General features: G+C 43.6%; 1 protein-coding gene across 1 annotated transcript; it reads left to right on the forward strand.

Annotated features, from left to right (window-relative positions):
* The first annotated feature begins 120,408 nt into the window (after nt 1-120,408).
* On the forward strand, nt 120,409-129,955 carry RHOU (ras homolog family member U). The gene is given in 3 exon segments (NM_001098147.1): nt 120,409-120,818; nt 122,340-122,398; nt 127,672-129,955. Coding segments are annotated over 3 exon segments (768 nt in total). The 5' UTR covers nt 120,409-120,565; the 3' UTR covers nt 128,128-129,955.
* The last annotated feature ends 158,403 nt before the right edge of the window (nt 129,956-288,358 follow it).

Genomic DNA, 288,358 nt, shown 5'->3' on the forward strand with positions numbered 1-288,358 from the left:
GGAAATGGAGAAGCACTTCTGCATGTGAAGGATGGGATATGGAGGAACAGAAAGGAAGAAGGTCACAAGCTGGAGAAGCATGAGCATGTTGAAACAGGAGGCAGGTCATGGAGGTCCAAGGAATCTGGTTTGCACTCTGACAGAAAAATCACTGAGAAGTTTTATGTAAGAAAATGATACAGTCAAATGCCCATCACGGGTCTCTCAACTGCTAGCACTGGTACTGGATACTCTGTTGGGAGAGGGGCCCTATGAAATACTTGGCAGCATCCCTGTCTCCACCCACTAGATGCCAGCTGCACCCCTCCCCACACTGTGGTGACCAAATGTCCTCAGACACTGCCAATCATACACTAAACTGAGAACCACAGAGCTGCAGTGAGGAGCCAGGGCTGAAGACCCAAGACTATAATAGATGAGGTAAATTTGATAAGTAAGCATGTGACAGCTAAGCTGAAACGTGATTTTTCCTGATTCCTCTCATGTAATGTGGCTGCACAACCTAGGCATCCAGTTACACAGAGAATGCTCCAAGCGCATGTGCTTGTGCAAACTCCCCTCCACCTCTAAAGCCCATATCACCTGCCAGTGTCATCACCCACCCACCTCATTGGAGACCCCTGCTGACTTTCTCAGCAGAGCCTTCCACTCTCAGCCCCCCAGCCCTGTTTCTGCTTCTCAGTACGTACTTCTCCATCCTAGGGGCATTCAATCTTAGCTGACAGGTGAGCCCCTCAATTCTAATCACTGCATGGACTGGACTTCAGAATCAAGAGGCCAGCTCCACCCCTCAGATCTTAAATAATATCCTCCAGCAAAGCCTCCAGGAACCATTCCCTCAACTCCCTCTACACCTGCTCCTCACTATACTCTCCACCTTGTCTTAATTTATGAGATGGATTGTTGTTGTTCACTTGCTCAGTTGTGTCTGACAATTTTCAATCCCATGGACTGTTGTGTGCCAGGCTTCCCTGTCCTTTACTATCTCCCAGAGTTTGCTTAAACTCATGTCCATTTAGCCTAACCAACCATCTCATCCTCTTGTCCCCCTACTTCTCCTCCTGCCTTCAATCTTTCCCAGCATCAGGGTCTTTTCCAAAGAGTTGGCTCTTCGCATCAGGTGACCAAAGTACTGGAGCTTCAGCTTCAGCATCAGTCCTTCCAATGAATATTCAGGGTTGATTTCCTTTAGGACTGAGATGGATATGCCCAGCTTTTTAGCATATAACTCACCACCTAAGCTAGTAACCCCAGTTCCTCTGTCCTCCAGGAACTGCCCAATTCTACCACATCCCAAAGAATCACAAATGCTAGGTGTCAAAAAAAAAAAAAAATCATCCTTCATGAAACCTGCTCTTGCTTTTATATTCTGACACTTCATAGAGAATCACCACTCACCACAGATATGAGTCAGAAACCAAGGAAATCATCCAACCAAACTTCAAGTTCTGAGAACTGTGAATCCTGAAAATTCCCCACATCTATCTCTTTCTTCCCCCACAGCCCCTATTTCAGTTCAGGACTGTTACTCACCACCCAGGCACTGATTTTAAATTTCTTCAATCCCTTCTCCATTCTGCCATCAGAATAATTTTATTTTAAATAAATGCCAATCCGTTTATGGCTTAGCTACTCAAAATTATTTAAAAGCATCACCAGGATGACACAAATGCCCTTGTTTACACATCTGGACTCCTTTCAACCCATCAGTCCCCCAGCTACAGTCCAGAACCACCTGTTCTGGATGCATGGTCAACCTGCATCTCCATGTGGAGCATCCACACACTTCTCCTTTTACAGCCAGTCCCTGCGGTCAACTCCTCAGGGACCCTCAGGTTCTGCCCCAAGTACTATCTTCTGAGCTACAAGGAGACTCAGTCAACTCTCCCTCTTGCTCCCCCTACTGTGCATGCCTCCATGGGGACCCCATATACAACAATTGCTTACATCAAAGGTTTACATATTGTGCAAAATATTTTACTTGTTTTCATGCTTTATTCTTACTCAGAATACTATATTATTCTTCATTTTACAGAAGGAACAAACTTTGAGAAATTAAGCCATTTACACAGTAAAGTCTACATAGTTAAGTGGAAAATTCAGGGCTTAAATCTAGGACAGTCTGATTAGTGGCCACTTCAACCACTAAGCTCTAAGAATTTGTTTCTATGTTTTACTTAAGTCAGTTCAAATCAGTTAAGAATAGAGGCTTTCTTTTAATTTGTGTGTCCCTAGTAACTAGGGGTGGGGTAAGAGAAAAAGGAGAAGCTGAAGAAACAAATGGAAGTCCTAGTTATATATCAAGACCCTGACCTAAATGAAGAGGATCCATGTATAAAATAAATATGCTACAAGGATATAATGTTCAACTCAAGGAATATAGCCAATACTATATAATATATAATAACTGTAAGTGGAATATAACCTTTAAAAACTGTACACCACTATGTTGTACACTTGAAATCTATATAATATTGTATATCAATTATATCTCAATAAAAATTAATACATTAGAAGAAGAAATCCATAGTTATCTTGGTGTACAAAGACTTTTTTTCAATTCTGGAAACTAAAAGTCCAAGATCAAGGTGCCAGCATGGGCTCCTTATCTGGTGAGAGCCCTCTTCTTCCTGGGTATTGGTTGGTGCCTTCTGCCTGAGTCCTCACATTAAGATACTAATCCCATTTGCAGCAACATACATGGAGCTAGAGATTGTCATTCTGTGTGAAATAAGTCAGACAGAGGAGGAGAAATATCACTTATGTGCTAAATTTAAAAGGAAATGAAACAAATTAACTTATTCACAAAACAGAAACAGACTCACAGACTTAGAGAATGAACTTATGGCTATCACAGAAGATGTGTGGGGGGAAGGGATATTTAGGGAATTTAGAATTGACCTGTACACCCTACTGTATTTAAAATGGATAACTAACAAGAACCTACTGCATGGCACATGGAATTCTGCTCAATATTATGCAACAATCTAAGTGGGAAAAGAATTTGAAAAGAATAGACCCGTGTATATGTACAACTGAATCACTTTGCTATACACTTGAAAATAACACAACACTGTTATATTTAATCAACTACATGAAAGTGAAAGTGTTACTTGCTCATTCATGTAAAACTCTTTGCGACCCCATGGACTGTAGTCTGCCAGGCTCCTCTGTCTCTGGGATTCTCCAGGCAAGAATACTGGAGTGGGTTGCCATTTCCTTCTCCAGGGGATTTTCCCAACCCAGGGATCAAACCCATGTCTACTGCATTACAGGCATATTCTTTACCTTCTAAGCCACCAGGGAAGCCCAATTGTATTCCTATATAAAATAAAAAGTAAAAAAAAAAAAAAAAGGCGGGGGCCACTAATCCCATCGTGGAGGCTCTGCCATAATGACTTCAGCACCTCCCAAAGGCCTCACCTCCTAACACCATCACATTAAGGATCTCTGTATGTGAATTTAGGGGGAACACAAACATTCAGACCAGGACAGGAGTCTTTAAGAACTGAAAGCATGTCATTAAATAGTAAGAATGAACACAAACTCAAAGATATAGAGAATACAGAGGAAAAAAAGGAAAAAAATTTACATGGTTATTCTCCTAAAAGGAAAGAAAAGAATTGGGAAAGATGGAAAAAGAAGAGAAAAGGAAACAAAGAAAAAGAAAGAATAGAAAAGACAATGAAAAACTTATTTGGATGGAGGACTCCTGTCTAAGAAAGGGATAACCCAAATGGGATAAAGTAAATATGGGATACTTTTGAGAAAGTTAACAGTTTACAGAAATCAAAAATCCGTTTGAACTTGACTCCAGGAACATCCTAGTTTGAACGGCTTGTATCCTGTGATATTCAGATCTTGAGAAGGAAATAAAATCAGAGAACAGAACTGCCTCTGCTGGGCAATACTTACAGTATCCACATCCTCTTCAGCTTTAAGCTTATAGATAAAAGAGTAACCCTAAAAATATGCCCTAAGGATGGAGGTGCCCATACTGAAAGCTGGCACAACCCAGGGTGGACCCGCTGGGGGATGCCCTAAGCGCCACAGCCGGGTGGCAGGAGACATGGATGCAACAACACACATCTGTTTCAGGTTCAAAGCCGGTGACTACAGGGAACCAGGAAGCAACGGGAACCACACTGGGAGAAACAGGACACTCAGAAGGCTATGGCAATGTAGATAACCATGTCCAGCAAGCCTAAAACACCAGAAATCAACAGTCGCTGAACAAGGGCAGGGGTCCCATGTGGAGAGGGGTGGAAAGTGGGCAGTGGGTGAGGGGCAGGATCTCTGCTGGTCTCCCAGCCCCGCTGCTACTCATCTAGGGGATCCAGTGCTTCCTAAGTCCTTAAAATTAGCAGGGGGGGGGCGGGAACTGTGAGCAAAACTGAAAAAGGATTACTGCTTCAATCTACTCCTGTTACTTTGCTTATAATGGATTTATGCAGTGATGACCTAGGTAACAGAACAGATATAAAACATGGCTACTAAATCAATTTCAGAAATTTTACTGTTGACTTCTATGCTGACATTGGAGAGAAGTTTGCAGGGAAAATAAATATTTCAGATAAAATAATTTTAAAAACTGGTCTAAAAATTAAGTATAATTTTAATAGCACATTTCAAATGAAACAACTTCTGAGAGTTAATACTACACATGCTGCAAAAGTAAAAGCACAGCTATACATACACACACTCAGAGCTGAAAGATGCATCATAGCCATTAGTGTTTCTCAGGAAAATATCCATGCAGGTTTGACTAAATAGCACCTAAGTAATCTTCCTGCTCTGAAAAAAAAAAATGAATTCAAATACAAATGATAATTTCTATTTTTCCCTGGAGGAAAGTGCATTTCTTTTGTTTTCTGGAAGTGATTGCTGCTGGTTTTGATTCACAACATCTCTCAACAGGTTCAAGATCATGTTTCTTTTAATCCTTTTTGCCCTGCATTTTCACATCTTCCAAAACTATGTTGAATAGTAGCGGTTAGAGTGGGCACCCTTGTCTCATTCCTGACTTTAGGGGAAATGTTTTCAATTTTTGGCCACCAAAGATAATGTTTCCTGTGGGTTTATCATATATGGCTTTTATTATGTTGAGGTACATTCCTTCTGTGCCTGCTTTCTGGAGAGTTTTTATCATAAATGGGTGTTGAAATTTGTCAAAGGCTTTCTCTGCCATCTATTGAGATAATCATATGGTTTTTATCCTTCAGTTTGTTAATGTGGTATATCACATCAATTGATTTGCAAATATTGAAGAATCCTTGCATCCCTGGGATAAAGCCCATATTCTCATGATGTATAATCTTTTTAATATGTAATTAAAATCTGTTTGCTAGAATTTTGTTGAGGATTTTTGCAAATATGTTCATCAGTGATATTGGCCAGTTTTCTTTTTTGAGGCATCTTTGTCTGCTTTTGGTATTAGTGTGATGGTGGCCTCATAGAGTGGGAGAAAAAATAGCAAACAAAGCAAATGACAAAGAATTAATCTCAAAAAATATACAAACAGATCATGGAGCTCAATACCAGAAAAATAAACGACCCAATCAAAAAGTGGGCCAAATAACTAAACAGACATTTCTCCAAAGAAAACATACAGATGACTAACAAACACATGAAAAGATAATCAACATCACTCATTATCAGAGAAATGCAAATCAAAACCACAATGTGGTACCTATCTCACACCAATCAGAATGGCTGCTATCAAAAAGTCTACAAATAATAAATGCTGTAGAGGGTGTGGAGAAAAGGGAATCCTCTTACACTGTTGGTGGGAATGCAAACTAGTACAGCCACTATGGAGAACAGTGTGGAGATTCCTTATAAAATTAAAAATAGATCTGCCATATGACTCAGAAATCCCACTGCTGGGCATATACACCAAGGAAACCAGAATTGAAAGAGACATGTGTACCTCGATGTTCATCACAGCACTGTTTACAATAGCTAGGACATGGAAGCAACCTATCAGCAGATGAATGGATAAGAAAGTTGTGGTACATAAAAACAATGGAATATTACTCAGCTATTAAAAAGAACACATTTGAATAAGTTCTAATGAGGTGAATGAAACCGGAGCCTATTATACAGAGTGAAGTAAGTCAGAAAGAAAAACACCAATACAGTATATTAATGCATAAGAATTCAGAAAGATGGTAATGATGATCCTATATGTGAGACAGCAAAAGAGACACAGATGTAAAGAACAGACTTGGACTGTGTGGGAGAAGGAGATGGTGGGATGATTTGAGAGAATAGCATTGAAACATGTATACTACCATATGTGAAATAGATGACCAATCCAAGTTCCATGCATGAAACATGGCACACAAAGCCGGTGCACTGGGACAACCCTGAGGCATGGCATGGGGAGGGAGCTGGGAGGGGGATTCGGGATGGGGGACACATGTACATCCGTGGCTGATTCATGTCAATGTATGGCAAAAACCACAATACTGTAAAGTAATTAGCTTCCAATTAAATTTAATTAATTAATTAAAACACACACACACACATTTTCCCTCCATTACTTTCAAGACCTCAAAAGTCCTGGCTCAAGAGTCCCTTCTGACCTTGTGTCCAGAAACAGTGGCTATGCAGGTCCTCATGCCATGCCCACATCCCTCTCAGGGCCTTTGTGCTTACTACTGGGCTCCTGAGGGGACCTTCCCTCCAACCTCTCCTCAGCGCTCCAGACATTACATGTGGGGCCCCAATCTACACTCTCCCCACCGCACCCCATCACTGACCGTATTCCCCTGGTTGACTTCCTTCACTGCACTTATCAGAATCGGACATGAATTCATTATCTATACTTACATCTGGGCTTGTGTTTGTGTCTTAAGTGTCTCACCCCACTGTGAAGAGTGTAATTCAGGAGAACAGGACCTGGCTCAGTAATCTCTCTCTGGAGCCTGGAACACTGCCTGACATGTAGAATGCATTCAGTAAACATTTGTGAATGAATGAACATTATCACTCAAAGACCTTTGCCTTTCAGTATTCTTGAAATTTTAACCCAGTGAAAATGTAAGGGAGAATGTGAAATCCTTTCATATTTTCTGTAGCATTTCTAAAGCAAAATATTAGGCCCTAAAAATGTATAAAATAACATGGGACTAAACCAAGAGGGTTGACTGAAATAGGTCAATCCATAAACTGCATGAGGATGCTCTCCAGATCCAGATGTAAGCCCTGTGCTGGGATCTGTATGGATGGAGATTGGGGGGCGGGAGTGCTCTCAGGGAAGGAAGCAAAGGTGGGGGTGGGAAGAGGGCCATCAGGAACTTATACACAGGCTGGTCCATCTCAAAGGGCAATTGTCCTCAAGAGAACTGCTGGTTAGAAAATCTCCCAGCAGCAGAGAATTGTCCCAGCGGGAAGCCAGCAGAGAGGCTAATTATCAGAAACTCTTCTCCCCACAGAAAGTGCATTCTTCCCCCTTCCCCTACTAAGATCTGTTTATATTGATTCCTCTTCCAGGCTTTGAAAAATCGTGACCGTGCATACAGTGAGTGCACACTTCTGTTGTTGATATGCCATTTAAATATATGAAATAACATTTCTTGTTTCGAGTTAGGTTTGACTTGTGGCAGGTGGGCGGAGGGCAGGGATGGAGAGGTAGCACAGAGCCAACAAATAAAGTCAGCAAATGCAACCACACAAAGTTGGAGAAAGAAATTCCCCACTCTGAGGAAATTACTTCATACCATAGTCAGGGGCTGCATTTATTTTGCTTTTCACTCTATGCCATACCCAGCCACCCTCCAATGACCAGGCTGGGAGGGGTTACTGGGCTCCCTAGCATAAGAATAGAGGGAGGTGAGGAGCAAGAAACTGCTAGTTCAGTGATTTTTTTAAAAAGGGGAAATAGGATTACTCTTTTCAGTTTATTTCAATCCCACATTAATTGACTGATAGACTTTATTTCCCCTGGAGAAGGAAACAGCAACCTGCTCCAGTGTTCTTGCCTGGAAAATCCCATGGACAGAGGAGCCTGGTGGGCTACTGTCCATGGGGTCACAAAGAATCAGACATGACTGAGCAGCTAAACAACAGACTTTATTTCTGAGCTTTAAGGGAAGAAAATGCAGTCAACTTGGGAATAGTTTTAATCAAAAAGCAAGTGTTAGGAGTGACTAGTATTGGCCTTTGTCCATATTTATTTTAATTTGTAGTTGCAAATTGATATATCTTCTAGAACACAGCACATTAAAGCTTTTAGCCCACAATAGTCTCCAAGTTCCATCCCTGTAATAACACAGACAGCTCTCAAAAGGGAAAGGGAAGGAAAGTTTTTAGTTAAGTTATCCAACTCTTCTCACAAAAGAAAAAGATCTACTGAGCAGTGGTTAGCTGCCATGTCATGAATGGACATACGGATAGATAGATGGGTGGATGGATGAATGAATGGATGGAGATAATAAGTGATAGATACAGATTGATATAGACATGATAGATATAAAGTTAGATGATAGATGGTGGATGGATGGATAAATCAAGCTTAAGAAAGCCTCACACATCACAGTACATCCCAGGGAATCTTCTTTCACATGGGAAGTATTAAGAAGATCTCACAATATTTTATGTGGTTCATTTTCCTAAAACTGAAGGGAGACCACAGTTGTGATGGGTAAAGGATAGAAAGGGGAAAAAAAAAAAGATGTGTATGGACATTTTGGGATTTACTCCCTCTTCTTGATCTCAACCAGGGCTCATTTCCAGTATCTCTCTGCACTCCTCACTACAGCACCACTTGTTCAATGGTACACACACTGCAGAGGAGACAGGGGTGCAATCAGAAGCAGGGCACAGGCATAAGCCACCCACATGGATGAGACCCACTCCTCTATGGCACAAACTCCGTGCTCCACACAGGGAGCCGAGCTTCTCCACTTTCCTCATGAGAGAATCCTCTGTGGGAATTCTCACATATCTGCATTTAGATGCCCACTCATCACAGCCCCCAAGGTCACACATGTACCATATACCTGAGGAAGATGAGCAATACTCTGGCTTGAAAGCAGTAACCCACCTATGCTGTCATTTGCTATGCATTATGAAACAGCCGGGAATGATTGTTCTGCAGAATTAACCCTCTTGGTGAGTGGGAGCCGGGGAGAAAGCAGACAGGACTGCTTCGTGTCAACAGTCAGTACACAGATGAGCTGTGAACACATGGGAATAGCGCTGTAAGGCCCTCAGAAACCTGCCGCCTCTGGGAACAAAGCTTCCAGCCTCCGAGCTGCTTCTGAAGGTACATCCATGACCAGTAAAGTCGGAAACACTGACTCAGAGCCACTCAAAACCCATCACTGGTTAAAGAAGGCTAGAAAACTGCTGAGAGTGGCCATGTGTTAAGAAAAGAAGTTTGGCAAATATACTTAAGAACCTCGTCAGAAAGGAAATAGATGTATTAAGCTGTTGTGGGGCAGGGGCAGGGAGGCCTGCATCGCATGAAAGTGGGGCAAAGGGCAGACACACATCAGAGCCGCTGTTGCCACTGCAGCTGCCTCTCACCCAGCGAGTCCTGTGAACTCTTCTACTTACATCAAACGGAGCTGAGCTGGACTGGGCGTTCTGCCCGCACGGTTCCCAGAAGCAGTCACTGAAAAGAAGGAGAAGCCCCATGGCAATGATCCGCAAGCAGAACTTCTCTGCTTCTTCTGGAGGCCCGTTCTCCTGCTGGCTGAACAGTTTCTCCAGCAGAGTTCTTCCTTCAGGTAAGACATGGTCGTTAGGCAGGAGCACTGGCAGGTCCCCCAGCTCAGACTCCCTGAGGAAAGGCCGAAACAGGGCTGGGGCGGCGCCATTGCCCAGGCTACGCCTTGCGCAGAGAGGACTCTGTGGGCGGCCCAGGTACCACACGGGGAAGGTCGCCTCCGGGTCTCTCTCCCATCCCCAAACACCTCCTGCCCCCAAAGACAAAGAAGGCCATGCGATGGGCCGTCCATCTTCTGCCATGTGAAGAAGCCACAGGCTTTGGGGTTTCCTTGGAAATGCTCCTGCTGTTGCCAAAGGCTCTCTAAGAAGGCATCCAGGAGCCCCTATTTGGGCTAAGAAATGTCAGTGGCTGATATTCAGTCTTGTATGGCGACGGTGGGTGGGGGGGCGGGGAAGGGGGTGAGAGGGAGACAGGCACCAGCCCCTGGAAGCGGAGAGGGCTGGCCAGCAGAAAACGTCACCCTGAAGTGACAGAAATGCAACATTTTCTCGCATGTGCCTCAGAAACATCACTCTAGGATAGGTCCACATGTCAGGCTTTTATTAGTTTCCTAGAAGAGACTAGAGAAGAGAAGCACACAGAGAGGAGACACCAGCGGTGTCTGGGCCCATTGGGCCCAGGGCTTTGGGTTTTGGCCGTGAAGAGAGCAGGACTCTGGGGAGGGGGATCCAGGAGTCCGCCTGTCACTGGTCACCCGGAGCCAAGACCCACAGGCCCAGTCCCTCATCTGTCCCGACACAATTCACTCTCTAACTTACTACCCTTCGGAAATGATCCCGCTGGCTTCACGCTGACTGACTATGGTGGAAGGAACAGGAAGTCTCCTTCCGGGCCACCAGCTGTTGCTCAGTTCCTGCCCTGCTCCTGCCCCTCCTCTATGAGCAGGTTTAACCTTCAAATTTAGGTTAAAGCCACTTATCCAGAAAAGCTCCCAGAGACCCCCATCTGCCCTCTTTTGGCAGCCTTCAAAGCTCCTCTGTCATTAATTATTTTAGTTAATTTTTTGTGCAATCATTTGTTTAATGTCTGCCTCCCTTACTAAAACATAAACTCTCTGACAGCCGGCAAACATCCTGCAAACCTGGCCACTGGCACATAAGAAGCATCAGTGAATACTTTTAGGATTTCTGAATGAATACAATGCAACGATTCTGTGACAAAGACTCGTTCACATCATGGTCGGAACTGGAAATGAAATATCAGTCTAGACCAGGATTAGCAAACTCTCTGTGAATACCCAAATAGTAAATATTTTAGGCTTTAAGGTCTATGGAAAACCTCTGTTGCACGTTATTCCTTGGTTGGGTTTTATTTTGAAAAACTTTTAAAGTGTAAAAAGCATTTTCAGCTTGGGGCTGTGAGATCCAGGCCCAACTCTACATATCAGTCATATCTGAATTTCAGATGTATACACACTCAGCTCTGCAGGAAAATAGCCAGGCAATTTTTGTGTCTCTTCCTGTTTCTGTTTGTAAAACAAAAACTAAAGTCAAGATCTACTTCTGATACACAGAATAACACAGCAGGGCAGAAGAGGCTCTGTTTTCTCCATTCCTGTAGGTCAGTAGAGAACATCTGCTGGTCTCCCAGGACATTTTCTGAGTGGAAATAAAAGGCTTTTTCCCTATAGAACTTAAATTTGTCTGCACCTCACTGGATCCACACTTAGGAAACCATATCCCTCAGTTCTCAAGTGATTGATTATTATTAAAATAAACCCACTTTATACATACATCTTACAGTAGGCCTGCAAATGGTCAGAAGACTAATTAACTCTTTCCTAAAACTCAATCTTGTATGTGAAAGAAAACAAGGGAGACCAGGTCTTGTGTTTGTGTGTGTACATCCAAGAGTGAAAAAAATGTGTGTGTGTGCATTGAGTCAAAAAATTATCAAAAGTGGGGAGAGGGCTTCCCTAGTGGTCCAATGGTTAAGAATCCATCTGGCAATGCAGGAGACACAGGTTCAATCCCTGGTCCAGGAGGATTCCACATCCTGCAAAGCAACTAAGCCCGTGCACCACAACTACCGAGTCCACCAGCTGAAACTACATAAGCTCGCATCCTAAAGCCTGTCTCCACAATAAGAGGTGCCACCAGTGAGAAGACTCAACAAAGAGTAGGCCCCTGCTCAAGCAACTAGAGAAAGCCTCTATGCAGCCATGAAGACCCAGCACAGCCAAAACACTATTTTTTTTTTTTAAGTGGTTGGGGAGCAGTATGGGAAAGAGGGAAGTGCCAGAGCTTTGCACCTTGAGAAGCAAACACCCTTCAACCTGAGCATCTCAGCTGCAGCTTCCCAGCCCTGGGCAGCAGCCTGTGCTAAAGGCCATCATGGCACAGCACCCTGGGACCCCACCTCCAGCTCTCCAGCTCTCTCTGTGGCAAACTCGCCCTGGGGTTGGAGTCCTGTGTTCACAACAGCCCAGGTGCCCCAGAGGCTTCTTCTCACAAGCCTCTCAGATGAGACATTTATGTCAAATCCCACACATCTCAGGGACAAGGAGTGGGTGAGAGGGGGTTCTTGATCCCACAAGCAATTCTGAAATGACCTCACTCCTTCAAAACCCTCTGCTCCCTTGAAACTCTCCTCGCTCTTCCTTCTGCATCCACTCCTGGTCATTCTCTCCCCCACTAAGTCCTTCACCTCATCCCTCACCACCCTGGTTTCCACCTCAACTCCTACTATCACTGTCACCTGCACTTAGGAAGATAACTCACCCGTGACCTTGAGCCCTGCCTCCCGTGCCTCCTGCACCCCCACAGAAATGTCTTGTCCACCACTGGGAGCTTGACTGCTTGGATCTGAGCTCACTCAGCCATCAGGGCTCCTGTCACCCTTGGGCTGAAGCCATGACTGAAAAAGATCCCACCTCATGCCTCTTCCTGTCTCCCCCACCCCAGCCCCAGCTCACCTACCACTTCCAATTCCAGCACCTAAGAGCCCTCTCTGGGGCTTCTGCACCAGAGCACTCTGCCCAGGATGTCTGTAAGACCCACCCTTTCTCACTTTTTCCATGTTCCTGCTCAACTGTCCCCTCCACCCAGAGACCTTCCTGACCGCCCTTCCAAAAATAGCACACCCAAGGTGTATGAGGGATGGATTGGGATGTTAGGACTAGCAGTTGCAAACTATTATATAGCGAATGGATAAACAACAGAGTCCTACTATAAAGCACAGGGAAATATGTTCTAGACGGCAGCCCACCAGGCTCCCCCATCCCTGGGATTCTCCAGGCAAGAACACTGGAGTGGGTTTCCATTTCCTTCTCCAATGCATGAAAGTGAAAAGTGAAGTGAAGTCACTCAGTCATGTCTGACTCGTAGTGACCCCATGGACTGCAGCCTACCAGGCTCCTCTGTCCATGGGGTTTTCCAGGCAAGAGTACTGGAGTGGAGTGCCATTGCCTTCTCTGTCCCAGGTGGTACTAGTGATAAAAAAAAAAAAAAAAAACGCCTGCCAATGCAGGAGATGCAAGAGACACAGGTTGGATTCCTGGGTCAGGAAAATCACCTGGAGGAGGGCATGGCAACCCACTCTGGTATTCTTGCCTGGAGAATCCCATGGACAGAGGAGCCTGGCAGGCTATAGTCTGTAGGGTAGCACAAAGTTGGACACAACTGAAGCAACTTAGCACACATGCACACACATCAGAAATTAACACAATGTTATAAATCAACTATGATAAAATTTTAAAAAATAATAAAACAGCACCTACCACCCTTTCCCAAGACCCCCTCCACCCTTCAGAGAGCAGTTGGGCCCTAAACTCATGTGAGTCTCAGACCATTCCTCCTCGTGGAATGTCAACTCCATTTCAACAGATGCCTGTGTCTATTCAACACGTTTCCCCAAAACTTCAAGGAAGACCTGGCACAGAATCACCAGTTCATGTTTGATCACAAGTGAATCAATACATGGATATCTAATCCCCAACCATGACCTTCTGGCTCTGGTTCTGCAATCTCCTGTAAACCACTATCCCCTACATGGGCCCTGAATCAGTCACAGTCACATGTGAGGTCACTACCCTGCTCATCAGGTCAGTCTAGACTCTACCACCACAATCAAGCCTTCACATACCAGCACCCCAGTCCCTCTCTCCCTATCACATCAGTCTGGCTGTCCCCCTGTCCCCTGCCTATACCTCAGCACCTCAACACCATGTAAGACACACGTGCTACCTGTTCTCACTTTACCATCTTAACTATAAACCTCAATAAGGCTCAACCCTGCTCTGCATTCTCAACTCAGCTTCCAGTTGCCTCCCTCAAACCACTCTTTCCAGTGAGATGATGAACTTCTCAAAGTTTTTACAAAGTCTTATTCACTGAGAAAAAAGGAAGAATCTGGGACTGTGTATACTTGGAATACCCACCCCTGCATCTTCTTCTGCCTCCTCTTCATGGTGGGCACCCTGCTCTAGACAAAAGTTTTTCCCTTTGTGTCCTGAATCGAATTCTTTGTGCATACATGAAACTTCACTCTTTAACTGTTCCTTCTCTCTGAATCATGAACATGCCCTTCTTGACCAGACATTTCCAGAATCTCAAATACATTAATTTTTTAAAATGTCTCCCTGACCCACATCATTCCCTACTACCAGCTACTGTCCTATTTCTTGGTTTCCTTTCACATCAAAAATACTAGCTATATAATGAGAAAGTCTACAAATAACAAAGTGTTGAAGATGTGGAGAAAAGGGAACCTTCATACACTGTTACTGGGAATGTAAATTTGTGTAACCACAATGAAAAACAATATGGAGGTTTCTCAAAAACTAAAAACAAAACTACCATATAACTCATCAATTCCACAGCTAGGCATATATCCCGGAAAAATGATTCAAAATGATATGTGCACTCCTTCGTTCACAGCAGCACTATTTACAATAGCCAAGACATAGAAGCAACCTAAAGATCCATTGATGGATAAAGAAGATGTGGCACATATATACAATGGAATATTACTCAGCCATAAAAAGAATGAAATAATGCCATTTTGCAGCAACATGGATGGACCTAGAGTGTATTTTGTCTCATGAAATAAGTCAGAAAGAAAGGACAAATACTATATGATATCACTTATATGTGGAATCTAAAAAATAATACAAGTGAATGTATAAAAAAACAAACAGACTCACAGACACAGAAAACAAACTCATAGTTATGAAGGAGTGGGGAGGGACAAATTTGGGACATGAGATTAATGAACACAAACTATACATAAAATAGATAAGCAATAATGATTTACTGTATAGCACAGGGAATTGTCCCCAATATCTTGTAATAATCTACAATCTGAAAAAATACATACTTACTGTATGGTATACCTGAAACTAACACAATATTGTAAATCAACTATATTTCAATTAGAAAAAAACCTGCCAAAAACTTTCCTGGTCCAGTGGGTAAGACTCTACACTCTCAATGCGGGGATGAAGGGTTCGACCCTTCATTCTTGGTCAGACATGCTGCAACTAAGACCCAGTGCAGCTAAATAAATAGATAAATACTAGAGGGGAAAAAAAGAGAGAAAGAAATAAAAAGAAAAGCCTGCCAGCTAGAATTACCTACACCTGCTGCCTCTGGCCCCCCCTTCCTGGTTCGGTCCACTCTGTGCTGACAAGTCTAATCTGACCACCATCCTGAGTGCAACAGACACCGGTAACCAGCATGACACCAAAGGCATTCTCACTCCATGTCCATGCCCTCAGAATGTTCTCACTGTTGACTCACTCTGACTCCTTAGAACACCTTCCTCTAATGATCTGATGCTCCATTGCCTCCACCTTGCTGGCCACAGTTCCCTGAAGCCCTCACTGGCTTCTCTGCTCAGTGTGTTAAGTACATCCCATGGCCTCCACTCCACTCTTTCCATTTTTCTCTCCTAATGTCTAACCTGGATGCACACACTCCTGCCCCTTAAAACTGGGAAGGCCTTCTTGATGACATCAGGAGGACAGCAAAAGGACTCCTCCTTGGAATGCTTGAGGCATCTACATGAAGACCCTAAGAATCGTATCCTACAACAGACAGCCTGAGGAAAAATCTGGTATTTTCAAGAACCACCAAACAGGCAATGAGCTCTCTTTCTTCCGGGAGCCCTCATTTGGACTCAAGGAAGCCTGAGACCCATAAGAGGGCATCAGCACTGGCTGGGATAGCTGGAAGGGGAGATTTGGCTACATGCATCAGTAATCTTTCAAAATTCATCCCTTGACCCCCAAGTTTCAACTCTGGAAAATCTATCACAGATAAATAACCAAAATGAAGCATCACAAGATTATCGTGAAGATTAGATGAGGTGGGCTGCAGTCCATGGGGTTGCTATGAGTCAGACACGACTGAGCCACTTCACTTTCACTTTTCACTTTCATGCATTGGAGAAGGAAATGGCAACCAACTCCAGTGTTCTTGCTTAGAGAATCCCAGGGACAGGGGAGCCTGGTGGGCTGCCATCTATGGGGTCGCACAGAGTCGGACACCACTGAAGCGACTTAGCAGCAGCAGCAGCAGCAATGATTAAAGAAGGCTGAATGCCAAAGAATTGATGCCTTTGAACTGAGGTGCTAGAGAAGATTCTTGAGAGTCCCTTGGACAGCAAGGAGATCAAATCAATCAATCCTAAAGGAAATCGACCCTGAATATTCATTGGAAGGACTGATGCTGAAGCTGATGCTCAAATACTTTGGCCACCTGGTGTGAAAAGCTGACTCACTGGAAAAAAAAAAAAAAAAAAAACTGATGCTGGGAAAGATTGAAGGCAAAAGGAGAAGAGGTCAACAGAGGATGAAATGCTTAGATAGTATCACCAACACAATAGACATAAATCTGAGCAAATTCTGGGAGATGGTGAAGAACAGGGAAGCCTGGTGTGCTGTAGTCCGTGTGGTCACAAAGAGTTGGACATGACTTAGAGACTAAATGACTTCCCTCGTGGCTCAGATGGTAAAGTGTCTGCTTGCAATGCAGGAGACCTGGGTTCAATCCCTGGGTTGGGAAGATCCACTGGAGCAGAAAATGGCAACCCACTACAGTACTCTTGCCTGGAAAATCCCATGGACAGAGGAGCCTAGTAGGCTACAGTCCATGGGGTTGCAAAGAGTCAGACACGACTGAGCAACTTCACTTTCACTTTTCACTTTAGAGACTAAACAGTGAGTGATTAAAGATAAAGTTTTCAGTAGAGGAAAATTCCAGCCAAAAAATGCAAAGAAATGACAACATTTGAAAATCACAATCCTTAAGTGTTTACTTAGTGAATAGATGGGAAACCCATTAGAAAAAGGTGAACTGAAAAATCTGCAATTAAAAATCAAGCTGTCATCCCCAAACCCACCTGTCATTCAGAGTCAACACAACAGAGGCTGGCAAGCATGGTAAGCTTAGTCGATGGGCAGGGGGGATGCTTGTGATGCTTCATTTAGGATATTTATGATATCTTTATCTATGATAGATTTTCCAGAGTTGAAACTTTGGGGTCAACGGGTGAATTTTGACAGATTACTGATGCATGTGGCCAAATCGCCCCCTCCAGCTATCCCAGGCAGTGCTGATGCCTTCTTATGGGTCTCGGGCTTCCTTGAGTCAAAATGAGGGGTCCCACAGGAAATCTGTCCAATCCACAGCTTACCTACTAAGCACTCATGCTGTCCCTCTGGGTAAAGAGACCTGAGGACTTAGCAAGGGTCATACCACGTCAGCCTGGACCTGTTCTCATGTAGGGTGGCAGAGAGCTCTGTGAATGCCTACGTAATAGACTAGTGTTGTCTTTGAGGGTTAGGGTTACCCTAACCCTAAATGATTTCTATTTACATTCAATATAATAATGCCATTGCAGCATATTAAAATTTACATTTTTGAGATGCATATTTAAGTACCTGAGATTCAAATGGCATGACGCCAGGAATTTATCTCAAGTCGGTCCATAAAGCAAGCATGGTGAGGGTGGTGATGAAGCTATTTCAGCATTAAAAATGCTGATAACCATGAGAGCTGGGTGATGGCCTGTGGGACTTCATTACACTTCTGCTTTATGTATGATCACATCTTCACAATAAATGTCTTCAATCATGCTGCTAAAAAAAAGGTTTAATGACATGGAAAAATATGTCACAAATATTATGTGAAGTAATCAAAATTACACACCTGAACAAAATACGTTCCTGATTCTGAAAAAATATGTTCCTGATTCTGCAAAAATAGCAGACATAACTTTCCTTATTAAAGAGTCAAATTGCTACGGTGGGAACATGACAAGTTTCCAGGACCTGCACACTAGCTGGACTGCACTGAACTCCCATTGCTACCAAGGGATAAACTTTGACCAGAGCAGGGGGGATGGGCAGAGACACAATTTTCTCTTTTGCTTCTTGCATTGATGGCTGGGGATTTAATCAGGACACACTGGCCCCATCAGACACTGCAGGCCTTGCACCTAAACTGGGTAGAACAGGCTGACCCAAAGCTGCTTCTTCACTGTACAGACCAGCTACTGTGACCAGGAAACACAGGACCCAGGTTCTCTCCACATCCCCTTCCCTACCCAACCTACCCCATGTGACACATAGTTGGGGTGCCCCCTAAGTCCTGGTCCCCTCACTCTACTCCTTGATCAGAGTGTCTGTTTCTAGACTGGACATGTTGACCACAGCAATAAATGTAAATAATTGGCCCTCAAATATAAGTAAGCATAACTTTTCTAAGTGCTCAGCTATTTAAAGCTTCATTTTATTTCATATTTTCATTTGTTATTTAATCAACACTGTTTACTGAGCCCTTATTATAGATAAAGCAGCTCTAAATTAGTTTACCAAAAACCTACTTGCTGAATGAAATAGCATTCACCTGATGACAGTCAGGGAACTTTCTAGTCATTAGTGCTCTCCAATCATTTCTGCACTAACCCCCTCTCCCCTTTCCTCATTTACACTTATACACTTCATAACTTCAGCATGTGGTGCCTCTTTGCAGTCACCCACTGCAGTATCTGTGGCGGAGGCAGGAGTTGTTGGGGGGTAATGGTTCCAGGACCCCCCTGGGACCAAAATCTACAGATGCTCAACTCTCTTATATTACACAGCCTAGTATTTGATTATAACCCACATGTATCCTCCCTTTAATTCATCTCTAGATTGCTTATAATACCTAACATGATGTAAATGCTATGTAAACAGTTGTAAATACAATATAAATGCTATGTAAACAGTTGTTGGTGCCCAGCAAATTCAAGTTTTGCTTCACAGAACCTTCTGGAATTTAAAAATATATAATTTTCCATGTGCAGTTGCTAAATTGATGGATGCAAAGAATACATGGATACAAAGGGCTGACTGTATCTATAAATATTAATAGTCCTCTTGCTTTGCTAAGCAAATATCACAGGGCTAGATAAACAGGAAACAACAGCCAGAGGACAGTCATAAAGGACTATTTACCATCACAACAAATCTTCTGGGGCAATGAGGTAAGATCACGGGTCTCTGCACTGGAGTTCTGTTGGGTAGGTAGGCAGTGACACCATAAAACATAGAAAACATTTGTCTGGATAGAACTATACGATGTAAAGGGCATGTCCACACCTACTGTCAGCTTTGTAAAGCACAGCAAGGATTTATCACCATGATTTCAAAGACACCAACTGAAGAATTCAGGTTCTAGAATGTGCCTGATGCCCCAAGACCAGAAAACAACAGAGCCAAAACTGGACACACACTCCACTCTCCTAATTCTTATTCCAGGCGTCTTCCACTTCTGTGTGGGCCAGCAACTCTGAGAAAGGCTTCTGACCAACATTCTGTACTAAGATATAAAAGACAGAGACCACGAGTTCTGTGCCCTGTGGGGGCTCACAAGCTGTCACAATGAACAAGTCTCCAGAAGAAACACTCTAAATGCACTCTATATAGGACATGCTCTCTTAATTAAACATTCTGAGTGGAAAATGGGGTGGTGGAGGAATGCAGAAAAGACCAGATACAATGAAGCACTTAGGAGTCTGTGTGTGTGCATGTGTGCTGTCACTTCAGTCATGTCCGACTCTTTGTGACCCTATGGACTGTATCCTGCCAGGCTCCTCTGTACATGTGATTCTCCAGGCAAGAATACTGGAGTGGGATTTAGGAGCCTATCATTTATCAAAGAATGTCCTAGGTCCAGCAAGGATACTGTCAGGAGGAAAACATGCTCCCTGTCCTTCACTGCCAGCACTTTAACAGGACAACACAGGCAGGACACTCTTGAAGAAGAAACACAGAGGAACAGTGACAGCACACAGTAGGGAAGCCTCCGGCTCCTTCTTCATCTACTGGACACAGTATAGTGTCCAGACAGGAAGAGAAACTTTCAGTACAGAAACTCACCCTTGGAGACAACAGGAGACCTTTCCCCCACTAGCCTGAATGATGCATGGAATTTTCTGGGGTTTTGTCGTTATTAGGATTAAATTACTCAATGACAATCTACCCCTTAATTTTCAGCAGTTTAGAACTAGAAGATATCTCAGAGATGATTCAACTCACCCCTCCAATTTGGCCTGTAAAGAAGTCAAGGCCTAGATATTTGAGTGACACCCCAGATTATACTTGGGGGAAGGCTAGGTGGGAGCTTTGTGTTATGTCCTATAACATCATTAAACTATAACCATCTGTTTTTAATTTAAATTTTAAAAGTGTAGAAACACACAATGAATATTTTTTCCTTTTGTGTATTTTTTAATGCTTGAAGTATGAACAATATAATTGCTATATTTTGAAAGGCATAAAACATAAATTTTTGTTTCTATGGGCCACATACCTGATGCAAAATGAATTTAAACAGGAATCTCATTATGTTAATTTTTATGATTTTATAGCTTAGACATATCTAATAAATTTCTCCTGAAATCCAAAATTAACTATCAATTGAGAGGAAATAAGGGGCTTCCCTGATGGCTCAGTGGTAAAGAATCCTCCTGCCAATGTAGGAGACATGAGTTTGATCCCTGATCTGGGAAGACCCACATGCTGTGGAGCAACTAAGCCCATACACCACAACTATTTAGCCTGTGCTCTAGAGCCAGGAACTGCAACTACTGAAACCCACGTGTCCTAGAGCCCGCGCTCTGCAACAGAAGCAGCCACCACAGTGAGAAGCCTGTGCACAGCAATGAAGAGTAGCCCCTGCTCTCCACTAGAGAAAAGCCCCTGCAGCAATGAAGACCCAGTACAGCCATAAATAAATATTTAAAAAAAAAAAAAAAGAGGAAATGAGGTCGTCGCCCAGCAAATATGATGTACTGAAGAAAGAGAGATCACACATTGTGAATCATCATATACAGATGAACTTTGCTGGAGTAAGAAAAAAGAGATAAGGCCAAGTACAGTCGAATGGATATTAACATGTCTAGTGTCAGATTCACAATGCTACAAGTTTTACAGGGAGAGAAAGCCTCTAAGGAGTTCTTTAGAGCATAAACATCTAGAACTTTCTTGAGAAAAGAAAGCCAACGTGTGGTCAAATGTCTGGACAGATCACAGGAAGCTCAAGGACCCAACTAGGCCCCACTTGCAGAGACAACACAGCTCACAAAGGGCTCGGTACAAGCTGGGGAGCTCTTTGCTCCCCAGAACTCAGAGCCCACTGAGCCCACAGCCAGTGCTGGTCCAGACATTCTCACAGGAAGATGCCCACTGGCATGCTCTAAACACCAGGTAAGGAAGGGAAATGGAAATATTTTTAATTTTATAAAACCCTACAGACTGAGTATAGATTTGCTGGCTGTCTATCTGAGTCCTAATAGTAAGTGCCTATAATGTGTCTTCATAACTATTCTGAAGAAGTGGACTGCTCTGCGTGGTGATCCGGGACTCATGTATGATGCATCTTTGTTATGGGACACTGAGAATATGGAGAAGAGCAGTAAAAAAAAATGTGCTCAGCATCAACTACAGTAAACCATCACACAGATACAGCATTCAAGTGACTGGGTGTAGAAAGCTCTGACTACAATCACTGCAGTCTACTAAAATTTATAGAAATTTATAGTTTTGGCTTTTTTCAAGGAAGAAGAAACCATGCAACCTCAATTGATCAAGCTCAAATATGACAAGAACAAGCTGAGAAATCTAACTTAAAGAATCTAATAAAATCCACCAAGGATTATCATAGAACATATGTGAAAATGACAACCAACTCCTTTTCATGACCTATGTTAGACTGTGGATTTCTCTGATAATTTCTTCAAAGATTGTGAAACAAATGAAAGTTAAAAAAAAAAAAGTCAGAAATGTCAAAAGGAAAAATGGTTTAAAAAACTTAATTTCAATCTGTTAAGATAAATCCATAAGTGACTATAATAAATGGAAGCTTTCAAATAGCTCTGGCTAAAGAAGTTTTACATATTTAAAGCAGTCCCAAATAAAAGAAATGAGACATACAGATCACTGCTGCTGCTCTGAAATTTTGAAGTCAAATATCACTGACTCTTCTAGTGGGAGGGCAAGTCAGTGGCATCAGTAGATTTCCAACCAGTCTCTGAACAGTGAACGCACTCCTCCCAAGACAAGTGGTGGCCAGGCTGGACCCTCTGTGAGGGATGTCTCTCTGATGCTCAGTGAGCCACACAAAGTATTAGCAAATCCAGCTCCTCCATCCTGGACACATTCGATCTTCTCCTTCAATACCTACTGTCCCTGTCAATGGAGAGCCACAGAATACTTCTGAGAAGAGCATTAAGAGTTCTGCTGGAAAGGAGGCAGTGAGGTTTGCTTTAATTTTGGAGGTTTTTTTTTTTTTTTTAACTTTACATAATTGTATTAGTTTTGCCAAATATCCCTACCTTTGGAGGTATGTTTTAACGGGAGACAGTGACTGGTGAGTCTGAGGAGAAGATGTGAGGAACTTGCTAACTTGCACACCTCCCAGACTTCTGGCTTCAGAAACTGTGTAAAGGGCCCTGCACATGCTATTACCACCCACCAGGCAGGCAATGAACAAGGGAGCAGAGTGGATTTAGAGAAGCGAGAACTTCAGCTTGGATCTCCTCCCACAGTCATATAGAGATTTTTTTAAGACAAGAGAAAATTTGCATCTGGAATTCATAGAGAGATCTGAGCCAGAAATTGGAATATGGAGTCATCCATATGTCAGGAAAGGACTGCCCAGGATGGGTGTTAGGGTGGACTAAGCTTGAGGCCAGGGGAAGCAACATTTAGTAAGAAGGGTTCAGGAGAAGAAGAGGACCAGGAGAAGGGAGCAAAAGCCAGCACAAAATGTAGGAGGCAAACCAGGGAGAAGCATTCAGCAGAAACCAAAGAAGACAGGTTTTTCTGTTTGGATAAAATATACACTTGTTTAAATGATGCTTTTGAAGTATTTTTGAATAATTAGAGATGGCATTAATGTTGGCTGTAAAACACAACATACTAAATTAAAATATTAATATTTCTGGAGTTTGGGATTATAGCTCCCCCCAAAGAGCATAGATTTGTGAAAATTGATGATATGTAAGGTCAAAGAGAAAGTCATAACAATTTCAAAAGTATCTACACAATTTATACTATGTTCTATGACTGTTTCAATTATTTTTCTGTAAAAAAACAATTCAAGGGCTGCCTTTAAAACCCATATGACTATTGTGTTATTGTGATTTATATTAAGAAATATATATTTGGTCTTTGTCCAATTTCTGGTACAGAGCTCGTAAAACCCTTGGAACTTCCTAAGTGATTGGAGTGGAAAAAAGGTGTCTTGATATTCACAACAAGCATTTTCAACTACACCTGACTTTATGTTAATGCAGTGACTTTTGGAAGAACCTCAGGATGGGGGCTGGTTGTCAGGAGAAACCACTGTGTCATTAGAGTTGGGACCTTCAGTCCCACCCCTGACCTCCAGGGAGGAAAGGGGAACAGAACTGAAGAGTGATTCAATCACCAGTGGCCCACAATTTAATCAGTTGAGCCCAAAAGGACAAGGTTCAGAGAGCTTCTGGGTCAATGATCACATGGAGATTTGAGGAGAGTGGTACCCAGGTGCTCCCTGCCCTTTCCCCACAACCTGCCCTGTGCATCTCCCATCTAACTGGTCCTGAGTTATATTCTCTTATAATACACTGGTAATCTGCTGAGTGAAATGCTTTCTCTGAGTTCTAGGAGCTGCACTAAAGATAAATTAAACCCAAGAAGGGGGCTGGTGGAATCTGTAAGCCGCTCAGTCAGGAGCCCAAGTGGACCTGTGACTAGCATCTGAAGAGTGAGCAGCCTTGCAGGACTGAGTCTTTAATCTGCAGGACCCGACACCATCTTCAGGTAAACAGTGTTGTCGAGAATTCAGTTGAACTGCAGGACTGCTTCGTGGTGTGGAAGAAAAAAAAAAAAAAAAACCGCAAATCTGAGTTAGTGTTAGAATCATAGCTATAAACCATAGATATCACTGACTAAACTTTAGGTTTAAAAAATATTCACAACTTTCTTATCCATTCATCTGCTGATGGACATCTAGGTTGCTTCCATGTCCTGGCTATTATAAACAGTGCTGCGATGAACACTGGGGTACATGTGTCTCTTTCCCTTCTGGTTTCCTCAGTGTGTATGCCCAGCAGTGGGATTGCTGGATCATAAGGCAGTTCTATTTCCAGTTTTTTAAGGAATCTCCACACTGTTCTCCATAGTGGCTGTACTAGTTTGCATTCCCACCAACAGTGTAAGAGGGTTCCCTTTTCTCCACACCCTCTCCAGCATTTATTATTTGTAGACTTTTGGATCGCAGCCATTCTGACTGGTGTGAAATGGTACCTCATAGTGGTTTTGATTTGCATTTCTCTGATAATGAGTGATGTTGAGCATCTTTTCATGTGTTTGTTAGCCATCTGTATGTCTTCTTTGGAGAAATGTCTATTTAGTTCTTTGGCCCATTTTTTGATTGGGTCGTTTATTTTTCTGGAGTTGAGCTGTAGGAGTTGCTTGTATATTTTTGAGGTTAGTTGTTTGTCAGTTGCTTCATTTGCTATTATTTTCTCCCATTCTGAAGGCTGTCTTTTCACCTTGCTAATAGTTTCCTTTGATGTGCAGAAGCTTTTAAGGTTAATTAGGTCCCATTTGTTTATTTTTGATTTTATTTCCAATATTCTGGGAGGTGGGTCATAGAGGATCCTGCTGTGATGTATGTCAGAGAGTGTTTTGCCTATGTTCTCCTCTAGGAGTTTTATAGTTTCTGGTCTTAAGTTGAGATCTTTAATCCATTTTGAGTTTATTTTTGTGTATGGTGTTAGAAAGTGGTCTAGTTTCATTCTTTTACAAGTGGTTGACCAGATTTCCCAGCACCACTTGTTAAAGAGATTGTCTTTAATCCATTGTATATTCTTGCCTCCTTTGTCAAAGATAAGGTGTCCATATGTGCGTGGATTTATCTCTGGGCTTTCTATTTTATTCCATTGATCTATATTTCTGTCTTTGTGCCAGTACCATACTGTCTTGATAACTGTGGCCTTATAGTAGAGCCTGAAGTCAGGTAGGTTGATTCCTCCAGTTCCATTCTTCTTTCTCAAGATCGCTTTGGCTATTCGAGGTTTTTTGTATTTCCATACAAAATTGATGGAGTATTACTCAGCCATTAAAAAGAATACATTTGAATCAGTTCTAATGAGGTGGATGAAACTGGAGCCTATTATACAGAGTGAAGTAAGCCAGAAGGAAAAACATAAATACAGTATACTAACGCATATATATGGAATTTAGAAAGATGGTAACAATAACCCGGTGTACGAGACAGCAAAAGAGACACTGATGTATAGAACAGTCTTATGGACTCTGTGGGAGAGGGAGAGGGTGGGAAGATTTGGGAGAATGACATTGAAACATGTAAAATATCATGTAAGAAACGAGTTGCCAGTCCAGGTTCGATACACGATACTGGATGCTTGGGGCTAGTGCACTGGGACGACCCAGGGGGATGGTATGGGGAGGGAGGAAGGAGGAGGGTTCAGGATGGGGAACACATGTATACCTGTGGCGGATTCATTTTGATATTTGGCAAAACTAATACAATTATGTAAAGTTTAAAAATAAAATAAAATTAAAAAAAAAAAATTCACAAGAGAGATCCCATAAAACTTACAACAGAAAGACAGTGAAAATGTTTTTTACCCCAACAATAGCTAGAAATAATACAAAATTAAATACCATTCTGATAAGCAATGAAATATAGGAAGCACCCAGAAACTAGCTCAGCAAAGAAAATACAAACCAGCTACAAAAAGGTCTAAAACTCCATTAAAAGGACATAAAAGATGATCTGAATAAATACAGAAATCTTCCACTGTCTTGGAGGATACTATTAAAATGACAATAGTCCTCGAAGTAATCTACAAATTTAGTAAATTGAACACTATCAGGACTTTTCAAAACCTCAACCACTTAAATTTATATAGAAAACTACAAGCCCATCAGTGGCTAAGTCCTGATAACGTTCAAAATGTGAAAAAGGAGACACTTCTCCTCCGGGTAACAAGACATACTGCAAAGTACATTTATGAGAGCTGTTTGGTACCCAATGAAGATAGAAAAATACAATGAAAGGAAAAGAACAGACCCTCAGACATGGACTTATCCACATACAGGAACAATATAAAGTTGGCATTAAAAACCAATGAGTAAAAACTCTTTAGTAGATGATGTTGAGAACACTGTCTTGCCAGGTGTGTCATTCCACACACTCAGGTCTCTGGACAGAGCAGATGTTTAGATGCAGATGATGAAACGATAACACTAGGGAAGGCTGTGAATGAGAGAATGCTGGTGACCTGGACCTAAGAAACAGTTTCTTAAATGAGAAGAAAATATCACAAACCATATATGAAAAACAGATCTGATAATATCAAAATTAAGTACTTCTGTTCAACAAAGTACACAACAAATTCAAAAAAGGGATAAAACACTAGGGGAAGAGATGTATAACATCTAAAATTGATTCTATATTTAAGACTTTAATTGAATCCACTCCAAATAGATTAAATAGCAAGAACCCTCCTGTAGGGCATTCTTTGCCCCACAGAGTCTTTGAGGGGCTAAAGACAAAGTAAAGACCACTCACCAAACCATGATTGAAAACCAGACCATAAAAGCAGTGGCTGCCATTTCTCTGATCTGAATTACTTTGCTGTACACCTGAAACTAACACAATATTGTAAATCAACTATCAGATCAAATCAGATCAGTCACTCAGTCATGTCCAACTCTTTGCGAACCCATTTATCGCAGCACGCCAGGCCTCCCTATCCATCACCAACTCCCGGGGTTCACTGAGACTCACGTCCATCGAGTCAGTGATGCCATCCAGCCATCTCATCCTCTGTTGTCCCCTTCTCCTCCTGCCCCCAATCCATCAGAGTCTTTTCCAATGCGTCAACTCTTCGCATGAGGTGGCCAAAGTACTGGAGTTTCAGCTTTAGCATCAGTCCTTCTAAAGAAATCCAAGGGCTGATCTCCTTCAGAATGGACTGGTTGGATCTCCTTGCAGTCCAAGGGACTCTCAAGTCTTCTCCAACATCACAGTTCAAAAGCATCAATTCTTCGGTGCTCAGTTTTCTTCACAGTCCAACTGTCACATCCATACATGACCACAGGAAAAACCATAGCCTTGACTAGACAGACCTTTGTTGGCAAAGTAATGTCTCTGCTTTTGAATATGCTATCTAGGTTGGTCATAACTTTCCTTCCAAGGATTAAGCATCTTTTAATTTCATGGCTGCAGTCACCATCTGCAGTGATTTTGGAGCCCCCCAAAATAAAGTCTGACAATGTTTCCACTGTTTCCCCATCTATTTCCCATGAAGTGGTGGGACTGGATGCCATGATCTTCATTTTCTGAATGTTGAGCTTTAAGCCAACTTTTTCACTCTCCACTTTCACTTTCCTCAAGAGGCTTTTTAGTTCCTCTTCACTTTCTGCCATAAGGGTGGTGTCATCTGCATATCTGAGATTATTGATATTTCTCCCAGCAATCTTGATTCCAGCTTGTGCTTCTTCCAGTCCAGCGTTTCTCATGATGTACTCTGCATATAAGTTAAATAAGCAGGGTGACAATATACAGCCTTGACATAACTCCTTTTCCTATTTGGAACCAGTCTGTTGTTCCATGTCCAGTTCTAACTGTTGCTTCCTGACCTGCATACAAATTTCTCAAGAGGCAGGTCAGGTGGTCTGGTATTCCCACCTCTTTCAAAATTTTCCACAGTTTATTGGGATCCACACAGTCAAAGGCTTTGGTATAGTCAATAAAGCAGAAATAGATGTTTTTCTGGAACTCTCTTGCTTTTTCCATGATCCAGCGGATGTTGGCAATTTGACCTCTGGTTCCTCTGCCTTTTCTAAAACCAGTTTGAACATCAGGAAGTTCATGGTTCACATATTGCTGAAGCCTGGCTTGGAGAATTTTGAGCATTACTTTACTAGCATGTGAGATGAGTTCAATTGTGTGGTAGTTCGAGCATTCTTTGGCATTGCCTTTCTTTGGGGTTGGAATGAAAACTGCCCTTTTCCAGTCCAGTGGCCACTGCTGAGTTTTCCAAATTTGCTGGCATATTGAGTGCAGCACTTTCACAGCATCATCTTTCAGGATTTGGAATAGCTCAACTGGAATTCTATCACCTCCACTAGCTTTGTTCGTAGTGATGCTTTCTAAGGCCCACTTGACTTCACATTCCAGGATGTCTGGCTCTAGGTCAGTGATCACACCATCGTGATTATCTGGGTCATGAAGTTCTTTTTTATACACTTCTGTGTATTCTTGCCATCTCTTCTTAGTATCTTCTGCTTCTGTTAGGTCCATACCATTTCTGTCCTTTATCGAGCCCATCTTTGCATGAAATGTTCCTTGGTATCTCTGATTTTCTTGAAGAGATCTCTAGTCTTTCCCATTCTGTTGTTTTCCTCTATTTCTTTGCATTGATCGCTGAGGAAGGCTTTCTTATCTCTTCTTGCTATTCTTTTGAACTCTGCATTCAGATGTTTATATCTTTCCTTTTCTCCTTTGTTTTTCACTTCTCTTCTTTTCACAGCTATTTGTAAGGCCTCCCTAGACAGCCATTTTGCTTTTTTGCATTTCTTTTCCATGGGGATGGTCTTGATCCCTGTCTCCTGTACAATGTCACGAACCTCATTCCATAGTTCATCAGGCACTCTATCAGATCTAGGCCCTTAAATCTATTTCTCACTTCCACTGTATAGTCATTAGGGATTTGATTTAGGTCATACCTGAATAGTCTAGTGGTTTTCCCTACTTTCTTCAATTTAAGTCTGAATTTGTCAATAAGGAGTTCATGGTAGAAATCAACTATACTTCAATTTAAAAATGGTTAAATAAATTGCTTTTTGAATATATATGGTATATGGGACTCACAGATGGCTCAATGGTAAAGAATCTCCCTGCCAGTGCAAGATGATATGGGTTCAATCCCTAGGTTGGAAAGATCCTCTGGAGAAGGGGGTACCCACTCCAGTACTCTTGCCTGATAATCCCATGGACAGAGGAGTCTGGCAGGCTACAGGTAATGAGGTCACAAAAGAGTTGGCCATGACTTAGTGACTAAACAAGCATATATAGTATATAATTATTTATATATAATATGTTGTATTTATATATGTGTCAGTTTATGAACTTTAGTCTCGGGGCAATAGGGAACCACTGAAATGTTTCTAGTCTGGGAGTAGCCAGTTCATCTTTCTATTTTAGTTTACTCTCAGACTTCCCTGGTGGCATAGTGGATAGGAATCTCCCTTGCAATGTGGGGATGCTGGTTCGATTCCTGATTTGGGAAGTTTCCATATACCCTAGGCAACTAAAGAACAAGTGTCACAACTACTGAGCCCCTGTGCCACAGCTACTGAAGCCCGTGTGCCCTGGAGCCTGTGCTTTGGAACAGGAGAGGCCACCACAATGAGAAGTCTGTGCACTGCAACTGGAGAGTAGCCCCCACCCTCTGCAACTAGAGACAGCTTGCACACAGCAACAAAGACTCAGCACAACCATAAGTTTGTTTGTTTGTTTGTTTTTTAATAGTTTACTCTCTTGCCTTGTAGAGAATTACTGGAAAATACCCAGACTGAGGGCAGGGAGAATATTTAGGATCTCAAAGTTGGATGATCTGTCCTAGCAAAAGTAGAGGCAATGGGAACAGAAATTACAAGCCTTATCAAAGAGAAAATTTTAGAGTAGAGAAAATGGAAGGCGTGATTGATGTCAAGCTCAAGTATGGGGAGATGGAAGAACCAAAGAGTACGGTAAAGCTGGATGCCATGTCTTGGCTGTGAAACTGGGAGGCAGGTGTTTAAAGTGTGAGGAAGACAGCGAGTATAGTTTTAGACTTGGTGACCCTCCAAGACCTGTGACAGCTCAGCAGGATGTGCCTAATGCAGGAGAGAGGGGCTAGAGATGCAGACAACTGTCCACTGGATCTAGATGGTGATGAAGCCGGATGCGGTAGGCTCCGCTATTATCCTGAAGCAGATGGTACTGAAAATGATCTGTGAATTTAGAATCAAATGAGGCTCCTTAGAGATACCATCCAAGCCAGAGATAAAACGCTTCCAATATCACTTCTTCACTTACATCACATTTTCAGCCCAGAGACAAATATCTCTCCACCTCAATCATTGCAGTTTTTATTCAATCTTATTTGCCCACCAATAACACATCAGATCCAATGGAGTCAATATATTTTTTAATTTTTCTAAAAATGAAATAAAGACACATCAAACCCTATATCCTAAAGAAACTGCCAGGATACTATCCGAACATTTTACACCCTGAAAGCCATTTAACCAACACAGCATTGCAAGCACAGTGAGATATGACTGCTGACCATCCTGGACAGCTGAAGAGTGTAACACCTCCCGTGGAGAGATCACACCTCTCACCGCTCCCAGGAGGCAAGCACTGGTCTGAAGCTTTGAAAGGTGTTGGGTAGGGGATAATATGTACAATATATACATATTGTACAATAGTAAAAATATGAAAATATGTACAAGTACATATTTCTAAAAGTCTATCTCTAATGTAACCTCATTGTTTATATTACTCTTTTCAAAGATAACACTTGTATGCTAATAATGAAGAGACTCATGGCTAACAAAACTTTCCTCAGAGTATTCAAATGCATTTATTTGGAATCCTGGAATAGTTCTTTTCTACTCCATTTGCTTCTTAATGAGCTTAAACAAGCTGCCAATAAAACTTTATTTTTTTCAAGTAAAATACAGAGAATTTCTCAAAACCTTTTATCTCTTTAGTCTCTTAAGTCATCTTCAGGGATTTGTAAGCAGTATTGAATTTTATCTCATCTTCACTAATCTTTAAGTCCCAAAAGTGTGATAAGTTTTAAAAATTACTGAGCAAATGTCTACAACAGGCAAAGTGTTTTCTTTTGTTCTTTCCTTGCAGTTCCATTCCCAGTTAGGTTTGAGGGGTTTTACAGGGTAAAACTACTTACGGAAGTAGTATGCACAGCAGTGTTATTAATAGCTATGTCCCACGTATGAAATAGGCACCGGTGCATATCCAGCCTAGTGACTTGCATGTCGCTCTTGGTGGGGTCTGAGTTGCAGTCCAGTTCATGAGTGGTCTTTTAGTGGACCAAACAAGTGTAGACTAAATACTTGACCTATTTTTTGGGAAACAAATTTGTTTAAAATATTTATTTGAAGGACTTGGATGTAAACATGATTATCTTAACTTGCTATTTACCAGCCTAAGATCTTTTCTCTTTAATGTGATTTTTTTTTTTTCCATTTTTAAGAGTAGAAAAGTGGAAAAGCAAGTTTGATATTTTTGTAAGATAATTTATTGGGGGATTCCAGTTCCCTATTAGACAATCATGACCTTTTCCCATTGCCTTTTTATATATAAGTAAGCTGTTTTGCACTTGTTTAGTGATTAAGAAGATGTGCTAGAATGTAGATGCCTCGTCCAACTATCTGAAACAAAAATAAAAAAGTAAAAGGTAAAAAAAAAAAAAAGAAATTTTTCATGTCAATGCAAACTTTTAAATGAAATACCATGGACTCATAAAAATTATTTGAGTAAGCACTTCCCTCATAGCTCAGTCAGTAAAGAATCTGCCTGCAATGCAGGAGACCCGGATTTGATTCCTGGGTTGGGAAGATTCCCTGGAGAAGGAAATGGCAACCCACTCCAGTATTCTTGCCTGGATAATCCCATGGACAGAGGGGCCTGGCAGGCTATAGTCCACGGGGTTGAAAGAGTCGGACACGACTTAGCTACTTAACTACTACTACTATATAATACTGCTACTGCTACTGCTAAGTCACTTCAGTCGTGTCTGACTCTGTGCAACCCCATAGACGGCAGCCCACCAGGTTCCCCCATCCCTGGGATTCTCCAGGCAAGAACACTGGAGTGGGTTGCCATTTCCTTCTCCAATGTATGAAAGTGAAAAGTGAAAGGGAAGTCGCTCAGTCATGTCCAACTCTTCATGACCCCATGGACTGCAGCCCACCAGGCTCCTCCATCCATGGGACTTTCCAGGCAAGAGTACTGGAGTGGGGTGCCACTATATAATACTAGGGAAAACTAAAAACAAAAACCAATATACTAGAGTATATTGAAATAAAAGAATTAGTAGTAATACTTTTATTCAGAAGTTAAACTGCAAAGACTATAAAGCATTCAAGAATCAAAGACATATCGTAGACAATGTATCTAAAAGGATTTACACGATGTATTTGTGCCGGTATTAGAAAGACTCCATACACTGTAAATCCCTGGGTCATAATATTGTACAACACAGCCTTCTCTCCTGGAGATTTCCATAAAACAGGTCCACCACCCACCACACCCACACTTACTACCTTGGTGTTCAAAACACAAGGTCCTGAGTACACATCAGATAGCAGCATTCCAACTCAAATCCCCTTTAGTAACATTTAACATTTGATCAAAACCATCAAGGTTTTACCACCAGCCAGTGCCAAAAGCATCTTTACTCCATAGTATAAATGATCCTCCAGCATAGGGATTTTCTTCCACTCTAAAGTTAGTGAAGTTCTAAACATACAAAGAATCATTACTAGAAAAAAGTTAACTCTTAAAACCACAACTCATATGAATGGAAGGATTGGATAAGACTTGGAAGAAGAAGCTTCCCAGGAGAATTACATTCACTTTTGCAACCTGGGAAACCTAAGAGGGAGGAAATTATCACTGGGGACTTCTCTGGTGGTACAGTGGGTAAGAATCTGCCTGCCAAAGGAGGGAACATGGGTTCAATCCCTGGTCTGGGAAGATTTCACATGACATGGAGCAACCATGCCTGTGTGCCACAACTACTGAGCCCCAATTCTAGAGTCCGAGAGCTGCAACTACTGAAGCCCGCATGCGTAAAGCCTCTGCTCTGCAACGAGAAAGCCACCACAATGAGAAGTCTGAGCATCATAGTGAAGAGCAGCGCCCACTCGCCACCACAAGAGAAAGACCACACAAAGCAATAAAGAACCAGCACAGCCATAAATAAGTAAATAAATAAACTAGTTAAAATTAAAAAATAAATCTTTGCCCCATCTTACAGGAAATAGGAGGGACACTTAAAAAGGGAGGCCAATGGAAAGACTTCTCAGCCTGCACTCCTGCTGCAGGGCTGCTACTGTGTAAAGAAACAATTTAAGTGTCACAGAATTCTTCACATGTGCACTAGATCCCAGAGAACTACCATCAAGGACCATTCTGCCTGTAGTATAAAAAGAGACCAAAAGGAGTAAGGTTAAACATTTTAAAGCATAATTTTAAAACACAACAAAAGCTTAATGTTCTCAAGAAATTACTCTATTCCCCATGAAAATTAAAAAGGACAATTTTTGACCCATTCCACCTCTGGCATAACAGATAGTAAAGCTACCAATAGGTCCAGGGTATGCCCGACACTGACTCAATCACAGAATAATAGCAGTAATTTCCCATGCAATCAATCCCTCGAGAGACATCCTTGAAGGGAAGACACAAAAGCTTGCCTCTCTCTCACCCACAGTGGAGCAGGTGTCTAAGAACAGCACTCCCTGGAATCCTCTGCTAGCATCCAATAAACGTTATGTCTTGTTCTTATCTTTCTGATGTTACAGTACCCTGCATTACTACCATTTCAAATTGACTAGAAGTTTTATTTTCTGTGTATTTATATATTTAACATTAAAAAAATCTCAGAAAGTTTTCAGTCACTGATATTATATCCAATAGCTTTATATTGGATATAAATTATATCCCACAAGTCAGTTGAGAGTGAATGAAGATGGCAGAGGAACAAGACATGGAGCTCACCATCTCCCCAGAGATACATCAAAAATGCATCTACATGTGGAATGATTCTCACAGAACATCTACTAAATGCTGGCAATGGACCTCAGACCTCCAAAAGGGCAAGAAAATCTCCATGCAACTGGGTAAGGCAAAAGAGAAAAAAAAGAGAAAGGAATCAGGACAGGACCTGTGGCCCTGGGAAAGAGTTGTGAAAGAGGAAAGGTCTCCTTGCTGGCGGGGAGATCAGCTGGGACAGAGCGGGAGCTTTGGAGCCTTGGAGGAGAGCATGGTGGCAGGTGTGCAGAGGGCAAGCAGAGAGAGTCTTACACGGTCGGGCGGTGCTGACCGGCACACCCTAGCCTCAAACGCTCGTACTAAGGGGGCTGGGTACCGAGGCTCAAGCCTAAGGTCAGGCTTGGGGAGAGGACTACGGTTGGTGCACGAAGACAGCAAGCCAGCCCAAGGGCACTAGGGTGTGATGCACTACAACCAAGGGAGTCCAAGAAGAAGTCTGGGACCACCAAAGAGGCAAGGAGCCACTGCTGCGGGCCACGTGAGGAGAGGGTCGGGCCCACCATAGGAGCCTCTATCTCTGCACATGCTCTCAGGCATCAGGGGCCACCTACATGAGCTGCAGGGGCCGGCGTGAGCCACCACTGCCATCTAGGGTTCCAGAGGCATGGACCACTGCCACCAGAGAGGGTCCTGAGAGGAGATGCGGGTTCCTGCCCCCACTTCCCTGGGACAACGAGCAGCCCACCAACAACAAAGGTCCCATGATGAAGCACTGATCACTGTCACCCCCCTGGTGCAGCCAGCCACCTGTACCAATGGACCGCCGACTGGGAGTCAGCTGCTGCTCCCACCTTCCCCGGGGCATGGGCATGGGCCGTGCACCTGCACACCCCTTATCAAGGGGATAACAGCCAGCACATGCTCAAAAAAGAGACAGCAAGCATCCATACCAAAAACAGCCCTCACCCCTCCAAAAAGTTAAACCCACACAAGCTATGAAGGGATGCTCCCACATATACATAGTCCTCCAAGATTACAGTAGATTGGTTTCTCCTAAACTCACAGAGTAAGAGAAATATAAAAATGAGGAAGCAGAGGAATCACTCTTTGTTAAAAGATCAAGAGAATTCCCGTGAAAGAACAATGAGACAGACTTCTTCAGTCTAATAATGGAAGTAATGAAATACTGAAAGAATTAAGAAAGGCTATCAACAGAAATGCAGATAACTGCAAAAAGGAACTAGAAATTATAAGGAGGAGCTAAGAAAAATTAGAAAACTCATTTGCTGAGATGAAAACTGAGCTCATGAGAATGAATAGCAGGATGACAAATACAGAAGAAATAATAAGTGATCTGGAAGATAGAAAAATTGAAATTACCCAATCAAAATAGCAGACAATTACCCAATCAAGATAGCAGACAGAAAGTCAAATGAAAGAAAAAAGAAATATAAGAAACCTACGGGATTATATGGGCCGTATATAATCTGCCACTGCAGAGGGTCCTGAGAGCAGATACAGGTTGCTGCCCCCACATTCCTAGGAGCACAAGCAGCCCACCAACAAGGGTCCCATGACACAGCCCCGATCACTGTCTTCATCCCTCTGGTGCAGCCAGCCACCTGCACCAAGGGACTGCCAACTGGGAGCCAACCACTGCCCCCACCTTCCCTAGTGGCTCAGACAATAAAGAATCCATCTGCAGTGCAGAAGACCTGGGTTTGATCCCTGGATTGGAAGATCCCCTGGAGAAGGGCATGGCAACACACTCCAGTATTCTTGCCTGGAGAATCCCCATGGACAGAGGAGCCTGGTGGGCTACTGTCCATAGGGTTACAACGAGTTGGGCATGACTGAGTGACTAAGCGCAGCACAGCACATGGGATAATATAAAACAGGTATGTGTAATCTACACATAACAGGCATTCCAAAAAAGGAGAAGAAAGAGAAAAGGGAATTGAAAACATATTTGAAGAAATTATGGCTGAAAGCTTCCCAACTCTAAAGAAGGAAACAGATATCCAGAACAGGAAGCACAGAAGGTCCCAAACAGACATCAAGACATAATAAAAATGGCAAAAGTTAAAGAGAGGATTCCAAAACCAGCAGGAGAAAAGCAAACAGCTAATTACAAGGGAACCTCCATAAGGCTATCAGCTGATTTCTCTATGGAAACACTGATAAAGTTTTCTGGAGAAAAGGGAGTAGCAAAATATATTCAAAGCCTTGAAAGAGAAAAATCTGAAACCTAGAGTATTCTAGCCAGCAAGATTATCATTTAGAATAGAAAAAGTAATAGTAATTTCTCAGACAAACAAAAACTAAAAGAATACTAAGCCTATTCTAAAAGAAATTTTGAAAGGTCAATCTCTACATAAAAAATAAGCAAGATAATGTTTGAAGGAGGAAATAACAGTTGGGAAGGAAATCATTTAAATCAGCCAGGATACAGATCAAAAGGGCTTCCAAGCTGGTGCTAGTGGTAAAAAACCTCCCTGCCAGTGCAAAAGATATGAGACCTGGGTTCAAACCCTGGGTTGGAAAGCTCCCTTGGAGGGCATGGCAACCCACTCCAGAATTCAGGCCTGGAGAATCCCATAGACAGAGGAGACTGGCAGGCTGCAGTCCATAGGGTCACATAATTGAACATGGTTGAAGCAACTTAGCACACACACACACATATACGTAAGTATCAAAAAAAAAAAAAAAAACCATTTGTGAAAGCAATGATAACACAAGGAACAACAAAAGGATAAACACGAAGAAGTAAAAAAGGGACATCAACATCCTAAAATGTGAGTAAGGAGAATAAGAATATGCACATTCTTTTTCTTTTTTTAGAACATGTTTGAGCCTGTATGACTATCAGTCTAAAGCAAGCAGATATACTTGAAGAACAGAGCAACCATAAACCAAAAACATACAATAGATTCACAAAACCCAAAAAGGGAACACAAGTCAAAATAAAAGGAAATCATCAAACCACAAAAAGAAAAAAAAGGAAGAAATATGAAACAAACAATCAACTGGAAAACAAGATCTGAAATGGCAACAAATACACTAATGTGTCACCAATTACCTTAAATGCTAGTTGACTGAATGCTCCAATCAAAAGACACAGAGTGGCAGACAGGATAAAAAAAAAAAAAAAACAGAGTCTACAATATGCAGCCTACAAGAGGACCAACTTAGGGCAAAGGACACACAGACTGAAAGTAGGGGGATGGAAAAAGATATTTCAGGCAAATGGAAATGATAAGAAAGTGGGACTTTCAATACTCATATCAGACAAAATGAACTTTAAAGACTATAAAGAAAGATACAGAAGGACATTACATAATGATAAAAGGATCAGTACATGAAGAGGATATTTTATTCATCATCTTATATGCACCTAAAATAGGAGTACCCAAATACATAAAATAAATACTAACAAACAGAAAAGGAAAAATCAGTGGGAATACAATAATAGTAGGAGACTTTAACTCCCTACTTATACCAATGGACACATCTTCCACACAGAGAATCAACAAAGCAACAGAGATCCTAAAAGTACACATGGAATATTCTCTAGGATTGACCACATGCTAGGGCACAAAACTAATCTCAACAAATTTGAGCATTTATTTATTTATTTCATGCATCTTGTTCACCACAATGGCATGAAACTAGAAATCAACCACAGGAAAAGAAATAAGAAAAAAGTGACTACATGGAGACTAAACAACATGCTGTGAATAGAAGAGAAATGAAATGCAAAGGAAAAAAGGAAAGATATACCCATTTGAATGCTGAGTTCCAGAGATTGCAAGAAGAGATAAGAAAGCCTTCCTCAGTGATCAGTGCAAAGAAATAAAAGAAAACAATAGAATGGGAAAGACTAGAGATCTCTTCAGGAAAATTAGAGATACCAAAGGAACATTTCATGCAAAGATGGACTCGATAAAGGACAGAAATGGTATGGACCTAACAGAAGCAGAAGATATTACGAAGAGGTGGCAAGAACACACAGAATAACTATACCAAAAAAATCTTCACAACCCAGATAACCATGATAGTGCAATCACACACCGAGAGCCAGACATCCTGGAATGTGAAGTCAAGTGGGCCTTAGGAAGTATCGCCATGAACAAAGCCAGTGGAGGTGATGGAATTCAAGTTGAGCTATTTCAGATCCTAAAAGATAATGCTGTAAAAGTGCTGCACTCAATATGTCAGCAAATTTGGAAAACTCAGCAGTGGCCACAGGATTGGAAAAGGTCAGTTTTCATTCCAATCCCAAAGAAAGGAAATGCCAAAGAATGTTCAAACTACCACACAGTTGCACGCATCTCATATGCTAGCAAAATAAAGCTCAAAATTCTTCAAGTCGTGCTTCAACAGTACATGAACCATGAACTTCCAGATGTTCAAACTAGATTTAGAAAAGGAAGAACATGAAATCAAACTGCCAACATCTTTTGGATCATCGAAAAAGCAAGAGACTTCCAGAAAAATATCTACTTCTGCTTTATTGACTATGCTAAAGCCTTTGACTGTGTGGACCACAAAAAACTCTGGGAAATTTTTAAACAGATAGGAATACCTGACCACCTGACCTGCCTCTTGAGAAATCTTTATGCAGGTCAGGAAGCAACAGTTAGAACTGGACATGGAACAACAGACTGGTTCCAAATAGGGAACAGAGTACATCAAGGCTGTATATTGTCACCCTGCTTATTTAACTTGTATGCAGAGTACATCATGAGAAACACTGGGCTGGATGAAGCACAAGCTGGGACCAAGACTGCTGGGAGAAATATCAATAACCTCAGATATGCAGATGACACCACTCTGATGGCAGAAAGCAAAGAACTAAAGGGCCTCTTGATGAAAGTGAAAGAGCAGAGTGAAAAAGTTGGCTTAAAACTCAACATTCAGAAAACTAATATCATGGCATCTGGTCCCATCACTTCATGGCAAATAGTGGGGAAAATGTGGACAGTGACAGACTATTTTTTTGGGCTTCAAAATCACTGCAGATGGTGACTGCAGCCATGAAATTAAAAGATGCTTACTCCTTGGAAGAAAAGTTATGACCAACCTAGACAGCATATTAAAGAGTAGAGACATTACTTTGCCAACAAAGGTCCGTCTAGTCAAAGCTATGGTTTTTCCTGTAGTCATGTATGGATGTGAGAGTTGGACTATAAAGAAAGCTGAGCATTGAAGTGTTGATGCTTTTGAACTGTGGTGCTGGAGAAGACTCTTGAGAGTCCCTTGGGCTGCAAGGAGATCCAACCAGTCCATCCTAAAGGAAATCAGTCCTGAATATTTATTGGAAGGACTGATGCTGAAGCTGAAACTCCAATACTTTGGCCACCTGATGTGAAGAACTGACTCACTAGAAAAGTGATGCTTTTCCCTGATGCTGGGAAAGACTGAAGGCAGGAGGATAAGGGGACGACAGAGGATGAGATGGTTGGATGGCATCATCAACTCAATGGACATGTGTTGGAGTAAACTCTGGGAGTTGGTGATGGACAGGGAGGCCTGGCATGCTGCAGTCCATGGGATCACAAAGAGTAGACACGACTGAGTGACTGAACTGAGCTGAACTGAACTGAAACAACATGCTACTAAAAAACCAATGGGTTAACAAGAAAATCAAGAAGGAAATTACAAAGCAACAAGGTAATACTTGTTCTACTAGGTTCTTCCTAACGCCCCTTAATGCTAAATTTCAGTAACATGAGATTATTATTTAAAATGCAAAAGCAAGAATGAACAAAATAATAAAGTTTCCTCTTTTTCCACTACTAATAAAATTTATATTTGGAAGCTTAGAGTTACTGCATTATCACTGATAGCAACAATAGTTGCTTGTGGGTTGATTTTTACTATCAACCCACAAAAATAGGAATAGATTTTCTCTCAACACAAATTCTATAGAAGTATCATTCTATCTTCACTACTGATTCAATCATATGTATGTGTGCTCAGTCATGTGTAACTCTTTGGAACCCTCTGGACTATAGCTCACCAGGCTCCTCTGTCCAATGGGATTTTTCAGGCAAGAGTACTGAAATGGGTTGCTATTTCTATTTCCTCCTACAAGGGATCTTCCTGACTCAGGGATCAAATCTGTGTCTCCTGGATTGCAGGCAGATGCTTTGCCCATTGAGCCATCAAGGAAGCCTAAGTATACCTCAGTGAAAATGATTTAATTTCAAGCATCCAAAAATGTTAGTAGTCTTCCAGGCTAAATTCAACTATTTATTTACCAATAGAAGGCCTCAGTTCAGTTTAGTCACTCAGTCATGTCCGACTCTTTGCGACCCCATGAATCATAGCACGCCAGGCCTCCCTGTCCATCACCAACTTCTGGAGTTCATTCAAACTCATGTCCATCAAGTTGGTGATGCCATCCAGCCATCTCATCCTCTGTCATCCCCTTCTCCTCCTGCCCCCAATCCCTCCCAGCATCAGGGTCTTTTTCGGTGAGTCAACTCTTCGCATGAGGTGGCCAAAGTATTGGAGTTTCAGCTCCAGCATCAGTCCTTCCAATGAACACCCAGGCATGGTCTCCTTTAGGATGGACTGGTTGGATCTCCTTGCAGTCCAGGAAACTCAAGAGTCTTCTCCAATACCACAGTTCAAAAGCATCAATTCTTTAGCGCTCAGCCTTCTTCACAGTCCAACTCTCACATCCATACATGACTACTGGAAAAACCATATCCTTGACTAGATGGACCTTTGTTGGCAAAGTAATGTCTCTGCTTTTTAATATGCTATCTAGGTTGGTCATAACTTTCCTTCAAAGGAGTAAGCATCTTTTAATTTCCTGGCTGCAATCACCATCTCCAGTGATTTTGGGAGCCCAAAAAAATAAAGTCTGACACTGTTTCCACTGTTTCCCCATCTATTTCCCATGAAGTGATGGGACCAGATGCCATGATCTTAATTTTCTGAACAGGAGGCCTAGACACACACACACACACACAAAACAAAAATGTTCAACTAGTATTCATAAAGGCCTCAGTATGCTCAGTGCCCATCTTACTTACTGGCAGAGAGTAGATGTGGCATAGGTATTCAATGGATAGAAGAGGATGATGAATGGATGGAATCAGACAAGCAGGCAAGGAGAAAGGAAGAGCAGAAAGAAGTGGAAAGGAAACCTCAAAGATTCCCTAAATCCAAGAAGTATATGTGATATGATACAGACAGAAGTACAGAGACATGGAGATGACTGCCAGCCACACCAGCTGGGACAGACACAAAAGAGGAAATGGGAACTCAAGCAGCTTTTTTAGATACTAAGTAAAGAGAGACAGTAGTGTGTTACAAGAGCATAAACACTGCTAGACAAAGGCACAAAGTAAGGAAAATGAAATGCACATTCATAGCACAGTAAGCTGATTAACTCGACTAAAGTAGAGAGTTTCTGAAGGAAACCATGGGAGGTAAAGGCTGCAAAGCGAGGCAGGTAAATACTGTGTCGCCTCTACCCACTCCCCACTTTAAACATCAGTACCTTCTGCTAATCACACAGTCATACCCCCATTATATGCTTTCCTTCTCCAAACCCCCAAGAAAACCACAATTTCTAATAAAGTGACAAAAAGGGTTACAATCACAGAAAATGAAAAAGAGGGAGAAAAAAACCTGATATATAAACAATTTGGAAAAACAAAATAACCTTGACTAGAAATATTAATTTTCAACTAGCAACTGATTATATCCTTACCAGAGTTTGTATATGATTTCAGAGTGGTTTTGATCTCACTAATTTGGTTTGGACGACTTTGAACCACATAGCCGTTAAGGCAATAAACTAGGACAGGAAAGTAAATAGCACCAACTGTCTGCCTTCTATGTGCCAGGCATTGTTGTAGGGACTTGATAAACACTATTTCATTAAATTCTAATATTATTCATTTGGAATTATTCCTCCACTTTCATACATATCAGAAAAAGTTACTTAAGAGGGACCTAACTGTACATCAAGCTATGATGCAGATTTACCTGGAGTAACAATAATTAGTAACTACTGTTGCCATCACCCAAGGTGTGTGTTCAGCACCTTTTTAATAGGACCAGAAGGAAATATGGCTGTAAATGCACCTGCTCAAAGTCAAATACACATGGCTTGTATCCAAATGCCTAAATACATGAAAAGCCAGGCCAGTCATTAAAACCCATCACTGAAGCTACTGGGGTGATTAACTTCAATCCAAACCACAATCTTAAAGGAACAATGAGAAAGTGTGTTTTTAGCCAAACTAAAATGACTTGAGAATAGTATCCCCAGTCCAAATACACTGCCAAATCGTATTCAGAGACATGAGGCCCAGTACGCAAGATACAGGGGAAAGGACAGCATTCTTGTAAAATCATTCCCTGTTGTAGTAACACTGATGCATTATACACAGAAGGGATGATTCCTGACCATCACAAATTTATTGGACAATGACTGGACGTCTACACTCTGTCAGATACTACTGCTGGATATAAGACTGCTCCTGGCCCTAAATATTCACAGTTTAATAACTTAACAAGCTGCATAAAAAAGTCTGTACTCTTAGAGTGGGTCCTTCTACTTTGATATAAAAATCAAGATAACCTTTAGAAAAGGTACAGTGAGAGTCAAACGATCTAAATTGTAAAGCCCAGGCCCTTAATTGACTAGCTAGTGCTCCAAAAGCTCACTGACACTCTTCATTTTATTTTATTCATATTAATAACAGATTTGATTTTCTAAGTACAGATCCTGGATGGGTCACTGGCCAGCTTAATGCCCTGAAGCAAGTTACTTCACATGCCTGACCCTGGTTTGCTCATTGGGAAAACACTGTCATAAGGGTTAGAAATAATTATGCAATGAACCAATGCAAAGCCTTGCATTTAGTAGAAGTGCAACAAATATAGCAAACATCATAATCACAGGATGTATAAACCAATAACAAACTGACTAGAAACATCAAATTAGAAGCAATGGGGGGGTGGGGGTCAGAGACCAAAGATAGCTCTATGAATCAATAGCTAACAGGAAGTAAAAAGTTAAGAAAACCACGTAGATACAAAATCTCAGAAACAGCCAACTACAGTCACCAGACAATTACACTCAATAGCAGCTGAGGGCAACACCAATGATTTCACAGGATGAAACCATGATAGCTTAAAGATGACATTAAGCCATTTAAAACACATGAACCATTAAGTCCACATGTTTTTTTTAAAAAAAAAGACAGCTAAGCACATAGTTTTTCCAGTGGTCATGTATGGATGTGAGAGTTGAATTGATGCTTTTGAACTGTGGTGTTGGAGAAGACTCTTGAGAGTCGCTTGGACTGCAAGGAGATCCAACCAGTCCATTCTGAAGGAGATTAGCCCTGGGATTTCTTTGGAAAGAATGATGCTAAAGCTGAAACTCCAGTACTTTAGCCACCTCATGTGAAGAGTTGACTCATTGGAAAGGACTCTGATGCTGGGAGCGATTGGGGGCAGGAGGAGAAGGGGATGACAGAGGATGAGATGGCTGGATGGCATCACCAACTCGATAGACGTGAGTCTGAGTGAACTCCAGGAGTTGGTGATAGACAGGGAGGCCTGGCGTGCTGCGATTCATGGGGTCGCAAGGAGTCGGACATGACTGAGCAATTGAACTGAACTGAACTGAAGCACATAATTAAATGACTTTGGAAAGATTTCTATCAAAAGTGATTTAGCATCACCAACTTAACATTTCATATGCCTGAACTTTAACTGCAAAACTCTATTCACAAGCCTCTGCTTAAGTACAGCATGTACAAAGGAATCACTTAGATTTCATAGCAATTTCTCTGCTAAACACTGAAAAAGATGTTTTTTCAAATTAACTATGAAATTTCAGTCCAATGGCTTAAGACATCATCAGCTCCTGAATAGCTAAAACAAGATAAAGTCTTGGTCCCCTTTATTGCTAAATGCTGTTATATCAGCAACAAAACACAAACATGTGCCATGCAGATCTCTCTTCACTTGAATTTTCTCCCCACATTTGGAAGGCAGTAAGAAGAAAAACATCTGTTACTTTCTGCAGGGCTGACAATCCTCATTCTATGGTTTAAAAATAAAAGATGTTCATGGAGGCTTATAGATCTAATTATCACCTGCTTCAAAGGCAGTTGGCAATTAATTTATCCAAAGACATGCAAATTAAAGCCAGAAAACAATTTCCCTGAGGACAGTGCTAGTCCTCACTAGGGCTCTAGTAATTTCCAAGACACCCATAAAATACTAGAGGATGGTAAAGAATCAAAGAAAAGGCAGATGACAAGAAAACAGACAACAGCTGAGGAACAGAGGCCTGTGTCACTCTGGATTCCCTGGATTCACCACAGGGAAGCTTCCAGGAGAGCTGTCTGGAGAAAGCCTGCTTCACTGACCAGCAATCACCCTGCCTCTAGCCCAGGAAGGCCAGATGCTCAACAATGAAAGGAGTTCACCATATTAATGACAGAAACTGGAAAATATTGTAAGTTAAGGCCTTAAACATCATAATATTTCTTTAAGTTTTTTCTCTATATGATGCCTTACAGTGCTGAACATCCAAAAATGACTAATAAGCAAGAACATTCAGAGTCGAATCAGTAGACTCAGCAATTTTTTGCTTAGCCTCTGAAAGAGTTACGGAAAGAGCCTCTGAAAGAGCCTTTGAAAGAGCCTCCGAAAGAGCCTCTGAAAGAGTTACCTTGAAAAAGTTTCATCTCTTTGTTTACCTCCATGTGACCACCAGCTACAAGATTAGGTTAAACCTACCAATTCTTTTTTTCTTTAAGAAAGTGAATGGGTGAGATAAATATACAGAAACTCCTATACAAATAACCAATGGCTATTGACCAACTACATCCAAGCATCAAATATAAAGCACTGCCCCATATGTATCACCTTCTGTGGAATCTAATATATGACACAGATGAACTTATCTATGACAGAGAACAGATTTGAGGTTGCCAAGCAGGAAGGGCTTGAGATGGAGTGAGAGGTTGGGGTTGGCAGATGTAAGCTATTACATACAGAATGGATAAATAAGAAGGTCCTACTACATAGAACAGAGAACCATATTCAATATGCTGGTATAAATTATATGGAAAAGAATATTGAAAAGAATGTATATAGTGACTGAACAACAAAACATATATGTATATATATATGTATGTATGTATAACTGAGTCACTTCGCTGTATGGCAGAAATTAATACAACATCAAAAACCAACTATACTTCAATTAAAAAATAAAATAAAGATGATGCCCATATTAAAGCAACTAACCACACAGTAAAAAATTCTGCTTGGAAGTCAATAAAACCCACTTACCTCCTGAACAGGAATCCTGCTAAGAGTCCCAAATTTCAAATTTGGAAATACTTAGAAAATTTAAATGAAATGCTAGCTCCAAGAATACCCCTATTATTTTCCTTAAGGAAAACAAAACTTTAACCTGGGGTTGAAGGGTCCTATGATCTTCAGGACTCAAATCAATCCTCCTATGAATTTCTCTTTCTTCATCCCTTGCCAAGATGGTAAGTCACTGCACACTTGATGCACCCAAAGTACTATGTCTCTGTGTGTTCCTGTGCTCTTAGTCAGTGAGCCATGGAATGGAAGAACCAGGATTTAATGATCTTTGTATCACTTAGCACTTAACATATTGTCTGGCACAATATGGCTGCCCTGTGTGTGTTTGTGTGTGTGTGTGTGTATATATATATATGTATGTATGTATATTTGTTGGAGAAGGCAATGGCAACCCACTCCAGTACTCTTGCCTGGAGAATCCCATGGACGAAGGAGCCTGGTAGGCTACAGTCTATGGGGTCGCTAAGAGAAGGACACGACTGAGTGACTTCACTTTCACTTTTCACTTTCATGCATTGGAGAAGGAAATGGCAACCCACTCCAGTGTTCTTGCCTGGAGAATCCCAGGGATGGAGGAGCCTGTTGGGCTGCCGTCTATGGGGTTGCACAGAGTCGGACATAACTGATGTGACTTAGCAGCAGCAGCAGCATGTATATTTGTTAAACGAAGGAAATGTATTTCTCATTTAATATTCATTTGGAAATGAATATTTCCAAATTCTAAACCTGCTTGGAAGAACAATATTAATGAATGATAATATTAATTATGGTGTTACTTTCATTTTAGAAAAACAATATATGGAATGAGTGTTACCTACATAAGAAGGAAATAATTTCTCACTAACATTCAATTCACAAAAATTAAAGAACTTTCTGATCCTCTTCCTTTACATTGAGGCTTTCCGGGGTTTTTATGGTTGTGTTTTGTTTTGTGTACAATTTATCTAGTGGATATCAGACTATAAACATTCCTAACTTAACCTACAAAATAACAGGAACAGAAAACTAAAAAAGGGAGAGCAAGCATGTAAAACATAGAGGAGGCCACTGTTAACTAGAAGACTCAATAAATATAAAAATAAGAGAGTCCATAGAAGAAATTTGAACTGTGGCCCACCCAGCCCCAAGCCCAGCCCCACCACCAGCCCCACTCTCACACCCAGACCCTTGCATGCATACAAACAAACACACACACAAACATACACAGACACACCCCTCCACCAAGACAGGTCAAGAATCAGAAACCACAGGTAAGGGAGACTGAGAAAGAGGTAGAGAGAGAAAGCAAAAGGACCACAGAGGCTTCCCAATTCCCAGCCTCCACACCCTACCACCTCCATTCTGGGTATCCGTTCGGCCCCCAGTGGGCCCAACCACACCCTCGCCCACCAACACACTCACACACACACTCTCACACACCCTCTGGCCTGGGGGCGGGGGCTACGTCTTGCCTTAAGTAGCCAAGCCAAAGGGGACCTTTGAGACCTAGGCTGTGAAGAAGTCTTGGGGACCCCACGTGTGACTGCCAGCCCCAGGGTACTGCGTCCAGCCGTGCCCGGCCCAAAGCTGACGCCCCCTCCCTTGGGGAAGCTGCTTCTTCCGCAAGGCCCCTCTCTGAGGTGTGTCACGGTCTGTGCCAGTGTGTCTGTCTCGGATAGGATGCCATCCCCTGTCCCCTGTCCGTCTCCCGTTCTCCGTCTCTCTGTCAGTCGCTCGGTGTCTCCCTCTCTCTGTCTCTGCCTCCCTGTGTGTGTGTGTGCATGTGCGTGTGTGTGAGCACGCACGTGTCTGTCTGTCTGCCTGTATCTCCCTCTTGCCTTCTTCCAAGCTGTCTCTGAACCTTTGTCTCTTTCTGCCTCTGTGTCTCCTGACACCCGGCCTCCTGTCCCTTCCTCTGGTCCTGGCCTCTCACAGGTGCTATGGCTCTGGCTTTGGCTGACAAGCTTGCGCCGGCCGGCTGTCTCACTTCGCGTGGGTGCATGCGAGTGTCTGTGTGTCTGTCTGTGTGCCTGCTTGTCGCTCCTCTGCTCTCTAAGGAAGGTCCTGTGCTTGGTGGGCAGCGTAGGGTCAAGGGGCGCCTAGATAGGGTGAAGGGGCGGGGCTGACGCGCTCGGGTCGACTGACTTGCTGGTGGCTCCCAGTGGGTTTGGGCACCGGGCAGGATGGGCACTCAGGGCCCCAGGTTCAGAGACAGACTCGAAGAGGGCGAGAAGGAGATGCAGACAGACAGACAGGCACGCGCACACACACACACAGGGAGGCAGAGACAGCGAGAGGGAGACACAGATTGACTGACAGACGGAAAACTGGGGACAGACACGGGTGAGAGGATGGCATCCGATCTGAGACAGACACACTGGCACAGACCGTGACACACCTCAGAGAGGGGCCGTGCGGAAGAAGCAGCTTCCCCAAGGGAGGGGGGCATCAGCTTTGGGCCGGGCCCGGCTGGACTCAGTACCCTGGGCCTGGCAGTCACCCGTGGGGTCCCCAAGACTTCTTCGCAGCTTAGGTCTCAAAGGTCCCCTTTGGCTTGGCTACCTAAGGCAAGACGCAGCCCCCGCCCCCAGGCCAGAGGGTGAGTGTGTGAGAGTGTGTGTGTGAGTGTGTTGGTGGGCGAGGGTGTGGTCGGGCCGACTGGGGGCCAGGTGGATACCCAGAACGGAGGTGGGAGGGTGTGGAGGCGGGGGATTGGGGAGCCTGTGTGGTCTTCTTGCTGTCTCTCTCTACCTCTGTCTCAGTTACTTGTAGTTTGCATTGGAGAAATATGTTTCAATGAATGTTAAATCCCAGTTTGTTAATGGAGGCCTGTATCTACTCTGATTCATTTCCGGGTTAATTCTTTGCTGTTATGGGATTGTAACGTAAAATATAATTGAATCTTGGAGAGCACCCTAAATTTGTTTCTGAAGCTTATCTCAGTATCAATCTTTGGAGAAAAATCAGATGCTTGATGACATGCAATCCAAACTGGAAAAAGACATAATTAGGGACTGTCTCCAACCTGGATGTAAGGACCTTTTTATTAGGTACTCTTAACTAGCTCATGCACAGTAAAATAATTTCCCCTTCCAAGGGCTGCTACACTGGTCTAGTCTATAGAGAGGACTGTTGACCTGAACTTACCTTAAAAGGACGCTTAAACAGAGGAAACTGCACTAACACCAGGAGGAGAAGAAGATGACAGAGCTAGACAGCTTGCCCACGGTTCTGGACTTGATTCTTTGATCATTTATTATGTTTTCCTGACTTCTTTGACCTTTACATATGAATCAAATATTTTTCTATTATAAGCATGATCCTATGCTAGTTTTAAAAATCAACCCAATTGTTTTCAAGCCAATTACCTATGTCTAGTTTTGGGTTACCTTGGTGAATTTCTCTATTCCAAGGCTCTAATTGGTGGGCCCTGAGAATATTTAAAAGAGAAATTATAGTCATATTCAGGTCACTATTGATATTACTAAATGGGATCCCCTCACCTGGCCAATTAATAATGCCTTCTCTGATCCTGGCCATAAATTCGAGTTTTCTTCTATTACTGAAGCTCAATCAGAACAACAAGCAAAGTTTCAAAAAAGGAGAAAAATCTTTCACAATTATATTTATATAGGAAACACTAGGCTATGGTAATTTAGGTTTAAAGTCTCCTCTATGTTGGAAACAATTAAATCATACTAAGGATAATCCTAGTGTTTAGTAACACTAGGAAACTATGCTATGTACCTTATAGACAGTGTCAATATGTCAATTGCCTGGAAGATAAGGATTCGTATAGAATAGACTAAGTCAGACGACCTGGGATATCTTGGCTACATCTAATGAAAGCTCTTAGCTTAAGTCTTATTTATGACTTTACTCATACTGCTGGCTATGTTATTTGTATTTTGCCTATTTTACTAAATTACTGTTTCTTATACTGCCAAGTGTGTGACTGAGTCTCTGATAAAATAAAATATAGTTTCATATGAGATCGATGATGGTAACAGTGTAACTAGATATGTGAAGAAGCAACAAGAAGGAATGTTTTCCTGGACCAAGAGGCTAGTAAGACAGGTGGCCCAGAGAATTTTGAATACTGTTTTATGGCCTAGTCCAGTAACAACATGACTGAGCGACTTCATTTTCACTTTTCACTTTCCTGCATTGGAGAAGGAAATGGCAGCCCACTCCAGTGTTCTTGCCTGGAGAATCCCAGGGATGGGGGAGCCTGGTGGGCTGCTGTCTCTGGGGTCGCACAGAGTCGGACATGACTGAAGTGACTTCGCAGCAGCAGCCAGTAACAGCACATTGAGTGACCAGTCAGCAAAATCTTTGCCAGATGTGAAAATGAACATTCTCAGCACCATTGGACAAAATAGTCATGAAATGCCCCCCAGAATCACGGACAAGCTTATGACCATGAACGGGCTCTGCCAACTAGAAACTGGCACTTGCCATCTACCTCTACAAAGATTAAATCATGGCCACTGCAGCTGTTGACCTTCAACATCTCTGAAAGAAGTTCATGGTGGATATCAGAAATGAAGCCCTCCGTGTTCTGGGAAAAACTGGCAGAACAGGCCTTCAGATAGATATTTTCAGGAGAAAATTTTATGAGTCTCAATCCTCGCATCTTCTCATATGTAGAAGACACCAGATTGTTAAGTGTAATATCTGCTTTGGCTATTAAGGAGAATATTACAATTAAAAGAGAAAATAAAGTAGCTATGGTTCAGACATCCAAGGAAATAACTAGGTGACCCTATGGGTGTAATTTCAGACTAGTCCTTGTATTGCTAAAAACTTAAGCTTTCTGAGTTATGTAAGACTTGGATACCACTGGACATTCTCAAAACAATGTCTGCTGGAAGCTAGTAACAGCAACCTTACTTTTTATTAAACTAGGCAATTGGCTACCTGGCTACCAGTCTCCCCAAAGTGCCAGGTCCAGACTGAGTTTCCAGCCTATTCTTATGAAAAGAAATGAGATTTCTTTTGTCTATCAAAATTCCATCTGTCACTCCTCTGGCTACTTCTAGTTAGGTCTGATACACCAAAATGGAAGACCAAGGGATTGAGATTTTAATCATACAAGACTCAGATCTAGGACTTGAAATTCAGGAATACTTCCGATTCAGTGTCTAGTCTCCAAACTGAGACTGCCCTATGCCCCATTTTGACAGGAAGTTATCAGAGTCATAGTTCCCCAGTTCCATAAATTAAAACTGAGCAGGACCCTGAGGGGCTCTGGAGTACAGATCCTTTCTGTGTTCCCTGTTTCTTGTTTTAGGGTATAGCCTTCATTCAGCCTCCTTGACTTCCCTTGAGTCCCAAAGGACAGATTCAAACAGTTACTGATCAGAGAATGGAGGCAATACAGAAACAGAGGAGGAACAATCAAATGGTGGTACAGCCTTGGGACAGGGTCCTGGTTCCTACTCAAGAAATATGTATAACAATGTGTTTGAGTTCTTCTGCAGGACTGGGGTCCCCACTCAGGTGGAGGATGATAACTTCAGGCTGTGCTCAAGATTCCTGGACCACCACCCTGTTGCCTCACCACCAACCAATAAAAGAAATTCACACTCCCTGCAGCCCTCACCCAAAATGTTGCCTTATGTTTCTGGGGCCTGGTGATGACCATCCTATTAGGCCTCCTGTTTTGCCCTGTCTATTTCATCTCTGACAGGGTCCAACAGTTTCAGGCTAAATTGCTATTCCTACAAGGGTAAATGCTGGTTTCAGGCACAGAATACTTTGACTTAGATCAGGTAGAGAGAGACTTCTGTTCTGCTAGGCAGGCCCACATGTTGCAGGAAAGGGGACTCCTTCCAGGGCCCAAAACTGGGCTCTTGTCTAACACTCGGAAATGAATTGTCCGAGGAGACACATGTGCTGACAAAGCAAGAGATTTTATTGGGAAAGGGCACCCAGGTGGAGAGCAGTAGGGTAAGGGAACCCAGGGGAACTGCTATACCGCGTGGCTGGAAGTCTCGGGATTTATGGTGATGGGATTAGTTCACGGGTGGTCTTTGGCCAATCACTCTAATTCAGAGTCTTTCCTAGTGGTGCACGCATTGCTCAGCCAAGATGGACGCTAGTGAGAAGGATTCTGGGAAGTGGACAGACACACAGTGTCTCCTTTTGACCTTTCCCAAACTCTTCCAGTTGGTGGTGGCTTATTAGTTCCATATTCCTTATCAGGATGTCCTGTCATAAAACAACTCATGCAAAAGGTTACTATGGTGCCTGGCTAGGGTGGGCGGTTTCAGTCAGTATGCTTCCCCTAACTCCCCACTGAGAGACTTCATATTCAAGATACTTCTTGGGAATTGGGGCAGAGGTCTCTTTCTTCTGTAAATTATTCCTGCTGTGCATGGGCATAGGCCTGCCTAGCACAGCAGAAGTCTCTCTCTCCCAGATAAGTCAAGATATTTTTTGCTTGAAACCAGCATTCACCCTTGTAATAACAGCAATTTAGTTTGAAACTGTTGGCCCCTCTCAGAGATGAAATAGACAGGAGCCAAACAGGAGACCTAACAGGATGGTCATCTCCGGTCCCCAGAAACAGAAGGCAACATTTGGGGTGAGGGTTGCAGGTTTTGTGACCCTTTTTGATTGGTCGGTGGTGAGGCAACAGAGCTGTGCTCCAGGAATCTTGTCTTCAGTCTGAAGTTACCATCCTCCACCTGGGTGGGGGCTCCAGTTCTGTAGCAGAACTCAAAGACATTGTTATGCATATTTCTTTGAGTAGGAACCAGGACTCTGTCTGGAGACTGTACCAACCTTTGATTGTTTCTCCTGCTTCTGTATCCCCTCCCTTTCCTGATTAGCAATTATTTGAATCCACCCTTTGGAACTCAGGGAAGGTCAAGGAGGCTGAATGAAGCCTATATCCTACAGAGAAGAAATGGAGAACACAGAACAGATCTCTACTCCAGAGCCCCACAGAGTTCTACTCAGTTTTAATTTAGGGAACTACGCAGGTATGACTGTGATAACTTCCTGTGAAAATGGAGCATAGGACTGCCTCAGCTTGGAGTATAGACACTGAATTGAAAGTATTTCTGAGTTCCAAGTTCTAGATCTGAATCTTGTATGATTAAAATCTCAATCCCTTGGTCTGCCATTTTGGTGTAATAGACCCAATTAGAAGTAGTTGGAGGAGTGATAACTGGAATTTAGTAGACAAAATAAATCTCATTTCTTTTTAGAAGAATAGGCCTGAAACCCAGTCTGGACCTGGCACTTCAGGGAGACTTGTAGCTGGGTAGCCAGTTGTCTAGTTTTATAAAAAGTAAGGTTGCAGTTACTAGCTTCCAGCAAACATTGTTTTGAGAATGGTGGCATCCAAGCCTGACATGATTCAGGAAACTCAAGTGTTTAGCAATACAAGGTCTAATCTGAAAGTACACCCATAGCATCACCTAGTTATTTCCCAGGATATCTGAACCATAGCTACTCTATTTTGACTTTTAATTGTAAACTTTTCCTTAATAGCCAAAGCAGATTTCACCATTAATGACGTCAGTGTTTCTCTAGGTATGAGAAGATGCAAGAATTAGGACTCATAAAATCTTCTCCTGAAAAGATTTAACTATCTGAAGGCCTGTTCTGCCAGTTTTTCCCAGAGCACAGAGTGCCTTATTCCTGATTTTCACCCTGAACACCTTTCGGGGCGTTGAAAGTCAGCAGTTGCAGTGGCCATGATTTAATCTTTGTAGATGTAGATGGCAAGTGTCAGTCTTCAGTTGGCAGAGCCCCTTTTTGCTCATAAACTTGACCATGATTTTGAGGGGGGCATTTCATCACCATTTTATCCCATGGTGCTGAGAATGTCCATTCTCAGGTTTGGCAAAAATTTTGTTGACAGGCCACTCAATGTGCTATTACTGGACTAGGCCATAAAATAGTACCCAAAATTCTCTGGACCACCTGTCTTACTAGCCTCTTGGTCCAGGAAAATATTCCCTCTTGTTGCTTCTTCCCATATCTAGAGTTACACCATTACCATCATCGCTCTCATATGGGACTATATATTATTCTATTAGAGCCCTCACACACACATTTGACAAGGTAAGAAACAATAATTTTGTCAAACAGGTGAAATACAAATAACATAGCCAGCAGTATTAGTAAAGTCACAAGTAAGACTTAAGTTAAGAGCTTCCATTAAATGTAGCCCAATATATCTCAGGTCATCTGACTTAGTCTGCTCTGTAGAATCTTTATCTTCCAAGGAAACTATATTTTGGCACTGTCTTTAAGGCACATAGCCCCATTTTCTAGTGTTACTAGACTGATTGTCCTTAGTATGATTTAATTGTTTTCAACACAGAGGAGACTTTAAACCTAAATTACCATAGCCTGGTGTTATCTATATAATTCCATCCCATAACTGTGGGAGATTTTTCCCTCCTTTGCTGAAACTTTTCTTGTTGCTCTGACTGAGCTTGAGTAATAGAAAAAAGCTCAAATTTATGGCCAGAGTCAGAGCAGGCATTATTTATTGGCCTGGTGAGGGGATCCCATCTAGTAATATCACAGTAACCTGAATATGACTATAATTTTTTTTTTAAGTAAATTTTCTCAGGGCCAACCAGTTAGAGTCTTGTAGTAGAGAAATTTAACAAGGTAACCCAGAACTAGACACAGGTAATTGGCCACAAACCCAACAACTGAACTGATTTCTAAAACTAGCATAGAATCAGGCCCATCATAGAAAAGCATTTGATTTATATGCAAAGGTCTAAGAAGTCAAGAAAACATAGATGATCATACAAATCAGGTCCAGAATCTTGGGCAAGCTGTCTACCTCTGATGTTGTCATCTTCTCATCCTGGTGTAGTGTAGTTTCTCCTGCTTAAGCATCATTTTTGGGTGCAATCAGGTCAGCTGTCTTCTCTATAGACCAATCCAGTGTAGGGGCCTTTGGAAGTGGGAATTAATCTAAGAGTTAATTTCCCTTCTGTTTCATTGTGCATGAGCTAGTTAAGAGTACCTGGTAAAAAAAAGTCCTTCCATCCAGGTTGGAGATAGTCCCTTAAATTATGTCTTTTTCCAATCCTGGTTGTAGGTCATGAGACATCTGATCTTCATCCAAAGATAGATTATTGAGATAAGCTTCAGAAACAAACTCAGGATGTTCTTTAAGAATTCAATTAAATTTTACATTAATATCAAATAACAGCAAAGAACTATCTAAGAGATGAGTCTTACTAGATGCAGACCTCCATTAACAAACTGAGATTTAACATTTTTTGAAATATCTTTTTCTCGCTAAAGTTACCCTCATTTTTATTAAATATAACCAAATTCAGCCTAGTTTGTTTGCAAGATAGGTCTGTTCTAATTTTGGTCTGATGATTTATATAACCATAATTGATTATATAATTTTGCTTTTGCTGAAACATTTATAGAGTCTCAGACTGGACTTTTAAAATAAAACAGGGCTGGGAAACTCACACCAAAGGCTTATCACAGATTTTGCCTAACAAATCTAGGTGAATTCTTCCCTTTTTAAGGTCTCAAAAATGTCTTGAGATTTTTGTACCCATGAGATAAACTTCCTAACTCATTTGATAAACTTACTGGAAACCTAAGAATTTCCAATTTTTGGAGGAGTCAGATAGAGAGAAACACAATTGTTTTGTTTATAAGGTTTAATTTTACCAAAGTATTGTCATAATTAGTTTGAGAGGAAGTTTTTCCCTACTTCCTGAAAATCCATAATTTTTCAGATAGAAACCATAAAAGTTATAAGCATATTCACTGGTTCATTCAGTCCTTTTGTTAACTTTGGTGAAGTCATCATGTTTTCCATTAGAATACCAGGACATATCAGAATGTTAAGAACTCCATGTAATTTCTAAGATATCTGTATTAGTAATTTTTCCATACATTATAACATGAGTAGATTTATTATTCATTTGATAATCTTTTTCATGTAATTTAACCAACGAAATAAACACAGTTTAATATCTCTTTTTGGGATGTTTCAGGGGCCCTCTGAAGCACCCCAAGTTAGCTAGAGGTCAAAAGAACTTCAAAAGAGTTCTATTTAGAAAGTTTTAGTGAAAAAATCAATTAAAAGGGTCTATAACATTTGGTCAGATTTAGTCAATGTTGATGAGTGTATCATTTAGTTTGTTGATATGTCACAATAGGCCTAAATACCAAGGCTCAAGGTCTAGTGAAAGTCAGCTCCACCATCTTGGACCTAGTTGACTATAACCAGTTTTCTTATGGATGTGTCATTTCTGACAAAATCCATTTATCTATCTAATTGTAATCCAATTTTAGAAAATCCTAATCATGCATAACTCTTTTACCTTTTTCTTTTTTTAATGAAAACACACTTCCTACTTTCGTTTAGCAACCAAGAACTAACTTTTATATTAGCATTTTATAGATTGGTGAGCATAAATACCAGTGGTAATTTCTAAAACCCTTGCTTTCTTAGAACATTTTAGGATGGCACCAAACATTATTCATTTATAGTCCCAAATCTCTTTAGTTTCTCTGTAAAAGGAAATTAGTGTTTAGTAGTAAATGTTTGAAAATCTTATTTTATTTGGAAATAACCGACTATTCAATAGACTTCCAACACTTAGCACACTTGGCACAACCCTTAGAAATTTAAGTTATGCCAATCTGGAGAGACTATTTTAGACAGATATTTCCAAAAAATAATTATTCTTTTTTTTTTTTTTTTTAGATTCTAGTCTTTTTTGTTGTTGTTTTATATTTTTTTATTTATTATTTTAATTAGAGGCTAATTACTTTACAATATTGTATTGGTTTTGCCATACATCAACATGAATCCGCCACAGGTGTACATGTGTTCCCAATCCTGAACCCCCCTCCTACCTCCCTCCCCATACCATCCTTCTGGGTCATCCCAGTGCACCAGCCCCAAGCATCCTGTATCCTGCATCAAATCTGGACTGGTGATTCATTTCTTATATGATATTATACATGTTTCAATGCCATTCTCCCAAATCATCCCCCCTCCCTCTCCCACAGAGTCCAAAAGACTATTCTATACATCTATGTCTCTTTTGCTGTCTTGCATACAGGGCTATCATTACCATCTTTCTAAATTCCATATATATGCATTAGTATACTGTATTGGTGTTTTTCTTTCTGGCTTACTTCACTCTGTATAATAGGCTCCAGTTTCAACCACCTCATTAGAACTGATTTAAATGTATTCTTTTTAATGACTATATAATATTCCATTATGTATATGTACCACAGCTTTCTTATCCATTCATCTGCTGATGGACATCTAGGTTGCTTCCATGTCCTGGCAACTATAAACAGTGCTGTGATGAACATTGGGGTATACGTGTCTCTTTCAATTCTGGTTTACTCAGTGTGTATGCCCAGCCGTGGGATTGCTGGGTCGTATGGCAGTTCTATTTCCAGTTTTTTAAGGAATCTCCACACTGTTCTCCATAGTGGATGTACTATTTTGCATTCCCACCAACAGTGTAAGAGGGTTCCCTTTTCTCCATATCCTCTCCAGCATTTATTGCTTGTAGACTTTTGGATTGCAGCCATTCTGACTGGCGTGAAATGGTACCTCATTGTGGTTTTGATTTGCATTTCTCTGATAATGAGTGATGTTGAGCATCTTTTCATGTGTTTGTTAGCCATCTGTATGTCTTCTTTGGAGAAATGTCTATTTAGTTCTTTGACCCTTTTTTTTTTTTTTTTTTGATGTCATATTTTCATTAATTCTAGGATACTCATCTTTTTACATTTTACATTTTTTTAATTTTATTTTATTTTTAAACTTTACAATATTGTATTGGGTCGTTTATTTTTCTGGAATTGAGCTGCAGGAGTTCCTTGTATATTTTTGAGATTAGTTGTTTGTCAGTTGTTTCACTTGCTATTATTTTCTCCCACTCTGAAGGATGTATTTTCACCTTGCTTATAGTTTCTTTTGTTGTGCAGAAGCTTTTAATTTTAATTAGATCCGATTTGTTTATTTTTGCTTTTATTTCCAATATTCTGGGAGGTGGGTTATAGAGGATCCTGCTGTGATTTATGTCGAGGAGTGTTTTACCTGTGTTCTCCTCTGAGAGTTTTATAGTTTCTGGTCTTCTGTTTAGATCTTTATCCATTTTGAGTTTGTTTTTGTGTATGGTGTTAGAAAGTGTTCCAGTTTCATTCTTTTACAAGTGGTTGACCAGTTTTCCCAGCACCACTTGTTAAAGAGATTGTCTTTTCTCCATTGTATATTCTTGCCTCCTTTGTCAAAGATAAGGTGTCCATAAGTGCATGGGTTTATCTCTGGGCTTTCTATTTTGTTCCATTGATCTATATTTCTGTCTTTGTGCCAGTATCACACTGTCTTGATGACTGTGGCTTTGTAGTAGAGCCTGAAGTCAGGCAGGTTGATTCCTCCAGTTCCATTCTTCTTTCTCAAGATTGCTTTGGCTATTCGAGGTTTTTTGTATTTCCATACAAATTGTGAAATTATTTGTTCTAGCTCTGTGAAAAATACCATTGGTAGCTTGATAGGGATTGCATTGACTCTAGAGATTGCTTTGGGTAGTATATTCATTTTCACTATATGGATTCTTCCGATCCATGAACATGGTATATTTCTCCATCTATTAGTGTCCTCTTTTATTTCCTTCACCAGTGTTTTATAGTTTTCTATATATAGGTCTTTAGTTTCTTTAGGTAGATATATTCCTAAGTATTTTATTCTTTTCATTGCAATGGTGAATGGGATTGTTTCCTTAATTTCTCTATTTTCCCATTATTAGTGTATAGGAATGCAAGGGATTTCTTTGTGTTGATTTTATATCCTGCAACTTTACTATATTCATTGATTAGCTCTAGTAATTTTCTGGTGGAGTCTTTAGGGTTTTCTATGTAGAGGATCATGTTATCTGCAAACATGTTATCTTTTCCAGTTTAGATTCCTTTTAGTTCTTTTTCTGTTCTGATTGCTGTGGCCAAAACTTCCAAAACTATATTGAATAGTAGTGGTGAAAGTGGACACACTTGTCTTGTTCCTGACTTCAGGGGAAATGCTTTCAATTTTTCACCATTGAGGATAATGTTTGTTATGGGTTTGTCATATATAGCTTTTATTATGTTGAGATATGTTCCTTCTATTCCTGCTTTCTGGAGAGTTTTTATCATAAATGGATGTTGAATTTTGTCAAAGGCTTTCTCTACATCTATTGAGGTAAACATATGTCTTTTATTTTTCAATTTGTTGATGTGGTGTATTACATTGATTGATTTGCATATATTGAAGAATCCTTGCATCCCTGGGATAAAACCCACTTGGTCATGATGGATGATCTTTTTAATGTGTTGTTGGATTCTTATTGCTAGAATTTTGTTAAGGATTTTTGCATCTATGTTCATCAGTGATATTGGCCTGTAGTTTTCTTTTTTTGTGGCACCTTTGTCAGGTTTTGGTATTAGGGTGACGGTGGCCTCATAGAATGAGTTTGGAAGTTCACCTTCCTCTGCAATTTTCTGGAAGAGTTTGAGTAGGATAGGTGTTAGCTCTCCTCTAAATTTTTGGTAGAATTCAGCTGTGAAGCCATCTGGACCTGGGCTTTTGTTTGCTGGAAGATTTCTGATTACAGTTTCAATTTCCATGCTTGTGATGGGTCTGTTAAGATTTTCTATTTCTTCCTGGTTCAGTTTTGCAAAGTTGTACTTTTCTAAGAATTTGTCCATTTCTTCCACATTGTCCATTTTATTGGCATATAATTGCTGATAGTAGTCTCTTATGATCCTTTGTATTTGTGTGTTGTCTGTTGTGATCTCTCCATTTTCATTTCTAATTTTATTGATTTGATTTTTCTCCCTTTGTTTCTTGATGAGTCTGGCTAATGGTTTGTCAATTTTATTTATCCTTTCAAAGAGCCAGCTTTTGGCTTTTTTGATTTTTGTTATGGTCTCCTTTGTTTCTTTTGCATTTCTTTCTGCCCTAATTTTTAAGATTTCTTTCCTTCTACTAACCCTGGGGTTCTTCATTTCTTCCTTTTCTAGTTGCTTTAGGTGTACAGTTAGGTTATTTATTTGACTTTTTTCTTGTTTCTTGACGTATGCCTGTGTTGCTATGAACTTTCCCTCTAGCACTGCTTTTACAGTGTCCCATAGGTTTGGGGTTGTTGTGTTTTCATTTTCATTCATCTCTATGCATATTTTGATTGCTTTTTTGATTTCTTCTGTGATTTGTTGGTTATTTAGCAGCGTGTTGTTCAGCCTCCATATGTTGGGATTTTTAATATTTTTTCTCCTGTAATTGAGATCTAATCTTACTGCATTGTGGTCAGAAAAAGATGCTTGGAATGGTTTCAATTTTTTTGAATTTACCAAGGCTAGATTTATGGCCCAGAATGTGATCTATCCTGGAAAAGGTTCCATGTGTGCTTGAGAAAAAGGTGAAATTCATTGTTTTGGGGTGAAATGTCCTATAGATATCAATTTGGTCTAATTGGTCTATTGTATCATTTAAAGTTTGTGTTTCGTTGCTAATTTTCTGTTTAGTTGATCTATCCATAGGTGAGAGTGGGGTATTAAAGTCTCCCACTATTATTGTGTTATTGTTAATTTTCCCTTTCCTACTTGTTAGCATTTGTCTTACATATTGCAGTGCTCCTATGTTGGGTGCATATATATTTATAATTGTTATATCTTCTTCTTGGATTGATCCTTTGATCATTATGTAGTGTCCTTCTTTGTCTCTTTTCACAGTCTTTGTTTTAAAGTCTATTTTATCTGATATGAGTATTGCTACTCCTGCTTTCTTTTGATCTCTATTTGCATGGAATATCTTTTTCCAGCCGTTCACTTTCAGTCTGTATGTGTCCCCTGTTTTGAGGTGGGTCTCTTGTAGACAACATATATAGGGGTCTTGTTTTTGTATCCATTCAGCCAGTCTTTGTCTTCTGGTTGGGGCATTCAACCCATTTATGTTTAAGGTAATTATTGATAAGTATGATCCCTTTGCCATTTACTTTATTGTTTTGGGTTCGAGTTTATACACCATTTTTGGGTCTCCTGTCTAGAGAATATCCTTTAGCATTTGTTGGAGAGCTGGTTTGGTGGTGCTGAATTCTCTCAGCTTTTGCTTGTCTGTAAAGCTTTTGATTTCTCCTTCATATTTGAATGAGATCCTTGCTGGGTACAGTAATCTGGGCTGTAGGTTATTTTCTTTCATCATTTTAAGTATGTCTTGTCATTCCCTCCTGGCCTGAAGAGTTTCTATGGAAAGATCAGCTGTTATCCTTATGGGAATATCCTTGTGTGTTATTTGTTGTTTTTCCCTTGCTGCTTTTAATATTTGTTCTTTGTGTTTGATCTTTGTTAATTTGATTAATATGTGTCTTGGGGTGTTTCGCCTTGGGTTTATCCTGTTTGGGACTCTCTGGGTTTCTTAGACTTGGGTGATTATTTCCTTCCCCATTTTAGGGAAGTTTTCAACTATTATCTCCTCAAGTATTTTCTCATGGTCTTTCTTTTTGTCTTCTTCTGGGACTCCTATGATTTGAATGTTGGAGCATTTAACACTGTCCTGGAGGTCTCTGAGTTTGTCCTCATTTCTTTTAATTCGTTTTTATTTTTTCCTCTCTGATTCATTTATTTCTACCATTCTATCTCTACTTCACTAATCCTATCTTCTGCCTCCGTTATTCTACTATTTGTTGACTCCAGAGTGTTTTTTATCTCATTTGTTGCATTATTCATTATATATTGACTCTTTTTTATTTCTTCTAGGTCCTTGTTAAAGCTTTCTTGCATTTTCTCAATCCTTGTCTCCAGGCTATTTATCTGTGATTCCATTTTTATTTCAAGATTTTGGATCATTTTCACTATCATTATTCGGAATTCTTTATCAGATAGATTCCCTATCTCTTCCTCTTTTGTTTGGTTTGGTGGGCATTTATCCTGTTCCTTTACCTGCTGGGTATTACTCTGTCTCTTCATCTTGTTTATATTGTTGAGTTTGGGGTGGCCCTTCTGTATTCTGGCAGTTTGTGGAGTTCTCTTTATTATGGAGTTTCCTCGCTGTGGGTGGCGTTGTATCGGTGGCTTGTCAAGGTTTCTTGGTTAGGGAAGCTTATGTCGGTGTTCTGGTGGATGAAGCTGGATTTCTTCTCTCTGGAGTGCAATGAAGTGTCTAACAATGAGTTATGAGATGTCAGTGGTTTTGGAGTAACTTTGGGCAGCCTGTATGTTGAAGCTCAGGGCTGTTGTTTCTGTGTTGCTAGAGAATTTGTGTGGTATGTCTTGCTCTGGAACTTGTTGGCCCTTGGGTGGTGCTTGGTTTCAGTGTAGGTGTGGAGGCGTTAGATGAACTCCTATCGATTAATGTTCCCTGGAGTCGGGCATTCTCTGATGTTCTCAGGATTTGGACTTAAGTCTCCTGCTTCTGGCTTTCAGTGTTATTTTTACAGTAGTCTCAAGACTTCTCCTTATATATAGCACTATTGAAAAAACATCTAGGTTAAAGATGAAGTTTCTCCACAGTAAGGGACACCCAGAGAAGTTCACAGAGTTACATGGAGAAGAGAAGAGGGAGGAGGGAGTTAGAGGTGACCTGAATGAGATGAGGTGGAATCAAAAGAAGAGAGAGCAAGCTAGCCAGTAATCACTTCCTTATGTGCAATCCACAGTCTGGACCGCTCAGAGTTTCTCTTCTCAGAGAAAAGAAGACGGAGGAAGGAGACAGAGGTGGCCAGGAGGATAAAAGGGGAAAATGAAAAGAAGAGAGACAGATCCAACCAGTAATCAGTTCCCTAAGTATTCTCCACCGTCTAGAACACACAGAGATTCAGAGAGTTGGGTAGAGAAGAGAAGGGGGAGGGAGGAGACAGAGGCGACCTGGTGGAGAAAAAGGAGAGTTCAAAGGGAGAGTGCGGGGAGCGAGCTCCGTCCCTGGCAAAGGTCATGAGGAAGGAGGCTTGGCATACGCAAAGGTGGGATCAAGCCTCAGGAGTCTCCCTGGAAATTCTCGAGCAATCTACCCCCAAAACCAGAGTCTGCCTACTTTCTGCTTTGTGCTTTCACCTACACCTCTGACTTTATGGGGGGCTGTCCCCCACTACCTCTCTCTGAAAAAAGAGTTAGCTTACAGCTCCAGTTAATAATTCCTGGGTGTGACAGTGTTTCAACCTACAAACTCCTTTGGAAGTCCTCTAGCCTGCCTGAATAGGTTTTTTCCGGCCACATGTGATTGTTCAGAGCCTCCCAACTGTGAGAGGCAGGAGATGTTCTAAACTCTAAACACAGATTCTTTTGAGTAGTTAAAAGATTGATTAGAAATTGTATTGGTGAAGGGTTTTTCACTTATTGGGCCAATGTTTGCTGCTAAGTCTCCATACCCCTTACCTACTGTGTCCTTGGCAGTGTATTGATTGATATAATGGGTGTATAGAAATGTAAGTAGTAGCCTCAATGTTTGTAACCCTGGACGCTTGAGTTAATTCTTTTCTTGATTGAGCTCACCTCACCTCTGCCCTATAGGAATGCAACTCTATCCAATGCTTTTTGGAGGCTGGCGCCTGACTTTAGAATAATCGCCTGACTTTGGAATAATCACCTTTAGAGAAAAATAAGTTTCTTAAAATGTTAACAGGCCTCCTGGCCAGAAGATGATGTAAATCACCTGAACTTTTGCATATGATAAGTTTGAAAGCCTGGCTTCGATTAGAACCAGGAACTGCTGTCCTTGCATGACTCCATCCCTTTCCCCATTATCCTCTATGCACAACTTAAGGTATAAACTACTTTGAAAAATAAAGTACACCCCTTTTTGTTCACCGAAATTTTGGTCTCCCCATGTCGTTCTTTCTTTCACCTTCTGGCTGAATTTTTCCTCTGAGGCGGGGAAGCTCGTCAAGCCTACTAATTTTGCCTGGGCTTCTAAGATCCGACCGGGGAGGCCTTAGTGTCTCCTCTCTTTCGGGAGAACAGGAGGACGCCTGCGGCCTTCATAGGTGACGTTAATTCCCTGCTTTGGAGTTTTATTCAGCCTCTTTTCTTCACTGAATTTTCCTACTGAGCTATCCTTATTTCAGCCGCTTTTCTCCACTAAATTTCCTCACTGAGCTATCCTCATTCTATTACTCTTTATATCCTTAATTAATGTTTAATTAAGCAATTGTTTCCTGATCTTCACCTACGCTGTCTCTCCTTCGAATACCCTGGATCAGCCGGGGCTGGTCCCCAGCAGGAGAGAGAGTAATCAAGCCAGTAATCTCGCTCCCAAGTAAAAATGGGTACTGAAGATTGTGTTCTTAAAGGTACAAAACTGATAACAAATACCAAAAAGCAAATACTAAAATTCTAGAGTATAGGTTGGATTTTCAAAAATACAATATTAAAAAAAAATACAATGTTATAGAAAGAAGAAGAAGGAAAAAAAGTCACAAAAATTATTAAATATATATATATATGAAGTTTGCTTTAAAAATAGTCTTTTTTTGAAAAGTAATAGTAGGTTATAAAAATGAAAATTAAAGGAGTAATAGAGGACTTAAAAAGTTTTTAAAAAAAGAAAAGAATGATCGTAAAAATAGTAAAAATATATCTAGGACTTTCTCTGATGTTGTTGTGGGCAGTGTGGGGTCAGTTCATTTTTGGATAGTTCCTTGGTCCAGCTTATATTTCTCAAGGTCTATAAGCCTCTTCCTATGCTGTCAGTACTAACAACAGGGTTTTAATCTCTTGCACCTGTCACTTCCAAAGTGGTTCCCTCGGTTTTAACTTCTTCTGTTTGCTGGTCTCTTCAGTGTCTGATTTCCACCCTGACACAAGGGGGGCGGTGGTAGACACTGTTTTTTTTTGTTTTTTTTTTTTTAGGCTCACTTGTTCAGTCACACTGTGGGGAGGGAGGGACACTGCAAACAAATAACACTGGCGTGTGCTCGCAGTGTCTCAGCCACACTGGGCCTACCTCCACTCACAGCACGTGCACCCTCCCAGGCCACACAGCTCAGGCTCTAGGTTGCTCTGCTGGGAACCATCCAAGGCCGGCCCTGGGCTGTATGCACCTCCCAGGTCTAAGCCTCTAAGGTTCAGGCACTCAGGTAGTCCTCAGAGGCACAGACTCTGTTGGGCCTGTGTTTGTGCCCTTCCCAGCTCTGAGCAGCTCGGGTGATGAAGTGTTTGGCAAGCACAGTCACTGCGACTTATCATCTCTCCCGTCCCTGCCACTCAGTTTTCTGGGTGTACAACTGGCGCACCTTCTCAGGCAGATGATGACTGTCCAGAACCCCAAGAAGTCTTAGCAAAGAAGCCTGCTTGCATTTAGGTAGATAATGTCTCTCTGAGGCTGCAACTGCCCCCTTCTGGCTCTGGCTGCCTGTCACTGGAGGGGGATGGTCTGCAGCCGGCTAGTCCTGTTCAGCCCTTTGTTCTGTGCGTGGGCCTGGTGGTGTCTTAGGGCTTTTCGCGTGGTAGCCATCCCACAGTCTGGTTTGCTAGCCCAAATTAGTTCACTCTGATTATCCTCTGGGCATTCAGGCCCGATCCTTACTCTAAGCAGTGCGACCCGCGCCTCCCTGCCCAGTCCCCGCTTGCTAGTGGCGGGTGCAGGCATCTGCGCTGCTTCTCCACTGGGAGAGTTACCATTGGGCTCATAATCTGTGGGTTTTAATTATTTACTTATTTTTCACCCCTATTATGTTGCCCTCTGTGCTTCCAAGGCTCGGCACAGACTCAGCAGTGAGAGTGTTTCCTGGTGTTTGGAAACTTCTCTCTTTTTAAGACTCCCTTCCCGGGACAGAGCTCTGTCCCTCCCTCTTTTGTCTCTTTTTTTGTCTTTTATATTTTTCCTACCTCCTTTCAAAGACAGTGGGCTGCTTTTCTGGGTGCCTGATGTCCTCTGCCGGCATTCAGAAGTTGTTTTGTAGAATTTACTCAGCGTTTAAATGTTCTTTTGATGAATTTGTTGGGGAGAAAGTGATCTCCCTGTCCTATTCCTCTGCCATCTTAGAACCGCCTCCAGAATAATTATTTTTAAAAGAGTTTATATAAAAGCTCATATCTCATTTACATTTTTTAGAAGTTTTTTCACTTGAGGTAATTTCCTTGTTGACAAACTTGTAACAGATATAATATTTAACTTATATTAAACCTAGGTACAATAAAAATATTCTACTTAATGTTAATTACTCTAAGACATGTCTATATTAGATAGGTCAACAAACAAACATTAATATCAGGTATTTAATACTAAATATTTCCCAGTTCACATGAACCTGGAATTTATTGTTTAATTTAGAATTATTTGATTTGTAATGCTTACCTTTTTTTAAGCCAAATAAATAGAGCTCATTTACAAATTAACCTCAAAAATATTACCCAGAGACAAAGTCATACCAAGACATATTTAGACAGACACAGTGCAAGATCTAGCTTCATTTTCTAAGTTTAGTCATGAATTAGATATTACAATATAAAATTTACTCGTTTATAAAAAAAGTTGAAATAAATAAAATTTTTAAAGTCTTTTTCCCCTTTTCTCTTAGTCTCAGGAGTTAGAGATGGTCTAGATAAGTGTTCCTGAGAGCCCTGGTCTCAAAGCACAGGGAAAGAAAATCAAGTTCTAACAAAATGGCAGCAGGTCTAAACCTAATGGTGGCCAGACAAAGCAAAATGGCCATCAAAAATCACAACACAGAACACAGAGTTAAAACACACACATATAAACCTGGCAGTCCCCATCAGACACTCCCTTAAATACAAGAATACAGTCTCTCAGAAAACCTCCTATAGAGACACAGAACTTCAGATCCAAGTACTAGCATCAAAGATTTCAAAGGGAGGAAAGGAAGCCAGGTTGGAAGAAGAAGGGGGAGGAGGCGGGAGAGGGGGACCAAAGGGGTGGCCTTACAGATGTCTCCTGCCACCTACAGATACCCAGGCGTTATGGGACTTTACCCTGGGCCTCCAGAGAAGGGAGGACTGGAACTTGGCCCTACCAGAAATCAGACCAGACCAGAACCAGAATTCGAGTTCTCTGCCAAGAGGAGGTGATCAGGGCCCTTCAACCAGATTCCTGCGTCCAGGACTGGGGGACTAGAAAAATGGGGAAGGATAGGAAGGGTTAAGGAGAGGAAAGAGAGAGGGAAGGGGAGAGAGGTCAATAAAGTCTCTTGTTCCTTACCGATTGGGGCACTCTGGCCAGTTGTCCAAGACAGGAGGAGACCAGGGACAAGAGGAGACCAAGGACAAATGGATTCCAGTTGCGGCCGCTGGGTCTGGTTCATTGGCAGGCAAGCTGGCCCCTGAGTACCCCGAGTGGTCAGGATGTCAGTTTTGGTGAAGAAGAGTCCCACCAGAGTTGCCATTTGTTGCAGGAATTGGGACCCCTTCCAGGGCCTGAAACTGGGCTCTTGTCTAACACTTGGAATTGAATTGTCTGAGGAGATGCATGTGCTGACAAAGCAAGAGATTTTATTGGGAAAGGGCACCCGGCTGGAGAGCAGTAGGGTAAGGGAACCCAGGAGAACTGCATTGCCGCATGGCTCGAAGTCTCGGGTTTTATGGTGATGGGATTAGTTTCTGGGTGGTCTTTGGCCAATCTCTCTAATTCAGAGTCTTTCCTGGTGGCGCACGCATCACTCAGCCAAAATGGATGCTAGAGAGAGGGATTCTGGGAAGTGGACGGACACGTGGTGTCTCCTTTCAACATTTGCCGAACTCTTCCGGTTGGTGGTGGCTTATTAGTTCTGTATTCCTTATCAGAATCTCCTGTCATAAAACAACTCATGCAAATAGTTACTATAGTGCCTGGCTAGGGTGGGCGGTTTCAATCAGTGTGCTTCCCCTAACATACACACATGCACAGCAGTAAGGAGTTATAGAAGAAAGAGACCTCTGCCCCAATTCCCAAGAAGTATCTTGAGTATGAAGTCTCACACAGGGGAGTTGTTAGGGGAAGCACACTGACTGAAACTGCCCACCCTGGCCAGGCACCATAGTAACCATTTGCACGAGTTGTTTTACAACAAGAGGTCCTCTTAAGGAACAAGGAACTGATAAGCCACCGCCAACTGGAATAGTTCAGGAAAGGTGAAAAGGAAGCATCATGTGTCCAACCAGAATGCTTCTCGCTGGGATCCCTCTTGGATGAGCAATGTATGCACCACCAGGAAGGACTCTGAGTCACATGATTGGCTAAAGACAACCCAGAAACTAATCCTATCACCGTAAAACCCGAGACTGCAAGCCACGTGGCAGAGTTGTTCTCCTGGGTTTCCCTACCCAGGGCTCTCCACCAAGGTGCCCCCACCCAATAAAATCTCGTACTTTGTCAGCACATGTGTCTCCTCAGACAATTATTGTTAGACAGGAGTCCACTTTCAGGCCCTGGAAGGGGTCCCCCTTCCTGCAACATAAGTAGTTTTGGCAAAAGCAAGGGGAAACCTTAGCAGCTTGGCTTTTGGGACTCTGAGACATTGGGATGGGCCTGGTGCCTGTGGGGGGTTTTGTGGGTCCTTACTGAGAGAAGTAGAGGGATGATATGCAAGATGCCATTTTTGAAAGTGTGAAGACCCTAAAGGGGGCCTGAGCTGGCAGGGGTCCCATCTGGGTTATATAGATGCAAATGTGGGCTGATTTGTGTGGAGGTATATCATCAAGGCTGTGTCCTATGCTGTAGATTTAGAACAGTGTACTCTAGGCTTTGTCCTCTCTTGTAGATTTAGAACAATGTACTGTAAATTGTTCTGTTTTGAACAATAGCAGCAAATGTACTGCTATTGGAGAAGGAAATGGCAACCCACTCCAGTGTTCTTGCCTGGAGAATCCCAGGGATGGTGGAGCCTGGTGGGCTGCCATCTGTGGGGTCGCACAGAGTCGGACAGGCCTGAAGCGACTTAGCAGCAGTAGCAGCAACTGTAAATGCTGCGTCCTATAATGTGTGATGTAGATTTAGGCTGTGTCCTGTGGTGTGCTACTAGCCTCTGATTTTCTTGCAAATTTAGAGCAGTGTGGAATCATGTGGGTGGGCTGTGAATGCTGCAAAAATCCCCTCTTTGAAGGGGTGGGCCTGGCGCCTGTGGGGGATTTTGCTGCTCCTTAATAAAAACTCCACAGGGGTGGAGTTGTTCCTGTGGAGGCTTTCCTGAAATTTCAAAAGGACAGATGGTGGACTGGATTTGGCCACGGAAGATAAAGGCACTCCACATGCGGTAGGTGGCTCTTCTAGCCTCATGAGAGCAAGGACTGCAACATGAGTTCCAGGTGATATATAGCATTGGGTTTTGCTATATGTTGAAGATGTAACTGTTTGTTGTTGTAGCTACTGCAGTTGCAAGACGTAAACCCAAGGGTCATTGTTACTCACCAAGGGAATATCGAGGAATACGAATTGCACATAGACTGAGGGGCAAGAGACCCTGAAGGGGTTGAATGCAGGGAAAGTGCAAATTAGACAAGAAGGCATGGTCAGGCTCTCTTGCCCCATGACCTTTTGCTTTTCCCCCACAATTTGTAAATAATGACTATCTAACAGCTGAGATCGCTTATAGCATGGAGCATGTGCATCATGAGGTATTCACTTGGCCATGGGCTACTTTTGTTCTGTAAGCATATATGAGTTTCACCTAAAAAACCCTGAAGGTTGTGTTGTGTTACGTTCCCATTATGGCTTTATTAGGCTGCGTTTTTGTGGTGAGGCTGCGTTATGGCTGTGTCCACTGGGTCAATCACAAGAGGAGAGAATACAGTGTGTCTGCTGCTGCTACAGCTGCTGTGCCAGTCCGGAGAGAATAAACATTTCCAGTTCCTATGGCTCTTCGAGTTTTCTTCTAGTTTTCCCACTCATGCCTTGCCTACCCTGGGTTCAAGGAACAGTGTGCACAGAGAGATACAGATCAGCAAGACAGCAGGCAAGTAAACAAGCAAAAGATTTAAGAAAATGGACCTGAGTCTTTAATACTTAGTGAGTAAGACATTATCTAGAAAGAGTAAATGCTGCAAAGAGAAAAGACACAGGAAGAGATGCGGACAAAGAAGGCTGGAAATGCAAGTTGGAAGCAAATTAATGTCCTAAGGAGAATCATCTATTTCTGCTTTATTGACTACACTAAAGCCTCTGACTGTGTGGATCACAACAGACTGTGGAAAATTCTTAAAGAGATGGGAATATCAGATCACATTACCTGCCTCCTTGAGAAATCTGTATACAGGTCAAGAAGCAACAGTTAGAACTGGACATGTAACAGTGCTCTCTGGTGTCCTGTTGTTCAGATGTTAGCCACTAGATGGCGGGCTAGGAAGTGAAAGTGAAGTCGCTCAGTCGTGTCCGACTCTTTGTGACCCCATGGACTGTAACCTACCAGGCTTCTCCATCCATGGGATTTTCCAGGCAAGAATACTGCAGTGGGTTACCATTTCTTTCTCCAGGAGATCTTCCCAACCCAGGGATTGAACCCGGGTCTCCCTCATTGTAGGCAGACACTTTACCGTCTGGGCCACCAGGGAAATCCTGACCCACCAGGGAAGTCTGAGCCACCATGGAACAATGGACTGGTTCCAAATTGGGAAAGGAGTACATCAAGGCTGTATATTGTCACCTTGCTTATTTAACTTATATGCAGAGTACATTATAAGAAATGCTGGGTTGGATGAAGCACAAGCTGAAATCAAGACTGCTGGGGGAAATATCAATAACCTCAGATATGCGGATGATATCACCCTTATTTCAGAAAGTGAAGAGGAACTAAAGAGCCTCTTGATGAAAGGGAAAGAGGAGGGTGAAAAAGTTGGCTTAAAATTCAACATTCAAAAAACGAAGATCATGGCATCCAGTACCATCATTTTCTTGGGGTCCAAAGTCACTGCAGATGGTGACTGCCTTAGAAGAAAGCTATGACCAACCTAGACAGCATATTAAAAAGCAGAGACATTACTTGGCCAACAAAGGTCCATCTAGTCAAGGCTATGGTTTTTCCAGTAGTCATGTATGGATGTGAGAGTTGAACTATAAAGAAAGCTGAGTGCCATAGAATAGATGCTTTTGAACTATGGTGTTGGAGAAGACTCTTGAGAGTTCCTTGGACTGGCAAGGAGACCAAACCAGTCCATCCTAAAGGAAATAAGTCCTGAATATTCATTGGAAGGACTGATGCTGAAGCTGAAACTCCAATACTTTGGCCACCTGATGTAAAACCTGACTCCTTGGAAAAGACCCTGATGCTAGGAAAGACTGAAGGCGAGAAGAGAAGGGGATGCCAGAGGATGAGATGGTTGGGAGTTGGTGATGAACAGGGAAACCTGGCGTGCTGCAGTCCATGGGGTCACAAACAGTCAGACCTGACTGAGTGATTGGACTGAACTGAACTGAAGGAGGATCCACTTAAGTCTATCAACAATTAAAACTGAAATCCATTGAAAGTTCTGAGTTGAGAAGCAACAGGATACTGTTCTGAGAGTCTACAGAGGAATTTGAGGGTTTTAGAAGATAAAGTACCCACTCCAGTGTTCTTGCCTGGAGAATCCCAGGGACGGGGGAGCCTGGTGGGCTGCTGTCTATGGGATCACACAGAGTCAGACACGACTGAAGTGACTTAGCAGCAGCAGCAGCAGCAGAAGAAGAAGAAAATAAAGTATTCAGAAACATGACAGTGTGAGTTCCAGTTAAATTAAACAATTTTTTAAGTCAAATGCAACCTTTTCAACATATATTCTCTTTCCAAAAAACACTTTGTTTTTCTTTTGTGAAAGCCTTAATTAGCAGCATTTTACACTTCAGGACTATTTCTCTACTTCTCTTCTTGAGAATTGATCTGGTGCAACCCTCAATTACTTCCTAGAGCTATTATTAAAAGAATCTTTAAATAGAATTGTTTTAAAAGCTAAGAAACTTAATCATTTCATTCAAACCAGAGTTTGTAAGATCAGAGCTTTTACATTTTGGTATCTTACTGTATAAAGATAAAATTTAACTATTATAAGAAAACGCAATATAAATTAATCATCAAACTTGTATATCAGTCCATTGATCTCAAAATCTCTCTTGTTTAGTGTTGTGTAGATGTACCAAAGTTTTAATTATGATTTTATGACTTGTTAGATTTAGAGGAATTTGTTAAAGCCCGCTTATCCTCAGTTTCTTAATCAATAAAATAAAAATAGCTATTTCATGAGGTTTCTTTGATGTTTCAATGAGACCATATCTGTATATGCTTAGCAGTTTGTAGTTACTTGCATGCATTTAACTAGTAATATTATAATACAGAGTTTCTGTTTTGGATTATAAAAAATTTGGAAATAGTGGTAATGTACTTAATGCCACTGAATTGTACACTTCAGATAAGTAAAATGGGAACTTTTATGTTTTATATATATAATATGTAAGTAAAAGATATATTAATGTTATGTATTAACATACCAATTATATATGTGTTTATATATAATATAAATAAAAATGAAATATATAGTTATACATATGCCAGGTGGTGTTAGCAGTAAAAGAACCTGCCTGCCAATAAGAGATGTTGGTTGGATCCTTGGGTCAGGAAGATCCCCTGGAGGAGGGTATGGCAGTCCACTCCAGTATTCTTGCCTGGAGAATCCCATGAGCAGAGGAGCCTGGCTGACTGCAGTCCATGGGGTCACAAAAAGTCTGACACAACTGAAGCGACACGCACATACTAAATACCAGTCAGTCATTTCAGTTGCTCAGTTGTGTCCGACTTTGTGACCCCATGGACTGCAGCACACCAGGCCTCCCTGTCCTTCACCAACCAGCTCCTGCAGCTTGCTCAAACTCATGTCCATCCTGTCAGTGATGTCATTCAACCATCATATCCTCTGTTCCCTTCCCCTCCTGCCTTGAATCTTTCCCAGCATCAGGGTCTTTTCCAGTGAGTCCATTCTTCACATCACGTGGCCTAAGTATTAGAGTTTCAGCTTCAGCATCAGTCCTTCCAATGAATATTCAGGACTGATTTCCTTTAGGATGGACTGGTTGGATCTCCTTGCAGTCCAAGGGACTCTCAAGAGTCTTCTCCAACACCACAGTTCAAAAGCATCTATTCTATGGCACTCAGCTTTCTTTATAGTCCAACTCTCACATCCATACATGACTACTGGAAAAACCATAACCTTGACTAGATGGACCTTTGTTGGCCAAGTAATGTCTCTGCTTTTTAATATGCTGTCTAGGTTGGTCATAGCTTTTCTTCCAAGGAGCAAACATCTTTTAATTTCATGGCTGCAGTCACCATCTCCGGGTGATTTTGGAGCCCAAGAGAAAAAGAAAAACATCTGTCACTGTTTCCATTTTTCCCCATCTATTTGCCATGAAGTGATGGGACCAGATGGAATGATCTTGTTTTGGAACTGTCTTGCTTTTTAGATGATCCAGCTGATGTTGGCAATTAGATCTCTCGTTCCTCTGCCTTTTCTAAATCCAGCTTGAACATCTGGAAGAGAATTTTGAGCATTACTTTTACTAACGTGTGAGATGAGTGCGATTCTGTGGTACTTTGAACATTCTTTGGCATTGCCTTTCTTTGTGCTTGGAATGAAGACTGACCTTTTCCAGTCCTGTGGCCACTGCTGAGTTTTCCAAATTTGCTGGCATGTTGAGTGCAGCACTTTAACAGCATATAAACAAAAAATGAAAGACAACTTCATATTTATAGTTTATACTGCATTTAGCAATGTTTCTGAATTTCTGTTTCAGAGCTGCATTAGACACTTTGCTGCTGCTGCTAAGTTGCTTCAGTCGTGTCCAACTCTGTGAGACCCCACAGACGGCAGCCCACCAGGCCCCGCCGTCCCTGGGATTCTCCAGGCAAGAACACTGGAGTGGGTTGCCATTTCCTCCTCCAATGCATGAAAGTGAAAAGTGAAAGTGAAGTTGCTCAGTCGTGTCCGACTCTAGCGACCCCATGGACTGCAGCCTACCAGGCTCCTCCGTCCATGGGATTTTCCAGGCAAGAGTACTGGAGTAGGGTGCCATTCATCATTATGTGACAGCTGTAATGTTTAGTAATCCAGCCACCTTGAGCACCAGTTCATTTTCAGCAGGTGGGACTGTATCCCTGGACCTGTGAGAATGGTGCCCTCTAATGGTGAGCATGTGGCATTGCAACCACTGAGACATTATCAAAGCCAGCATTTGGTAGCAGGATCAACATTTGAAATCACCAATTTCTAATTTTTTTTTAATGATTTGATCATTAAATGAATTAAAAAAGATGAATTTAAGGAATAATTGTGAGCTGACTAGTAAAAGAGAATAATGTAACTCCTTTTCTGTTATATAAGAGGGCTGTTGTTTGCTTATCAGGAAGCTGGGAAGCATAGGAAGGGAGAAATCCTTGGAGGTCTGCTCCCTCCCTGGCACTATGCAGGTGAGACACGAGGAAGGATATTATTTACATCAGTCACTAGTAAAAGTCTGATCGTGAAGGAAGCTAAACTTACTGTGAAGATTCAGGGTATATTTTTTTTAAAGATGATTTTTAATAGCAGTTTTAGGTTCTCAGCAAAATTGAGCAGAAAATACAGAGTATCAATCTACCTTCGGCCCTCAGGCATGCTCAGTCATCCCCACTATCAATATCCCCACCAGGTAGGACACTTGTTGCAATGGATGAACCTATACTGACACATTACCATCACCCAACTTCAACACCCAGAGTTTACATTACAGTCATCCTTGGTGCTGGGCATTCTACAGGTTTGCTAAGTATATAATGACACATATCCACCATGATGTTATCATACAGAATATCTCATTGTCCTAATATCTTGTGCTATGCCTTCCACCACTTCCTTCTCTTAACCCCTGGCAACCACTGCTCTTACTGTCTCCATAGTTTGGTCTTTTCCAGAATGACATATAGTTAGAATCATATAGTATGTAGCCTTTTCAGACTGACTTTTTTTTTTTTATCTGATCATATACACTTGTTGGGGCTTCCCAGGTGGTGCTAGTGGTAAAGAACTTGCCTACTAATGCAGGAGACATAAGAGAAGCAGGGTCCATCCTTGGGTTGGGAAGACCCTCTAGAGGTGAGCATGGCAGTCCAGTCCAGTATTCTTGCCTGGAGAATCCCATGGACAGAGGAGCCTGATAGGATACAGTCCATAGGGTTACAGAGTCAGATACAACTGAGACAACTTAGCACACATGCATGCATACATTTATTAATAGGTTCCTTAATGTCGTTTCATGTCTCAATAGCTTACTTCTTTTTAGTGCTGAATAATCTAGTGTTTGGATGAACCAGTTTATCCGTATTGAAAGACATCTCAGATGCTTCCAGATTTTGCAAGTATCATTAAAGCTGCTGTAAAAATCCATTGTAGTTTTTTGTGTGGTCATATATTTTCTAGGTTATGATCTTTTATCATTAGTCTTCAGTATCTGAGAACAGTGACTACACAGTTGGACCCACGCAGTGCAGCTATTAATCTAGTTTCTGCTATGCTTCCTCACCAAGCAAGCATCCGAAACAATAGTAACCATACAAAGGTTGAAAAAACCACACAAGAAGTATTTAATCATATTATCCAGAGTTTATTGTACTTGGGAATGATTAGACCACAAGTATGCAGTCAGTACATACTAAAAACAATTACAGACTTTCTTTTGATTTCATAAGACCTTCAAACATGCTATGGTTGCTCTTGACCATAAAAACTTAGGCTGTAACTATGAAGGAGTTGTGTGTAAATGTCTTACACAGCACTTTATAAAGGTCATGAAAGCTGGGATGTATGGTGCCCAAGATAAGTTTAATTCAGATCCTGGTGACAAGTAAGCCCTGAAAGCCTGACTTCAGTAGATGTGTAGAATTAAAGCTCACAGATACCCAGAAAAGAAAATCCAATGTGTATTTCAATGAAATATATAAATTCTTAAAAAAATAATCTTATAAAGGTGATTATTTTGTGTTTTTTTTTTAAGAATTATAAAGTATGTAATTTTTTTTCTCCCTGGCTTTGAGATTCTTTCTTGTTGAGGATGGATCATAACAAAAGCAATGGAATTCCAGAAAAACATCTATTTATGCTTCATTGACTATGCTAAAGCCTTTGACTGTGTGGATCAAAACAAATTGTGAAAATTCTTAAAGAAATGTGAATGCCAGACCAACTTACCCATCTCCTGAGAAACGTGTATGGGGGTCAAGAAGTGACAGTTAGAACCTCACATAAAACAATGGACTGGTTCAAAGTTGGGAAAGGATTTCAACAAACCTGTATATCATCACCCTGATGCATATTTATTTGACTTACATGCATCATACAAAATGATGGGCTGGATGAATCACAAGCTGGAATCAAGATTGCTAGGAGAAATGTCAACAACTTCAGATATGCAGATGTACCACTCTAATGGCAGAAAGCAAAGAGGAACTAAAGAGCCTCTTGATGAGGGTAAAAGAGGAGAGTGAAAAACCTGGCTTAAATCTCAACATTCAAATAACTAAGATAATGGCATCTAGTCTCATCACTTCATGGCAAATAGAAAGGTAAAAAGTAGAAACAGTGACAGACTTTATTTTCTTGGGCTCCAAAATTACTGTGGAGGGTGACTGCAGCCATGAAATTAAAAGACACGCGCTTTGGAAGAATAGCTATGACAAACATAGACAGAGTAATAAAAAAGTAAAGAAGTCACTTTGCCGACAAAGGTCTGTATAGTCAAAGCTATAATTTTTCCAGTAGTCATGTATGGATGTGAGAGTTGGACCATAAAGAAGGTTGAGTACCAAACAACTGATGCTTTCAAATTGTGATGCTGGAGAGGATTCTTGAGAGTTCCTTGGACACAAGAAGATCAAACCAGTCAGTTCTAAAGAGAATCAACCCTGAAGGTTTGATGCTAGAGCTGAAGCTCCAATACTTTGGCTACATGATGTAAAGAACTAACTCACTGGAAAAGACCCTGACTCTGGGAAAGATTGAAGGCAAAATGAGAAGGGGGTGAAAGAGGATGAGATGGTTAGATAGCATCACCAACTCAACGGACATGAGTTTGAGCAAACTCTGGAAGATAGTGAAGAACAGGGAAGCCTGACCTTTTAGTATGATTCTTTTAGTATGTTGATATGTTTGCTTTCCTAACATTTTGCTGAAGGTTTTTGCATGTTTGTCAGAAATATTAGTCTATAACTATCTTTTTTTGTATTGTCTTTTCCTGGTTTTAGTATCAGGGTAATGTTGGCCTTGTAGAGGAACATTCCCTACTCTTCAATTTTGGGGAAGAGTTTGAGAGAGATAATTATTACATCTTCTCTGAAAGTTTGGTAGAATTCACCTATGAAGCCATTTCCTCCTGTACTATTTTTTTTATGAGAGGCTTTTGATTACCATTTCAATATCTTTACTGCTGCTGCTGCTGCTAAGTCACTTCAGTCGTATTCAACTCTGTGCGACCCCATAGACAGCAGCCCACCAGGCTTACCCATCCCTGGGATTCTGCAGGCAAGAACACTGGAGTGGGTTGCCATTTCCTTCTCCAATGCATGAGAGTGAAAAGTGAAAGTGAAGTCATTTAGACATGTCCGACTCATTGCGACCCCATGGACTGCAGCCCACAAGGCTCCTCTGTCCATGGGATTGCCCAGGCAAGAGTACTGGAGTGGGGTGCCATGTCCTTCTCTGTCAATATCTTTACTAGTGATCAGCCTATTCAGATTTTCCATTTCTTCATGATTCAGTCTTGTAATGTTGCATGTGTCTAAGAGTTTATTCATTTCTTTTAGGCTGTCCAATGAGTGTGTAACTGTTTATAGCATTCTCCTAAAATCCTTTGTATTTCTTTGGTATCTCTTATGATTTCTCCTCTTTTATTTCTCCTGATTTTATTTATCTGAGCCATCTCTTCTTCTTTCCTTGGGCTAGCTAAAAGTTTGCCAGTTTTGTTTCCTTTTCAAAGAACCAGTTCTTAGTTTCATTGATCCTTTCTATTGTCATTTTAATCTCTATTTGCCTCTTTCTGTCTGATTTTTCTTATTTCCTATCTTCTACTGACTTTGGGTTTTGCTTGTTTTTCATTTTATAATTCATTTTGATATACAGTTTGATTGTTTATTTGAGATTCTTCTTGTTTCTTGAGCGAGGCCTGTATTGCTATAAACGGCCCTCTTAGTACTGCTTTTGTTACATCCCACAATTTTGGTATATCATATTTTCATTTTCATTTATCTTTTGGTATTTTTAAAATTTCTCCTTTCACTTCTTCATAGAGCCAATAATTGATCAGTAGCATGTTGTTTAATTTCCATGTATTTGTGATTTATCTAGTTTTCTTTTTGTGATTGATTTCTAATGTCATACAACTGTGGCTAGAAAAGATGCTTGATATGATTCTAATCTTAAATTTATTGAGACTTTTGTGTCCCAACATATAGTCTACCCTTGAGAATGTTCCATGTGCCCCTGAAAATAATGCTGGGAAAGATTGAATGTGAGAGGAGAAGGGGACGACAGAGGATGAGATGGTTAGATGGCATCACTGGCTCAATGGACATGAGTTTGAGTAAACTGCAGGAGTTGGTGATGGACAGAGAGGCCTGGTGTGCTGCAGTCCATAGTGTTGCAAAGAGTTGGACACGACGGAGTGACTGAACTGAACTGAACTGTGTATTCTCCTACATTTGGATGGAATGTTCTGTATGATTCTTTTAAGTCTACTTGGTCTAATATTTCAATTAAGGCTGCTGTTTCCTTGTTGACTTTCTTTCTGGATTACCTATTCACTGATCTAAGTGGGATGTTAAAGTTCCCTACTATGATTTTCTTGATATCAAGTGCTCCCTTTAGGTCTGCTAATAGTTGTATATATTCTGGTGCTCCTATGTTCAGTTCAGTTTAGTTCAGTCGCTCAGTTGTGTCCTACTCTGCAACACTATGGACTGCAGCATGCCAGGCCTCTCTGTCCATCACCATCTCCTGCAGTTTACTCAAACTTATGCCCATTGAGTCAGTGATGCCATCTAACCATCTCATCCTCTGTCATCCCCTTCTCCTCTCACCTTCAATCCTTCCCAGCATCAGGGTCTTTTCCAGGGAGTCAGCTCTTTGCATCAGGTGGCCAAAGTATTGGAGTTTCACCTTCAGCATCAGTCCTTCCAATGAACACCCAGGACTGATCTCCTTTAGAGTGAACTGGTTGGATCTCCTTGCAGTCCAAGGGACTCAAGAGTCTTCTCCAACACCACAGTTCAAAAGCATTAATTTTGAACTGTTCAGCTTTCTTTATAGTCCAACCTTCACACCCATACATGACTATTAAAAAAACCATAGCTTTGCCTAGACGGACCTTTGTTGGCCAAGTAATGTCTCTGCTTTTTAATATGCTCTCTAGGTTGGTCATAACTTTTCTTCCAAGGAGTAAGCATCTTCTAATTTCATGGCTGCAGTCACCATCTGCAGTGATTTTGTAGCCTCCCCCCAAAAATTTTGCCACTATTTCCACTGTTTCTCCATCTATTTGCCATGAAGTGATGGGACTGGATGCCATGGTCTTCATTTTTTGAATGTTGAGCTTTAAGCCAGCTTTTTCACTCTCCTCTTTCCCTTTCATCAAGAGGCTCTTTAGTTCTTCTTCACTTTCTGCCATAAAGGTGGTATCATCTGCATACTTGAATTTATTGGTATTTCTCCCAGCAATCTTAATTCCAGCTTGTGCTTCTTCCAGCCCAGCATTTCTCATGATGTACTCTGCATATAAGTTGAATAAGCATGGTGACATTATACAACCTTGACGTATTCCTTCTCCTATTTGGAACCAGTCCACTGTTTCATGTCCAGTTCTAACTGTTGCTTCCTGACCTGTATACAGATTTCTCAAGAGGCAGGTCAGGTGGTCTGGTATTCCCATCTCTCAATGAATTTTCCAGTTTATTGTGATCCACACAGTGCTCATATGTTAGGTACATATATGTTAGAAACTGTTGTGTCTTTTTGATGGGTTGTCCCTTTTATCATTACATAATGTCCATCTTTGTCTCATGTTACCTTTTTTGAGATCAAAACCATTCCCAAGAAAAAGAAAATGCAAAAGGCAAAATGGTTGTCTGAGGAGGTCTTACAAATAGCTGAGAAAAGAAGAGAAGTGAAAGGCAAAGGAGAAAAGGAAAGATATATCCAACTGAATGCAGAGTTTCAAAGAATAGCAAGAAGAGATAAGAAAGCCTTCCTAAGTGATGAATGCAAAGAAATAGAGGAAAGCAATAGTATCAGAAAGACTAGAGATCTCTTCAAGAAAATTAGAGATACCAAGGGAACATCTCATGCAAGATGGACACAATAAAGGACAGAAACAGTATGGACCTAACAGAAGCTGAAGATATTAAGAAGAAGTGGCAAGAATACACAGAAGAACTTATACACAAAAGATCTTAATAAACCTTATAACCATGATGGTGTGATCACTTACCTAGAGCCAGACATCCTGGAGTGGAAAGTCAAGTGGGTCTTAGGAAGCATCACAGCGGACAAAGCTAGTGGAGGTGATGGAATTCCAGTTGAGCTGTTGCAAATCCTAAAAGATGATGCTGTGAAAGTGCCTCACTCAATATGCCAGCAAATTTGGAAAACTCAGCAGTGGCCACAGGACTGGAAAAGACCACATTTCATTCCAATCCCAAAGAAAGGCAATGCCAAAGAATGTTCAAACTACCACAGAATTGCACTCAACTCACATGCTAGTAAAGTAATGCTCAAAATTCTCCAAGCTAGGCTTGGAGCTAGGCTTCAACAATACATGAACTGTGAAATTCCAGATGTTCAAGCTGGATTTAGAAAAGGCAGAGGAACCAGAGATCAAATTGCCAACGTCTGTTGGATCATACAAAAAGCAAGAGAATTCCAGAAAAACATCTACTTTTGCTTTACTGACTATGCTAGAGCCTTTGACTGTGTTGATCACAACAAACTGTGGAAAATTCTTAAAGAGACAGGCATACCAAACCACCTGTCTTGCCTCCTGAGAAATCTCTGTGCAGGTCAAAACATTCTTTGGCATTGCCTTTCTTTGGGATTGGAATGAAATGTGATCTTTTCCAGTCCTGTGGCCACTGCTGAGTTTTCCAAATTTGCTGGCATATTGAGTGAGGCACTTTCACAGCATCATCTTTTAGGATTTGCAACAGTTAGAACTGAACATGGAACAGCAGACTAGTTCCAGATTGGGAAAGGAGTACATCAAGCCTGTATATTGTCACCCTCCTATTTAACTTATATGCAGAGTACATCATGCAAATGCCAGGCTGGATGAAGCACAAACTGGAATCAAGATTTCCGGGAGAAATATCAATAACCTCAGATATGCAGATGATACCAAAGAAGAACTAAAGAGCCTCTTGATGAAAATGAAACTGGAGAGTGAAAAAGCTGACTTAAAACTCAACATTCAAAAAAAAGAAGATCATGGCATCAGGTCCCATCATGTTGAGAGGGTAACAGGCAGGAAGGCCAGGGGTCTCCAAAGGGAGGAAATAGCCTGCAAGTGTTAGACATTTTTCTCTCTCTTAAGCGGCAGGAGGAAACAAACTAGCGATATTTTTTTCTTCTCTATACAAATTTAAAAGGAAGTTTCTCTTAAAATATTGTGTTGCCATAATGACACCTGGTTTCACCTGAAGTTAACTATTCTCAAACCTTGAGATAACCAATGCATTTTCTTTATGGAAATGTTTGTCTTAAGCTATGTTAATGTACTATGCATTTACCCCAGACTCTGTCTTCAAGTCGGTTCCACCTAATGGCTCAGAACCTACTTGAAAAACCAGTATGTTATACTCAGATATTGTTTCCCTAACCTATGTAAACAAAACTATTTGTATGGTAATCTGTCCTTTTACAAGATTCAAGTTAATCATTTTATGGCCCAGGATGAATCATCTGGTGCCAAGATTATCCCAAAATACATCTTACAGGTAAGGGGCCTGGTGCCATTCTGAGTTTTAAGACATTCCTTTCTTTCATTAACAGACTGTTAGTGACTATATAACATCCAGCTGAAGACTAGCTGGGGGGTATTCTTTCTGCCCCCTTCTGATACCTATGTCAGAAGCTTTCTCTATCTCCTTTATACTTTAATAAAACTTTATTACACAAAAGCTCTGAGCAATCAAGCCTTGTCTCTGGCCCCAGATTGAATTCTTCTCCTCTGGAGGCCAAGAATCCTGATGTCTTTTCATTCAGCAACAACCTTTCATCTTCATGGCAAATAAATGGGGAAACAATGGAAACAGTGTCAGACTTTATTTTCTTGGGCTCCAAAATCACTGCAGATGGTGACTGCAGCCATGAAGTTAAAAGATGCTTGCTCCTCGGAAGAAAAGCTATGACCAACTTAGACAGCATATTAAAAAACAGAGACATTACTTTACCAACAAAGGTCTGTCTAATCAAAGCTGTGGTTTTTCCAGTAGTCATGTATGGATGTGAGAGTTGGACTGTAAAGAAAGCTGAGTGCCATAGAATTGATGCTTTTGCACTGTGGTGTTGGAGAGGACTCTTGAGAGTCCTTTGGACTGCAAGGACATCCAACCAGTACATCCTAAAGGAAATCAGTCCTGAATATTCATTGGAAGGACTGATGCTGAAGCTGAAATACTTTGGCCACCTAATGCGAAGAATTGACTCATTGGAAAAGACCGTGATGCTGGGGAAGATTGAAGGTGGGAGGAGAAGGGGACAACAGAGGTTGAGATAGTTGGATGGCATCACTGACTGGTTGGACATGAGTTTGAGCAAGCTGCGGGAGTTGGTGATGGACAGGGAAGCCTGGTGTGCTGCAGTTCATGGGGTGGCAAAGAGTCAGACATGACTGAGTGACTGAACTGAACTGAACCTTTTTTTTAGCCTCAAGTCTATTTGTCTTATATGAGTTTGGCTACCCCCACTTTCTCTTGGTTGCCATTCATTTGGAGTACCATCTTTCACTCCTTCACTTTGAATCTATTTTTGTCTTTAGAACTGAGATGAGTCTCCTGGAAAATGTAGGTAGGTGGGTCTTATTTTTTAATTTATCCAGCCACTCTGTGTCTTTTGACTGGTGAATTCAGTCTATTTACATCTAGGATGATTATTAATACATGAGGACCTAGGACTTACATTTCATCTTTTGTTTTCTGGATGCTCTCTATTTCCATTGCTTGTTTTTCTGTGTGTCTCTGTCATGGTTTTCGATACTGTCTTCCTTGGTTTTTCTTTGTGTTTCTTGTCTCTGTGCTAGATTTGTGTTCTGTGGTTACCACCAGGTTTGTCTGAAAGGTCTCATAGATCAAATGGCCCTTTTTCTGATGACAGCATTTCATCGTCATTAGCCTCTAAGGGTTCAGTTCTTTTTCTCTTCCCTTTTTGTGTTTTGTTGTCTCAGTTCATCCCTTTTTATGTGTGAGTTCACTACCAAATTTAGTGACTCGATTTATTTTTACTGCCTCTTTCCCATTTAACCTTTATGCTCTAAGTGTTTCACAATTTATTCTTATGTAGAGTTGTAATTTTCTGATTTTCTCTATTTATCACCTTACTCAAAGTTTTATGTACTTTTCAGTTTTCATTTCAGATATAGAGTTCATTTCAACATTTCTTATAAAGCTCTGGTGATAACAAACTCTCTCAGCTTTTGTTTGTATGGGAGAGCCTGTATTTCTCCTTTATATCTAAAGGATAACTTCCCTGGTTAGAGTATTCTTTGCTGACAGTTTTAAATATTTTATTATTTGGAGTTTATGCTCTCTCTCGTGGAGTTTATGCTCAGAAATCTGCTGATAGCCTAATGGTAGTTACTTTCTTTATTCCGCTGGCTGCCTTTATACTTTACAAAATTGTAACTTTTGACAACTTTAATATAACGTGTCTTGGATAATGTCTTTTTACACTGAGGTACCTAAGGGTTCTCTTAACTTCATTGACATGTACATCCAGTTCCTTCCCCAGTTTGGGAAGTTCTCAACTTATTTTTTTCAATAACCTCTCAGCTCCCTTCTCCCTCTCTTCTCTTTCATTAGGATACCCATTATCCTAATGTTGCCTTTCTTGATGGAGTCAAATAGTTCTTATAGAATTTTTTCATTAAAAAAATCTTTATTTTATGTCATCTTCTACCTGAATCATTTCTATATTTCTGTTTTCAAGTTCACTAATTCTATCTTCTGTATGATCTTCTCTATTTCCAATACTTTATAATGTATCCTTCATCTTGTTAAGTTCTTTGGCTCCAGAATTACTATTTGATTCTTTTTAGAGTTCTAATCTCTTTGGTTAAATATTCCTTCTGTTCATTAATTTTATTCCTAAGCTCACTGAACATCCTTTCTGACTTTTCTTGTAACTTGTTAAGTTTCTTCATAACAGCTATTTTGCATTCTCTATCAGTTATATCACAAACTTCTGTGATTTTAAGTTTAATTTCTGGAGAATTGTCATTTTTTGTGTGTGATATTGTGTTACCATGGTTTTTCATGGTGATTGATGAATTGTTCCTCTGAGGGTGCATTTGAAATAGACGAAACCTTTCCTATTTAGGTAATCTTTTAAAAAAAAATGCATATATTTATTTGGCTGTATTAGGTCCTAGTGGCAGCGCTGGGCTTCTTGTGGCAGTGGAGTTTTTAGTTGAGGAACCTGGGCACGGTAGTTGTGGTGCAGGAATTCAGCTGCATTCTGGCATGCCGGATCTTAGTTCCCCCACCAGGGATCTGCGTCCCCTACATTGGAAGGTGGATTTTTAATCACTGGACCACCAGGGTAGTTCCCGCAAATCCTTTTTAACATTGATTATCTTGGAGAAGGCAGTGGCACCCCACACCAGTAATCTTGCCTGGAAAATCCCATGGATGGAGAAGCCTGGTAGGCTGCAGTCCATGAGGTCGCTAAGAGTCGGACATGACTGAAGTGACTTAGCAGTATCACAATTGAACAGCTTCACAATTCGAGGTCTTTCTTTAGTTTTCCAGTAGGTGGCGCTAGAGCACAAGGTTTTTGTTTCCCTACCTGTGCAGCCTCCCATTATATTTGAGAACTGGCACTTTGCACCCTCCCTGACCTCTGTCAGAGGTGTTGCAGGTGCCCTTGATGCTGCTGGTACCTCCAGGGTCGCTGGTGCCCTGTGCTGCTAGTGTCACTGTTGTCACTGGCATTGCTGCTGAGGGCATGGGATGGCAGTGTCCTCTGCCATACATGGCGTCACTGGAGGCAGGCACTTCACCACAGGGTGAGTAGTGGGAGAGAGGGGGACTTGAGGTTGCAGATGCCTTCTCCATGGGTGGGGAACTGGGTTGTCAGGTGCTGCTGAAGCTTGAAGGACCAGGGCCCACACAATTTGGGCCCTGCCACGACCACTGCCCAGTTCCCTGTGGCCATTGGTGTGGCTGTATCTGGGGCAAAGGGTGCTGAGCACTGCTGGGGTCTGCCTTCTCCATGTGTTCTATCATCCACCTTCAGATGCATAGGTGTGAGGAACTCTCCAGAGTCTTGGTGTGCTGGGCAGAGGCACCTTTGTTGAGTTGTTGATGTTTTACTAGTTGTAGGTTGAAGGAGTGAGACAAAGGGAGCTTCTCATGAAGCCATGATGCTGACCCCACTAACACAGTGGTTATGATTAAAGGTAAAAATGTTTTAAACTACTCAAAGGCTTTATGAAATCTTTTATTTTCTAATTATCCATGTTATTCTTACCTGCTATCATGCTGTGTCTCCTACTCTTTGTGACATGGACAGTCCATGGGGATTCTCTAGGCAAGTATATTAGAGTGGGTTGCCATTTCGTCTTTCAGGGGATCTTCCCAACCCAAGCATCAAACCCAGGTCTCTGGCATACAGGTGGAGACTACCGTCTGAGCCACCAGGGAAGCCTGACAACTGGAGTGGCCAGCCTATGCCTTCTCCAGGGGATCATACTGACCCAGGAATCAAACCAGGGTCTCCTGCATTGCAGGCGTATTTTATTTTTAACATCTGAACTACCAGGGGAGCACCTCCACCTCTACCCCAGGGCAAAATATCACAGAAGACCCTGCCTTTCACCTGCTACCCGCTCGAGTCCCTCTCCAGTACCTAAGGAAGAATCTATTAGGGCATAGAGATTAGAGATTTTAGTTTCTTGATTAGAGTCTGTGGTTTCTTCTTTTGCAGATGTTCTTCTCTCTTTTTTTTGCCTGGTGATTCTGAAATCAGTGTCTACATTTGTGGATGTGTCCTGATTTTAAGATATCTTTAAATATCAAATCTTCAAAAGAAAAATAATTAGGGGCCTGAGTATTTACTTCACAAAAGAGTGTTGTTAAAGTTTTTATTGAACAACTCTTAAAATATCAAGCTCTCCTGACACTGCTGTGTGTTGGGAAGCCCATGGATGACCTGGAAAGAAGATGCCAAAACTTGCCAAGTTGCCTCTGTGTCACTCCCTTCCCTCTTTCCACTAAAAAATACCACTTTTAATTGAAAAATATCAAGATTTCCAAATGAATTATAATAACTGAAAAGTTGAATTTATTATTTTTATTTATTTTTTATTTACAAAATTTGAAATTATATATAACTTTGCAGAAGCACCCATAACCCACATTCAGTGGGGCCTCCAACTACTCATGTAGATTTCACTCAGTGTTCAGTAAGGTGGGCTCAAGGCTTTTTAAATAGGGAAAGTTTAGCAAGATAAACAATCATTGCCTTCAGTAATAATTAAACCTATGAGTTATTAATTCATGTCTTAATTAAAGCAATAAATCAAAGCTTTTTGGTAACAGCAATTATGAAAATAGGTTTAAGCAAAGGTGTTTTTGTTTACAATTTGAATTCACACATGATTTAGGATACACGGCATGGCTTGTTCTCTCATTGTGAACTGGCCTCAGCCCATCCATCTGCCATCAACAATAAGTTTCCAGGCTAGTAAACTTCAAGCCTCTGAAAATTTTAGTTTTATTTGGTCCCAAGATAGGATTTAATTGACTTGTAGTGTGTTAAAGGGAAAAGGCAATGGCACTCCACTCCAGTACTCTTGCCTGGAAAATCCCATGGACGGAGGAGCCTGGTGGGCTGCAGTCTATGGGGTCGCGAAAGAGTTGGACACGACTGAGCGACTTGACTTTCACTTTTCACTTTCATGCATTGGAGAAGGAAATGGCAACTCACTCCAGTGTTCTTGCCTGGAGAATCCAAGGGACGGCGGAGCCTGGTGGGCTGCCATCCATGGGGTCGCACAGAGTCGGACACGACTGAAGCGACTTAGCAGCAGCAGCAGCAGTGTGTTAAAGGAAAGTGTATTGAAAGGTGTTCAAGGAAAAGAAGATTGATAATCGATCGGCTCAACTATAGAAGTCACATCATCAAGTTAATAATTAACTTGAGGCTAATTGACAACTGTGTAAGCTAAACAAAGAAGATTTTTGAATTATTTTTATTGAGGCATAATTGACATATAACATTGTGTTAGTTTCAGATGTATAGCATTATGATTTGATATTCACATACATTGAGAAATGACCACCACAGTATACCTAGTTAATCTCTTTCAGCATATGTACTTAACGATATATTTTCTTGTGATGAGAACTTTTAAGATCTATTTATTCAGCAATTCTCAAGTGTGCAGCACAGTATCATTAACTCTAGTCACCATGCTATACCTCATACCCCCAGGACTTATTTATTTTATTAAGTTGGTTAGCTAGATAATACCTTTTGACCATCTTCACCTATTTTACTCAACCCCCATCTCCACCTCTAGGAGCCACCAAGCCACCAATCTATGTCTATGAGTTCACATTTTTTTTTTTTTTTAATATTCCACATAAAAGTGAGATGATCAAAGATGATTTTTTCTATTTTCCTTTATTTGTTTAAATTGAAGGGTAGTTAATTTACAATGTATTAATTTCAAATGTACAGAACAGTGATTCAGTTATATAAGTGTACCAATGTATATATATTCTTTTTCGGAGTTTTTCTTTATAGTTTATTACAAGGAATTGAGTATAGTTCCCTGTGCTATATAGTAAGACCTTATTGTTCATCAAAGATGATTTTTCAAGTTAACATTACCTATTACAAGGTATGGAGAAGGCAATGGCACTCCACTCCAGTACTCTTGCCTGGAAAACCCCATGGACGGAGGAGCCTGGTAGGCTGCAGTCCATGGGGTCGCAAAGAGTCGGACACAACTGAGTGACTTCCCTTTCACTTTTCACTTTCATGCATTGGAGAAGGAAATGGCAACCCACTCCAGTGTTCTTGCCTGGAGAATCCCAGAGACGGGGGAGCCTGGTGGGCTGCCGTCTATGGGGTTGCACAGATTGGACACGACTGAAGCCACTTAGCAGCAGCAGCAGTAGCATTACAAGGTAATATTTTTTTCCTCCAAGGATTGGTGATATATGAAAGCATTAGAATAATAAGATTTTAGAGCTGAAGGAAAAAAAAAAAAAAAAACTCTACATGAAAGTTCAAAGATTTCTCCCATATAGTGTCTGTGTTCCACAAATCAGTTTAGGCAAGACCATAAATCTACTCAGTGCCAGACTATATCTCAGAATTTGGAGTTTTGTGTTTTTTCCATTGCTCCACACCCATTTAAGACTGCCCAGGATGAATAGTTCCTTCCAGAAACTGTTTGCTCAGCATCTCAGCTGGGAGGACACCCTCTCCTTGCAGTTCTGAGCTGGGTCTCTTCCCACACGCTGACTTCAGCAACTGAGTGGATACTCTTACCACCAGCTTCTACAGCAATCAGGCCAAGAATTCTGGACCTACATGTGGATACAGGAGACCATTTTATTCCTGATCTGTCTTGTGATTAGGATAGTGACCTGTTTTTTGTCTTACTTGCTAAGTGCAGCATTAGGAAAGTTATTTGGCACCTCAGTTTCTCAAGATATGAATAGAAGCAAAATGAGGAATATAAGTTGCAATAAATAAAAGCAAGGGAATATGGCAAGAGCAGGCATTTGGAATTTAAGAAAATAGAGAGTAATCAAAAAGCCTGTTCTGGAAAAGCTAACAGTTATAAAGTTGCAATTTTGGGTTAATGCTTTCCCCTGCTTTTCTTTATTTTTCAAGATTTCTGCGTTATTGCATGTATTTTATATGAAAACTTTAAAACATGCTTTTAAAAAGCACAATCCCTTGCAAACATTTACTCTGAGACTGCTTCATGTCTAAGGAAATTAACTTATGCTCAGCAGAGAGTTCCAAATATTAGATCCTATGTCTTTTTTTTTTTTTCCTATTTCTTAATCATTAGCAGAAGAATTAAACTACAGAGAAAATTCCTATTACATGTTTTTTTTTTCCTCCACTTGGAAGAAAGATGCTCTGTGATCCATTATTTTATATTTTAAAGCATTTTGAGTTGGCTTGTCTTCTGTTTCTCTTCTTTCCTGTCTTTCTCCTCTTAATAGTTTACTGTCTGACACACACACAGGATTTTAGATTTTATCTTTCATCATTCCCACAATATGCTAAAAATGATGTCTAACATTAATGATGAGTTTAAGTAAAGGAAATTGGCAAGTAAGAAATAATAGCTGTTTTTTTTTTTTAAGTTTATGTATTTTAATTGAAAAATCATTGATTTGCAATGCTGTGTTTCAGGTGTACAGCAAAGTGATTCAGTTATACATGTATATATATTCTTTATATATTATTATTCATATTCTTTTCCATTATGGTTTATCACAGAATATTGACTATAATTCCTTATAGAGTCAGATTTTGTTGTTTATTCATCCTTTATATAATGGTTTGCATTTGCTAACAACAACCTCCCATTCCATCTTTCCCCCAACCCCGTCCCTACTGGGCCACCACAAGTCTGTTCTCTGTGTCTGTAGTCTGTTTCTGTTTTGTAAATAAGTTTCAGTTCAGTTCAGTTCAGTCGTTCAATCATGTCCAACTCTTTGCGACCCCATGAAATACAGCATGCCAGGCCTCCCTGTCCATCACCAACTGCCAGAGTTCACTCAAACTCATGTCCATCGAGTCAGTGATGCCATCCAGCCATCTCACCCTCTGTCATCCCCTTCTCCTCCTGCCCCCAATCCCTTCCAGCATCAGGGTCTTTTCCAATGAGTCAATTCTTCTCATGAGGTGGCCAAAGTATAAATTGTGTTATATTTTAGATTCTACACGTAAGTGCCACATATGGTATTTGTCTTTCTCTGTCTGACAGACTTCACTTACTATAATGATCTCTAGGTCCATCCAAGTAGATGCAGATGGCATTATGCCATTCTATTTTATGGCTGAGTAATAGCCCAGTGCTGTACAGGAGACAGGGATCAAGACCATCCCCATGGAAAAGAAATGCAAAACAGCAAAATGGCTGTTTGAGGAGGCCTTACAAATAGCTGTGAAAAGAAGAGGAGCAAAAAGCAAAGGAGAAAAGGAAAGATATAAGTATCTGACTGCAGAGTTCCAAAGAATAGCAAGGAAAGATAAGAAAGCCTTCCTCAGCAATTAATGCAAGGAAATAGAGGAAAACAATAGAATGGGAAAGACTAGAGATCTCTTCAAGAAAATTAGAGATACCAAGGGAACATTTCATGCAAAGATGGGCTTGATAAAGGACAGAAATTGTATGGACCTAACAGAAGGAGAAGATGTAAGAAGAGGTGGCAAGAATACAGAGTTCAGTCGGTTCAGTCATTCAGTCATGTCCGACTCTTTGTGACCCCATGAACTGCAGCACGCCAGGCCTCCCTGTCCATCACCAACTCCCAGAGTTCACTCAAACTCACATCCATCGAGTCGGCGATGCCATCCAGCCATCTCATCCTCTGTCGTCCCCTTCTCCTCTTGCCCCCAATCCCTCCCAGCATCAGAGTCTTTTCCAATGAGTCAACTCTTTGCATGAGGTGGCCAAAGTACTGGAGTTTCAGCTTTAGCATCATTCCTTCCAAAGAAATCCCAGGGCTGATCTCCTTCAGAATGGACTGGTTGGATCTCCTTGCAGTCCAAGGGACCCTCAAGAGTTTTCTCCAACACCACAGTTCAAAAGCATCAATTCTTCAGCGCTCAGCTTTCTTCACAGTCCAATTCTCACATTCATACATGACTACTGGAAAAACCGTAGCCTTGACTAAATGGACCTTTGTTGGCAAAGCAATGTCTCTGCTTTTGAATATGCTATCTAGTTTGGTCATAACTTTCCTTCCAAGGAGTAAGCGTTTTTTAATTTCATGGCTGCAATCACCATCTGCAGTGATTTTGGAGCCCCCCAAAATAAAGTCTGACACTGTTTCCATTGTTTCCCCATCTATTTCCCATGAAGTGATGGGACCAGATGCCATGATCTTCGTTTTCTGAAGGTTGAGCTTTAAGCCAACTTTTTCACTCTCCTCTTTCACTTTAATCAAGAGGCTTTTTAGTTCCTCTTCACTTTCTGCCATAAGGGTGGTGTCATCTGCATATCTGAGATTATTGATATTCCTCCCAGCAATCTTGATTCCACCTTGTGCTTCTTCCAGCCCAGCGTTTCTCATGATGTACTCTGCATATAAGTTAAGTAAGCAGGGTGACAAGATACAGCCTTGACATACTCCTTTTCCTATTTGGAACCAGTCTGTTGTTCCATGTCCAGTTCGAACTGTTGCTTCCTGACCTGCATATAAGTTTCTCAAGAGGCAGGTCAGGTGGTCTGGTATTCCCATCTCTTTCAGAATTTTCCACAGTTTATTGGGATCCACACAGTCAAATGCTTTGGCATAATCAATAAAGCAGAAATAGATATTTTTCTGGAACTCTCTTGCTTTTTCGATGATCCAGAGGATGTTGAAAATTTGATCTCTGGTTCCTCTGCCTTTTCTAAAACCAGCTTGGACATCTGGAATTTCATGGCTCACATATTGCTGAAGCCTGGCTTGGAGAATTTTGAGCATTACTTTACTAGTATGTGAGATGAATGCAATTGTGCGGTAGTTTGAGCATTCTTTGGCATTGCCTTTCTTTGGGATTGTAATGAAAACTGCCCTTTTCCAGTCCTGTGGCCACTGCTGAGTTTTCCAAATTTGCTGGCATACTGAGTGCACCACTTTCACAGCATCATCTTTCAGGATTTGAAATAGCTCAAATGGAATTCCATCACCTCCACTAGCTTTATTCACAGTGATGCTTTCTAAGGCCCACTTGCTTCACATTCCAGGATGTCTGGCTCTAGGTGAGTGATCACACCATCATGATTATCTGGGTCGTGAAGATCTTTTTTGTACAGTTCTTCTGTGTATTCTTGCCACCTCTTCTTAATATCTTCTGCTTCTGTTAGGTCCGTACCATTTCTGTCCTTTATTGAGCCCATCTTTGCATGAAATATTCCCTTGGTATCTATAATTTTCTTGAAGAGATCTCTAGTCTTTCCCATTCTGTTGTTTTCCTCTATTTCTTTGCATTGATCACTGAGGAAGACTTTTGTATTTCTTCTTGCTATTCTTTGAAACTCTGCATTCATATGCTTATATCCTTTCCTTTTCTCCTTTGCTTTTCACTTCTCTTCTTTTCACAGCTATTCGTAAGGCCTTCCCAGACAGCCATTTTGAACTGTACAAAAAAGATCTTCACGACCCGGATAATCATGATGATGTGATCACTGACCTAGAGCCAGACATCCTGGAATGTGAAGTCAACTGGGCCTTAGAAAGCATCACTATGAACAAAGCTAGTGGAGGTGATGGAATTCCATTTGAGCTATTTCAAATCCTGAAAGATGATGCTGTGAAAGTGGTGCACTCAGTATGCCAGCAAATTTGGAAAACTCAGCAGTGGCCACAGGACTGGAAAAGGTCAGTTTTCATTACAATCCCAAAGAAAGGCAATGCCAAAGAATGCTCAAACTACCGCACAATTGCACTCATCTCACATGCTAGTAAAGTAATGCTCAAAATTCTCCAAGCCAGGCTTCAGCAATATGTGAACCGTGAACTTCCTGATGTCCAAGCTGGATTTAGAAAAGGCAGAGGAACCAGAGATCAAATTGCCAACATCAGCTGGATCATCGAAAAAGCAAGAAAGTTCCAGAAAAATATCTATTTCTGCTTTATTGACTATGCCAAAGCATTTGACTGTGTGGATCCCAATAAACTGTGGAAAATTCTGAAAGAGATGGGAATACCATACCACCTGACCTGCCTCTTGAGAAACCTATATGCAGGTCAGGAAGCAACAGTTCGAACTGGACATGGAACAACAGACTGGTTCCAAATAGGAAAAGGAGTATGTCAAGGCTGTACCTTGTCACCCTGTTTATTTAACTTTTTTGCATAGGGCTGGGAAAACTGGAAGAAAGGCCTGCAGAAAAGCACTTTTCGGCTTCCAGCTCCAGGACCCCAAGCCTGGGCTCCACCTCTGAGCAGAAGCACACCCTCCAGGCAAACCCCTTCCAGCTTCTAATCTGGTCTTCCAAACTTGAGCCTGCCTGGTGCAGGTGGAGAGTCTGCCTGGGATCCAGGTTCCACCCTTGTCCTGTCACCTGGATGAAATGGCCACCCCTGTCCCCACCCCCACCCCCCAGTTCATCTGGATTCTGAGCTCCTGATGCTCCAGTCCCTGATGTGCAATTCTAGGTCTTCTTACAAATCTTCACAAACACGATAAATTAAAGCAATGATTTATCATTATCTTTCATAATTCTGTGAATGACTCTCTTTCATCATGGTTACATATATATAATATACAATTTGTCATTTTAACCATTTTAAAACATACAGTTCAGTGGCCTTAAGTTCATGTTGTTGTGTAACCATCACCACCATCCATGGATCCACAGAACTTTCCACCTTCCCAAATAGAAACTCTATCCCCATTAAGTGTTAAATCCACATCCCCTTTCCCTCAGCCCCTAACATCCACCATCTGCTTTCTGTCTCTGTGTATTTGACAGCTCTAGGTACCTCATATAAGTGAAATTATTGGGCTTCCCAGGTGGCGCTAATAGTAAAGTATCCACCTGCTAGTGCAGAAGACACAGGTTCCATCCCTGGATCAGGAAGATGCCCTGGAGAAGGAAATGACAACCCAATCCAGTATTCTTGCCTGGAAAATCCCATGGACAGAGGACCCTGGTGGGCTACTGCTCCATGGAGTTTCAAAGAGTCGGACAGTTGAGTGAGCAGGTGTGCACACACACAGAGCATTTGTTCCTTTGTGACTGAATTATTTCCACTAGCATAATGCCTTCAAGATTCATCTGTGTTGTAGCCTGTGTCAGAATTTCCTTCCCCTTTGAGGGTGAATAATTTTCCATGGTATGGACCACAGTTTTTCATCCATTTATCTGTTGATAGGTGGGCTTCCCTGGTGTCTCAGTGGTAAAGAATCTGCTTGCCAATGTAGGAGACATGGGCTCGATCCCTGGGTTGAGAAGATCCCCTGGAGAAGGAAATGGTAACCCACTCTACTATCCTTGCCTGGGGAATCCAATGAACAGAGGACCCTTGTGGGTTACAGTCCATGGGGTCCCAAAAGAGTCAGACATGACTGGGCAACTAAATAACAGGCATTTGGGTTGTTTCTATCTTTTGACTATTGTTAATAATTCTGCTGTGCACACTGGTGTACCAATATCTAGAGGAGTCCTTGCTGCTTCCAATCCCTTTGAGTAATAAATACCCAGGCATGGGATTACCGAATCATAGGGTAATTTTGTGTTCAATTTTTTGAGGACTCACCAGACTGTTTTCTAGCACTCTTTTACAGCTCCCCAGCAATGCATCAGGGTTTCAGTTCCTCCCCACGCTGCCAAAACTGTTATTTTGTTTTTATTTTCATAGTAGCTGTTTGATGACTGTGAATGTGGTGGTTCTTGCTTGGGGTCTCTTAGTGAGCTACAGTCAGATGGGGACTGGGACCAGGGATCCTCAGATGCTTGCCTCATGTCTTCTATGAGATTGGGGTGGGGGCAAGAGCTGGGGTGGTGGGCAATGTCCCTGCAAGCAACCCCACCACATGGCTAGTCTGGCCTTCCTCACAGCATGGGGGCTTCTGGGTTTCCCAGAACAATCCAAGAAATAGGAAGTGGAAGTTGTCAGTATCTGGAGACTTGGGCCTGGATTCTGATATGCAGTACCCTCCCCTGTGTTCTCTAGTCAAGCACTCAGCAGTTGCACCAGTGTCAAGGGGAGGCACTGAAGTGTCCATGAAAGAGGGGCCGGGAGCCCCTGAAGGAGGTCCCTGTATCTGCCTCGCCTGTAAACTGTGATCTCCTTTTAAGTCTCACCTAAAGCAACAGAAGCTCAACATTCATAAAACTAAGATCATGGTATCTGGTCCCATCATTTCATGGGAAATGGATGGGAAAACAGTGGAAACAGTGACTAAGTTTTTTTTTATGGGCTCCAAAATCACTGAAGATGGTGATTGCAGCCAGGAAATTAAAAGACGCTTACTCCTTGGAAGGAAAGTTATGACCAACCTAGATAGCATATTAAAAAGCAGAGATATTACTTTGCCAACAAAGATCCATCTAGTCTAGGCTATGGTTTTTCCAATGGTCACGTATGGATGTTAGAGTTGGACTGTGAAGAAAGCTGAGCACCGAAGAACTGATGCTTTTGAACTGTGGTGCTGGAGAAGACTCTTGAGAGTCCCTTGGACTGCAAGGAGATCCAACGAGTCCATTCTGAAGGAGATCGGCCCTGGGATTTCTTTGGAAGTAATGATGCTAAAGCTGAAACTCCAGTACTTTGGCCACCTTATATGAAGTGTTGACTCATTGGAAAAGACTCTGATGCTGGGAGGGATTGGGGGCAAGAGGAGAAGGGGAGGACAGAGGATGAGATGGCTGGATGGCATCACTGACTCTATGGACGTGAGTCTCAGTGAACTCCGGGAGTTGGTGATGGACAGGGAGGCCTGGCATGCTGGGATTCATGGGGTTGCAAAGAGTCAGACACGACTGAGCGACTGATCTGATCTGATCTGATCTGATATATATAATATTATATATAATATACATTTATATTATATATAATATAATTATATAAATATACAAATTATATATTATATAAATATATATAATATAAGAATATTATATATATTCATATATATATTCCTTTTCATATTCTTTTGCATTATGGTTTATTCAAGGATATTGAATATAGTTTCCTATGCTATACAGTAGGACCTTCGTTATCCATTCTATATTTTTCCTTTTGACTGAAATGCAAGGTCTGCCTGTGGGATCTTAGTTCCCTGACCAGGGATTGAACCCCTGGTCCTCAGCAGTAAGACTGCCAAGTCCTAACCCCTAGACCTCCAGGAGATTACCCATCCATTCTCTATATACTAGAGACACTGATCTTCTTGACATCCCACAGAATGTTACCTGGTCATTTGCAGAGGTGATATTGTGCTCAGGGGGCCTGATGAGGAAGAAGGAGTAGGTGCTATAGTTATAGTTGAGAGTTTGGGGGACTGTGACCAGACTTTTAAGCTAAAGCATGAAACTTGGGGGACTTCTGTCCCCCACAGGGCAGTCCTCTTGACTTCCCAGGAGCACCTCTCGTCCCTTTCCTGCTTTGCTCAGCACCCCTCACCTGTTGGTTTCCTTTCTATCACCCAGGGCCCGTCCTTATTTTCCTCTGCTTTTCTATCCTTCATGTAGCAACTATATGTTGGGGTTTCCTAAGGTTTAGTCGTAAACCTCCTAGTTTCTCCCTCTGCTGCTGCTGCTGGTGTATGTGTGTGTGTGTGTGTGTGCACGCGCACACGCTCCATCACTTCAGTCATTTCTAACCCTTTGTGACCCTATGGACTGTTGGCTGCCAGGCTCCTCAGTTCATGGGATTCACCGGGCAAGAATACTGGAGTGGGTTGCCATGTCCTCCTCCAGGGGATCTTCCTGACACAGGGATCAAACCCATGTCCCCTGCATTGGCAGTCAGATTCTTTACCATTGAGCCACCAGGGAAATAGATATCCATATATAAAATACATAACTAATGAGAACCTACTGTATGGCATTTTATACACTAAGCACTGAGTTCCCTCAGAGTACGCTGAGGGAACTCTACTCTGTGGTCTGTGGTGACCTAAATGGGAAGGAAATCCATAAAAGAGGGAATATATATATATACATACAGCTGATTTACTTTGCTGTACAGTAGAAACTAACATAACATTGTAAAACAATTCAGTTCAGTCACTCAGTCATGTCTGACTCTTTCTGACCCCATGGACTGCAGCATACCAGGCTTCCCTGTCCATCACCAACTCCCAGAGCCTACTCAAACTCATGTCCATCGAGTCAGTGATGCCATCCAACCATCTCATCCTCTGTCGTCCCCTTCTCTTCCTACCTTCCATCTTTCCCAATGTCAGGGTCTTTTCCAATGAGTCAGTTCTCTGCATCAGGTGGCCAAAGTACTGGAGCTTCAGCTTCAGCATCAGTCTTTCCAGTGAATATTCAGAACTGATTTCCTTTAGGATTGACTGATTTGATCTCCTTTCAGTCCAAGAGACTCTCAACACCACAGTTCAAAAGCATCAATTCTTCAGCACTCAGCTTTCTTTATGGTTCAACTCTCACATCCATACACTGGAAAAATCATAGCTTTGACTAGACAGACCTTTGTTAGTAATGTGTCTGCATTTTAATATGCTGTCTAGGTTGGTCATAACTTTTCTTCCAAGGAGCAAACATCTTCTAATTTCATGGCTGCAGTCACCATCTGCAGTGATTTTGGAGCCCAGAAAAATAAAGTCAGCCACTGTTTCCACTGTTTCCCCATCTATTTGCCATGAAGTGATGGGACCAGATGCCATGATCTTTGTTTTTTGAACGTTGAGTTTTAAGCCAACTTTTACACTCTCCTCTTTCACTTTCATCAAGAGGCTCTTTAGTTCTTCTTCACTTTCTGCCATAAAGGTGGTGTCATCAGTATATCTGAGGTTATTGATATTTCTCCCAGCAATCTTGACTCCAGGACTTCCCTCATAGCTCAGTTGGTAAAGAATCCGCTTGCAATGCAGGAGACCCCCCAGTTCAATTCCTAGTTCGGAAAGATCCCCTGGAGAATGGATAGGCTATCCACTCCAGTACTCTTAGGCTTCCCTTGTGGCTCAGCTGGTAAAGAATCCACCCGCAATGCAGGAAACCTGGGTTCGATCCCTGGGTAGGAAGATCCCCTGGAGAAGGAAAAGGCTACCCAGTCCAGTATTCTGGCCAGAGAAGGGTAGCAAAGAGTCGGACTGAGTAGGAGACTTTCACTTTCAATCTTGATTCCAGCCTGTGCTTCATCTAGCACATTTCACATGATGTACTGTGCATATAAGTTACATAAGCAGGGTGGCAATATGCAGGCTTGATGTACTCCTTTCTCTATTTGGAAGCAGTCTGTTATTCCATGTCCGGTTCTAACTGTTGCTTCTTGACCTGCAAACAGGTTTCTGAGGAGGCAGGTCAGGTGCTCTGGTATTCCCATTGCTTGAAGAATTTTCCACAGTCTGTTGTGATCCACACAGTCAGAGGTTTTGGCATAGTCAATAAAGCAGAAGTAGATGTTTTTCCTGGAACTCTCTTGCTTTTTTGATGACCCAGCAGATGTTGGCAATTTGATCTCTGGTTCCTCTGCCTTTTCTACATCCAGCTTGTACATCTGGAAGTTCTTATTTCAGGTACTGCTGAAGCCTAGCTTGAAGAATTTTGAGCATTACCTTGCTATCAAGTGAAATGAGTGCAATTGTGCAGTAGTTTGAGCATTCTTTGGCATTGCCCTTCTTTGGGATTGGAATGAAAACTGACATTTTCCAGTCCTGTGGCCACTGCTGAATTTTCCAAATTTGCTTACACTTGGAGTGCAAATCCACTTTCACAGCATCATCTTTTAGGATTTGAAATAGCTCAACTGGAATTCCATCACCTCCACTAGCTTTGTATGTAGTGATACTTCCTAAGACCCACTTGACTTCACACTCCAGGATGTTTGGCTATAGATGAATGACCACACCATCGTGGTTTATCCGAGTCATTAAGACCTTTTTTGTAAAGTTCTTCAGTGTATTCTTGCCACAGAGTATTTGGCTTCTTAAATCCATGATTCATTTGGAATTTATTCTTATGTATGGTATAAGATATGGACTTAATTTTATCTTTTCCCAAATGACTGTCCAGTCTCAGTACCATTTATTAAAAAACCCATTTTTGCTCTGGTGATTTGACATATACATTTGTCATATTCCACAGTTCTGTATGTATGTGTGTGTGGTCAGTTGTTCAGTTGTATCTGATTCTCTGTAGCCCCATAGACTGGAGCTCACCAGGATCCTCTGTCCATGAAATTTTCCAGGGAAGAATACTGGAGTGGATAGCCATTTCCAGGGGATCTTCCAGACCCAGGAATCGAACCCTTGTCTCTTGTGTCTTCTGCATTGATAGGCAGATTTTTTTACCACTAGCACCACTGGCAAGCCCCTGTATGTATGAGGGTCTATTTCTTGGCTTTCTGTTCTACTCTACTTTTCAGTCTGTGCCAAGAGGGTTTAGAATAGATTTTAGTATTTGGCAGAGCTAATCTTCCATGTAGATTATCCTTGGTTGTTTTTCTATATGAAGCTTTAGCATAAACTTTCTAACTCCTTTTAAAAAAAAAGGTATATTTCTTTTTCATTGAAGCACAGTTGATTTACTATATTATATAGTTTCAGATATGCAACATAGTGATTCACATTTTAAAAGATTATACTCCATTTATAGCTATTGTAAAACATTGATTGTATTCCCTGTGTTGTACAATATATCCTTGTAGCTTATTTATTTTATACACAGTAGTTTGTACCTCTTAACCCTCTTTCCCATCTTGCCTCACCTTCCTTCCTCTCCCCGCTAGTAACCACTAGTTTGTTCTCTGTATCTGTGAGTCTGTTTCTTTTTCGTTGTTGTCCTACTCACTAGATTTTCTTTTTTAGATACCACTTATAAGTGGTATTATATAGTATCTGTCTTTCTCCATCTGCCCTATTTCACTCAGCATAATACCCTACAAGTGTATCTATATTGGAGAAGGCAATGGCACCCCACTCCAGTACTCTTGCCTGGAAAATCCCATGGACACAGAAGCCTGGTAGGCTGCAGTCCATGGGGTCTCGAAAAGTCGGACACGACTGAGCGACTTCACTTTCACTTTTCACTTTCATGCATTAGAGAAGGAAATGGCAACCCACTCCAGTGCTCTTGCCTGGAGAATCCCAGGAACGGGGGAGCCTGGTGGGCTGCCGTCTATGGGGTCGCACAGAGTTGAACACGACTGAAGCGACTTAGCAGCAGCAGCAGCAGGTTACTTTATCTTCTTGGTTGCTGTTGTAAATGAGTTTTTCCCTCTCATTTTACCAGCTAACTTTTTAGGAAAGCCAATAGTTTCTACATGTTACTGCTAGAACCTGTTACTTTACTGAATTATTTTTATTTTAGTCATTGATTATCTTGAGTTTTACAGTTGCCTGATCAGCCTCTCTGCAAATAGAAATGCTTTTGATTCTTTTGAATTCTTACCTGCCCAATCTGTCATTGCTTTCCTCTTCCCTAATTGCACTGTTTTTAATACCTCCAGTATTAAAAGTATCTTAGTTCCCCAACCAGGGATCATACACACACACCCTGCCTTGGCAGATAGTATTAACCATTGGACCACCAGAAAGTCCCATTAGATGGATACATTTTTATGTTAATCTAGCTGTGATTAACGAAATGTCAGTGAATTCCTATTTTCATTTTCTTTTACCACAAATGAATCTTGACTTTCATAAAAAGTTTTGCAGCATCTATGCAGGTAATCATTTGATTTTTCTCTTTAGATCTGTTAATAGGTTTTATTGTATTAATAAACTTCTTAGGAGTGACCCCGTCTTGAATTTCTGTAATAGTCCCCATCTTGTCATGATGTATTATTTTCTTAACTTGCTGTTAAATTCTGTTTATCAGTTTTTATTTTGAAATTGGACCTCAATATTCATATATCATATTGGTTGCTAATTTTACTTTCTCTGACCTATCTTTAACAGGTGCAGGCATCAGAGCTATATTTGCTTCAGAAAATAATTAGGAAAACTTTCTTCTTTTTTAGTGCTCTGAGAGAATTTAGGGGCTATCTTATTTTTGAAAGTTTAGTAGTACTTTCCCCTGGAATCATATAGGCCTCACACATTTTGAGGCTGTAGTTCCTTGGTTACTTTTTTCATACATTCCATAAACATTAGTCTGAACTTTCTAAATCTAAAAAAAACAGTTTTGCTTAACTATATTTCCCTAGGAAATTATCCATTTCACCCATTTTTTTTCAAATTGATTTGCATAGGTGACTGCAAAATACTAATTTTTTTCTGTTTTAATAGTTATTTCTCCTATGTCATTTTTTATTTTGTATTTTTGTGCTTTCTCCCCTTCTTTTTTTAAGTTAGCAAGTGGTTTATTTATTTTGTTATTTATTTTTAAAAACCAGAAATTTGATTTAGTGGTTAGAACTACTATTTTTCTACCTACCTAATTTCTTTTATCTTTAATTTTTCCATATTTGTGTTTTCCTTTAGTTAGTTTTTTGTTGTTGTTGTTGTTCTAGTTGAACAAAAGAGCCTTGGTTCAAAAAGATTTTTGAGCTGGGAATTTAATTCATTTATTCAAAATCTTTTATTGTTGTTGACAAACGTGTTTAAGGCTATGAATTTTCCTATGGTCACTGCTTTCAATGTGTCCTATCTCCTCTTCTGATATATTGTGTTTATATTATCATTATGCTTTAGAAATTTTACTTTATAATTTTCCATTCATCTAAGAGTCTGCAGTAGAAATTTTTATATGTTCAGGTGGAACAGCGTTTTTTGTTTTTTGTTGTTAATAATTTTTAGTTTTATTTCATTGCAAACAGAGGCTGTTGTTTTTAATAGCTCTACTTTATAGAACTTTAGTGATATTTTCTTTGTGACCTGATAGATGACCTTGTTCCTTATGAATGATCTTTGTACCTTGAGAGGAAGTTGTATTTTCTATTATCAGGATGAAAAGTCATGTGATACCTTTTTGATTATGTTGCTTAGCTCTTGTATTCTCATTTATTTTTGGTTCACTAGATTTGTCTTATTCTGAGTGGTGTGTTGAATCTTCTCTTTATTGATGGGTTTTTTACCTTTGCCTCTTTACATCTCTTTCAATTGCCACTTTGTAAGTGTGGAGTTCTGTTGCATTATTGCATCCTGTGGTATGTAGGTCTTTATAATAAAAATCACTTCATTGTGATTTGTGATTTTAGCTTTAAAACACATAGACTTTTTTTTTTAAGCCCATATTACTTTCTTCCTGAAATGCTTTTCTGCAACCCACCCACTTCATGTGAGTGATTCCTGCTTATCTTTCCCATTGGTGTTTATATGTCATGCTTTTCTCTGACTTCCCACAATTTAAGTTGTCCTTTCATTATAATTTCTCATGATGAATCTATAAATTCATCAAATCTCTCTCTACATGTTAGGTTCTTCCTATGTGCCAGGCAGGATTTCAGGTACTGAGGAAGGAGTTGTGAATAAGGAAGCAAGAATGTACCCTCAGACAGCTCACAGACATTATTTGCTTTTTTCTTAACATTTAATAAATTTAGTATTAAATAGGTTAACAGTGCCTGTCTGTTTGTTGTCTGTAGACAACATGAGAAAAAGGACAGTGTTTTGTTCACTGTTGATACAGTAGGCACATATGGTGGATACTGCGTATGTACTAGATGAATCCATGGCTCAGATGGTAACGAATCTGCCTGCAATGCAGGAAACCTAGGTTTGATCCTTGGGCTGGGAAGAGACCCAGGAGGAGGGCATGGCAACCCACTCCAGTATTCTTGCCTGGAGAATCCCCATGGACAGGGGAGCCTGATGGGCTACAGTCCATGGGGTCGCAAAGAGTCAGACATGACTGTATGACTAAGCACACACAGCACACATGAATTTATAGATCTATGTTTATTTTTATATTTCACATGTTTTATTTTCCAGGCTAGTAGAAACTATTCAGAATTACACACACACAATTTTTTTTTTTCTGTTAAACTGCACATTTTTCTCATTCAGGTGCAATCTGAAATGTCTCACAAAGAAATTTCACTGAGAAACAGTCTAGGCTTCCCTTTCAATTCAGCAAACATTCCCCTCACTTTCACCTTTGAATAAATGGGTGAATTAATTTTCTAATCCAGGGACTAGAAGCCAGGAACCAGCTGGCTCTCCTGTAGATGTCTCAAAATGAATGGGCTGTGGTCCATGAGGAGGATGCACTATTCTGATGGGTAACAGCGCCGAAGGAACTGAAGTTAGGAGTCAGTCACTGAAACCAAAGTTCTATCTTTTCCAGGAGAGTTTTACTGTTTTTATTATTATTAAATTGTTTTGGCTGCACAATGTGGCTTGTGGGACTTTAGTTCCCTGACCAGGAATTGAATCCAGGCTCTCAGCAGTGAGGGTGGAGTCCTAACCCACTAGACCATCAGCAAATTCCTGAGGAGAGTTTTAGAAGAGCAAAGAATTTCATATCTTTTAAAACCCAAAAGATGCCTTTTGGACGGGTCAAGTTTGAAAGGATACCTGGTCTGTGGTGATGATGTGTGGTTGACAGAAGCACAGGGCACAATATAAGCAGAGCACCAGCAAGGTTTGAACACAAATAATTCATGGGCAATTCATGAGTGTCCCCAGGACTGGAGTGACCTCCCTCTACTTCTAGGTCCCATGTGTTCATATCACTTTAGAGGAGGGATTCTCAGATGTCAGGGAGAATGTCCAAGTCACCATGAACTGTAGAGCCCCTTCAAATATATTTAGTTGCACCATGGAGGGGCAGGTGGGTCGGGGAGGAGACACAGTTACCACCTACCACCCGGGCCCATCAGTGTGGAAACCACTGCCTGGGTGAGGGGCTGCTACAGAGCCGGGTGGATGCATGCACCCTGGCATCTTGGTGCAGGAGAAAGTTGAGGACAAACTTTAGCAAGGGGCTTCCCATGTGGCGCTAGTAATGAAGAAGCTGCCTACCAATGCAGAAGATATAAGAGATATGGATTCAATCCCTGGCTGAGGAAGAATCTCTGGAGGAGAGTATGGCAACCCTCTCCAGAATTCTTGCCTGGAGAATCCCATGGACAGAAGAGCCTGGCAGGCTACAGTCCATAGGGTCACAAAGAGCTGGACATGACTGAAGTGATCTAGTCACACACGAATGCAACTTTAGTGCAACAGTCTTATCAGAGATGACACTTAATTGGTTAATGAGAGTGGTGTCCTAGTCCTTCTCAGTACATCCAATTCTGTGTTCTTGAACCTTTGAATCCAGTCAGTAATTCAATAGCTTATTCAGGATCAGAAGATGATACAAGTGAAGGGATCAGGGTGATTCCATGCCCTTATTTGCACATGTGACTCACAGGGTGTGTCATGTATACAGTACATACAGATCGTTTCCCCTGGGTTAACTTCCTTTGTGAAAAGTATGTCTGTTCTTATTCTATATATAGAATATAGACTCTATACTAAAGATAATTTGATATTAAGAAGTAGGATTCCAGAAAACCTTTCCTTGGTAGACACTGAAATGAAATCAAAGTGAGGATCTGAGGAAGTGAGGGGAAGGATGACACCCCGAGTCCCTTCACCCTCCACAAAAACTGCTTCTCCACCTGTTAGTTCCTAGTGGAAAGAGGACTTTGAACAGAAAGACCAGAAGTTCACTTCTAGGCATGAGGGAAAGATGTTCAGATGATGCAAATAAGCTTTGAGGATAGAAGAATCCATTATCAAGGTTTTGTGTGCTTGGGAGGTTTATTCATTTTTATGGCCACCTAAAAAGTGAACACAGGACATAGTGGCCCAAAACAGCATTTATTATTTTCCAGTTTATGTGGACAGGAATTAGGTAGCAGCTTAGCCGGCTGGTTCTAGCTCTTGAGATTGTGGTCATGGTATTGGTTGGGCTGCAGTCTTCCAGGGGCTTGACTTCAAGATGGTGCACCCACGTGGCTGCTGTTATTTCTAGAATATTCTATAGGTGATATGAGTCACCCCTACTCAGAATGAGAGGGGACTACAGAGGGCCCAAAGGCTGGGAGGTGGAGTCAGGGTGGCCACCATAGGAGGTCATGCCTGATGTCAGCACAGAAGGGTGTAGAAAAGCTGCAATTCATTAAAGGTAAGAACAGCCTCATCAAGTGGATAGGGGAATGGGTTGGAACAAGGATTGGACAACAGGAGCCCAGAATCTTAGGGAACTTGGGCTTAAAGTTAAGCTTAGAAGTAGAATGTTTGGGGGATATTAGAAAATTGTGTTTTTCATCTAGAAACCTGGGCACTAAGGTGTGAACGGAGAAGATTGGGATGGCAATGGAGTGATGTGAATACCTGTATGCAGAACATGATCTGGGGGAGGTCCATTCTGCAGGTGACCCAGGATGCTGACCATGTGGGGCTTTTGAGAGCTAGTGAGGATCACATGAGACTTGATGGCAGCACCAAACCAAACAGCCTCGGTGACATGGTTGATGGAGCAAGAGGTGATAAGGCTTTAAAGCAGAGATATAACCTGTAAGAGCAGCTACTCCACTGCACCTACGTTGAAAGGGCAGCAAGACCACAAGTAGGAGTGAGACTTCCTATTGGATTCACCAGCCGCAGCCAATGCAATACTTAGCTGGAGACCAAGTGAGACTCAAAAAAAAGTCCTCATACGTTTCTGTTATTTTGCTTTCCCATCCATCCATCCATCCCATGCTTGTTGTTTTTTTATTTTGTGCTTTGATTCACTAGACAAAAAACAAAATAGTTGAATTTTCAATTCATAAAACTGTGTTTTTCCCAAATCAAGACCACGGTATTCTGTCTCGAGTGTGTAACCACAGTAACCAAGGAGAAGGGAGCTAGTATTTGTTGAGGGTGGAAGTCACACAATTAACAAATGTAAGTGAGTGATTGAGTGAGTGAGTGAAGTTGCTCAGTCTTGTCTGACTTTTTGCGACCCCATGGACTGTAGCCTAACCGGGTTCCTCCATCCATGGGATTTTCCAGGCAAGAATACTGGAATTGGTTGCCATGTCCTTCTCCAGGAGATCTTCCCAACCCAGGGACTGAACCCAGGTCTCCCAGGTCTCATGCAATGCGGGAGACCCCGGTTGGATTCCTGGGTCGGGAAGATCCCCTGGAGAAGGAAATGGCAATCCACTCCAGCACTCTTGCCTGGAAAATCCCATGGACGGAGGAGCCTGATAGGCTACAGTCCATGGGGTCGCAAAGAGTCGGACACAACTGAGCGACTTCACTTCATTCACTCCCGCATCGTAGGCAAATGCTTTACCGTCTGAGCTACCAGGCAAACCTGAAACTAAATTCAGGTTACTCAGTCTGTCTGTGCCCTTTGGATCACATCACCCAAAATGATTTATTTTTTTATTTAGGTCAATAGCTCTCTGTCTCCTGATCCTTGTTGTTGCTTCTTTTGAGAAGTCTCCTTGCCCCCAAGCATACCTGAAATAACTCCAAAGAAAATTACATGACAATATCTCCATTCCTTAAAGAAAAGTTAGATGTAAGTAACCTTTGGTAAACATCTATATTGGTCTCACACATAATTGTAAGGATTCCTATTAAATTATGGACAATCAAGCAAAATTCTTTTCAGTGTGTGTACAAAAAGAAATACTTATAAACAGAACTTTGGTTAATAGATATAATTCTCAACAGATAATATGTTTATAATACTCAGTATGCAACATAAGCATAGTATAATACTCTCTACAAGTTGTGTTTCCACATTTAAAAACATTTTATTTTATACTGTAATATGGTTGATCAATAATGTGTTAGTTACAGGTACATAGTAAAGTGATTCAGTTATAAATATATATGTATCTATTCTTTTTAAATTCTTTTCGCATTTAGGTTGTTATATAATATTGAGCAAAGTTCCCTGTGCTGTACAGTAGCATTATCCATATTGTTATGAGCTGATTTGTGTCCCCCCAAATTCATGTACTGAAGCTCTAACTCTCATACTTCAGACTGTGTGACAATATTTGGAGACAGGGTCTTTAAAGAGGTAACTGAATTGAAATGAGGGGTTTAGGGTGGGCCCTAATCAAAAAAAACTAGTGACCTTATAAGAAGAGGAGATTAGGATACAAACAAGCACAGAGGGAAGCTCATAGGAGGATCATGGGAAGACACAGGGAGAAGGTGGCCACTGACAGGACAAGGTGAGAGACCTCGGAAAGAACCACCCCTGCTGACACCTGAATCTTGGACTTCCACCCTCCAGAACAGTGAGCAATAAATGTCTTGTTGTTTAAACTGCCCACTTTGTGGTATTTTGTTATAACAGCCTCAGCAAATTAATACACATGTTTTACAGATGAGGGGATTCACCAGTTGAGAACCGAAACGCCGCACAGGTATGAGCCCCTCTCAGGCTCAGATGTGGGCCCACCCGACCAGGAAGCCATGTCCTGCACCCCACTTCAAGCAGAACATGCTCCAGGAAAATGATAAATGCTAGCTATGATTTTACACCCCTCCCTGGGTTCTCTCACCAGCCCTCTTCACAAGAAGCCCTTCTCAGGTTTGCAGAGTAGACCAGGCCGAGCCTCTATGCTTATTTGCTGGCTGGATTCCCACTGTGCACTTTGAGAATTCAACTGCCACTTTAATTTTTAATACTATCTATAAGAGCTTCTTGAATAATTCCGAAGATCCAAGAGAACATTTTTCTTCCTAAGACATGCTTGTCATAAACAAGGTATTTTACTGTTTTTGAAAAGGAAATTGATGGCTGGAGTTTCATTATTAGTCACAGCAAAGCCTGAGAACCCCTGTGGCCACCCCTTCAAGCCTGAAAGCTTGGAATACATATGGGCTTCATCTGGCAGAACCGGCTCTGGTCAGCTCTACTTACTGACACAACCAGTGTCCAGACCCACAGGGTGTGCTGTGCAAAGAAAACCAGCCTGTTGGGTTCAGGACTGTGCCAAAGACACACCCTCATGCTCCCCCAGATTTCTTTTGCTCCAATCTTGGTCACTCCCTCCTTCACTGAAACTCAACCGGCACCAAAAACCAGTGAAGCAACCGGTTTGCACAGAGGGTGGCTCCAGAACCACGTGGGGTTTATTATGGGCCACCTTGTAAACAAAGGAGCCGAGGACTCTTTTCAGTTCCAGAGGGGTCTGATGGCTAAGTGTGCAGTCAGGCGCCTGGTGGCTGTATAGGCAAGCTTGCTCTCACTCTGGCTGTGCCCTGGGCAGGCATCTAGTCACTGCTGCCTCCCCAGCTTCTGATATTTGGCCTTAGTATTTCTAGCTTTTAAAAAAAAATTATTTTATTTTATTCAAGTATAGTTGATTTACAATACCGTGTTTGTTAGTTGCTGCTGTACAGAGAAGGAAATGGCAACCCACTCCAATATCCTTGCCTGGAGAATCCCAGGGATGGGGGAGCCTGGTGGGCTGCCGTCTATGGGGTTGCACAGAGTCGGACATGACTGAAGTGACTTAGCAGCTGTACAGTGATGTGATTCAGTTATACATGCACATGTACTAAGTTGGTTCAGTCATGTCCGACTCTTTGTGATGCTGTGGACTGTTGCCTACCTGTCTCCTCTGTCCATGGGATTCTCTAGGCAAGAATGCTGGAGTGGGTTGCCATGCCCTCCTCCAAGGGATCTTCCCAACCCAGAGATCAAGCCCATGTCTCCTGTGTCTACTGCATTGGCAGGCAGATTCTTTGCCATTAGCACCACCATATATATATGTGGGTGTCCCTGGTGGCTCAGATGGTAAAGAATCTGCCTGCAATGAAGGAGACTCCAGTATTCTTGTCTGGAGAATTCCATGGGCAGAGGAACCTGGTGGGCTACAGTCCATGGGGTCTCAAAGAGACATGACTGAGTGACTTATACATAGGCACACACACACACACATACATTCTTCATATTCTTTTCCATTACGGTTTAACACAGGATATTGAATATAGTTACCTGTAATATTTTTACCTTTTAACGTTGATGCTTTTTTGGACCCTAGAGTCTCAGAACTCAGCCCTTGGCCTCTCCTTTCCTGGGTCTGCGCTCCTCTTGCCTGAAATGTCTGCCCCACGAGGAGCCCTTTGCACCCCTTTGCTCACCCACAGAGTCCAGCCAGCAGTCCTCAATGCAGTGCTTAACAATGGCATTTCTCCTACATGGTGTCCTCTATTTATTTATTTTTTCAGACGTTAATCTGCACAGCATGTGATCTTAATTCCCTGGCCGGGGATCAAGCCTGCACCCCTGCATTGGAAGTGTGGAGACTTGACCTCTGGACCACCAGAGACGTCCTTTCAGTCTCCACTATTTATATTGAGAAGTGCACTGTCTGAGGAGGATGGACAAGTGTGTAGAGTTTCCTTTGTATTACTCTAAACCTGGTGGGGGTTGTTTTTTGAGTTCTCCCCTGTGACCAGCGCAGTTTTAACTTACATTAAATCCGTGTAACTTGGGTTCTTCCTCTTTTATTATGTTCATCTCATCCTGGTAATTTAAACACCTCCTTTGACTCACAGAGACATTCAACAGTTAAGGGCTCAAGCAAGTCAGGTCAAACCAGGTAACTTCTACTCCTTTCCAGGAACAGAACAAAGTCACCTGAGGTGCTTGGCTGTCCTCGAGTCCTTTTTCTTCTGACAGTCTTTCTGTGTCTTTTCATTTATTCTGTATATTTTTTAAACTCTCAGGTCTCCTGTTATGGGAATTTAATGAAAAGAAAACTAATATTTCTAGCACCACAAAACCTTTCTTGCTGCTCATTTTCCTTTACGAAGTTATTTCAAATGAACACATTTGAAGGCATTCCCTTTGGAGTACAGGAATTCTGTCTGTGAGATCGAAGGGCAGAGTTCAAAATTTATAGAATCTAGATTCCCGTGGCTACCAGGCACAGTCTATATTGCTAGGGAAGAACAGTTCAGAAGAACTCAGCCTGAAGTTCTGATATCTGGTTTCCTGTCCTTGCTTGTGAGGTCCAGAGCTCCAGGCTCAGTCCCAGGCCTGTGTGGGTGTAGCAACCCAGGGAGTCATTGCTAAGAGGCCTGCCTATAAATTGCATCTCTCTTCACCTTCCACCCCTACAGAGCCCCACTGAGAGGGCCTGGGAGGAGGCAACACCCTAGGGTCTGAGGATCACAGGGAGGGCTCTTCCCAGGGTGAGTGATGGCCATACCTCTGGCCAGACCCACAAAGACCCTTGTGATGTAGTTCAGTAAAGGCAATGGAAAAGGATCTCCAGACAGTAATAACACTATAAAATATTTTGTATGTGTGTGCTAAGTGGCTTTAGTCATGTCCAACTCTTTGCAACCCCAATGACTGTACCCCACCAGGCTCCTCTGTCCATGGGATTCTCCAGGCAAGAACACTGGAGCAGGTTGTCATGCTTTCCTCCAAGGGATCTTCCTGACCCAGGATCTTATGTCTCCTGTGTTGGCAGGCAACTTCCATACCACTAGCATTGCCTGGAAAGTGCATAAAATATTTCATAACGAGACTTAAAACTTTCCAATTTTTACTGTTTATGAAACCATCTGAATGAACAAACCTTTACAATTACATAAAAAATTTTAAACATAAAATATTTGATTATTAACAACTCCTTATGTTAACAAAGGAACTCAATCAGTGTTTATGGAATTGATGTAAGGAATGGACAAAATGACTTTGGCAATATACAGGTACAAAGATACTATTTTAGTGGGACATGAATTCCACTTCTCAAATTTTTAAGCCTTCTCTCTATAATCCACCTAATATCCTAATAAACATTAAAAAAGCTTACAAAAGGATAATTTTACCTCAGTCTTTAAAAAAAAATACTTCCAAACTGTTGTGGGTTTTCTATTCTCTTTTTTTCCTCTTAATTCTCAGGTTTTATTATTTTATGCACATTTGCAATCTTCTCCGCTTGATAGCACAAGACATTGGAGGCCTGCTTCTTCTGTCTTTCCTGAATGATCAGGATCTCCTCATGTAGTCTGTGCAACCCAGACTGAGTCAGTGATCAAGGACTGCTCTGTGACATGCTGCTGAAGGCTTGCTTTTTTTTAAGTGTCATTATTAAAATTACCACCTTGTTTTGCTGTCTCATGTATGTGTGATTGTTTGCTAGCAGGTTATAAGGTACAGTGAAAACCTCTCACTCTTGAGAGTTACCAGCTGGGCGACTTTGGGTCCCTCGGAACTGCCATTTCCTAATCTATAAAGCTGGGCAAATAATAGTGCACATTTCAATGTTTTGAGTATTAAACATGACAACACATACCAAATGCTTAGGAAACTGTGAGCTTCATAAGTGTGGCTCTAATGTGTTGAAGTTTTGTGATCAAAAGAAGGGGGAACAGGGAGGAGGGTCTTTTGGGGGCACAAGGTTGCTCTGAACCATCTTCTGATTCATCTCGAAGGATAGGGGTTGACATTCTCCCATCCAGAAGCTTGTCCTCAGGCACCCCTGACTTGCTATTGTACTTTGCACATCCTGTTACTCCACCCTTAGTCTTTGTTTGTTTTTCCCCTGAAGTCCCACCACCACCACCCCACCAGAACCCTGCCTCCCCTACCCTCCAACCCACCCGCCTCCTGCCCTCTTCTTCCCAGCTGTTGCTGATCCCCCTTAAGGGGAAATACTCGTATTTCCATTCATGTAATGGAAATGAAGTAATGGAGAGGAGCTACACTGCACCACCATTATAGTTATTTTATAGATATTTACTCTCTTACTGGGATTATAAACTCCTGCAAATCCAGAAAGCCTATCTGTACACATATTGCCACTGTTCTTGCTTGGGATTGCTCTACCCAATGACTGGGCCAATAACTGTATCCCTTCCCCTCCAAAATCAAACTAATGACACAATTTCACTGTGCCGAGGGCAGTATCCATCCTTTAACACTTTCTAGGTGTACATAACAGAGAAAGCGACCTCTGCATTAAAGCATCCCTTCTCAAAGAGGGACTTGGGCATCTTTGGCCTTTGGATGTGCACACATTCATCCAAAGCATTACACAGCCACTGCAAACCCAGGAGCGGATTGTGAGCCCTATTTGAATGTATGAAAATTCTTTTCTCTTCCCCATTGTAGGATTGTGGCAATCCTTCCCTCAGCTGGAAAGATCTAGAAAGGAGAGGTGATTGCACTTTCTAGAAGGGAAGAAGACAATTCTGTCATTTCAGAATTGCTGGCCCAGGCAATTACAGCTTCTAGGAAAGGATTGTGTGGTGAGTTCTTATCTTCAGGGTGGCTGAAAAACTAGAGGAGGTCAGGGTTTTGCAACAGCTAAGAGGGATTTCTAAAGAGTTCTTATCATCTTCGAGGATGTGGGCAGCTGGGAAATGTCTGGCCTGGGGAGTTTCTGTGATGTGTGTTTGGGGAGGGAAGTTGGAAACATATGAGTTGCTACAAGGGACTGGGGAGGAGGATTTTTTATGGGAAGGGTCAGAACAGCTGGGAAGGCACGTCGTCACTGGGAGGCTGCAGCTGCCCTGAGGGAATGGCAATGGAGGTGTTTCCCCTTAAGGGGGATCAGCAACAGCTGGGAAGAGGGGGGCACGAGGGAGGTGGGTTGGAGGGTAGGCGAGGCAGAGGACTGGCGGGGTGGTGGTGGTGGCGGGACTTCAGGGGAAAAATAAACAGACTGAGGGCGGAAAGGGTCCCTCAGTGTTGCTCAGCCTTGCACAGCATCTGTCCTCTCAGCCTTGCACAGCATCTGTCCTCAGCATTCATAGTGGTTCCAGTGTTTCTGCCCCAGAGAGATCCCAGTGCAAATTTACCTGCCATCCTTCTAACAGCTGTCCCGGGGCAGTGGGGTGTGGGGGGGGGTGTCATTTTTCTCCAGGGACTTATGTATATTTAAATCACCATTCACTCTTTTCTGTTGTAATAATCCTGGTGGACCAGTTTAATTTGCTAAAAGTATTTAAACATCTATCAGTAACATTTGTGCAAGATGATACCCTTACTAAAAATAAATAATAAAGATGTAAAAAAATGCACAGTCACACTTCATGATATATGTTCCTGGGAAAGTTCTGTAGAAAGAGGATTTGGGCCAATCAAGTAACATATAAGCTTTACTTCACAAGTCTGTTATTTAACTCAAAAGGTGCACACAGGTCACCAGCACTATGCTAGGTTTTAGCAAATAGCTCATTAAGATGCAAATAACCATGAGTCTGATTTAATAAATAAATAAATTTAATAAAGTCAAATTTAAGTAAATTTGACTACTTTTAACCATCATAATTTTGAAATATAATGCAATTCATTAAAACAAATGAAACAAACATATGGCATAATGAATTAAAATGAATACCTATGTAACCATCATTTAGGTCAAGAAACAGAACATCTGAACCAACACATCAATTCTTCAATGCTCAGCTTTCTTTACAGCCCAACTCTCACATCCATACATGACCACTGGAAAAACCATAGCCTAGACTAGCTGGATTTTTGTTGGCAAAGTAATGTCTCTGCTTTTTAATATGCTATCTAGGTTGGTCATAACTTTCCTTCCAAGAAGTAAGCGTCTTTTAATTTCATGGCTGCAATCACCATCTGCAGTGATTTGGGAGCCCAAAAAAATAAAGTCAGCTACTGTTTCCACTGTTTCCCCATCTATTTCCCATGAAGTAATGGGACCAGATGTCATGACCTTAGTTTTCTGAGTGTTGAGCTTTAAGCCAACTTTTTCACTCTCCTCTTTCACTTTCATCAAGAGGCTTTTTAGTTCCTTTTCACTTCCTGTGAAGAAAGCTGAGCGCTGAAGAATTGATGCTTTTGAACTGTGATGTTGGAGAAGACTCTTGAGAGTCCCTTGGACTGCAAGGAGATCCAGCCAGTCCATCCTAAAGGAGATCAGTCCTGGGTGTTCATTGAAAGGACCCATGCTGAAGCTGAAACTCCAATACTTTGGCCACCTCATGAGAAGAGTTGACTCATTGGAAAGGACCCTGATACTGGGAGCAGGAGGAGAAGGGGACGACAGAGGATGAGATGGCCGGATGGCATCACCGACTCAATGGACATGAGTTTGGGTAAACTCCAGGAGTTGGTGATGGACAGGGAGGCCTGGCATGCTGGGATTTATGGGGTCGCAAAGAGTCAGACATGACTGAGAGACTGAACTGAACTGAACATGAGAAGCCCCATATGGCCCCTCTCCTTCCCAAATGTAACAATTATCCTCAATTATTTTGCTATCTAACACTGTTTAGTTCTGCCCATTTCTTTAGAAATGCAGTTTATTCCATATACATCAAATCCAATAGTTTACACTTTTTTTGGTGTCTGGCTTCTTTCACTTCTCTTTCTATTTGTGAAGTTTATTATTGTCTTGTATTTATCTGTAGTTCACTCCTTTTCTTTACTAAGTAGTAATAGCATAAATTACAAAATTAACTCACGCATTTTATTGTTTTCGACATTTAGATAATTTCCAGTTTTGAGCTCTTATAAAACTGCTGTTGAACACATGGGCACATGCACAGAAACACATGGTGCACATGCAGAGCTGTGAGCAGAAATCATTTCCGACATGAAGCATTGCATAGTTGGTAGATGACCTTCCACACTCTTTCCTGGAAACCCTGTGTGTCCAGGAAGCCCTGTGTGTCCTGGGCTGCCTAGATGCCAAATACAAGCAACTTGGATCCCTGGGCCACCACTTGGAAGGGTGCTGCCTTGGAGAGCCATTTGGTCTGCAGTGGATTTTGTGTGACTAAAGATGCACTCCTATGTTTCTAGACATCAAGATTTTGAGTTTATTTATATCGCTCTAGCACAGCCTGGCCTAATCTGACAATAGAAACAATATAAACATTTTCTTTCCAGAAGTATTTTTTACAATCAAAATTAATGATTGATTTTCACATCTGAAATTTTCGTCAAGTTAATGGGAACTCTTGTTGAGTTAAAAAAAATTCATCCATTCTCGTTACCAACAGGCAAGTGACAAATGAACATCTGGAGACAGGGCAGTAATTTCAATATGTGGGACCATGTCTGTGGCCCCTTACCATAGTAGTAGCTGATGGGAGAGTCTGGGGTCAGCAATTAATGACAAAGCTGGTGATCTGGTGACATTTATATGATTCTCTCATCTTCTCTAGTGAGAAACGCCAACATTATTTTCTTTCTCAATTATTTTCCCCTAGGCTGGCATCCCTGGTGGGAAAAAAAAGCACTAAGGATGGGTACACTCAGGGCTCAGTCAGGAAAACAGCCCTTCCAAGGTATAGGGTGAAGAAAGGAAGATTTCACAAGCCTTAGAATTGCAGGAGAAAGGGAAACAGCCACTAAGCCTGTCCAGCTGAATCTGGGACAAGGCTCCAGCTGCAGCTTTCGAGAAAACCCAGTTGTCCTGCAGATGTGGGCACCAGCAGAGCCATGAAAGGGAACTTAGGGTATGCTGAATTGGGGGCTGGAGAAGGCAATGGCAAGCCACTCCAGTACTCTTGCTTAGAAAATCCCATGGATGGAGGAGCCTGGTGGGCTACAGTCCATGGAGTCGCGAGGAGTCGGTCGCGACTGAGCGACTTCACTTTCACTTTCACTTTTCACTTTCACGCAATGGAGAAGGAAATGGCAACCCACTCCAGTGTTCTTGCCTGGAGAATCCCAGGGACGGCAGAGCCTGGTGGGCTGCTGTCTATGGGGTCGCACAGCAGTCGGACACGACTGAAGCGACTTAGCAGCAGAATTGGGGGCATGCCCTCTGTGGTTCCTGTGAGCTTGGGCTGCTGTGAGCACAACGAGATGGGCAAAGAGCAGGAGGAGAATGAAGGCACGTCGGGCCCTCTGAGCCTGTCCACCACCACGTGCAGCCCTATGAAGTCCTCCACTTCCCAATCCCCAGGGTGGTCCTCTCACTGGACAGCCATAGCCTGGAACACACAGAGCAGGACGCTCTGGGGAACATGAGCCCAACCTCAGATGGAAACAGGGGGCCCTTTTGGCATTAGAAGACCCAGCTCAGAATCTTTAGTTAATGAGAAGTAATTTTCTTTTCTTCTTTTGTGGCTTTTCAGGTCCTAATTCTTCAACCCAGGATTGAACCTCGGCCCTCTGCAGTGAATGTTCAGAATCCCAACCAGTGGATCACCAGGGAACTCTGGAGAAATAATTTTCTAACTAGCAGTCTCTTACAGAATATTTAAAAAGTAGGGCAGTGCTGAAGGGAAGAAGTTTCCTTCAGAGATAAACATGTCCTAGGTCAACAGTGATGGCTTGGAGAAAGGGCAAACACTCATAGCTACACAACCCACTAATACGAAAGATCCAGTAACTACAGGCTTCTGATTTGGTTCTTTGCTGTTATTTATTTATGGAAGATGGGTAAATAGTGAAAAGTTACAAATAGTAAGAAAAACAAAACAAACAAAAAAAACCTTTATATTGAGCTTGATAATGGAAATTATACCCTGGCCAGGAATGTATTAATCAAAAAATTATTTTAACTTATTTCTTGAATATGTTAAAAGATAGGTGAAAGGTATATAGTATAAAGTTTATTAGCACAGTTTCTACTATATTAGTACCAAAATAAAAATTTATGATAATTAGTTCATTTGAAAATTTGATAGTCTGCTAGTAGAACAGGCAAAAGAGCTTTATTTTAAAAAAATACAAGAAAATGTGGTGGGGATAAAGAGTTTGGTGAAGCAAGGGTCCTGCTTTTTAGGTGATAAAGAGCAAGTGTCAGTAGGTTACTTCAGCAAAGTGCTATGACAGGGATTAGGCATAAATGCACCTACCTAAGGGCATTGGGTCACACTCCCCAGAGGAGGTGACATCTGAACTGAGACCCATGTGGTCAACATTAGCAAGTGAGAGGAAGAGCGGGAGGCATGCAGGCTCTCAAGCGTTGGAGAGAGGAGTGTGCCCAGGTCCCTGGGGCCACAGGGGGTGGGGTGGGTGGGGGTGGATGGGTGTCAGTGGGGATGGGGTGGATGCTGGAAGACCCAGAGGTGGAGCTCCGGTGTGGTAGGTGAATGCGTACAGGTGGGCTGGAGAGCTACATAGGTACCAGATCTTAAGAGAGGAAAAATGTTTTTTCGCACAAATGACAGTATTTCCCAAACTTACCAGATACAAAGGAAACATTGCACAAACTGTGCCATCCTGGTAGATACAGATGGGAGTACAGGAGGGCTAAGGCATCCTCAGAGAGTGGAGAAATGGTCTTTCTTATTAACTGCTGCAGGACTCACGTGTTCTCAAAATATTTTATAAAACAGAAAACAGTAGCCTACTATTTTCCTTGCATGATGTAAAGTGTGGGGTATAAAGATAAACAAAATAAAGTTCCTGACCTCCTGGGGCTTGAAAGGGAGACAGACAGTAAACAAACAAGAAAATACATTAGATGATCTATTGATTTATTGTGGATTCACTGATTGACCGTACACTTGGAGGGGCTTCCCACAGCCCTGGTCTCGGTCAGCACTGAGTTCCAGGGCCCCACCCCCATCTTTGGACTTGATACCATGGACTGCAGAAGAGCCTACTAATAGTGAACAATTAGTTCTGGGGATTTTAGGTAAGGCTGCAGGGGGTTGATTAAATTGGCTCTAGAAAGATGGGCCAAAATAAGTGGAATGGGACAATACTTGACATAGAAAAGGGAACAAAGCAAAGTCAGTGGCTACGGGATACAAAAACTACCATATGGCTGAAGGCAGGGGAGACCCACATTTTGTAGGGCCTGAAGCTGATCATATTTGGGGCCCTTATTTAAGAGAAAGGATAAACATTTAAGAATAGAAAATTAGGTACAAAAATATTGATTTAAAATGAGACATGCATCACAATAAGCTATGCACTTTAAAAGGCCAACAGACACCATAAACTTTAAAAGTATCCAGAAGAAAACATTTAATACACCTCCTGACACACATGGATCATACTATTTTTTCCCACATTTTTTGGCTGCACAAGCTCCCCCAAACTTTACTGAGGGTCTAGATTACAGTGAAAAATTGTACATATTTAAGGTGTACAACTTGATGATTTGATGTACAGATATATTGTGAAATAGTCACCTGCGTGTGTGGTGTGTGTTTGTTTTGAGAACACTCAGAATCCACACTTAGTAGATGTAAGGGTACAATACAATATTGCTAACTCTAGTCACACGGGTGTGCATTAGATCTCCTGAATGTATTTAACTTGCATAACTGAAACTTTGTGTCTCTGGAACACCACCTCCCCCACATCCCCCTGCTGCATGCCCTTTCTCAATTCTATAATTTTGTAATATGTAAAGAACAATGAAAACCTATTTCACTTGCTGGTGAACTTGCTGTTTGTGGTCCCGAGACAGGTTTGCATCCTCACAAACACAGGAGTTCACCTCAATTCTATTTCATGTGATTTCCTTCAAAAACGTATGGTGCCTGAATAAATGCACATGCTGCATTTAGAGTTTATTCCTGCCAGGAACTTCCATTTTGACCAGGTGTAGGTGGGAGAGCCACTATCCCTCTCACAACTGTTGTTTAGTCCTTAGTCGTATCCAACTCTTTGCGACCCTATGGACTATAGCCTGCCAGCCTCCTCTGTCCATGAGATTTCCCAGGCAAGAAGACTGGAGTGGGTTGCCATGCCCTCCTCCAGCGGATCTTCCCAATGCAGGGATTGAGCCCGAGTCTCTTACATCTCCTGCATTGGCAGGCGGGTTCTTTACCGCTGAGCCACCAGTGAAGCCCCCTCTAACAATACTGTGTACTTTTTGATGGAAAGGATAGCCACAAACTAGTTTTTGGCTTCAAGAAGGTACATCCCAAACTCTAGAAAACCTCGTGTTTTCTACTGGAACCAGTGCTGGGGAAAGTGGGAAAGTTCAGATAGAAACCTGCAGGCACATTACTGGCCACCATTTCTATGCCCAGACGGCAAGAAACAAGGTAACTACACAGGGGAGTCGAAAATTACACAAATACATCCCATCAGTGTGAGGGCTGTGGAGAGGCAGGCCAGGTACCCAGGTGCTCATTCTCTGGGTCAGGTAATTGCAAGGTTGGTACCTTGAATTTTGCTCCCTTGGCTCCTTCCTTGTCTGACTTTAGTCCCAGCTCTGTATCCATTAAACCCAAATGAAATGTCTAAGTTCACTTTCCTTGGCTTGATGCTCAGAATGTCCCCTGCCACATCAAAGCCATTCAATATGAGAAGTTAGAATTGAAACAACATTGGGCTTTGTTGGTAGTGATTAAAATATATGAATTTTTTTCATATAAACTTTTGTCAATTTTTGCAGAATTGTGTTCACACTGCTAGGGCCCCCAGGGAGGTTCTCTGCAAATGAGGGCCCTGAATTCAAGCCTTCAGCCTCTTGACAAATCCACCCCTGCATTCCCACCACAGCCACACTTCCAAGGCTCAATTTATTACTCTGGCTTGATTTTGCTTTAAGGACACTGGGTAAGAAACAACTCAGGCTCTGGAGCCAGAGTGCTTGAATCCTGGCACTGCCACTCCCTAGCTTGTGAGACCTCAGCATTTTATCTAGTACCCCTGTGCCTCAGATTTTCTCATCCTGTACCCATAAAATGGGCTTTCCCCATGGCTCAGAGGTTAAGACTCTGCCTGTAATGCAGGAGACCAGGGTTCAATCCCTAGGTCAGGAAGATCCCCTGGAGAAGGAAATGGCAACCCACTCCAGTATTCTTGCCTCGGAAATCCCATGGACAAGAGGAGCCTTGTCGGCTTTGGTCCATGGCGTTGGAAATAGAGTCGGGAACGACTGAGAGCCTAACACTTTCACCCATAAAATGGGTATAAGTAATGATGAGATGACAGTAACTAGCTCATGCAGTGGAGAAGGCAATGGCACCCCACTCCAGTACTCTTGCCTGGAAAATCCCACAGACGGAGGAGCCTAGTAGGCTGCAGTCCATGGGGTCACTGAGAGTCGGACACGACTGAGCGACTTCACTTTCACTTTTCACTTTCATGCATTGGAGAAGGAAATGGTAACCCACTCCAGTGTTCTTGCCTGGAGAATCCCAGGCAGGGAAGGGGGAGCCTAGTGGGCTGCCGTCTATGGGGTCGCACAGAGTCAGACACGACTGAAGCGATTTAGCAGCAGCAGCAGCAGCTCATGCAGAGTGCTTACCAGTGCCCTATATATAAGAAAGGTTCAGCGTTTATTAGTTGCTGTGACTTTTATTATCAGTATCACTATTCCTATTCACAGTATGAGCCTCTTCTCACACCACAGCATAAATCTCTGGGAAACTTTGCGTCTAGACTATGCCCACAAAGGTTTCCCTGTCTTTCCGATGGATTGTTGACTAAATATAGAAGGGAGTCAGAGAAAAACGGATTTTTTTTTCCCCCTAAATAATACCAATGTCACCAAATTACATTTACGTAGATGAAAGAATTGGGGCTATAAAGACATCTGTTGGTTCAGGGCATGCTCAAGAGAAAGTCACACTAGCATTAACAGTGGACCTGCGTTCCTTTGCTCCCAACTGATAGAAGAATACGTTAGAAGGACCAAAACCACACGATGGGCTTCGGCTACATAAAAGTTGCCTATTAACTCTGCCTCCTTCCGACGACTGTCGCCCAGGCCCTGCACTGCCTCCTTGGGTGGAACGCTGTGGCCTGCGAGGCAGGGACCGCTGGGAGGAGGGGGCGCAGGGCCGGGAGGAGCAGGGCAGTCGTCGGGCACTTGGGCGCAGGAGGCGGGACCGCGAGCCCCTCTGCGGTGGCGGCAGTGTCGGCGCCGGGAAGCCTCCCTCCGTGGCCTGGTTCCTCGGCACTTCCCAGATTGGGCATCTGGGGTTCCCCGGTGGGTGTCGGGGTCCCTGCACCGAGTCGCGGTCCCGCCCCAGCGCGCGCGGCTCCCTCCGGCTCTAGCGCACCACACGGCGCTCAGACGGGGGCGCTGTGGGCCCGACGCCCGGACCTAGCGGCCGCTCCGCCTTCTCCCCGCGCCCGCCCCCCGCGCGCCGGGCCGCCGGGAAGCAGGAGGAGACAGCGCCGGGCCCCGCGCCGCTCGGTCCGCAGTCCTCGGCCGCAGAACACAGGCGGCGTCGCCTGAGCCTGAGCCCAGCCGGACCCACCCGACCGCCTTTGTCTGCGCCGCGCGGCCGGAGCCGCGGCCCTCGAGTCGGGGACGGCTCCCCCCGCGGCTTGCGCGGGCCGATGCCCCCGCAGCAGGGGGACCCCGCGTTCCCGGGCCGCTGCGAGGCGCCGCCCGTGCCGCCCCGCCGGGAGCGCGGGGTCCGTGGGCCCGGGGCGCCGGGGGGCCGGGGGCGCGCGGGCGGCCCCGAGGGGCACGGCGTCAAGTGCGTGCTGGTCGGCGACGGCGCCGTGGGCAAGACCAGCTTGGTGGTGAGCTACACCACCAACGGCTACCCCACCGAGTACATCCCCACCGCCTTCGACAACTTCTCGGGTGAGCGGGGCCGTGGGGGCTGGGGCGGAGGAGACCCCGGGGGACACAGGGCCGCCGGGAGTGGGGTCTTAACCCGGGCGCGGGGAGCCGAGGGCGCCTCGCAGTTCGGGTACGGACGGCGGGGTCGCACAGGTCGCGCCCAGGTGGCCTGATCAGTTTCCTGCGTAAAGCAGTTGCGTCAGGCCGACGTTGCTGGCGCCGCTGCCGGCTTTCGATCGGAAGGTGACGCGCAGGTGCCATTACCTGTGGCCCGAGGGTCGGTCTTTTCCAGTCAGCGGCTCCTCTTCCGAGGGCGTCTCCACTTTCAAAAGCCGCGGAGAGCAGGGACAAGTGTGGACTTAGTGAAAATGGCATTGGAGGCGCTGGGGAAGGCTGAGCTTTGGATTAAACCAGGATAGTAAAGATGACTTCTTGCCTCTGAGTCCCACCGCCCCCGTTGGCTCTGTTTTTGATTCTTAGTGTCTTTTCAGTATCTCTTAAGCTCCTGAAAACTGTTATGTATGCGATGCTGTGTCATTTGGTTTGTAGCCACCAAGATAAAGTAATCTTTCCTCTTGATTTTTCAAGTATTCTTGAAATTTATGAAAAAGTTAAAATCCATGGAAGCTAGAGTGAAATGCTTTCTCTTGTTCTTAAAAAAAAAAGAACTTCGTGATCTTTCAGAAAGTTTTGACGGCAAGGACTTGCTTTCATCTACCTGGAAGGCACCGTAGATAAAGCAGTGCTGTGCTGGTGGGTTTCCCACCTAAACGATATTGAGTGTGTGTGTGTGTGTTTTAATCCCCTTCTTCAACTGAGTAGTACAAACATTTATAAACAATTTAGAAAGTTGTATTGAGACAAAACGGAGTGCTTCATCAAATAGAGCACTCTGAGCAGCACTCTGATGCAGGCCCCTCCCCAGATACCCCTTCCTAGTGGAAAGGTGGACATGATTTCCTTTTCTCGTTTAATCCTCTCTTTGAGCTGACGTGGAGAGATAAGCAGTGCCCTCTTTTATAAACAGGACAATACCGGCAGCCTGTGTTTACACATGTTCTCAAAATAAGCTTCGCTTTTGTGACAGACCCCGAAGTTACCAAACATTTCCCAAGGGAAAACAGACTTATTTGTGAGGTTTTCCCGTGGTTTAAAACCATGAGGTTGGTTCCCACCTACCCTCTACCCCACCCAGTGTTGTTTTTGTGATTTTTGAAACACATGCCATAGGAAAATAAATCGTCTGGGGTTGGGAGAAAACTCAGACCCTTCCAGGGTGCCATCAAAGGCCCTGGGCCTCTCTGCCTTCTCTCTGGGCATGGAGCGAATTGCTGGCCTGGCAGGTTTGCATTAAAAAAAAAAAAAAAATGCTTCCATGGAGTCTCCTTGTTTTAGGCAAGTCTTGAATTTGTTGGGGACTCAGAATAGGAGCTGAAGGGTTTGGAGTGAGAGTGATCATACAAACTAAAATTATTGTTCTTCTGGAAAGGGTTCAAAGAGACCCTCCCCACTACTGACAATCCTCTCGGTCTTATTTTTAAGCTGTGGTTTCCGTGGATGGGCGGCCCGTGAAACTCCAGCTCTGTGACACTGCAGGACAGGTCAGTATCACATCACTGCTCAGTGCTGGGCAAGAACAGGGTCTTTTAAAGGCCTTCAAATACTGCCCCTCTCCTTTACTGGGCCATTCTAGAGCCCCACCCCCACCTTACAGAGGGTGGAGGTGGCGGGGAGAGAGCTCCACACCAATAAAGCAGGGTTTGGCACTGGTCATTGTGGGCAGGACAAGGGAAACAGGGTCAAGAGCGGTTCTTATCTTCTGGGAGTTTCTGATCTTATTTACATTCTGGTTTTTATTAAAAATTGTCAATGATGCTTTGTACTCATTTCTCAGAGTAAGTTGGCAATGCCTTATAATCATTTTATTAAAGGTCAACAAACCAAATTCTTAAGATATTGACTCAAGAAAAAGATGGAGTTCATGTCAGTAAGTGCTAATATTTCCTTTCCTAACCTGGAGGAATGAATGAACTGGGACTTGGTCCTTCAGAATAGTGAACATTTATTTTTGTCTTGAGGGCCAGGCACTTGGATGAGACAGCCAGGGATGGGGAGGACTCAGTATGAAGTCCCCTCTGGGGTGTCCGCAAGAGCTGGGGGGCTCCAGTCCCCCTGCATGGTGCTTACATCACTAATTCTCACTGTGCCGTCTGAGAGCCCAGGGTCTGTCTTTGTTGTTGTTTAGTCATTAATGTTGTTGTTTAGTCGCTAAGTTATTTAGTCCGACTCTTTTGCAACCTGTTGGACTGTAGCCCACCAGGCTCCTCTGTCCATAGGATTTCCTAGGCAAGAATACTGGAGTGGATTGCCATTTCCTTCTCCACAGGATCTTCCCGACCCAGGGATCAAACCTGCATCTCCTGCATTGCAGGTGGAGTCTTCCCCGCTGAGCCATCACAGAAGCCCCTAGGGTCTGTCTTTAGAGCTTGCCAAAGCCACAGTTAATAAGCACGTAGTTTCTCCAGTGCTTGCTAGAGTTTGAGAAAGTCCTGGGGTAATTTATCGACAGATGAAAGTGTCCACTTCCTTTCTAAGATGTCATATGACCACCTACACTTAAGAAGTGTCTGACTTTTCAGTGTCCCTAAGAGCCTCCTCCAAACCAGGGCTTCTTAGTCACTTACCCACTGCGGGACAGCAAGTTCAGGGCTTTGTTTTTCAAACTTCAAGGTGACACAAGACTGGGCTGCCTCGATCCCCAGTTGAACATTGGTTTGGCAGTGGCCACAGGGCGCATGTCATAGCCCAGCTTCCTCTGCTGTCTCCTTGCCCTTCTACTGGAGCAGGAAAAAAATGAAAAACCACGCAATCTGAATTTTATTGCATATGGAAGAAAAAATCAAAGAACATATATCCTTCTAATAATTTTTCTGGATGCCCTGCTGCTATTTATAATTAAAGCTTAATTGCTTTGTGTAAATCAAGAATGTTTTTCTTACTTTGGGTCACATTTTCTGGTCTTTACAATGAGAGTTGGGTAGCCCCTCAAAAAACAGAGGCCTCCCTGCTGAAGCAAGAAGTGGTAGTTGAAGAGTCTGAGAATAAGAAGAAGGCAAGAAAACTCAAGAAACCAAAGGGCATGCCTATCTGGGGCCCTTTAGGGAGGAGCAGACAGCCCAGTGCAGGCAGCTCCCCACCACCAGCTCACCTGTCAGCTCTGATGGCAGACGCAGCTTCCTGGGCTGGAGCTCCCTGCCTCATGCCTGGCCGGTGCCTGGCCCATAGTGGACTTTGCTTGTGTTTACAGACTGGATTGATAAATAAATAAGTGCTGAGTCCCGCAGGATGCAAGCTTAAGTCATGGCTTGCCCCTTGACGGACTATAGTCCGTGGGGAAAGACAAACCACTTAGTATTGGATTGGCCAAAAAGTTAATTTGGATTTTCCAGTAGGCACTTATAGAAAAACCCAAATGAACTTCTTGGCCAACCCAACAGAACTTGTGAAGAAATCAACAAGGTTACAGGAGGAGGAAGGCAACATTGGTTTGAAGGACAGGATGGGTAGAACAGGAGGAAAACCTCTGAGCAGGTTTGGAAGAGGATTAGGACTTTTACCAGGAGCACTTTGTAGAAATGATCCTGAATTATCAAGGAAGAGTTTGATATTTTTCCTTAATAGGATCTGTTTCAAAGTTAAGGAATCACAAGAATCATTTTAGAAATGATTTCATGAAAAAGCTTATAATTTGGGAAATGAAAAGGTTTCAGTGCAAGTTGGTACACTTTGGTTTATTTGGAAATTTTCCTTCATTTTCCTGCCTCTCAGCAGTGTTTTTGTTGAGATTCACTGTGTTTCTTACCTGATGGAGTGGTTAGTATGCCTAAGAGTGTAATGTGTGAGGCCACCATCTACAGATTTATGGAAAACCACATCTTCAAAAAACCATCTTCAAAACTATGAAAAATACACAGCTCGGGCTTTCCTGGTGGTCCAGTGGTTTAAGACTCTGCTCCCCATGGAACTTTGCTCAGTGTTATGTATCAGCTTGGATGGGAGGGGGGTTGGGGGGAGAGCTGATACACATATATGTATGGCTGAGTCCCTTCGCTGTTCACTTGAAACTGTCGTAACATTGTTTATCAGCTATACCCCAATATAAAAAAAAAAATTAAAGTTTGTGGAAAAAAAAGACTCTGTGCTCCCAATGCAGGGGGCCTGGGTTTGAACCCTGGTCGGAGAACTAGATCACACATGCAACTAAAGATCCTGCATGCCACAGCTAAAACCCAGAGTAGCCAAATAAATAAAAATAAATTTTAAAAAGTACACAACTGGTGAGATAAAGTCAGTTTTTTCCCAGCTCTCCAGCTATCAATTAGTATTTGTTTTGATTGTTAGTAAAACCAGGCAAGGTGATAGTCCTCTCCTATCCTCCTTACCCCAGATCTGATAACCTCCCTTTTTAAGGGACTTGATTTGACACCTGCCATATTTCCTTAGCGTTGCCTCTGCCTGTGGTGGCACATCCCCCCAAGTGGTGGTCATGGTAGCTTACTGGGGATAAAGTGACTCAAGCTGCCTCCTTCCCAAATACCAGGAGAATGTGGACACAGGTAGCTGTTGCCTGGGGATCAGACATAAGTTTCACATAGCAGTTGAGAGCTGGAAAAATAACTAGAAATTGCTTCTTATGCCTTGGGGCCTTTTTGTTGGGGGCCTGGTGTGCATATAAAATGTTAAAAGTTTTTAACACTGGACTCATTATGGAAATTTCACTGTGATCAATTTCACTCCAGTGGAAATTGATCAGACTGCAATAGGCTGTCCAATAGCAGGTAAAAACTCTTCAGCTTCTGACTCATGAGGCACCTGGGAAAATCTTTATACTTAAAAAAAAAACAAACACCGGTTGCTACTAGACCAGTGCAGCTGTCCAGCTACCTGTCAGCCCCACCCAGCCCTACCCTAAACCCCAGGCAAATCTCTGGGTCTCAGAACTCGTTTCTCTAAGGGTCCATTCCAATTGGACTTGTCACACATACGTGTGTGGCATTTATTTCTGCAAATAGCTAAGGTTTCTGGTCAGGTAGAGACCAGCAGGGTTTAGTTTCTGCTTTGCTTCCTGAGTCCCTCAGCCAGAACCTCCACAAGTCTGGGAGCCAGGTTGTCGAAGCCATGTCCCAAGGCTCAGGGCTGTGTTTGCTTTTCTTTTTATTGATAATACAACCCCAGATCCAGGGCCTGGCCAGGCATGATGCCTGCCAGCAGTGAGGGCAGAGACTGTCCTGTGCTGCTTTCTTGCAGGCCTCTGGGAACAGAGGGAGTGTTTCATTAGAAGATCCTCGGGGCTGGGCTGTTGGCCACCTGGTTGGGTTTCTGTGTTTCTTCTTTCAGCACAAAGTTGGCACTGAGAAATCCAATTCTTCTTCTTCTTCTTTTTAACTTTTGCATATAGAAGGTGGAGAATTGGCAGTGACATGGTGAGATGCCATATTGCTTCCTGAGGATTTAGCTGGTCAACTTCAATATTGTCACTTGGTTGTCACCCTATAAACTGAAATACAGGGCCTCAGACGAGGCACGTAAACTCAAAAGATCCAGGCTTTCTTCATCCCTAGAAAAAGTCCACAGGTGCTACAAAACATGTGCATAAATAATAGTTTGTAAATAATCATAAGGGCTTCCCACGTGGCTCAGTGATAAAGAATCTGCCTGCCAATGATGAGCCACAGGAGATGTAGGTTCAATCCCTGACTTGGGAAGATCCCCTGGAGGAGGGCATGGCAACCTACTCCAGTATTCTTGCCTGGAGAACCTCATGGATAGAGGAGCCTGGTGGGCTACAGTCCATAGGGTTGCACAGATTCGGACACAACTGAAGCCAGGTAGCATGCACGCATGCATTTCCCTATAAGGACTGAGGCCATGTGTATCTGTTCCCAACCAAATCCCCTAGGTCTGGGGTCCAGAGTCCTGTGTGCATCTCTGTTAGTGAATGCACACAGTGAGGCACTCAGCAGGGTGATGGTTTATATAATCAACTCTGACTTATTCCATTCAGTTCTTTATCCCTTGGAAGTAGGATGGGTATGCCTTTTCTCTGGTCCTTTTATCTTCCCAAAGCATCACTCCTGGAGGCCTCTGGGGTTTGCGGAGAGAAAAGGGGAGGGAAAGTAAGAGAAAAGGAAGGAGGGAGAAAAAGATAAAGTGAGATAAAAGGTGTATTCAGCAAGTGTGAGAACATATTCACTTGTGTTTTAAGTGACATTGAGAGGCACACATTCTCTGGGTCACTGTGAGAGTGTCCAGGCCTAGGTCATCAATTCCAGTCCTGTGTCTGAGTCCCATGATTCTGCACCAAGTGTGCCCTGAGTGTGCCCTGGATATGCATAGCACAGATGGGTTGAAGTGAGCCAGGCTTACAGCTGCCATGAGGATGGGCAGAGCTGCTGAGTTCACAGACTGGGGTTTCCTGGGGTCTGGATGAAGCCCCGAGGATCAGTGTGGGTACCATCTACATTTTAAAAGCCTGGCTAAGTACCAGAGTTGAAGCAGTAAGTCTGAGTTACTCTACCTTGAAGGCTAGAGAAAGTAAATTTTATTTTGAAAATCCATCTAATATAAGTACTTTTTCTACAGTAAGTTGCAAGTAGGTCCTGAGCAGTGAGGAAGGTTTTTGGGCAAGTTTTGCAGAGCTGGGAGTGAGGCCCCACTTGGCAGCAGTGGCCCTTATCGGGCTTTGGTTCTTCCTTCCACTATCTGTGGGCTTTCTGTTACCTACCAGACCCTTTCCAGAAAAATGTTCAAATGGTCTCTCTGCTGATGAGAACGGATGTAAAAGATAACATTTGGGTGCTTGATTCCCTTGTAGGATGAGTTTGACAAGCTCCGGCCTCTGTGCTACACCAATGCCGACATCTTCCTCCTGTGCTTCAGTGTTGTGGGTCCCTCCTCCTTCCAGAACGTCAGTGAGAAGTGGGTGCCAGAGATTCGGTGCCACTGTCCCAAAGCCCCCATCATCCTCGTGGGGACACAGTCGGACCTCAGAGAAGACGTCAAAGTCCTCATCGAGCTGGACAAATGCAAAGAGAAGCCGGTACCCGAGGAGGCGGCCAGGTTGTGTGCCGAGGAGATCAAAGCCACCTCTTACATTGAGTGCTCGGCCTTGACTCAGAAGAACCTCAAAGAGGTCTTTGATGCAGCCATTGTAGCCGGCATTCAGTATTCGGACTCCCAGCAGCAGCCAAAGAAGTCCAAGAGCAGGACTCCCGACAAGATGAAGACCTTATCCAAGTCCTGGTGGAAGAAGTACTGCTGTTTCGTATGATGCTGATGGGGACCCCAGCGGGCTGTGTCCGACAAAACCCGCACTAGAGGCTATATTAGCTGACGTGATTCTTTGACTGTATAGGACCTGTATAGCGAGTGCATGTATATATGGATTATAGGAGGTGCTCCAATTTATGTGATTCTTTCTTGCCTTTGACCTTCTTGTTTGTTTGAGCTGAGGGATGAGATACTTATGCAAGATATCTTGAAGTAAGTTAAGAATTTTTCATAACTCTGGAAATTTAGAGCTTTAGACCTTTTGATTAATTTATATCTAATATGAAAAAGGCACACCTCAGGTCTGGGTGTCCAGAGTGAAAGTTTGCTATGAGATAACACACAGAAGAACAAAGAAGAAATGGTGGTTAGCTATCCCTTCACTGAAGGCTGGTCAGAGTAACTCAGCTTTGAAACCTTATACTTTTTTCCCCTTTGTTTTAAGGAAAAAAAATCTGAGGGAAAAAAAAAGATTTCTGCCTGTAAAACCTCAAATCAGACACTTTGGTTATATTCTTATACCCCGTTGCTTAAGATTTAAAAACAACCAACAAAAAACATCCCACTGACAATGGTGCTATATAGACCAAAAAGGAAAAATTGTTGAAGGGGGTTTTTCATCCTGAGATCATGTGAACAGCCAGAATGCCGTGAGGAGTACAGTGGTAGCCCGCAGCTCTCTTATTCTTTAGGGAACGACTCACACTGAGATCAGAGTGTGATGTTTGCTGTCATGCACATGAGCCAAGCTGCCTGAACCTCTATGATGACAGCGCTCAGGAGACCTGCCTGGATTGGTTCTAAACTTCTAGGCCTTCCCTGCCCCATCTGCAGAGAAATGAACACTCTAGCAGGGCTGTAGCAGGCAGGTGTGTTGGGAAATGAAACAAAATGTCTTTGTTTTTTTTGTTTTTTTTTTAAGTCAGTCCAAAGGTACTTCTTTGTGTACACACATGAACACAGATATATATGTGGCTGTTCTTGCTGCCGATTCAGACTTTTAACTATGGGAAAAAAAACGTGGCCCCAGGAACAGCTGTGATGGAAGCCTGGCTTCCTCTTTTAACACTTTTTGGAACAGAACTCTTTTTAATGATATCTGAGATGTGATTCTAAGTGTATCTTCACACATTTTGGAGCCTATGTTAAAACATGTACATCTCTTAGAACCTGTTTTAAAATTAATGCCTCTTGAAACCTACTAAAGCCACAGACACCTCTCAGGGAGCTGGCAGCAGAGACAGTGTGCGGGTCAGGGGCCATGGAGGTGGCAGTGGCAGGGACCACAGTGCCCTTGCTCAGCACTTTCTACACTGTAGAACAGTCAGAAAACCACAGATTGTGACATATTTGTGTTGTTCCAGATGGTGGCTTTTAGGGCTTTATGTTCTGGAGGAAAAAAAGTGTCACATCCAGAGAGCAGTTTTGCTCTGGGATGGGGTTGCTTCTGGGTTGCTGAGAAGTAGCCAAATACATCAAGTTGTGATGTCAGGCTTGCACTGGTGAAGAAGATCTACCAAAATCAACCAGTAACTGGGGAAATTTCTCTAGTGCCAACAAGTAGAGGAGTTTATCTTTCTGTGGATCTTGTCCTTTTTATATTAAAAAAAATCCAATTTGTGTTTCTTCATATAAAAAGTAAATGATCAGGCTATACTTTAGGTTAGGGGCTTCTTTTTTTCTGTTAGTAAATAAAATTAATTTCTTCATTTAAAAACTGAAATACATACTGTTCACTATTTATTTTTCAGTACATTGAAATTGATATCATAGTTTCCTAAAGCATTTAGTTACAACCTGAGTGAATAAAATTACTTCTTTTATGGAAATGCCACAAACAGACCTAATGAAGTGCATCTGAAGCTTGGGGCTTGGCTCACCAACTCGTGAACCTCTCAGGTGGGGCGCTGCCCGCCATGGTGTGGAGTGGGGTGAGGGAGGGCTCTCTGACTGCTAAGTGATTTCAAACAGTTTTTATATATTAAAGCAAATGTCATGGAGTACAATGCAAGTTGATTTTTAAGACCGAACACAAAACTTGAAAGAAATTTTATGCCTGTGACAGCATATCGGGCCGCTCTTGGTCCCCTGGAGTGGGGAACCTTTGCCATCCTCTGCCTTTAGGACCACTGACGGCCAGTGGTTTGTGAGGAACACCTTTGTGGCCTAGGTTTTAGAGCTTTACTCAAGTGTTTTATTCTTAACTTAGCTTGATGCAGCCTGTCCCAGTCTAGACGGTTGACATTGAAATGCAACAGGTTTTAATATGTTGCCAAATTTGTAAGAGTAAAGGTGGGATTGTAATTGACATTTTCCTCCATTTTTACCTCATGATGAAAATGGAGACTTGGGCAGCAAAAATTTTTTTTGGCTACACTTTGCAGTATGCAGGATCTTAGTTCCCTGACCAGGGATTGAACCTGTCCCCTCTGCATTGGGAGTGCAGAGTCTTAACCCCTGAATTGCTAGGGAAGTCCCCAGAATTTTTTAAAAGTATGTGCTTGAGTTTTTTATTTACTTCCAAGCTCAAGCGTCATTAAATTTACAGCTTGATATTATTGCGTAGGAGACTATCAGAGTTGTGCTTTGGGAAATGCTCAGCATTAAGTTGGGCAGGCCAGTCATAATGTAACAATACAGGGTCCACCTTTTTCACCAAGTGTGTGGAAATGAACCTTTTGTAATGTTGACTGCTGTGCCTGACAGACTTAAAGAGAAATCTCCGAGCTCTTACACAGGGCAGGTCTTCTCCCCAAGTCATGCTTTTCTTTTTTTAAGCATAAATGATGTTGAGCAGAACAGTCTTTTTGAAGATGCTCTCCAGGTGGTAGCAAACAAATTCTGACCTACAGCTCTTAGGGCACCTGCCTTTTCCACCAAAGAATTTCTCTGGGAGTGAAGAGAACATAAGGCGCATGAAGAAGCAGGCCCCAGAGGTGTCCTCGGAACGCGTCCCTGGCCAACATTAGGTGCCTGTTCAGGGTGGGGAGTGAGAATTCCAGGGCTAAGTCTGACACGCACAGCCTCTGGACCTTCATGTGTGAGGGGCCAAGTGCTGGCCTCCATCCCTATTCTCAGAGCTGAGTCCAGGCTCAGAGCAGCGCTGAGTGGGGGATGATGCTGAGGGCACAGAGGAGCCTTGGTTTCCTTCTGTGTGGACAGGGCTGCCCTGTTCACTGGGCTGTTGGTGTCCTGGGTGACAGAATGTGTGCACATGTGGGATGAAGATCCAAGGGTTGCAGTGGCCATGGGGGGCGGTGCCTGAGCCCTACCAGCTTCATGGTGAAGGCCAGCAGGGCTCCAGATGCCTCATCTCCAGGGGTTGGACAGCACTCCTGGTCACCTAGTGAAGGACAGTTCAGGCTCCTTTGTTGCCCGTGTGGCCTCTGATCCCAGGGTATAGTTCTTTTGTATCCCCTGACCAGTCAACCACAGTGGACTGGAAAACTGGGCAGAGAGCAACTAAACCCACTGCCCATCTGCATGTGTTCCAGAGTGCTGAAAGGCAGCTAGCCTCCTGGCCTCCATGGGCAATCTGACCCTTGCCCAAAGCAGTCTGGAAGTTTCTCCTCCCCCAGTTCCAGTCCCACCTCCCTTATCTGGGACAGGCCTTCCCAGGATACAAGAAGAGAGTTCCCAGTTCCTCAGAGGAGTTCAGAATGTCTTCACAGAGATGACCTGAAAGGAGGGGAGAAAAGTTTTCTAAAATGAATATTAGCTGCAAAGGCCCTGAGGCAGAGCAATGTCTGGCCTGTCCTGGGGCCTGAACAGGCAGAAGGTTGGGGATGCCATGATCTCTGGGAGAGGTAATGGGCCAGAGGGGAGAGAAGGGCTGGGCCCTGTGGTCAGGCTGTTTGGGCTTGAATCCTGGTTCTGCTGCTTCCTGGTTGTGGTTTCTTAAGTAACTTAACCTCCTAACCTCACTGTGCCTAACCTGTCACGTCAGTACAGGGACAAGTGTGGCACCTGCCCCGGTGGCTGGTGGGTTGTTGAATATAAAGGTTACAGGGGCCCATAAGCCCCAGGAAGCACCCACTCATTTTTTTTGTAATATCTTCTGGGGAAGACGTACAGTTGATTCAACTTGGCAACTGGCCCCTAAAGGCTTTTATCTTCATGTCTGTTAAATTTTATGAGGCTTACAGTTTTTATGCTTAATAACAAATTCATTTTTCAATTTCCACTCATTTTTATAGAAGAGAGAGATACTTCAGTTACTCCAGGCATGTGGCACAAGGTGAATGGGTGGGGGGCAAATGTGCTGGCTCCTCACCCCTGGCTGGAAGGTGGCAAGACCCAAGACTACGATCACAGCACTGAGGTAGCCTGGGGTGTCGGGCGAGGCTAGCCAGTGGGTGTGGGGCCCTGCATTCCCAATCAGGCTGGGCTTCCCTCCACCTGCTTCACTTGGGAGGGCCTTGCCCAGCCAAACGCACTTTTGTTTTTGTGCTCTTTTGAACCGTTTTTAGAACCTTTGTTTATTGGAGTTACCAACTGCAACATCCCCTGTCACCCCAGGGAGCACCCACCCCTAACAATGAAACCAGGTCCTGAAGAGGTGGGTCTGCATATGACGGAGGTACATGGGTGGAAACAAATGCTCATCCTAAAAGGAGGCACATTCCTGGGTAGCATCTCCTCTCAGTCCCCCTAATGCCCCATGGCTACTTCAGAATTAACTCACTGTAAGGATTGTTATGTTACAAATGATTACAAACTTAAAAAAATTCAGATTTCTTACCTCTGGTTCTGGAGGTAAGATTCTGAACTGGGTCTCCCTGGCTGAAGTCAAGTAATGGTCGGGGCTAGGGTCCTATGTGCAGGTACTGGGGGACTCATCCTCTCTCACTGGAGCTCTGGCCTCACCTGTGTTCCTTGACCTGGGGGCTTCTTCCACCTTCAAAGCAGTGATGACCCGTCAAGTCTTCCTCACGTGCAATCCCGCTGACACTCCCACCTCCCCTTCCACATCTTTTCCTATCGAGTTGACCCAGAGGGTCCAGGGTGATCTCATCTCAGGGTCAGCATAAGTGATCGTAATTCCATCTGCAACTTTAATCTTCCTTTGCTGTGTGACCCACCTGGTCACAGAATCCAAGGCTTAGGGTGTGGATATTTCTGGGGACCATTCAGCTGACCACAGTCATCCTCTGTCTCATGGCTCCCCAGCAGCCCATCCTCTGAGCCCCTGTGCTCACAACACACCAACATAGCCACTCACTGGTCCAAACAAGAAATCGGTCATCAGCCCAGACTCCCTAACCTGCACGTTTTCACCTGATGGGTCGCCAGGTCCTGTCTGTTGGATGTCATCCTCATTGTCCTCCCCTTTCTGCCACCAGTGCTGCCACTCAGCACTCTCCTGACTGCTGCCTTCTGCCTCTTCCTCTAGCCCAGCCCATTGGCTTCTTTCCATGGCACCTGTGGGCCAGCAGGGACTTTTTTTTTTTAAATAAGAGAAGCTTTTCATGACACTCCACTTCTAGCATTCATCTCCAAACATTTTATTATGCCTTCGAATTTTGCCATTCACACACAATAATCATTGCACTTTTACAATTTCTACCAAAATCATAGTGAAAAAGGGCTTATGTCATTATAATTTTCAAAGCCTTTGTGAATTAAAAACTGACTTTCATTTCGTTTTGTGTTTGGTAACACTTTCAGTAGATATCACATTAATCATGAAGCGTCTACATATAACTGAAAAGCAGGAGAATGTATGTGCTCGGGGTGCCTGTGGACCCTCCCATCCCATCATGAATGCCACAGCTTCTCCAGGCTTTGTGGCCCTCAGGTGGCAACCACAGGCCTGAAGAGTCTCCTGCTCAGGATCTCAACTCCTGTCTGCCTAGTATGTCCTGCCCCTGCCCCACCTGCTTCACACCCCAGTGCCCCTGCTGCTGCTGCTGCTAAGTCACATCAGTCGTGTCCAACTCTGTGCGACCCCATAGATGGCAGCCCACCAGGCTCCTCCATCCCCGGGATTCTCCAGGCAAGAACACTGGAGTGGTTGCCATTTCCTTCTCCAATGCATGAAAGTGAAAAGTGAAAGTGAAGTCGTGCAGTTGTGTCCAACTCTTCGCGACCCCATGGACTGCAGCCTACCAGGCTCCTCCTCCTGTGGGATTTTCCAGGCAAGAGTACTGGAGTGGGGTGCCATTGCCTTCTCCTAGCTGAACCCTGTACTCTTATGTGCCTGGACTTCAGTGCATTCACATCCACAGTGTGGAAGCCCCCTCGAACATGTCTGTAAAATCAGTCCCTCCTCGGTTTCAGGGTTAATACCACCTTTTCTGAGGAGCATTCTGATAGCCCCTGCAGACTAACTTCTACTGTCTCTCTGCAAAGAGGACATACTTTTGGGAAAACATATCAATCACCTGTAGCTTGCTCCAGCCTTCAGAAAAGGTCCCCTCCACATGCTTTTACTCCTCAGATGGGGGCTCCCAGACACTGAACACATGGCCCTTCCTTCTACTTTGCCCTCTTCTCCCTGCTAATTGGTACCTGGATGATACCTATTTTCCTTTTGCTGAACATAGACACAAGAATGAAACAAAAGCAAAACCCGATAAAGGACAGTCGTGTGTGTGTGCATGTGTTCAAGTGTTAGGGATGCTATGATCTGTCTGGTAGTTGAAGGCCAACGTGAAGATGGTCTCCAAGGATGTGAAGGGCAGGGCCTTCAGGGTGTCCTCTTCATGCTCAAATAAATTGATAAATGAACACAAAGTGGAACTAGGCAGAGAGACCGGCTCCAAGGCCAACAGAACTTGGGGACCAGCTGCCTGAACTCACAGCCACATGGAGAGGGTTCCTGGCAGGTGGTGGCTGCAGTCTTGGTCCAGATGGGAGAAGGGGGTCCCCGGGCAACGTGGGCAGGATGCTCCTTGGCTTTACTGGTTGACGAAGGATGGATTTGCAGGTCATCCCTAGTTGGGTGAGAGCTGCTAAGAGTAGTGTTCAAAGACTGTGATTATTTCTGGTCCCACTGGCAAAAGGGCATCTCAGGAGGTCTCCAAATGGAGGGGACTGCACCCACCATACCAACTACTTGACTTTCCCTTTCCAAGACAGTGCTTTGTCATATTACCTCAGTTGAGTCACTTCTGACCTGATCTTGGGAGAAAACGTACTAAAAGTGCTGATGTAAATATGTTTTGTCTTTGCCTAGTTTCACAGAAGGTGGAGAAACATTCTCCATAAGGCCCATTCTAGGACTTCCTCTCAGTCAAACAGCTGGCTATGTAACATTAATTTAGCAGTCGGTGGTAGGCACTCCAGAAGCATCCCTGAGGGCACATGTCCTTCCTGTCCTGCTGCTCTGGAGCCTTTACGCTTCCAGCACAATGAGAACTTAGACACTTATGTGGACCCCTTGGCACCTAAACTGTCTTCATAGTCTGAGCATCAATAACACTCTGACAGGTGCTGGGTAATAACCGATTCAGGTGTTAATTTTAAGATGGGAAGCAATATGTGGCTGATGGGAGGGGACTGTGGTGCTTGGAAGCAAATACCACACATGACATTTTACTGTGGAAATCAGGAAGCCTGATGCTACTGGATTTATATTTCACCAGATCCTGCTGGCTGGGCCTGAGTTCCATTTTGAGTCTGCTGAAGTATCGAGAGAGGTACTTGTGGGGACTTAGAACCCTACTGTCTAAAGTGTCACCAACTGTAGCAATGACAACAGAAATAGTTTGGCTTGGGTTTATTTATCAAAGATTTAATTGGTAAAAAGCACACTCATACACACAATCACACAATCACCCAGAAGCCCCAGACAGTGCCCTCCACTCTGACTTCCCCACACTCTACTGTCCCTTCCCTCTCCTCATCTTTCTGAGTTCCTGCTTTTCATTCTGGATGAACTCTCAGTCCAGATCATGGAGCCAGGAGGACTGTATACAGGCTTGTCTTGTTCATGAATGATGGAAACCAGACCTGGTGACTCATAAGTGGATTTTCAAAGCATTTATTTGATCAACACAATTTGCCTCCTCTGTCATTTTATTTCAGGATCTGAGGGATGAAGATGGGTATGGGGAGTGCCTACCATTGGGACAACCTCCCATGGTTGTTAAGACTGGTCCTTACCCAGGTTAGCTGGTCTTTGTGTTGGCAGGAACCAGGCCCTTGCCTGCACCACCTCACAATCACCTCCATGCTGATGGGTGCTGGGCATCAAGTGTGTCTATTTCAATATGGGGAAAAGTAGAAGGGTGTCAATTATTGATTAGATAAACAACTGTTTAGGTGAAACAAGTAAATTTTTTCTTATAAAATATTGGTAGAGGAGACCAGGGAACAGAGATGGTTGATAAGAGGAGAAAATGTTTGGGTGATATTATAATATCTGACAATTATGAAGGGCATTCATTTCTTGAGCATGAAGAATATTTTACTGTGATATAAATGAATACAGACATATAATACAATGTCTCTCCTAACCTCACATCACCCATGATGGGCACACATTAGATTAGCTGTTATTATTTTTAGAGAAACAAAAAGACTAATTTGCTAAGGAAGGAACTCTTAGGACTAGGTGGTAGAACTGTTACTCAGCAAGGGTATTTTAGGCCTGAATTTCCTTTTTCCCTTCCTGCTCTTGTACAGACGATATAGATGAACCCTTAAAAACCCCAGTGGGGAAGTACTAATTCAAGGATCTATTTCTGTATAGCAAGCCGCCCCCTCACTTAGCTTCAGGGCTCAAACAATAGCTGCTTATTCTGCTCTTGTGATCCAGTGGGTTGACTGGGCACAGCTGGGCAGTTCTGAGGTCACATGAAGCTGCGACCTTCCTCGGGAAGAACGTCTAGAGAACCCTCAGGTCTCTCACTGTTCCCTCAAATCTTCCAAACTGAGTTTCTTTGCAGCGTGGAGACTGACTTCTGCAAACATGTGTGCAAGGTCTTACCAAGCCTATTTGCACTGTGCTTTTTAATGTCTTTGGGTCCAAGGAAGTCCCAAGGCCAAGTCCAGAGACAGTTTGGGTGGGAGGGGTAAGTGATGCACATGTATGTGAACACTGGGAGGGGGTTTTCTTGGGGCCCACCTACTGTACTGATGAGGGGGAAGGGGGGGTCTGAGGCTGCCAGGGCTGGTGCAGCACGTTGCTCATGTCTGTCCTGGGTGAAGTGTGGTGGAGAATCCAGCTGGTTAGGTAGCTAGGACTTCTGCAGATAAAAGGTGTACTTGTCACTCACGTTGTTTTCTTTGGGGTCAGTTTAAATGGGCAACACAATGTGTTGCCTACAACTCTCACTGAATCTTCCTCCTCTGGGCGGAGAGCACCTGCTTTAAATGGGTGAAAATTGGCACCTGGCCAAGTGTGTGGAGTGCTGGATAACAATGAAGATGTTTCTACTCTTTCCCTGTGCCCCCTTTCCAGCCAAAAGGACAGATTCCAGTTGCACTAGGACAAATGTAGAGCACAGGGTAAATAAAGCACTTTTTAAAACCTTGTGTTAAGACTATTACCATGATGGGACTTCCCTGGTGGTCCCGTGGTTAAGAATCTGCCTTCCCATGCAGGGGACACGGGTTTCAGCCTTGGTTCAGGAAGATCCCATATGCCGTGAAGCAACTAAGCCTGGGTGCCACAACTACTGAGCCCACACTCTAGAGCTCATGTTCTGCAACATTAGAGAAGCTGCTGCAGTGAGAAGCCCATGCACCACAACTAGAGAAAGCCCTTGTGCAGCAATGAAGAGCCAGTACAGCCTAAATAAATAAAGTAAATAAAGCCAGACTATTGCCGTGATGAGCATGATTTACAATGGTGAAGTCTACACAGAAATGAGACCACCCTGCACCCAGTCCCAGGGGAGCAGAGCTGGGCTCCAGAGGACCTGCTCCCCTCTCTCCCTCCCCCGAGCACCGTTATCAGTGGTCATGCCTGGGGTCCCATCTGGATAGAAATTGACTGTGAGATTGGAGTCAGATTTGACTCTGATTTGACTTCTGTTGTTGTTCTCCTGCTGTGCCCTGTCCACACTTTTGAGACATTAGTTTGCTTTTCTCTTGTGTGCAGTCTGCACTATGCCCCCATTTGGGATTTAAAGGAGATCAAAGCCCTGGGGGAGGAGCCATGGCAAGGCCTTTAGAGGACACAGAGCTAGGGGTCAGGGACACCCAGTGTGACCAGGATTCCTGGGTCCTCACTTTGCCTTTGCCATTGACCAGCTCTCGATGTTTAACTTCTTTGAGCTTTAATTTCTTCAACTTGACCAGGAACTAAAGCTATAAACTCTCCACTGTCCCTTGTCTGTATAATTTTAAGATAATTGCACTTTTTTTCAGCCTTGATCTGCATCAGCTTAGGAGTTGTCATCTTAACTAAAAATAATGTCAAGTTAAGAAATCATTAATTCTCATCAACCTGCAAGTACAGAAAATGATGCCTATAGGCTGGGGGTTGCTCCCTGTGTCCTCTACACAGAGACGTGGAGGGAAGAGGCAACTGTGCTTCTTATGAGCATGGCAAGCTGACTCTGGGCAAATATAAGCTTTTCCAGGAAGACAGAAAATCTCTCACTTTCTGATGCACGATCTGATCAGCAAGTGACTTTTCATTAATCAAAACTTGTGAACAGCTCAATCACAGAGGTATGGATAAAAGAAGACGGGTACATATATACAATGGGATACTACTCTACCTTTAAAAGGAATGATAGTGCCATTTGAAGCAGCATGGACGGACCTAGAGGTTGTCATACTGAGTGAAATAAGTCAGACAGAAAAGGAGAAATATCACTACATCCCTTATATATGGAATCTAAGAGGAAATAATACAAATGAACTTATTTTCAACACAGAAACAGATTCACAGACTTAGAGAATGATACAGTTGCTAGGGAGGAAGGATGGGGGGAGTGTGTTAGGCAGTTTGGACTTGACGTGTACTTACTGCTATATTTAAAATGGACAAGAGCAAGGCCCTACTGTGTATAGCACAGGGAACTCTGCTTAATGTTAGGGGGCAGTCTGGATGGGAGGGGAGTTTGGGGGAGAATGGATACATGTGTATGTGTGACTGAGTCCCTTTGCTGTCCCCCTGAAATTATCACATTGTTAATCAGCTATGTGTGCCACATGGTAAATAGCTTCAGTCCTGTCCGACTCTTTGTGACCCTATGGACTATAGCCCTACACACTCCTCTGTCCATGGGATTCTCCAAGCAAGAATACTGGAGTGGGTTGCCATGCCCTACTCCAGGGGATCTTCCCAATCCAGGGATCGAACCTGTAAGTCCTGTATTGCAGGAGGATTCTTTATCGCTGTGCCATTGGGGTAATTTGCTATACTCCAATATAAAATAAAAAGTTAAAAAAAAAATGAAGAGAAAAAGATTGCGAAAAGTTAAAGGAAAAAAATGGAAAAGGGAAAAGGGTACAATAGTACAAAATAGAGAAAATAATGAAGCAAATTAAAGTGAACTTATGCCACGAGGTTTGTTGGCATAAGGTTTGTTGTTATCTCCATCAAGAAAAGAGTTTCTCAGGGACCTGACTGTGCCATCCATGTGACACTGGAGGCACAGAGCCCTTGCCCTTTAAGAACTTAGTCTTCTGGATGTGGAAAGTCACATGTAGAGAGGAATACTCTTCCTCTTTGATCTATTGTTGCTGAGATTTCCCAAGTTAATTAGTCTCTCTTGGGGAGATGGCATTATCTCTTACTGACTCAGTAACAATTAACTTTTAACAAACTAACCAAGACTTTTCAACCACAAATATGCCATAGTTTAAGCAATATCATAATGTCCTTAATGGACAAAAATGGGTGAGTCCTCAAGTACTTATTAATTGGGGACCTTTATCCCCAAAGCACTGTGTTGAATGTAGGTCTGCTAGGCCTCCAAGAGTCTGAGGATTTAATGGGTAATGAATGCTGGCGGTCATCCCGCACCATGGCCAGGCCTGCTCTGTCCCAGAGGGTAGGGAAAGAGTGACGGGAACTGAACGCCAAGGGAGAAGTTACCTTAGGAAAACTATTATTAACAACTGCTTATTTTAATACCTTTTGGATCATAAGTCTAAAATATTCTCTGTCCTCAACAAGTAGGACCTTGTTGTTTATCCATTTTATATATAATAGCTTAGGTCCGTTAACCCCAAGCTACCACTCCATCCCTCCTCTAGTCCCCTTCCTTTGCAATCTCCTTTGATAAACTATAATGGAAAAGAATAGAGAAAAAAAGAATGTGTATGATTATATATATATATATAATATAACTAAGTCACTCACATATTGGAGTACAGCTGATTGACAATGTTGTGATAATTTTAGATGGACAGCAAAGGGATTCAGCCATACATATACATGCATCTATTCTCCCTCAAACTCCCTTCCCATCCAACCTGCCCCAAAATATTAAGCAGAGTTTCCTGTGCTATACCATAGGACCTATACAGTCCTCTACAGTAGGACCTTGTTGATTATTCATTTAAAATACCGCAGCAAAGTGATTCAGTCATACATATATCACTACATGGTTGACAACATTATGTCAACCATGCTTCAGTTAAAAAAAATAAAAAATAAATTAAAAGTATTCTCATTATAAGAATATTGGAAAAACTAGAAAACTAGAAAGGAGAAAAACAACCACAGTCCCATCGCCCTCTTTGACCCTTGATTCCAGTCCTTTCTCTTGTGCACCGTGCTTCCTCTTCACTGTCTGTCCTTGTTCCTGGTGTGTCATCACATGTGTCTGTCTTTGAACTGATGAGTTTAAACTCCCTTTCTACATTGACAGGAGGTGGGAAACGTCCTCAGGGCCTCTGCCTTGGACAGCTCACTTTGGCTGAGACATGTTTTGACTTTTGTTTTGTGAATGTTCTTTAATCTTTCACAATAGTTTGTTCCAAGTGAGGGACACAGCACTCCCACTCCCTGCCCTAGTTTCCTCCATATGTGAACATCATGCTGACTGTCGGCCTGTAGGTCCTGGGGCCCAGGGAACTTTCACCTAAGCTCCAACCCCTGATAGGAGGGCTTCTCCCAACTCGTCTGAACACCTGCCTCCTTATTGGTGACAGATATTTATTGTATGGTGCAATTGGCCAGCATCTGATGTTTTATCTCCATTCTTAGGCAGCGTGAAATGGAAGTTGAAGTCCAGGCTGGCTGTACAGACTTTGAAGAGCCCATGTTGTCCTATGGGTGGGTAGCCTTTCCAGGGGCTTCTTTCCAGGCTAAGCTCCCTCTGGGTACCCATCACAGTAAGTATGAGAGGGTACCCACAAAGGCACAGGGATGCACATTTGGGAAGAGCTGTTATCCTCCCTTCCCCACCCCAAGGTTCTGTAACCCTTTAGGATGCAGCCATACTGAGAATGGAACATGGCCTCAATTCCATGTGAAGTTGGCATGATATTCAGGAAGTACATATTTTTTAAGAGCCAAAAAGACTTTGTGACTGCCATGTTACCTGACTGCCCAGTGTGAGAAGCAGTCAGTGCTCCAGTCCAGGAGAACTGGACCACAGGATGCAGAATGTCCTGTAATGGCTGAGGATTGGCAGCTGAGTGGGTGTCTGATGGCAGGAGGGCTAGTCTTCGCACCACAGTCCGCCAGACAGCTGTGGGCAGCACAGGTGTCAGCAGAGAGCATCTCTGTTGGTCAGTCAAATTGGGGGATGATTTATGCCCACACTATTCTACAGAAACATTGAAGAGGAATGTAACTATTGGGAGGTGGGTGACTGCAAGTTTACAAGATCAAAAGGCTATGCAACCATGTAATGCCCACAGAGAGCACATGTGATGCAGCCCATGGTGGTCTTGCTAGGGATGTGAGGTCATTGAAGTGACAGGTTCATGTCTGTGACTTGATCAGTGCACAACAGTCTTGTACAGAAATTACTCTCTTCTAAATTAGTTTCTGGAAGGTGGTGAGGGAGGTAAATTAGGAGTTTGGGATTAAAGATACATGCTCCTATGTATAAAATATGTAATCAACAAGGACCTCTTGTATACCACAGGGAACTCTACTCAATATTCTGTAACAACTTATATGGGAAAGGAACCTGAAAAAAAATAGTTGTATATGTATAACTGAATCACTTTGCTGTACACCTGAAACTAACACAACATTGTAAATCAACTAAAATTCAATGTAAATTAAAAATTTTAAAAGCAAGCAAAAAACCAAATTGCTTTGGGTTTAACTGTGAAGAAGGCCTTGTTCTCACTGTTCTGAGACTTGGTTGAGGGTCTGAAGAGTCACAATGCAGGGGGCTAAGAGGTCAGACAGATCAGCTTTGAAATCCAGGGCTCTGCATTCTGTGACTGTAGAACTGTGAGCATTTTCTATCCCTGTTTCTTCCCTAAAAACAAAAAACAAAAAGCAAACAAACAACTCCTTCCAAGGACAGCTTTGAGAGTAAACCAAATTAAAAAACCAGTAAGGAGTTCTAGAGAAGAAAACCTCTCATGCTCACTGATGTTTGACGTGGTTACCAGGCTTCCAGTCTTCTGAAAACTTACCAGATAGTGGGAATTTGGTGGCCCAGTGATGACTAGGCATGGTCCTGGGTTTGGTTCAACTCATTCTAGCCAGGCATAGATGTGATAGTCAGAAGTACAGCAGGAGCATTGGTGGAGACTTGCCCTGCTCCTCAGGAAGCCAGATCTTAAAGTGGGTCCTTGTGATTGTTGGCTGCCCTTCCCTCTCTCTCCATGTTAGCTCAGGTTCTCCAGGAAGCAGATCATGAGCTGGGCTTGGAGGTGTGGGTGATTTACTGGGGGAGTGACGTCTGTGGCAGACGGAGGAGAGGAAGCAGGCTGGGTGGGGTCCCCAAAATAGAGATGCAGGTGAGATACTCTTGGTCAATCCAAGGGAACCCTGGGTTCCTTCAGGTCAGGCCCACCTGCGGCAGGAGGAGCCAGGCCCTGGGGTCCTCCCTGCTGGGTCAATTGCGTTGCCTGGACAGCGCATGGCCTCAGCCTGCAGGGCTGCTCCCTGTGCCCCTCCCACCTGGGATGCCTGCCCCATCTGGAGATCCCCACTCCATCTGGGTGGTGGGGAATGACAGGAGCCCTGTGGCTGCCACCCTGACCAAATGGACTCAAACCTGAGCAGTTCATGCGTTCATAGCTTGGTGGTGAAAACTGTGACTGTGCGCTGGACTCTAGTATGTGCTTGACAGAGTTTCAGGTTATTGTATTTAAGCTTCAAAACAACTGTGAGCTCGTTTTTATTTTCAACACTTGAAAGTGAGAATTAATCTTAGAGAGCTTGAGCAGCTTGTCCAAATTCAATGTCTAGAAAATGGCAGAGCCAAGGAAACTGAACACAGGAAATAAGGTCATTAATGAGGGTAGAGACTTGGCTTATATTCTTACAAACATAGAAAATGTGCATTCAGATAGCATAGGGGTTTTGTCCTGGTTGTAGAAGGACTAGTGTGCTCAGAGCTGCTTTCTTCCAGAGTATTGGCCTGAAAAACCCTGCTCATAGTATGTCAGATTCAGAAAATGAGCACAGGGGCAGTACGTAATTGGGAGGAGGTGGGGAGGGAGAAGAGAATGGACCACATTTTGAAATAAAATGCAAAATTAATTATCTCTGTAGAATTAACAGTTATAAATAAGTTAGAAGTAAGAATTAGAGGTGAGAGGATTTCCTGGTAGTTCAGAGGTAAAAAATCCATCTGCTTGCCAATGGAAGAGACATGGCTTTGAGCCTTGGTCTGGAAAGATCCCACATGCCACCAAACAACTAAGCCCAGGAGCCACAACTACTGAGTCTGTGCTCTAGAGCCCTGGAACCACAGCTATTGAGCCCACGCACTCAACTACTAAAGCCTGTGTACTCTAAAGCCTGTGCTCTACAGCAAGAGAAGCCACTGCCATGAGAACCCTACACATGGTAAGGAAGAGCAGCACCTGCTCACTGCAACTAGAGAAAAGTCTGTGCACCAAAAAAACACCCAGCCCAGCTAAAAATTAGTTTTAAAAGTTTTTTTTTCTAATAAAAAAGATTTAGAGCCCAAATTAAACAATATTGGGTGACAGACATTGGCTTCCCTCAGTTCAGTTCAGTTCAGTTGCTCAGTCGAGTCCGACTCTTTGCGACTCCATGAATCACAGCACACCAGGCCTCCCTGTCCATCACCAACTACTGGAGTTCACTCAGACTCACGTCCATCGAGTCAGTGATGCCATCCAGCCATCTCATCCTCTGTCATCCCCTTCTCCTCCTGCCCCCAATCCCTCCCAGCAACAGAGTCTTTTCCAATGAGTCAACTCTTCGCATGAGGTGGCCAAAGTACTGGAGTTTCAGCTTTAGCATCATTCCCTCCAAAGAAATCCCAGGACTGATCTCCTTCAGAATGGACTCCTTGCAGTCCTAGAAGCCTGATTTAATTTGAATCTGCTGATACGCTCAGTGCCTTTTATGCAGTCTGTTGGGGCAGTTTCCACGGGTGATGAAGATGGAAACATGGGACTCCCTTGGGTGACTGGGACAACTGCTTCCATTTCAGGCCTTGGTGGACCTGCCCCATTCTGCTTCTGAGGTGTTGTTGTACTTGGGCTTTCAGAAAGTGGTAAGAAATTTATCTTCTGCTTTGAACCTAATAACATTCCAGGGAGTGTCTTCAGAACTCCATTTCACTAACCTAGACCAGGGGCTTCCCAGGTGGCACAGTGGTAAAGAATCTGCCTGCAGTGCAGGAGACCCAGGTTCGATCCCTGGGTCTGGAAGATTTCTTGGAGTAGGAAATGGCAACCTGCTCTAGTGCTCTTGCCTAGAAAATTCCCTGGACACAGGAGCCTATTCCAAGGCTACAGTCCATGGAGTTGCAGAGTCAGACACCACTGAGTGACTAAGCAGGCACACACAACTTAGACGCGGCCTTTCTGATGCCCAACTGTCCTTACTGAGCCAGGACCTGGAAGGACTGGCCCTTTTTTCATCTGTTCACAGACTAAATGAAGCCCACTGAAGTTCATCTGAAGCCTACTGACAGGTAATGGAGAGGAATCCTCTGTCACCTGATGTTTACGGTGGGATTGTGATGGTCCCTCAGAGAGCAGTTGGTGACTATAAACAGGTGAACCCCTTCCCCCTGTTTCGCACAGCTGTCCCTCCTGTTCCTACATGCTCAACACTGAGAACAGACACCAGCATTCCTATGCCAAGGAGTCAAGTGAGGGAGAAATGATTGCTTTACTCTTGGGAAGGTGGGGGTAGCTGTACAAACAGCCCTTCTGGGGGAGGAAAGGTGTCAACTTGCACCAGACAACGTGAGGCTGTGGTTGGGGATGGGCCAGTTGAACTTGGCGGTGATTCAAGGAATGACCTCTAAACAAAGCCCGCCATGCAATAGTTGGGACATACTTACACTAAAACATTATTTGTTGTCTGTATGAAATTAAAAAAAAAAAAATTCTGCACAGTTTGTGGGATCTTAGTTCCCCAAACAGGGAGTGAATCCATGCCCTTGGCAGCTAAAGCATGGAGTCCTAACCACGAGACCACCAGGGAATTCCCTAAAGTTCAAAGCTTTTTGACTTTGTATTTTAATCTGAGTATTATCTGTATTTATGTGTTTTAAAATCCTGTGTTTTATCTGGTATCCTGACTGTAACCATAGTCTGTGAAACTGAAGAACAGACCCAGTGTCAGCCCAGAGGGGTCTACAGAAAGGTGGTTTGGCAGTGGGGTCAGTTAGAGATTACAGATCAACGCAAGAGCTTTTGAGTTGTTGGAATCAATAGAAGTTATTGGCTGATGGAAACATACCTAGTTCAAGCTCACAGCATCTGATGAAGGCACGGCAGTCACCACCAAGGGAAATCAAAGGCGCAGGTACTATCCACATGCCTGTGCCAAGGAAGCTGAGGCTCCCAGAGCACAGGAAGCCTTCCCCAGGAAGCTCAAGTGATGACACTGGGACTTGAATCAGAGGAGTCTGCCTCCCCAGGCCACACGTTGCAGATCTTGGTACTCTGATTAGAGACTTTTGCTCTGTCGTTTATTTATAAAAATAGATGCTTAGAAACTTAAACATACCTGAAGACAATTCTTCTCTGAGTGGGTTAGGGTTGGGTTAATGGAAGGAAAAATCAAACTTATTAGATCTTCTTTCAGTTCAGTTCAGTTCAGTCAGTTCAGTCACTCAGTCGTGTCCGACACTTTGCGACCCCATGAATCGCAGCATGCCAGGCCTCCCTGTCCATCACTAACTCCCGGAGTTCACTCAGACTCATGTCCATTGAGTCAGTGATGCCATCCAGCCATCTCATCCTCTGTCATCCCCTTCTTCTCCTGCCCCCAGTCCCTCCAGAATCAGAGTCTTTTCCAATGAGTCAACTCTTCACATGAGGTGGCCAAAATACTGGAGTTTCAGCTTTAGCATCATTCCTTCCAAAGAATACCCAGGACCAATCTTTAGAATGGACTGGTTGGATCTCCTTGCAGTTCAAGGGGCTCTCAAGAGTCTTCTCCAACAACACAGTTCAAAAGCATCAATTCCTCAGAGCTCAGCTTTCTTCACAGTCCAACTCTCACATCCATACATGACCACTGGAAAAACCATAGCCTTGACTAGACGGACCTTTGTTGGCAAAGTAATGTCTCTGCTTTTGAATATGCTATCTATGTTGGTCATAACTTTCCTTCTAAGGAGTAAGCATCTTTTAATTTCCTGGCTGCAATCACCATCTGCAGTGATTTTGGAGCCCAGAAAAATAAAGTCTGACACTGTTTCCACTGTTTCCCCATCTATTTGCCATGAAGTGATGGGACCAGATGCCATGATCTTAGTTTTCTTAATGTTGAACTTTAAGCCAACTTTTTCACTCTCCTCTTTCACTTTCATCAAGAGGCTTTTTAGTTCCATTTCACTTTCTGCCATAAGGGTTGTGTCATCTGCATATCTGAGGTTATTGAGATATCTCCCGGCAATCTTGATTCCAGCTTGTGCTTCTTCCAGCCCAGCATTTCTCATGATGTACTCTGCATAGAAGTTAAATAAGCAGGGTGACAATATACAGCCTTGACGTACTCCTTTTCCTATTTGGAACCAGTCTGTTGTTCCATGTCCAGTTCAAACAATTGCTTCCTGACCTGCATATAGGTTTCTCAAGAGGCAGGTCAGGTGGTCTGGTATTCCCATCTCTTTCAGAATTTTCCACAGTTTTTTGGGATCCACACAGTCAAAGGCTTTGCATAGTCAATAAAGCAGAAATAGATGTTTTTCTGGAACTCTCTTGCTTTTTCCATAATCCAGTGGATGTTAGCAATTTGATCTCTGGTTCCTCTGCCTTTTCTAAAACCAGCTTGAACATCTGGAATTTCATGGTTCACATATTGCTGAAGCCTGGCTTGGAGAATTTTGAGCATTACTTTACTAGTGTGTGAGATGAGTGCAACTCATCTGACAGAATGTGGTCCACTGGAGAAGGGAATGGCAAACCACTTCAGTATTCTTGCCTTGAGAACCCCGTGGACAGTATGAAAAGGCAAAATGATAGGATACTGAAAGAGGAACTCCCCAGGTCAGTAGGTGCTCAGTATGTTACTGGAGATCAGTGGAGAAATAACTCCAGAAAGAATGAAGGGACAGAGCCAAAGCAAAAACTAATACCCAGTTGTAGATGTGACTGGTGATAGAAGCAAGGTCAGATGCTGTAAAGAGCAAGGTCAGATGCTGCATAGGAACCTGGAATGTTAGGTCCATGAATCAAGGCAAATTGGAAGTGGTCAAACAGGAGATGGAAAGAGTGAACATCGACATTCTAGGAATCAGCGAACTAAAATGGACTGGAATGGGTGAATTTAACTCAGATGACCATTATATCGACTACGGGCAGGAATCCCTTAGAAGGAATGGAGTAGCCATCATGGTCAACAAAAGAGTCTGAAATACAGTACTTGGATGCCATCTAAAAAATGACAGAATGATCTCTGTTCATTTCCGAGGCAAACCATTCAATATCACAGTAATCCAAGTCTATGCCCCAACCAGTAACGCTGAAAAAGCTGAAGTTGAACGGTTCTATGAAGACCTACAAGACCTTTTAGAACTAACACCCAAAAAAGATGTCCTTTTCATTATAGGGGACTGGAATGCAAAAGTAGGAAGTCAAGAGATACCTGGAGTAACAGGCAAGTTTGGCCTTGGACTACAAAATGAAGCAGGGCAAAGGCTAACAGAGTTTTCCCAAGAGAAGGCACTGGTCATAGCAAACACCCTCTTCCAACAACACAAGAGAAGACTACATGTGAACATCACCAGATGGTCAACACCAAAATCAGATTGATTATATTCTTTGCAGCCAAAGATGGAGAAGCTCTATACAGTCAGCAAAACAAGATGAGGAGCTGATTGTATCAGGTCATGAATTCCTTATTGCCAAATTTAGACTTAAATTGAAGAAAGTAAGGAAAACCACTAGACCTTTTAGGTATGACCTAAATCAAATCCTTTACCATTATACAATGGAAGTGACAAATAGATTCAAGGGATTAGATCTGATAGACAGAGTGCATGAAGAACTATAGATGGAGGTTCATGACATTGTACAGGAGTCAGTGATCAAGACTATCCCCAAGAAAAAGAAATGCAAAAAGACAAAATGGTTGTCTGAGGAGACCTTACAAATAGCTGAGAAAAGAAGAGAAGTGAAAGGCAAAGGAGAAACAGAAAGATATATCTATCTGAATGCAGAGTTCCAAAGAATAGCAAGGAGAGATAAGAAAGCCTTCTGCAGTGATCAATGCAAAGAATTAGAGGAAAACAGTAGTATGGGAAAGACTAGAGATCTCTGCAAAAAAAATTTAAAGATACCATGGGAACTTTCCAGGCAAGGATGGGCACAATGAAGGAAAGAAATGGTATGGGCAGAAGATATTAAGAAAAGGTGGCAAGAATACAGAGAAGAACTATACAAAAAAGATCTTCATGACCCAGATAATGATGATGGTGTGATCACTCACCTAGAGCCAGGCATCCTGGAATGTGAAGTCAAGTGGAAGCATCACTATGAACAAATCTAGTGGAGATGATGGAATTCCAGTTGAACTATTTCAAATCCTAAAAGATGATGCTGTGAAAGTGCTGTACTCAATATGCCAGCTAATTTGGAAAACCCAGAAGTGGCCACAGGACTGGAAAAGGTCTAATCCCAAGGAAAGGGAATGCCAAAGAATGTTCAAACTACTGCATAATTGTACTTATATCAGTAGCTAGCAAAGTAATGCTCAAACTTCTCCAAGCCAGGCTTCAAAAGTACGTGAATTGTGAACTTTCAGATGTCAAGCTGGATTTAGAAAAGGCAGAGGAACCAGAGAACAAATTGCCAACATCATTAATAAAGCAAGAGAGTTCCATAAAAACATCTACTTCTGCTTCATTGAGTACATCAAAGCCTTTGACTGTGTGGACCACAACAAACTGTGGAAAATTCTTAAACAGATGTGAATACCAGACCACTTTACCTGCCTCCTGGGAATCTGTATGCAGGTCAAGAAGCAACAGTTAGAACCTCCGTCCAGTGTTCTTATCTTTTTATCTGTCTATCTTTCTTAGGAGGCAGTTCTATCTATCAGATCTGATAGGTAAAGGCAAGACACAAGTCTTCTCTGTGGTCACATGGCTGAGCTGCCTTTAAAAGCCAGATTCTCTGAAATATAGCCAATATTTTATAATGCCTATATATGAAGTCTATCCTTTAAAATTGTGCATGTTGTCCACCTGAAACTTAAACAATATCATAAGTCAACTATACCTCAATTTTTTAAAAAAGAAAAAAAATACAGATTCCCTGATGCAAGTTAGTAAGCATGTTCCTGATTCTTTGCAGTGCCATGAACTATAGCCCACTAGGCTCCTCTGTCCATGGAATTTTCCAAGCAAGAATACTCAAATTAGTTGCCATTTTCTTCTCCAGGGAATATTCCTGACCCAGGAATTGAACCTGAGTCTATCAGATCAAATAGATACCTACCTATCAGATGAAATCCTTTGAATCTATTTGTCACTTCCACTGTACAATCCTATGGGATTTGATTTAGGTCATACCTAAGTGGACTGTGAAGAAGGCTGAGTGCCGAAGAATTGATGCTTTTGAACTGTGGTGTTGGAGAAGACTCTTGAGAGTCCCTTGGACTGCAAGGAGATCCAGCTGGTCCATTCTAAAGGAGATCAGTTCTGGGTGTTCTTTGGAAGGAATGATACTAAAGCTGAAACTCCAGTACTTTGTCCACCTCATGTGAAGAGTTGACTCATTGGAAAAGACTCTGATGCTGGGAGGGATTGGGGGCAGGAGGAGAAGGGGATGACAGAGGATGAGATGGCTGCATGGCATCACTGACTCGATGGACGCGAGTTTGAGTGAACTCCGGGAGATGGTGATGGACAGGGAGGCTTGGTGTGCTGCGATTCATGGGGTCGCAAAGAGTCGAACATGACTGAGCGACTGAACTGAACTGAACTGAGTGGTCTAGTGGTTTTCCTTACTTTCTTCAATTTAAGTCTGAATTTGGCAATAAGGAGTTCATAAGCTGAGCCACAGTCAGCTCTCAATCTTGTTTTTGCTGACTGTATAGAGCTTCTCCATCTTTGGCTGCAAAGAATATAATCAATCTGATTTCAGTGTTGACCATCTGGCTATGTCCTCATGTAGAGTCTTCTCTTGTGTTCTTGGAAGAGGGTGTTTGCTATGACCAGTGCCTTCTCTTGGGAAAACTGTGAGCCTTTGCCTTGCTTCATTCTGTACACCAAGGCCAAATTTGCCTGTTACTCCAGGTATCTCTTGACTTCCTACTTTTGCATTCCAGTCCCCTATGATGAAAAGGCCATCTTTTTTGGGTGTTAGTTCTAGAAGGTCTTGTAGATATTCATAGAACTGTTCAGTTTCAGCTTCTTCAGCATTACTGGTTGGGGCATAGACTTGGATTACTGTGATATTGAATGGTTTGCCTTGGAAACGAACAGAGATCATTCTGTCATTTTTGAGATTGTATCCAAGTACTGCATTTTGGACTCTTTTGTTGTCTATGAGGGCCACTCCATTTCTTCCAAGGGATTCTTGCCCACAGTGGTCATCTGAGTTAAATTCGCCCACTCCAGTCCATTTTAGTTCATTGATTCCTAAAATGTCGATGTTCACTCTTGCCATCTGCTGTTTGACCACTTCCAATTTACCTTGATTCATGAACTTAGCATTTTAGGTTTCTATGCAATATTGTTCTTTACAGCATCGGACTTTACATCCATCACCAGTCACATCTACAACTGGGAATTGTTTTTGCTTTGGCTCAGCCTCTTCATTCTTTCTGGGGCTATTTCTCCACTCTTCTCCAGTTGCATATGGGGCACCTACCAACCTGGGGAGTTCATCTTTCAGTTTCACATTTTTTGCCTTTTCATGTTGTTCATGGGGTTCTCAAGGCAAGAATACTGAAGTGATTTTCCAATCCCTTCTCCAGTAGACCACGTTTTGTCAGAACTCTCCACCATGACCCGTCCATCATGAGTGGCCCTACATGACATGGCTTGTAGTTTCATTGAGTTACACAAGGCTGTGATCCAAGTGATCAGTTTGGTTAGTTTTCTGTAATTGTGATTTTCTTTCTGTCTGCTCTCTGATGGAAAAGAGGCTTGTGGAAGCTTCGTGATGGGAAGCACTGCCTTTGGGGGAATCTGGGTCTTGCTCTGATGGGTGGGGCCATGCTCAGTAAATCTTTAATACAATTTTCTGTTGATTGGCAAGGCTGTGTTCTGTCCCTGTAATTTGGCCTAAAACCAAACTATGGTAGGGTATTGGCTACCTCCTTCAAAAAGACTTATGCCAGGACTGTTGTATTCAGTGCCCCTGATTCCTTGTTAGGCCGCTATCAACCCACACCTCCACCAGAGACTCCTGGACAATAACAGGCAAGTTTGGCTCAGACTCCTCTGGGGTCACTGCTCCTTTCTCCTGGGTCCTGGTGCACACAAGGTTTTGTTTGAGCCCTCCAAGCATCTCTAGCGGGTATGGGGTTTGATTCTAAAATCACCCCTCCTACCATCTTGTTGGGGCTTCTCCTTTGCCCTTAGACGTGGGATGTCTTCTTTTGGTGGGATCCAACATTCTGCCAATGGTTGTTCAGCAGTTAGTTGCAGTTTTGGAGTTCTCACAGGAGAAGATAAGTGCACATCCTTCTACCCCCCACCCTTGTGGATAAGATGAGTGCAAACAGACTGTAATTACCAGATGAAGAGTCACACTTTCTTTTTGTGTATGAATTATGTTCATTTTCCACCAGCCTCACTTCCATCTTCTGTCCTAGGGTCTGTGGGAGGATAGCATGTGACCATTCTGTGGCCACTGGCATCGGGTCATGGCCAGGGCATTCTTTGCTGCCTGTCATAAAGATCACTTGATTTTGGTTTTTGGTCATGTAACCTGTTTTGGCCCTTAAAAGGAAATCTCATGAGTTTAATGACATAAACCGATTTTAGAAAAAAGTTTACTAGGGCATGCCTGGTAATCTCTCTTAATGTAGGGCTTGCTCTTTTATTTTTCCCCCTTGCATGCAAAGAGCTGAATTTTAAAGAGCCTTGAGGAAAAATGGATTGATATTAGAAAAATATCCTCACCATGTGTTAGTATGAGTAAAACTGTTAGAACACTGACCAGCTCATAATAAGTACTGGATAAGGGCCTGGCAGAATCATTGTTACTATTTGACTTTGGCAACATCTTTTCATACCATGGTTCCAAGTCCGGTAGCACTCTGCTCCAATAGTGGGCTCTGCTCCACCTCCCAAGTAGCATGGACACCCCCTCTCCCAGCTTGCCTCCACTGTCAGCTGCACATCTGTGGAAGTTACACCTGGTCTCTGCTTCTGCACCTGCCCTGCAGGGGTTGAAGAGGAAGAGCAGGGCCTTGCTCTGCAGGCTGTGAACCAGGGGTGTTCCTGGGGCCTGCCTACTCCTCACCTGTGGTTGTCCACTGGCTTCCTACTTCAAGCTCCACTGCCCTGGCCATGACCCAATGCCAGTGGCCACAGAGTGGTCACAGGCTATCCTTCCATAGACCATAGGACAGAAAATGGAAATGAGGCTGATGGAAAATGAACATAATTTATACACAAGAAAAGTGTGACTCTTCATCTGGTAATTACAGTCTATACTTGCAGTCAACCAATGGCCAGTTACAAAGAGTAACCAATAGCCTGAAACTAGATTGAGATATTCACACTACAGATTAGTTGTTTAAACTTAATTATGTGATAACTAAATGGAACATTTCTCTTTTGCACTTTTTATTTCCTCAAAATAGTTCAAGTCTTAGTGAAATTCTGGTTAACTTGCAGTTTTACACCGTATGAGGATTATTTTTATTTCTTGTAAAAATGTAAGTAGTGTTAATTAATCCTTGAAGTTACCACTTTTAAAAACTGGAAATAGAACTGCCTTATGATCCAGCAATCCCACTGCTGGGCATACACACTGAGGAAACCAGAAGGGAAAGAGACACGTGTACTCCAATGTTTTCACAGCACTGTTTATAATAGCCAGGACATGGAAGCAACCTAGATGTCCATCAGCAGATGAATGGATAAGAAAGCTATGGTACATATACACAATGGAGTATTACTCAGCCATTAAAAAGAATACATTTGAATCAGTTCTAATGAGGTGGATGAAACTGGAGCCTATTATACAGAGTGAAGTAAGCCAGAAGGAAAAACACCAATACAGTATACTAATGCATATATACGGAATTTAGAAAGATGGTAACAATAACCCTGTGTACGAGACAGCAAAAGAGACACTGATGTATAGAACAGTCTTATGGACTCTGTGGGAGAGGGAGAGGGTGGGAAGATTTGGGAGAATGGCATTGAAACATGTAAAATATCATGTATGAAACGAGTCGCCAGTCCAGGTTCGATGCACGATACTGGATGCTTGGGGCTAGTGCACTGGGACGACCCAGAGGGATGGTATGGGGAGGGAGGAGGGAGGAGGGTTCAGGATGGGGAACACATGTATACCTGTGGCGGATTCATTTTGATTTTTGGCAAAAAATTTTTAAACTGTAAAGTTTAAAAATAAAATTAAATTAAAAAAAAATAAATACATAACTCATTGCAGTGGGAAAAACCTGTGAAACGTCTCAATAGAAGAAAACTCAGAAGTAGCTATTTCTTCCAGCATTATACAAATGTTGCCCTCTTTTAGATATGGATCCATTTTTTTGTTGGTTTAACAGAAAAACAAAGTGTAATTGCTCGCCTGTGAGCTGACTTTGAAAAGGAAGCTATTCCTTATTAAGGAAGACTGATGAAACATCACTCAGCAGCAAGAATCCAGCAAGATGGGGCATTAACATCAGGTTCAGTTCAGTTCAGTCACTCAGTTGTGTCTGACTCTTTGTGACCCCATGGACCACAGCACGCCAGGCCTCCCTGTCCATCACCAACTCCTGGTGCTTGCTCAAACTCATGTCCATCCAGTTGGTGATGCCATCCAACCATCTTATTCTCTGTCGTTCCTTTCTCCTCCTGTCTTCAACCTTTCCCAGAATCAGGGTCTTTTCCAATGAGTCCATTCTTAGCATCATGTAGCCAAAGTATTGGAGTTTCAGTTTCATCATCAGTCCTTCCAATGAATATTCAGGACTGATTTCCTCTAGGATGGACTGGTTTGACCTCCTTATAGTCCAAGGGACTCTGAAGAGTCTTCTTCAACACCACAGTTCAAAAGCATCAATTCTTCAGTGCTCAGCTTTCTTTATAATTCAACTCTCACATCCATACATGACCACTGGAAAAACCATAGCCTTGACTAGCCAAACCTTTGTTGGCAAAGTACTGTTTCTGCTTTTCAATATGCTATGTAGGTTGGTCACAACCTTTATTCCAAGGAGTAAGCGTCTTTTAATTTCATGGTTGCAATCACCATCTGCAGTGATTTTGGAGTCCAAAAAATAAAGTCTGACACTGTTTCCCCATCTATTTCCCATGAAGTGATGGTACCAGATGCCATGATCTTCATTTTCTGAATATTATCAGGTTGCTATTGCTATTGCTAAGTCACTTCAGTCGTGTCCGACTCTGTGCGACCCCATAGACGGCAGCCCACCAGGCTTCCCCATCCCTGGGATTCTCCAGGCAAGAACACTGGAGTGGGTTGCCATTTCCTTCTTCAATGCATGAAAGTGAGAAGTGAAAGTGAAGTTGCTCAGTCGTGTCTGACCCTCAACGACCCCGTGGACTGCAGCCTTCCAGGCTCCTCTGCCCATGGGATTTTCCAGGCAAGAGTACTGGAGTGGGATGCCATTGGCAGGTTACTTGCATTCAATTCAGTAAGTGATTCTTGATCAATCGTCGCATTCTAAACACTATTCCTGGCATTGTAAATTCAGAGATGATGAAGGTTCCGTGTCTTAAGAAGCCCGCAGTTTCCTCCTGAGACTGGAAGCTATCCCACTGTAAGGAATTCTGTAGCTGGACCCTGATGGGATGCCCAAGGCTGGTGGTTCTGTCCTGGATTGTGTCCCCTCTGGTAGCCAGCTATGGCTGGAGGACAATAACCATGTTTTTCTTGTTGTTCTATCCTTACAAAAGATCAGCATTAAGTTTATTTTTTCTTAAGAAAAGTATAAAGAAATAGGTGGGCATGAGGGAAGAAAGGAGGGAGGAAGGGAAAAAAAGTCACAAAAATGTAATGAAAGAGATAATTATTGAGTCAAACATCAAAGGATGTGTATGACTTTTCTAAATCAGAAAAAGGAAGAGGGTATTATTAGTTCTACCTGAAATAGGAAAAGAGTCAGCAAAGGTATCAGAGAAAAGGTGATATATAAGCCAAGACTTAAAGGGCACCAGGATTTGCTACATGGAAAAGGAGAAAAGAGGGTAAGTTATAACAGGAGGGGTGATACATTTATAAAGAAACATAAATCCTTGGAAATAAGATTCCATCAGGCATGTTGAACATGTAGGCTGGATGTGGAGAACTAAGGAGATTTGAGGTGACTACAGATTGTGAGACCATGAATGGTGAACCAAGACAGCAGTTCATACAGTAGAAATAATTGAGCTGGTCTTTGATTTAGAGACAAACCTCGAGCAGAAGAAGGGAGGTTTGAAGACAGACTGGGAGATTAATGCAGATCCTTCACAGTGGTGCAGACAGAAGGTGATGAGGGTCTGAGCCAGACATGGGGCTGGGGAATGAAAAGCTGAGGACCAGTGTTAACACTACGGGGAAGAACCTTTAGAAATGATTGACCATGGCATAAATTGCATTCAACATCAAAAAGAAAATCTTAAAGGAAAGATGACTACACCACATGCAGAAATACCAAGTCAGGAGGAGAAGTCAGAGACGGGTTGTGGGGAGATAATCATTTGATTACGCTACAGGATTCGGAGAGCTCTGGAAGGCAGGGCTGCACCTGCTGGCTGGCAGGGGGTTTTAGCCATCTGCCCCAAGCAGCATCATTCACACGATGTCAGAGCTCACTGTCATCATTCTGGCCTGTCTGCATGTCAGTCTTAAATTACAAAATGGGTGTGCAGTCTCTGCAAACCCCAAACTTTCTGACTTCTGCCCTGTTGAATATGATCTCAATTTACCCTTCCCTGAGGAAGGATCAGTTTGGTGTTAGTGCCACAACACACACTACCCTCAAATCTTAAAGCCTCACAGCAATAAAAGCTCATTTCTTTTTTTCTTTCTTTCTTTCTTTTTGGCTACATTGCACAGCTTGTGGGGTCTTAGTTCACTGACCAGGAATTGAACCAGGGCCCTTGGCAGTGAAAACATGGAGTCTTAACTACTGGGCAGCTGGGGAATTCCCAGGGCTTATTTCTTGTTCACATTACACATTGTTGGGAGTGAGGAGGGGACACAGCTTGGTGTCATCACTTTCCTCTCTCTGATTCCGGGCTGATGGAGCCACTGTTCATAGTCATGATGGCGATGGGAAGAGAGAACATGGCAAAACTAGCACTGGCACTAAAAATTCCATATCAGTGGCACGTGGGACAAAGGGCCAACCTTTTTGTCTCCTGGGGAAGAATTCTGAATAAGTGTATGAATGCTCTTTCCCAGCCCCTGGTGTGTGCTGCATTCACTATGCTTTCCCATGGGCACGGAAAAGAAAGAAAAATTAACTTGATGGTGGAGAAGCTTGGCAAACACCCCATTGGCCAGGTGACCAGGGAGAAATCACACTGATAACCTGTGGCCTTGATATGATACCCTGAGAAGCCACTGACTTCTGCGTCTCCCTCCCAAAAACCTACAACCCTGGGCTAATCACAAGAAAAGCACAGGACAAACTCAAATTGAAGCACATTCAACAAAATCCCTGACCAGACCCCTCAACGTTGTCAAGTAAAGTAAAAGACTCATTTCTATTAAATAAAAGGGGCACATGCAATTTTTAATTGCAAAATTGACCCAAGAACTTGGAGCGACTTGTTCACACTGGATGCTGTCTCTGTGATCCTGGCACTCAGTATCACTATGAGATTACAAAAATAAATAAAGTCTGTATTTCTCAGGTGACTAGCTTGTGGCCAGGAGTGACCAAATACCAAATAAATTTATCAGCTGCAGTCAGAGAGGGAGAGGAAATCAAGTCAAGTGGCATTTGCTAATGTTCTGTGAAACAAGCAAAAAAGCAAAGGTAAATAACAGTGTTCAGAATCATCACTTCATTCCCATTTCATTGGCTGATCCTGGTCTGGTGGCCACACCTAACCTGTATTGTGTCTGGGTATTTACCTCCCTCCCTCTGGAGCTGAAGCACAGTGCCACTTTCTAGGCTTCTGTGGCTCTGGGCCCCCTGGTACCGAGGGTTTGGGTTTTTCTCTTTGTCCACCCCAGAGGGACACCTCTCTTGGTTCTGTCTTGTCCCCACAACACAGTCTCTCCTTGTTCAGAATGTTTGTGCTAAACCTACTAACCCAGCTGTGCACAGAGCAGAGATAATAATATCTGGGTTGCAGTGTGAAAGGGCATTTGAATTCAAAAGATTCGAGTGGGAGGAACAGCCTATGTGACCGTACGTAGGACCAGGCAGGCTCCGAGGGGTCTTGGTAGGGGCCTAGTCTGGCAGGCCCAGCAGGCTCTGATTCAGGGAGTGGGGTACAGTTGAGGGGCCCTGGTGTGGGGCTTGCCCTTCTGAGTGGAGAGAACCACAGAAAGGGCCTAGGGTGGACACTGTTCTGGGAGATGAATATGAGGATGGTGCCCAGAAAGGCGGAGAAGGCGATGGCACCCCACTCCAGTACTCTTGCCTGGAAAATCCCATGGATGGAGGAGCCTGGTAGGCTGCAGTCCATGGGATCACGAAGAGTTGGACACGACTGAGCGACTTCACTTTCACTTTTCACTTTCATGCATTGGAGAGGGAAATGGCAACCCACTCCAGTGTTCTTGCTTGGAGAATCCCAGGGACGGGGGAGCCTGGTGGGCTGCCATCTCTGGGGTCGCACAGAGTCGGACACGACTGAAGCGACTTAGCAGCAGCAGCAGCAGCCCAGAAAGGATCACGGCAAACTGTTAGAAATCGTATTCTGAGAGATGCTACCCACTTCTCATTCAGATTACCAGGAGTGTTCTGGAAAAGAAAACAGTAAGAAGTTCAAAGGTGTAAGCGAGGTAGAAGCTGTATGTACGTATTCTGTACGCTCTGTACTTGACATGTGAAAGAAAGCGGCTTCCCACAGGCTTACTCGGAGATGTCTTGTTTATGACAAACTGCTCCAGGAGAGCTCTTTTCTCATGTGACTTTTTCTGAAGCCCTTTCTGGCCCTCGTTTCTACATCTGTGCCTTTTAAAGTAACCTGTATCTCTGAGGGGCTCCCAGGGTCATCTCTGCCTCTGATGAATTAGCAGCTGGGCTGGAAGCCAAGATCAGGCAATTTCATGTTTACAAATGGCCTTGTTTCATCTGCTGGGCTCTGTCATGGTTGGTGGGCCAGTAGCCACACAGATCTTGCTGTGCCCTCCCGAGAACGTCTTCTGTTTTCTGGTGTCCCTTTAATCAGGGTCATTACACTTGCGTTTCCTCAAATGCTGCCACTGACCGATATTTCTGTTTCATGAAAGAAAGTAATTGAGTTGGTGTCTTTGCCATGAGGATGCCTCAACCTCTATAGCAGCTGCTCTGAAAGGAGAGTGGAGACTCAGAGCAGCAAGCAGGCTTGGAGAGCAGTGGGGCCCCCTCGAGCCTTCCTACCTCCCAGTGCCTCCAAATGGCATCTGGGAACTGTGCTCAGCCAGCTGTCTCCACTCTGCTGAAAAACTGCCTGCTGTTTTCATGATCTGCTGTTTAGGTAATAATCTCATTGCTGTCCTGGGCATTTGACTCCTTCACAGAAATTTTTACAGCGTCTGTGGGGTCCCTTGGCTAACAGTGCACAGAATAATGTACAGCAGTCAGCACAGCACCCACGTGGAGAGAAAGGATGCTGGCTGCTTGCTGTTCAGTTTCCGAATATCCTGTTTCTTTTCGCCCTTGTTTGATTTTGCTTTGTTTCAGGGAAACATGAGCATAGAACATTCAATTTGGCTTTCGTCCTTCCTGAATTAGAAGTTAATGAATTTTGTTTGTATGTGATCTGACCACAGGCTATTTTATTAGCTAAATAAAAGTTTCATTAATTTTAGTGATCTCATAATTACGCTGGATGGGGTACTCTGGTGTGAGTAGGTCGTGACACTGTCCCCATGCAGCTTCATCTTCTGTATTTTCCCTTGAGATGAACAGTATGATCCTGATGATTTATGTAACTACTTAAATACAGATTGCAAACAGCATCTAAAATTGGATACTGTCATTGTTCTCTGGGTAATCAGAGGCTTCTTCTTTGTGGGGATGGTCTGCCTCCAAAAAGGGGGCCCCCAGGTCCTGTGGGAATGGAACAAGCAAGAAGACAGACAAAACCCATCAGGCACCTGGAGAACTTGACAGGCTCTGATGACACAGGCGAATCACAGTTCCCTTTTCCTTGCCATTTCTTTTTTATAAAAGAAATAATTTCAGATCCATTATATGAATATGCTTAAAATACAAATAATCTTTTACTCTTCCTGGTAGCTTTTAAGACAAGTAGAAGAAATGATTGCACTAAAAGGCATTTGAATTGTACAGCGAAAACCTAATTCTATCTATTGCTTTACAGTATAAAACATTCCGAGTGACACAACACATCCAGTGTGGGTGGATCTCACAAAATGTAAAGCTGAGCAAAGGAAGCCAGACCCAGAAGATTCCATCCCACACAATTACTTATATAAAAGGAGGCAAAACTAATCTGTGGTGTTAGGAGACCAAGGAGTGGTTATCACTGGGGTTTTAACAGGAATGGGGCAGGACAGGGGCACCTGGGGGGCTGGTCATGCTCTGATCCTGGTCACATGAGTCTGTTCACTTTAAATTAGGTCAGGGCAAGTTGTGTACATTTTTGTAAACAGGCTGCACTTCAACAAAAAAATAAAAAATCAATAAAAGTCACCTATGTGGGAAAAGAATCTGAAGAGTGGATATATGTCTATGTATAACTGAGTCACTTTGCTGTACACCTGAAACTAACACAACATTGTAAATCAACTCTGCATGTGCATGCTCAGTCTTATCTGACTCTTTGAGACCCTATGGACTCCTCTATCAAGGAGAGTCTCCAGGCAAGAATACTGGAGTGGGTTTCCATTTCCTTCTTTAGGGGATTTTCTCAACCCAGGGATCAAGCCTGCATCTCCTGTGTCTCCTGCAGTGGTGGATTCTTTACCACTTGAGCCATCAGGGAACTCAACTATACTCCAATATAAAATAAAAATTAAAAAGTCAATAAAAGGAAACAACTTCTCATAGAAAGAGAGGATTCACATGAATTATTTCATTTAACTTCCTGACAACAGGCTTGTGACCCCACTCTGGAAGTGCTTTGGGCCTTGGAGGATACCTCTCTGCTCCTGAAATGAGGAGGGCCCAGCCTGCCATCCTATGAGGGGGTCCAGTGTGTTCCCTGCCATGGCGATCCCCAGTTAGGATGTGTCAGCAGAATCAAGGGAGATGGGAGGAGGCAGGGAGCCCTCTTGACACTACGGTTCAGAGGAGAAGCAGAAGGTATGCAGGTCCCATACTTTGACTCATAGGGAGAAAACAAAGATGTGAAACACATGATTTCAAAGCCAGCTGGACCTTTTGTGAGTCTGCTCTGCAGGTGGCGATGGCTTTCGTCTCTCTTCCTGCCCCTGTGCTCGGCTGCTGTCACAGCTAGAGGTGTCCACGTGTATGGGGGAGGAAAGCAGAGAGGGAAGGTCATCCAGAAGGTCATTTCCACTCTGGGGCTGTGTGACGGTGTCTTTCTCTTTGGGAGAAGCCTGTCACCTCTCCGATCATGACCTGCCAGTGAGGAACTCTTCTAGCTGCCTACGTGGGGGTGACTCTCCTTCCCACTAGGACAAGCACTGTAGTTCTGTCACTGTCCTCCACCCAGACTGACCAGTTCCAAACAGGAACATCTCAGAATATCTGCCCTGAGGCCTGACTCTTAGGGACCTCTGAAATACAAGAGCAGTTTAAAGTGGGAAGGTCTTTCTTCTTTGTTTGCATTTCCTTCCAATGAAGGGATTGAACTAGGTCGCTTCCACTTGAATAGTCAATGCTTTTGACTCAAACTTCTCTAGGGTTTCCAATTACACATAGAGGCTTGAACCCATGCTCTCTTCCAAACTCCATAAAATGACAATGAATGAATGAATGAGTGAGTGAGTGAGATAAACCCATAATGACAAGGAGAGAAGTAGTGCTGAGTCTAGAAGACAGGGAACATCAGCAAAGTTTGGGCAGATGAGGGCAGTACCTGAGTGATGGGCAATGATTGGTACCTGAGCAACAGGACAGAGAAAGAACACAAGAGGCAAGGCCCTGCTACTGCAGGGCCCCGGAGGGGCTGGAGGCCCCCAGGACCACAGGAGGCAGGATGACTGGCTGGTGAGGGACAAAATAGTAGAACTGGTTGAAAATGTGTCCAAGCGAGTAATTAGGTACATCTGTCTCCACTCCCTACTCTATCTCCTTTGTTAACCTATGCAACAAGGAGAAGGAGGGTTTATTCTGCAGAGAAAACAAATCATACTTGGGACTTAGTCATGCAAGCAAAGATAGGGATGAGGCACCCTACTGAAATGAGGGAGAATAAGTGAAATCCTGCATTCCGAGGGGGTGTAACCCAAGAAAGAGAGAGGTAGAGGTATGAATATATGAAGTTTTCCAAGGAAACAATGGGGCAATACAGCCTGTCACCCTATGTGGTAGAGTTCATGGGATGCCAGCTTCAATCGGAGTTTTAGTGCCTCAGCTCTAGCAGACAGAGAATGCCAGCAGACACCTCAGGAGAGATTTTACCATGAGAGGGAAGAACCGAAACAATTTAAAAAAAGAACATTGAAAGAAATGAGAGACAACGCCAGAAGAAAAGAAAACTGTAGTGCATATCATCAAGAGATGAGAAAGGTTTTTGTATTCATGAAATAAGAACAGCATGGTATTAAAAAACTTTTGGAAAACAAGAAAGAAAGAGCTCTTGAAAATTAAAATATAAGAGCATAAATACAAGTTCAAAAGACTGTTTTTGCTTTTCATCAGAATAAAAGTGTGAAAACATTACTAAATCTAAGGTCAAAAGGACCCACATTAACATCCAAATTGGTTCAAGGACAGATTGAGGCGCATCAACCTCTGGCTGGTTGCCTGATTTCAGATGGAATGGAGTCAACAAGAGAACTTATGCGAGGGACACTGCTCTGCAAAGAACTTCTTCAAACATAACTGGGTCATGAATAAACTAAAAATTAGGTAGGAACACGGATCCCACTAATGTCTCCTTACAGGTATCTGAAACCAGCAAGTACAAGGTGACCACCACTGATGGCTAATGCAGAACTTCTTCTTGTTGCTATGACAAGTAACCACAAACTTAATGCCTCAAACAACAAGAATGTATTATTTTAAATGTGTTGGGATGTGGGTGTAGATCTCACTGGGCTAAAATCAAAGTTTCAACAGGGCTGCTCTCCTTTCTAGAGGCTCAGGGAGAATCCATTCTCCTGAGCATTCAGGTTGTTGTAGACTTCAGTTCCCTGTGACTGCAGCCCCAAAGTTCTCATTTCCATATGGAAGGTCAACCCCAGCATCTGCTAAGCTGTCACCTTTCTGGCTCCATCTTCCAGCCAACAATGGTAGGCTGAGCCCCTCTCTTGCTTCAAGCCTCTCCTGCCTCCTTTCCATCTTCTTTCTCTGGCATCAGCTGGGATCTCTAATGTTAAGACCACATGTGGTTAAAGTGTGCCTCCTGGATAACCCAGGATAATCTCCCCATCTTGAGAATCCCCCTTTGCCATGTGGTGTACTTTAGACATCACTCACCAGGGATGAGGACAGGGACATCTCTGGGGGCCGTTGATTGTCCTAGCCTCAGAACATCTCAGGCTAACTCTAGTGACTACTGCTGTGCTATGGATGAAAACTTGGCTGATGACTCAATAAGTCGGGGAGATATGAGGAAGTCACTAAAGACGTCAGATGTATATTTTAAAGGATGTACTGTTGCTGCTGCTGCTAAGTCGCTTCAGTTGTGTCCTGCTCTGTGCGACCCCATAGAAGGCAGCCCACCAGGCTCCCCTGTCTCTGGGATTCTCCAGGCAAGAATACTGAAGTGGGTTGCCATTTCCTTCTCCAATGCATAAAGTGAAACGTCAAAGTGAAGTTGCTTAGTCGTGTCCAACTCTTAGGCACTTAATATGTACTGGGATGAAAGAGTAGATTATTTATGGGGAAAGCATTCTCTCTCAGCAGCAGAACATCACCTACCTGTGCCAGCAAGTAACTCACATTTGGAAGCCAGAAGCCATGGAGAGCGGAGTCCTCAGGCACAAGGGGCCTGCGTTCCTCTTATCAACACTGCTGAGGCCATACTGGGGATGACTTCGAACTGCAGTTTTGTCTGCTTTTCACTTCTGTATGGTCGCAAGCTTCCTGAGATCTGGCCTGCTCTGCACATCTTGTCCTGCATCTCAAACTTCAGTTGTTGTAAGACGTGCCTCGGGAGATTGTAAAAGTGCAGGTTCTCTGGCTCCACCCCCAAGGGGTCCTGACTCAGAAAGTCTGGAATGTGACCCAGGAGTCTGCATTTTCACAATTACTCAAGAACCTGGTGCTTTGTTCTATGATAATCATTATGGAATGAACTTAGTACTCAGGGCAAATTCTGGAAAAATTGCTTGCTGGATTAAATCATGTGCTTCCAAAGACCCCCTACACCTCTGTGGGTGTAAGTTCAGAAGTGGTTGTTGAGAAAGGGTGTGCTGATTCCCCAGGGTCTCTGGTCGAGGGAGGCCCACTTTAAGGAGCAAGACAGTAAGTAGGGGTCAAAGGACATGGCAGTAGGTGAGTTACATGCTGAAGAACAGAAAATGACCAGAAAGGAAGTGAGTCTTTTTACGTGGTTGCATAACCATGTTCTGCATGTGGAGGATCAAGTCAGAGCAAGTGACATGAAGCCAACCATGAGTCTGCTGCCCACAGCTCAGGACGTCTTGGGAAGAGGGGCAGGGTAAGAACACAGGGCTCTCGGACACCAGCTCAGACTGTGCCCACATGATGCTGGCCCTTGATCCTGGGCCCCGCATCCCCATCCTGTGGCACAGGGCCCTGCCTTTGGTGGGGCTCATAACACGTGTCTTCTTAACTATAAAAGGTTATAGGCAGCAGTCAGGCAGGAATAAGCCCTGAATCGGATGCTATACGCAAAATGAAAAGAGAATTTTCCAAGACAAATAAATAATGGAGTTGTCAACATTGACAAGATGATCCCAGGCAAAAGTCAGCTGTGCTCTGAAGCCATGTGCAGAATTAAACAAAAACAAAAACCATATTAGAGTTGCATCACAAAAAACAAAAAGATTCTTTGTCTCAATATAAAGTGTACTGCGTCTCAGAAGTGAAAGAACCCAAACATCAGCTCACTGGGGAGGCAGCCACCAAGGGTAGGGCAGGGCCTGGCTGAAAAAGATTCTAGCGGCTGGAGACATCCTGGCAGCCATGAGATGAGAACATGTTTAAACAGATGAAATAGATGCGGAGCCTCGCGAGAACCACCGTCCAGTTCTAAGTGTGCTTCTCTGCTGTGACTTAAGCAGCACGGTTGGGAAGGAGAGGAGATTTAGTTACACTAGGTTGTTGTCTCATCACCTTCTCTTCGGATAGGGACACACCCCACTTGCCCACAGTGATGCCCCTTCCCTGTGCTTTGGGGGAATTTAACTGCATCTGGATGTTACGTGTTAGTGATAGTGGCCAGCTATCACTGTTTCAGAGGTGGAGGTGTCTCACCTGACGGTTGCCTAAAGAGCTTTTGTTTCAGAGATAGATGCCAGACTCTCTACAGGATAAGAAGTCTTCTTATCCCACTTATAATACTCAAGACTTCTTTAAGGGGGTGTGTGTGTGTGTGTGTGTGTATTTGTGTGTGTGTGAAGAAAGACAGCTACAGAGAGAGAGGTTTTGGAAGGTCACTTCCACGGGAATGATGGATGTACTGTTATTCATTTCAGAGCTCAAAAGTCCATCGAATTTGCCTTCAGCCGGCTCCTTGGACTTTGTCCTAGAGCCAGATGAGTCATCCATAGTGTTCAGTAAGAAACCTCATAAGGACGTATTTCCTCAGAGGTGAAGTAGCGTACTCAGTCCTCTTCCAGGAATGAGGATGTGGATGGAGGGGAGGACAGATGACATGTTCTCTCCCCCTTTTTACCCCTAATCGGAAAGGAAGGTGCATGTCTTCGGTTCTTGTGTCTGTTTCCTTGACTCTCCTGGTGGCTGAGGTCTCTCCTCTCTTCTGACTCACAAATCTACTCTGACCACCTGGCCCACCCAAAGTGGGGCCACCACAGGCAGGAGCATGGTCTCTGGCAGTGGAGTGCATGGGTTCAAAGTCTGATTCTACTTCCTGAGCTGGAGAAATCACTGAACTCCTCCTTGGTCAGGTGGGCTTGATTACATGTGTCCTGATGCCTGGTGTGGGGATGATGCAACGTGCCTGGATAGGTGGCATATTGGCTGGTGTGGCTGCTGCTGCTGCAGCTACAGCCACTTCCCCAGCTGCTGTTAGACAGTTAACAACCAATTAGACACAGGCGAGGCCATCACATGTGGATTAGTGCTGGGCATGCAGGACTTGACAGCCCATCCAAGGGTCTGGATCTCCATCAGTCTCCAGTCCAGTGGGAGAGCAGATGGTCTCCAGGCTTTTCTTTGACGCTTCCCCACTGGACGTCACACCCTCCCCTGCAAGCTCAGTGTGTCCCACGCTGAGGTTGTGGTGACCTCCTAAGCCTGCTTCTCCCTGGCCTTCTGTCTGCCCTCAGCTTCTCCTGAGTCCCAGTCCCTCAGCCTCAGTGATCCCTGCTTCCCTTCACACCCTCCCACTATCAGGAGGCCCTGGGACTCCCCTCCAGCCTGTCCCTGCCATCCTGCTGCCACTACCCTGTACAGAGCTGAATCTCCACCACCAGCTGTGAAAGGCCAGAGTTGCCTGGCGGTCTCCTATGCCAGGTGTCCCCAGCCGAGACGTTGCTTTTAATCACCCCCTGCCTGCTCCAAGGGAGAAGGCAATGGCACCCCACTCCAGTACTCTTGCCTGGAAAATCCCATGGATGGAGGAGCCTGGTAGGCTGCAGTCCATGGGGTCGCCAAGAGCTGGACATGACTGAGCGACTTCACTTTCACTTTCCACTTTCATGCATTGGAGAAGGAAATGGCAACCCACTCCAATGTTCTTGCCTGGAGAATCCCAGGGATGGGGGAGCCTGTGGGCTGCGGTCCATGGGGTCGCACAGAGTCGAACACGACTGAAGCAACTTAGCAGCAGCAGCAGCAGCAGCCTGCTCCAAGCCTCTCCAGTAGGCCTCTGGTTCTCCCCTGGGGCTCTCCTCCTCCAGCCCCCCATCTCCTCTCTGACTCATCCACAAAGGAGGCCCCAGCCAGCAGCCCCATCCTGTCCTCCCATCCCCCGAACCTGCCCTTGTCCTTCTCCAGTTCTTGTCTCTGCCTTGATTCTCTTCCCTGAGCCCCTCCTCTCCCCACCCCTTGCAGACGTGGTCCTGGTCAGTCAGTCTTCTATTAAAGAAATGAAGATGCCTCTCCTGATGTTTGGCAGCATGTCTGAATCAGGCCACTTGGCCCCATCCTGGAGGCCCAGATCCCTCCATGGACTGCACCTGCAGCTCTAAGACCAAGCTTGCACTCCGTTTCAGGGCCTGTCTGTATTCTTTCATATTCTTGGCACTAGGCCCTCCTTTATAATCTCCTAAGATTGAGAATCTGGACAGGGCTTCAGGCCACTTGAAGCCACCCACCCCCCACTCTCACTCCCCACAGTCACCACGGGGCACCAGGGGGCCTTTGTTCTCTAGCCTCACGTCTGTCACAGCTTCAGGGTTCCTCCTCCCATGGCATCAGTCCAGGACCCTGTGGACTCTTCTTTGAAGACCCAGAGAGGCTTCTAACTTGGAACCACCTCCCTCCCACCATACATTCCCCCCATCCCCTGCCTGCCTGCACCCAGGCCTCAGGATTACATATTGAGAACTCTTGTCACCGCCTTTGCTCTGGGCCTCTCTCCCTGCTCTGCTTCCTGGCCCTCCCCAGCACCCCAAGCCAAGTCCTTCCCCATTGGAGGCACTGCTATACACAGCTCAGATTCCAAAGTCCCTTGGTTGTGGGTTGAGGCAGGCTCCTCCCTCTTTACAAATGCAAGTCCAGTTTTATTAAGCCTGAGACTCTCTGGGGACCCTGTCCTGCCCTACTATGAAAACCAGCCTTGCTGGCATCCCTTGCAGGCTCAGCCCCATCTCTACTCCAAAAGCTCCTGCATCCCATGAGCCTGATCAGGGCTTTCTCTGTTTAGGGCCCTCTGTTTGTAGCATTTACCACCCTGGTGCTTAAAGTGCATGCGTGTGCATGCTAAATCGCTTCAGTCATGTCTGATTCTTTGAGACCCCATGGACTATAACCCACCAGGCTCCTCTGTCCATGGGATTCTCCAGGCAAGAATACTGGAGTGAGTTTCCATGCTGTCCTCCAGGATACCTTTCCAACTAAGGGTTTGAACCCGTGTCTCTTATGTCCCCTGCATTGGTGGGCAGGTTCTTTACTACTCACCACCTCCTGGGAAGCTTGGTGCTTAAATAATTTTGAGCAATTGTTGAATAACTTGTGATGAGTGGTTGGATATATGTCTGTGGTGCCAACACGTTAGCTCCATGAAGCAAGGATGCAGAAGGTCAGTTCTGTTGACCTTTGTACCCCCATGACCTAGCACAACTGCTCTGAACAAATCATGGCTCTCTGAAAACAACACCACATGACCTGCTGAGGGCCACATCTGCTGCTGACGTGATCAGGGCCTCATGGCCTTGGCAGTTAGAATAGTATGTTAGAGAGGAAAGTCAAAGTCAGGGTATTTATGAGGCTTAGGGATGGGCTTCAGAGGATCTTTCAATGCTGGGGTGGGGGATTAGTTCAGATTGGGTGAAGTTCATGACATCAGAGTTAGAATTTGAACACAACAATGTGAGATGTAAATAGTCCTTAATTTTATCTATTGAAAAGTCTAATAGTTTAATGTTCCTTTGAATGGACTTTACTAGAAATTTCTTGAAACAAATTTATTTGGAACTTTTACTTTCCTGGGCAGGGGTTTCCTGAGAGAGCAAAGACATGGTCACAGAGACAGTAAGTTGTGAGGGTCAGATGATCTGAGCTCTCAGAATGAATGATTCCAGATGTCTCCAAGCCCCCTAAACTTCTATAATAGAATCACACATGAAACTACAGGATGACTAATACCGGTCCTGTGCTGCAGAGTTTCTGAGAGATCCCAAGGGATATTGCATTTAAGGGGTAACCTGTCCCCTCTGTTCAAGAGGTAGTGTGTTCTGGTTTCTTCTGAAACCACCCTCCACTCCCTACCTCCCCTGACACAGCCTGCAGGGCCTTTTCCCTGCTCCTCTGTCTGAGAGGACAGAGACAGAACAAAAACAGAAGAGGGGCTTCACTTTCCTGGTGGCTCAGTGGTAAAGAATCCACCTGCCAGTGCAGGAGACGTGGGTTCAATCCCTGATCTGGGAAGATTCCACCCACATGTCTCGATGCAACTAAGCCCATGCCTCCCAACCATTGAGCCTGTGCTCTCCAGCCTAGGAGCTATGACTACTGAGGCCCACACACACTAAAGCCTGTGCTCTGCAATAAGAGAAGCCACTGGAATGAGAAGCCCGTTCACTGCAACTAGAGAGTAGCCCACCCCTGCCACGACTAGAGGAAAGCCCACTTGGGAACAAATGCCCAGAATGAATACCCAGTAAAAAGTAAATAAATAAGTACACAAAAATTATTTTTAAAAAGTAGAAAAAAACCTTGAGAAGGTCATGATTTGATTAAGCAAAGCAATCCTGCCATCTCCCATCTTTTGCAAATGCCCATGAACAGAAAACAGTTCACTCCCGAAGAGGATTTCTGTTGTTAATAGCAAACAAATCTTCCTCCCAACTCATCTATAAAATTGGAATTCCATCGGTGGCTGAAAATATTGGGTTGAATCAGAAGAAACTGTCATTTTGTAGATCAGAATGGTCAAATAGCAACAATTTCATGTTGGCCACCATGAAGATAAGTAAAATACTAAGATAATAAATTAATTTGAATTACTCTTGGGAATTAATTTTCTTCCTATGACTAAGGAATTCTAGCAAGAAATTTGAAAGTGTGCTTATGACTATAAACATAAACTAAAGATAAGAAATCATTTTAGGACTCTGAAGGCAGAGGGACAGCTGGAGCCTGGACGTGGAGCAGGCCAGCTCCATCTCGCTGACTGCCATCTCATTTCCAGGGAATCAAACTAAAACTGAAAATGACAGCTGGTTTCTACTGAAGCAGGTTCATTTGTAGGTTGGAAAGGTGGGCAGGGTCTCGGTTAAAGGTGCAGCTGGGGGAAAACAGAAACCCTGACTCCTGGGTGGGTGGGAGAGCATGAGAGCCTTCATGGGACCCTGTGCAGATGGCTCTGAGATGCTGTGGGTACCACCAACAGGAGGAATGGGGAACAGGCCCCGAGTGGGTGGGCTGAGCTAATGGTGGGTGGTGGGCGACCCTGCACGTGAGAACTGGCTCATTTGGCTCAGGCTTGGGCTCTTGGGCACTTGAGATGTGTCATTTGCTCTTTCCCTTGGACACAGGCACTGGCTTCTGGGTAAAAGGGTGGAGGCGTGGAGGGGACTGTTGTAGAAGGAAAGGGATCAGTATCAGGGAAAGATATAATTTTCAAAGTCATGCCCCATCAAGCAACAGCCTGGCCAGTGGGATGCCCCACGCTCACCAGTGGGCACGGATCAAGATGCCAAGTTCTCCATCATATCATGAGGAGCCTGCCTCTCCCTAGCTCTCTCTGGGGTGGGCAGGTCCCACTCTTTGGGACTCATGGCCAGGCCACCCTCCACTTGTTCAGAGAATTACACCAAGCTTTGCTTGGGTTTGTTTCACCAGGAGTTGCGATCTTCCTTCTGCTGGAGCCTTCCCTTTGCCAGCACGCAGCCCCATTGCACCCAGGCGTCCTGGAGCCAGAGCATACCTCTCCCCCTCCTTCAGTACTGCTCATCTCCATCAAAGCCCCTACCCCAATCATGAACCGGATCATCTGAGGCCTTCCCTTGTCTTTGCTCCTCACTGATGCTCTTTACCTTCTAAATATTTGTAGTCTAGTCCTTTGTCTCCCCTTCCCTCATCTTGAATTAAACCACCCTCCCCATTTATTTACCTGCCTCTTGTAAGAGCTTCCCACATGATCTGTCTCTTGCATTGCTCCCTTCAAGTTCATTTCCAGGTGTCCAAGTGATGGTTGTGTCTTAAAGAAAATCTGCCCAGTGACTCCCTTACTCAAAGCCTGTCCCTCAGCAAACATTTTCCTGCAGCTTCCAAGACCCTCCCACTCAGCACTGAGCCACCGGTTCAACCCTTCTTGACAGACTGCCAGTTGGAGACCAGGGCAGGCAGTTCTCACTTGGATATCCACTGCCTTGTGTCATCTAGCTTCCTCATCTTCTCTGTTTGTCTGAGTCCTTGGTGCCATCAAACAAGGAGGTTCTTACCATCCACTCAGGGATCCAGGTCTCAGTGAGACAGCCCTGGGCAGCCTCTCCTGGCCCTGAGGCTTCCTGTCCCGAAGCTCACTTGGACAGGACAGCAAATACCAGCAGGGAATCTTGTCCTATTTCTTCTCCCGTCCCTGGTGCTCTGGGTGCCTATGGACCTCCTCCCTGCCGACCAAGCTGTGTCAAGGTGGGCCAGGCTCTCTGTCCTCTGCCCTCGTTGTTGCCACATCAAGAGTGGGTGATGACCCCCATAGGCTGTCAGGAGGGTCAGGGCCCCCATGGGGGGGGGGAAGCCAGTCCGTGTAGACGGAGTCACCTCTTCCAGCCTCTGGAGTAGCTTTGTCTCCCCATTCTTCACTTTCTCTCTCACCTTTAAAAAAAAACTCAGTGAACTGAGGTTCCTCTGCTTATAGGCCAAAATTTGCCCAGGATGCTGAAAGGGGGTGGACCCCTATGGCAAGGGGCACCAGGGGGCCCTCCTGCATGCCAGCAGAGCAGACACATGGCTCAGAGCATGTGTTTACAGTCTGCATCATCAGTGAGAGCCCTGGGCTCCCTCCCCTCCAGAGGGATGAGGCGTGATTTGATGAATGGGGCTGGGTGGCCCAGCCAGTGTCCACAGCAGTACTAATCCCACGGATGATCTAGTCCTCCGGGGGAACTTAACTTGCCTGGGGGGTGGGGGGGGGGAGATTCTGAAAACATCCATGTAGAGCGGGTTCCAGGGAAGGCTCTCTAGCATGGACAATGGTTGGAGGGGCTTGTCAGCATCTCCGTCTGTCTGGTCTAGGGTGAGAGAGAAGCACCCCTGTGTCTAGGTCATATGCACACACAGCCTCTGTCACCTCTTACTCCATCAGTGAAAGAGCTCTCCTTGTGTCTCAGTGTCTTCTGAACAGGCTTGGTGCCCAGACTGTTCTCTGTAGGCAGCAAACAAACTGCATCATCTGCTCGCCTCCCAGGGTGGAGCCAGCAGGAGATGGTAAGGGGTGGGCCTGAGGGTAAAGGCCAACCACCAGCTCCTAGGGCCTGTGGGCTGCAGACCCTGCTGTTTTAGGGAAGCCCTTCCTGTCCATCCCTTATCCCCACAATGGGATAAGGAAACACAACAGACCCAGGACTTATAAGCTAAACCAAGATGAAGGTGTTGCTGTCCATTGTTGGAGAGGTGTCATAGTTTTAAGGCAACCTCTGGGAGCCTGAGGGAAAACATGGACAGGTAAGGAGGAAGAATGCTTCCAGATGAAATCCAGCCTAGGGATGAGGTGACAGGCAGTTCTGGTCAGGAGAATGGGAACTGGAAGAGGACCAAAAAAAAAAAAAACATGAAGAGACAGAATGAGAGGTGCTACTACAAACTGGTAACACTACTGGTGCTGCTAAGTCACTCAGTCGTGTCCGACTCTGTGCGACCCCATAGACGGCAGCCCACCAGGCTCTGCCGTCCCTGGGATTCTCCAGGCAAGAACACTGGAGTGGGTTGCCATTTCCTTCTCCAATGCATGAAAGTGAAAAGTGAAAGTGAAGTCGCTTAGTCGTGTCCGACTCTAGCGACCCCGTGGACTGCAGCCTACCAGGCTCCTCCATCCATGGGATTTTCTAGGCAGGAGTACTGGAGTGGGGTGCCATTGCCTTCTCAGACTGGTAACACTGGCTATCCATAAAATGACCTTGTGCTTTCAGACTGACAGAGTAGTGGGGACCATGAATGATCATGTGTGACCGTGGGTAACTGTGTGTGCACTGGGGAAGCATGGAGTGGTGAGATGAGGATCTGAGGATAGAGAAGTGTGCCCTTTCCTCTGGAGCTCTTAAGCCAGAGGGAGACAGACAAACACTTGTTTACGGAATATATACATGAAAAAGCTGTTGAGGAATAAACATCTACTGAGGAGAAGACAGCTATCTGGGGTGCTTTGGTTTACATTGACTTAGCTTTCTTTCTGGCTCCATCTACTACCCTTTCCAGCTGCTACTTTCCTATATTCTGTCCACCCACCTTGGGATAAACACACCTGTCATTTCCTTGGGTCAGTCATGTGGCTCCTCTGCACCTTGGTCTCTTACCTGGGCATGAAGATGAGACCCAACTCTGCAATCCAAAAACAGGCTCATGTTTTTGTCAGTGTATCTGGCCTCATCCTTGATGTCCAGCCCCATACACAACACAGGGGTTTTTCACTCCCTGACCTCTTGTCCTGCTCATGGGACAAGCTAAGAAAACTTTTCTCCCTGAGATGGTCAGTGGGAACTCCTGAGGAGTGCAATGTGTTTGTGTCCCTCCAAATTCAAGTGGTTAAAACCCTAATCTCTGAAGTGATGGTATTAGGAGGTAGGCCTTTGGGGGGTAATGAGGTCATGAGAGTGGAGACCCCATGAATGGAATTAGTGTCCTCATAGCAGAGGCTCCAGAGAGCCCTCAGTCCCTTTGAACATGTGAGGACACGGTGAGAAGACAAAAGGCCATGAGGAAGCAGCTTCACCGGACACTGAATCTGTCAACACCTAGATCTTGGACTTCCAGCCTCCAGAGCTATGAGAAACAAACTTCTATTTTTTACTAGCCACCCAGTGTATGGTGTTTTGCTATAGAAGCCCAAGTGAACTAAGAAAGTGAGGTACGGAGCCACTGAGGCCTTTCTCACATGGCTCGTGGTTTTCATTTCTGTTTTTAGTCATCATCTTTGCTTACATCCTGTTCACTCATTTCACAGTTATGGACAGATGTATCTGTAGTGTGACAGGTTCCAATCTAAGTACTAGAAATATGAAAGTTTATAAGAAGTTATCTTTATTTGAGAAGTTTGCTGTTTGGTAGGGTATATGGGTGAGGAACAAATATCCCTGAATAGTGCAATAAGTGACCCAGGGGGTGAATGTGAAGCATCACAGAGCCCGGAAAATGGGAACCAGCCAGAAGGGTACTTGGAGTGAGGGGAAGGGAAGGCAGATGGGAACAGAAAGGCACTGGGGTATAGTTCTCAAAGATGAGCCAGAATTTGCAGACAGAAGAGGCAAGGGAGATTGGGAAAGACTGGGTCTAAGGTAAGAGGGGGTGGCAGTAGGTGAGGCTGAGGAGGGACGAGACTGCATGGGTGAAGGATTCGGGTGTCCTGCTTAGGAATACCTATTTCATCCTGGAGAGGGGAGAAGAGTAGGTTTTAAGGCAGACCTAGATTTTGGCCAGTTGGGAGTGGTGGATGTGGGAAGAGACTGTAGACATACAGATTCCTTTGGCTCTAGGTTGCATACAGAAAGAGGCATGGGGATTAGGGGGGTTCCTTGAAGTGCCTTCCACAGAACTTGCTCGCTGGAGAGGGTTAAGGGTAAGGGAGGATGAGGATGACTCTGAGGTTTCTAGTTGGACAGCTGAGTGAAGGGGAAGAGAAAATTCAGGACAAAAGGATATCATTCACAGTGACATCTCAAAGTGCCCCAGAGAAAACTTTGGAGTCTTTGTTTCTGCAGAATATCTCCATGTGCTGGATCCCTCCCGAACCCCTCCCCACTGGCCTGCTTTGCTGTCTTTGTTGGAGTCTCTGCTCTCTTTGGAAGAGAACCTTCCTTTGAACTTCCCCAAGGACAGTGACCTTGGACATCCTTGACTACACAGCCCCCAGCCTGCCTGGCATCATCCTTCCCCAGGCCCTGCTTCAGTTTCTAGAATCCTAGCCCAGGGGCCCCAGTGGTCCAGATTCATAGACAGGAAAGATGAGAAGACAATAACTTGTGACATGCCAGGCTCAGTATGCCTGGGGGACATCTGTACAGACATTTCTAGTGGGAAAGAGTTCAGAGGAGGAAGGGAACTATGTGTGGAAGCCAAAAACACAGGGGCATGGCCAAAATGACTCAGAGTGTCAGTGGTAGAGAAAAAAGCCAAGGAAAGCAAAGATTGGCTTCTAAACAAAGCCAACATGAAGTGAATAGGACATGAAAGCCAGTGAAGGAGAATGAGGAATGAAAATCACTAGGTCCCTATGGACCAAGTGGAGAAGGTGTACCAGAAGCCAGAGGAGCCAAGCTTGAAGGAGGGCATGAGCATCTTTATAAAACTATTACACACAAGTAGTTTTATCTAGATGTGAAAACACTTGCCAGCTTTCTAGCACGTGACACATACTGTGTCAAGAACAGCAGGCCCTCAGTCCCTTCCCTTAAAGACCTTACAGTTTAGTAGAAGAGATACATAAAACTAGAAACATGGGGCAAGTTGCATAGTGGGAAAATGAGAGGGTGGGATGATTTGAGAAGATAACATTGAAGCATGTACATTACCAAATGTAAAATAAATAGCCAGTGGGAGTCTGATGTATGACACAGGGAACCCAAAGCCAGTGCTCTGTGACAAGCTGGAAGGATGGCGTGGGGAGGGATGTAGGAGGGGGGTCAGGAGGGCAAGGAACATGTATGCCTGTGGCTGATGCATGCTGATGTATGGCAGAAACCATCCCAATATTGTAAAGTAATTACCGCCAATTAAAATAAATAAATAATTTTTTTTAAAGACAAATGGGGCAAGCTGTAGGATATGTGGGGAACTCAGAACCAAATATATTGAACAGGTAGAGCAGGTGATTGGGGCTTCAGAGAGAAGGTGACTTTTAAGGGGAGACAGGTGCAGACTTTTCCCAGGTGGACATTTTTTCCCCAATGCAGACTTTTCCCAGGTGGGCAAACCAGAGTCAGTGGGAGCTCTCACAGGCTGTCTGCATGAGCATGGGGGTGGGGTAAAGTATGAAGACAGGGGCTGCAGAGAGAGATGGGTCTGAAGAATACCCAGGCTCCAGACTGCTGAGGGCTTTATAGTTTGGAGTAACAGAGTTTTGGTCAGAGTATGTTTCTTGCAGCTGCCGTGAGAAATCACAGACCTGATGGTTTCAAGTGAAATAAACATTCTATCATGGTTCTGGAGGCCAGAAGGCCAGAATCAAAGTGTTGGCAGACTGCAGCCATCCTCCAGAGGCTCTTGGGGAGGGTCCTTGCTTGCCTTTCCCAGCTTCTGGAGCTGCTAGTGTTCCTTGCTGTGACCTCGGTGCTCCAGTATCTGCCTCTGTAATTGTGCTGTGTCCCCCTCTTATGAGGACATTGATGATAGCACTTATGGGGTGCATCTGGATGACCCAGGATCATCCTCTATCTCAGAATCTTTCACTTAATCACATCTGCAAAGATCCTTTTTCTGTCTTATTTCCAGGGTCCAAGGATGAGCACTTACATATCTTTGGGGGCCTAGTTCAGTCAGGAAAATAAAATAATATGGCTGGTAATTGGATAGATTATCTTCCCAGAAGAGAATAGAATGGGCTGGAGAAAACCATATTGGAGTCAGGGATATTCATCACTTTAGAGGTTACTGGTGAAGTATCTATAAGGTGGGGGAGAGGGCTTTCCGGATGGCTCAGTGGTAAAGAATCTGCCTGAAATGCAGGAGACACAGAAGACGTGAATTTGATCCCTGGGTTGTGAAGATCCCCTGGAAGAGGGCATGGCAACCCACTCCAGTATTTTTGCCTGGAGAATCCCATAGACAGAGGAGCCTGTTGGACTACAGTCCATAGAGTCACAAAGTATTGGACACAACTGAAGTGACTGAGGATGCACACACGTATGCACATCCATTAGAGGTGCCCAAGGCCTGACCTCCATGAGCACTGGGCTGGATGGGAATAATGTCCCAGCTGGAAAGTGTAAGTCATGTTAATGTCTTTAAGTTTTGGGGACAGAAGTCCAGTCACAGGTGTTGAAAGTCACAGGAGACTTCACTTCTTTTTAACCATCTACTGGATGCTGAGCTAATTATCAAGGGCAGTGATGAGCCTGCATGTGTTTGGCAGTGTGGGGTGGAGCCACACTGGAAAGGAAAAGGAGGTGGAGAAACATGGCAGCTTTGAAAAAAATCAGCACCAAGTTGAGGCAACTTGTCTCTGTTTCATTGCAACCAGCAACCATGAAGCAGGTAAAAATTTTTGTTAGCTAAGAATCTTATAGATTTTTGAGTCTTAAATAATTTCATCTAATAAATTTGCTTAGAAATGGGCCATGAAATAGGAAATCTGGTTTCCAAACAAAGTGATATACAAGCCCAGCCTTTCCCTGTGTTCACCAGGCCACCAGCCATCAACGGTTCTGCCCCAGCTAGGGCCTAGCTGCCCAGACTCCTCCCTCTCCTGACCCTGAGAGGTCCAGCTATCCCTGGATGATGATGATGATAACATTGAGGGTCCCAAGTGGTAACCAAGTCATTTGCACACAAAATCCTGTAGCATTGCCACTCTTTACTCACAGAACAGATTAGCTGAGTTTCTACAGGCTGGTTGGCTTCTGGGTACCTGAGGGTGTTCCATGAAAGATGTAAATTCTGGAACAAGGAATCCCATCAGTACTGGTCTCCCTCCCCCTCTTCCCCCTCTGCGCTGCCTCCTGCACCGGCTGTAGACTGGCTGCCTGCTCGGCATGACTGCTGTCCTCCTGGGTGTTGCCAGCCTCAGCCCTCAGGTGCCAGGCTTGGGCTGTGTCATGTGGCACCCTCTCAGCTTGCAGCTCTTCTCCTCATGGGCTCAGAGTGAAGCCCCAGACACAGGACACAAGGTCGGCCATCAGATTTCCACCCCATCCCAAGATCCCTCCTCTGTCTTAACACTCTCCTTCCTTCACTGCCTTTATCAGAGAGAAGCCTCATGCAGGTTTGTTCTTGTCAGACCTTCCTTAGTTTGGGTTGATTCTGAGGCCAACACTATTCATTACGTACACATTGATTAACTAAACAAACGTGAAGCATAGGAAATGTGCCCCAGATGCTCCAATAAGCACCCGCGTTGATGAACTGATAGATTCACAGGCCCAAGTGCTGCTAGGCTGGCTGCAGGGCAATAAAAAAATCCTTCTAAAAAGGAATAATTCTAATTTTTCCTTGAGGCTCTTTTCTTAGGAACTAAAGTTCTTGACTGGGATCTTGCTTTCTCTAGTTCTTTGTTCTTTTTATTATTCTTTTCTATTTCATTTCTTTTTTGAAATTTTATTGAAATATAGTTGATTTACAATGTTGTAATTTCTGCTGTACAGCAAAGTGACTCAGTTATATATACACATTATTTTTTAATGTTCTTTCCATTATGGTTTATCTCAGGATATTGAAGATAGTTCCCTATGGTACACAGTAGGACTGTGTTGTTTATCCATCCTAAATGTAATAGCTGGTAGCTGCTAACCCCAAACTCCCAGCATTTCCCTCCCCTACACCCTCAATGTTCTTTTTGAAGGTAGGAGAGGAAACCTATCCTGCCATCAGTTATGAGGGGGGCTTTGTTGCAATATCATTTTAAGATGCTATCATTTTTATCATAAAATATAAAGGTTATCAAGTCAGTTTTAAAGTTTCTTTGGCAATAAATACCAACACAAACACACACAAAGACATTAAAAATAATGACAAACCTGTGTGGTAGGCAGTTAGAGCAGTTAGAGCTGAACCTGGCCACTGACTGCTGGGTACAGAGTTCTGGTCTGACAGGCAAGTTCACTGGGACCATGTGCACCATGGGAGGTGGACCCACAGGCTCTCCTGTGAGTGTGTGTGTGTGTGGACATGCGTGTACATGCACATGAAGTCACCACCACCCCTGTAGAATTCTGGAGTGGAGTCAGGCGTGGAAAAGGCTCATCTTATAAAACTCAGCTTTGTCGCCACAGCTCCAGGAAGAGGGGTATCCATGCAGTGAGGGCTGTGCGTGGGTATGGCTGCGGGAGCCCTTGTGTCAGACTAGACAGGCCTGGAAAGGCAGGGGCACCAGGTAACGTTCCTCCAAGGGAACCAGGAGCAAGGTGGACAGTCAACGGGGCATTTACAGCCACCACTGTCAGCAGAGCCTGGGGACCAGGTTGGACGGAGGTGGCAGGGGGCACTGATGGGCATTTTATTTTCCTGAGAACCAGCAGGGATTATTACACACTTCCTCAACAGCAAGGAGGAAGAAGGCTGTTCTCTGGGAAGTCAGGTGGCTTCAGGATGACCAGAGAGAAGCTTAGCTTCAAGCCATGACAGCAGGAGGCAGACAGCCAGACATCTTGACTCTCCCAACTGGGGTGACTACTGTATGCCCAACAATTTTCTTTAAATGAGAATCCGGTGGAGGACTTTAAAGATGAGTGTCCATTCTACTGTATTTCACTGATTTGGGGACTCTACTTTATTATGAGGTTTTACTTAAAAGTTTTTGGCCATAAAAAGCCAAAGACACCAACTCTCCCTTGTCAGTACCGCCTTGGCCACCACCTAAGGAATTACAGGGCTCCAGCCTCTTAATTTTTTAATTTTATTATTATTTTTTTTGGCGCAACATGTGGTTTGCAGGATCTTAATTACCTGACTAGGGATTGAACTTGGGCCCTCAGCGGTGAAAGCACAGAGTCCTAACCGCTGGACCACCAGGGAATCTTCCGGCCTCTTTAAACATGCATGTGGCACTAGGTTCTGCCATTCCAGCCCCTCACCCTCTTGGCCTGTTTCCTCTTCTCCTGTATTGAGATCTAAAATACACCCTGAGTCTACTACTTAAAGGCCGGTTCTGCTTAGTGTCAGCTAATGCTTTATATAAAGTCCAAGGAGTAAACGTTTCAGGCTTCAGGGGCTGTGTGGTCAGTCTCAGCTGCTCAGCTCTGCTGTTGGAACAGGAAAGCAGCCACAGACAGGAGGCAAACCAGTGAGCATGGCTGTGTTCCAATAAAGCGTCCCTTTAGGCTGCCAAAATTTGCATTTCATATAATTTTCCAGTGTCTCAAAATATTATTCTTTCTTTGACTTTTTTTCAACTCTTAAAAATGTGAAAACTGTTCTTAGCTGATGCACCACACACAAACAGAAGGCAGACCAGCTTTGGCCCGTGGGTTGGGTTTTCTGGCCCCCGCCCTACTGGACCCCGGGGTGAGGAAGCCCCAGGTGACAGCTTTCTGGGTGAGTCAGGTAAACTTTAGATGTGTGACTCTGGACTACTCAATCCACAGATAACTTGGAACTCTCTAAGTTCTTTCTGTTTTCTTCCTCTCCTTCCTTTCTTTTCTCCTGAATATTCCCAATCCGTGCTCTCTTCTTCTGGAGTCTCTCTCTTTCTCTGTCTGCAGGCAGTCAGTCTGTGTGGACCTCGTTGGAAGCTGGCCCCGCCGGGTCTGCCTGTGTTCCATGGCTCCTGCCCCCAACCCTGACATCTCCAGCCTCTGCCTCTGTCCTGACACCTCACTTCTCCATGTGCTGTGGGTGAGCTCTGGGCTTCACTGTGGAATTTATTGGCAAATCTCCTATTTTGTTGAAGACATCTCCCTTCAGTTTGCATCCTTTTGATTTGGTTTTGGAGAATTAAATGGGGTGGGGGGCACTTAGAGATAGGAGGCATGGGAAGTAATGGAGTTAGATGTTGGATACCAAATACCAGATACCAAAATAATGCCAGGAATCGCAGGAGAAGAAGAAATTCTGGGGTTTTATCGTGTCTCTTGCCTTGTCTTCCACCAGGGAGGCCTGTTCAGCCAATGACCCCATCACCCACACAGCTGTTCCTTCAGAATCCCGGGCAACCCAGCATCCCCTCTTCACAGAGGTTCAGTTCAGTTCAGTTCAGTTCAGTGGCTCAGTCATGTCCAACTCTTTGTGACCCCATGGACTGCAGGACACCAGGCTTTCCTGTCCATCACTAACTCCTGGAGCTTGCTCAAACTCTTCTCCATTGAGCCTATGATGCCATCCAACCATCTCATCCTGTCATCCCCTTTTCCCTCTGCCTTCAATCTTTCCCAGCATTATAGTCTTTTCCATTGAGTCAGTTCTTCTCATCAGGTGGCCAAAGTATTGGACTTTCAACTTCAGCATCAGTCTTTCCAGTGAATATTCAGGACTGATTTCCTTTAGGATTGACTGGTTTGATCTTGCAGTCCAAGGGATTCTCAAGAGTCAGAGGTTGATCCTATGAATTAGTGGGTGTCCAGGACCATAAGGTCAGTGACCCTGAGCTGCTACTCCTGGAAACCATCAGGGGGGCCCTCCAGGCATAGCATTTGGTCAAATGTAACCTTGTCTTGGGGGTGGTTCTGTTTAGACACTTGATGTGTGCTGCAGAACTGATGGCGTTGGGCAACACAGTAGCAGTGCCGACTCAGGTTCCTTTCACACTGTCACTCTGGTGAACTGTCCCCCAGCCCTAAACATAGATACTATTATTACTACTTTTTCTTCAAATGCAAAAATTTGGACTTAGTGTGTTTAGTAAGCTGCTCAAGATCATATCCAAGCAAGAGCAAAGATGTTGAGCCAGAGCTCAAGCTGTCAGGCCCTGCCCACCAGGCCTGGGCCCGTACTTGGGAGAAGCCACCTTCCAGCACATTAAGCCTTCTGGTTTGACCCAAAATTTCATCATTTTCTGTTTAAGTTCAGAGTTCTGGAACATCATGGAAATGGAATATTCTAGAGAACAGAGCACTCTGTGGTCCTTGGGGTTGTGAAGGAACCTCTTCCCGTGCCTCCGCAGTGCCTGGGCTCTGTGTGAGATTGCGTCAGATCCAGAGAAAACCATTCATCTGGGACTCAGCATAACGGAGGGCTGATGGACTTGGATGTTAGGCCTTGTGGTCGCATGCATCATAAAGGAAAACTTCAGAGGTGCAGGACAAAAGGTGTCAGCTGCCATTCACCCAGCTTGGGAATGTCATGGGAATGCTCCAGACCTGACATTTTATTTCCTTATAGGAAGAAGTATGACATCTATTGATAAGGCATGAGTCAATTTTTGGATGGGAGAGTGACTTTCAAGTGCTCTCACATCCCCTCCAGCCTCCGGGCCTCAGGCCATGGTCCAAAGGGAGAGCTTGTGCCCAGAGTGGGTGTGACTATGGCTTGGAAATGGAGAAAACCCCTCCCATGGGACATGGAACCAGCGTTGCCGGGCTGAGCCCTGCCTGCTCTGAGGAATGCAGCCCTGTTTCTTGCAGGGAGAAGCCTGTCCAGAAGTCGCTTTGAAGCCTACTCTATCAGTGCCAGGAGGCTTTGCAACAGGAGCTTATCATCACAGCAGCTGCCTGGCAGCCCCTCACGGCCACACAGCAGAAAACGTTTTGAACTATGTTGGCTGCACATCTGCTCACACCCAGATGCCCAGATCCTCGCGGGTCCCTGGTTTTGGACTCAGGCCCCTCTGATACAGGTACTGGGCCCACCTCTCTGCACCCATCCTGTAGTCTGCTCCCACCAACATGGTTTTCTGTGGCTGAGTTAGAGGAACATAAAGTCAGTGAAATACAGCTTGAGTTATCATTTATATGTGGAGTCTTAAAAAATGATACAAATGAACTTGTTTGCAAAACAAACTCATGGACATGGAAAGCAAATTTATAGGTACTGGGAAAAGGGGGAGAGGGATGAATTAGGAGGTTTGGATTAATAGATACACACTATGGTATATAAAACAGGTAAACAACAAGGACCTACTCTATAGCCCAGGGGACGCTACTCAAAGTCTTATAACAATCGATAATGAAAAAGAATCTGAAAAAGAACAGATTTAGATATATATATATAATTGAAACATATTTTGCTGTACACCTGAAACTAATACAGCATAGTAAATCAATTATACTTCAGTTAAAAATAAATAAATAAAATACAAACAAACAAAACCCTAAGCTCAAAGCATGTAGCGTTGGGAACAATTAAAGAGATGGAGTAAAGAGTTTCTGGAAAGGAGAAATGATTCATGTTTATACTGACCCCTGCCCTCTCCAGTTTGCCTTCTCATTTTGCACAGACCCTCTTGAAAGCACCGGACTGACGTGAAGTGTGGTGCCTGTCACCGTGGCCCTGGCTGCCCGTCCCGTCTATCTCAGGGACCCCTCCCTCATTTTGCACAGACCCTCTTGAAAGCACCGGACTGACGTGAAGTGTGGTGCCTGTCACCCTGGCCCTGGCTGCCCGTCCCGTCTATCTCAGGGACCCCTCCCTCATTTTGCACAGACCCTCTTGAAAGCACCGGACTGACGTGAAGTGTGGTGCCTGTCACCCTGGCCCTGGCTGCCCGTCCCGTCTATCTCAGGGACCCCTCCCTCATTTTGCACAGACCCTCTTGAAAGCACCGGACTGACGTGAAGTGTGGTGCCTGTCACCCTGGCCCTGGCTGCCCGTCCCGTCTATCTCAGGGACCCCTCCCTCATTTTGCACAGACCCTCTTGAAAGCACCGGACTGACGTGAAGTGTGGTGCCTGTCACCGTCTATCTCAGGGACCCCTCCCTCCTGTGCTTTAGTTGGAACTGCTGGGCCTGGTGTCAGAAGATGGTCACTGTGAACAAGCTGTCCTCTGGTAAGAACGTCAGCTGTTTCCAAAAGCAAAGCTGCCCTGGCTGCCCGTCCCGTCTATCTCAGGGACCCCTCCCTCCTGTGCTTTAGTTGGAACTGCTGGGCCTGGTGTCAGAAGATGGTCACTGTGAACAAGCTGTCCTCTGGTAAGAACGTCAGCTGTTTCCAAAAGCAAAGCAGTGCACTTTGACACAGGAAAACAGAAGTCCCTTATAACTAGGGAGCAGGTAGCTTTCCCAGGCCTGCTTGGCTCCCAGTTTGAGGAGGCTGCCCCTGTGTGTGAAGCCCCTACAAAAGGCTTCTGCTCCCAGGTTCCCTCCGGTATCTAAGATGACCTTCCTGCTCTCACCCAGCTGCTCACCTCAGATGCCCAGATCCCACCTGGGTGCGTCCTCACCTTGCACTAGCCCCACTCATGCCACCTGGGGCAACTGAGCCAGACTCGTGGCTGATTGGTTTCTCTGGGCCTGGGGTGTGAGGGGAGGGGGCTGGGCAAGAGCTGGATGCCTGGCTTCACTACGGAAACATGTTCTGGGCTTTAGGCTAATCTCTGTTTTTCTTCCTTAGTCTGTACTGGTGAGCCAAGAGTCTTAACCATGGCCACGTGGGGTGCACAGGGACGTACCTTGGATTCCGAGCCCCAAGCCTTAGTTTCTCTGCTTGTAAAACCAGAAGCAGGGGCCTGTCTCAGTGTCTCACCAGGCTGGTGTCTGCACAGGGGTTCCGGTCATGAATCAGAGCCCCAAGCCAAGGACACTGGAGAGAGAGAGGAGGGAGAGGAACACACACACATGCACGCACACACACACACACACACAGACTGCTTCTTGGAAGGAGCAGTACTAGCTGTTAAAATGCTAAATGGCCAGGGAGACGGCAATATCCCTTTGGTCTCTTTTATGCCTTTTACTGGAACGCTCAGGGATGAAACCTTCCCTGAAACAATAAAGAGATAATTTATCAGCTGGCTTCGTCTCCGCCTTGACTCTCTGCTTTTTCAGGAGGCTGTCCATTCCCAGAACTCTAAGAGCCCTTTTCCTCTTTTTTGTTTGCATTTTCTTGGTTTGACTGCTTCTCTCTTACTTGCTGTTTCCTTTTCCTTTTGATGACTGACTTTTAGCATCTTTTCACTGTCTGTAATCAAATAAGTGAAGCCTCTGGACCCCTCACTGTGTTTCTAAATCTCACATAAATATAAGTGCATTGTGTCCACAGCTTAGACAGCAATTTTAAAACCCAAATATTAAGCCTTGGTTTTAGGCATTTATCAGTGGTTGTCTGTATGTAGTGGGCACTGTGCCAGTCGAAGGAGGCACAAAAGTGGTGAAGTGCGGTGGAGAGATAATCAATAGTGATTTTGGGAGCGTAATAAGCAGGTATTGTTGAGAGTGAACTCAACTGAGACAAACGACAATGAATTTACAGAGGCCGTGCAGCATTAAGAGTGACTCAAACATGGTGTGTGACTGGAAGTCTAACTGAGGCAGGGTCTATGTGACTTCGGAGGCTTGGTGATGTCAGGGTCAGGGTGGGCATCGGGCTGGGCTCTCAGTCTTGCTCCATGATCAGAAGGTCCACCTCGGTGTAGCCTCATGTCTGAGTTCAAGGTGACCCGGCCAGGTGAGGGGGTGCATGTAGGTGAAGAACCAGGAGCAAAGGTTGGGTTGGTCCACATCTGCCTCAAGCCACCCTGGACTGAAGGACAAGAGGCTGGAGGTGGAGCTGTTTACAGTGAATGGCTGAAAGGTGGAGGAGACTAGACAGTCCATAGATGACAGCAACAAGGGATTTAGAGGCAGCCATGTCCAAAAGCACTCACTGCAAAGGAGCAGTCATTTAGGAAACAGTGGAGCCAGGAGAGCAGATAAGATGCCCAGTGAGTCCCGGACTCACAGCACAGAGACAAACCACAGTCCCTAGGTGAAGGGTTGGGGGCTGCAAGGATTTGGGGAAGAGGCATATGGGGTTTCCTGGGTGGCGCTACTGTAAAAAACTGCTAGCCAGTACAGGAGATGTAAGAGACTCAGGTTTGATTCCTGGATCAGGAAGATCCCCTGAGGAGGACCCAGTAACCCACTCCAGCGTTCTTGCCTGGAGAATCCCATGGACAGAGGAACCTTGCAGCCTACAGTCTATAGGGTCCTAAAGAGTCAGACACAACTGAAGTGACTTAGCATGCACTGATCCTCTCAGGCTGCAGCTGTGGAAACAAGTCCAGGATCCAGGCTGGGGTATCATCTTACAATGACACATTTAGAAATTCTGGGATTCTGGAGGCTCCTTTTTTTTCAGGGACAGGCATTCCTCCTCTGAGCAGCCCTGGTCTTCTTGGTAGCCTAGAAAGTAAGGACGGCTTTATCTGTTTTCCCTCTGCCTTGGGTTTTCACTGATGTGCTTCAGGTAGGAGCATGCACAGAAGAGCATCCTTGTGTGGACCCATCCGCTCTGCATCTGCTTAAACCGAGTGGAGTCAGCCTCTCTGAGTGGCACACTGCAAACAAAGAAATCACTTTTTGCTCTTCCTGCTTTGCCAAGAGACACTTGGCCCAAACATCACCCCTCTCTCAAGACTCTGTAAATCAAAGCCCATAGTACTTCTTATCTGTGCCTCAGAAAAGTGTACTCGAGATCAAGGATGCTGTGGCCAACTGCCTGGAGGAAAGCAGGCCAGCTTGTAAATGGCTCCTTCTAGGAGCACTGGGTGTCACGCTGGACCAGAAATTCATTTACCTGGATGAGAATCAAAGCCCATCCTGGAGAGGGGTCCTTCCCTCACCAGCCCAGGCAGTTGGGTTAGTGATGTCTCAGGTCCCTGGGGGACCACGGCAAGTGTGGGTCATGGCTGGTCCAGGTGCGGCCAAAGATACAGCAGGAGCCCAGTCAGATGGAGATGATAGTGGGAGGTGATGGTGAGAGGTGGGGGGATGCAAGATCTTCCCCTCTGAAGCACCTGGAGCCTTGAGGCTGGGGTACAACAGTGCAGGCTGGAGGCCGGGACAGGAGACCCCACTTGGTCATTTTGGGTGTGTTTTCCCTTTTATTTGTATATGTTATTGTTTAAAAGCCTTTTCAGTGTTTTAACCTATGGCTAGGTTAAATTATCAGTTTATTATTATTAGCAAAACAATAAAATAACAGATTAGGAAGTTTGGAAAATAAAGAAAAAAATCACCTACAATGCTACTACCCTACTGCAGTTTGATAGATGACTGATTTATTTAGAACAGAGAAAATCTGCAGGTTTTTCATGCATTTTTTCCTTTGGTGTTCCAATGTCTAAGATTTGCACAGTGACACAAGTCACTAAATACTCAGATTGCTCCATCCTTGGATTATTTTGCCTTCTGTTTCTTCCTTTTTCTCTTGGGTGCCTTAGGTGTGTGTTCAGTCGTGTGTGACTCTTTGTGACCCCATGGACAGTAGCCCGCCGGGTTTCTCTGTGCATTGGATTTCCCAGGCAAGAATACTGGAATGGGTTGCCATTTTCTATGCCATGGGAACTTCCCAATGCAGGGGTCGATCTCTTGTCTCTTGCATCTCCTACATTGGTAGACAGATTCTTTATCACTGAGCCACCTGGGACGCCCCATTCTCTTGGGTGGTATCACTTAAAATTCCTTTTGCTAACTGCGAATTCTGTTGCTAGTGGACTCAAATTTTTTGTTACTTTTCTACAGTTTCCTCGTCTTAGGTTCCTTATTTCCTTAAATGCACTGGTCCCCTAATGTGAGAGCCATGGACACTTCAGGCCACAGACATTTCAGAATCCAAAGGCCACCATGAAACAAGCACAGGGAGCTTGCTTATATGCACCCCAGGCTGGAACAGCTCTGAAGACCCATTCGTACCCTGTGTTCCGGGAACTCTCTGGAGGAGAGGCATTACTTACTCATTCCCACTCATCTTTAAACAAAAACATTGAGTTAATGGTCCATAATATTGACCTGAACTGTCTGGAACTTAACACACCTCATTTCCCAAAGGACTCCTGGAAAATTTCACCCTTAATGACCAAAGCTGATCACAGGATGAGATACAGAGCTGTAGACACTCCTCCTTGAGGCTAGAAGACACCTATGTCCCCTTTGTCCCTTTGGGGGGTGGGGGCCTTGCCGTCACCAGCATCTGAAACTCTTCACTTGTGTAAAGGGGGCTTTTGACACTACTTGGCAGGATGTTACATCCTTGGACTTCTAGATGAGATACCAATGTTAGTGATGACTTGCTCACATTAACATAAGCTCTACGTTTGTATCTCAGTATAGCTCCACTCCCTGAAAAGGGGTTAAATTTCACCCTCTTTCTTTCTCCCAGCCCCTCTTTCATCATTTATACTGCCTGGGCAGTTATTGAGCTCAGCAACAGTGCATTTTGTCTCCATCCTGTTAAACACCAGGGCCAAATGGGCATCATAGGAACTCTTGGAGAAGGAGTCCTGCCCCTGATACAGGTCACAGCAAGATGACTCGGGCTGTGAAAGTGCTGCTGCTGCTGCTGCTAAGTCACTTCAGTCATCTCCGATTCTGTGTGACCCCATAGACGGCAGCCCACCAGGCTTCCCTGTCCCTGGGATTCTCCAGACAAGAACACTGGAATGGGTTGTCATTTCCTTCTCCAATGCAGGAAAGTGAAAAGTGAAAGTGAAAAGTGAAAGTGAAAGTGAAGTCGCTCAGTCGTGTCCATAGACGGCAGCCCACCAGGCTCCTCCATCCATGGGATTTTCCAGGCAAGAGTACTGGAGTGGGGTGCCATTGCCTTACCCGGTGAAAGTGCTAGAACCACAATACCAACCAAATTAACCTGGGAGGAACATTCTGGATTTTCATAACTCAAAACACTTGTAATTTTAACTTAAAAGACCGATTATGTATTCTATGTATGGATATATCCGACATTTCGCGACCCCATGGACTGCAGCCCACCAGACTCCTCCATTCATGGGCTTTTCCAGGCAAGAGTACTGGAATGAGGTGCAATCACCTTCTCCAATGTATGGGTATGCAGAATCATCCTTAACTTTTAGAAAGCTATTCAAATTTTTTGAGAATTATCATCTATGAAAGGAATCATTCCAATCCTAGAATGAGCACTTTTCCTTTTCTTGTTTTATTGAAATGTAATTGTATAAGCACTGTATAAGCTTAAGGTGTACAGTGTAATTATTTGGCTTTCATAAAATGTGAAATGATATCGCAGTAAATTTAGTTAACATCCATCATCTCATATAGATACAAAAAAAAAAAAAAAAAGTTCTTCCCCTTGTGATGAGAACTCTTGGAATTTACTCTCTTCACACATCACACATTTAAAATGTACCGTATAGCAGTGTTAACACTAATCATCTTGTTGCCGGTTACATTCCCAGTACTTATTTATCTCAGAACTGGAAGTTTGTACACTTTGACTATCTTCCTCCAACCTCCTCAACTCTCATCCTGCCCCTGCATTTGGCAACCACAAATCTTATCTCTTTTTTGGGCGAGCTTTCAGATTTCATGTATAAGTGAGATCATATCATGTTTGTCTTTCTCTGTCTGATTTATTTCACTTAGTCTAATGTCCTCAAGATGTATTGTCACAACTGGCAGAACTACCTTTTTATGGTCCAGTGATATATATGTATACACCACAACTTCTTTATCTATTCATCTGTGCTGCTGCTGCTGCTGCTAAGTTGCTTCAGTCGTGTCCGACTCTGTGCAACTCCATAGACGGTAGCCCACCAGGCTCCCCCGTCCCTGGGATTCTCCAGGCAAGAACACTGGAGTGGGTTGCCATTCCTTCTCCAATGCATGAAAGTGAAAAGTGAAAGGGAAGTCGCTCAGTCGTGTCCGACTCCTAGCGACCCCATGGACTGCAGCCCACCAGGCTCCTCCGTCCATGGGAGTTTCCAGGCAAGAGTACTGGAGTGGGGTGCCATTTCCTTCTCCATTGTGTTATGTCTTGGTTATTGTGAACAATGCTGCTATGAACATAGAAGGGAAGGTATTAATAGCTCTTCAACACAGTGTTTTCTTTTCTTCAAATATATTCCCAGAGGTGGAACTGCTGGATCATATGGCAGTCCTATTTTTAATTTTTGAGCAATGTTCATACAGTTCTCCACAGTGGCTGCACCAATTTACATTCCACCAGCCATGCACAAGGCTTTCCTTTTTTCCACATTCTCACCAGCATTTATGATCTTTCGTCTTTTTGACAATAACACTCTCACATTGTGAGGTGATATCACATCACCTCATAGTGGTTTTGATTTGCATTTCTCCAATGATTAATGATGTTGAGCATCTTTTCATATACTCGTTGGCCATTCATATCTCTTCTTTGAAAAAAAAATGCCTGTTCAAGTGCTTTGCCCATTGTTTAACAGGATTTTTTTTGTTTGTTTCTTTTCTGTTGAGTTGTATGAGATCTTTATATATATTGAATATTACCATATATGTGGTTTGCAAATATTTTTTCCCATTTTGTGGGTTACCTTTTCATAATATTGCTACTTTTGCTGTACAGAAACTTTTCAGTTTGATGTAGACCTACTTAATCACTTTTGCTTTTTTGGCTTGTCCTTTTGGTGTCACATCCAAAAAGTCATTGCCAAGACCCATAGCAAAGAGCTTTTTTCTTGCGCTTTCTTCTAGGAGTTAATGGTTTCCAGTCTTACACTGAAATCTTTAATCCACTTCAAGTTAATTTCTGTGAGTGGTGTAAGATGGTCTAGTTTCATTCTTTTGCATGTGAATATCCAATTTCCCTAGCACCATTTATTGAAAAGACTTTTTTTTTTTTTCCTATATTGAATATTCTTGGCTCCTCTGCCAAATTAGTTGACGGAATGGATTTATTTCTAGGATCAGAATGAGTACTTCTAAAATGTGTGCCTGGGCTTGGCAGACTCCTTTTGTGTGTATATTAAGAGCATTTCAGATCACAGGGTCATGGTGGGAAGGCAGCTGGAATGGAAACCCCACTGGCCTGGAATGCTGGTGCTAAGCCTTGAATTGCAGCATTTATAATTTGCTCCATGGCTTTATCACATTCTTCAGGATGCTTTTGCTCCAAAAGAGTTATTCCAGTTTTGTTTTTGATGCCCAGGGGTAATGTCTGACTCAGTCAGAAGTTGAAAGTGAAAAGCTATGCTGCATGGTTCAACCCAATGCCAGCTACTGAACAAAAACCTGTGATATGCTTACTCGCCACTGTAATAGATGCTATGAGGGAAAAGATAGAGATGCATTCTAGATGACTCAGAATCTGGAGGAAGACAGAGCTGTGCCGTGAGGATGCATCTTGTAGAAATGTGAGAGAGAGTGCTGAGTCATGGCCTGGTGAGAGGGAGCCTCAGAGACACACTGACATCAGTATATGTCCCAGTGAACAAGAGGGATTCTCAGGGTGAAAGGAGAGAATGGGCTCCCCAGGCCAAAGGAACGGTGTCTACAAGGACACATGACGATGCAGATCAGGGGCCATGCCCGGAAGTGTGAGCAATTTGGTGATAAGAATGTGCAGTGCTGTGTTTGGAAGGGCATGGCAGAAGTGGACAGTGGCTGGAGCAAAAAAGCCTTGTTGTTTGCTATTCTGGGTCTTTATACTATTAGTGAAAAACTGACTATGGCTTTATAAAGAAATAACAAATAACAAAACATGGTAGCAAAGCTTTATGTCAACAGCATAGATGTAGTGAAATTTCCTAGGATTCTCCTAGGCAGCAATTCTCCTACCTTGAATTTTCCCAGGCATTAAACATTAAAAAGAAAAGAGGAAGACAAGATGAAAAGACAAATGCATTCACCAAGATCTTAACTGAATTGGAAAAACGATAAAGCCAGGAGGTAGAGGGGACTTGCTCCAGATGGCAGAAGTGGTGTCTGTTAATTAATCATCAGTGTAATTAATTAAACATTTGGAAGAACATAATGAAAGATCATTTGAGAATTTTGGCTGAAAGGTTAGTTAAAGTTAATCTCAGCTGAGAGAGTTGGCTTTGTTCCATATAAGGAGTTATATTTGGAGAAAGTGATAGTATACTTTTCACCTTTCATTTTGATTGATTGCTATTTTGGGGAAGTCGACAAAAGGAAATAACTTCCCCAAAGCTCCTGCTTTATTTCTCAATTACAAACACATCTTCTAGAAATTCATGAAAGAAGGATTACAGTCAGCTAACAAATATATAAAGAGATGCTCACCCTCACTTCTAACCAAAGCCATGCAAACCAAAATATCAGGAAAGAATCACTTAATGCCCACTAACTGCCTAAAATATGGTCATAGAAAAGGTTAGCAAGATTGGTGATGGCAAAAATAGAAAGTACTCATTCAACAAAGTTCTGCTGACCAAATTCTGTATGTTGGACACTAACAGAATACATAGAATAACAGAAGACTTTATCTCCTTTCATTAGTAACACAGCTTTTAGAAATATCTTAGGATATAATCTTCACCCTTACTTTACTCCAGAGAAAATCCTGCACTAAGTGTATCACATAAGCAAAGATAGTCACTGTAGCATCATTAATTATAAATAACTGAAAAACCACAGAAGTCACATAATTGCCCCAGATAAAAATGTGTATTAAATTATGACATTATATTAATAGTTCATTACTGCATTTGTCAGGATAGCTAATGATAATAATAAATAATTTCAGAAATTACAGTCACCTAACACACCAAAGGCTTGTCGTGATGCCCAGTGTGAACAACTCACCAGAGAATCTCTTCTCCAAACAGTGTCTCAAGGGCCTAGACCCCTGCATGATGGGAGATATGAGATACCCTCTCAGCACATGGCTTCCAGTAAGGGGAGAGGGAAGACACGAAAAGCTTACACCACTTCTTACCAAGTCTGAGTGGTAGTGATGTATCCCTTCTGCTCAGAGCCCTTTGTGTAAAACTAGTCACATGGCCTCAGCCAGTTTTGCCCATTTTCTGACTGGATTGTTTGTTTCCTACTGTGGTGTTTTAAAAGATGTATTATGAAAAAAAATATTCTGGATATGAGTCTTTTGTCAGATAGGTGGTTGAAAAATATTATCTTCCCTTCTATGGCTGTCTTTTTATCCTCTGAACAGGATCTTTTGTACAGTAGAAATTTTAAACTTTGATGAAGTCTGATTCACCAATTTTTTCTTCTATAAATCAGGCTTTTGATGTAAAATCCATGGGCTCTTCACCTTGCCCTAGTTCTTAAAGGGTTTTGCTTGCGTTTTTCTCCTGCAAGTTTTATAGTTTTCATGTTTAACATTTTAAGTCTCTGATCCACTTTGAGTTAATTTTTCAAAAGGTGTGGGACTGACCCTGAGGTTCTGTATTTGCCTATGGATGTCCAGTTGCTCCACAGCCATTTGCTGAGAAAGTTATCATTCCTCCACTGAGTTGCTTTTGTGTGTTTGTCAAAATCAGATGAGCATGTCTTCATGGGTCTATGTATGTGAGCTCTCTATCTGTTCCATTGATGTATGTGTCTACTTCAACAACACTTCACGGTTGTGGAATTGAGTAAGCTCATTCTTCCCACTTTATTCATTTTCAAAATTATCTATTCTATCACCTTTGCCTTTCCATATAAAATTTAGACTAATTTTGTCTATTCATTTTCAAAATTGTTATTCAATTTCATTTTCAAAGTCATTTATCTATTCTAGTGCCTTTACCTTTCCATATAAATTTTAGAATAATTTTGTCTATAGCTACAAAAAAATCTTGGTAGGATTTTCATGGCAATTGTGTTAAACCCATGTATCAATCTGAGGAGAGCTCACATCTTTACAATGTTGAGTCTTCCAATCTTATATCTCTCTTAATTTCATTTTTTATTTCTTTCATCAGTTTTGTGCAGTTTGGAATATATAATTTCTGCATATGTTTTGTAGATTCACACTTAAGTATTCCATTTTGAGTGATTATAAATGATATTCCATTTTTAGTTTCAGTTGCTTGTGTTCATTGCTACTACATAGAAATATAGCTGGTTTTAATTTTATATTCTGTGACTTTGCTGCACTTGCTTATACTAGAAGGTGCTTTTTTCAGATTCCTTGGATTTTTCTATATAAATAATGACATCATCTGCAAATAGATACTATTTCATTTCTTATCAAACTGTATGCCTTTTACTTCCTTTGCTTACCTTAATAGATTGGCTAGAACTTCCAGCACTGTATGAGGTAGATGTGGTGGGTGTGTATATCTCAGTTCAGTTCAGTTCAGTTCAGTTGCTCAGTCATGTCAGACTCTTTGTGATCCCATGGACTGCAGCATAGCAGACTTCCCTTTCCATCACCAACTTCTGGATCCTGCTCAAACTCATGTCCATCAAGTCCATGATGCCATCCAACCATCTCATTCTCTGTCATCTCCTTCTTCTCCTGCCTTCAGCATCAGGGTCTTTTCAAATGAGTCAGTTTTTCATATCAGGTGGCCAAAGTATTAGAGCTGCAGCTTCACCATCAGTACTTCCAATGAATATTCAGGACTGATTTCCTTTAGGATGGATTGGTTGGGTCTCCTTGCAGTCCAAGGGATTCTCAAGAGTGTTCTCCAACACCACAGTTCAAAAACATCAATTCTTTGGTGCTCAGCTTTCTTTATGGTCCAACTCTCACATCCAAACATGACTATTGGAAAAACCATAGCTTTGACTATATGGACCTTTGTTGGCAAAGTAATATCTATGTCTGCATTATTCTCAGTCTTAGAGGGAAATCATTCTTTCTTTCACTACTAAGTATAATGCTAGCTTGGAGAAGGCAATGGCACCCCACTCTAGTGTCCTTGTCTGGACAATCCTAGGGATGGGGGAGCCTGGTGGTCTGCTGTCTATGGGGTCGTACAGAGTCGGACATGACTGGAGTGACTTAGCAGCAGTAGCAGCAGCATAATGCTAGCTATAGGCTTTTTGGAGTTTCTCTTTATCAAGTTGAGGAAGTTCTCTCATAAACAAGAATATTTATTCTCAGACAAATAGCAATACTATTTATCTGAGGAGGCGTATTGAATTTTGTCAAATTATTTTCCTGCATCAATTCATGCCATTAAGCACTTGGACTGCAGCCTATGAGGCTCCTCCATCCATGGGATTTTCCAGGCAAGAGTACTTGAGTGGGTTTTCATTGCCTTCTCCAATTAAGCACAACACTGCAATGCAATTCTGATGCGAATTCACTGAAAGTTAGTACAGACTTCAGTCCTCTGGCAAGTTGTCCTTATGTCAACCATAAGTTCTGGGTTTCCCAGGCCACCTGAACTTATGACCAACTGGCTACAAATTCAGGGGTTCCACCTCAGGTTTGATAATTCACTAGACTGACTCACAGAACTCAGGAAAACTCTACACTTACTCTTAAAGTTTTACATTAAAAGATGTAAATCAGGAGCAGCAAAAAGAAGAGATTCAATAGGTATGGTCTGGAAGGGCCTCCAGTGCAGAGCTTCTGTGTCTTCTCCTGAGGGACTCAGGATGTCTCATCTCCTGGGAACATCAATAAGTTCACCAGCCAGGAAGCTCAACCGAGTTTTGGTGCCCGTAGAGTTTATTGGGGTTTCATTGCAAAGGCATGATTGATTGAATAGCTGCTCCCATGGTTGAACTCAATCTCCCTTCCTCTCTGCTCCCTGGACACTGGGAGACTGAGCTGATACCATGTAGATCAAAGCCCCAAGCCTTTAGTGGTACGGTTGGCCTTTGTGGAGTAGCCAGTTCTAATTCTGAAACTACCTAGGGGCCCATCACGAGTTACTGAATTAGCATAGCTCAGACAGGGTCCCAGGACCCACAGTGAATGACAAAGATGCTTTTGTCACTGAGCAAATCCAAGGACTTAGAAGCTCCTTCCCAGAAACCAGGAACAAAGACCAGACAAAATTTTTATTATATGATATCATATGATTTTCTTCCTCAGTTCAGTTCAGTTCAGGCGCTCAGTCATGTCCAACTCTTTGTGACCCCATGAATCACAGCACACCAGGCCTCCATGTCCAGCACCATCTCCCAGAGTTCACTCAAACTCACGTCCATCGAGTCGGTGATGCCATGCAGCCATCTCATCCTCTGTTGTCCCCTTCTCCTCCTGCCCCCAATCCCTCCCAGCATCAGAGTCTTTTCCAATGTGTCAACTCTTCACATGAGGTAGCCAAAGTATTGGAGTTTCAGCTTTAGCATCAGTCCTTCGAATGAACACCCAGAATTGATCTCCTTTAGAATGGACTGGTTGGATCTCCTTGCAGTCCAAGGGACTCTCAAGAGTCTTCTCCAACACCACAGTTCAAAAGCATCAATTCCTCAGAGCTCAGCTTTCTTCACAGTCCAACTCTCACATCCATACATGACCACTGGAAAAACCATACCCTTTACTAGCCAGACCTTTGTTGGCAAAGTAATGTCTCTGCTTTTGAATATGCTATCTAGGTTGGTCATAACTTTCCTTCCAAGGAGTAAGCGTCTTTTAATTTCATGGCTACAATCACCATCTGCAGTGATTTTAGAGCCTAGAAAAATAAAGTCTGACACTGTTTCCACTGTTTCCCCCATCTATTTCCCATGAAGTGATGTGACTGGATGCCATGATCTTAGTTTTCTGAATGTTGAGCTTTAAGCCAACTTTTTCACTCTCTTCTTTCACTTTCATCAAGAGGCTCTTTAGTTCTTCTTCACTTTCTGCCATAAGGGTGGTGTCATCTGCATATCTGAGGTTATTGATATTTCTCCCTGCAATCTTGATTCCAGCTTGTGCTTCTTTCAGCCCAGTGTTTTTCATAATGTACTCTGCATAGAAGTTAAATAAACAGGGTGACAATACTTGACAAGCCTTGATGTACTCCTTTTCTTATTTGGGACCAGTCTGTTGTTCCATGTTCATTTCTGTTGCTTCCTGGCCTGCATATAGGTTTCTCAGAGACAGGTCAGGTGGTCTGGTATTCCCATCTCTTTCAGAATTTTCCGCAGTTTATTGTGATCCACACAGAGGGTTTGACATAGTCAATAAAGCAGAAATAGATGTTTTTCTGGAACTCTCTTGCTTTTTCCATGATCCAGTGGATGTTGGCAATTTGATCTTTGTTTCCTCTGCCTCTTCTAAAACCAGATTGAACATCTGGAAGTTCACGGTTCATGTACTGCTGAAGCCTGGCTTGGAGAATTTTGAGCATTACTTTACTAGCATGTGAGATGAGTGCAATTGTGCAGTAGTTTGAGCATTCTTTGGCATTGCCTTTCTTTGGGATTGGAATGAAAACTGACCTTTTCCAGTCCTGTGGCCACTGCTGAGTTTTCCAAATTTGCTGGCATAGTGAGTGAGCACTTTCACAGCATCATCTTTCAGGATTTGAAATAGCTCAACTGGAATTCCATCACCTCCACTAGCTTTCTTCATAGTGATGCTTTCTAAGGCCCACTTGCTTCACATTCCAGGATGTCTGGCTCTAGGTGAGTGATCACACCATCATGATTATCTTGGTTGTGAAGATCTTTTTTGTACAGTTCCTCTGTGTATTCTTGCCACTTCTTCTTCATATCTTCTGCTTCTGTTAGGTCCATACCATTTCTGTCCTTTATTGAGCCCATCTTTGCATGAAATGTTCCCTTGGTATCTCTAATTTTCTTGAAGAGATCTCTAGTCTTTCCCATTCTGTTGTTTTCCTCTATTTCTTTGCATTGATTGCTGGCGAAGGCTTTCTTATCTCTCCTTGCTATTCTTTGGAACTCTGCATTCAGATGCTTATATCTTTCCTTTTCTCCTTTGCTTTTTGCTTCTCTTCTTTTCACAGCTATTTGTAAGGCCTTCCGAGACAGCCATTTTGCTTTTTTGCATTTCTTTTCCATGGGGATGGTCTTGATCCCTGTCTCCTGTACAATGTCATGAATTTCCATCCATAGTTCATCAGGCACTCTATCTATCTGATCTAGGCCCTTAAATATATTTCTCACTTCCACTGTATAATCATAAGGGATTTGATTTAGGTCATACCTGAATGGTCTAGAGGTTTTCCCTCTTTTCTTCAATTTAAGTCTCAATTTGGCAATAAGGAGTTCAGAATCTGAGCCACAGTCAGCTCCTGAGCTCACAGGTCTTGTTTTTGCTGACTGTATATTGTCACCCTGTTTATTTAACTTATATGCAGAGTACATCATGAGAAACACTGGACTGGAAGAAACACAAGCTGGAATCAAGATTGCAGGGAGAAATATCAATAACCTCAGATATGCAGATGACACCACCCTTATGGCAGAAAGTGAAGAGGAACTCAAAAGCCTCTTGATCAAAGTGAAAGTAGAGAATGAAAAAGTTGGCTTAAAGCTCAACATCCAGAAAACTAAGATCATGGCATTGGGTCCCACCACTTCATGGGAAATAGATGGGGAAACAGTGGAAACAGTGTCAGACTTTATTTTTGGGGGCTCCAAAATCACTACAGATGGTGACTGCAGCCATGAAATTAAAAGACACTTACTCCTTGGAAGGCAAGTTATAATCAACCTAGATAGCATATTCAAAAGCAGAGACATTACTTTGCCAACAAAGGTCCAGCTAGTCAAGGCTATGGTTTTTCCAGTGGTCATGTATGGATGTGAGAGTTGGACTGTGAAGAAAGCTGAGCGCCGAAGAATTGATGCTTTTGAACTGTGGTGTTGGAGAAGACTCTTGAGAGTCCCTTGGACTGCAAGGAGATCCAACCAGTCCATTCTGAAGGAGATCAGTCCTGGGATTTCTTTGGAAGGGATGATGCTAAAGCTGAAACTCCAGTACTTTGGCCACCTCATGTGAAGAGTTGACTCATTGGAAAAGACTCTGATGCTGGGAGGGATTGGGGGCAGGAGGAGAAGGGGACGACAGAGGATGAGATGGCTGGATGGCATCACTGACTCTATGGATGTGAGTCTGAGTGAACTCCGGGAGTTGGTGATGGATAGGGAGGCCTGGCGTGCTGAAATTCATGGGGTCGCAAAGAGTAGGACACGACTGAGCGACTGATCTGATCTGATCTGATAGAGCTTCTCCATCTTTGGCTGCAAAGAATATAATCAATCTGATTTTGGTGTTGACCATCTCGTGATGTCCATGTATAGAGTCTTCTCTTGTGTTATTGGAAGAGGGTGTTTGCTATGACCAGTGCATTCTCTTGGCAAAACTCTATTAGTCTTTGCCTTGCTTCATTCCGTATTCCAAGGCCAAATTTGCCTGTTTCCCCATGTGTTTCTTGACTTCCTACTTTTGCATTCCAGTCCCCTATAATGAAAAAGACATCTTTAGGGGGTGTTAGTTCTAAAAGGTCTTGTAGGCCTTCATAGAACCGTTCAACTTCAGCTTCTTCAGCATTACTGGTTGGGGCATAGACTTGGATTACTGTGATACTGAATGGTTTGCCTTGGAAACGAACAGAGATCATTCTGTCATTTTTGAGATTGCATCCAAGTACTGCATTTAGGACTCTTTTGTTGACCATGATGGCTACTCCATTTCTTCTAAGGGATTCCTGCCCACTGTAGTAGATATAATGGTCATCTGAGTTAAATTCACCCATTCCAGTCCATTTTATTCCTAGCCAGTTAATATGATGTTAATACTGATTGATTTTAAAATACTGAAATATCTTTGCATCCCTAGAATAAAGACCATTTAGTTATGTACAATTTTTAAATATGTTACTAAACTTCATTTGCAATGTTTTGTTAAGGAGTTGTGTTTCTATATTCATGAGGGATATTGGCATGTGGCTTCCTTTTTTTCTTTGAACTATCTTTGCCTGAATTTGAAGCCAGGGTAATACCAAGTTCATAAAATCAATAGAGAAGAATTCTTTTTTCTTCTGTTTTCTGGAAGAAGTGTGTAGAGTTGGTGTTAATTTTCTCTAAATCTTTGGTATAAATCTTCACTCAGAGTTTTTTACTTTGGGAAGTTTTAAACTATGAATTCAATTTCTATAATATTCATGGGGTCATTCAAATGATCTATTTCGTATTGGATGAGCTATAGTAGTTTGTATCTTTTGAGGAATTAGTCCATTTCGTTAAGCTGTCCCAGTGGCACCTTTGCCCCGGAAGAGCCCAGCATTTCAGCCCTTGACTTGTCCTCAGGCTTAGCAAGTGCCCCAAGGGTTAACATATTTGCACAAAGCTGGCTCATTCATCCGTGGCTCTTCCCTCTCTGGAATCCTGGACCCTCCAGTCCTCTTTGCTTCAGTGGCTCTCCGATGCATGGAAAATGCTTTTTAAAATGTTTAATCCCTCTTTTAAAGTTATTTTTGGCAGGACTAAACCTGCCAGAAGGTACTCAATCATAAATGAAAGTGTAAGTCGATTTCTCAGAATTCATGTGACAGTATCATATGTGAATGACTTTATGTCAAAAGCACCTTTTCCATTGGTTAATGTACTCTGAGTAGTAAAGAATAGTGTCAGAGAGGGTGGCTAGAAGTGTGGGCTCTGAGCTGGAGGTCCTGACTTTGAACACTGGCACCCTACTGAGCTTGTGCTCTAGAGCTGCTGCTGCTGCTGCTAAGTCGCTTCAGTCGTGTCCGACTCTGTGCGACCCTATAGACAGCAGCCCACCAGGCTGCACTGTCCCTGGGATTCTCCAGGCAAGAACACTGGAGTGGGTTGCCATTTCCTTCTCCAATGCATGAAAGTGAAAAGTGAAAATAAAGTTGCTCAGTCGAGTCTGACTTAGCGACCCCATGGACTACAGCTTACCAGGCTCCTCTGCCCATGGGATTTTCCAGGCAAGAGTACTGGAGTGGGGTGCCATTGCCTTCTCCATTTTAGAGCTAGAATGCTTCGATTACTGAGCCCACAAGCTGAATTACCAAAGCCCCAGCACTTTAGAGCCAGTTTTGCTGCAACAAGAGAACCTATTACAATGTGAAGCCTGCCTACTGCAACTAGAGAGTAGCCCTTGTTTGCTGCAACTAGAAAAAGCCAGCATGTGGCAACAAAGACCCAGTGAAGCTATACATAAACAAATAAATACATAAATACAATTTTTTTTAAATGGAGAAAGTCTTAAAAATAAAAACAAGATGTAAAAACCAAAAAATTAAAATGTAAATGTAAAAACAAAAAAAAAAAAAAAATGGAGGTTATGAATTCATAATGATCACCAAAACAGAGAGAGACAGAGAAGTCCTCCATTTTCACTGTTTGTTGCAACAAGGAATCAATTTCTTATCTAAAAGCTTTTAAAGCATAATTTTTCATTTTCTCCATTCTGCTGGCCAAATTGCTTCAGTTGGTAAAGGAAAGACTTACTTTAAAGAAGAATGACAACTTCCCTGGTGGTCAAGTGGTCAAGATCCTGGGCTTCCACTGCAAGGGACACAGGTTCAATCCTTGGTCAGGGAAATAAGATCCCACAAGCTGTAGGGCAACTAAGTCGTGAGTTGTGAATGCTAAGCCTGTGCTCCACCACAAGAGAGAAATGTGCCCTCGCTGCAACTACTGAAAGCCCATAAGACACAATGAATACCCAGTTCAACCAAAAAAAAAAAGAGAGAGAGAGAGAGAATGCCAGTAAAAAAGTGTAGAAGGGATGATAGAATTAGAAAATCGTTGATTTGAAATTTCTAATGAAATTGTTATCCAATAGTGCCCCAAGGGAAAAGTCAGAAAAAATAAAATGATATTTATAAATTGTCCTAGCATTAACTTTCTTCTAAACTCCAAACTGTGCTATGAGAATAGAGTTCTTAATTTTAAGGGATGATACTAAATGAAGGTGAACAAGGTGATGACAGTTCTTGTGTGAAATTATTGCTGAAGTTGGAGTTGGGTTGAAGAGAAGAGATTGAATGTCTTCAATCCTATGGGGACTCTTGCACAGCTGGCAGAGTATGTTTACTGCTGGCTGGCTTCTAAAGGCAGGATGCAAACCAGATGAGGGATGTTCTTGCTATCAATTGAGGTCCTTGGACTTTTTGATCAATAGAAATCGATAAGAGGAAAAGAGACCAACAGGAATTCAGGCAAGGCTTTACTGGGGCTGCAGCATGAGAGAGTGAGAATAAGTAACCGGTGCTCTTGCTTGATCCCTGGGGAGGCAGGCTAGCTGGTTCCTTAAATGGGGTGAGGGTAGGGATGGCTTGGGTGGTCTGTCTGCCTCCTTAGTGGTGCTGTGTGCAGGGATCGTGAGCAGGACCCTACTTTTGCTGCAGGCACCTCAGAGTGGCAGTTTGTTTTGGTCTTTTGGTGTCTTGTTGTTTACAGTTTGCCCCAAATGCTCATATACACAGTTATTTTTAGTACCTTATAGTTTCTTTGTGTTTGAGGGGATGTCTGTCCAGGTAAAAGTTCTGCAACAAAGTATCCCAGGTCCCATCCTGTGTCATTCTGGAGAGTCAGAAAGGAAAGCTTTGGTTAGAGTTGAAGAGAGAGACAGAAGTGGAGGGAGGTGCATGCTGAGTGAAAAACAGGAGACTGAGTCACCAAGTCCTGGGACCATGTCCCCAGACACCCAGCAGAGGGATCTGATAGAGCCAGGCCAGGGCCCACAAGGCTGCGATTCTGAGTCTGGCCCAATCCCTGGACACTTCAGCTAGCTGTTCACGCCCATCTGCTGACATGAATGGTTGGTCTCTGCTGCTGAGAAATCAAGTAGGCTTGTTGGCCAGGAGGGCGGGCTCTGTGCTTACACCAGGGATGGAGTTCTCACCTCAAACTGCTTCCAGGGTAGCATGGTCTCTCAGGGGGGCAGAATAAATGCAGACCAAACCCAAGAGCTCTGCCATGTCTTTGTGGTTTAAAAAACAAGGCGGCAATTGCACATGATGAGCAACTGTCTGATCTGGACTTGGAAGCCAATGAGTGGTGCATGCAGGTGGGGTCACCCTCCTGAGTGGAGGGTTGGGAGGGTAGCCTTGGAGGAGGATTGGCTGAAGGGCCTCATGCTGCTCACTGGGCTCTGATGGCTGTGTCTGTGTAGATACCTGTGTGCACACACACGCAGGGAATGCTTTCAGTGAGCCTTTCTTATCTCAGTGCTTCATCAGTTCTCTAAGCAGGGAAATCTGGAAATTACCAGGCTCCAGAGTGAGTTGGGCCCCCATGTCCACAGAACTTCCCCATGCCCTGAGCTTCACCTTTCCTCTCGTGATACTTCATCTTAATTCCATCTTGAGGAGGTGGCCCTATAAGTTTCTACTGTGCAGAGAACCCAGGCTGGGTTGGGACTTAAAGCTGTATTGGGTGCAGGAGTTCTGAGCCCTAGCCCCCTGCTCCAACCTCAGTCAGCTGATCACTCTGGGGCCCCTCCAGGGGAGCCCCTCGGACCTCCAGGAAAGAGCCTTTAGCCCAGGTGGCTTTGACCTTCAGTATTGTCAGGACACGCTTTTATCTTTGCCCCTCTTCCTGATTCTAGTGCTACTGTTCCATTAAGAATCTTTTTTTAGTTTGTTTTAATAAACTTTTTATTTTATAACAGTTTTAGATTTATAGAAAAGTTGCATAAGTAGTACAGAACCCCCATGTGTCCCTGACAGCTTACTCTGTTATTTGTAAAAAACTGATGAATTCAGCCTGAGTGAAGGCCATGCTCTGCTCAGATCCCTTAGTTTATGCCCTCTCATGTCCCAGTGGCCTCTCATGTCCCAGAAAGTCACCCAGGACATCACAGTGCATTTAGTTCTCATGTCCCCTCAGCCTGCTTTTGGCTGTGACAGTTTCCGACTTTTCTTAAGTTTGATGACTTTGGCACTTTTGTGTGTGTGTGTGGTAAAAAGCAATCATTAAGACCATTTTAAGGTTTGGTGCTGAAATAGCTGAAATGCCCCCAATATGCTCCTGTGAGTTTTTAGGAGCAACTGGGAGAATCTAGACTCTTCTCTTGAACTCTAGCTCTTGCTTGAGGAGGTTACTTAGACCTGGGCCAGATAAGAGGACATGAATGTGCCATATCTCAGCCCATTTCAGTGTTTCTTTGTTGAAAATGCCCCTTCTTTTCCTGCATATGTTTCATGGAAGATTTACCTTGATGAACTGGTCAGAAGGACATCGTGGCTCCCAAGCACCCACTTCTTTTCTGAATTCTACATTTCCTAGCTATGATAAACCTATACAGCATATTGAAAAGCAGAGCCATTACTTTGCTGACAAAGGTCTGTATAGTCAAAGCTATGGTTTTTCCAGTAGTCATGTATGGATGTGAGACCTGGACCATCATAAAAGCTGAGCACCGAAGAATTGACGCTTTTGAACTGTGGTGTTGGTGAAGACTCTTGAGAGTCCCTTGGACAGTAAGGAGGTCAAATCAGTCAATCCTAAACGAAATCGACCATGAATGTTTATTTGAAGACTGATGCTGAAGCTCCAATACTTTGGTCACCTGATGTGAAGAGCCAGTTCGTTGGAAAAGACCCTGACGCTGGGAAAGATTGAAGGCAGGAGGAGAAGGGGATGACAGAGGGTGAGATAGTTGGATGACATCACTGACTCACTGGACTTGAGTTTGAGCAAGCTTTGGGAGATGGTGAAGAACAGGGAAGCCTGGTGTGCTGCAGTGCATGGGGTCCCAAACAGTAGGATACAACTGAGTGACTGAACAACAATAAGAACACCATTTCCAACAACAGCTTGTGCTATGCTGCCCTGTATAATTCAGCAGCTCAGACTGCCCTTGAACTCGATCAATTTGGCTTCCCAACTATACTGGAAGGTCCTTGACGTCAGTCCTTATACCCTTCACAACGGTTTAATTATTTCATAGATTGGGCACAATCTATGAAATAGATTGTGGAAGGGAAGGTGAAGAGGCTTGGCTGAGGCTGCACAGAGGGTCCACCAACATCAAGCCTGGCGACAATGAGTGACATCCATCTCCAGGGTCCTGGGGCTGCAGCTGAGAAGGCAGAGGAGGAACCCACCTGCTGTGCAAAATTGAAGGGGACACTGGAGAACTCAGTAGTCAAGAGGATAAATATTTTAATATAATAATGCAAAGATCCATGATGAGAAAAATATCAAAACTGTAAATGAAGACAGGATGTCATCAGTCTTATGACCTGTGTTACTGTGCAGTGAAGCAGTGGTTTCCAGTCAGCCCCAGGTACCTCAGGCCTGTGTGACAATGCCACACCCCCCACAGGTAATGGACAAGGTTGATTATGACAATGCCAGCTGTAGATAGGGTCAAATTTTTGATGGTGGAGCTTTAATTAACTTTTCACCCTAGGTTCAAAGTACATGAGGATATTTCTACAGATGCATGTAAGGCTATACATTTTTCTTTCTCCTTTTTCCTTGGCTCCTTTATGATCCTTTTAGGCACCACAATTTATGAAGAACTTTAGCACTGTCATTTAATTTTCAGAAAAACAGTCTGGAGTAGATGATGTTACCTTCGTTTTAGAAAAAATGAAACTAGGCCTCAGATTAAGTTCCTAACCAACAATGCAGAGCTGACCAGTGGAGAAGCTGGGATTCTGATGTCTGCTGTCTCAGGCAGGTGGTCTTTGCACCCACATCCAGCCTCTGTTTCCCCTTCCAGCTGTGTACTTGCTTCCAGGGGCCATGTGCCTGTTTGTGTGAGCATGTAGGTACATGGATGTGTGTGTGTTCAGAGTGTGAGAAGATGGGACAAAGAGAATAAAAGCCTGCAAAGGAGGGCTGGGGCTGCTGAGGCCAGACTGGCCTTCTGCAACACAGCTGATGACCTGGCGCCTGACTTAAGAGTTCAGAGAGGATTTTACTTCCCCTTCCATGTTCAGAAACCACTGCCAGCACCAGTGGCAGAGCAATGGTCTGTCCCCCTTCTCAGGCTAAAAGGAGAACACTCAGGGTCTTGACAGGTGATGCTGGAGAAGCTGCCAACCTCATGGTTATAAGAATAGCAGTCATGTGTGAGTTGGGGGAAATTCGGTTTGCCTTTTGCAAAGCGAGTGCCTGAAAGACTACTGCAAACATGCAGCCCAGGTTCTGGGGCGTGGATGCAGTACTGGGGTTTTTCTTGAGATACATCAGGACTTGTTTCACAACAGGTAAATATCCTCTGAAATGCCCCCTCCTTCCCAAACTCTAGTCCAGCAAGTGTCATAACCTGAAAACCACTATCAGTCCATCCCTCCAATACAGGGAGGACCGCACACGAGCAGATTTCTGCAGTTCCCCTGGCTAAATGTTGTTCTACCCTGCATTTGTTTGGACAGGATTAGTCGTGGAGTCCTGATAGAAAAGCCCCAGGACCCCTGTAGGCTGGACAGCTTATTAAAACAATGTTTTATTTGCTTGCAGTTTGCAAGCTCCTGGAGCCTTGGGAGATGGTTTTAAGTACACCACCTCTCAGACAGCCTCTACCAGAGCATGAAGCCAGACGGGGGAGAGCAGCTGAGTGTCTGAAGATGCTCGTTTAGGAAGGGAGGTGAGGTTGCCTCACCACATGGCAGGCCTTACGGCTGTGCTGGGCCTCAGCTGTGCTCTGGGCTCCGAGGCAGTTTTGGAGCATGTGGGGAGCAGGGGGATCCACAGGTAAGCACAGTTGTGGTGAAGGGAGGCTGAGCAACCAGCTGGTGAGAGCTTCGAGAGGACAATCCACTGCACTTCGTGCCCTACTGTGAACCATGGCACACATGGCCCCTCTGAAGGCTGGCAGCCCTGCTCCAAACACCAGGGCGAGGGGCCTATTACCAGTGGCTATAGTCTCTGCCAGAGAAGGCAATGGCACCCCACTCCAGTACTCTTGCCTGGAGAATCCCATGGATGGAGGAGCCTGGTGGGCTGTAGTCCATGGGGTCGCTGGGAGTCCGACACGACTGAGTGACTTCCCTTTCACCTTTCACTTGCATTCATTGGAGAAGGAAGTGGCAACCCACTCCAGTGTTCTTGCCTGGAGAATCCCAAGGATGGGGGAGCCTGGTGGGCTTCCATCTCTGGGGTCCCACAGAGTCGGACACGACTGAAGCGACTTAGCAGCAGCAGCAGCATAGTCTCTGCAGCTGCTTCAGGTACCTAACCTGGAGGAGTGGCTGGTGTCTGAGCAGCGTGCAGAATCTCAGACTTAGGATGCTGGGAGGAAGGATACTGATTTTGGATTCTATCATGCCCAGGTGTCAATGTACAGATATCATTGACTTGATGGAAAAATAATATAACTAATATAAATGAATATCTACCTCACTGTTGTTTTTTATTGCAGCAGGGTATGTGCTTTCCTCTGACTTTTTAGGCTGTCTTTAAAAGATCACAAAGGAATGAAGCCAATATTATGCTAGTTTTGTGTCATTTATCTGTTTTTCTAATTAAAACTATCCTAAGCCTTGCTATTTTATGTATTATCACTTCTAGCTTCTGTTGTCATAAAAACATTCCCTCATGTTGTCTCAGAATTCCCTTCTTCAGATGCTCTGAACCTGTGGTGGGTCCATTCCTGACCCCTTGGCAGAGTTGCCCACTTCTCAGCTGAGGGCAGACTCTAATCGATGGACGCCAGGCCCCGGAGGTGTGCTCAGTGGACAGATGCACAGGAGCCACCTTCTGCACAGACAGGGTCTTCCATGAGGCTCCCTCCACTGAGTTCCCTTTCTGTTCCTCTGTCTGTCCCCAGAAGCCTGCTTGTCCTGAGAGTCACCCTGGAAGATAGACCTTGTTGACCGGGGTGTCTGGAATCTGACTACCTATGCTCTTCCAAAGTGATGGAGTCACTACTTCACGGAGCTTTCCCTGAGTCTCCCAGTCTAACAGTTCATTGATCCTATAACCCCTGCACCGGACACATTGTTCGCCCTGGTGAGAATACACTTCTTGATGTATGTTACTATCTGTTATCTTTTTATGTGGATTTTGCTTGTTTCTTCCTTTGCAGGAAGATACCTTGGGGGCAGAAATGCAGTCCTTTATTTCTTCTAAGCCTGTTCAAGGCCTCTAAGAGCCTCTGCAACTTAAGTATCCCTGGCAAACAGGGTGACCTGAGCATTTTAATGAACCAGAGCACAGATGAAGCTGTGCCAGCAAAGGGCTAAACTATCCTGAGAATCAGGCTCGCATTCATTTCTCAGGTTTTGGTGTGTTTACAGGGCAGTTTACCCGGCAGTTTGAGTTGCTCTACTCCCGTTTGCCCCACATCCAACAGAACCAGTGCTGACAGCCGCCACTCAGCCTTCAGATGGGGCAACTGGACCCAGGCAGACATGCTGTTTGATTTGTTGGCAGGGTTGGGTAGCTGTTTCTGTTTCTATTTGTTTTTAACTGGAGTATGTGTCAGGACCACATCCTCTGCTTCGAAGACAGATAGACAGCCTGCATTTCCAGGCCTGTGTTTATTGCATGTTCATGTTTATTACCTGTATTATAAAAGCAGTATCAACAAGAGTAAGAAAAAAGTAGTGATGACTGGTATACTCAAGCTAACTTAACCCTCAAGAGAATGCACTCTAAATTGCTTGGTTTTGCTTTTTTTTTTTTAATTTAAAATGAATTTGGAATCCGTAAAGACCTGATGCTACAGGAGGTCTCTGGTGAGAGACAGCATTTCTGAGTTATGTGTCATTTCTGAACATCTTGTCATGGTGTCAAAGATATATATTAAAATATGTGAATTCCCATAAATCCTCGTATCAAAAATAAGCAAACAGCAAAACCTCTTTTTGTGCTGCTCTCAGAACAAAGCTGAGCTATTTGTTCATCCTCCTGTGAGGCAATGGCTGTGTCCCTTTGGGTGCCCTTCCAGCTTGTGAGCCTCCTAGAAATGCCTGCAGCTGACGCCCACAAGCAGCCTGAGGAGGAGTGGTTCCCCCCCAGCAGGGAAACCAGGGTACATGGCTTCCTTCTATGGCTCAGTAGGGTTTGGAGGCTCAGCAGCAGACCAGACCCCAGTCTGCTCCCTCAGAGAGCCCTCTCCTGCACCCTCTCATGTATACAGTGGGGAGTTAGGTCCAATCCCCCCATTTTACACATGAGCAAATGGAGGCCCCAGGAGGCTGGGTGACCTAGGTCAGGGCTCTGGTCAGGGCCCACCTGGGGATCTGGGGGCTTTTGTTCTTCAACGGACACTGGGACTGCATCCTGACGGCACATTCACCCAGACCGACTGGGTCCGCAGCTGCGGCCTGCTATCCTTTACTGGGTGTGGACAGACCTTCCTGGGGGCCTTTGGTTGCAGAACAAACTTCCACAGTTATAGAAGCCAGTGCCGGAGGCTGACCATGGGAAAGTTTTAATTCTTGCTCTGAGTTGCACTAAGGAATAAGTCTGGAGAGGATTATCCCAAGTGGGAGACATCAGCGCCTGCTGAGGTTGTGCTGTAGCCAGATGCATGGGTACCTTCTGCCCATCACTGCAGCTAGAGCATCATCCACATGGAGCCTATGCTACTGGGCTGGCCTGGACCCAGCATGTCAGCCAGGGCCGTACAGGTGCAGACGGGCTAGAGGCACGGGAGGATGCTCTTGGGGCTGCACTCAGCTTCTCAGGTTTTGTTTCTTTTCCCTTCACTTCTTACCTGTATCTGCGGATCAGACCTCCGTTTGTTTTGAATCAGAGCCAAAATGACCTCAGAGGTCAGAGACTCACACTGCTGGCCTGTGAATTGTACCAGGTGAACCTTATGTAAGGCATTTCACCTCCGAGGGAAGGGCTGCCTGAGTTACTCTTCGGAGTAACCACTCACGTGGTTACAAGCACTCATGTGGTTTTCTTTGATGATTTAAGACCGTGTCGCATAGGATCTTGAGCAGGAAGAAAACTTTCATTCAAGAGTTTAAAGGGTTCTTTGGATGATAACTAAACTCCAACTAGACAAAGTGACTAAAACGTCTCGCTTCACCTCCCCAGACCCCAAAAGCCCCAGATCTGGGGAGGCCATTCTCAAGGATGGCCCCAAACCTGGGCTCAGCAACCTGGGTCAAGCCTGGCTGCTTGTTTTATTTGAATCCAGTCCTACTGCTGTGGTCTAAGTGCTGTGTGTGTTCAGTTGCTCAGTTGTGTCCTACTTTCTGCGACCTCGTGACCTGTAGCTCACCAGGCTCCTCTGTCCATGGAATTTTCCCAGCAAGAATAGTGGAGTGAAGTTGCCATTTCCTCCTCCAGGGGATCTTCCCAACCTAGGAATCGAATGCACATCTGTGTCTCCTGCATTCTCAGGTGGATCCTTTACCACTGTGCCACCTGAGAAGCTCCTTAATGCTTGTGCCCCCTCCTAATTTCTATGTTGGAATCCTCAGCCCAATGATGCTGGTCTGTGGCCTTTGGGAGGTGCTGAGGTCAGGAGGGGGGGGCCTCAGGATGAGATTACTACTTCACGCCTTTCACAGTGTGAGGACAGGGAGAAGATATCTATGATGACTCAGGAAGAGGCCTTCACCTGACCATGTGGCACCCTGATCTTCCAGTTTCCAGAACAGTGAGAAATACATTTCTGTGGTTTATAAGCCATCCAGTCTATGGGATTTTGTTATAGCAGCCCAAATGGACAAAGACACAGACAGCAACCACACAAATAGACACTTCCCAACAGAGCAAAGACCTGAGGAAAGAGGTGATCTCAGTTTTTATCTGACTTTCTTCTAGTGCAAGGCTGGGCACCCTGTAAACGCTCTCTCCTGGCCTGGTGGGGATGAGGCACCGGGCTCTGTGGATGTTGGTGCCTTTCCCAGCCTCGACCCATCTCCCCTCACCCCTGGGCTTTTGTACGTGCACCCTCATTTGCTCTTACCTCTCAACAACCAGGTCCCTTGGACAACATTATCAGTTCCAGTTTGCAGATGAACAAATCAAGGCTCAGATATTTAAGTCACGTGATCAAGATTATGATTCTGCCAAATAGCCAAGACTTAAGGGCATCCAGCCTCCCACACTGGTCTACCACATCTGCTGTTTGTTTTTTTAATGGTCAGAGACTCAGCTAAGAAGGTGGGGCAGTGGGGACATGGAAGAGAGCCTGATCTTTATGGAGGGCTCATGGGGCAGTTAAGGCCACCTTGTATGGAGAAACTACCTCAATTGAGAGGGTCGAGGAGTTGGGGTCATCAGGCACTATATGTGGTGGCTCCTGCCCATTCACAGAAGGGCTTGCAGCTTGGGAACAAGGACAACAGAGAGATGGCAGTTTAGAGCATCTTAATCAAGTGATTTGTTCAGTTTTCCATTACTGGGAGGGGAGGGGACAAATTGCAAATGATAAACAGCTGATCCAAAGCCCTGCTGGGACTATGCTGATGAGGCTTCTGGTCCCTTATTCTTATGAACAGAGGGGCTTGGGTACTCACACACACACATGTGCACACACACACACACACACACTTTTGTTTTGCTATGTTTGTTTTCACTACCACTGAAAATCTGTTCTTCCATTAAATAACACTATAGCATGCTGAATTACCTAACAGCAGTGGCAATTTGCCTTAGACTCATGCTACTTTTTTTTTTTTTTCAGGTTACTAATACAGTTTTTTATTTATTTTATTTTATTTTTTTAGATTGTGAATATTTTTTTTCCAGGGAAATATTTTATTTTATTTTTCATATCGCATTTTATTTTATTTTTTTTTAAACTTTATATAATTGTATCTCATATCGAAACTTAGAAGAGTCTGGAAATTTCACTCAAGAAACAGTCATTTAACACTTTTCAAAATAATTGTAAGTTCATCCTGAACTTCATCATCCTCATCACAATTGGAGTGAATGAGCTACATGATTTGTTTGATGTCTGATTCTCCCATATACTATGCTTCTAAAGGCCAAGACCAAGCCTGTCATTTATTCATTCAGCATTTTTATGGGGCTTTCATGTACCAGATACTGCTCTGCATGGTGAGGATATAAGAGGGAATGAAACATCTGGGACTCTGCAGTGGATGGTCTCCGTTAGTTCCATGTCCACAGCCCCTAGGAGTCCCTGACGTTTCCACAGCAGCGGTTAACTGGTACCCTTGGATAAGAGGTGTACACACTGCTTCCTCACATCGTCCCTTAGTGAGAGATTTGGGACCACACCGTCCCCCCAGACAAGCTTCCACCCCTGCTCCTTGGCACACTGGCCTGTGGTCAAGGCCACTCTGCCTGCCCTAAGCATGGATGACAGACAGATGAGGGAGAGGAACCCGGGCTGTCCCAGTGGGAGGCTGGAAGAGCAGAGGAAGCTGACCCACTTTCCTAGTCCAATGCGGATTCCCACCTGGGCCCTGGGGCTCTGGGGGTGGCACAGCCGTGTTGGCCACCCTGACCCCTGCTCTGTGCTGCATTATTCTCAGGACAGTGACGTGTGTCAGTGCAATGGGTGAGGGTGAGTCACCAGTAGAGCTGCTCAGTGGTTGGAGAAAAAAGGAGCCAGCAGAGCAGAATCCCGTGGGCTCAGCTCGCAGAGGGAAGGTCAGCCTGTTCACTGGCCTGAAGACAGAGGCTACAGTGCCACCGGGCGCATACCCTCGTCCACAGGCTTGGGCAGGTCCCCAGACCTTTCTTCTGTGAGGGAGCAGAGAGAACCAGAGCTTTAACGAGGGACACATGGGCATGTTGGCCCTAGAGCCACCCCAGCCCAGAGTGATAATGTCTTTCCAATCCGCTAAACCTCAATTTTCCTTTCTGGAGATGGGATATCTACCCTAAGGAACTGTTGACTGTTAGAAATGTCAGTTGCACAGCACCTGGCACTTAAGAAATGATGGGCATCATTTCCTAGGCCCCCCAGTTGGGACCTGACCTAATTTTGTGCTCGTAATAACTGTGTATCACAAATCACAATGTCCCTCCTGCAGGTCACGGCTGCAAGGACAGAGGGCTGACCCGCCCCAGCCGCCACTCACCCTCTTTGGGAAGAAAGGGTGTGCTGTGCTCTGTCTGGTCCTGCTGGTGATGGGTGAGGTACCTGATGTTCAGCTCCTGAGCAAGGCCCACCTCTGAGCACAGCTTACCCCGATGGCACCCAGTCATTTCCCACCCTTTCTCCAAGGTCCTCACTCTCACCTCAGCTACCTCTGTTTCCTTTCCTTCCCATGGAAATGAAATGTCTCAGAATCTTCCCCAGGTCTCCTTTGACTATTCTCTTCTTCCTTCTTATCCTGGAGGAAGGGATTCCCCCCTTTCATAAATAGGAGCACTTCCTCCATATCCTGGTTTCTACCCTCTGCTCACCTGCATCCCTTCTGTTCCTTCCAAACGGTCTTCCCCACCCAACCTCATGTGGCTGGTACCTCCCAGGCAGCTCTGTGCTGCTGCGCTTTCTGAGACATCCTTGGCCACCTCACCAAGGATCACCTGGGCATCATCTTAAGACACAGATTCTCAAGCTTTTCTCCCAAAGCTCAAACAGAATAGGGGGGCCTAGGAATCTGGGTAACATTTGAAAAAGTCTCTCCTTCAAAAACCATTTTTTAATACGTTTAAAAATTACACAAATACAATAACCAAGACATGGAAGCAACGTTAAGTGTCCACCAACAGAGGAATGGATGAAGATGTGGTACATAGATATAATTGAATATTCAGTTCAGTTCAGTTCAGTTGCTCAGTCGTGTCTGACTCTTTGCGACCCCATGAATCGCAACACTCCAGGCCTCCCTGTCCATCACCAAATTGAATATTACTCAGCCATAAGAAGAATGAAATAATGCCATTTGCAGCAACATGGTTACAACTAGAGATTATCATACAAAGTGGAATCAGTGAAAGACAAATACCATATGATATCACTCATATGTGAAATATAATTTAAAAAATGATATAAATGAACTTATTTACAAAACAGAAATAGAATCAGATTTTGAAAACAAACTTTTGGTTACCAAAGGGGAAACATGGCGGGGGGAATAAGTTATGAATTTGGGATTAATGTTCACATACTACCATTGATATATATACAATAGATAACCAACAAAGACCTACTGTATAGCACAAGGAGATCTACTCAATATTCTGTAATAACCTAAATGAGTAAATAGTCTAAAAAAGAATATGTCTATACATGTATAACTGAATCACTTTGCTGTATGCCTGAAACTAACACAACATTGTAAATTAACTATACTCCAATAAAATTTAAACAAAACTATACAAGTGACGGGAGAAGTCCATGGCACCCCACTCCAGTACTCTTGCCTGCAAAATCCCATGGACAGAAAAGCCTGGTAGGCTGCAGTCCAAGGGGTCGCTAAGAGTCGACACGACTGAGCGACTTCACTTTCACGCATTGGAGAAGGAAATGGCAACCCACTCCAGTGTTCTTGCCTGGAGAATCCCAGGGACGGTGGGGCCTGGTGGGCTGCGGTCTGTGGGGTCGCACAGAGTCGGACACGACTGAAGCGACTTAGCAGCAGCAGCAGCAGCACAAGTGACACAGCACTACAGCATAAGTCTGTGTAGACAGTCACAAAGATCTTGCCAACACATTCCCTCTTCCCCCCAGGAAACCAAAGTCAACAGACTTTGTCTGTCTGGCTGCATCTTTCTCACTCATCACCCAAACATATATGCAAATAGAGAGAGAAAATGGTATTGTGGATTTTTACAGAAATAAGATCATGCTGTGAAAATTACTCTGCAAATTGCTTTCCTCTTTTATCAACAGAGCACGGACAGGCCAATATACAGTGCTACCTCATTCTTTTTAAAAGTTGTATAACCACAATGTAGATGGACACCACTTATAAAACCATGCCTCTAGTTATGGGGACCAAGGCTGTTTCTAGTTTGCATCTGCTTGTTTGTTATCATTAGCAATTCTCTGTAACATCCTTGTATATATTCTAATATGTTGATGTTTTTGTTTCTGTAGAATAGATTCACAGAAATGAAGTAGTTTTATACGTAATTTTAAAAACAAATTTTGTTGCATTACTCTCCCAAATTGGAGTCACTCCCATTCCCCCTTAACAATGTACTCCACTGTCTGTTTTTGGTATTCTTGAGAGCATTAATTATTATTCTTTCATTCTTTTTCTTCTAAAAATGTCAATAGCATGATATACAAGTTATTGTCACATATTTTGTTTTACATTTTTCCAACTCTCAGTGAAATTGAGCATTTTTTCCTATGTTTACTGACCTACTGGGTTTTTTTCCTATAGATTTTTTTCACTCATAGTTTGCTTTTTTTTTTAATGATACAAGAATCGGACATTTTTATTTGTTCAAATATATCCTTTCTTTGTGGCCTCTAGGTATTGTCTGGCTTGGAAAGAGCATCTATACTGTAAGTTTACACAGATAACCTCTTTATTTAAAAATATTCTTATTATTTGTATTTTTAAAAATATTTAAGTCTCGAATCCATTTGGAATTTATTTCTGTATATAGTGTGAAGTAAAATTTCAGCTATTTTTTCTTTTGGATGAAGAATTTATTATGCCAGCACTATTAATTATTAAAGTAACTATTTTCTTTCTAAATTGAAATATTACTCTGGTTATTATTGTCCTTTATGTCTCTTGAATCTCTTCCTAGGCTCTAGTGTTGTCCATCAGTCCATCCAGTTATCTCTGTGCCAGTGGCAAACTTCACTAGATTACAGTGAATTGGGGTCATTTTACTATGTGGTACATAAGGACAGAATCTGCTTTCTTTTTTTCCACTGGTGGCTCTGTGAGTAAAGAGTTTGCCTGCAATTCAGGAGATACAGCAGAAGTGGATTCAGTTCCTGAGTCGGGAAGACCGTCTGGAGGAGAGCGTGGCAACTCACTCCAGTATTCTTGCCTGGAGAATCCAATGGTCAGAGGAGCCTGGCGGGCTACAGTCCATAGGGTTGCAAAGAGCTGGACACTGAAGTGACTGAGCACTCATGCACTCAACAGAATGCAATAGGGCCTGAGTCCCCCGACCCCAACCAAGCAGACAGCCGGAAAGCCAGGCTGAGCCACTCCAAATCCTGTTTGGAAGAAGAAACAACATAAATAACTAAGAAAGAAACTCTGCAAACTAAGATAATAATGAAAATAATTCAGAAATGAACTTCAGTGAGAAGTCAGTGTTAGTACTGAGAAGTTGAGCAACACCAGCTTACAAGTGATACTGAAGGTAACGCAGATGAGCTGAGAGAAGAGGTGAAAGGGCTGAGAAGGAGCTGGACAAAGACAACTAGGGATCCCAGAAGAGGAGGGCCAACCCTGGGGCAGAACACTTGTGCCCATGAGGGGGGAAGGGCAGGAACATAGTCAGGGCATCCTATAGCTGAGCTGTGAGGAAGCCAGATTTGGTCTTGAATTTCCCAAATAAAGAAACTGTAGCTTCCAGTACAGAAATTAATTCACCTTGCCCCAAAGCACAGCATCAGTAAATGAGACTCACCAGGATTCCCCTGGACTTCCTGCCCTCCCACTCCTCCTTCTGTGTGCCGAGCACACAGCTTCCTGATCACATCCTGCCATAATACCCCGCTGTCTGCAAATACCCATTGAACTTCTTTGGAGAATATAAGAAACTCTCCAGGTTCTGTCTAGATAACAATTTGGGGATGTAGGGCTGTTTTCCATTTGTAAGACTATTTTGTTCAAATGTGTTTTAAAGTGATCACAAAAAGAAAGGGTTCATGCCTTTGAAGGAAGTTTATCAACCTGATGGGAAAATGCAAAGGTGAGCAAAACATCCCTTCTAAGTGCCTGCAGTTAAGGAATCAGCGCCATTTCAGTGGATGGAGGCCTGGGGGAGGAAGTTGCTGCTCCCCCTGACCCCCTGGTCTCAGCGGGGCCTCCAGGGGAGAACTTGCCTGGGGCCAAAATCCTTTTCTTTCCTGCAAATGAGGTGCAGGCACAAATGACCATCAGAAGAACCAGGAAGGCAGTGAATAAGGCACTCAGAGTAGGGGAAGGCAAACAAACTAAAACCTTGTGCGTATTAAAGAAGAACAGATGACAGGTGAAGAGTAGCAGGGGTGAGTTGCTATTAATAACATTATCTATTAATAGTGTGGCCATGGGCTGAGTTTATTATCAGCCAAGTCCTGTATTAAACATGCAAAGGGCACTATTTCATTGCATCCACGCTACAGGCAGAAGAGGAGGGGCGGCAGGGCACCCAGGTATGAGAGGGAAAATTGCTCTGGTTGTGAAGTAATTCTCCTGGACCTCTGGCTGAGGAGCCTGTTTGTTTCCTGTGGTGTGAGGCCGCTTTTCTATAAAGCTGGGAAGAGATCACTTAGTGAAAGAATGCTCTGTTGGAAGAAGAGAATCTTTTTTTCCTAATTGCCCCAGAATTGGGGAGGTTACTCCCAGCTCACCTCAAATTTCCCTCCTTACCCCCTTTTCCAATTGTGCCTCCTGGGATCTCGCAGGAATGAGAAACCACCTTTTTACAGAGTCCCACAGTTCTTAGGGCTTTTCCCTCAGAAACACAAAGATGGGGTCACCAAAGCTTTGAAATGACTGGGTCACTTTTACCTCAACCCACTTGCCTTTTTTTTAGACAGGAAATGTCTCCTTCCTGCATCAGTGTCAGTGCAGTGCTGGAGTGTATCCATTTTCCCATTGCATTTAGACCACAAGTTCTGCTGGTCACACAGTATTGCTGTTCTAGCTACATATTTTCTTGCGTTAATAAAACTGCACTTTCCTGGGGAAAGCATCAGTGTCTGGTTTTTAAATTTGCTGGCTCAGGCTCTGGTTATCCTTGGGAAAAGCCTGGATGGTTGGCTCCTTCTACCAGAGCCAAGGTGGCCTATTTACCAGAAGGCAGACGCGAACACTCTGAAGCAGGATTCGGATAACAGTTGTTCTGACCCTCTTACTCGGTGTCTCCCATCTATAGCCTCACCTCTCCAGGCCAGACCACCAACTGCAAGTCTTTTCTTGGCAGACTTACTGTCCTTTGCAACCATCAGTCTAAAGTTCACTATTTCATCCTCTCCAGTCACACAGCTCTTTAAAGGTATGATCTCCAGTAAGGGCTGCACTGAATATGTCTCATTTAGTTTGCAAAATTGAGTTCCTGTGATTTTAATTTATGGATGTTTTGTAAATAGAATCTATTGAAATGCAGCAGAGGAACTTTCTATTTCAGTGAATGCCTCTGGAATCCCTCTGTAAAGCAAAGAGCCCTTTTCTATCTTGAAAATGTGAATTGATCTGTTTTGTACCTCAGGTATATAGATTTTCTAACAGTGACCATTTGTGTGTTGAGAGGGGAACTTACAGTAACAGTATGAGGGGACACCCAACTGGTTGTCTCCACCTTCGTCCTGAGGAAGAGACTCTTCCTCTCCACCCAGGTGGCCAGGTTTGGATGTGAAGAATCAAATTTGCCATGACATTACGTATGCAATTGTGGCAGCCCCCTGCTAATTTAAGAGATTTCTTGTCAGACTTTTAAGTCCTTTGGAGGTTCTTTTTATCCTCTTATAGAAGGAATGCTGTTCTTGACTCAGTTAACTCGAAGGAGGATTTAAAGCTGAAGTTTCCTCGCCAGTGGTTGGCTGTGTAAAGACAGCGTTGGGTCCCACAAAATTCTATATGGGTTACACATTAATCACATATTTTCAAGAGGTGCTATTAAGCAGAAGTGGATTAAGACCCCTTCAAATATTATAACTCTCTCACATTTTGATATTTTGATACTTTTCTGCCTTCACTGTGAGGGAAGCCACAATTCTCCTGAACAGTTGTTAACCAATAGTGAACCAGATCCTGAAGCTGTATTTTTATATTATCCCCCACTTGCCCTTCAGCTGTGATAACCAGAGATGACACTGGGGACTCGGATATTAGCTGGGCTTGTCCGCACATGTAAGAGATGGTCTCCTCAGGAGGAGTGTGAGCAAGGAGGCCTTGGGATACAGCCTCACCACACGATCGGCACATGGACAACACACACACCAAAATACACCCACGCCAATACACACACAGACCTCTCACACACACATCCCAGTACACAGGTGCACAGATACACACACACATACTCTTCCAGCACTGTCAGACCTCCTTCCCAGGCAACCTGGAGCTTTACCTTGGCTAGGAGACGTGATAGTGTTAAATCAGTTTACCAAGGAGGGCCTTAGACTGAAAGGTCTCAGATGCCCAGGCGCCTCTACAAGCAAACCCAAATCTAAGCCTGTAAATGCCTCAAAGTTACAAAATTGAAACCTGAGGACAGCCAGTCACAGTCAGCCAGGCTTTAAGCTTCCAGACAATCAGTAACCTCCTTGCTCTGCTTCCATACCTCCTGTGTGTAACTCTCTCCCCAGCTCCTCTGACTGGAGCCTCCTAGCTACATCCGACTTGACCAATTTAGATTGATTTTTTTTTTTCTCCAATTAAATTAAAATTAAATTAAAAATTTAAATATGCTTGTTTAATTTAATTTAATGCTTTTTAAATTTAATTTAATTTTTATTTTATATTGGAGTATAGTTGATTTGCAATATTTTGTTTGTTTCAGGTGTACAACAAAATGGTTCAGTTATACATATACATCGGAGAAGGCAATGGCAACCCACTCCAGTACTCTTGCCTGGGAAAATCCCATGGACGGAGGAGCCTGGTAGGCTGCAGTCCATGGGGTCACTAAGAGTCGGACATGACTGAGCGACTTCACTTTCACTTTTCATTTTCATGCATTGGAGAAGGAAATGGCAACCCACTCCAGTGTTCTTGCCTGGAGAATCCCAGGGACAGTGGATCCTGGTGGGCTACTGTCTATGGGGTCGCACAGAGTCGGACACGACTGAAGCAACTTAGCAGCAGCAGGATACATATACATACATCCATTATTTTTCAAATTCTTTTCCCTTATGGGTTATAACAGAATTTGGTTATCTATTTTATACACGGTAGTGTGCACCTGTTAATTCCAAACTTCGAATTTATCCCTTTCCCAATCTTTTCCCTTTGGCGACCATAAATTTGTTAATTGAAATGCACCTCCAGTCCTGGTGGGGTCAGCCCATTCTGCTTGATCATTTGCTGGGTCAAGAATGATTCTAGGTCAATGGGCTTCAAATGCTTTGCTTACATATTTCCTAACATTTTTCATATGTAAAATTATGTACCCCTCATATATTTTTGAGTTGCCATCTAAAATTTTTATATTTATTTAAATAGCCACAAAGAAGAATTTCCAACATATTTTAAATACTGACATTTTAAAACAAAACTGCTATGTCATTCTTTACAAGGACTCTAATGAAATCATAATAATTTGATAATCATCAATATCTATTTTCATGGATGTGTTGTGTGCTCAGTTATGTCTGACTCTTTGCAACCCCATCAACTGTAACCCACCAGGCTCCTCTGTATCTAGAATTTTCTAGGCAAGAATCCTGGAACAGGTTGCCATTTCCTATTCCAGGGAATCTGCCTGACCCAGTGATCTTGTATCACCTGCATTGGCAGACAGATTTTTTTTTTTTTTTTACCATTGCACCACCTAGGAAGTCCCATTTTCATGGATACATAACCAAATTATTCTTTGTTGGTAATTTCACATGTTCCTTTTCCATTTGAATATCTGTTTCCTTTTTTATCTCCCCTAATTCTAGTCTAATTCTATCCCTAAAATTCTAATCTAAAATCTTTTTGTTGATCATCCCATCTTCAGTTCAGTTCAGTCACTCAGTTGTGTCTGACTCTTTGTGATCTCATGGACTGCAGCATGCCACACTCCCCTGTCCATCACCAACTCCCACAGCTTACTCAAACTCATGTCCATCGAGTCAGTGATGCCATCCACCCATCTCATCCTGTCATCCCCTTCTCCTTTGGTCCTCAATCTTTCCCAGCATCATGGTCTTTTCAAATGAGTCAGCTCTTCGCATCAGGTGGCCAAAGTATTGGAGTTGCAGCTTCAGCATCAGTCTTTCCAATGAATATTCAGGACTGATTTCCTTTAGGATTGACTGGTTTGATCTCCTTGCAGTCCAAGGGACTCTCAAGGGTCTTCTCCGATCTTAGTTCTCTGACAAATATATATAAATTGAAATTTAAAATTTTTAGATGTAGAGAACAAATTACAGATACCAAGGGGTTAAAGGAAAATGGTGGGATGAACTGGGAGATTGGGATTAACAGATATACACTATTGATACTATATATAAAATAGATAAATAATGAGAACTAATATATAGCACCAGGAACTCTACTTGATGCTCTGTGGTAACCTAAATAGGAAGGAAATCCAAAAAAGATGTGATACATGTATATGCATAGATGATTCACTGTTCTGTACAGCAGAAACATAACATTGTAAGGCAACTATACTCTGATAAAAATTAATTTTAAAATATATTAAAGATTTTATCTCTGTGGTGATCATGAACTCTATTTATTAAACTTGTTTTTTCTGAATTGCATTCTCATTATAGTTGACAAAACAATAATATAGCGTACATTTTGACAAATAAAAAATATTAAATTTAATTTCAATTAATGTATTTCTGATTAAAAATTAGATCTTCTAAAATATCTAAATATCTAAAATATCACAGATATCATGAACAATCTCTGTGGTTGTGTGAGACAGTGCAGCATTAATTCTATTCCTGTTTTTCCTCTTGATACTGAAGGAAGAAACAGAACAGGCTCCATCTTGAAAGCAGGACTCCAGCTTGGGCTCAACTGTGGACTTGGAGCTCTATGCCCAGTATCTACGGAAACGACGTACCAACTGGAAAACCAGACCCCTGGATGGAAGAACCCCAGGGCTTGTACCTAGACTCTCCATCGCCTAAAAGAATACCTTAATTATCTGTGTAACCGAATAGAATCATAAATTCTATTATGCTTATTGGGGTATGACCACAGGCCTATTGGTAATTGCCCACTGTTAACTACCTAGGCTTAAGGCATACGAATCACAGGTTAACTTTGATTGTATCTTTCTTTTCCTTTGTTCAGGCTAGTTTCAGAGAATTTGGGGAGATGGATTTGAGCACGTACACTTAGGGTATATAAGGTTTTCACAAAAACTGCTTGGGGTCTTTGGCTAAGAGGAGACTCTGCCTTGGGCCTGCCGGTGTAATAAACTGCACTTCACTATCTGCATTGTCCTTCTGAGTGAGTTTGTTTCCCAGAATGCGTGGTTACAACAATACAAGTAAAGAATAACAAGTATTGGTCATAGAGATACATGGCAGTGAAAGGAACTGAAAATTTCCCTCAATTCTTTGAACTCTTGAGTTTCATGCCAGTGATTTTATAATAACTTGACACATCAAAAGATATTTTTAAATATCTATGAGCATATAGGATAAGATATTTTTCAATTGTATTGGAAAAAGAAGAATTATATTCTTTGCCTCCCCTTCCCCTGTCACCTAAGTATCACAGAGATTCCCTTAAATGATCTCTTAGGTGCCTGGGGAGATTATGTGAAAGCAATGTGCCTTGGAAACAATTGCACCAAAACAAAATATAAGAGTTGTCTATTTCCTTCAGAAATGTGCATACTGCAGTTCAAAGGTTATTCCCATTAAGTGAAAAGTGAAGTTGCTCAGTTGTGTCCAATCCTTTGCGACCCCCATGAACTGTAGCTTACCAGGGTCCTCCATCCATGGGATTTTCCAGGCAAGAGTACTGGAGTGGGTTGCCACTTCCTTCTCCAGGGGATCTTCCAGACCCAGGGATTGAACCCAGGTCTCCCGCATTGTGGGTAGATGCTTTACCATCTGAGCCACCAGGGAAGTTCCTGAGGAGCCTGGTAGACTACAGTCCATGGGGTTGCAAAGAGTCGGACACGACTGAGCAACTTCACTTATTTCCATTGTTCCCCATTAAAAATGGTGGGGATTAGTCAGAAAATAAGATCTAAATTCTAGATTGTTAATATAGATATTATTCCACCTTGACCTTATGTTCTATTTAAAGCAATAAAAAAAATAGCTACAATCTATTTAGCATATATATGGCTTTTCAGATTTTCTCTCTGGTTGTGTGCATATCATATCAAGATATGTACTTTTATGTTGAATGTCAAATGAATTCAGGTTCTCAGTTGTCTGATGAACTGGGCGGGGGGGTGGGGGGAGTCCCTTGCCAGTGAAGTTTGAATATTAACATTGATGTGATTTTAGTTGTATTCACAGGACAGTGAGGCCTGAGGACTTTGGAGTCCTACTCACAACAGCCTTGCAAGAAAGATGTTATGATTTCCATTTTTTAGACAAGGAGACAGAGGCTCAAAGAAGTCAAGTTTCTTGCCCAAGATCACACAGCAAGTAAGTAGTAGAGTTGGCATTTGGACTTTTAATGTCATGGAAGGCAATCATAAAAGATTCTTTAGTGAGTGAGTGTGGGACTCACCATTTGCGAGGTTATTTTACCCTGATTGGCCACATCACCTCCTACTGTAGCTATGCCTAGGAAGGTTACAGCCACATGAGGAAATGCTAAATTCCAGCTTCGCATCCAAGGAAATGCAGAGATGCAAAGCAACTGATCAGAGATCATATGATGATAATCAAATCTATAATAACATAAAGTACTGGTTTCTCACTCCTTTTGAAAGTAGTACAGCATATGGTTTTTCCTATAGTCATGTATGGATGTGAGAGTTGGACTATAAACAAAGCTGAGCGCTGAAGAATTGATGCTTTTGAACTGTGGTGTTGGAAAAGACACTTGAGAGTCCCTTGGACTGCAAGGAGATCCAACCAGTCCACTCTAAAGATCAGTCCTGGGTGTTCATTGGTAGGACTGATACTGAAGCTGAAACTCCCAAACTTTGGCCACCTGATGGCGAAGAGCTGACTCATTTGAAAAGACCCTGATGCTGGGAAAGATTGAGGGCAAGAGGAGAAGGGGATGACAGAGGATGAGATGGTTGGATGACATCACTGACTCAATGGACATGAGTTTGGGTGGACTCCAGGAGTTGGTGATGGATAGGGAGGCCTGGCATGCTGCGGTTCATGGGGTTTCAAAGAATTGGACATGACTGAGCAACTGAGCTGAACTGAACTGAACAGCATAGTGGCTAAGAATAATCTGGAATCACATTGCTTGGGTTCACACCTCAGATCCACCACTAAGTTCTGTGACCTTGGATAAAGTACGTAACTTTCCTGTGCCTCACTTTTTTTTTGAAAAATAGACATCAGTATAACACCCATTTCATCAGATTATTATGGATATTACATAAAATAACACAGGTAAAGTATTTGGGAGTGCATCTAGCTGGCACATAGAAAGAACTCAATAAATATGAGCAACTGTTAGAAAAAATAGAGTTAAAAAATATTTACTTTTTAAGAATTGTGGTATAATATACCACAGTTTTATACATATAAATTTTTATTATTTTAATCATCTTTAAGTGAACAGTTCAGCAGCATTATGTACATTCACAATGCTGTGCATGCACCACCATCCATCTCCAGAATTTTTTCGTCTTCCCAAGCTGAAACTTTATATCTACCATACAACAGCTGTCCATTCCTCCCTCTCTCAACCCCTGGCAACCAACATTCTACTTTCTGTCTCTATGAATTTGACTCCTCTAAAGATCTCAAATAAGTGGCATCATATAGTATCCTTCAGTGACTGGCTTATTTCACTCAGAATGATGTCCTCAAGCATATTTGTCTATGCTGCTGCATTTGCCAGAATTTCATTCCTTTTTAAGGCTGAATCATATATGTTGTATACCTGAAAATATTCAAAGCAGATATTTGTATGGCCATGTTCATAGCAGCAGTAGTCACAAAACTCTAAAGCTGGAAACAACCCAAATGTCCTCTGATTAAGAAATGAATGAGCAAAATGAGGTATATACATATAGTTCTATTAAGTTTTGCTTCATATATTTAGATGAAATATTGTTAAGTATATAAGTGTTTATAATTGTTAAGTCTTCTTGCTATTTGAATCTTTTATTAATCTGTAAGGTCCTTCTTTGCCTGTTGTAAGCATGTTTGATTTAAAGTCTACTTTATGTGGTATTAGTACAGCCTACTCATGCTCTCTTTTGTTTCCTACTTTCATGGAATATCTGTTTCTAAGTTTTTATGTTCAATCTATTTGCATCTTTGGATCTGAAGTGAGTCTCTGGTAGATAGCATATAGTTGGGTCATGTTTTTAAAGTCTATTCTGCCAATCTCTGTCTTTTTATTGGAAAATTTAATCCATTTATATTTAAAGTAATTACTGATAAAGGGGAACTCAATTCTGTTATTTTTCAATTTGTTTTCTATATGTCTCAAAGCTTTTATGTCCCTCATTTCATGCATTACTATTTTATTTTATGTTTAGTTATTTGTTTTGGTAGCAAAATATCATAATCCTCTTCTCATTTCCTTTTGTGTACATTCTATAGCTATTTTCTTTATGGCTATCATGGCAATTATATTTAACATCTTAAAATTATAAAACTAAGTTGAATTTATACCAGCTTAATTCAGTAACATAAAAACTCCATTACTATACAGATCTGACTTCATCAGTTTCAGTTATTAACATCATAAAATCCATTTTACACATCTTCTGTCCAAAAATATAGACTAATAATTGTTTTTTATGCATAATTTCTTAAGTCATTTAGAAAACAAAAGTGGAATTACAAGCCAAAGTTACAATAATACTAGGTTTTATAGTTGCCTGGATGTTTATCTTTATCAGAAATCTGATATTCCTACAGATATCCTATCATAGATCTGATATTTCTTCCTAAAACTTTGAGTTACATCTAGCGTCCTGTAGATTGAAGGACTCTCTTTATCATTTCTTTCAGGGCAGGTCTAGAGGTAACAAAGTCTCTCAGCTTTTATTTATATAGGAATGGTTTAATTTCCTCCTCATTTTTGAAGAACAATTTTGCTATATATAGGATTCTTGGTTGACAGTTCATTTCCTTCAACATATCAAATGCACTGACTCACTATCTTCCAGCTCCAAGGTTTTTGATGAGGGGTGTGTGTGTGTGTGTGTGTGCTCAGTCATGTTTGACTCTTTGTGGCTCCATGGATTGTAGCCCATCAAGCCCCTCTGTCCATGGAATTTCCCAGGCAAGAATACTGGAGTGAGTTGCCATTTCCTATTCCAGGGGATCTTTCTTACCTGGGGATTGAACCCAAGTCTCTTTTGTCTCCTGATTTGGCAGGCAGATTCTTTACCACTGTGCCATCAGGAAGCCCATTTCTGATGAGGAATTGGCTGATAATACCATTGGGGACCTTCAGATGTAATGAGTTCCTTCTATCTGGCTGCTTTCAAGAGTCTCTCTTTGTCTTTTGCTTTTGAAAATTTGATTATAAAGTACATGTGGGCTTCTTTGCTTTTATTTGCCTGGAGTTTGTGGAGCTTCTTGGGTGTTTATACTCATGTCTTTCATCAAGTTTGGGAAGGTTTTGCTCACTATTTCTTCAAATAGTCTTTCTGTCCCTTCCCCTTGCTTTCCTCCTCTGGGACTCCCACAGTGTAAATGCTGAGCATCCTGATGGTGCCCCTCAGGTCCCATAGGCTCTGTTCACGTTCCTTGGTCATTTTCTTTCTGTTCCTCAGATTCAATAATTTAAATCATTGTACCTTCAATTGTTCTTTCTTCTTTTTGTCAAATGTGTTTTTGACTAAAACAATCACTCTAGTTCATCATTTCATTCATTCTAGTGAAATTTTTAGTTTGGTTATTGTAGTTTTCAGCCCCAGAATTTCCTTTTGGTTCCTTGTTAATGTTTTCTATCTGTTGACATTTCCAATTTGTTCATACATACTTTTCCTGGTTTTGTCCATACTTCCCTTAGCTCTTTGAGCATTTTAGAGACAGCTGTTTTGGAGTCTTTGTCTAGTAATTCCACCATATAGTCTTTCTCAGGGACATTTTCTGTTAATTAATTTTTTCCTTTAAACAGGCCATACTTTTGTTTGCTTAGTTTTTGACCTGTCTTGTGACTTTTCTGGTTGAAAACTGGACCTTTGAATCTTATAATGTGATAACTTTGGTCCACTTCTCCTCCTTCCCCAGGTTTGCTATTTGTTGTTGTTATGGGCTTCCCCGGTGGCTCAGATGGTAAAGAATCTGTCTGCACTGCAAGGGACCCAGGTTTGATCCTTGAGTTAGGAAGGTCCCCTGGAGAAGAAAATGGCTACCCACTCCAGTATTCTTGCCTGGAGAATTCCATGGACAGAGGAGCCTGGTGGACTGCAGTCCATGGGGTCACAAAGAGTCAGATGTGACTCAGTCAGTGACTGAGCAACTATATGGGCTGTCTCTCTGCCAGGGATCAGTCTAAGGTGTAAACTTACTGTCTTCTCAGGTCTATTCTGAGCTTATGTTTTTCCTTGGGCATACTCAATGACTCTATTAAAATTTTTCCTCATATGTGGTTGCTTTTGAATATCCCAGTCCTTAAGTGTCTAGCTCTTATAATGGGAAAAGTGAAAAATGAAGGGAAAAAATGATTTCCAACATGCCACTAAATCCCCTTGAAGTCACTTTGGCCAAATGGGGAGAGTCTTAACAATAGTGCTTGCCCACTTCTGTATCTGTATCTCAACAATCAGAGATAACAACTCATGACAAAAGCAGATTCTTGTCATTTGGAAACGAAGGTCCTTAGTGCCTGACAGCTCCCACAAGCTGTGTGTAAGTTGCTCTTGGAATGTATGCACAGCTTCTTATCCTGGGGCTAGAAGTTAGAGGACAGATGTCTGCTGTTGTGTTTAGAGCTGAAACTGACAAAAATTAGCCACTATTCACTCTTCAAGTCTTTTCTTGGAAGCTGCAAACCTTCAGTAATCTCTCTGTATAGACTGAATTATGTTCTCTCCATATTCTTATGTTGAAGCCCTAACCCTGAGAAATGGAATGCTTCCTGCCACATCAGCAAACAAATGATGTCACAGTCATCAGTGATTGTAGCCCTCCAGCGTGAATGGGTAATTCCTGAAGAAACTCAAAAGGAGAAGAATATCTGCCATCTAGCAGCCATCAGACTGTAGTTACTGTCTATGGTGAGCCCTGAAGAAGCTCAGAATATGAAAATACAAGATACTGGCCCCAGATAGCTGAGGTGCATATCGAAGGAATGATGTCAATGAACCTAGACTCTTGCATGTTTCCATGCATAGAAAAGTGCTAAATTCCTTAACTTGGGCTATCTGGTTTTCTTTAGTTAACAATCATCTTTTGATGTTTGGACTACCTCCCCTCTGTTGCAAAACTTCTATATAACCTGGCTCCCCCCTTGCCTCCTTGGGACAGTTCTCTCAGGGTTACTTGAGATACTGTCTCCCAGGCATGAAGTCCCCAAAAACCCCACCAAATAAAGCATAACTCTCAAGTTTTAGGATGTGCATATTTTTAGTTGACATTCTTTTTGTGACTATCTTTTGAGATAGGGTTTTTAGAAAAATAATTAAAGTTAAATGAGGTTATAAGGTTGTGGACCTAATCCAATAGGACTATTGTCCCTCCAGACGGCTTCACAGGTCAATTCTACCAAAAATTTAGAGAAGAGCTAACACCTATCCTACTCAAACTCTTCCAGAAAATTGCAGAGGAAGGTAAACTTCCAAACTCATTCTATGAGGCCACCATCACCCTAATACCAAAACCTGACAAAGATGCCACACAAAAAAAGGAAACTACAGGCCAATATCACTGATGAATATAGATGCAAAAATCCTTAACAAAATTCTAGCAATCAGAGTCCAACAACACATTAAAAAGGTCATACATTATGACCAAGTGGGATAACCCAGGGATGCAAGATTTCTTCGATATCCACAAATCAATCAATGTAATACACCACATTAACAAATTGAAAAATAAAAACCATATAATTATCTCAATAGATGCAGAGAAAGCCTTTGACAAAATTCAACATCCATTTATGATGAAAAACCCTCCAGAAAGCAGGAATAGAAGGAACATACCTCAACATAATAAAAGTTATATATGACAAACCCACAGCAAACATTATCCTCAATGGTGAAAAATTGAAAGCATTTCCCCTAAAGCCAGGAACAAGACAAGGGTGCCCACTTTAACCACTAGTATTCAACATAGTTTTGGAAGTTTTGGCCAATCAGAACAGCAATCAGAGCAGAAAAAGAACTAAAAGGAATCTAAATTGGAAAAGAAGTAAAACTCTCACTGTTTGCAGATGACATGATCCTCTACATAGAAAACCCTAAAGACTCCACCAGAAAATTACTAGAGTTAATCAGTGAATATAGTAAAGTTTCAGGATATAAAATCAATACACAGAAATCCCTTGCATTCCTATACACTAATAATGAGAAAATAGAAAGAGAAATTAAGGAAACAATTCCATTCACCATTGCAATGAAAAGAATAAAATACTTGGGAATATATCTACCTAAATAAACAAAAGACCTATATATAGAAAACTATAAAACACTGGTGAAAGAAATCAAAGAGGACACGAATAGATAGAGAAATATACCATGTTCATGGATTGGAAGAATCAATATGGTGAAAATGAGTATATTACCCAAAGCAATCTCTAGAGTCAATGCAATCCCTATCAAGCTACCAACGGTATTCTTCACAGAGCTAGAACAAATAATTTCACAATTTGTATGGAAATACAAAAAACGTCGAATAGCCAAAGCAATCTTGAGAAAGAAGAATGGAACTGGAGGAATCAACCCGCCTGACTGCAGGCTCTACTACAAAGCCACAGTCATCAAGACAGTATGGTACTGGCACAAAGACAGAAATATAGATCAATGGAACAGAATAGAAAGCCCAGAGATAAATCCATACATCTATGGACACCTTATCTTTGACAAAGGAGGCAAGAATATACAATGGAGAAAAGACAATCTCTTTAACAAGTGGTGCTGGGAAAACTGGTCAACCACTTATAAAAGAATGAAACTAGAACACTTTCTAACACCATGCACAAAAATAAACTCAAAATGGATTAAAGATCTAAACATTAGACCAGAAACTATAAAACTCCTAGAGGGCATACACACTGAGGAAACCAGAATTAAAAGAGACACGTGTACCCCAATGTTCATCGCAGCACTGTTTATAATAGCCAGGACATGGAAGCAACCTAGATGTCCATCAGCAGACGAATGGATAAGAAAGCTGTGGTACATATACACAATGGAGTATTACTCAGCCATTAAAAACACTACATTTGAATCAGTTCTAATGAGGTGGATGAAACTGGAGCCTATTATACAGAGTGAAGTAAGCCAGAAAGAAAAACACCAATACAGAATAATAACTCATATATATGGAATTTAGAAAGATGGTAATGATAACCCTGTATGCGAGACAGCGAGAGACACAGATGTATTGAACAGTCTTTTGGACTCTGTGAGGGAGAGGGTGAGATGATTTGGGAGAATGGCATTGAAACATGTATATTATCATATGTGAAACAAATCACCAGTCCAGGTTCGATGCATGATATAGGATGCTCAGGGCTGGTGCACTGGGATGACCCAGAGGGATGGGATGGGGAGGGAGGTGGGAGGGGGGTTCAGGATGGGGAACACATGTACACCCATGGAGGATTCTTGTCAATGTATGGCAAAACCAATACAATATTGTAAAGTAATTAGCCTCCAATTAAAATAAATAAATTTATATTTTAAAAAAAGGACTAGTGTCCTTATAGGAAGAGAGACATAAGAGTTCTTTCTCTTCCCTCCTCTTGCTGCACAGAGAAGAGGTCATGTGAGAATAGCCATCTACAAGCCAGAAAGAACTGTCTCACTAGAAACCAAACCTGATGACACCTGGACCTAGGACTTCTAGCCTCATAACTATGAGGAAATAAGTTTCTCTTGTCTAAGCCACCAACTCTGTGGTATTCTGTTAGCAGCCCAAGCTAACCCATCTCCAGATTTCCAAATAGTTACATCAGACAACTTCTGCCAATGCAATTGTTGTCAAGGTGGGAAGATAGTGCTTCCTGCTTACCATCTTCCCTCTAGAAAGAACTTTTCAACAGATTAGAAAGATTTCTGCTTGCCTTCAGCAGAAGCCGCATGTTACCTGGAGCACACCTTTGTGAGTTTTCTGATTCTGTGCAGTTTTCATCTTTCATTGACTTTGACCTATCTTACAACTCCTAAATTGAAGGTAACTGCAACAAAGCAAATGATTCTTATTGCTAGACATGCAAATAAATTCTATTGATTTTCTCCTGCTATACATTCTAGGATTAATATATGTTGTATCTCAAGATTCTTTTCCTCTACACAAATTATATCCATTCATTATAAATCAGACAACTTTCGTTGAATTTTTTGAAAATAGGTTTAATCATTTTTATTAAAAACATTTTGTCTAAATTTTTTTCTTTGGGATGGCTTTGTTTTCTTTGCTTTGTATGTGGAGAAATAACCACTTTTTTTTTTTTTTTTTTTTGGCCAGATACATTACTTTTATTACAACCTCTCATCAGACCTTCTATTTTAAAAAATTATCAGTATTAAATTAACCATAGTTATTAAGTCTTTGTCATGTACAGATCATTTTTACTATACTCTGAGGCTTGCCTGAGGTTCTGTGATAAAGTGCAGACCAGAGATTGTATCTTCAATAAACACTATCTCAGTGACTCATGGAAAAGAAGTGTACCAGGTAATTCAAACTAACATTTCAAAGAATAGACTCCTGGGTACAGACTTCACTCAGAGAACTTCTAGACTATGCCAGAAGTCTGAGTCTCGATTTCTAGAACTTTTTAGTTGAGACACATATGGCTTCATGAGAATAATAACCCAAGATTTCACAAAATAGTAATAATTTCAAAGGACCGAATGAATTAATAAAGGAAATTTTTATTGTGGTTAACTCTTTGGTATACTGGGGATTTGTTTTAAAGTTCTGCTCTCTAGATATACAAGTATGCTCCTTTTCTTTCTTCTTAAGCTATCCTTAATCCACAGAAATTCAGTAAATTCCATTTCTGCAAAGTAAAACTTTAAAAAATGATACCAGATTTTCACTGATCTCAAGGAATTCAGAAACTTTCTAAGTCTCTTTTATATACTTGGAAATAGAGTTATTTGCATAGGCTCAGTAAGAAACTGTTTTTCTTTGCACCAGGATACAACTAAACAAATTGATCAAGGTTTATCTGGAGTGTCATATTTGAGAACAATGCTCAATGATTCAGCCACTTTAAAGGCATAAAGTTCAACTGTACTTTTGAAGACAATGTCTACAAAATCCTTCAAGGAAAACTGACCTGGGGGCTGGCTTACAGGTACCAGACTTTCTACCAGGTCAGGAACCTTCAGTTCTAATGAGGTGGATGAAACTGGAGCCTATTATACAGAGTGAAGTAAGCCAGAAAGAAAAACACCAATACAGTATACTAACGCATATATATGGAATTTAGAAAGATGCTAACGATAACCCTGTGTACGAGACAGCAAAAGAGACACTGATGTATAGAACAGTCTTATGGACTCTGTTGCAGAGGGAGAGGGTGGGAAAATTTGGGAGAATGGCATTGAAACATGTATAATATCATGTATGAAACGAGTTACCAGTCCAGGTTCGATGCACGATACTGGATGCTTGGGGCTAGTGCACTGGGACGACCCAGAGGGATGGTATGGGGAGGGAGGAGGGAGGAGGGTTCAGGATAGGGAACACATGTATACCTGTGGCGGATTCATTTTGATATTTGGCAAAACTAATACAATTTGTAAAGTTTAAAAATAAAATAAAATTAAAAAAAAAAAAAAAGAAAAATTCACCCAAGTTTTATAGGACTGCAGCTTAAATCTGGTGGAGAGAGTTTCTTGGGCTGGGTTTCCTAGCCTCAGGATACCAGATAATAGAAGCTCTTACAATCCAATCTGATCCCTTATGCAAACTCCAGATAGAAAGCTATTGTGGGCTGCCTCTGGATGTTGCAAAGCTCTCCCAGGGAGGCCTGGGAGTCATTAACTCTCTTGCTACACCCATGGAGCTAAACCTCAAGAAAGCTTTATTTTGTGGTCAAAATAATCTTTCTTTTAGACTGTTATGATTGCAAAGGAGAGATTGTGTCAGGGAAGAAAAGTGAAAGAATTTAAAATGACCCAAAAGATTCCTGGGTGTCCTCCATGGAAAACTTCTGAGTTATCTGATTCCTCTTTATCATCTCTGAGCTAGTTTTCAAATCTGAAAGGTGTAAGTAAAGGACAGCAAAGAAAATAATCTTTGTCAAGAGGATGACATTTCCACTGTCATGGAAAAAGGCAGTTTTGTATCTATTTTATTCATAAATACATTTCATGGCCTCTATTTCTGTTCCTGGAACTAGTGTACTTTCTTATTCCCTAATAAGTACAATCTTTGACTTGTGTTTAGTTTATATTGGTATGCCAGTAATGTTTTTATCTTTAAAAAAATTATCCATAACACAACAACTACTTCTACTACAATTATTTAGTCAACATCCCACAAGCATTTGCAAGACTCTGGGCCCTGGGAATATCTAACTAGTCTGAAGTCTTCCCAAGGAGACCATGATTTAGGGAAAGAGAGAGTCAATCCCAGATGCTGTGCCGTGTTTTAGGTCTGTGGCAGAAGAGGCGCACAGGGTCTAAGGGCCTGGGGAGGCCTGGGTTCTGCACTTCTGTCAGAGTGTGAGGGTGTGTGTCTAGGGGAGGGTGTCAGGGTGCTGAGCCCCCAGAGCGTGGCTGTCAGACCAGCCTGTTTCCGGCCACCTGGAATGTCCTTCACCCTTTCTCCTGAGATTTTGGCTGCTCTGTAAACTGCATGGACAATGTCCCTGTGGCTCCTCACTGACTGATGCCCATGGACGTGGGCTGCTGTGATGGCTGATTTTATGTGTCAACTCAGCTGGGCCATAGGGTGCACTGTCTTCCAGTTAAATATGACTGGTGTGTCTGTGAGGCTGTTTTTTCACACTTAAAATCAATTTAATTATGTATATTTTACCACAAAAATGCACACAATCCCCTCTCCCCCCAATATTTGAGTCATGCAACATGTGTGGAGCATACTTACACTAGAAATGTATTTGTTGTTTATTTAAATATTCAGGACATATGCTACAAAATCGTTAACTATCTGAAATATCAATTTATTAAATGAGTCTCCTGCAGTTTCATCTGCTAAATCTGGTGGCCCTTTGTGGGATGTGGGGAGAATCCTGACTGAGTCACCTGGGCTTCCCACCACACAAGGGTGTGCACACGTGAGTACTTATTTCTGGGATCCCACCCAGGCCAGCAGATGGAGGGGAGAGGTGGATGTCAGAGGGGGATGGGCGGGGGTGGTCTGCCTTCCCACTAACCCCAGCCACCTTAGAGTTGGATGGGCCTCACCATTCAGTCAACAGGAAGATATAATTATCCCCATCTTACAGGTGGGAAGACTGAGGCTGGGAGGGTTCTGAGACTTGCTCAATGTCTCAGACCTTTTGCCTAAAGCTAGTCTCCTTCCACTGGCCTGAGTGCCTACCTATCTTTATTTAAGGTGAGTAAATGATACCTTTGGGCACCCAGGGGCCCACCATCAGGTTCTAGGAGATGAAGCCTTGGGGAAGATGAGGGCAGAGTGGGTCTACTGGAGCCAGGCCTGACCACCCTTCTGGATGCACCATCCTGTCAGTAGCTAAGAGCTGCTGAGACCTAGGACACCATCAGGCAGCTGAGAGGAGAATGAAGGGCCAGCGGCCACCCCCAACCCAGCAAGGGAGGGACATCTGCTTGGACACTCCTGCCAGCAGAACAAGCCTACAAAGAAGGTCCCCTACCAGCTGAGCACAGGAGGGCTCCCAACCCTGCAGCAGACAGGTGACTGCTTGCTTGGCTCCTCAAAGGTGGGACCCTGGCCTTCTGTGGGTCCTAGGGGCAGATGGGAATGTGAGACCAGCCTGTTTCCTGAGTTCTCCAGTTCAGTTTTGCAGGGATGATCAAGCTGAAGTATCCATCAGAGATGGGCCAGGTCTCTAAGCAGGTGGAATTCTGCTCCCCAGGCACCCGGTGTCTTTGCCCCATCTCTGTCCAGCCATGTCTAGCAGTCAGAGCTGGGATGGTTCTGCCCAGGGCAGTCAGATTCTGGGGCACAGAGCCCCATTCCCAGAGAGGGCCAAAGGGACAGTGCCAGGCTCCATATGAGCCGAGCAAGGAGAGGCCTGTGAGGGTGTTTTTGGATGAGAGTAACATTTGAATCAGTGGACCAAGCAAAGCAGACACCTTCCCCAATGTGGGCGGGTTTTATCCAAGCCATTCAAGGCCCAGTTAAAACAAAAAGGCTGACCCTTCTGCTTATAAGAGGGAACAGCTGCCTGACTGTGTTGAGCTGGGACAGGAGATTTTCCTGCCTTTGGGATCAAACTGAAATATCAGTTCTACTAGATCTTGAGCCTCTAGCCTTTGGAGAGCTATACCATCAGCTCTCCTGGGCCTCCCTCCACCTTGCTGACCACAGAGGCTGTGGCATAGCAGCCTTCAGGATTGTGAGAACCAACTCCTTATAGTAAATCTCTTTATATCTAGATACATAAATGTGTGTGTGTGTGTGTGTGTATACACACATGCACATATATATAAGTATAATATATATAAATATATATACATATATATACACACATATGTGTATATATAAATACATATACATACACGTACATATATATAAACACACAAACACACACACACATATATATATATATATATATCAGTCAGTTCTTCAGTTCAGTCACTCAGTCATATCAGACTCTTTGTGACCCCATGAATTGCAGCACGCCAGGCCTCCCTGTCCATCACCAACTCCCAGAATTCACTCAAACTCATGTCCATTGTGTCAGCGATGCCATCCAGCCATCTCATCCTCTGTTGTCCCCTTCTCCTCCTGCCCCCAATCCCTCCCAGCATCAGTCTTTTCCAATGCATCAACTCTTCACATGAAGTGACCAAAGTATTGGAGTTTCAGCTTTAGCATCAGTTCTTCCAAATACCCAGGACTGATGTCCTTTAGAATGGACTGGTTGGATCTCCTTGCAGTCCAAGGGACTCTCAAGAGTCTTCTCCAGCACTACAGTTCAAAAGCATCAATTCTTCGGTGCTCAGCTTTCTTCACAGTCCAACTCTCACATCCATACATGACTACTGGAAAAACCAAAGCCTTGACTAGACGGACATTTGTTGGCAGAGTAATGTCTCTGCTTTTGAATATGCTACCTAGGTTGGTCATAATTTTCCTTCCAAGGAGTAAGTGTCTTTTAATTTCATGGCTGCAGCCACCATCTGCAGTGATTTGGGAGCCCAGAAAAATAAAGTCTGACACTGTTTCCACTGTTTCCCCATCTATTTCCCATGAAGTGATGGGACCAGATGCCATGATATATATCTCCTATTGTTCTGTTTTTCTGAAGAATCTTAACTAATATGGTTGCCTTGGTCCTAACTATCTGCCTCTTTTCTCTCCTTCCAGTCCCAGAAAAAAAAAAAGCCCCCTTGGTCTTCCATTTGATATCACTTTTGCTGATTCACTGAAGAATAAACCCAAATGACCAATTCTTTTTTGCCTCTAGAACAAACTCAAAATCCTAGGAACAGCTCTGCTCCTAGACCTCATTCAGATGTACTTTGGACCTGGCTGAACCATAGTGTGGCGTGCTAAGTCACCATCTGGTCACTCCAGGCCAAGTCACATGCTTGTGGTCACCTGTCTGCCAGGTGGGGGTGATGGGCCTGCATCTGCTGGCCCTCCCAACTCCCAGCCAGGACCCGTTGCCTTTGGCCACTGGCTGGTGGATGAAAGGTAGCACTTGGTGTCACAGCACTGGTGAGAGTGGCAGCAGGGCCCTGCCTCTGTGAACACATTCAGAAGCAAATAAAAACCACCCTGACAGGTTGAGAAAGCCCATGGGAGAAAGGCAATGCTTTGCATTTTTGTACCTTTTATCCCGCCCTTCAATCAAGAGGTCCTGCAGTTTCATCTTGCTCTGGGGGCGAGTCACAGAGTGTCCTGACGGTCAAGCAGATGAGAGAAACCATCCTTGTGCCCAGGGAGCAGTGACTGCCTCTCAGCTTATTTGCTCCCACTCCCTACTCCAGATTCCCTTTCAGAATTCATTCTTTGGACAGAGTGATGGCTATTATTGCAGGTCCACAAGGAAAGAAATCTTCATGCATCAGTAACAGTAATGGGTATTCCCAGAGCAGGTGGCCTGTCAGGGAGAAAAGATTGATACGAGGAAAAACCAGTTAGGGATGAATGTGGTTCATCCAGTAAATCAGCATGGATGATGCTCTGTCTTAGAGGAAAAACAGACTTCAGAGAAGAGTGCTCTTTAGAGGCAGAGGCAGCTAGCTTATCAACCTTCATTGTTGTTTTGAAAATAGCTGAATGAATTAAAATCTTTCATTTGAACAACAGAATATATATTCTGTTTTGAATCTAATCAACGCATGCAGAGTGTTATGGAGAAACAAAGGCATAAGCTGTTGGTGGTTAGACGTCTAGACAGGGTCCTCCCAGCCCCTCTTCATAAGCTGTTGGTGGTTAGACGTCTAGACAGGGTCCTCCCAGCCCCTCCTCAGTTCCCTTTTAGGTCCGCTGTGAGTGACATGGAGAGTCACACGGAGACTTCAGTGGTCACTGGGCTGGGGACAGCAGGGTCACACCAAGGACCAGGAAAGGGACCAGACTTCGCTTTCCTGAGTCTGCACTGACTAGAGGCAGTGAGATGAAGCTATGGGTCCTCCCGTATGGTACCACTGCTAAGGAGAATGGTGGGAGAGGTGAGCACACCCAGAGCAGTGGATTCCGCCTGGCAGAACCCTCCATCTCGGTGCACAGATGGAGCTCACAGGTCAGATCTCATTTGGCCCATGAAGCAGGGAGGCTATGGCTGCACTTTTCTTCCATTCAAATAACCTGGGAAAGAAATGTGTACAGAGAGGTATTTTTGATGTAGAGAAGAACAGGCATGACTAGGATGCTGACCTGACGATCCTCTAACCTACCGACCCACATCTGCGCTGCATACGGACAAGGCGTGCACCCAGCACTGCTCCTGCTGTTCACACCGTGGCCGTTCTCCTGGGTGGTGGACATCCTGGGTGGCTGGCGTCCTGCATCCCAGAAAGCAGGCTCCTGGGAACAGGGCTCTTCCCGGAGGACTTCTGATACCCAGGGCAAGTCTGTAGTAAAAGCAGCAACAAAAGCCTCATCAAGCAATTTGGTTTCAACTGCATGGATTACCTTAGTTGCTCATCTGGGTTGATGAGGCTGGGGAGGTATGGGATCGCCTTCTTGCTATGGTTCTGAATCTATAAAGCAATCACTGGGCACCACTGAGTAATTGGAGCACAGCAACATCTGAGTTCAGAGAAGGCAATGGCACCCCACTCCAGTACTCTTGCCTGGAAAATCCCATGGACAGAGGAGCCTGGTAGGCTGCAGTCCTTGGGGTCACTGCGTCGGATACGACTGGGCGACTTCACTTTCACATTTCACTTTCATGCATTGGAGAAGGAAATGGCAACCCACTCCTGTGTTCTTGCCTGGAGAATCCCAGGGACGGAGGAGCCTGGTGGGCTGCCATCTATGGGGTCGTACAGAGTTGGAAACTACTGAAGCGACTTAGCAGCAGCAGCAGCAGCAACATATGAGTTGGGGCCATAGGACCCTGGGTGGCCCAGCACCTGGCCTAGGTCAGCTTTCTTGCTCTGGCCTCTGCCTGCTGCGTGAGGCAGGAGGTCTGCGTGAACCCAAGTCCTCCCAGTCAGAGCATCCTTGTGTCCTGAAGCTTCTGGTCCTGAGGCCAGCTGTCCACAATCCTAGCACAATCACATCTGAGCTGACCCAAGGGGCAGGGGTGAGGCTGGATTTTGTGAAGGAGAACTGCAGAAGGAAGAAGCTGGATGGAAGGGCTGCTCTTGCCTGGGTCACCCTGAGGGCCACCTTGATTGGCAATGAGTGTTTCAGGGAGGGAACAGCTGTGAGAATGAGAGAAAGGGCACACTTCTGGGAATGCACACAATGTCAGAGCCAGTTAGAGCTCAGAATCAGGCAGCCCAGTTTAAATATTTAATATTTAAATATTAGTTTAAATATTAATTAATCAACTTACTTAAAAATTAGGTCCTCTGTTGCACTGGTCATCTTTCAAAGTTACATGTGGCAAGATGTTACAATGGGTAGCCCAGATCTAGGACGGTTCCCTCATCTGGAGAATGCTGGTGGATGGCTTCTGTCTGGATGGGGTAACTGTGGCCTGCTGGACCAAGGCTTAGATTGCAGACTCAGTGCTCCAATCAGCTCATCATTCAAAGCCTCCAGCAGACAAGGGTTCAGGCCAGACATTCAGCAGCAAGAAGATGGCGGTGGTGAACATGTTCCCTGTGATTTTGGAGAAAACAGTCTCTAAGTTTTTGAGATGATTATCTAGTTTTTCTGAAAGCTGAAGGGAGTGGGGAGCTGTTTATTTATTTACTGTGGGTTGCACTGGGTCTTCGTTGCTGCACGGGGCTTTCTCTAGTTGTAGGGCTCGGGGTTCTCATTGTGGTGGCTTCTCTCTTGTTGCGGAGCATAGGTTCCGGGTAGTAGTTGCAGCTCTGGAGCTCAGTGGTTGTGGCTCTCAGCCCTAGAGCGCTCACGCTTCAGTCGTCGTGACTTGTGGGCTTTGTCGCTCCGTGCATGTGGACCGTGTGCTCCACGTGCTCCATGCTTCCTGGACCAGGGCTAGAACCCATGTACCCTGCGTTGGCAAGTGGATTCCTATCCACCGTATCACCAGGGAAGTCTGGAGCTGTTTGTTTTTAATTAGGATTTTTTTTTTTTTTTTTTTTTGAGGACAGTCACTATCTGGGGCTGAAAGGCAAGCTCAGAGGGTGTGAGGTCTGGGCTTGCAGAGGGGCTGATCAGAAGGTCTGAGCCCTGGGAGGCTGAGACTTTGATAGGCACTGATTTGACACCTGGCATGCAGGCCCTGTCATCTGGTTTGTCGTGCCTGCTCTGTGCTAACACTTCCTTCCTTCTCCCATCACCCAAACACCCACTGCCCCTCCCTGGCACAATCACATCCCTGCCCCCAACAAGGGCACACACTTCCTGTGGCTCCCCCACATTGCCCACTGAGTCCTGGCTTTGTTGGGAGCTCCTTCTGCCTGAACCTCTGAAGCTGGCCAGCTGTCTGAGGAGTAAAATCAGGTTCCCAAACACTCCCTTCCAAGAGGTTGTCCCTAGCCATTAGGGTCTCAGAGAAACAGTGGCTATAAGTTATTCAAATACTGGAGGCACCAGAACAGGTGAGTGAAACACACCTCTCCCACCTGCCATGGATCAGCTTCTGTCTGGCATTGAAAGTACAATGACAAAAAAACCTCTCCCAGTTCCCAGGGACCACATCTCCTGGCCAAGGAGAGAGAAATGAGAGCACAGATTTCAGTTTCCTGAGTTGGGCCACGTGCACAAACCATTCATTCATCCCTCTGTCCAGCTGATACCTCCAGTGTGGTGCCCACAGCTATGCCAGGGCCCAGGGCTTTAATTTTTACTAAGACCTGCTTCCTTCTTTAAGGAGCTTGCATCTAAGTATCCAAGAAATTAGCCCCAGTTCCATGACTAGGGCTTCAGAGACCATGGGAAGCTCAGATGTGCCCAAGACACAGTGGTGGCTCAAAGGGAGAGCCAAGCTCCTGGTGAGAATACCAGGAAGGCTTCTCAGAGGCAGAAGCTAAAGCTGAGTCTAGGAGGATAAAGAGAGGCTCTCCAGGCAGACAGATTTAGAAGGAGCAGCATACACAAAGGCAAGGAGGGGAGAACCAGTGTGAAAGATGTTTAGATGTGTGTGTGTGTGTGGGAGGGGTGAGTTTGGAGGAATAGGAGGGTATCAAATTGTGGATCCACAAATTCATATGCTGAGGCCCTAACCTCAATGTATTTGGAGATGGGACTCTGGGGAGGTAATTAGGTTTAGAAGAGATCATGAGGGTGGGGCCCATATGATGGGATTAACAGCTTTACAAGAAGAGAAAGTGGAGAAGGCAATGGCACCCCACTCCAGTACTCTTGCCTGGAAAGTCCTATGGATGGAGGAGCCTGGTGGGCTGCAGTCCATGGGGTCACTAAGAGTCGGAAACAACTGAACGACTTCATTTTCAATTTTCACTTTCATGCATTGAAGAAGGAAATGGCAACCCACTCCAGTGTTCTTGCCTGGAGAATCCCAGGGACGGGGGAGCCTGGTGGGCTGCTGTCTATGGGGTTGCACAGAGTCAGACACGACTGAAGCGACTTAGCAAGAAGAGAAAGTGAAGTCGCTCAGTCGTGTCCGATTCTTTGTGACCCCATTGACTGTAGTCCATCAGGCTTCTCCATCCATGGGATTTTCCAGGCAAGAGTGCCAGAGTGGATTGCCATTTCCTTCTCCAGGGGATCTTCCCAACCCAGGAATCGAACCCTGGTCTCCCACATTGCAGGCAGATGCTTTACCGTCTGAACCACCAGGGAAGCTTATAAGAAGAGAAAGAGACATATTCACTCTCTGCCACATGAGGACAGAGTGAAAACACCACTCTTGAGCCAGAAAGAGGCCTCACCAAGAATCAAATCTGCTTGCACCTTGACCTTGGACTTCCAGCCTCCAGAACTGTGTCAGTTGCTAGGCACCAGCCTGAGGTATTTTGTTACAGCAACTTGAGCAGATGGAGACTGAGATGCATGGTCTGCTGAGGATTTTAATTCAACTCAGGAGACAAGGAGGGGTTTAAGGCATGAGAGTAGATCTATGGAAAGTGCACTTGCAATGATGCAAAAGGCCTGGTGAAGGAGGAGAGGGGTCCTGGCTAATGAGCTGTGGCCAGGGCCCAGGAGAGCCTGCTCCAGCCAACCGAGGAACCCAGGCCTGCCACTATGGCACTGCCTGGATTTGGTAGTCATGGGGAGAGGGTGGAGAGGAATGCTAGGAGTCTCACCTGGACTGGTGCATGAGCGCTAGTATTGGAGACGCAGGAGGTCCTGGTGACAAGGCCACATCCACGCAGGCAGGACCACAGCTTTGGGAGGAAGGGGTACTTACTGTTGTCCAAAGTAACTTCTATGGACTGTCTATTTGTTCAATAAACCTTCTCTGCCTTCTCTCACTTTCCTTCTAACCTCAGGGGTGGAAGATTGAGTGGTTTGCATTCCCCTGAGACTACTTCTTAATCTCCACTTTCTATTCCATGCCTTCCTTGCTCAGGGCAGGTAGCCACACTTTCTTTGCACGCGGCTTGTGAAATATATGTCTTTCATTTCTAATGCACTTATAGCTGGTGTCATCGTGTCCTGATGGAGAGCTCGAGCATTTCTTGCCTTTCACTCTGCATGCCCATGGCTCAGGGTGCCTCTCATCTGTGCTAATTCTAAGGTCCCTGTCTCCTGGGTCCTTTCCCTGGTCCTCCCCACCCCCTGTTCAGCAGGGGCCTTCACCCTCACTGCACACTGGGTGCGAGCCACCTTCTTAACCCGCCCACCTGAGTGATGACAGGTGTGCAGTGGACACATATTACTGTGTGGGTGTGTGAACACTTAACGTGCTGGTTATAGTTTTGTGTTTTCTGTACATTACTTGCACATTTTGGGTTCCTGTCTCTTTTTGTTTATTCAAACTTATAGGGGCTTTTGCATACTCTAGATGTTCATGCTTCATCAGTTTTAGCTGTTAGAAAAAATTCTCTCTCTATCATTCATTTCTTAACTTCACATGTGATGTCCTTTGTACACAGAAGTTTTAATTTTCATGTAATTAAATTAATTTCCTTTTTGCCTTATGGTCTGTACTTTTAAAGTTTTATTTCAGAAGTTTTTCCTCATTGGTAGGTAACAAAGCTATCTTTACATACAACTTTATAGATTCCTTATTACCTTCATAGCTTCACTGTTTACAAGAAGGTCTTTAACCCATTGAGAATCGAATTATCATCATCATAGCCAATAATGATGAACTGCTTAGTATATTTCAGGCATCGTTTTCAATGCTTTAAACTTTTATTTTTGGTTAAACTTTATGTTTTAATTTTTTTTAATTGAGGTATAGTTGAATGTACCATATTATGTACGTTTCAGGCATACCACATAGCAATTCACAATTTTTAAAGGTGATAGCCCATTTATAGTTATTATAAAACATTGGTTATATTCCTTCTGTTGTGCATTACATCCTTGTAGCTTATATAAATAATACAAGTTTATACATAGTAGTTTGTACCTCTTAAGCTCTTTCCCTTTCCTCCTCCCTGCTAGTAACCCCTAGTTTGTTCTCTATATCTGTGTCTGTTTCTGCTTTGTTATATTCACTAGTTTGTTTTATCTTTTTAGATTCCACATGTAAGTGATATCATACAGTACTTGTCTTCCTTTGACATTTCACTTAGCATAATATCCTTCAAGTACATCCATATTGCTACAAATGGCAAAATTTATTTACAATAGCCAAGATATGGAAGCACTCAAAGTGTCCATTGACAGATGACTAGATAAAGACGATGTGGTACATATATCTATATATGTATACACACACACACACACACACACACACACACAGTGGAATAGTACTCGGCCATAAATGCTTCCAGCTATTAACTCTCTTAGCTTCACAGCGTAATAGAGGAGAAGCGACCTTCATCTTCAGTCCTGTTGCAGTTGAGTAGGTGAGGTCTGGGGACGTTGCATGTTCTCCATCAAGACCTACTGCTAGTAACATGATAACCAGTGGCTGCAGCACCTGCCCTGCTGCATGCTGTGCTTGGTTTGGGGCTGTAGGATGTGACCCTTGCTATGCTCCTTGCATTGTGTTGGGGCAGAAGCCAAACAATCCAGCATGCAGTCCAATCCAGATTCACAGACTGTGACACAGTCCACGAGGAGAACTTGAAGTACGTGTTGAGGACTGATGTTGTCTGGCAAATTGGGGAAAGCTTCCTTACATGAAACTGAAATCTGGAAGATTAAAGGATATTAACTTTGCCAGGGAACAAAGTGGCGAGTGGAGAGGACGAAGAATCTTCCAGAAGGAAGGAACCATATACCCAAAAGTCCTGAGGTGGGAACAACATGATACCTGAAAGGGAGCCCTATTGTAGAGCAAATTCCGTGAGGACTGTAGGGCCTTACAGCTCCCTGAGGAGGCTGGACTTTATTTTAGAAGTAATGGAGGTGTCTCTGGCTACATGAAAAAAGTAGATGCAGAACACTGGATGAGTGGGGAGGCCAGCCCAAGGCCACCACAGAGGCTCAGGTGAGGGCAGGTGGTGGCTTGGGCTCAAAATTAGTGGCTTATCTGGTATCCGGTGGACCTGATCCACTGATGGGTCCCAGCAATGCTGGGGGGGTAGGAGTCATCAGAAGAGCTCTCCCTACCCAAGGTGGGCACACAGATTCCCATGGCTGAGCTCAAGGGTGCTCAGATGTCAGTCCAGCAGTGTGAAGCCATCCCTGGAGAAGCAGCATTTGGACTGTATTCCAGGCCTGCTGAATGCCCAGCAGTGTCTGCCAGCCTCTCAGCCTCCCTTGGTCAAAGGTCTGGGCTTTGGTGTAGGGGTGGGACCACATAATGAGTCACCTGCTGGGGGAGGAAGTGAGTGAGCATGGAAGCTCAGTGAACTATGTTTTGATCATACCTTCGAAGTTTAAATCATTCAGTTCAGTTTAGTTCACTCCAGTCCCTCAGTCGTGTCCGACTCTTTGCGACCCCATGAACCGCAGGGCACTAGGCCTCCCTATCCATCACCAACTCCCGGAGTCCACCCAAACTCATGTCCATCGAGTCGATGATGCCATCCAACCATTTCATCCTCTGTCATCCCCTTCTCCTCCTGCCCTCAATCTTTCCCAGCATCAGGGTCTTTTCCAATGAGTCAGCTCTTCACATCAGGTGGCCAAAGTATTGGAGTTTCAGCTTCAACATCAGTCCTTCTGATGAACACCCAGAATTGATCTCCTTTAGGATGGACTGGTTGGATTTCCTTGCAGTCTAAGGGACTCTCAAGAGTCTTCTCCAACACCACAATTCAAAAGCATCAAATTTTCAGCACTCAGCTTTCTTTATAGGCCAATTCTCACATCTATACATGACCACTGGAAAAACCATAGCCTTGACTAGATGGACATTTGTTGGCAAAGTAATGTCTCTGCTTTTTAATATGCTCTCTAGGTTGGTCATAACTTTCCTTCCAAGGAGTAAGCGTCTTTTAATTTCATGGCTGCAATCGCCATCAGCAGTGGTTTTGGAGCCCCCCAAAATAAAGTCAGCCACTGTTTCCACTTTTTCCCCATCTATCTGTCATGAAGTGATGGGACTGGATGCCATGATCTTAGTTTTCTGAATGTTGAGCTTTAAGCCAACTTTTTCACTCTCCACTTTCACTTTCATCAAGAGGCTCTTTAGTTCTTCTTCACTTTCTGCCATAAGCGTGGTATCATTTGCATATCTGAGGTTATTGATATATCTTCCGGAAATCTTGATTCCAGCTTGTGCTTCATCCAGGCCAGCATTTCTCATGATGTACTCTGTGTAGAAGTTAAATAAACAGGGTGACAACATACAGCCTTTATGTACTCCTTTTCCTATTTGGAACCAGTCTGTTGTTCCATGTCCAGTTCTAACTGTTGCTTCCTGACCTGCATACAGGTTTCTCAAGAGGCAGGTCAGGTGGTCTGGTATTCCCATCTCTTTCAGAATTTTCCACAGTTTATTGGGATCCACACAGTCAAAGGCTTTGGCATAATCAATAAAGCAGAAATAGATGTTTTTCTGGAACTCTCTTGCTTTTTTGATGATCCAGCAGATGTTGGCAATTTGATCTCTGGTTCCTCTGCCTTTTCTAAAACCAGCTTGAACATCTGGAAGTTCAGGGTTCATGTATTGTTGAAGCCTGGCTTGGAGAATTTTAAGCATTACTTTACTAGGATGTGAGATGCGTGCAATTGTGCAGTAGTTTGAGCATTCTTTGGCATTGCCTTTCTTTGGGATTGGAATGAAAACTGCCCTTTTCCAGTCCTGTGGCCACTGCTGAGTTTTCCAAATTTGCTGGCATATTGAGTGCAGCACTTTCACAGCATCTTCTGTTAGGATTTGATCACCTCCACTAGCTTTGTTCATAGTGATGCTTCCTAAGGCCCACTTGACTTCACATTCCAGGATGTTTAAATCATTATTGACAACTTCAAAAACAAACCCATGGTTTAGAATTGGGGATAAAGCCCATTCAGACTCCTAAAAGCTCTGTGAAGGTGGTGCGCTGGTAAAGACTTCAGACCAAGGTCTCTTAAAAATTCTGAGATCTGCAACTGCTTTTTTTGTTGTTGTTGTTGTTGGTTTGTCTGAACCAACTACTTAGTACTTAACCAGACACAGTGATCAGAGCTTCAGGGCATTGTCTTCAGTTATTAAAACTTACTCTAAAAGGGCAATTTTATCATAATGCTTTTAATTTCATTTATATTTGAACAGCTTGAGAAACTGAGGTTGAGAAGTAATGACACCTGTTCCCTGATCATCTCAGGCGGCGTCAGGGGGAGCGAGGACAGCAGTGGCGACAGTGCCTCTGCCTCCTCAGACAAACTCTCAGGTCCTGAGGGGTCAGGTGATGGGGTGCCTGGGGAGCCGCCAAGGAAAAGTCTCAGGGCTCGTGGAGCCTGAGGCAAGAGGGGCAGAGCGGAGTTATGAATACCGAAAAAAGTTCGGTGGGACTTTGCTCAGTGCTGCCCCATTGGGTTTAATGTGCCAGAGACTACTCCTTCCCCCAGGCCATACAGACAGAGGCCCCACCACCCCGCCAACCCCACTCGCTGGCCTTATCCTATCCAACCCCACCAGCTCAATCCACCTGCCTCATCTCTTCCAGGGCCACTTGACAGCCCCACCCACTAACCCCACCCATCAGCCCCACCCACTAACCCCACCCATCAGCCCCACCCACCAGCCTGATCTCATCCAGCCCCACCCCATTAGCCCCACCCACCAGCCTCTTCCCAACCAGCCCCAGCCCACCACCCCCACCCCTTCAACTCCTAGGCCCCCTGCTCTTCTAGGCCGCTCCAAGGAGCCAGAGGGAAAGGCCACTGAAAACAAAACAGATTCACTTTCCAAAATATTCTCCGATGAGTCATCTTCTGCCTTGGGGTCTCCATGATGAACAGAACCCCAAGTGCAGGCTGAGACCCTTTCTCCTGCCTCTGCTTGGCACCCACTGCGGCTTCAGTGAGTGGCCGTGGGTCTCTGTGACCCTGACCTCCGACGACTGCGGCAGCCACGCGGGCCCACATTGGTGCTGGGGTCCTTCAGAGAAAAAGGAAAGGGGTCCCAGCTGCATCGTAACAGCCACCTTTTCACCGATTCACGTGCTCAAACTCTAACCCAAACTGATTTTGGTAGGTCACAAAGGAAAACAGAAGAGATCAGGAAGAGAGGATGAAAACTAGGGGAGGACCCCATCTCCCCCTCCGTACCCCGCCACTTCTCTACTCTGGGAAACCTATAGGGAACATCTGGCCCGGCTGCCCCTCGCCCGCCTAGTGTTCCCTGTGTTTATATTCGCCGGCCCTGGGATCTGGACAGATTATTTCCCCTACAGATTCTCAGCAACATTTTTTAGTTGGTCTTGTAAAGGAAAGCAAATATTTAAGGCTTTCCCTTTCCCTCTCCCTGATTGTTTACCTCTCTCCTGATGGGGAGAGAGGTACCACTAACTCCTGATAAGAATGGTAGAGCCGGTGGGCAGCCATCCAGCACGTGGGCTCTAGGCTCCGACCCACTGGCTGAAGGGGGAGGGGTCCCGGGCGGGACATCTGGTGGAAAGATCTATGCCATCATGTGTGGCCCAGATGTCTCTGTATGCACCTGCTTAGAGGATGGGGATTTGACAGGCAGCACAGATAGATACCCACAATTTGCATTTATATGATTAAATGTAAGGGGCTTGGATATCTGTATTCCACACGCCCGAAACAGAGAAGCTGACCATGTTGTACATTAACATATAGGGCGCCTCCAGGCCCATGCTTGCCAGAGCAGGGGCCCAAGTCTATCCATCACAGAAAACATCTATCAAGCACTTAGGAGGAGTTCTGTGAATTACTGTACGAAGTACATGGCCCTTTTTAGGAATTTATGATCCAGGGGAAAAAACAGTGTTACATGGAAGGAGATTAAATCCTGGAATGTCTGTAGTCACAGTTGAGATCTGTAGATAGTTTTACGGGGTACAGAGTCCTCCTAGTATGTTTGATCACATGATCTTCACCATGTCCTGTGATGGTAAATGTTCTGCTTGAGGTCACCCAGCTGCTGAGTGAGTGGACCCATCTTCTGCTGCTGGGCACCATGTCTTGGGGCAAAGCCAGAGGTGTGTAGCAGCAGAAGCCTTGCTGTGAGTGGCTGAGAGGCCTGAGTGATTTCCATGTGGAGGGAAGGGTGGGTGTACAGATGTCGGTGGGCTCTTGCCAGATGGTTGGAGGCTGTGTGAGAGGGGGCTCAGGCCCATGCTTGTTAGAGCAGGGGCCCAAATCCATCTAAGTGTGTGATTTCTGCTGGAGAGTGGTGCTGGGTGGTCCCAGGGAGGGGCACTGTGGAGGAGGAGAGGCTGGAGGAGGGGTGGGTGGAGCGTGCCCACCACCTTCAGGTGCAAGACAGCAGCCTCACTTCACTCACAGGTCCCTCACGGGACCCTTTACTGCCCCAGCTTCACTGCTGAGGGGACAGAGGAGCAGAGCACTCAAGATCATGTCCGAGGCCACACGGTGGGTGAGTCAGAGTTGGACTCCAGCCCTCTGCCTCCTTGAGGCCTGAATGCTCAGCTACTGTGCAGCTGTCTTCCAGATCCAGGGAAGGGCCACGGGCAAGGATATGAGGATGGAAGGTACTCACAGGTGGGACAGAAGCAGGGCTTGAAGACTGAAGGTCTCTGAAGCTGACCTTCAGCTGTGGCGAGACCCAAACAGTATGATCAGTCTTAACTACTGCCATTCTTCTGTTGATATCATTACCTGTATTAGCAGCCGGTATTACTATACTGTTAACAGACCAAAATCTAAACACAACATTTTTGATCCTGCAAGAGGGGGAGATCCAAGCCTGTATCAACATTTATTTTGATTTTTTTGGACACCCTGAAGTATATATTTTTTTATTATTTTTTTACTTTACAATATTGTATTGGTTTTGCCATACTTCAACATGCATCCACCACGGGTTACACGTGTTCCCCATCCTGAACCCGTATGTATTTTAATTTTACGTTCAGTAGATCTTACTGTTTATTCTCTGCACTTAGAAGGTGTTTCTTCAATTTTAGGTGCTATTAATTTTGTTACCACAATTATTAATATGAAGCCCCTTGCCAACTGAGAGTCACCTCAAAATCTGTTAAAATGGCGACAAAACTCTTTTGTTAGAAGCATGAAGGAAAAAGGGTTTGAATCTCAGCCACGTTACCCACCTTAGTTTCCTTCAGTAATCCTTAATTTCCTCATTTATGAAATTCGATAACTACAAAATCTTTTATATGGTATTATAAAGATGAAATCAGGACTGAGCGACTTCACGTTCATTTTTCACTTTCATGCATTGGAGGAGGAAATGGCAACCCACTCCAGTGTTCTTGCCTGGAGAATCCCAAGGATGGCAGGGCCTGGTGGGCTGCCGTGTATGGGGTCGCACAGAGTCGGACACGACTGAAGCGACTTAGCAGCAGCAGTGTATCTTAAAGAACTCTGTAAACTGCTAACTGTTGAACAGATGTAGTTTTCTTAGTTTAACCCTTGGAAGTTCATATCAGTATTTGATATAATTTAAATGTTTCATAGTTAAAAGGAGACTTATGGAACCCTCTCACAAATGAGGATGAGGATGACCACTGTAAAAAAAAAAAAAGAAAAGAAAAGAACATGATGGCATGATGTGGAGATATTGGGACACTGGTTCTTTGTTGCTGGGAATGTAAAAGGGTGCAGCTGCTGTTGAAAACAGTATAATAAGTCCTCAGAAAATTAAACATAGAATTACCATACGATCCAATATTTCTGGCTACAAGCCCAAAAGAATTGAAATCAGTCTCTGAGATATTTGTACACCCATGTTCATAGAAGCATTATACACAAGAGCCAAAAGATGGTAAAAACCCAAGTGTCCATCAATGGATTAATGGACAAGCAAAATGTGGTCTATCCATATGATGGAATACTCTTCAGCCTGAAAAGAAAGGGAAATTCTGGCACCTACTACAACATGAATGAACCCTGAAGATTTTATGCTAAGAGAAAGAAGCTAGTCACTAAAGAACACACATTGTATGAATCCACTTATCTGGGGTCCCTAGGTGAGTCAAATTCACAGAGACAGAAAGAAGGGTGGTTGCCAGGGGCCAGGGAGGGAGGAAGGGCAGTTTTTGTTAAATTGAGACAGAATTCCAGTTTTATAAGATGAAAACTATTTCTGAGAATGGATTGTGGTGATGGTTGCACATGTACTTAACACCACTGAACCGCATACTTAAAAAGGGTTAAGATGGTAAGTTTTATGTTATGTGTTGCTGCTAAGTCGTTTCAGTCATGTCCAACTCTGTGTGACCCCACAGACAGCAGCCCACACCAGGTTCCCCCATCCCTGGGATTCTCCAGGCAAGAACACTGGAGTGGGTTGCCATTTCCTTCTTCAATGCATGAAAGTGAAAAGTGAAAGTGAAGTCACTCAGTCATGTCTGACTCTTAGAGACCCCATGGACTGTAGCCTACCAGGCTCCTCCATCCATGGGATTTTCCAGGCAAGAGTACTGGAGCGGGGTGCCATTGCCTTCTCCAATGTTATATGTATTTTACCATAATTAAAAAAAAAAAAAAGAGAGAGAGACACACACACAAGGCTGATAGGAGCCACCTGGAGACTTGCAGAGCAGTGGCCACCAAGAGTATCTTCTGTCCTGGGCTCAGGAATGGCTGCGATGCTTGGGGACCTGGCTGATTCTTGGCAGAATTCAAATCCTTTCCTGTGTTGGGTTTGCCATTGTGGGGAATTGCATGGCCCAAGACTCAGTCCCTGAGCAGGTGTGCCAGCTGGGTGACGCCCCAGGTCAAGTGCAGGACCAGTCCCATGCCTGAGTGCACAACTTCAGAAATCACGGTGCCTAAAATAAACTGTTAGGGCTTCATTGCTCCGCTCTGATTCTGGGAGTGGCTGCTGTGGGAAGTATTCAGGGATTTACTGGAACTTTTCAGAAAGAGCCATATTTTGTGATTCCCCCAATGCCCGCTGTCAAAAACCATTAGCAGGTGCCTTGATGCCTGTCCCCGGTTAGTTCTTGTATAATTTTTTTTTGGGGGGGTAGCTATGTGGCTTGTGGGATCTTAGTTCCCTCACCAGGAATCAAATCTGGGGCCCCAGCATTGAGAGCACTGAGTCCTAACCACTGAACGACCAGGGAAGTCCCTATTTTGTGCTTTTTTAAAGAATACTTTGTGTATAAAAGGTCACCAACTGGGATTGGGGGCAGAAGCCTACCTTATGTGCATCTCTTTCAGGTTCAAACTGAAGGGGTCTCTGTGGCATTTGGGGGGATTTCCTGGTGACTCATACGGTAAAGAATTCTCCTGCAATGCAAGAGACCCAAGTTCAGTCCCTGGGTTGGGAAGATCCCTTGGAGAAGGGAATCATTACCCATTCCAATAGGGCTTTCCAGGAAGCACTGGTGGCATTTTGGAGGATGGAGAGGTCTTCCCACAGGAAGAAGGCCCAGAAAACTCAGCTGCAGTCCCCAAGCCCTAGATCTGGTGGGAGGGGGTGTGCAGGGAGCAGGGCAGCTAAGTCCTGAAAGGGAGAGTACCCGAGCCCCGCAGGGAGACAGGCCGAGAGGACAGCTGTTCTAAAGAGCTCCTGGAGGCTGGTTTGGATCTTCTCTGAAGCAGGTCTGGATTAGATGGTTCTGGAAGAACACATGGGCCCAAGTTCATGCGACTCTGTGGGCCAGGGATGCGTGGGACCTAGGGCCTCGACCGGCACCCTTCTGTTTGCTTAGACTGAAGGACCCCATGGGCAGTGGCTGAGGACACACAGGAGGCCTCCTCCATCAAAGGGGCCAGAGCCTTTCTCTCTGAGGAGCAGCCTGCCACATCCAGGCTGTGTCCCCCCAGCTGCTCCTCCTGCCTGGCCTCAGCCACCATGGCTGCCCCTGCTCCCTCCAAGAAAGATGATTTCCAGTCCCTTCTGTAGCCTGGGGAAAGCAGCTTTGCTAAACCACACACCATGAATCAAGTGACTTTCCCCGCCCGTCTGCATTGATAATGTCCTTGGCTCCCTTTCTGGAAGGAAGTGCTCGTCTGTCCTCTTCAAGGAGGGGCAGAAGGGGACCCTGGAGAATGAGAGAGCCTGAGGTTGGCGGTGGGCCCTGTGGGCTGAGGGTGCCCAGGGCAGGGTGAGGAGGCTGCAAGGGGGAGCAAAGGAACATGTGAATTCCTGTTCACAGGGGTCAAACCCCTCTACAGAGATCTCTGTGTATCATGTGGGTGTTAGACTATGGGGTGGGGACCAGAGACTGGAGAGTCACGTAAGAACGAAAAACACTCTTGCTCACAAGGAATTCACCCAGGAAGGTAGAAATGACATAAACAGAAATGTCATGAAGGAATGAGTGAATGAATATGTAAAGATTTCCTTCTCCCAGAAGACATCATTCTTGCCTAAGGCTTCAACATGTTCAAATACAGGGCTGATTTCACCCCCACAGCCTTTAGGGAAGCTCCCTGGATCTGCTCCTCAGGGCTGAGGCTGAGTGACTGAGGCCTGGAGGCATCCTCTGAGGGCGCACTCCCTCCACACGGCGGGTTGGTGTTACTGGCTGAGCACCGGCCAGAAAAATCTCAGATGCCCCTTCAGATTGCACTGACCCCCTTCATCATGATGGTTGGGCTCCAGGAACAGAAAACACTTAAGAGCTGGGCCTAGAAATTGTGGCAGCATGACCTTGGAGACACTTTACTGGCCAAGAAGTCTTACAGAGCCCAGGTTCAAAAGATGACCCTCTCGTCTCAGTGGGAGAACTGTTGAAATACACTGGGTCATGTTTTAAAATTGCCACAGTGGTTTCTCCCCGAGTCATGGGATCACAGAGTTTACTACATGGAAGAACCACACTCTGCAGGAATCTTGCCTTGGCACACTCAGCCTCAGTTCATTCTGCATCGTGAAGCTGTTCCACACCAAGGTGAACGCCAAGGCCTCAGGAGCATAAGAACATGAGAAAAGTCGTTGCATGTGAGACTCTTAGCCCCGCCCAGGTCCCCATGCCGCTCAGGGTGACCCAGGGGCCAAGAGGGCGCTCTTAGTGGTGTAGCCACAGCAGCAATGAGAGTGCACTACGCAGAAGTGGTGGTGCCTTAGGATTTCCTCTCAACATTGTTAGCCTGTCATTATCATCATCACCATCACTGTAATATTCATGACACTTCTCAACACAGCTGCACTTCTTAGCACTTACTGCTTGAAATTTTTATTTTGTGGGTGCTCGCATATGTGTGTATATGACTATGAAATCCATCTCCTCCACCAGAAAATAAGCTTCATGAGAACCAAGGTTTTGGATGCTTTGCTCATCACTGGTACCCACTTCTGGAACCATGTCTGGACTCTGGAGGCATCCAGTAAATAAATGTGGGTGAATAAAGAAATCGCCACCATCTTACCAGCATCAATTTCATCTCCTTATGACTCCCTGCTGATCACCATCCTTCAGTGTTTCTTGAATCTTATACCTTCTTTTAATCTTTATTTTTTCTGCTAAAAAGACATAAGTTGCTGAGATGGTTGATGAGCAGTTAGTTGGGAATCTGCTTCTCTTTTTTCTGCCAAACAAACAAGTGACGCGACCCTCCCCTTTTCTTGGCTTTAATGGGAAGGAGTGTTGGATTAGCTGTTCTCTCTAAGTTTACTTCTAGTTCCAAAATATGAACGTGTAAACTCGAAATGATTGCACTCTGGCCATGTATGCCAAAAATTTCCTTTGCAAATTCTGATGACTTAATCAGTTTGTGTTTGTTACAGCAAGCTTAAGAATGAAAGAAAACTGTGTTCCCTATGGGCCTTTAGTTTAGAACCGCAACCTAGTAAGAATGCTGCTGCTGCTAAGTCGCTTCGGTCATGTCTGACTCTGTGTGACCCCATAGACGGCAGCCCACCAGGCTCCCCCATCCCTGGGATTCTGCAGGCAAGAACACTGGAGTGGGTTGCCATTTCCTTCTCCAATGCATGAAAGTGAAAAGTGAAAGTGAAGTCATTCGGTCATGTCTGACTCTTAGCGACCCCATGGATGGCCGCCCACCAGGCTCCTCTGTCCATGGGACTTTCCAGGCAAGAGTACTGGAGTGGGGTGCCATTGCCTTCTCCATCCAATGACACTACATGGCTCCATATCTGAGAGCCTATTCAGGCTCTGGTCTCTGCCCGTCGATGCACTCTCCACCCTACGACCAGATTAGCAGATGCCTCACCAAGGTTGGTGGTCCGTGGGCATCCCCAGCCCACAGGCAGCCTCGTGTCCTGCAGCCTTACCTCCCTGGACTCACTCACCTAGCCACAGTACTTTACTCTCTTAAATACTCTGTGAGCACCCTGGTGCCTCAGGTCTGAGCCACTCCTTCTCCTTTGGGATGATATCACTCCATTATTTAACAAATATGTGTCCTGGGGAGTATTGTGTGAGGGAGCCTAAGAAAAAAATTATATAGCGATATGTGTGTGTGCGAAGTCACTTCAGTCGTGTCCGTCTCTTTGTGACTCCATGGACCGTAGCCCACCAGGCTCTTCTGTTTATGGGATTCTCCTGGCAAACTGGAGTGAGTCGCCGTGCCCTCCTCCAGGGGATCTTCCCAACTGAGGAATTGAACCCATGTCTCTGACTTCTCCTGCATTGGCAGGCATGTTCTTCACCTTAAGCGCCACCTGGGAAGCCCACAGTGATCTGAGTAAACACAAATGACTGCATCCTTCTCTAGTGGCTCATTAGACCAGCTCCATGGTGGAATGGGCTTCCCGTCCAGTTCTAACACTGAGTGACTCAAGCCTATTTTCGCCTCTATCATCTCATTCATGAAATGAAATAATAATAAACATTTGTCAAATTCTTGCTAAGAGCTAGACACCATTCCAAAATGGCCTGGGATGTTACATGTTTAATCAGCATGGCTGCCTCCTGACAAGGGTACTGCTGTTATTCCTGTTTCCCGGATGAGACATAGAAGGACCAAGGAAGCTATGAAGCTACTTGTGATGGGCACATGACTCATGTGGCTGTGCTCTTCCCCACACCAGCTGCTGCCTCCTGAGGAGGAAACTCGTACACGGTATATTGGCCGTCCAACTTCACTTCATGCAGAGACTGTGGAACAGCACCCAGCCAAGAGTAAGTGCTGAGAACTGTGGCCCTTGTTTCCTATCTCATGCTCCCTTCCAGCCCTGCTTAGGTTTGCCTGCACCCCGAAGCTGCATCCCTGATCCCCAGATATGGTGACGTCACACACCTACCAAGTCCCTTTAGCTCTGATTTTCTGAACTGTTTATTTGCATCTTAGGCCATTTCCTTATACTCTTTTTTTTTTTTTTTTGGCTGTGCTGGGTTTTTGTTGCAGTGCACAGGCTTTGTCTAGTTGGGATGTGCTGGTTTGGTTGCCTCACAGCATGTGGGATCTTGGTTCCTCTACCAGGGATCAAACACAAATCCCCTGCATTGGAACTCGGATTCTTAACCATTGGACCACCAACGAAGTCCTCATTTCCCTTTATTCTTAGTTATCTTCATATACTCCTGATTCATCTCTCCATCCAGAATTCAAGCTGCAGGTGTTTGAAAACACAGTGTATGAATGGAAAACTTGAGTCATGAAAATCCAGAGCAGATTGCCATTGGAGCAAGAGCTTGTTACTCAGAGTTCCCACAAGGAGGGCAACCAGGGGCTCAGGTGTCTAGTCTGATTTCCCTGGAAGAGTTTATATTGGCAATGTTTTAGAAGGTTGCATTGCCTGCCTTCAAAGTTCAATCTACTTTTATTCCCTTAAAGGTTCAAAAGGGACTTTTCACTTTTGAAGTGGACACTGTTGTGTGTGGCCCTGTGGCATGATTCTCTGACCCTCCTAGGGGTTCTGTGAGTTACCCAGGAACCTGTGATAAATCTCTGCAACAACCCAGACTGATAATCCTCCAATGAGCGAGTTACTGAAATTACCAAGAGGGTCCCACCCAATGTAAGACCCACCCAAATGCATCTTTCTTTGTGGCTTTGAACACAGCTCTACCCTCTCCGTGCCTTGGTTTTGCCGTTTCACTGCTCTGAAGTGGAACCTCCACTTGTTTTGAAGACTTCTACCTGATTCCTTGGAATAAAAGTTGCTGAGAAAATTTAGTGTTGGATCATGAAGAACTCATTGCATTACTTGTAATCTCCCCCTTTCTTCCTAACTGTTCTGATTTCCTGTCCGTTGTTGTTCTGGCCTGCTGCTGCTGCTAAGTTGCTTCAGTCGTGTCCGACTCTGTGCGACCCCATAGATGGCAGCCCACCAGGCTCCCCCATCCCTGGGATTCTCCAGGCAAGAATACTGGAGTGGGTTGCCATTTCTTTCTCCAATGCATGAAAGTGAAAATTGAAAGTGAAGTCACTCGGTCGTGTCTGACTCTTCACGACCCCATGGACTGCAGCCTACCAGGCTCCTCTGTCCATGGGATTTTCCAGGCAAAAGTACTGGAGTGGGGTACCATTGCCTTCTCCAGGTGTGCTGGCCTGGGTGTGTCTAATTTAGGTCACGCTGCTTCCCTTAACCACCATTAACCCAAATGCTTGGTGTGAGAAGTCAAAGGTAGTTGGTTGTGTGAGAATAAAGTCAGAAACTCCTGTCACATCATTACAACCCCTGGGCAGACCCACTGGGGGCCCCTCAGTATCACAGCAGATGCCAGCCCTACCCAACTCTTGGCAGTCCAAATTTTAATATTAAAATCAGCAGCCCAGCTCATTTCAAACTTGAGAAGTCTGTGGTTTTCTGATTCTGTTAAAATAAAATGAGCATTTTCCTTTTAGTCTTGTTTCGACAGTTGTTTTAAATGGATCCGCCAGTCAGATGGTACAAAACATACAGACCTTTTCCTCGAGATGATGGAGTAAGGGTTGTAAGAATGATGATGACGACTGATGGCCGTGAGCTGCCTCCTCTGGGCTGCTCCTGCCAAGGGTTGCTAGTGTTTTTCAGAGGAACGTTCCTTCTCCTTCGGGAGGGAGGAGCTGGCACAGCAGGTATGAGGGAGACATGTTTTAAGTTCTCCAAGAATTCTGATTGGTCTTCTAGAATGCCCCTGAGGTAAAGATGGAGGGGGTGCTCTGGCCCAGAAACCTCACTCCACCCACCTTCTCAGGGATACCATGGTGAGTTCCACCACTCGGCATCTCGGGGCTGCTGAGGACCCAGGGCTGGTCAGATGCAGAACCAGTTGCGATGTGGTGTGACGGACATGCCCAGGAGTCCGGAACTGTACATCACTCTAAACCACAGCCATCCTGTCTTGCTGCTCCTGCTCCTGACGCCAATTGTTTTGCTGTTCACACTGTTCACTGAACCCAGGTTAGGCCAGGCACCAACTAGGAGGCTGGAAGAAGACTCAAGGAGCTGTAGGAACTGCAGACACATTTATTCTTTCCTGGCTGACACAGCAGCTGTAGCAGTAGACACCCTATGTGCTTTCCTCTCGTGGCTGACCCATCACAGCTGTGATGCTGCAGTAAGTGCTGCTGTTTTCTGGGTGGAGCTCATGTCACAAAAGTAGCCCGTGTCCAAGAGAGTACCTCGTGATGCAATGTGCAGTGCTATAAATGATCTGCTGCATAGTCATTATTTACAAAACATGGGGGAAGAGAGCCTGAAAACGCCATCTTGGCTAATTTGCTCTCTCCCCACACATCCCCCTTTGGAAAGTGTATCTCCCCATCCAGCCCAACTCAGAGCATGTGCTGACACCAATGGAAACATGCTGTGGAATACCAAGTCACGGTGAGAGTATTATGTGTTTTAAGCATCCCCTTTTTCCAGGGACGCAGTGTATTATTTTCTCATCAAAAGCTGAAACTAAGAGGCAGTGGACGACTTGAGTTGATGGAGTGGCCAGGCAGGATGCATTCCCAGGACCCCAGTAGCTCTGGCATCTTCTCACCTGCGCTTGTCCTGACTGCTGTGCCCTTGAACTTCTTCCTCAGAGTCTAGGACTCCCTGACCTGGGCCAACACTGCCCTGTCCATATATGTCACACGTGTGTTCTCTCTTCTCTCCAATTAAATCATAAGCCACACAAAGGACAGAATGTCTGTCTTAGGACCTTCGTGCCTCAAGAAGTGCCTCTGCTGCTGGACACTAGGCTCAGAGCATCAGCCAGAAGGGCCCATAAAACCTCTAGTGAAGCCCTGCACCTTCATTTCCCAGGGAAGAGAATTCCACCGATGAAGACAGAAAAGTTCACGGCCTGTGGAGCTGACGCTGAGCTGCTCTTGGGGCTGTGATACCCTAACCAGACTGCTCAGGGATGTTCCCAGTGACCGGGAGTCACTGTGATAAAAGATAAGCTGTATCTTCCAGGTAGAACTTCTCAGACTACTGGGCCCAGAGGTGTGTGGCCTGTGCTGATTTTTTCATTTGATGGTTTAATTTTGAAATTTGCATGGCTAAGGGCAAGAGTGAAATATGCCCGCTAACCCTGGGATTCAGGGTCCTTCTTGGCCAGTCAGACCAGGCCAGTGAGGCCAGGTGGGGCCTCTCCACAAGGAGCAGCTGCCCTGCAGGATCAGGAGGAGACAGAGAAGGCCTGCTCCTCAGGAAAGGCTGACAGGTCAGGCTGAGAAGAATACACAGCTACTCACCCTGTGTTTACTCCTCAGATTGAATTATTCCTCCCTTTGGGCAGAATGAGAGTGTATAGGGGCCAAGAGAAGCCAGGGTATCACAGGTTGCAGATGGAAGTTCCTTCCCACAATTTTCCCAGGGTTTTTTCTTGGTCTCTACTCAATCCCCAACCCCCAAGCTCATTCTAAGAAGAAAGGAGGCTGGGGAAACAGTTCTCTTTGGATTTCTTAAAGCCACAGGGCCAGGCCACACCACATACATACAAAACCTGGTGGGTTTGGGGCAGGTAGACAGTGCACAGTGCAGATGGCAGGCTCCGCATGCAGATTTGCTAAGCTTAAATCTCAGCTCCATCAGTTCCCACTGCTGTGTCACTGGGCTCAGGGCCAGAACAAAGTCTCTCAGGCTGGGGGACTTGAAAGCAGAAATATATGCTCTCCCACTACCAGAGGCTGGAAGTCCAAGATCAAGGTGTCTGCCAGGACAGTTTCCCCTGAAGCATCTCTCTTTGGCATGTAGAAGACTGTCTTCTCCCTGTGTCATCACATGGTCCTCCCTCTGTGAGTCTGTGTCCTGATCTCTTCTTGGAAGGACACCAGTCAGATTGGATCATGGTTCACCCTCAGTCAGTTTAGTTCAGTTGCTCAGTCTTGTCTGACTCTTTGTGACCTCATGGACTGCAGCATGCCAGGCTTCCCTGTCCATCACCAACTCCCAGAGCTTGCTCAAACTCATGTCCATCAAGTCAGTGATGCCATCGAACCATCTTATCCTCTGTTGTCCCCTTCTCCTCCTGCCCTCAATCTTTCCCAGCATAAGGGGCTTTTCAAATGAGTCAGTTCTTTGCATCAGGTGGCCAAAGTATTGGGACTTCAGCTTCAGCATCAGTCCTTCCAATGAATATTCAGGACTGATTTCCTTTAGGATGGACTGGTTTGATCTTCTTGTAGTCCAAGGGACTCTCAAGAGTCTTCTCCAACACCACAGTTCAAAAGCATCAATTCTTTGGTACTCAGCTTTCTCTATGGTTCAACTCTCACATCCACACTTGACTACTGTATGAAAAAAAACCATAGCTTTGACTAGACAGACCTTTATTGGCAAAGTAATGTCTCTGCTGTCTACGTTGGTCATAAATTTTCTTCCAAGGAGCAAGCATCTTTTAATTTCATGGCTGCATTCACCATCTGCAGTGATTTTGGAGCCAAAGAAAATAAAGTCTGTCACTGTTTCCATTGTTTCCCCATCTATCTGCCATGAAATGATGAAATTGGATGCCATGATCTTTGCTTTCTGAATGTTGAGCTTTAAGCCAACTTTTTCACTCTACTCTTTCACCTTCATCAAGAGGCTCTTTAGTTCTTCACTTTCTGCCATAAGGGTGGTGTCATCTGCATATCTGAGGTTATTGATATTTCTCTCAGCAATCTTGATTTCAGCTTGTGCTTCATCCAGCCAGGCATTTTGCATGATGTACTCTGCTTATGAGTTAAATAAACGAGGTGACAGTATCCAGCCTTGATGCACTCCTTTCCCAATTTGGAACCAGTATGTTGTTCCATGTCTGGTTCTAACTGTTGCTTCTTGACCTGCATACAGATTTCTCAGGAGGCAGGACAGGTGGTCTGGTATTCCATCTCTTTCAGAATTTTCCACAGTTTATTGTGGTCTACACAGTCAAAGGTTTTGGCATAGTCAATAAAACAGAAGTAGATGATTTTCTGGAACTCTCTTGCTTTGTCTATGATCCAACAGATGTTGGCAATTTGATCTTTGGTTCCTCTGCCTTTTCTAAATCCAGCTTGAACATCTAAAAGTTCTCGGTTCACATACTGTTGAAGCCTGGGTTGGAGAATTTTGAAGATTACTTTGCTAGCGTGTGAGATGAGTGCAACTGTGTGGTAGTTTGAACATTCTTTGGCATCGCCTTTCTTTGGGATTGAAATGAAAACTAACATTTTCCAGTCCTGTGGCCACTGCTGAGTTTTCCAAATTTGCTGGCATATTGAGTGCAGCACTTTCACAGCATCATATTTTAGGATTTGAAATAGCTCAGCTGGAATTCCATCACCTCCACTAGCTTTGTTCATAGTGATACTTCCTCAGGCCCGCTTGACTTTACACTCCAGAATGTCTGGCTCTAGGTGAGCGTTCACACTATTGTGGTTATCTGAGTCATTAAGATCTTTTTTTGTACAGTTCTTCTGTGTATTCTTGCCACCTTTTCTACATATCTTCTGTTTCTGTTATGTCCATACAATTTCCGTCCTTAATTATGCCCATCTTTGCATGAAATATTCCCTTGCTGTCTCTAATTTTCTTGAGGAGATCTTTAGTCTTTCCCGTTCTATTGTTTTCCTCTATTTCTTTGCATTGATCACTGAGGAAGGCTTTCTTATCTCTCCTTGCTAGTCTTTGGAACTCTGCATTCAGATGGGTATATCTTTCCTTTTCTCCTTTGCCTTTAGCTTCTCTGTCTTTCCTCTGCTATTTATAAAGCCTCCTCAGACAGCCATTATGCCTTTTTGTATTTCTTTTTCTTGTGGATGGTCTTGATCACTGTCCCTGTACAATGTCACAAACCTCTGGCTATAGTTTTTCAGGCACTTTGTCTATCAGATCTAATCCCTTGAATCTATTTGTCACTTCCACTCTATAATGGTAAGGGATTTATTTGATTTAGGGCATACCTGAATGGTCTAGTGGTTTTCCCTACTTTCTTCAGTTTAAGTGTGAATTTTGCAATAATGAGTTCAAGATTTGAGCCGTTATTAGCTCCCAGTCTTTTTTTTTTTTTTTTTTTTGGTGACGGTAAAGAGCTTCTCCATCTTCAGCTGCAAAGAATATAATCAATCTGATTTCAATATTGACCATCTGTGATGTGCATGTGTAGAGTCATCTCTTATGTTGCTGGAAGAGAGTGTTTGCTATGACCAGTTTGTTCTCTTGGCAAAATTCTGTTAGCCTTTGCCCTGCTTCATTTTGTATTCCAAGGCCAAACTTGCCTGTTACTCCGGGTATATCTTGAATTCCTACTCTTGCATTCCAGTCCCCTATGATGAAAAGGACATCTTTTTTTGGTATTAGTTCTAGAAGGTGTTGTATGTCATCATAGAACCATTCGACTTCAACTACTTTGACTTTAGTGGTTGGGGCATAGAGTTGGATTATTGTGATATTGAGTGGTTTGCCTTGGAAATGAACAGATCATTTTGTCATTTTTGAGACTGCATCCAAGCACTGCATTTCAGACTCTTTTGTTGACTATGATGGCTACTCCATTTCTTCTAAGGGATTCTTGCCCACAGTACTAGATATAATTGTCATCTGAGTTAAATTCACCCATTCCAGTCCATTTCAGTTCATTGATTCCTAAAATGTCAATGTTCACTCTTGCCATCTCCTGTTTGACCACTTCCAATTTACCTTGATTTGTGGACCTAGCATTCCAGGTTCCTCTGCAAAGTTGTGCTTTACAGCATTGAACTTTACATCCATCACCAGTCACATCCACAACTGGGTATTGTTTTTGCTTTTTCTACATTTCCTCATTCTTTCTGAAGTTTTTTCTCCACTCTTCTCCCGTAGTATATTGGGCACCTACTGACCTGGGGAGTTCATCTTTCAGTGTCCTTTCTTTTTATCTTCTTATACTGTTCATGGGGTTCTCAAGGCAAGAATACTGAAGTAATTTGCCATTCCCTTCTCCAGTGGACCATGTTTTTTCAGAACTCTCCACCATGATGCATACATCTTGGGTGGCCCTACATGGCATGGCTCATAGTTTCATTGAGTTAGACAAGACTATGGTCCATGTGATCAGTTTGGTTAGTTTTCTGTGATTGTGGTTTTATTCTGTCTGCCCTCTGATGAATATGGATAAGAGGCTTATGGAAGCTTCTTGGTGGGAGAGACTGACTGTGGGGGAAATTGGGTCTGGCTCTCTTGGGCAGGGCCATGCTCAGTAAATCTTTAATACAATTTTCTGTTGATAGTGGCTTCATTTTAACTTAATTACTTCTTTACAGACCTTGTGTCCAAGTGCAGTCACATTTTGAGGTACTGGGGTTAGGATTCAGTTCAGTTTAGTTCCGTTCAGTCACTCATTTGTGTCCGACTCTTTGCAACCCCATGAACCACAGCATGCCAGGCCTCCCTATCCATCACCAACTCCTGGAGTTCACCCAAACTCATGTCCATTGAGTTGGTGATGCCATCCAACCATCTCATCTTCTGTTGTCCCCTTCTCCTCCTGCCCTCAATCTTTCCCAGAATCAGGGTCTTTTCAAATGAGTCAGCTCTTAGCATCAGGTGGCCAAAGTACTGGAGTTTCAGCTTCAGTCCTTCTGTCCTTCCAATGAATATTCAGGACTGATTTCCTTTAGGATGGATTGGTTGGATCTCCTTGCAGTCCAAGGGACTCTCAAGAGTCTTCTCCAACACCACAGTTCAAAAGCATCAATTCTTCGGTGCTCAGCTTTCTTCACAGTCTCACATCCATACATGACCACGGGAAAAACCATAGCCTTGGACCTTTGTTGGCAAATGTCTCTGCTTTTGAATATGCTATCTAGGTTGGTCATAACTTTCCTTCCAATGAGTAAGCATCTTTTAATTTCATGGCTGCAATTGCCATCAGCAGTGATTTTGGAGCCCCCCAAAATAAAGTTAGCCACTGTTTCCAGTGTTTCCCCATCTATTTGCCATGAAGTGATGGGACCAGATGCCATGGTCTTAGTTTTCTGAATGTTGAGCTTTAAGCCAACTTTTTCATTCTCCTCTTTCACCTTCATCAATAGGCTTTTTAGTTCCTCTTCACTTTCTGCCATAAGAGTGGTGTCATTTGCATATCTGAGGTTATTGATATTTCTCCCTAAGATGGACTGGAATGGGTGAATTTAACTCAGATGGCCATTATATCTACTACTGTGGGCAGGCATCCCTTAGAAGAAATGTAGTAGCCATCATAGTCAACAAAGAGTCCGAAATGCAGTACTTGGATGCAATCTCAAAAATGACAGAATGATCTATGTTCATTTCCAAGGCAAACCATTCAATATCACGATAATCCAAGTCTATGCCCCAACCAGTAACACTGAAGAAGCTGAAGTTGAACAGTGCTGTGAAGACCTACAAAACCTTCTAGAACTAACACCCCAAAAAGATGTCCTTTTCATTATAGATTTTAGGGGTATTATTTGACCATAACAAGTGCCTTCTCTAAGCCTGTGTTCTCATCTGTGAGATGGAGATCACACAGTGGCTGCCTCCAGAGTCTGCCTTACTTCCTTTTTGAATATTATCTGCCATGACACTGGGCCCTGCTCTGGGTCCCCTCAGACTGGTGGGGGAGGTAGTCACCCCTTTCTCTCTGCGGGGCTGGCCTGAAGGCAGAATGCTCTGGAAAATTCTCTGGGCTCCTTCCAGCTGAGTGGCTATAGCTTTGTGAGGCAGGACTGGCTGCTTACTTTTTTGACTCTATGGGAAACTCAGAAAGAGGATTGCATTAAATGTGCAATTTCAGGGACTTCCTCTGTGGGCCAGTGGTTAAAGCTCTGCCTTTCAATGCAGTCAGCATGGGTTTGATACCTCATCCTCTGAGCCTGATTTTGATGCAAACTCTTCACTGCAGATCAAAGCCTATCATTCCTATTCATTTAATTGATTTTGATTTCATAAGAAAGTGTGAGCATGGGGGATATATTCTATTGCTTTAAGAAAAGAAAAAGTATAATTTGCTGTCTTTAGATATTTCTTTTAGACCTGTGAATAAAATATTTGAATGAGGATATTGTCTTAATCAGAGAACATCATTCATCTATTTATTTCATATTTTATGGAACTACTTTAGGCAGGAAATAGAACTAGTCTTGTGAATGATATGTAGCTGAGTAAGAATTTCTGCGTTTGAAGAGTTTAAGTATTATTAGGGGGGATGGACCATACACATTAATGTCAGCATTAGAATTTACAGCTAAAACTCTGAGGAACTTCAGAGGAGGGTGCATGTTCCATGGAAAGGCTACTAGAAGTGACCCCAGAGGAGAGCCAGGCTTGCAGCAGACAAGCCTGGTGTGGGGCCAGGTTGTGAGCACAGCATGGGGACAGCTGGGGTCAGATAGTGGGCAGGCCCAGCAGAGTACAGGATGGGAAGACAGGAGGTGTGTGGAGACCATGGCAACAGTCATCATTGTAGTCATCCAATGGGTGCTTCTCTTTCATGAGGACTGCCCTGCAGGACCAACTGGGACAGTTCAAGGTTGAAGATGAAGCCCACTGTGGTATTTTAGGCAAGACAGAGGGAGGGCCTGAGTAAGGGACTAAGAGAATGTAGAAGCATTGTCAGGATTAAAATCTCTTTGAAAAAATAACCTTTTATTTTTATAAAAGCCTGGTTCATAAACCAGCTCTTTTGAAACCTCATCTTCTTCTGCTTCAACCTGGGAGGGCTCATGTCAGGGCTGGTGGTTCCCCAAGATAGAAGCAGCCAGATCTTTGAGCAACTGTGGGTAGCAGAGCCCCTCCTCCAACTTCCAACTACAGTATTCCTCATATAAGTCACTGTGCATGTGCCTTGTAAGGAATAAGTTTTTAAACATTAAAAAATAAAAATAAGATAGAGGGACTTACCTGGTGGTACAGTGGATAAGAATCTGTCTGCCAATGTACGGGACACATGTTTGATTTCTGGTCCTGGGAGATCCCACACACTGCAGAGCAACTAAACACGCACACCGTAACTACTGAAGCCCACAATTAGAGCCCATGTTCTGCAACAAGAAAAGTCACCACAATGAGAAGTCCGCACACCGCAGTGAAGAGTAGCCACACCGCAACTAGAGAAAGACTGTAACAGTGAAGATCCAGTGCAAACAAAAGTGAAAAACAAATGAATGGATAAATTATTAAAAACATAAGATAAAAATAATATATTCCACCACCCAAATATCACATGGTATTTCAGTAGATATCATGCTTTTAATAGATTAGGCATATACTCCTGGTTCTTTTTCTAGGTATGTATATGTGCACATGCACATTTACATAAATGTAGTATCTTATTTTGACAATACAAGTGTGTACATGTGTAGTGTCAATCTAAATAAAGGAGGTAAGCTGAGGCAAGCTCAGATAACCAGAAATTGTGTTTATCAAGGTATAGCAGAGGACTCGCAATTCAGGAAGTCAGTTGAGGGTTTGGGGAGGCTCTATTTATGGACAAAGAGTGAAAAAAGGGCACGCCCAGCTGGCATTCAGACAGTGAGTTCTTTGGCTTGAGGATGGGGAAAGACACTTGGCGGGTTTCCCCTGATCAGGAAACAGGTTTCTGTCTTCTGTAAAGCAGGCATTTATGGGAAAATCAGTGACTCAGTTTTGTTTCCTGAAGAAGGGTGTGTGAGAGTCTTCATCCTCTCCCCCTGTTCCATTTTGGATGGAAGTCCTTTCACGTATGTAAGTAATAAATATACATATATACACATTACCTCACCTGGCAGAGGAAATGGCAACCCACTCCAGTATTTTTGCCTGGGAAATCCCATGGACAGAAGAGCTTAGCAGGCTACAGTCTATGGGTCACAAAGAGTCAGGCACGATTGAGTGACTGAGCACAGACACACAGGTTACCTATAGTATTTCTTACCAAAATGAGATTTTACTTTATCTCCTTTATCTATATGTACACACATATACACATGTAACACATGTATATATGTATCTTTAACCAAAATTGTATTAAACTGTGTGTTCTGTATTGTAATGTTTTTAGTCAAAGATCTCCACTTCTTCATCTGAGTAAATTTTGAACTCATAGAATACCTACCATATTCAAATTTTTCCAATTAGCCAAAATTTTAATTTACTGCTACTTTATCTAAACAACATTCAATCCACTGTTGATTGTGATGACAATTTGTTTTAATGCCCCTTAAAACTTCTGTATTTTAGAAAAGTCTCTTAGAATTACATTTGATATGTTGAAGGGACTAACCAGATGCCTGCAGGGTATCCTATTTTTTTTTTTTTCCGGTTACTGTCTCCTATATTTCATGGAACTTATATCCAAACATTGTTAGCTAGAATATGTCATAGCTGATCAGGAGACATATAACACTTCTTTGGCCCATGATCAATTAGTACGATGGAAGTGTAATCTCTCTATTTTACAGTTATGTTTTGCCCTTGTGACTATACTCATGTAATATTTCTGAAGGTATAGTCAGTTCTTCACCAACTATTCACATAATGGTTTTAAAATCAACTGATAAAATATAAAGCTTATAAAATGATTTTAAAAATAATTTTATCATTCATTATGCATTTATTATTTCCTCAACTGGGGCTCCTTGAATATCCCAAAATACCCATTTTCAAAGTAATGCAGTATTTTAATATTAATAGCTATCTCAATTGCTCAGTCATGTCTGACTGTTTGCAACTCCATGGACTGGAACCTTCCAGGCAAGAATACTGGAGTGGGTTGCCATGCCCTTCTTCAGAAATGGTGATAAATGAGTTTTTCTGACTTTATACGTTTTTGAAAGCATCATTGTGTGTTCACAGATTTTCATTGATTCAATGTATTTCAATCCATCATAATCACTATACTTTTTGATGTTTAAATTGTCATAACTATTGTAAGTGGGCCTTTTTCAAGCTATTTCATCTGTCCTTTACATATGACCTCATTAACATTTGAAACTATTTTACTTTCTAGTACAGTGATAGAGAAGGCGATGGCACCCCACTCCAGTACTCTCACCTGGAAAATCTCATGGACGGAGGAGCCTGATGGGCTGCAGTCCATGGGGTCGTGAAGAGTTGGACACGACTGAGCAACCTCATTTTCACTTTTCACTTTCATGCATTGGAGAAGGAAATGGCAACCCACTCCAGTGTTCTTGCCTAGAGAATCCCAGGGATGGCGGAGCCTGGTGGGCTGTCCTCTATGGGGTCGCACAGAGTCGGACATGACTGAAGCGACTTAGCAGCAGCAGCAGCAGTACAGTGAGATGTCCCAGGCTGACTCTGGACCTGATTCAGACGGAAATTAGCCATTTTTTCCAAGGACCTCTGATTCCTTCTGTGGAAATGGTGACAGAGATCATGCTCTGGTCTTTTAAAAAAAACTTTATGATATAATTTGTATATTATAAAATGCATTCTCATGCAACCATCACTGTGATCAAGATTGTACATCTCCAAAACATTTCTATCACCTCAAAGAGTTCCCTCCCACCACTATGAAGTCAGTCTGTTCTGATCACCACTCCAAGCAAGCACTGATCTCTTCTGTCACTATAGATTAGTTTTTAATGTTCCAGAATTTAATATAAATGGAATCATACAGTAACTTCTCTTTTGCATCTCTTTAGCTTTTTTCCTCTCAGAAAAAATTTCCTTTTGGGGTGGGAACAACAATAATAATAATAAAATCTCAGGAAAAAAATTTTACAGAAAAGTTGCAAGTATAATCTAAGAGACATTTTTTACTCCGAACCACTTCAGATTACATTGCTGATATGATGCCATTATTCTGAATACTTTAGTGTGCATTCCTATGTCACACCGTCAAAATTGGGTTATTAATGGTACGTTCAGTTCAGTTCAGTTGCTCAGTCGTGTCCAACTCTTTGCGAGCCCATGAATTGCAGTACACCAGGCTTCCCTGTCCATCACCAACTCCTGGAGTTCACTCAAACTCACGTCCACTGAGTCGGTGATGCCATCCAGCCATCTCATCCTCTGTTGTCCCCTTTTCATCTTGCCCCCAATCCCTCCCAGCATCAGAGTCTTTTCCAATGAGTCAACTCTTCACATGAGGTGGCCAAAGTACTGGAGTTTCAGCTTTAGCATCATTCCTTCCAAAGAACACCCAGGACTGATCTCCTTTAGAATAGACTGGTTGGATCCCCTTGCAGTCCAAGGGACTCTCAAGAGTCTTCTCCAACACCACAGTTCAAAAGCATCAATTCTTTGGCGCTCAGCTTTCTTCACAGTCCAACTCTCATATCCATACATGACCACTGGAAAAACCATAGCCTTAACCAGATGGACCTTTGTTGGCAAAGTAATGTCTCTGCTTTTGAATAGGCTATCTAGGTTGGTCATAACTTTCCTTCCAAGGAGTAAGCGTCTTTTAATTTCATGGCTGCAGTCACCATCTGCAGTGATTTTGGAGCCCAAAAAAGTAAAGTTTGCCACTGTTTCCCCATCTATTTGCCATGAAGTAATGGGACCAGATGCCATGATCTTAGTTTTCTGAATGTTAACTTTTTCACTCTCCTCTTTCACTTTAATCAAGAGGTTTTTTAGTTCCTCTTCACTTTCTGACATAAAGGTGGTGTCATCTGCATATCTGAGGTTATTGATATTTCTCCCAGCAATCTTGATTCCAGCTTGTGCTTCTTTGAGCCCAGCGTTTCTCATGATGTACTCTGCATAGAAGTTAAATAAGCAGGGGGACAATATACAGCCTTGGTGTATTCCTTTTCCTATTTGGAACCAGTCTGTTGTTCCATGTCCAGTTCTAACTGTTGCTTCCTGAACTGCATATAGGTTTCTCAAGCCAGGCTTCAGCAATACGTGAACCATGAACTTCCAGATGTTCAAGCTGGTTTTAGATAAGGCAAAAGAACCAAAGATCAAATTGACAACATCCGCTGGATCATCACAAAAGCAAGAAAGTTCCAGAAAAACATCTATTTCTGCTTTATTGACTATGCCAAAGCCTTCGACTGTGTGGATCACAATGGTACATTACTACCTTCTAATTCTCAGTTCCCATTCAAGTTCCATCAATGTCTCAAAGTCAAAAGAACACAAAACAGAATTATACCTTCTATGTGGTTATCATATGTGTTGATCTCCTTCATTCTGGAAGAGTTTCTCAGTCTTTGACTACAATATTTTAAGATTGTAGGCTATTTATTTTGTGCAATAACCCTTAATGTATATTTCTTTGGCATTGCTTCACATTTAGTTTCAGCTTACTCGACTCTGGCAAGAATATCACTGAAGCAACGCCCGTTATTGTGTCATATATGAGGTAGCCTAGGATTTCTGTTTATCCCATCACTGAAGTCTAGTTTATTGATGTGGGCTCTGATAAGTTTCTACACTGTGAAATTATTTTAACAAACTTATAGTAAAAATACAATGTATCAAAATCTGTGGCAAGCAGCCAAAGTTTATAGAGAAGTATATAGCTTTAGGTGCTTATATACAAAACTGAAACAGTCTATATCAGTGCAATTAAGATGCTTAAAAAGGGAGGGGCAAATTACACTCAATGTAAGTAAAATGATGTAATAAGAAATCAATGAAATAGAAAAAGACAACTAAATAATTAGTGAAACCAAAATCTTGAAATGACTAATACATCTCTACTTAGACTGATCAAGAATAAAGAGAAAGCACAAAGCCAGAACTGAGAATGAGAGTGGGAACATCAAAACTGACCCTGCTGCTAAGTCACTTTAGTCGTGTCTGACTCTGTGCAACCCCATAGACGGCAGCCCACCAGGCTCCCCCGTCCCTGGGATTCTCCAGGTAAGAACACTGGAGTGGGTTGCCATTTCCTTCTCCAATGCATGAAAGTGAAAAGTGAAAGTGAAGTCGCTCAGTCGTGTCCAACTCTTAGCGACCCCATGGACTGCAGCCTACCAGGCTCCCCCATCCATGGGATTTTCCAGAGTACTGGAGTGGGGTGCCATCGCCTTCTCCAGAAACTGACCCTATGCACATTAAAAGGAAACTAAGAATAATATGAACTACTTTCTGCCAATACATTCAACCACTTAAATGAAATAAACAAATGCCTTGAAAGACATATTACCAAAGCTGTCAAAAGAACAACTAGAAATTCTTAAAACTTCTGTATCTATTAAATAAATTGAATTTAGAATTAAAACCTTTCCCATAAAGAAAACTCCAGGCCCAGAATTCTGCATTGAATTTCATTAAATATTTAAGGAAGAAGTAATACCAAGCCTGCATAAATTCCTTCCAAAAATGAAGGAGGAGAAAATATTGCCAGCCTAGCATCACCCTGATACTAACATGTGACAAAGACATTACAAGAACAGAAAACTACAAGCCATTTTCTCTTATGTATACAGGTGTAAAAATCCTCACCAATGTATTAGCACCACACTATGGGGAAGACCATGTGGTTATCTCAATAGATGCAAAAATAGCACCTGGAAATACTCAGCTTTTCAGGATTCAACAATATTTAACAAATTTCTCCATTCTTTCTGGCCAGAACTTGAATATATCATTGCCTTGTGCGAGTTCAGCTTACACCTTCCTTATGGTTCTTTGCCCTGTTTGTGGAGGTCTTTTAATATTTGCTCTGTTAGTATTCAGTAATGAACTCAAGGAGACCCCTAGGCAAATAGGTGGACTCTTTCTCTTCCTGCCTCCTCTGGTCTATCTCTGCCTGCATGACTTACAGCTAACCCAGCCTAGTCCTGGCCTCATCGCCAAGGACCATTTGCATTGGCTGTGGCAGAAAACTGGGAAAATGGCAGCCTCACATCTCTTGGGGACCCACAGCCCTTCCAACACTGGCCCAATGTCTTAAAACAGCTATTTTATTTATTTCCCCCAGGTTCCTGTTTTTCCACTCTGACATGTTCAGAAGTTAGATTCTTAGCAAGGGATTTTGAAGGTGGCCTCACAATGACAACTGAGAAGATTCATGAGAACTTGGTGACTGGTTCCTTTAGAATACAGAAGGAACACAGTATCTCTTCTTAGTAAAGGAATAAGAGGGAGTTTTTAGAATGCCAAGCATCTGAGTTGGCTGCCTGGAGGGAAAATGCTGGATAGTGACTGAGGGACTCATAAGGAATGTTCAAATGGATAAAACACAGACTCTGACCTGGGAGGGATGTCCATCTCAGAGAGGACCACTTGGGATGTGCCCATGGCTGTGAGAGGAGAAGCTGTTGGAATGCATGAAACTGCCAGGGAGACAGAAGAAAGAGGGGAAAAGGGAAAGAGGGCAGAGGATAGGATCTTGGGAAGAACTTTCATTGTACTGAGGTAGAAGCCAGAGAAGATGCAGATGATAGAATTTAGTGAGGGAATTTAAGGGAGGGACCATTAAAAGTTGTATCTGGCACTGAACAGATCATCTGCTGAAAGAAGATTTCCAGTCAGTGATGGGGCTTGATCACAGTGGGTCCATGGGGAGTGGGTGTTGAGGAAGTGGAGGCAGGGACAGAGCAGGTGAGGGAAGAAAAGTGAACTTGGGGCAGCTGGAAGATGGTGAGTAGGTGTCCTTCGTTTAGGGGAGACCTAAACAAAGGGAGTCATTGTTCCTGAAGTTCTGTGCTAAATCTAACTTACTGGTGGTGTGGGTGTTTGGATAATAGAAATTCCATGTTCATTTATTCCTGAACAGGTCTTCCTTGCTTTATTGCCCTTTGTATATAAGGCATTTTTTTTTTTAAACAAGTTGAAGGTTTGTGGCAATTCTGTGTTGAGCAAATCTATCAACACCATTTTTCTAACATTTGCTCATATCATGTCTCTGTATCACATTTTGGTAATTCTTACAGTATTTCAAACTCTGTCCAATTATGACTGTATTTGTTATGGTGGTCCGTGACCTGTGATTTTTAATGCTACTATTGTGATTATTTTTCAGTGCCACAAATGGTGTTCATATAAAATGGCTAGCTTAATCAACAAATATGATGCCTGTTCTGACTGCTCCATTGGCCAGCCCTCCCTTCATCTCTCTCCTTCTCCTTTGGCCTTCCTATTCCCTGGGACACATTAATATTGAAATCAAGTCAATCAGTAACCCTACAATGGCTCTAGGTGTTGAAATGAAAGAAGGAACCACACATTTTCACTTTCAATCAAAAGCTGGAAATGTTTAAGCTTAGTGAGGAAGGCAGGTTGAAAGCTAAGATGAGCAGAAGGCTAGACAGTTTGTGCTGAATAGATAGCCAAGCTATGAATGCAAGGGAAAAATTCTTGGATGAAATTAAAAGTGCTACTCCAGGCACAAACGATAAGAAAGCAAAATCATCTTCCTGTTGATGTGTAGGAAATTTGAGTGAGCTGGATAGTAGATGAAACTACTCACAACATTCCCGTCAGCCAGAGCCTCATCTTTAACCTTCTTCAATTCTATGATGCTTACCAGGTGATGAAGCTTCAGAAGAAAAGTTTGAAGTTAGCAGAGATTGGTTCATGAGGTTCAAGGAAAGAAGCTATCTCCATAGTATAAAAGGATAAAGTGAAGCATCAAGTGTTGCTTTAGAAGTTGAAGCAATTTATCCAGATGATCTAGTTAAGATCATTCATGAAGGTGGCTACACTAAATAGCATATTTTCAGTGTAGAAGACACAACTTTCTATTGGAAGAAGATGCTATCTAGGACTTTCATACCTGGACAGAAGTCAATGCCTGGCTTCAAAACTTCAGAGCACAGGCTGACTCTCTCATTAGGGGCTAAAGCAGCTGTTGACTTTAAGCTGAAGCCAATGCTCAACTTAAAAATCCTATGACCCTTAAGAACTATACTAAATCCTCCCTATCTGTGTTCTATAAATGGAACAGCAAACCCGTGATGACAACATATCTGTTTACAACATGGTTTATTGAATATTTTAAGCCTTGTTGTGATCTACTGCTCAGGAAAAAAAGATCCCTTTCAAAAACTTAAGTGACTTGACAATGCACTTGGTTACCGAAGAGCTCTGATGGAGATGGGCCAGAAGATTTATGTTCCTATGCCTGCTGACACAGCATCCATTCTGCAGTGTATGTATCAAGGAGTCATTTCAACTTTCAAGTCTAATTATTTAAGTTATATATATATATTTTAAGGCTATAGCTGTCATAGTGATTCCTTTGATGGATTCAGGCAAAGTAAATCAAAACTTTCTGGAAAGGATTCATCATTATAGATACCGTGGAGAACATTTGTGATTCATGGAAAGTGGTTAAAATATTAGCATTATTATGATACAGATGGCCTTATTTACAAAACAGAAACAGACTCATGGACATAGAAAACAAACTGGTTTCCAAAGGGGAAATGGAGGGGGAGGGATGTATTAAGAGTTTACTTTTGGCATTGGAAGATGGCGGAGAACTAGGTGGACGTGGAGTACATCTCTCTCCATGGATACTCAGAAATACACCTTAGACACAGAAGTGCATTCAGAACACCAGCTGAGAGCGGACAGGAGTACCTGACATAGAACCATGCAAAACTCGGTAGGATGAAGGAACTAGGGGGAAAAACAGGAGCATTCATAGGATTGGACCTGCCCTCGCAGGTGGGGGAAGTGAAACAGGGGTCCAATCCCCACAACAGGGCAATTGTCTGAGGTAGAGGAGAAACGTTTAAGGCTGAGAGTGAAACAGCTGATCTGTGGCTGCCTAAATGGAATGAGAATCAGACAGTCCTTGCCACAGCCATACACCCCTTACAGGAATGCTGGTCTCCTGGAAGGCACAAGAGACAGATGGAGGGGATATGAGGGAGGAGATTGTGGTGGGAAATGCCTGTGGAGGAAAGCCAGGCAGGCATGGGAGCAAGGTAATACTGCTGAGTCACGCGTAGAGGGTGGGGCCATCACCATAGCCTCTCTGTCCCCACACGTCAGCATCGGAAACTGAACAATAGAGAGGCTGGCCCATCAAATGCCTGACACACTGAACTACAGAGTAGGACCCTACCCAGCGTGCCCCTTTCAGTGACTGATGCGCCTATCTATGATGTAGGATCCCAGCCAGGGGGGCCCCTCAATGTACCTGATGCACCGAAAAACAGAGAAGGATCTCAGGCAAGGGAGCCCTGCCTGAACTGGCAGAGCTATGGAGAAAGACTGGCCAAAGAGGCTTTCTGATCATCAGCTACAAGAGGCTCAAAAAAAGACTCTGATAGGGTCGTAACTCCTGCAGTGGAGGCAGTCCATGTCCCTGCAACTTGGCGCTTCCAGGGTCCCTGCAAGCCAAGCAGCTGCACCACCTTCACACTCAACTCTCACTGGGGCAGAGCTGCCACAGGCAGAAAAAGACTTGCGTCTATGTGTGCAGGGTTGCTTCGGTCCTGTCTGACTCTTTGCGACCGTGTAGACTGTGGCTTCAGAGAAGGCGATGGCACCCCACTCCAGTACTCTTGCCTGGAAAATCACATGTACGGAGGAGCCTGGTGGGCTGCAGTCCATGGGGTCACGAAGAGTCAGACACAATTGAGAAACTTCATCTTCACTTTTCACTTTCATGCATTGGAGAAGGAAATGGCAACCCACTCCAGTGTTCTTGCCTGGAAAATCCCAGGGATGGGGGAACCTGGTGGGCTGCCATCTATGGGGTTGCACAGAGTCGGACATGACTGAAGCGACTTAGCAGCAGCAGACTGTGGCCTACCAGGCTTCTCTCTTAGGGGGTTCTCCAGGCAAGAATACTGGAGCATATTGGCCAATACTTTTTGCAACACCCTTCTAGAGCACTATATTTCCTGCTGCCATAGCTGCCAATCCCTCCTGAGTACCTGGTACTGCAAAACTCCTGCGACCCAAGCAGCTGCACCACCTCCACACCTGGCCTCCAAAGGGGCAAACTAAAGCCCTCCAGGGCAGCCTCAGGAGCTAAACCCCAGTGGATGACCCACATGTACAGGTGGAAATAAAACCACAGTTGAAACCCAGGGGAAGTGTGGCTAAGGAAGAAGACCCAAAACCTTCCCACCAGCTGTACAAGCTGCAAATTAAATCCACACAATCAACTAGGCAGACTCTGTGTCTTTGGAATATATAAAAGGCCATTGAGAGCTCCCACAAAAGAAAATGCACTAGCTCTGATAGCTGTGGACATTGGAGGCAAGAACACACAGGAGTAGGACCAGATTAGAATCTGAGCTGCCCCAACAGCAGGTCCAGAGACCAGCACAGTGTTGGAAGGCATCCTAGGGAGGTGAGGTGGACTGTGACTCCCAGCGAGGGGAAGGACTCTGACAGCAGTGACTCAAGAAAAACATTTATCATTTTTATTTTCTGACTTGTTCTGCAAATTCTTTTGGAATCCCCCCACCCCATTGTAGTTGTCAACTTTATTGGCACTAAGAAATCCAATCAAGTTTTTGAGCTTTTTTTTCCCCCTCAGTCACATTTTTTATTGTTGTCATAAACTGCCTTTATGTTGGGCTTTTGCAGTTCTGTAAAGTTTTCCTTTTTTTTTTTTTTTTTTCTTCTCTTCTCTTTTTAAAAAATTTTTAATTTTTTAAACCTAATAGGTTTTTTCTACATTTATTCCTTTGTTTGCTTTTCCTATTGTTCTTTTCCCCTTGCAGTTAATCTTTAATGTATATAAATCTTCATCTACTTCTATTAAACTTTGCATATCTATTATTTCTTTCTTTTCTTTCTCTCCTTTCCTCTCAACATATTTGTTTTATTTTATTTGCTTTATTCCCCAATTGGTACCTTGCTTTAGTTTTTGTTTTCTAGTTTGTAATTTAATTAGTTTGGTTCTGGTAGATATAATTTTTGGTTTCCTTTGTTTGCAGGGTCAATCTATTGTACTTTATTTTTGTTGGACTGTTTTGATTTTACTTATGGGTACATATGCATATGTATACATTCAGTCACACTTTCTATTGTTGTTATAAACCTCTGCCTCTAAGTTGGGCTTCTGCAGTTCTGTGGAGTTTTCCTTTTTTATTTCTTTTTTCCTTTCTTCTTCCATTTTTTTAAATTTTATTTTTTTATAATTTTTATTTTTTATTTTTTAAATGTATTATATTTTCCTATATTTATTCCTTTTTTGCCTTTCCTACTGTTCTTTTCCCCTTGCAGTTAATCTTTAATGTATATAAATCTTCTTCATCTACCTCTATTTAACCTTGCATATCTGTTCTTTCTTTCTTTTCTGCCTTTCCTTTCCTCTCAACATGTTTGTTAGTTTTATTTTCATTTCTTTATTCCCCACTTGGCACCTTGCTTTAGTTTTGTTTTCCAGTTTGTGCTTAAGTTAGTTTAGTTCTTAACTGGTAAGTATAATTTTGATTTCCTTTGTTCACCAGGTCAGTTTACTGTACTCTATTTTTGTTGAATGTTTTCACTTTGCTCGTGGGTATATATGCATATGTGTATTTTATTTTAATTAAATATTTAATTAAATTAAATAAAAATATTAATTGAATTAATTAAATTAAATATTATATTTTAATCATTATTTTAATTATTATTTGCTTGATTTTGTAACAGCCATTTGTCTGGGGTTTATCTTTGGTTTTTCATTACTGGATATTTGTTTTAATCCCACTTAATGCCACAACAGACCACTTGTGAAATCTTTGTTTCTGACCTGAGATCAAGCCCTGAACCTTTGGAGTGGGAGCACTGACCCCAAGACCCTAGACTATGGGAGAACTAACCCTAGGGAGTATCAAATAGTGAGAACTCACACAAAGGAAACCACTTTGATACAAGACCCAGCATAACCAACCACCAGTAGCAGCCTGTGCAAGATACCTCATCCAAACAACAAACAAAAAATACAAACCCAATCATTAGCAGACAGGATTGCCACCTCACTCAGCCTTGCCCATCAGAGGAAAAACAAACAAACAAACAAAAACTCAGCACAAATCTGACCCTATACAAAGCTCACACAAACCCCTGGACCAACTGTAGAAGGGCAGAAACCAAAAGGAAGAAAGAACTCAAACTTCTTCAAGAAAAGAATTCAACTTTCTTGAAGCCTCGGAAAAGGAGACCTCAAACACAATAACTTAAAAAAAAAATGATGAAAAGGCAGAGAAAATATTGCACAAATGAGGGAACAAACTAGAAACACAGAAGTCCAAATAAATGAAGAGGAAGTAGGTAAACTTCCTGAAAAAAAATTCAGAATAATGACAGTAAGTATGATCAAAAACCTTGAAAGCAAAATGGAGAATATGCAAGAATCAATTAACAAAGACCTAGAAGAAGGAGTGTTTGCTGTGCGGGTGCAGGAGGGCCGAAAGGAACTACTCCACATTCAAGGTCAAGAGGGGTGGCTGTGAGGAAATACCCCTCGTCCAAAGTAAGGAGCAGCGGCTGTGCTTTCCTGGAGCAGCTGTGAAAAGATCCCCATGTCCAAGGTAAGAGAAATCCAAGTAAGACCATAAGTTTTGCGAGAGGCATCAGAGGGCAGACACACAAACCATAATCACAGAAAGCTAGTCGATCTAATCACACGGACCACAGCCTTATCTAACTCAATGAAACTAAGCCATGCCTTGTGGGGCCACCCAAGACAGGTGGGTCATGGTGGAGAGGTCTGACAGAATGTGGTCCACTGGAGAAGGAAATGGCAAACCACTTCAGTATTCTCGCCTTGAGAACCCCGTGAACAGTATGAAAAGGCAAAATGACAAGATATTGAAAGAGGAACTCCCCAGGTCAGTAGATGCCCAATATGCCACTGGAGATCAGTGGAGAAATAGCTCCAGAAAGAATGAAGGGATGGAGCCAAAGCAAAAACAATACCCAGTTGTGGATGTGACTGGTCCGATGCTGTAAAGAGCAATATTGCATAGGAACCTGGAAGGTTAGGTCCATGAATAAAGGCAAATTGGAAGTAGTCAAACAGGACATGGCAAGAGTGAACGTCAACATTTTAGAAATCAGTGAACTAAAATGGACTGGAATGGGTGAATTTAACTCAGGTGACCATTATATCTATTACTGTGGGCAGAAATCCCTTAGAATAAATGGAGTAGCCATCATGGCCAACAAAAGAGTCTGAAATGCAGTACTTGGATGCAATCTCAAAAACGACAGAATGATCTCTGTTTGTTTCCAAGGCAAACCATTCAATATCACAGTAATCCAAGTCTATGCCCCAACCACTAATGCTGAAGAAGCTGAAGTTGAACAGTTCTATGAAGACGTACAAGACCTTTTAGAACTAACACCCAAAAAAAAAAAAAAAAATCCTGCACAAGCTGGAATCAAGGTTGCCAGGAGAAATATCAATAACCTCAGATATGCTGATGACACCACCCTTATGGCAGAAAGTGAAGAGGAACTAAAAAGGCTCTTGATGAAAGTGGAGAGTGAAAAAGTTGGCTTAAAGCTCAACATTTAGAAAATGAAGATCATGGCATCTAGTCCCATCACTTCATGGCAAATAGATGGGGAAACAGTGTCAGACTTTATTTTTGGGGGGCTCCAAAATCACTGCAGATGGTGATTGCAGCCAGGAAATTAAAAGACACTTACTCCTTGGAAGAAAAGTTATGACCAACCTAGATAGCATACTGAAAAGCAGAGACATTACTTTGCCAACAAAGGTCTGTCTAGTCAAGGCTATGGTTTTTCCAGTGGTCATGTATGGATGTGAGAGTTGGACTGTGAAGAAAGCTGAGCGCCAAAGAATTGATGCTTTTGAACTATGGTGTTTGAGAAGATTCTTGAGAGTCCTTTGGACTGCAAGGAGATCCAACCAGTCCATTCTAAAGGAGATCAGTCCTGGGTGTTCTTTGGAAGGACTGATGCTAAAGCTGAAACTCCAGTACTTTGGCCACCTCATGCAAAGGGTTGACTCATGGAAAAGACCCTAATGCTGGGAGGGATTGGGGGCAGGAGGAGAAGGGGACGACAGAGGATGAGATGGCTGGATGGCATCACCAACTCGATGGACATGAGTCTGAGTGAACTCCGGAAATTGGTGATGGACAGGGAGGCCTGGCATGCTGCAATTCATGGGGTCGCAAGAAGTCGGACACGACTGAGTGACAGAACTGAACTGAACTGAACTGATACCTGAAACTAATACAGCATTGTAAATCAACCATACTTCTATTAAAAAATTTAAAAGTATCAGCATTAATAGGAGTATGGAAGAAGTTGATTCCAACCCTAATGGATGCTTTTAGGGGTTCAAGACCTAAGTGGAGAAAGTAAACTGCAGCTGTGGTAGAAATAACAGGAGAACTCAAATTAGAAGTGAAGCCTGAAGAGGTGACGAAATTGCTGCAATCTCAGCTAAAACTTGAGTGGATGAGAAGTTGCTTCTAATGGGTGAGCCAAAGAAAAAGTTTCTTGAGATGGAATCTACTCCTGGCGAAGATACTGTTAAGATCGTTGAAATGACAACAAAGGATTTAGAATATGATGTAAACTTAGCTGATAAAACAGTGGCAGGGTGTGAGAGGACTGGTTCCACTTTTGAGAATAGTTCTGCTGTGGATCAAATGCTCTCAGATAACACTGCATACCCCAGAGAAGACATGTTTAAAAGTGTTATCTCACTTAGAGAAATTGCCACAGCCATCCACCACCATGATTTATCAGCAGGCATCAACAAGGAGGCAAAATGTTCCACCAACAAAAAGATTACAACTCGCTGAAGGCTCAGATGATGATTAGTATTTTACAGCCATAAATCATTATTTACATAAAGTTGTGTTTTGAACATAATGCTATTGAACAATTAATAGACTACAATATAGTGCAAACATAACATTGATATGTACTGAGAAACCCAACACTGTGTGACTCACTTTATTGCAATATTTCCTTTATTAAAGTGGTCTGAACTGAGTCTGTGGCATCTCCAGGGTCTTCCTGTGTGTGTTTATTTACTGCCTGCCTTTTTGCAGAAGGGATCCAGTTGGCCTAATTCCTGGTCTATCCTGGACCCTTAGACTCACCCTCCCTTTTGTGCCCACATTTCATGCTGTAGAGGCTGGTGCAGGAAACTGTGCCAGTGTCCAAAGGTAGAGGGCTCCCAGGGCAGAGGAACCAGAGGGAGATCACTGTAACACTGAGACACCATCTTCCCTCCTTGAGGAAATCATCTCAGCAGATGGACTCCTTTTGGTTCAGCTGCTTCTACAGATTGCTGACTGGTTGGTTCCACACCAGGTCCAGCCCTGGGGTCCCTAAGGAACCCAACAAGTGCTGGTCAAAACCATATACTGCTGCCAGCGGCACCTGCCCTCCTGCTGCGCTAGCCCTGGTGAGGGTCCCTGACTTGCTGAGGGACCCCAGCCCCCAAGATGTGTCTCATTCTGTTTTTTTTTTTTTTCACTTTTAATTTTATTCAATTTTAAATAAAATACATTTTATTTTAAAAATTTTATCAAGGTCCCCCAAATTCATCCATTTCTCCAACTCCCACCCCCAATCCTGGCAACCCCCAGTCTGTGGAGACTGTGGTTCTGCTCTGGCTTCACAGCTGTGGGCTTCACTGACTCACCTCTGATGTCCTGTCAGGGTACCACAGGGGTATCTGAAGAGGTGACTAGGTCACCTTGCAAACTCTTGGACTCTTGAAAAAGCTCTATCCTTTAGGGATTTTTATTCAGGAGACTTCCTGACTCCCATACAAGCCTCCCTCCCTTCCCTGCCTGTTGAGATAGCTTTAGTTCAGCTTTTCTAAAAAAATGCAGGCAGCTTCTAAGAGTTCCTTTGCTTTTGTCTAGTCAGACTGGACTCCCTGACTGTTCCTGTTGTCAGTGGGGTCAGCTGAGCCTTGAGAAGTCAGACGATGTGTCCACAGTCACAGGGATGCACTGTGATGGAGGAAGTGCTGGCATCGAGGCATCCGCTTCTCAGTGAATTAATTCCACAGGCTTGCAAAGGACCTGTATCTCCCCATGAGAAAGCACAATTTCTTCCAAGTCACCATCATGGTGTAAGTAAATGTCCAGTATAACCCAAATTCTCCCCACAGCTCTATGGGGTCTTGAGGGGCATTCTGTCCATCTGAAGACACTGAGCCCTTGAGTGTCAGGTCCATGGCCAAGCATGCAGCCTGCCTCTGCCTCAGCAGCCCACAGGGGCCATGGCCGCCGTGTACCCAAGCCTCACTGCTCACCCTCATTACCTCATCTTCCTGATGACAGAACCTGAGGGCCAGAGAACCCAAGATGCCTCTCTCAGTCACACAGTCACTAAGAGGAAAGGCAGGATCCCTACTCTCCAGCCCCTCCTGCCCACCCCTTTCTAGCCCAGCTCCTGAGGCCACTGGGCACAGCAGAAGAGGTTCCAGCTTGTGGCCAGTGAGAAGGGGTATGGCTCAGTGCTGTTTCTCCAGCACTGAGTGCAAGGCGACTTTTCTGGTTAAAAGGAGCCAAATGCTTAAAAAGTCATGATTTTCTCCTCTGTAAACAGAGCGTGGCTAAAAGTGGGGCAGGGGGTAGGGGTGGAGTTGGGGGCTGGAAGCTGGAGCTGAGGCTCCTCCAGGCTTTCCAGGAGAGTCTGTGGATGTTACTGGGGCCAGGCTGGCACCTAATGATGATTAAAAACTAAACGCTTCTCCCACAGCATTGCTGCCAGTGTTGGGCTGTCCCCGGGGTTACATGAGGTTAGAGTTACATGTGGGGCTGTGGGCTCTGTGGACACACTAGGAGAGCAGAGAGGGCGGCAGGGGAAGCTGATGGAGTCTATGGTGTGGATGAGAGTTACCGTCAGGACCTGAGTATTTATTTGTAGGATCTGGGAAAGAGGGGAGTAATTCCCACTGGTATCAAGCTGAAGAAAGGCAAATAAATTGCTAGTTTTGTTTTTTATTTCTGTGTTTTGGTTTTTCATTTTTCTTGGTTCCTTTCATGTGGGAATTTCAAGGGACCCATCTGTGGTCCATTTCTCACCAGTTTCAGGATATGAGAACTGCAGGGACACAAAGCACGCAGAGAGCCCGCCCCGCAGCTAAGAGGAGCAGGCGTGAGGGAGGTGGGTCGGCCCCTGCAGCACTTTCGCTGATGGGACCCTCTCCCCCGTGGAGGAGACTCTCCCCTGCTGGACAGCAGACCCGTGCCCTGGGGATGGGCGTCCCACACTGTGCTATTCAGACTTTCTTGTTGAGAGGATCCAAGCGTCCTTTAGGTCCCCTCCACTCCTGGGATGGAGAATGTTACTTTAAGGACACACATGACCTCAGGAGCCCCACAAAGATGAACAAGCAGGCTGGTCAAGAAGGCCATGCTGGACTGAGATAACAGGCAACCTGGAAGTTTCTTCCAGATGTTTTTCAGGCCCGGCCCCATCCTTCCCATTTCCGGGGGTGAGTGGGGACAGAGCAGACCTTCATCACTTCATCCAGCAGGATCAGCTGGGCAGTACCCCATGAGAAAGTAAGGCAATGGTGGGCATGGAGGCAGGGGTTCAGCACAAAGATGAAGACCTCCTGTCACTGACATCTCAACAATCCTGAAGTGTGTCTCTGGGAGGTGCATGATGCAAGGAGAGGTGGGGTCTGGGCCTCCCTGAAGTTGCTAGAAAATGTGTGTATGGACACAAACACATTTTTTTCTTTCCTGAGGAGAACATGCATCAGATCAGATCAGATCAGATCAGTTGCTCAGTCGTGTCCGACTCTTTGCGACCCCATGAATCGCAGCATGCCAGGCCTCCCTGTCCATCACCAACTCCCGGAGTTCACTCAAACTCACGTCCATCGAGTCAGTGATGCCATCCAGCCATCTCATCCTCTGTCGTCCCCTTCTCCTCCAGCCCCCAATCCCTCCCAGCATCAGAGTCTTTTCCAATGAGTCAACTCTTCGCATGAGGTGGCCAAAGTACTGGGGTTTCAGCTTTAGCACATTCCTTCCAAAGAAATCCCAGGGCTGATCTCCTTCATAATGGACTGGTTGGATCTCCTTGTAATGCAAGGGACTCTCAAGAGTCTTCTCCAACACCATAGTTCAAAAGCATCAATTCTTCGGTGCTCAGCTTTCTTCACAGTCCAACTCTCACATCCATACATGACCACAGGAAAACCATAGCCTTGACTAGACGGACCTTTGTTGGCAAAGTAATGTCTCTGCTTTTGAATATGCTATCTAGGTTGGTCATAACTTTCCTTCCAAGGAGTAAGTGTCTTTTAATTTCCTGGCTGCAATCACCATCTGCAGTGATTTTGGAGCCCAGAAAAATAAAGTCTGACACTGTTTCCACTGTTTCCCCATCCATTTCCCATGATCTTAATTTTCTGAATGTTGAGCTTTAAGCCAACTTTTTCACTCTCCACTTTCACTTTCATCAAGGGGCTTTTTAGTTCCTCTTCACTTTCTGCCATAAGGGTGGTGTCATCTGCCTATCTGAGGTTATTGGTATTTCTCCCTGCAATCTTGATTCCAGCTTGTGTTTCTTCCAGTCCAGCATTTCTCATGATGTACTCTGCATATAAGTTAAATAAACAGGGTGACAATATACAGCCTTGACGAACTCCTTTTCCTATTTGGAACCAGTCTGTTGTTCCATGTCCAGTTCTAACTGTTGCTTCCTGACCTGCATACAAATTTCTCAAGAGGCAGATCAGGTGGTCTGGTATTCCCATCTCTTTCAGAATTTTCCATAGTTTATTGTGATCCACACAGTCAAAGGCTTTGGCATAGTCAATAAAGCAGAAATAGATGTTTTTCTGAAACTCTCTTGCTTTTCCCATGATCCAGCAGATGTTGGCAATGTGATCTCTGGTTCCTCTGCCTTTTCTAAAACCAGCTTGAACATCAGGAAGTTCACGGTTCACATATTGCTGAAGCCTGGCTTGGAGAATTTTGAGCGTTACTTTACTAGCGTGTGAGATGTGTACAATTGTGCAGTAGTTTGAGCATTCTTTGGCATTGCCTTTCTTTGGGATTGGAATGAAAACTGACCTTTTCCAGTCCTGTGGCCACTGCTGAGTTTTCCAAATTTGCTGCCATATTGAGTGCAGCACTTTCACAGCATCATCTTTCAGGATTTGGAATAGCTCAACTGGAATTCTATCACCTCCACTAGCTTTGTTCATAGTGATGCTTTCTAAGGCCCACTTGACCTCACATTCCAGGATGTCTGGCTCTAGGTCAGTGATCACACCATCATGATTATCTGGGTCATGAAGATCTTTTTTGTACAGTTCTTCTGTGTATTCTTGCCATCTCTTCTTAATATCTTCTGCTTCTGTTAGGTCCATACCATTTCTGTCCTTTATCGAGCCCATCTTTGCATGAAATGTTCCTTTGGTATCTCTGATTTTCTTGAAGAAACCATACTCACAGAAAACTAGTCAATCTAATCACACTAGGACCACAGCCTTGTCTAACTCAATGAAACTAAGCCATGCCTGTGGGGCAACCCAAGATGGGTGGGTCATGGTGGAGAGGTCTGACAGAATGTGGCCCACTGGAGAAGGGAATGGCAAACCACTTCAGTATTGTTGCCTTGAGAACCCCATGAACAGTATGAAAAGGCAAAATGATAGGATACTGAAAGAGAAACTCCCCAGGTCAGTAGGTGCCCGATATGCTACTGGAGATCAGTGGAGAAATAACTTCAGAAAGAATGAAGGGATGGAGCCAAAGCAAAAAGAATACCCAGCTGTGGATGTGACTGGTGATAGAAGCAAGGTCCAATGCTATAAACAGCAGTATTGCATAGGAACCTGGAATGTCAGGTCCATGAATCAAGGCAAATTGGAAGTGATCAAACAAGAGATGGCAAGAGTGAATGTCGAAATTCTAGGAATCAGCGAACATACATAGTTATTTTTATTTTTTTAATTTTATTATTTTATTAACTTTTATTAAGCATCCGTGTCCATACTGTGAACATATTCACATATTGTTATTGCTCAGTCACTCAGTTGGATCTGACTCTGTGCAACCCCATTGACTGCAGCATGCTAGACTTCCCTGTCCTTCACATTTATAAGCAGTTAACACTAATAGAATACAGAAGAGTTTGACATTTCTAAAAAATTAGAATTAGTGAGAATAAATTACTGAAAAGTTCCATTGTCATCACTCTCCAGTTGTTGAACTGGGCAAATCTTTTCAAGTACAAGTTTTAATCACATGCTCAAAAGACAACCTAAACATGGTGAAGAACTCTGACCACAGAGCATGGGGGGCTCTGACAAATGAGATTATCAAAGACAAACTTATTGATTTGTCTTTTGTTGATTCAAAAAGCAGTTTATGCTTATGCGAAAACAGGAAAAATAAGTAATAGAAGACTAAAGGGAAATGCGGAAGACACAATGGAGTTTTTGCTCTGCAAAAATGGATCTTCATTGAGTGGTGTGCTCTGATGGCTGAGGATATAGCAGCAGTGAAGAAAACAGACCCTATCTCTTCCCATTTGGCGATCGCAGTCTTGGGGGCAAGGTGGAAACAGACCACAGCAGCCCAGAAGAGGGAAAGTGGAGGATACTGGGTGGTCAGCTCAGAGTGAGGTCAGGGAGCTGGGGTACAGGTAGGAGTGGGGCAGTGGGGAGGCCTGCTGTGAGGCCCATCAGGGGAGCCTGTGGGGACCTGGGAGGCTCTATGCAGGTGGAGGAAGGCAAGGAGGCAAGCGCAAAGGCCCAGAGTCCAGTGGATCTGCTCCCACAAGTGAATGAGCCTGAGTGGGCCAGCTCCAAAAGGTAGGACAGCAGCTCCCAAATGGTCACTGCTGGAGCCCGACAGAGGGCTGAGAGAAGGAGGACCCCTAACAGGTTTAAGGACTACATGGGCTGGAAGTCAGTGTGCTGTCTGTCCCTGTGGGGTGACCACTCTGGGATCCTCCAGAAGCCTCCTGACACACACATGACCCAAAACATGGGCAGACTTAGCAGTAAAAAGAAAAGAAAATCACACTCGTAGAAGATTTGGAAAACACACGGGAGTGAAAACAAGCAACATGGCTCTTGGATATGTCACAGGCGACTTTTTCAGCTTCTGCCCAAGGGGCAGGTGGAGAAATCTGGACCCAGGACAGCTGGCAACAAACCCTGAGCAAGCTCATCTTCTCTCTGCTTTCCAAACAGCTGCTGCACGTTGGCCACCACTCTCTTTGACCTCATGAGCTCTTGTGAAAAGCAACCAGACACGTGATTTAAAAGAGACGCTATCATCATTACTCTGTGGTGCCATGAAAATTCTCTGGAGAGCTCTTGGTGGGTCCTTTCCAAAGACCAAGGCCTCCGAGAGCTCTGTTCCCTAGCAGCTCTCCTGTGTCTGATGGGGCTCAGGCTGTGTGTGTGTGGTGGAGATTCACCTCATTCTGGCAACCCGTCTGTTTTGACATCAGATGTGTGAGATCTTGATCAAGCAAAAAGGCCCCAGGAAAGAGTGTTCTTCAGGTTCCTGAAGTATTAAAAGTCCTCTTTCTTGGTGAGAAGCAAGTTAGAATAAAAGGGTTGCTTGCTTGTTACTGAAAACTACAGTTCTATCCAGTGTATAACTGGGCCACAAAGAACGTATGCGGGATCTCAATCGAGCAGAGAGAAGATGAATCCTGGTATTGGGGATGGGGCTGTTTTGACTTTAAAGATCATTTTAGTGCTTGAATATGTGTTTGTTTCTTTTCCTCTCTGACATAAATGTGTGCTGACTATACAGAGGCCCAGGCATCAAGGTGACACACATCTTCCTTGAAATTCAGCAATAGGCTGGTACACCTGGGTGAGAAACTTTGTGCAGGATGCAGTTCTCCCCACCTTTTCCCTCCAGAAAAACCCCTAAACAGATGCTGTTGAGAGTTACTCCCTGAAGTACATGAGGCAGGCCCAGTACCCATGGTGCTGGTTCTTTTGCAAGTTTTGGATGTGAGCTTAAAACATGAATTGTGAAGTTTTATGTGAAGTGTGAGTCACTAGCTCTTCCTGACTTGAGGTACAATCTCCAAGCCAGCATGGGGCCCAGTGGCCCTGGCTGAGAGCTTACAAGAGCCCAAGAGGCGTGGTCAGAGCCTTAGGAAGAGGAGACACAGACAGGGTGAAGTGAGTTGTTTTCAGGAAGGTATTTGCAAGACTTTGGGACGATGCAACCTTGTATCGAGGCTCAGATGAGGAACTGTGACAGAGCTTGGAAGAGACCTTCTCCTCACTTTTGCATGGGACACAAGATTCCCTGAGGGGCAAGCCTAGAAAGAGAATGTTGTCTTTAGATGCCTCATGGGTTCTTCAGCTTTGGGAATACTCAGAGGTGGGGCCCAGAGGACACCAGCAGTGGGGGAAAATGGTCAAGAATCCTGAGGGGTCCCTAATGCCTCCAGCAGCTTCTGAGTCAGAGAAGGAAAGGAGAGGCCTGGAAGTGAGAATGCATGGGATTGTTCAGCTCCCAGAGAGCTGGGTCCTGTGGTAGTTGTACATTTATATCTCTATCTATCCATCCATCCATCTATCTATCATCTGTTTGTTATCTATCTATCCGTCATCTATCATCTATCTCTGTATCATTTCTATCATGTCTGTATCATCTATGTTAAGTTGACCCCATAGACTATAGCCCGCCAGGCTCCTCTGTCCATGGGATTTTCCAGGCAAGAATACTAGAGTAGAGATATCATCCTCCTTGAGGAGATATCTCCTCAAGGAGATATCATCTATATCTATCATTTATTATCTATATCATATCTATCTATTATGTATCATCTACTATTTATCTGTCCTCCCTCAGCTATCTCTCTAGCCATCTAACTAAACATCTGCTGCTGCTGCTAAGTCTCTTCAGTCATGTCCGACTCTGTGCAACCCCATAGATGGCAGCCCACCAGACTCATCTCTCCATGGGATTTTCTAGGCAAGAACACTGGAGTGGGTTGCCATTTCCTTCTCCAACTAAACATCTATCATCTGTTTATTATTTATCCATCATCTATCATCTACATCTCTATCATGTTTATATCATCTACATCTACCATTTATTATCAATCTCTATCAAATCTATCCCCAGGAAGATCCCCTGGAGAAGGAATGGCTACCCACTCCAGTATACTTGCCTGGGAAATCCCATGGATAGAGGAGCCTAGCCAGCTGCAGTCCATGGGTCGCAAAGAGTTGGACATGGACACATCTGAAGCAACTTAGCATAACATCATATATATCATCTATCTATTATCTATCTATCAGCTGTCTTTGAGCTTGTCCTGTGAGGTCAGTTGAGGATTTTACTGTTAAGCATTTGGAAGCTAAAGGCAGCTAGACTAGGCTCGGGATGCTAGCATGGCCTGTCCCATTGGTCCCAGCCAGAGGTGAGGGGTTTGGGACCTTTTGGCAACATGGCAAATGGGCTTAAGGCCTGCCTGGTTGAGGAAGCTTATGCCTTGCAGGAAGTTCT

The sequence above is a fragment of the Bos taurus genome, chromosome 28 (assembly GCF_002263795.3).
Source record: "Bos taurus isolate L1 Dominette 01449 registration number 42190680 breed Hereford chromosome 28, ARS-UCD2.0, whole genome shotgun sequence".
NCBI classification, from domain to species: Eukaryota; Metazoa; Chordata; class Mammalia; order Artiodactyla; family Bovidae; genus Bos; species Bos taurus.